General features: G+C 46.3%; 5 protein-coding genes and 1 long non-coding RNA gene across 31 annotated transcripts in view; 1 reads left to right on the plus strand and 5 right to left on the minus strand.

Moving 5' to 3' along the window:
- Nucleotides 1-8,241: 8,241 nt before the first annotated feature.
- TEX51 (testis expressed 51) lies at nt 8,242-36,680 on the minus strand. 3 transcript variants are annotated; one of them, XM_083162481.1, is made up of 9 exons: nt 36,259-36,680; nt 24,876-24,968; nt 23,595-23,690; nt 22,855-22,875; nt 21,841-21,921; nt 18,793-18,865; nt 14,674-14,753; nt 13,159-13,228; nt 8,242-8,431 (listed from the first exon to the last, which is right to left on the minus strand). In XM_083162481.1, exons 1-9 carry the CDS (start codon nt 36,494-36,496, stop codon nt 8,275-8,277), a joined length of 909 nt encoding a protein of 302 aa, XP_083018607.1. In that variant the 5' UTR covers nt 36,497-36,680; the 3' UTR covers nt 8,242-8,274. The 3 variants fall into 3 exon arrangements, with proteins under 3 accessions (XP_083018607.1, XP_083018608.1, XP_083018609.1); XM_083162482.1 differs by having other exon boundaries at nt 24,876-24,947; nt 36,259-36,676; XM_083162483.1 differs by lacking the exon at nt 24,876-24,968.
- Nucleotides 36,681-72,983: 36,303 nt separating this feature from the next.
- On the minus strand, nt 72,984-106,975 carry LOC146041535 (E3 ubiquitin-protein ligase CBL-like). The gene is made up of 10 exons (XM_083161495.1): nt 106,695-106,975; nt 93,585-93,731; nt 92,540-92,696; nt 91,858-91,979; nt 81,284-81,421; nt 79,796-79,883; nt 79,218-79,349; nt 75,029-75,115; nt 74,066-74,113; nt 72,984-73,892 (listed from the first exon to the last, which is right to left on the minus strand). The coding sequence occupies exons 1-10, from the start codon at nt 106,973-106,975 to the stop codon at nt 73,593-73,595; spliced, it is 1,500 nt and encodes a 499-aa protein (XP_083017621.1). The 3' UTR covers nt 72,984-73,592.
- Nucleotides 106,976-127,101: 20,126 nt separating this feature from the next.
- On the minus strand, nt 127,102-193,936 carry ABCG4 (ATP binding cassette subfamily G member 4). Of its 3 annotated transcripts, none has more exons than XM_083162485.1 (15): nt 193,628-193,936; nt 173,507-173,775; nt 172,322-172,439; nt 150,905-151,037; nt 148,146-148,196; nt 144,236-144,381; nt 139,338-139,461; nt 138,994-139,108; nt 138,779-138,909; nt 136,823-136,924; nt 135,323-135,491; nt 134,912-135,012; nt 132,794-132,952; nt 131,696-131,814; nt 127,102-129,598 (listed from the first exon to the last, which is right to left on the minus strand). In XM_083162485.1, exons 2-15 carry the CDS (start codon nt 173,730-173,732, stop codon nt 129,373-129,375), a joined length of 1,920 nt encoding a protein of 639 aa, XP_083018611.1. In that variant the 5' UTR covers nt 173,733-173,775; nt 193,628-193,936; the 3' UTR covers nt 127,102-129,372. The 3 variants fall into 3 exon arrangements, with proteins under 3 accessions (XP_083018611.1, XP_083018610.1, XP_083018612.1); XM_083162484.1 differs by having other exon boundaries at nt 136,823-136,927; nt 193,628-193,935; XM_083162486.1 differs by lacking the exon at nt 193,628-193,936 and having other exon boundaries at nt 136,823-136,927; nt 173,495-173,626.
- Nucleotides 193,937-223,081: 29,145 nt separating this feature from the next.
- LOC146042483 (uncharacterized) lies at nt 223,082-226,847 on the plus strand. The gene is made up of 3 exons (XR_014463887.1): nt 223,082-223,195; nt 223,750-223,794; nt 226,479-226,847. It is a non-coding gene; the product is annotated as an uncharacterized LOC146042483 (long non-coding RNA).
- Nucleotides 226,848-230,062: 3,215 nt separating this feature from the next.
- Nucleotides 230,063-252,736, minus strand: HINFP (histone H4 transcription factor). Its single transcript, XM_083162487.1, has 9 exons — nt 252,339-252,736; nt 249,716-249,942; nt 246,905-247,016; nt 246,639-246,791; nt 246,070-246,147; nt 237,169-237,289; nt 234,212-234,350; nt 233,111-233,235; nt 230,063-231,486 (listed from the first exon to the last, which is right to left on the minus strand). Exons 1-9 carry the CDS (start codon nt 252,499-252,501, stop codon nt 231,282-231,284), a joined length of 1,323 nt encoding a protein of 440 aa, XP_083018613.1. The 5' UTR covers nt 252,502-252,736; the 3' UTR covers nt 230,063-231,281.
- A 13,740-nt stretch (nt 252,737-266,476) lies between these two features.
- The window catches only part of PHLDB1 (pleckstrin homology like domain family B member 1), a 198,677-nt gene continuing 176,795 nt past the window's right edge, over nt 266,477-288,358 (minus strand). For 15 of the 22 annotated variants that reach the window (XM_083162499.1, XM_083162498.1, XM_083162497.1 and 12 more), the window contains 13 exons: nt 287,386-287,475; nt 283,112-283,279; nt 279,808-279,960; nt 279,380-279,493; nt 279,177-279,279; nt 276,573-276,849; nt 276,399-276,489; nt 274,744-274,890; nt 274,436-274,655; nt 272,843-272,928; nt 272,693-272,722; nt 268,377-268,415; nt 266,477-268,156 (listed from right to left, as the gene is read on the minus strand). In XM_083162499.1, the coding sequence (XP_083018625.1) occupies nt 268,016-268,156; nt 268,377-268,415; nt 272,693-272,722; nt 272,843-272,928; nt 274,436-274,655; nt 274,744-274,890; nt 276,399-276,489; nt 276,573-276,849; nt 279,177-279,279; nt 279,380-279,493; nt 279,808-279,960; nt 283,112-283,279; nt 287,386-287,475 (1,659 nt within the window). In that variant the 3' untranslated portion in view covers nt 266,477-268,015. The remainder of the gene's footprint in view (nt 268,157-268,376; nt 268,416-272,692; nt 272,723-272,842; nt 272,929-274,435; nt 274,656-274,743; nt 274,891-276,398; nt 276,490-276,572; nt 276,850-279,176; nt 279,280-279,379; nt 279,494-279,807; nt 279,961-283,111; nt 283,280-287,385; nt 287,476-288,358) is intronic. The other 7 variants (XM_083162495.1, XM_083162494.1, XM_083162492.1 and 4 more) reach the window with 6 other exon arrangements.

The raw sequence follows: 288,358 nt of genomic DNA on the forward strand, positions 1-288,358 counted from the left end.
TAACCATTACACCACCTGTGCTGCATGTCGACATTACCCATTATAGATTCTCTTTTTCTGTCTACCTAGTTACTGTAGTCATGGGTCTTCAACCTGTGGCCCTCCAGATGTTGTGAAACTACATGTCCCAGCATGCATTGCCACATTTTTTTCCTATAAGAGCATGCCAAAACAGTCAGGACATTATGGGACATGTAGTTCCACAACATCTGGAGGGCCACAGGTTGAAGACCTGTGCGTGTAGATCTTTTATACTACACCCTATTAATACTATAGGTGACATTTAATAGAATGCGATTTTTAGTAACGTTTCCATATTGCACCGTATTGCACTTTTTCAATTAGTTTTTTTACTCCAAAACCGATTATTTAATGAGATGTGCTAATGCGCTCAAAAAGTGCAGTGAAATGCGAAGAGATGCGATGTGGTTCGATTTTATGACACAGTAATGTAGGATTTCCGGCGCTGGTCATGTGCGATTTTCTAACCAACCGCGATGTGAATTGCAACACTGCCTCCGCATGCCAAATAACCCCCTAACCCAGGCATGTCCAAACTGTGGCCCTCCAGCTGTTGTGAAACTACACACCCCATCATGCCTTGCCATATATTTTTTTTAGCATTCCCTAATAGCAAAACTGTGGCAAGGCATGATGGGTCTTGTAGTTTCACAACAGCTGGAGGGCCATAGTTTGGCCATGCCTACCCTAACCTATTGGCCCATCTAAGTCCCCTACAATATGCAACACACCCCCTATATTTATTTATTTACCGTTTCTTATATAGCGCAGCAGATTCCGTTGTGCTTTACAATAATAGACTGATAAAACAAACTAGGTAACAACAGACAAACTTGGTGGTAGGAGGGCTCTGCTGCAAGCTTACAATCTATATAAAGGGGAACAGGCACCACTTGACCTTTGAAAGGTAGTAAGGAGCATGGAGAGGAGAGGAGGAATGTCTGGGAGAGGAGTGTCAGTGAGCACAGGTTTCAGAGGCAGCAGTGGGTCAGTTACAGGCAGCAGCAGAGGAGCCAGGGGGAGAGGTAGCAGTGTGAGAGGGAGAGGCAACAGCGTGCCAGGCAGCATGGCCACATCAGGCCTGGGCCATGCCGGACCCCGGAGGAGCAGGCACAGCAGGTGGAGGGCCCTCTTGCCTCCCCATCTCATCCACTCACACAGGAGGACCTGTTCAGACATATGGGCCTCCTGCAGCTCCTCCTCGGTCTGTGTGCTGATGTCGACTGGCCTGAGGTGGAGGTGAGGAGGTGGAGGCTGCCCTGGAGGAGGAGGCGGACATGGCTGCAGAGGAGGTGGCAGAAGAGCCAGAAAGTGGCCGTAAGGTGCGTTTTTCCTACGAGGAAATGCGGCCCTTGTCCGCGCCATAGTCTCTGTATTTGACAGGCTGCTAGGGAAGCATAACAACAGGACCACTGCGCAGTGGGAGAGGGCCATTACAGGCACAGTCAATGCAGTTAGCAGCCACAAAAGAAGCGTAAGGAATGTGGTAGTGTCTGGTCCCATTAAAAGGGCAAGCCAGCGTTCGTTAATATCATGGTCAAACTGCTCTGCCCGGGGGACCAAAGCAGCCGGGAGTGTAGTGATAAAGTGCTGCAAGATGTGTGCCATTACAACCCCGGCCCTGATTGCTACTGCACCCGGCACAGGGTGAGCAGGAGCCTGAGCCTACATCAGACAGCCTCTACGCTGTCATGCAGAGCAGAGCCGCTCTCACTCCTATGACTCAGCTCCAATAGCGCAGTGCTGAGCTGCGGGGAAGGATACCGACAGCAGCCACACAGCGCTATGTAGGCTTCTGCTTACTGAACTGGAGGCGCCGATGGAGAGGTAGAAGGGGTTATAGCGCCAACAGTGAGAGAGGGAAAACCGCTGTTCAAGCAGCAGCCTGCCCTATGCTGTCATACAGGTTGACAGGCACGGTGCGTGCAGCAGCGCACAGCGCCGGCCTTGACAGGATGACACGGTACACACATCACTGAGCCTGGCCTGCGAGCTCAGCCATCTTGTTGCCGATCCGGCGCTCACGCAGCCCCCGCTACCCCAAGCAGCAGCGGGGGCTGCCTTACACTATCTACGCCACTGCCTACAGCACATGCTAGAGGCGGGACAGTAAAGACCAGAGGCACATATTTATTAAGTGATAGGAGCTGATTGGCTGGTGCTTTATCGCTGTTCACTTTATCACTTCATCCATCTTAATAAATCTGCCTCAGAATTACATTCAAGTATGAAAATATAAATGAGAATGTTGGAAAATAATTACGCTATGTGGTTTATATGCAGAATACATTTGTATGCATATTGTGCGCAAATGAATTGTTGGCTGTAAAGTAATTAGCGTTTTGTACGTTTCATTTTTTTATTTCTTTAACTAATTTCCCTGTAGCCCACTTGAAGCCTGTACTTTGGAGGTTTTTATTGAAATGCTATAATCCTTGTGTAATATTTTTAATTAAAGATACACTCTATGCAATTAACAGTGTTTAGTTTGCTGTACACCAGTGAAGACGTGGACGTCACATGACAGACTGTTCACTTTGCAGGTAACCTGATTGGTCCCACTGTGGTGGTATTTTGGACCTTATTCCAGTCCATTCGCAGGCCAACGTGGTGTCCCGCTCATTAGCATATGCAAACGCCCAGCGTTTCATGGGCATTCCCATGTAATGGAGCCGTGACGGACATGCAGGTGGCGGACAGATGTGAGCTGCCCCCCAACTCCCCCCCCCCCCCCCGAGCGTACACGCATATGTAAGGTTGCTCAGAGCAACCTTACATATGTGTGCACCTTTCACATCTTTCGATGGTCGCCGACCATCGAAAGATGTGGGAGGGTCCCATTCACAGCCAGTGCGAACATATGCGAATTGTGGGCCGTCGTATCACCATTCGCAAGGCAGGATCTGGGTCTCTCGCAAGGATGCGAATTCGCATCCGAGTGAATGAACCAGAATACTCCCCATTATGCACTGAAGGGCTGGCAGTGGTCATGGTGTTAGAGTCCTGATTTTTACACCACCTTGTGCAACTTATATCAGGCACCTTGTTACTAGGCGGGACTCTGCGCGGCATTTGTACCACTGACATTTTATACAAAAACACAGTATTATTTTTAAGCACCGCTGAAAACGTGCTGCATGTAAACACCACTTATATTTGTATGGCCTGGAATACCATGTAAGGATCCTGGGAAAATACTATATAATAAGGAAAACAGAATTTTCTCATGCATTGAACCTATGTTTTCTATATGCACTTACAGTATGTCCATGCACTGGACTCCTCACTTGTAAGCGTAGTACCAGCTGTGGGCTATGAATGTCGACCTACATTAGGCTGACCACTAAAGGTCAACAGGGCTTAAGTTGACACATGAAATAAGTTGACATCGCTAAGGTTGACCGGGTCGGAAGGGTGACGCAGGCATTAGGTTGACAATGGGAAGTTCAACAGTCAAAAGGTTGACATGAGTTTTTCACGTTTTTGTTTGAGCCGACATGTGCAAGCAGGTGGCATTTCATACCCTACCATCCACTAGGGCATGGAGGGAGAATATAATAGTGTGCCGAGCGCAGCGGTACACTAATGCTATGTCCATGCTGACTTACGTTCGGGACAAATTTGGCAGAGTGGAGGAACTTGGCAGGAGTGCAGGAGAAGTGGTAAAAATTAAAAACTGCAATTCTAAAAGCAACAGAACTCTGTGTCAAAAGAGTTAGGAAAAACACAAGGAAAAGGAAGCCAGTGTGGTTTGCGAAAGTAGTAGCAGGTATTGTGAAAGCAAAAAAGTTGGCCTTAAAGAAATTTAAGCAGATGCAGAATAATGAGGACAAAGAGGTGTATCTTGTTAGACAGAAGGAGGCTAAGAAGGTAATCAGATGTGCAAAAGCACAGGCTGAAGAGAAAATGGCCCAGTCAGTGGGTAAAGGGGGGGAAACTTTTTTTAGGTATAAAAGTGAAAGGAAAAACAAAAAGTGCAGTTAAAAGACTAAAGACAGAGAGTGGAAGTCTTCTTGAGGGGGACAATGTAATAGCAGATCATATTAATAATTATTTCTGCTCAGCATTCACTGCTGAAAGAGGAGAAGGGGCCACAGTTGTTGCAAGTATCGTCAGAAAAATAATGGAGAAACAAACATATTTACAGAGGAGAAAGTCCTCACAGAACTCTCAAAACTGAAAGTGGATAAATCAATGAAGCCAGATGGGATACATCCAAGGATACTAAAAGAGATGAAAGGGGAGCTGGTAAATCCATTAACAGAATTATTCAACCAGTCACTAGCTACTGGAGTAATCCCAGAGGACTGGAAAACAGCGAATGTAGTCCCACTGAACAAAAGTGGAAGCAAGGAAACAGCATGGGTTTACTGGGGGAAGATCATGTCAAACAAATCTTATTGACTTTTTTGACTGGGTGACTAAAGTAATAGATCAAGATGGGGCTGTAGATGTAGCTTATCTAGACTTTAGTAAGACACTGTCCAACATCGCAGACTGTTAAATAAACTTGAAAGTTTGGGATTGGATTCTAAGATGGTTGAATGGATAAGATCTTGGTTGTAGGACAGTAAAAGGGAATTGTAGTAAACGGAGTACAGTCAAAGGAGGGAAAGGTTATAAGTGGAGTACCCCATTGATCTGTACTTGGACCAGTGCTTTTTTAATATCTTTATTGGTGATATTGCAAATGGAATTGAGGGTAAAATGTGCCTTTTTGCAGATAACACAAAGACATGCAACAGGGTAGACATACCAGGAGGGATAAAACAAATGATTGATGATCTAGGTCTGGGGTAGCCAACCCTAGTCCTCGAGAGCTACCAACAGGGCATGTTTTGCAGGTCTCCTCACAGAATCACAAGTGAGCTAATTAGCTCCATCTGTGTATCTTTTAAAATGTGTCAGTGAGTAATGAGTCCAGCTGTGCAGCAGCTAGGTTGTCTGTAAAATGTGAACTGTTGGTAGCTCTTGAGGGCTAGGGTTGGCTACCACTGATCTAGGTAGATTAGAGGAATGGTCAAGAGTATGGCAATTACAGTTTAATGGCAAAAAATGCACTTGGGTCACAAAAATTCAAAGACTAAATCTAGTATAAATTAGGTGATTCATCTCGCCCTATGGCCGCTCTTCACACCGTCGTAAGGGGCGCCGCCGCTTAACCTGTGAATGCCTTTATTGCATGAAATATGGTTTGTGCAGGAGGGGTAGGTGGAAAAATACTGTGGGTGCGGGTGTTGTGTTTTCCCAGGTGGGGGTGGTGGATGGGTGTGGCGGGTGAGGGGTGGGTGCAGGAGGTTGATTGGGTGTGGTGTCATGTGGCGGTGGCAGGGAGGTGAATCGATGCCTGTGTGCATCATTCATTTACCTTGTGGACGGGGCCTGGGGGGGTGCACGGTGTCTGGGGCAGCTGAGCAGCTTACCTTGGTGCTACGCTTGCCCCCAGGGTGATGATCGGCGGGGGTGATCGCATTTCTGGCACTTAGAGATGCTACATTTTGGTATCGGCTGCATGATGTGTGCTGCCAATCTGGCTCTCTTCCTGCTGCTGTAGTAGCTGGGGAATTTTCAGGGCAGGCGCTGGGTGTTCTGAAGACAGGGAGTTAGGCAGGCCGCACACTGGGTTTAGGTGGGTGGGCAGGGGTTGCACCGTTACCTGCTGCTGATCCTCCTCCATCTTCTCTTCCCCCTCGCAGCATGCCATGCATGATGTCCTCTCCCCTGCCACCAGAGGCGGATCCATGGGAAAAATTACAGGGGGTGGGGGTACCGTTATAAGGTGAAGCATAGTTGTGGGGGTGTGGTGAGATAGGGGACTTGTGATGTGGCACCATACAGGGACAGTAGGTTTAAGAACAGGTTAGGTTTTGAGTAGGTTAGGCTGAAGCACATTAGAGTTGGCTGTATGAGGAAAGGTCTGGGATTATGGTAAAGCTGGCGGGTGAGAAATTTAGGTTTTAGGCAGCGCAATTGAAGGTTAGGGTTTGGGTGCAGAAAATCGGGTATTATGATGGAGGGAAGGTGAGGGTTTAGGCTGCCAGAGAGATGGTCAGGGTTTAGGATGCAGGAGAGACGGTCACAGGGTAAGCTGTGAGAGTAGGGGGTTAAGCTTTGGGAGGGGAGGAAGGTTAGGGTTAGGCTTCAGATGAGGAAGGGTTCGATTTAGCAGCACAGCCAGCCTGTGCTCCCTCTATCCCCTGCAGCACAGCATGCTTTATGCACAGACCCCAGATGCCTCCCCACTCACAGGTGGACTACATGAAGCTGCCTAGGGCTTCACCACCAGCACACAACTGCCCCTATCCCCGTTCACCATAATGTATGTTGGGCTGGAAAAAGATGTCGTGCAGCGGTCGCTGCCAGCGCGCTGTGTGAGGTAGGACAGAAGGGGAAGAAAGCAGCATGCAGAGCTGGAGGAGGCAGTTACTCTTGCGTCACGCAGTGGCAGTGAAGTGCTGCTGCTGGCAGTCCCGCCCACGCGCTGTGAGGAAGGACAGAGGGGGGAGAAGGAGGAGGCAGAGTGACCCTGGCGCCGGGCGGTTCTCCCACCGCTGGGGCAGGGAGTGAAAGGGCAGCAATGCCGGGTGTCTGGTGAAAAGGCACATCACATGGGCCGGCTGCAGGACGGGGCAGTCCCGGGCGGTGGGCGGTTCTGTGATTGTACCTTTCCCCAGCCACAGGAAGGGAGGCTGCAACCTCCGCATAATACTTTGTCCGACCTGCAGGAAGTGAGGTAAAGATGGATCCCCGGCCACTGCATGCGGGTTGGGAGATTTTCAGCACCATGGTGCCTCTCTGTCACTGTACTCCTGGAGTGTTCACTTTTGTGTATAACGCAGGGCAGGGGGCAGTCTCCTATGTGTTAATGTTCCCTAGGGGGGTGGTGTGTGTATAACACTGGATGTGTTCCCTACTCCTGGACTTTTCAGTATTGTGTATCACGCTGGGCGAAGGGGCGGTTTCCTAAGGAATAATCTGGCAACACTGTGTGTATAACGCTGTCCGGTGGGCCTGTCAATCACCCGTGTAACTCCGCCCAGCGTTATACACACAGGTGATGATTGATAGATCTGGCTAAATAAATAAGAGATGGCACTATAATGGAAACTACTGAGGAAGAGAGGGATCTAGGTGTCACTATTTCAGGGGACTTAAAAGCAGGTAGGCAATGTAACAAAGCAATGAAGAAGGCAAGTCAGATGCTTGGTTGCATAGGGAGAGGTATCAGCAGTAGAAAGAAAGAAGTAATAATGCCACTGTATAGGTCATTGGTACGACCTCACCTAGAGTATTGTGTTCAGTTCTGGAGGCCATATGTACAGGAGGATATAAATACATTAGAGACTGTGCAAAGAAGAGCAACTAAAATGGTGCATGGCCTACATCACAAAACGTACCAGGAAAGACTAAAAGATCTTAATATGTATACTTTAGAGCAGAGAAGGGAAAGGGGGGACATGATAGAAACGTTCAAATATATTAAGGGCTTTAACAAGGTACAGGTGGGAGACATTCCTCACAGGAAGAGGAGCAGCAGAACACGAGGACATGCACTGAAACTAGAGGGAGGAAGATTCAGGGGAAATGTGAGGAAGAATTACTTCACAGAAAGAGTAGTAGATAAGTGGAATATCCTCCCATCAGAGGTGGTAGAGGCAAATAAAGTAGAACAATTTAAACATGCTTGGGATAGGCATATTGATATCCTTACAAAGAAATAAGGATAAAATATGGTTTGAGGTAACATGTTTAAAAGAAGGGGCAGACTAGATGGGCCAATGGTTCTTATCTGCCTTCACATTCTATGTTTCTAAGGCATTTGGCAGCCCTAGGATCAAACAGTGGTTCGCATTGCTTTAGACAGGGGCCCATATGACTGAAACCGTACTCTCTGGATAGCTGCGTAATATGGAGTCACAGTACAATAAACAGTAATATATTGTATGTATGTATTTTTTTGTCTTGGTTTTTTTATCATGTAACGGTGTAGGACTATGCTCTTTCCATACATTTTGTATATATTTTACTCTGAGAATATTTAGTGGAGTGTGTATTTATATTCCCTTATCTCTAGCTTTTTCCCTCTGGATGTGATCGTACAATGAGCATCCCGGTCTAGCACGGACCCTGGTCCTCAGGTACCCCCAACAGTTCATGTTTTCCAGCTCACCTGTGGATTTTTAAAATGTGACAGTTGGGAATAACCATGGACTTGGTGACTTTTTGAGATTTTGCAAGTTCTTTAATACAAAGTCAGACACCCTTTCTGCTGTGTTCTGCTAGTAAGGGGATTTGGTTTGCTTCTTCTTCTGTACCATTAGATTCTTCTTCTGTAGATAGAACGTCTGGAGGTAATTCCTTTTCAGCGGTGCCATAAAATCGTTGTTTTCTTTTCTTCCGGGAAAGAAGTCTGCAGAGAGATTTAAAAAATAAAATTCAATAAAGCAGGATGTCCCGTACAACAAAATAATGCAAAACCTTAATATTGCAGAACAAGTGCGAAGTAGGCAGGTCAGTCTTTTATTGGTGTGTTTGGGATGTCCCCAATCATGGGTCCATACTGGTATGTAATGATAGTGGTTGGTTACAAGTTGGCCTTCCCTTGTTCTTTGGTTGACCCTTAATGGGAGAAGTTGTTCTCAGACAAAACTCCTTACATGGCGAGAGTGCTTTGCTGTCAGGACGTAATAGATTTTCCAGAAGTGGTGGACCACCTTGGATGTTCCTGAGCACAAAGTGTTGTTGTTACCTTACCTGTATTTGTGTTGGAAAGATCTCTTTTTATTTTGCAATTGCTGAAGTGATGTATGCTATGGTTAAACCTCTGAGTGTCTGATGCTTCCACCATTTTACCCTTACAACCTCAATTGTGGTCCTGTGGTCGACAGCACACTTCCCCTATAGCACTTCCCCCCCACCCCCGCCAGGCAGAGGGAGCCCCTCTGGGGTCAGGAGCACAGCAGCCGGGGGGGGGAACAGCAAGTATTTTTAAAATATCTAAATGCACCCATCACATTTACCCCACAAAGAATCTGCCCCCTCTGGCACCCCTCCCTACTCTGCAATAGGCCCTGTCCACATACAAGACTGTTCCATCAGCGGTATAGTCCCCGAACGCCCACACAAAATGAAAACCCAGATAAATCCAAGATTTTTAAATATCTGAATCAGCGATTGCAATCAATTTTTGATCTGGATCGCCAGAAGGGGACACCCACACATTAACGATTAATTGTCACAATCATCTCCAGAACAGAGGATTTTCACAATTTATTGCAGGTGTATGGGCCCCATTAGTTGCTAAACTAGACAAGGTCTACTTAAAGTAGTAACAAAAAGATTACTGCATGCTTATCATCAAGTATTGGTTGGAAAAATGTCTCACACACACACACACACACACACACACACACACACACACACAACCTACTTGCCGTCTGGAGTTAAGTAACCTGGAGTCCAATCATTAAGACTAGATCAGAGGTGTGGATTAGAGTTTGAACTTCCCAATAAAAAACTAACATTTGGATTTCGCTATACATATGAAGTAATGCATGATTTCAACCATGCCTCAAACAAATAAGATCTAAGAAGATTTAGGATTAAGTTGACTTGTAGAAGCCGTTACATAAGTATCTCTAAAAGGTTTGATGTTTGTGAGGCCATTGTAAGACAAAGGGGGAAATTTCCTAAGATGTGTATTTTACTTCACATGTGATGTTGCTAGGGGCAACCAATCAGACCCTGTCTACTATCTTCTAGAGGGTGTTAAATAAATAAATAAGAAGTAGCTTCTGATTGGTTGCCCATAGCAACATCACATGTGAAGTAGAATACACATCTTAGTAAATTTCCCCCAAATTGTCTACAATATAAACAGAGAAAGTTTGGCAATGTTGAAATTCTCCCTACTTGTTAAACATACATCTTGTAAACCTCTATTAACAAAGCTATAATAAGTAAAACCCTGAACAAGAACGTTCATGTGAGGGAACCATAGAAGATGCCACTGCAGGCAGATATTGCTGCACATCTGAAGTTTGCATAAGCGGATCAGTATGTTCCACAGCGCTACTGGCAAAATGTTCTGTGGACGGATGGAATGAAAGCTGAGTATTTTTGGGAAAGAACTTTGAGGCTCATTCTGATTTGGACAGATCTCTGTGCTGGGGCGCAGAGTTTGTGCATACACCACAGGTGCAGATGTGATTTTCCACATTTTCGCCTATGTCCGTTCTATCCTGAGTGATACAGAACTTTTGCTGGATCTGTTTTTCTATGACATTGGGCATTTTCGGGGCTGCAGCAATACAATTCTATGAGCTGCTTTGACTAGTAGAAGTATTGTGGCAATGGGGTATGGAAGCCTGTTTCTGGTGGCTCTCTTACACCAAGCGTGGGTCTTCTGCAAGCATCTGTAATAAGGATGATCGCTGCTGGTGTTAAATCATTGGGCGGCGTTGAATTTTTTTTGCAGATGCACAAACTGCTGCAATTACCCTATGCAGTCTTGTAGATGTAGTCAATATGGCTTCCGCGGCTGGCTAAAATTACAGCCATTCTGTGTGACTCCTCCCATCAATATCAGCCACTTTACTGTCTCAGGGTCTGCACAATTTGCAGACGAATGCATTCTAATGCTTACCAAGATGTTTTGGAGGAGTCTAAAGCTGGGTACACACTAGGCGCTGTGTGTAAACAGCGAGATTGCAGGTGACTGCATCGGCAATTGCATACGGAATTGCCAATCTTGGCTGTGACCGTGCTGCATTCTGCAGCATGGACCTTGTTAGGGTTGTCTTCCATCAGCCCTGCATATGTGAGCGGGCATCATCAGCGACAAAGCGGGTACACACTAGACAATGTGCCTCCTATATAAATCTGATCCGCCGGGTTGTACGACATGTTATGGCTGGCTCAGTGCCATTTGAAACGCAACAGAAGTTGGGTAATGCAATAAGTAGTAAACAAACAAAAAAGTGAAGTAACTGCAATCAAACCGGATGCAGCTGGGTACCGGTAGTTTCACCTCCTACAAAAACAGAATACCGATATAAATAAATGGAACCCGCGCTTTCTGTTAGGGTAAGTATACAATTAGTGCCCAAATTCAGTAATCCTGGATGGTGTCAGTTCTTCCTTGGTTTCAATCCACTGTGTTCACCTCAAAAACAGAAAAGAAGGGAAGTCATGGTGCAGATTGTACCAACAAAGATATAAATGTGCGATCTAAGGGACAAGCTCAGCTTTCGTACCCTCTTTTGGCTCACTCAGGCCAAGTTCAATCGCATAGTCAGGGGGTCACACACACACACAATAGATTCTTCCTGATTTCTTCAATTTTCCTCAGATATGTGAATACAAAACATACAAACTCATCATGTAAACGTAAAAATAAATAAAAATACAAAAGCCTGGTACCGTGTTTGGCCTTTTAACAAAAAGGCTTGTCTGTGACCGTAACGGGGTCAGATGTATACCCGGGTATCCTGCCGTTAAATCCTCACCAAAGTCCAAAGGTTTATAGGTCCAAAACACTATGTAGCAGGAAACTCCACAACCACCGACGCGTTTCAATCTATCAGGTCTTCCTCGAGGTGTGTGGAGTGTCATGAAACTATTGAGATATTTATACCTGAGCAAGATTAGTCTAGCCCTGCCTCTTCCTGTTTGTCATAGGGTCAGACAACGAATCCTCATTTAATACATAATTCCAGTTAAAATTACATAAACAACACTTTCTTATTCACATGTCAACAATATATTATTCTCCCAATTTATTTTTCAAAAGAGATACTGTAAAAAAAGGAGGAAAACAGTCTAAGGTGTCAGAGATCAGACCCGGAAGTATCACTACTTCCGGTCCGTGGAACGCACCACATATCCGGGCCAGCCGTGTATATACCAACGCTCTCCAATTTGCAATAAGACAACGACAAAACCCAGAAGTCTATAACTAAATGGCTTTAGCATATTTGCCTTCTGGAATGACATTCACATTGAGATGCTATGACATGACCTAAAAAATCTAAAGGTTTCCATACACTATCGGCTTCTCCTATGGGAGAAGTCGCATCCAGTTCCTCTTGAGCCGCCCGGGACCCTCCTGGGCGGCAGGATTGCATGCAATACATCACATGCGGTTCCTCTGCATGCGCTCCCTGGCGCCGGGAGGGGGTCCAACATGGAGATGGTGCGTGCAGCACGAGATGTGAATCAGATCAGACACATGCTTTTTGGGATGATTTCACCTCATTTCTCAGCCCAATTCGCCGGAATCTGGTAAAATCGGGCTCAAATCGCATAGTGTATGGGGGCTTTAGGCTTTACCTACTTTATACATCCTGCCCTGCAAATATTCTCCTACTATATAAAGCTGTCAAATGTTTAATTGTGTGTTATTAATTTAAGCAGATTGTGTTCATCTATTATTTAGACCAATTATGTAGAAATCCAGGTAATTCCAAAGGATTCACATGTTTTTTTTCTCCATTGTATGTCAAGAGGCTCCTGCAACCGTAAATGATTGAAGTTTGGAACTTTCAAAGCAGAGGCAGTCAGATTACACCTATGCCAAATGTAGTGGTCCACTCTGTACCTCATTTGCCAATCTGGATTTCTTTGCTGTATCACAGAAGAGATTCATCCTCGTTTGTGTAAAATAACTTCTTTTTAGACAAATTGTGTCATGTGCTTGCTATAAATGGGTGGACTCAGCCACAGTGAACAAAGAACAGTCCCTGCTGGGCTGGCACATAGAAGTGACCCACCCTCCCCTTCGGGGCTTACCACAATCCCCTCCAGGGCAGGCCAAGAGCACAGGTAGATACAAGGGGATTGGAGGTAACAGCCAGCATCAACACCTGACTGCTACAGCAATTAGGTTGACATGCAGGAAGGTTGACATGAGGGAAGGTTGACATGGTCATTAGGTCGACATGGGAAAGGTCAGCCCATGTCGACCTTCAGTCATCTCGACCTAGTGGTGTTGACCTAATGCTTGTAGACCTAGTGACCGTATCCCAGTGACAGGCTTCTATGTCATGTCTATGTAGGACATCCAAAAAGTATCATTTTGTCGTATTTATTTTAGTATAACAGTAATTGCACTTCAGGTTATATCTTTTTTTAACTTACCCAAAACAGCAAATGAGAAGAAACAAACATCCCAATACTGCGGCTAAAATCAGGAACGAATCATCAGTTCCTTAAAGGCAAAAAGAACATATATATATATATTAGTACTGTTATCAAATAACGTGTTCTTCTCTGAGCATAAGTGCACGGTTATAAAGACCATCCCGGTTACAAAGACCATTCGCAAGGCAGGATCTGGGTCTCTCGCAAGGATGCGACTTTGCATCCGAGCGAATGAACCAGAATGCCCCCTTTATGCACTGAAGGGCTGGCAGTGGTCATGGTGTTAGAGAGTCCTGATTTTTACACCACCTTGTGCAACTTATATCAGGCACACAGGGCCTTATTCTAGTTCACGCTTTCTGACAAATTCCTTCTTAGATGGACAAAACCATGTGCACTGCAGGTGGGGCAGATGTGACTTGTGCAGAGAGAGTTAGATTTGGGTGGGGTTTTACTTCAAAGTGAGATCCATATTGCAGTGTAAAAATAAAGCAGTCAGTATTTACCCTGCACAGAAACACAATAACTCACCCAAATCTAATTCTCTCTGCACATTTTACATCTGTCACCCCTACAGTGCACATGGTTTTGTCCATCTAAGAAGGAAAGAGTGAACTGGAATAAGGCCCATAGTTACTATGCGGGACTCTGCGCGGCATTTGTACCACTGACATTTTATACAAACACAGTATTATTTTTAAGCACCGCTGAAAATGTCCTGCATGTAAACACCACTTAAATTTGTATGGCATGGAATACCATGTAAGGGTGCTGGGAAAATACTATATATTAAGGCAGGGGTAGCCAACTCCAGTCCTCGAGAGCTACCAACAGTTAACGTTTTCCAGGTCTCCTCACAGAATCACAAGTGAAGTAATTAGCTCCACCTGTGGATCTTTTAAAATGTGTCAGTCAGTAATGAGTGCACCTGTGTACCTGCAAGGTGAGCTGTAAAATGTGAACTGTTGGTAGCACTCGTGGACTGGAGTTGGCTACCTCTGCCCTAGTAATACCGCCTGTCGGCACGTAGGTTTAAACAAAAATGTGAAAAACTCATGTCAACTTTTTGACTGTTGACGGAACGTCATTGTCAACCTTATTTATTATTTATTTATGACCAGTTTCTTATATAGCGCATACATATTCCGCAGCACTTTGCAGAAGATATTTGAACATGCACATCAGCCCCTGCCCCATGGTACAATAATTGTACCAGGTATCGGCACTTTCTGGGTTACTGGACTGGGGTTGGGAAACACTGATGTTTGTATACCAGGTAAAGGTTAGTTCACTTTTGTAGTCCAACTTCTCTGTTAGAATTTTGCTCCTACTGTACATTTGGATGAGCCATCCCTATTCGAATTGCTGATTCACCATGCCACTCGCCCCCACCTCACATTCATATATCAACCACTTTTGAGATTTGCAAATGTGGTTCTTTAATACAAAGTCAGACACCCTATTTGCTGTGTTTTGCTAGTAAGGGGATTTAGTTTGGTTCTTCTACTGTACCATTAGCTTCTTCTTCTGGAGGTAATTCATTTTCAGCGGTGCCATCAAATCGTTGGTTTCTTTCCTTCCAGAAAATAAATCTGCAGAAAGGTTTAAAAAAAAAAAAAATTCAATAAAGCAGGATGTCCCGTACAACAAAATAATGCAAAACCTAAATATTGTAGAACAAGTGCGAAGTAGGCAGGTCAGTCTTTTATTGGTGTGTTTGGGATGTCCCCAAGCATGGGTCCATACTGGTATGTAATGATAGTGGTTGGTTACAAGTTGGCCCTCCCTTGTTCTTTGGTTGACCCTTAATGGGAGAAGTTGTTCTCAGACAAAACTCCTTACATGGCGAGAGTGCTTTGCTGTCAGGATGTAATAGATTTTTCAGAAGTGGTGGACCACCTTGGATGTTCCTGAGCACAAAGTGTTGTTGTTACCTTACCTGTATTTGTGTTGGAAAGATCTTTTTTTTTTGCCAATTGTTGAAGTGACGCATGCTATGGTTTATCTTCGAGAAAGGCAAACGGTGGCAAGTAAAATGTAAATCCTTTGCAATTACTTGGATTTCAGCATAAATTGGCCATAAATTGTGATCTGGTCTTAAGGTGCCCATACATCGGCAATAACAATTAATTGTTTCTCAGATTCAGAATCCCCCCCCCCCCAGATAAATTGTTTCTCCAATCTATCTGACTTGCCCACACATTACAGATTTGTTTGTGATTGGCAGATTTTTCCTGTCATGAGATTGCATTTTCAAATTTGGAAAGTGCCCATATATCACCTCAATCGATAAGCGGGGCTTTAAAACTACAAGGGAAAAAAGAAAACTGCTAGGGGTCCCCCAAATTTTGTGAACCAGCACCAGGCTCCATTAGCAAGGTAGGTAATGCCACAGTCAGGGGACACGTCATTGGTCCTGTGACCGAAGCATTTAGCCACCCTAGATAGTCAGCCCAGGCCGGGGATTCCTGGGGAGGTGGGGACCCCCTTAATTAGAGGGTCTCCCCTCTACAGTGTACCCCAGGAATGTGCTGAAGCCCGGGGCTATACCCTACACCCCTGGGCGGTGGGTGTGGAGTTGATAGCTATTTAAAAAATAATATTGGCCTTTGCAGTTGGACTACAGTTCCCAGCAATCCTGTCCCACATGCTGATATTTGGAGAACCACAAGTACCAGCCGGCAAAGGCAACAAAAAAATAACCACAAAACACCAATTGTTTTAATATTTTATTTTCCTGGATCTTCACCTGGGGCGGCGGCCTTTAAGCTCTTCTGCATGGACGCAATCTGCCCAGGGCTTCCGCCAACATCTTCATCTGTGTGCTTCACCCTGTCATTTGGGTGGTGGGTGACATGAGTGTGAGATAGTGAGGGTTGTTAAGGCTAAATAATGGCAATTCTAAAGTAATGTGTAGTTAATATGAGATTACAAATAATGACAGGAAAAAAATAAATAAATTAAAAATGACAGGGACAGTTAGAAGTAGGATGTATGTTTATTAAGTTGAGCTGCTGCTGATTTAATATTGGAACTAGTGGTGAGAGGAAGGTCTAACGTGTTCTGTCCAGGCCAGAGATTTGACCTACACGCACACACACATGCCAACCACCCCTTGACAGTCCTGCCGCCCCCGCCGCACACACGCACATTATGGGCTAATTACAGAAATATTGTAGATGCAAAGAACAAAATGCTGTATACTGTAGGTAACATGGGATGGCCTTATGTATCTGAATGGATATTTTATGGGGAAAAGGGGATAAGGGATGGTAGAGAGTGATACCGCACTGGTTAAGAGGGTAAATTGTAGGGTTTCTGTGATGACTGACATAGGCCTAATCCATAGGCATATATAGCATAGGTTGCCCCTTTTGATACTTTTGTGGGGTTCCTTTGTCTTTGACTGTCTGTGGTGCACCCCAGAGATAAACAATGTTCTTGTTAGTGCCAAGAGAGGCAAGGAGAGAAAGAGAACTCTTTGTGGGTGCACCCTCACATCACAGAAGAAAGTTGTTGTTAAGTGCTGTTATTAAAATAGAATACATTGTAATAGTAATATATTAAAATATGATTTGAATAGTGCTTTTTGTACAATAAACTTAAAAAAGCGCTGCAAAAAATATGTGTGTAGCTAGAGAAATAGCTCTCTTAAATGAACCTTCTCCTAAGGCCTACCATGTGACATAATCTGTCACACACTACACACATATTTTTTGCACCGCTTTTTTAAGTTTATTGTACAAAAAGCACTATTCAAATCATATTTTAATATATTACTACTACAATGTATTCTATTTTAATAACAGCACTTAACAACAACGTTCTTCTGTGATGTAAGGGTGCACCCACAAAGCGTTCTCTTTCTCTCCTTGCCTCTCTTGGCGCTAACAAGTATCTGAATGGATGTAAGCTCTCAACTCATCTCAACTTTGTCATAACACATCTGATTACCACAAAGTGTTATTTGGATGGTTTTATGATTGGATGCTGATGTTCCTCGAAGGTCTCAGATAAAGGAAGTTAGGCCCCATGTATCAGTGAAAAATAACACCAATGGAATTCAGCAGTACTCCCCTCTCTAGCAAGGTCTAGAATGGTCACACGCCTCAGCTGCATCCTCGCTCTCCTGCTAGCAGCTTAACTCTGCCAGTGACAGGCTTCTATGTCATCTGTATGTACGGCATCCAAAAAGTATCATTTTGTCATATTTATTTTAGTATTACAGTGCATACACAGAGCGATTTTGTGCTCTTTTCGAGCAATCTGACTAGATTGCTTAGAAAGTAAGCACAGATCTCTCCGTGTGTATGCCCCAAGTGTTTAATTATCTCCTGCTCTCAGGGCAAAATCTAGTCAAATTGCTTAGCAAGTGACTACAAATCTCTCTGTGTGTACAGAATGAGAGTTACTGATTGCAATCTCTCATTGTGAACCACTACCCGGCCTTTTTTTTTTGCTTAAGCAAAATTGCTTAGCACAAATCACTGCATGTGTATGTGCTCTCCACGGGTGATCTGGACACCAGGAAATCGCCTACCATAAATAGCTTACAAAATAGCTTAGCACACATCTTTACGTGTGTATGATGCCCCTTATCCAGGATTGCACTTCAGGTAATATATATATATAATTTTTGGTACTCTTTACCTAGAACGGCGCCCGCGATCAGAATCGCGGGCGTCGGGGGTAAAAAATCGCGGGCATCGCGGGTAAATCGCGGGTACATCAAAATCGGGTACCCGCGATTACCGCGATTTTCCCATAGGGAACAATGTTAAAAAGCCTAATTGACCGCGATTTTAATGTAAAATGCCTCAATGCCCGCGATTTTCCCATAGGAATCAATGTTAAATGGGCTACAGAGCCCAAATAGACCCAATTCACCCTTAAATGTCACCCCAATTTTTTTACGCCACCCCACGATCCACGCCAACCCGAAGCGTGGCGAGCGCAGCGAGCCCGCGAGGGGCGGCGGTACGCGTCCTCCGACCTTTTCATGCCCTACTATCCACGTCGGCGTGGAGTTGAGAATAGAATAGTGTGGCGAGCGCAGCGAGCCACCGAGCCCGAAGCGTGGCGAGCGCAGCGAGGCCCGCGAGGGGACGCGGGCTTCACAGGTGTCGGCGTCGCCACGGACACCTGTGAAGTCCGCGAGGGGACGCGTATAACTGTGAAGGTATCCGCGTCCCCTCGCGGGGCTCGGTGGCTCGCTGCGCTCGCCACACTATTCTATTCTCAACTCCACGCCGACGTGGATAGTAGGGCATGAAAAGGTCGGAGGACGCGTACCGCCGCCCCTCGCGGGCTCGCTGCGCTCGCCACGCTTCGGGTTGGCGTGGATCGTGGGGTGGCGTCAAAAAATTGGGGTGACATTTAAGGGTTAATTGAGCCTATTTGGGCTCTGTAGCCCATTTAACATTGATTCCTATGGTAAAATCGCGGGCATTGAGGCATTGAATGCAAAATCGCGGTCAATCTGGCTTTTTAACATTGTTCCCTATGGGAAAATCGCGGTGATCGCGGGCATCGCGTCGCGGCCGTTTATGTACTGCCCGCGATCCCGCGATCACCCCGATGGGCGCCGTTCTAGGTAAAGAGTACCTAATTTTTTATTTTTGAAAAACTTACCCTCCACAGCAAATGAGGAGAAGAAGCGCACATCCCATTACTGATGCCGAAATCAGGAATGAATCATCAGTTCCTTAAAGGCAAAAAGAACACTATATATATTAGTACTGTTCTCAAATAACGTGTTCTTCTCTGAGCGTAGGTGCACGGTTATAAAGACTATTTATACATTAACATGAATCTGTTCTGCAATCTTCCAGTTTAAAGGATAAGCAACAAATATAAAAAATATAAAATACAGTATTCAAAATGGCTCAAGCGGTGTAGAACTTTCACTTGTACCTATACAGCACTCCTATCACCAAATGACCAGAGAGATTCTGTGTATGATACAAGTACTGTCGTGTACAATTCTGTGTATGATACAAGTAGTCGTGTACAATTCTGTGTATGATACAAGTAGTCGTGTACAATTCTGTGTATGATACAAGTAGTCGTGTACAATTCTGTGTATGATAAAAGTACTGTCGTGTACAATTCTGTGTATGATACAAGTACTGTCGTGTACAATTCTATGTATGATACAAGTACTGTCGTGTACGATTCTTTGTATGATACAAGTACTGTCGTGTACAATTCTGTGTATGATACAAGTACTGTCGTGTACAATTCTGTGTATGATACAAGTACTGTCGTGTACAATTCTGTGTATGATACAGGTAGTCGTGTACAATTCTGTGTATGATACAAGTACTGTCGTGTACAATTCTGTGTATGATACAAGTACAGTCGTGTACAATTCTGTGTATGATACAAGTACTGTCGTGTACAATTCTGTGTATGATACAAGTACTGTCGTGTACAATTCTGTGTATGATACAAGTACTGTCGTGTACAATTCTATGTATGATACAAGTACTGTCGTGTACAATTCTGTGTATGATACAAGTACTGTCGTGTACAATTCTGTGTATGATACAGGTAGTCGTGTACAATTCTGTGTATGATACAAGTACTGTCGTGTACAATTCTATGTATGATACAAGTACTGTCGTGTACGATTCTGTGTTTGATACAGGTACTGTTGTGTACGATTCTTTGTATGATACAAGTACTGTCGTGTACAATTCTGTGTATGATACAAGTACTGTCGTGTACAATTCTGTGTATGATACAAGTACTGTCGTGTACAATTCTGTGTATGATACAGGTAGTCGTGTACAATTCTGTGTATGATACAAGTACTGTCGTGTACAATTCTGTGTATGATACAAGTACTGTCGTGTACAATTCTGTGTATGATACAAGTACTGTCGTGTACGATTCTGTGTATGATACAAGTACTGTCGTGTACGATTCTGTGTATGATACAAGTACTGTCGTGTACAATTCTGTGTATGATACAAGTACTGTCGTGTACAATTCTGTGTATGATACAGGTAGTCGTGTACAATTCTGTGTATGATACAAGTACTGTCGTGTACAATTCTGTGTATGATACAAGTACTGTCGTGTACAATTCTGTGTATGATACAAGTACTGTCGTGTACGATTCTGTGTATGATACAAGTACTGTCGTGTACGATTCTGTGTATGATACAAGTACTGTCGTGTACAATTCTGTGTATGATACAAGTACTGTCGTGTACAATTCTGTGTATGATACAGGTAGTCGTGTACAATTCTGTGTATGATACAAGTACTGTCGTGTACAATTCTATGTATGATACAAGTACTGTCGTGTACGATTCTGTGTTTGATACAGGTACTGTTGTGTACGATTCTTTGTATGATACAAGTACTGTCGTGTACAATTCTGTGTATGATACAAGTACTGTCGTGTACAATTCTGTGTATGATACAAGTACTGTCGTGTACAATTCTGTGTATGATACAGGTAGTCGTGTACAATTCTGTGTATGATACAAGTACTGTCGTGTACAATTCTGTGTATGATACAAGTACTGTCGTGTACAATTCTGTGTATGATACAAGTACTGTCGTGTACGATTCTGTGTATGATACAAGTACTGTCGTGTACGATTCTGTGTATGATACAAGTACTGTCGTGTACAATTCTATGTATGATACAAGTACTGTCGTGTACGATTCTGTGTATGATACAAGTACTGTCGTGTACGATTCTGTGTATGATACAAGTACTGTCGTGTACAATTCTGTGTATGATACAAGTACTGTCGTGTACAATTCTGTGTATGATACAAGTACTGTCGTGTACGATTCTGTGTATGATACAAGTACTGTCGTGTACGATTCTGTGTATGATACAAGTACTGTCGTGTACGATTCTGTGTATGATACAAGTACTGTCGTGTACAATTCTGTGTATGATACAAGTACTGTCGTGTACGATTCTGTGTATGATACAAGTACTGTCGTGTACGATTCTGTGTATGATACAAGTACTGTCGTGTACAATTCTGTGTATGATACAAGTACTGTCGTGTACAATTCTGTGTATGATACAAGTACTGTCGTGTACGATTCTGTGTATGATACAAGTACTGTCGTGTACGATTCTGTGTATGATACAAGTACTGTCGTGTACGATTCTGTGTATGATACAGGTGTGAGCAAAAAACAGCTTTGCAATAGTTGAAATTGCACATGATCTATAAGCTATATAGGGCTGAATTCAATTAGCCTTAGATACTGTAATTATACCAACAGCTAATTAATCTGCTGGGGCTATCAATGATATCCCACAGTAGGCTGAGATCAGCCCACAGACTGCAGATTTCTGGTAGAGCCTGATGAGACACAACCCCGAACTCCACATGGGCCCTCATCATTGCCTCGAAGCAGTTCGCTGGAGGAACGCATACTGGGTTCTGTGTGTTAATGCATAGAAGCAGGTCATTTACCGTACAAGGAAAAAGGGGCTCTAATGTGATATCCCTGAATGTTATAGCGCAGAGCTGCCGCCCTTTTATTGGCGTGGTAAATTACTGATGGCAATTGAATTCTGCCAGTAGCCTTATTTTTTATTAGACTGGGAAAAAAATGATGGTAATGACAATTATGTGTTAGAATTAGTTTTAATTGTGTACCCTACATATGAAACATGATTTCTTGCAAAATACATACTTCTGCAGATGACTGGGTCATTACACGTCACGTTAGATATCTTGCAGGTCTGGCAGTTGACGATCTCATAATATTCCATTTCTGTAACAATATATGCTGCTTTAGCAATGTAATGAGTGGCTATCTCCCTTCATTTGTAAACACTTCTCTCATTTATGAAGTCTAAAGGACGAAACGCGTTGGTTACTGCCTGCTGACTCCTCCACTAGATAAGTTATGCTTTTACTTTCAAAAACTTTTTTTTTTTAAATAATTTTTTATATGGCGTTTTTTCTTATGTAATTTTTTTTTTATAGATCATTATTTTTATCCTTCCCCTTTTCTCTATGTGAAAACCGCCTTTTTTCACTGTTTCTTCCATTTAAATATTGTATCTTGTAAACACTGTAATAAATAATTGTATATGTAAACAAAGCACTGTCTTTAATGTAGGTATATTTAGTCGCTGAACCTCTATCCCTATATCCTACTTCTCTCATTTATGCTGAGGAATTCCTGAATAAATTAAGAAAATGCTGTTGCAAACATTCATAGTTACCCAAGTTAACACTATAAATTCGGTCTAAACCTGAACTGTTTGGGAACTGATAGATATACGGTAAGTATACTTACCGAACCCCTGTCAGATGCAAAACAAAATTTTCTAGAATGGCTGTGTCGGCAATTTCAAGGCAACACAAAACAAATATGTGGAACTAGGGTCATCTCTTGTTTGCTAATTCAGGCTGGCATTACTTTATTATGCCCCATTCCATTCAGACTTCTTTTTTTTTTTACAGAATAACCAAATGGGGATATGAGTAACCTGTTCTGCAAAACTGCCAATTCTTCCCAATACTGCCAGCTGGTTTTAAAGCCACAGTACTATTAAACTAAATCCCAAACTTTTCCACTTTCAAATCCTCAAAATAAAAATCTTTGCAAGTGGGAACTACAGTATTACAGCAATCCAGCAACGGCTTCAGTCTATAGCAGCCATCCAAGTATAGAGAGAAGTTTAAGAAGGGAACTTACCGCAGCTGGATCTGTTACATACTGAATTAACAGGATAGAAAAAAAATTGTTAATACAGATCTTATGTTCTATTACATGACCGTTCATAAACGATAGACAGGTTTACAGATGGTGTCTACTAATATAAGACATGATGATACACTAATGTTCTGTAACAATACAGAGAGTGGATAGGAATGGATGACTTCTGTATGAACAAAGCATTATGAGACGCATTTATCAAACAATATTTGCAGCTAAATCCACGAAAACACCAGTTTTCTGGGGTTAGCCGCAAATATTAAGTATCCCCTGAATGTACCAAAGGGGGATTGCAGGATCCCCTCTGCATTGCCGCCGACCGCATCCATCATAGGTTTCTATGGGGGATGCGAAGCTGCCCGATGTATCAAAATCGGGCGGCCCGGCTTCGCATCCCTGGGCTATGGCCATTCTGAGATGGCGATAGCCCATTGTAGCCTATGGCTACTGATCGCACTGCCGCCGGGGCAGTGTGGTCGGTGGAGGGTCAGCTCCAACCATGCATGCGCAGAACCCCCTGCTTCCAGATGAGCGCATCGCAGGGATGGGATCCTTTCGGAGCCCTGTCCCTGCGAGCGAGGGGTAATGCGTACCACCATTAGGATCGCATTTTACAATGCGATCCTGGGCGGTAATATTTTGAATATACCTGAGCGCCTGATTCTTGTTACAACATTTCTTTTTGCATCATTGATCATATGTTTTGCGCACAAACCTACCAAGCAGTGGTATGGCCCTGGACCTGTTCAGAAGAATACTGGTGATGTCATCTCTTTCATCATCGAGCTGCTCCCAGAAGACAGAATTTTCAATATCTGAAATTTTTTAAATGACAGTTTGTCAAAAGTAGTTGGCAAATGTGAAATCAAACCTGGTATTTCCGTCAAGACGTTTCGCCCCATTAAAAATTGTGGTTCATTTGTTACACTGAACAATAGTGTATCTGACTTGTATTGTAGAATCGTAGGGGTAAATTCACTAAGATGGGAGTTCTATTGAAATGGGATGTTGTCCATAGCAACCAATCAGATACTACTTATTTATTTAGAACCTTCTAGAAACAATAGATAGAATCTGATTGGTTGCTATGGGCAAAATCCCATCTTCAATAGAAGTCACATCTTAGTAAATTGACCCCATCATTTCTACTGCTCATTAGGGTACAGGCATTAGGGGGGAAATATCGGCAGCTCAATCCCGGCCAGGACTCGCCTGCTACAGACCCGCTTCCCTATGAAGGCGGGTCTGTATTGTCAGAAACGGCTGTAGATTGTCGAATCGCTGACGTTTTTCGACAAAATGGCTGACTTTCCGCTGATCCACGGACTTTCCGACACTCAACAATCAGAACATTGAATTTTGACTGTCGAGATACTTTTGGACCCGGCGAAAAACGTCAGGGATTCCGACTGTCGGGACGTTGCAACAGTCAGCATCCCGGATTGGATACCCCCCTTAGACTGTTGATGGATGTTGAATAAGTAACTCATCATTAGTGGCCTGACATACAGATGGAGCGTCTCAGCCAGCTCAGGGAATCGCCATATTGCTCCATCTGAAGGGAACGCACACGTATCCCCATCAGTACGGTGGCGGGGAGCGGTTTCCCTGCCCGTCACTGCTACAGGGATATGGGCAGAGAGTGGGGGAAGCTGGTGGGGGCTGCGGGGAGGTGCAAGGGACCGGCGGTGGAGGGCTCCCACGGAATGGGGCTGAAGCCGCTGAGAGCTCTCTCAGCCAATCAGAGGGCTGTCCAGGGTTTCAAAGTCAACTGCTGCTGCTGACAAGTCCCGCCGCCTGAAAGCTCCACCGCTATGGTCCCCAGCTACGGTACCGCCTACACAGCCCCACACCACCACCCTTCCAGCACCCGATGTCGCATTGCATCTGATCACATAAGTGTATGGGCAGCATTAAATTGCCAGGATTCGTTCATTCAATATTAATTTAATATATATTTGTAGATTTCAGAAATAAATATAAAATATTTATATTTTTACCTTTATATCTCTCAAGTAACATATTTATTTTCAGTGCAATGTTTGCAATCACATCCTGAATCACTGCTCGATCTAAAACAACAACAATATAAACTGCAGAGCTGGCCTTTGATTATCATAAGAATAATGGTAAAGTGCAGAACAAAGGTGTAAATAGACATGGTAACAGTTATATTGATTACTTTATGACAAATGTGTGTGTGTGTGTTTGTGTATATATATACAGGTATGAGGTCCGGCACTCCAAATAATATACGGTTTTGCGGTCGGTGCCTCCACAGCTCAAAGAGCAAATATAGACAGTGGTGGTGTGGCACTCGCAACACTTTCTCAGGAACATGAAAGGTACGCCAAATCCTGATGACAAATTAAATTTGAAACGTTGATGCAACTCTGCTTGGCGTACCTTTCATGTTCCTGAGAAAGTGTTGCGAGTGCCACACCACCACTGTCCTATATATATATATATAAAGTAGCACTTACCCTGCCTTGCAGCGGGAAGGAGATAGACCAGCACTCAGTTTGGAATAGAAAAAAAATGTGTATTCACAGCAAAAACATTGTGGTTACAGCAAGGTTACAGCATGTTGGTAGTTACATGACATCACAGCTGACCCGACAGCTGTTTCGAACTGGATCCTATCCAGATCTCTTCATATATATATATTCCTTGAGGGGTCCGGCACTTCTCACTGGCTCCTGCTCCACTGTATTAACCTGGCCTGGGTGCCCGCTTGTCCCGGAGAGTGACTCCGGTGCATAGATATCAATGAATAAATTAGCGTCACTCCAGGTACTTAGTGGTGAAAAAGTGCTTTACTGTATAGCGTCAACAGTGTTTCGGGCCTCGAAAGAACCTTCTTGTCCTGAAGACAGGCCTCGGCCCAAAACACTGTTGACGCTATACAGTAAACTCTTAATCACAGCATACTAGCAGCAACGTTTCAATACTTAAGCGTATGTTCCTCAGCTTAAATACTGAAAAGTTGCTGCTATTATGCTGTGATTAAGAGTTTTTCACTTGAGGCTGGAGTGCTATGAAGTTTGTGTTGTATATTGCTGGGAACAGCAGATTGCGAGCAAGCATCCGCCGCAGAAAAGGATTATAAGTGGAGTTGCCGGACCCATCTGTGTTGCTATATATATATATATATAACTGTATCCTTAACGGTAAAGATAGGGCAGCACTCCTTTTTGAAATTAAATTTCTATCCATTTATTGCTTAATGAGCCAACAGTTAGGGCAACTCAGCAAACGCAGCCAATATAAGGTGGGACCCAATCATATTCACCCATCCACAACATGGCTGCTCATTTAGATCCTGGCAGTCTGGCTGGACAGACTGTCCTTTTGAGGTGGTCATGATTAAGGCCAAACGTCGACCTGACTTATGTTTGATTAACTAACTTGCTGGAATAAGAAAAAAGCCCTGGTGAGTGACATTTTTGTTTGTTTTGGACCATACTGTATATAATTTTATGGTACTTGTGTAGTTTCACGGCGGCACTACCCGTGGATCGCATCGTATGCAAATCGCATTTGCATGTAATGTGATTTATCAAACCCCCACTATCCACCTGAGCCCGAAGCCTGGCGAGCGGACGTGGTACGCGTCCTCCTGACCTGTTCATACCCCCACTATCCACGTGGAGTTGATTTTATAAAGTGTGGCGAGCGCACCGAGCCGAAGCGTGGGGAGTGCACACGGAAAACTAGCCCAGCGAGGCGACGCGGATTACTTGACATGTATTACGTGTATTATTGACGTGTATTCCATGTCTCCTCGCTGGGCTCACTGCGCTCTCCGCGCTTCATGCTCGCTTTCCGCGTCCCCTCGCAGGGCTCACTATGCTCGCCACGCTTCGGGCTCGGTGACTCGCTGTGCTTGCCACACTTTATAAAATCAACTCCACGCCGACGTGGATAGTGGGGGTATGAACAGGTCAGGAGGACGTGAACCGCATCCCCTTTGCGGGGCTCGCCATGTTTCGGGCTGACGTGGATAGTGGGGGTGTGCTAAATTGCATCGCATGCAAATCGTATGCAAATCGCATGCCGTCGTGAAACTACACAAGTACCAATTTTATTTATATACACTTTTTTGTTCTGTTGACAACTATCATAGTCACAGTAAGAAAAAATATGAATGAAACCAGCGCTGAGGTGAGCTTCAATGGGAGAGTTCAGTGGAAAAGGCAAACTTCATGAATCCTACTTTATGAACGTCCAAATGAAGTATATGCAGGTACAGTAACTTGAAAGGAAGATGGGATCAGGAATGTCCCCGATAGGCAGACACTTACTTTCAAGTTCTGACCCGCATGCACGTAACAGTATCTTTGTATCTTCAAAAATCCCCACGTCTGTACATAGGCAATTGGAATCAGACTTACTTTGTATTTCTGTCACGAGTACACGTAACAGGTTCTTTAAGCCAAAACGCTCCACTCCTCTGGGGGTAAAAACGATTTATTCTCCAAACACACAATAAAACCGGGGAAATGTACACTGGAACAGATAGGATGAATGGAAGGACACAGCGGGGCGGGTGTCAGATGAGCCGGTCGGCAGCGCTGCAGACGCTGCGGCTTCAGTCCTCTGATCTGCGCCTCTGTCCTTCCTAAGGTGATGTCGGCATCAACGCGTTTCGGAAGATGTTTTCCTTTATCAAGATATGCCGCTTTCCTTCCCGGGCTTCTTTTAAAGGGAGGCTTGTTGGTCACGTGATGTTTGCCAACCAATAAGCGATACCTAGCCCGGCTTGTATTTTTAAACATAACTACCAATCTTTTAACATACTGGGTACAATGTAAACAGACCGGTGATATTAATACAATGATAAAAAAAATTATATAAATATATAACAGTAATTCTAAAAACATTAATTTAATACATATTATAAATAGGACTTTAAAAACCTAATAAAAACAAAGTGTCGGGTAAAACTTCATTATGTATCGCCTAACTCTCTACAAGCCGGTATTTACATAAAATTGCCAGGCATTGGAGATAGGGAAGACAAAGAGAAAAGAGAAGGGACATAATTAGTATAAAACCATGAAATAGACATTACAAAAACCATTTACATTCAAAGTCTAGATTAAGACCGCTGGGGGAGAGTGTTCTGAGATCAAAAATTGTTCTCATCTCCAATCTTGCCAGATCACTCTCCGCATTGCGTGTCCTCCAATTTTTGTTGCATAGTTTTATACCACAGAAAGATTTGAGATGCTTTATGTCACAAGCGTGTTTCTCCTTAAAATGCATCGACACGCTGTGCATGTCATACCCTTTTTTTATGTTGCGGGTATGCTCTGTTAATCTCTCCTTTAACATGCGGCCAGTGCGACCTACGTATTGTAACCCGCACACACACTCCAGAAGATAGACTACATTTTTTGACCCACAAGTGATGAAGTCTTTAATCTCATATTCCATATCAGTGACTCTGGATTTATACCTGGTTATTTTACTTTCGGTTTTGCAGGCTTTGCAGATGTTGCATTGCCCGCATCGGTAAAATCCCTTGGAGGTGATGCGGGAGGGCCTTTTGTCTATAGGTATAGCACTTTTGACAAGTAAGCTTTTTAAGTTGTCCGCTCTTTTATATACAAATCTTGTTTTTTCACCCAGAAATTCCTTTAAAACAGGGTCTCTAATAAGAATTCCCCAATGTTTCTTAATTATTTTTTCTACTATGTGATGTTGAGATAAGAATTTTGTAATGAAAAGAATCTCCTCATTTACTTTATTGTTGGTGCATTCTTTGTTCTTTAATGTCTTTGCTCTATCTAATTTGGTGCATTTTTCCAAGGACCTATTGACAGCATGAAGATCATAGCCTTTCTCTATAAAATCTTTTTTCATCGCCAACGCTTGTGTTTCGAAGATATCTATGTCACTGCAGTTCCTCCTTAGCCTCTGAAAATGGCTATTGGGGATACTGCGGATCCAATTGGCGTGGTGGTTACTCTCAAATCCTATGTGTGCATTACAATCAGTTGGTTTGATGACATTTTTTGTTTTGATTTGGTCCCTATCCACATACAGTATATTGTGAGGTCCAAAAAGTTAACCTCAATACTGCTCACTGTAAACGTAAGTTCTACATTGAGTTTATTGTCATTGAGATATTCGCAAAACAAAGTGAGAGATGTATCATCCCCACTCCAGATGAACAGGACGTCATCTATGTAGCGGGTCCAGAGGACCAAGCTGGCACCCCAGGCATGTCCTGCCCACACTGATTGGTCTTCCCAGTGGGCTAGGAATAGATTTGCATACCCCGGTGCCAGCTTGGCCCCCATCGCTGTCCCCGCTACCTGAAGATAGTGCTCCCCAGAATACCAAAAGAAGTTGTTGTTCAATACCATATTAGTTCCATCAAGAATAAAATTTATTTCCTTTTCCTGTGTGTTATTTAACAGGAGATGATAATTTAAAGCTTCTAAACCATCCTGGTGCTGAATGATCGTATACAAAGCCTTAACATCGGCCGTTATCAGTCGATAATGTGCCTCCCATTTAACCTCATTGAAAAAAAAAAAAATTTAAAAATACCAAAGAGACCAAAACGATTATAAAATGGGTACTCAACATAAATGGAATAATAAGGCACCAACAAAAGAATCCGAAATAAAACAAAACGATATCTATATTGATAAAAATAATGGAAATACCAACCCCCCACGTACACCAAGGGTTAGGAATTTTCCGCCACATAGAAATAGAAATAAAAATGTGAGGGAATTTAAATATATCCCAGACACCGCAAAAACTAATAGAGAATATTATCAACGTCCCTACAAAATAACCAACCCAGGTCCCCGGGGGTCCTTACGATCTAATTGGAGGGATTATGACCACCAGGAAGATGGATACTCCCATAAACAAAATAGGACCAATATAGAGAGATGGGAACAACCTAGGGATACGAATCCCCCAGAAAATTCATCCTATAACAAACAGCGTTTTTTAGAGAGGAGACCCCATATAAACCAGCACAGATAAATACAGCTTCAAACAGAAGAGGGAAAAGAGCAGGTAAACTACTCAACCTCTCTAAAAAAAAGAGATCAAAATTAAAATCAACATTAGTACCCAAAATTGTAAACAATATTCCGACTGAAAATGAAATAGAACCAGTAAAAAGGACCCAAACTAAGATATTTAATCTCAGTGACTACACACTCACTGCAGAAGAAGAACAAATCTTAGAAAACGTTCTAAAATTCTCGCCATCGAGTAGAGCCAGCGAATTCGATATTTTTATCGATTTTCTGATAAAGAACAAGGAGAACCGTCCACACTCCCACCGGAGGGAATCAAAGTGTTTAGAAAAAAATCGACATTTTTTCCTAAGCATAAAAAAGGCTGCTATGTGGACGTATTCGAAAAATTAGTGAGAGAAGATTTAGAGCGTACTTCCTTTAAACACATTAAAGCCCCTAACCTCACCAAATCCCAGAGGCTAGCGATAGATGCTCTTAAAAACAACCAACAAATAGTGATAAAACCCGCCGACAAAGGCGGCGGGATAGTAATTCTTAATAGAGACGATTATCACTCAGAAGTTATGCGTCAACTTATGGACAAAAATACTTATAAAAAACTACGCAGTGACCCAACCCCAGGTATTCAAAAGAAGATGGAGGTTTTCATCAATTTATATATGACAGAAGGAGTCATTTCTGAAAAGGAAGCAGACTTCCTATTAGTAGAAAACCCATCGACTCCAGTACTTTATGTGCTTCCTAAAGTACATAAGTCTGTCACAAAGCCCCCTGGCAGACCCATCGTGGCTAGCATAGGGTCGGTAACAGCAAATTTGTCCAGTTTTCTTGACCACAGAATTCAGCCTATGGTGAAAAAAACCAGATCGTACGCAAAAGACACCATAGCGGTTATCAATAAAATCAATGAGGTTAAATGGGAGGCACATTATCGACTGATAACGGCCGATGTTAAGGCTTTGTATACGATCATTCAGCACCAGGATGGTTTAGAAGCTTTAAATTATCATCTCCTGTTACATAACACACAGGAAAAGGAAAGAAATTTTATTCTTGATGGAACTAATATGGTATTGAACAACAACTTATTTTGGTATTCTGGGGAGCACTATCTTCAGGTAGCGGGGACAGCGATGGGGGCCAAGCTGGCACCGGGGTATGCAAATCTATTCCTAGCCCACTGGGAAGACCAATCAGTGTGGGCAGGACATGCCTGGGGTGCCAGCTTGGTCCTCTGGACCCGCTACATAGATGACGTCCTGTTCATCTGGAGTGGGGATGATACATCTCTCACTTTGTTTTGCGAATATCTCAATGACAATAAACTCAATGTAGAACTTACGTTTACAGTGAGCAGTATTGAGGTTAACTTTTTGGACCTCACAATATACTGTATGTGGATAGGGACCAAATCAAAACAAAAAATTTCATCAAACCAACTGATTGTAATGCATACATAGGATTTGAGAGTAACCACCACGCCAATTGGATCCGCAGTATCCCCAATAGCCATTTTCAGAGGCTAAGGAGGAACTGCAGTGACATAGATATCTTCCAAACACAAGCGTTGGCGATGAAAAAAGATTTTATAGAGAAAGGCTATGATCTTCATGCTGTCAATAGGTCCTTGGAAAAATGCACCAAATTAGATAGAGCAAAGACATTAAAGAACAAAGAATGCACCAACAATAAAGTAAATGAGGAGATTCTTTTCATTACAAAATTCTTATCTCAACATCACATAGTAGAAAAAATAATTAAGAAACATTGGGGAATTCTTATTAGAGACCCTGTTTTAAAGGAATTTCTGGGTGAAAAACCAAGATTTGTATATAAAAGAGCGGACAACTTAAAAAGCTTACTTGTCAAAAGTGCTATACCTATAGACAAAAGGCCCTCCCGCATCACCTCCAAGGGATTTTACTGATGCGGGCAAAGCCTGCAAAACCGAAAGTAAAATAACCAGGTATAAATCCAGAGTCACTGATATGGAATATGAGATTAAAGACTTCATCACTTGTGGGTCAAAAAATGTAGTCTATCTTCTGGAGTGTGTGTGCGGGTTACAATACGTAGGTCGCACTGGCCGCATGTTAAAGGAGAGATTAACAGAGCATACCCGCAACATAAAAAAAGGGTATGACATGCACAGCGTGTCGATGCATTTTAAGGAGAAACACGCTTGTGACATAAAGCATCTCAAATCTTTCTGTGGTATAAAACTATACAACAAAAATTGGAGGACACGCAATGCGGAGAGTGATCTGGCAAGATTGGAGATGAGAACAATTTTTGATCTCAGAACACTCTCCCCCAGCGGTCTTAATCTAGACTTTGAATGTAAATGGTTTTTGTAATGTCTATTTCATGGTTTTATACTAATTATGTCCCTTCTCTTTTCTCTTTGTCTTCCCTATCTCCAAATCCTGGCAATTTTATGTAAATACCGGCTTGTAGAGAGTTAGGCGATACATAATGAAGTTTTACCCGACACTTTGTTTTTATTAGGTTTTTAAAGTCCTATTTATAATATGTATTAAATTAATGTTTTTAGAATTACTGTTATATATTTATTTATATAAATTTTTTTATCATTGTATTAATATCACCGGTCTGTTTACATTGTACCCAGTATGTTAAAAGATTGGTAGTTATGTTTAAAAATACAAGCCGGGCTAGGTATCGCTTATTGGTTGGCAAACATCACGTGACCAACAAGCCTCCCTTTAAAAGAAGCCCGGGAAGGAAAGCGGCATATCTTGATAAAGGAAAACATCTTCCGAAACGCGTTGATGCCGACATCACCTTAGGAAGGACAGAGGCGCAGATCAGAGGACTGAAGCCGCAGCGTCTGCAGCGCTGCCGACCGGCTCATCTGACACCCGCCCCGCTGTGTCCTTCCATTCATCCTATCTGTTCCAGTGTACATTTCCCCGGTTTTATTGTGTGTTTGTAGAATAAATCGTTTTTACCCCCAGAGGAGTGGAGCGTTTTGACTTAAAGAACCTGTTACGTGTACTCGTGACAGAAATACAAAGTAAGTCTGATTCCAATTGCCTATGTACAGACGTGGGGATTTTTGAAGATACAAAGATACTGTTACGTGCATGCGGGTCAGAACTTGAAAGTAAGTGTCTGCCTATCGGGGACATTCCTGATCCCATCTTCCTTTCAAGTTACTGTACCTGCATATACTTCATTTGGACGTTCATAAAGTAGGATTCATGAAGTTTGCCTTTTCCACTGAACTCTCCCATTGAAGCTCACCTCAGCGCTGGTTTCATTCATATTTTTTCTTATTCTACGGTTCCTGAGTTGGGGAAGTTGATGGTCCCCGGAATTTAACCAGCTGCTTGTTATTTAATTAACACCTGTTATTTTGCGCCAGATTAGGAGTAACCTGTGTATTTTATCATAGTCACAGTGTCTGCTACACGCGACATCATTTCCGGGAGGCCTGGAAGGAAGTGAGAGGTCCTGACCGTAGCCATACCACCGCCATACCAAATTTCAGATTGATTCATAGGTTAGTTTTTTTTCCACCACGACAATGCACCAGCTCCCTCATCTGGAATTGTTGCGGCCACATTGCCTGAATTGCGCTATGAAATTTTTTTTTTCCCACAAGCCACGTTTTTAGGTTAGGGAGCCAACAATTCACAGCGCAATTCATGCAATTTGGCCACAACAATTCCGGATGAGGGAGCTGGTGCATTGTCGTGGTGGAAAATAAACTAACCTATGAATCAATCTGAAATCTGGTATGGCGTTGTTTGAAAGATGGTAATACACGATAATAATACCAACTTTCCTCAGCAATGCCACCTGTCTTCAAAGACAGGTACTTATTGATCCACCCTCGTGTATATGTCTAGTGTCCGTTTGTGCGTCTCCAAAACACTGCCATCTGAGGCAATCACAAGATAGCAGACTAGCTTTTGCTGTTCGTTAACAACCTCCTCCCTCCAGAGCCAGATTAAGGTCTAAATGGGCCTGGAGCTGAAAATGATCAACGGCCTATTATGCGCAATAATAGGGGTTGCCACACTATGGCACACAGATTGAGTCAAAATTCACGTTATGCCACACAGATTAAGGCAACATTCACATTTTGCCACATGGATTGAGCCAAAATACACACTATACCAGGCATGTCCAAACAGTTGCCCTCCAGCTGTTGTGAAACTACACGTCCCAGCAAGCCTTGACATAGTTTTAGCATTCCCTAATTGCAAAACTGTGGCAATGCATGATGGGACTTGTAGTTTCACAGCTGGAGGGCCATAGTTTGGACATGCTTGCACTATACCAAACAGATTGAGCAATAATGCACAATATGCTTCATAAATAGGGGCATTGCGCGCCAAAGGCACACATTAATAATTTACATCTCCATTACGTATTATGCCAAACACCATAATGCCTATTAAAAATTATGCTACATAAGTGTTGCTTACCTACATGTTCATTGCCAGGGGTTCCATGTTCATTGCCAGGGGTTCCATGCTCATTGCCAGGGGTTCCATGCTCGTTGCCATGTGGGATTACATGCTCATTGCCAAGGGGGAATACATGCTCGCGGTAACTGGGGGACAGTCACCGCCGGTCAGAAATGACAGCCATTAACAGCCGGGCATAGAGCAGGGGGCTGCCCGGCTGTATTCAGAGCACTGCATGTCCCGGCTATTTGAAATAATACCCCTTTCATACCAGAAAATGCAGGGAATATGGTCCAAGGATCATGCAGGGACATTCTCGGACTGGCCCCTTTTACACCAGCCTAGTCCCTGCATTTTCTGGTGTGAGGGGGAGAGAAAACCACCCCCGCCCCCTTTAAACAACCAGCTATATCTTCGGAACCAACTGACCCATTTACATGTAGCCTTCGAATGATTTTGGTCCCGTGAAACTGGGCCGTTTGGTTCCAGAAAAATCTGTCCTCAAACAACATGAACAGCCATGAAATTTCAGAAATGAAAAAAAAAAAAAGTTTTACCTGCAATATCTCTAGAACCAATGAACCCATATGGACCAGTTATCAGATTGAAGGCCCAGCGATTTGGGTTCGACTGAGATCAACCTCGAGTTTCTGTGATGCTGTACGGGGAACTGGCAGCCACTGGAACCGGGTGGAGGTCGGAATTAGCGGGTCCCATGTTATCCTATGGGGAAAATGTTCCAGGTTTGCCTGGCAGTATCTCCAGTTCCCGGGGGGCTAGCGACGTGGGGCTGGTCTCGTTGGAAAGCCCTGACCCTCAGCTACAAAATGGGCCTATTTGGAGAGTGGGCCTGGAGCTATAGCTCCATCAGGGCCATTGTTAATCCGGCTCTGCCTCCCTCGTCTGTTTATGTACAGATGACTGAGGACTTTGTTAAAGAGGGGCCTCCAACCTCCTCACCTTTGCTCATCCCTGCCGGCAACGGCAAGTGTGATGACTAGTTCACCATGTATCAATATGGGAGTGCCACCCCAATCACACTCATACTGGGCATTTGTGAGCACAAATGTCATGGTGCATGTCCCATGTAGAAGAAAGTAATCAGTAAAATAACAGCAGGCTCCGGCCCTCATTCCCATCGGTTGTTTGCCCCAATACACCGCTGGAGTATGGGCACCAGGGAGCATGGTCACACAGTGACAGCTGGTCGTAGCTAGATCCAGAGTAGGGATGGCCATCAACCATCGGTGATTCAAAAACATCGATGGTTCATGGCCGATGTCGAATACTTTTTCAATCGATGGGGGGAGAACCAGATGGTTTCCCTCCATTGATGGAACAGCAAAACGATGTTTTGCTTTTTTTTTTTTCAAAGTGCATAGCTCCGCCCCCCGACACCCGCGAAGCCCCGCGCCATGTTTTGATTGGCCCAAAGGCCAATCAATCAAACAAACACAAAGGATGACCATCGATTTCATAGTTAAGCACAATCGATGGCCAGTTGCAGAATTGCCATCGATGGCAATGGCAACGATGGCCATCCCTCGTGAGGAGAAAGGGCTGGAGCCAGGGCCGGCGCCACCACTAGGCAAATCTAAGCATTTGCCTAGGGCGCCGGCCACTGGAGGGCGGCATTTTGCCCCCCGTGCCGCGGGGGTACCTGTCCTGCGGCGCTGTGTATTTAAAGCTGGCGGCGGCAGCGGGGGGTCCCTGCAGTCAATAAGAAATAACGGGCGCTATCCGCCAGGCTATGCGGAAGCGCTTCTGTTGTGAAAACACAGTCGGAGGAGCCTGCTGCATACTGCAGCACTTACGGATGCTTGAGAGACCTGAGACTGGTACAGAAGTGCAGTGTGCGCCTGCAGCCAGTAGATGGCACCTGTCAGCTGTTAGAATGTTCCGTCCTGTAACTATTATACTATAATACTCACCAACAAGTGTAATTTCTGGATTATTCTTAGTAAATTCCTGGTTGAAAAAAAAATGAAGAGTTTTTTCTACAGCTTTGGGGATATTCGTTTTTCCCATTAAAAATTTCTGATACATGAATTGGAGATCATGTCTCATATATATCCGGTCTTCTTCCGAGCAGAGCAGACAGCCGTCAGCAGAAACAATAACAGCAAAGTAAATAATAAATGAAACGATGGATGAATCCCTCGGCCACATGGTGTGCTTCCATTCCCATCCAGGGGCGTAGGGAGGGCGCGGAAAGGGTCGCAGGGGGCACCGCAAACGGTCTCCCGGCACTGGCTGTGTGTGTGCTGCCCAAAAAGCCCGGCCACCCGCCGACTTCTCACGTGTCCTGCGCCGCACGGGCCGGTTCACAGGTGATCTTATGAGCCACGCCTCCCTCCATCCATACCCCCCCCCCCTCTACACTCCCCAGCGTGTAACGTGCCGTACGTATGACGTCACATGCTTGGAGGCGAGGATCCGCGTAAAATTCTGCAAAAGGTGCGTACTGGGCAATAATAATAAAAGGGGTGGAGGTTACTAAATCTAATGTAACAGTAGGGATGTGGGGAGCCTGTTACAAATCGGGGGGGGGGGGGGGTGGGGATTTATATAGATAAAGTATTAAAAAAGTACATTCCTGTGGTATGGACACAAGCAGGTAGATGAGGCCCACAGCTCAGGGTGTTACATAGTGCGTATTATAGCCTATAGCCTTCTTTCTTTTTTTGGGTAATGGTTGGAGCTGTGACGTAGTCTTGCTAAGGGTGCCATGGCTCCACGCTACTGTATCCCATGCTCTGCTGCTGTTTGTCACCGGCGATGGAATAGAAGGAATAGTTTAAATGTATATTTTTCATGGGGATATAAATAAAATGTATGTTTTAATAACATCCAATAATTACCTTAGTAGAGGGTCATTGTAAGATTCCAGAGTGGCCGGTAGGGCATCGTATCCAGCTTGATGGCATTGATTATGAGAAGCACCATCCCCATTATAAGGGGAAATACTTTATAAAGGAATCTTGACAAATAACCTTCATGTACACATACCAAAAGATCACTAAACCTTTTTCTTTTGAATGTAATTGTCCATACACCCCGGCACCCCGGTGCAGTTTTGCCTAGCATGTATGGACAGTGATGATCTCTGTAATCACCCTGCCCAGGGCCGGATTAACAATGGGCCTGATGGAGCTACAGCTCCAGGCCCACTCTCCAAATAGGCCCATTTTGTAGCTGAGGGACAGGGCTTTCCAACGAGCCCAGCCCCGCGTCGCTAGCCCCACGGGAACCGGAGATACCGCCAGGCAAAGCTGGAACGTTTTCCCCGTAGGATGACATGGGACCCGCTAATTCCGACCTCCACACGGTTCCAACGGCTGCCAGTTCCCCCTCCGGCATCACAGAAGCTTGAGGTTGATCTCAGTCTAACCCAAATCGCTGGGCCTTCAATCTGATACCTGGTCTATATGGGTTTATTGGTTCTAGAGATATTGCGGGTAAACCAATTTTTTTAAATTTCTGAAATGTAATTTCATGGCTGTTCATGTTGTTTGAGGACAGATTTCTCTGGAACCAAACGGCCCAGTTTCACGGGACAAAAATCATTCGAAGCCTACATGTAAATGGGCCAGTTGGTTCCGAAGATATAGCTGTTTTTTTAAATGGAGGCGGGGGTGGTTTTCTCTCCCCCTCACACCAGAAAATGCAGGGACTAGGCTGGTGTAAAAGGGGCCAGTCCGGGAATGTCACTGCATGATCCTGGGACCATTTTCCTAGGTAAGTCCCTGCATTTTCTGGTGTCAAAGGGGTATTATTTCAAATAGCCGGGACCTGCAGTGCTCTGAATACAACCGGGCAGCCCCCTGCTCTCTGCCAGGCTGTCAATGGCTGTCATTTCTGCCCGGCGGCGGCTGTCCCCCAGTTACCGTGAGCATGTATTCCCGCTTGGCAATGAGCATGTAATCCCACATGGCAACGAGCATGGAACCCCTGGCAATGAGCATGGAACCCCTGGCAATGAACATGTAGGTAAGCAACACTTATGTAGCATAAATTTGAATAGGCATTATGGTGTTTGGCATAATACATAATGGAGATTATGGTGTGTGGCTTAACATGTAATGGGCATTATGGTGTCAATTTTTAATGTGCGCCTTTGCCTCTATTTATGAAGCATATTGTGCATTATTGCTCAATCTGTCTGGTATAGTGCAGGCATGTCCAAACTATGGCCCTCCAGCTGTTGTGAAACTACCATGCATTGCCACAGTTTTGCTATTAGGGAATGCTCAAACTATGTCAAGGCAAGCTGGGACGTGTAGATTCACAGCAGCTGGAGGGCCACTGTTTGGCTATGCCTGGTATAGTGTGTATTATGGCTCAATCCATGTGCCAAAATTTGAATTTTGCCTTAATCTATGTGGCATAACGTGAATTTTGACTCAATCTGTGTGCCATAATGTGAAGTTTGGCTCAATCGGTGTGAATTTTGGCTCATTCCATGTGGCATAATGTGTAAGAGGCTAGTACAGTATAAGGGGGTTACTATTGTCTTGCATTATTTGTATAAGGGGTATATGGTGTGATAAACTTAGGTGACCACATAAAAGGTGCTGAAATGTTGTCTACCAAGTTTCGGCTTTCAGTATTTTTTTATGACTGGAGTGCCGCCTCACCCCGCAAGTATCTTAGGACATCGGTGTACTGCGGGTGCACCTTTGGAGTGCATCTGCCAATATATCTCCCTGCATTTTTCTTATGCCAGCCCCTGCCTTTTCCAGGCATATATAATTAGTTGAAAGTATTTATACAAATAGAGACACACCCATGAGCAGACCACCCAAACAGAACACTGGTCACGCCCCCACATTATTAGGTGCTGGCCACAACCCCTATTATTGCGCATAAAAGGCCCTTGATAATTTTCAGCTCCAGGCCCATTTAGACCTTAATCTGGCTCTGACTGTATGAACTCCCCAGGCATTTGTAACATTACTGAAATTACAGGATTTGAATGGCTGTTTTAAATACTGCAAGGACCAAAGCAAGGAACCCTCTGAGATGTGTGTAAACAGGAGAATGATGGGGTCTCCTCCTAGACCAAGGGGTCTCCTCCTAGACCAAGGAACCCTCTGAGATGTCCTGTATGTAGACACAATAATGATGAGGTAATGGCTGCATCTCCTCATAGACCAAGGAACCCATCTGAGTTGTGTGTAGACAGGAGAATGATGGGGTAATGGCTATGTCTCCTCATAGACCAAGGAACCCTCTGAGATGTGTGTAGACAGGAGAATGATGGGTAATGGCTAGGTCCTTCTCATAGACCAAGGAGCCCTCTGAGATGTGTGCAGACAGAATTATCGGGTAATGGCTAGGTCTTCTCATAGACCAAGGAACCCTCTTAGATGTGTGTAGACATATTTAAAAAAGTAAATGTACACATGTTTTATCTGACATATTCTGACACTGTAGCCGCCAAGCATTCACCCAGCATGGAGACGCTCCAAATGAGGAAATAACCACAGAGATACAGTATTATTCACCACTCATTTTATTACCCAAATTGTTGTTGGAAATAACACATGATGGGGTATAAGATGGGAATTATGTTGAAGATGGGATGTTGCCCATACCAACCAATCAGATTCTATCTAGTATCTCCTAGACAATACTAAATAAATAATTTGTCTATTATCTAGACTACTCATTTATTTAGTATCGTATAGGAGATAATAGATACAGTCTGATTGGTTGTTATGTGCAATATTCCATATTTAACAGAAGTTGAAATGTAGTGGGATGCCTCTACATTGGGAGTGCATGCCACTCCGTGATGGTGACAGGGGTGCATACCACTCCTTGGATGGTATAGGGGGTGCATGCCACTCCAGTGACAGGGACGCTTGCCACTCCGTAAATGGTGACGGGGGCGCATGCCACTCCGTGGATGGCGGCGGGGGTGCATACCACTCCGTGGATGGTGACGGGGGCGTATACCACTCTGTGGGTGGTGACGGGGGGCCACTCCATAGATGTTTCCTGGGTCTCTTGCCACTCCGTGTAGGTTTCCTGGGACTCTTGCCACACCATGGATGCTTCCTGGGACTCTTGCCACACCGTGGATGCTTCCTGGGACTCTTGCCACTGCGTGGATGCTTCCTGAGACTCTTGCCACTCCGTGGATGTTTCTGCGATCTCGGAATACCAGTCCATTGAGAATGGGTTCTCATGCCACTCCGTGGATTGGAACGGGGGCTCTTGCCTCTCCATGGATGGTGATGGGGGCTTATACCATTCCGTTGATCGTGACGGTGGCTCTTGCCACACGGTGGATATTGACGGGGGCGAATTCCTCAATGGTGAGGAAGCCTGTGTCTCCCTTGGTGCCGGTGGGGCCTGTCTCTCCCTTGGTGCCGGTGAGGCCTGTCTCTCCCTTGGTGCCGATGGAGCCTGTCTCTCCCTTGGTGCCGGTGGGGCCTGTCTCTCCCTTGGTGTCGGTGGGGCCTGTCTCTCCCTCGGTGCCGGTGGGGCCTGTCTCTCCCTCGGTGCCGGTGGGGCCTTTCTCTCGCAGGGAGGCGGTGGGGCCTTTCTCTCGCAGGGAGGCGGGGGGGCCTTTCTCTCGCGGGGAGGCGGTGGTGCCTTTTTCTCGCGGGGAGGCGGTGGGGCCTGTCTTACCCGCGGTGCCGGGGGCATCTGCCTCTCCCGGGGTTCTTGTTTGGTTTGGCTCTCTGATGGCAATTGGGCCATTTCCCCTCTTGTAGCAAGTTTGACTCACTGCGTCACCTTAATTAAAGATAAAATAGAAATTTTAAATAACAAATAAGCTATACACAAATATCCCTTCTAGTCATAATGGACGGAAACACAACGAACAGAGGAAAAATCATTCGATGCGGGTGCTTACGCGTGAATGTGTAAGCGTACGCGTTGCAGCATAGTGCGGGTATTTGTGTGGCGGGGTGGGCGTGCCTTTGGCGGGATGGAGTTTACCTGCTTGATAGGCAGCAGAAATAGGCAACCAAGCGAGCCCTTTACGCTACTATACGCGACCTCTCTGGGCGCCATGAAAAGCAAAAAGTGAATATGGTCCCCGATCTCCTGTCACAATGTTACAATTCATTTCATATTCATACGATTATAATCCGGAATCACAATGCTCTGCTAGTAGGATCAGTATAAATATGTGTTACACAACTAACCACAGATATGCAGGTATCAGCGAATACAATACCATAATGGAGTAATGGGGGAAATAAAGGGCTTTATTATTTAAAGCCCATTTATCAGCAACCTCATTTGCAGTGAAATGTGGGCATAATATCGGTGCCCATTGTAACATGCACATTGTGATTATTTAACCACCAACAAAAAGAAAGGGTTTAAACCAAAATAAAAAAGTGTTTGTGTGTGTGTGTGTGGGGGGGGGGGGGGGGGGGGACGAACCCACTGGAATCGAATAACCATTTTAGCTCATATTGAACGCCAAAAATGTTGGGGGTTATTGGGAACCGGCAGTGATATAAATAATAAATAACCCCTCAGATTTGGGCAAAGACCCCCTGAAACACCCACTAAATTGGGACATAACCGCCTTCTATGCTATGACACGCCCACTTTCAGGTGAGCCTCGCCCCTTAAGAAATCCATGAAGAATCCCAATTGCTCAAACAAAATGAATGAATAGAAATAAAAGCGCACTTACCTTGCCACTATAGAACGGGACGCAGCGCAGGGCTGCTCCCGTTTGTCTCCTCCTTCCTCCTCTCTCTCCTCTCTCTCCTTGCTCCTCTCCAAACACAATATATGAACTGAAAATGCTGAATAATCAGACACGTTCAAAAGCTCTGACTGCACAAGTCGGGACCAGGCAACAGAATGACTCCTAGTGTTCCGTCCTGGCTCATCATCATTGTGACATCATAGAATCACTGTTATGTCATCACAGGGCCATTGTGATGTCATCACACAGGTATTAGCAGCAGCCATACAGGCAAATATATGTATACAAATAAAGTGGTGCCCATACACTAGTAAGATTTATCTTCAGATCTGGCTGGTTGGAACAAAAACATGGTTATGGATGAGTGACAGTTTGTCTGTTTTCCAACATTTCCAAGCAAATGGTCAACTGTCATTTGCTCTCATCCATAACCATTTTTTTGTTTCAAGCAGCCAGATCTGAAGATAAATCTGAGTGTGTATGGCCACCTTTAGACTATGTGTATGTATAAGCAAGGGCAGAATAGCATATCTCCTACCTGCCTCAATTTACAACCCTGAAAGGGGTAAATATATTACCAAAGTGGGATGCGCTTTGCAGATTGGGGCAGGGTTTTTTATACCAATATAACATGTCTTAATGCTGTCAAGTGTATCAGGCCTTGCCAAGTACCATACTAAAGTTTGGGTAGGGGTCTGTCAGTGCTGCTTAAGCCTCTGTGCTCTCAGAAGGTCTGTTCGGGCACCGCTACTGGTCATGTGCGATCCTGATAAAGCCATTAAAGTGAAATGCGCATTGGCGGAACACCTGTTTTGTTATGGTAACAGTGATAGGTTACTGTGTGTGGCCTAGACAGAAGAGCTCAATAGTGGAGTTACCTGTAAGCCATAGGATAGATAGCTGTGGAAGGCTGATTGGATATACTGAATCACCTCTATGCAATATTGTTAGCAAACGAGATATTGATAAAGATATTGCTTCACCTGGTGGGTGAACGATCTAGGTCTTAAACACTGAATGATACCATTAACGATTTATAAACGGAATGTTAGGAGTGAATCACTGCTCTCAGACCGTCAGTGTAACATCTACCTACCCTGTATATCACTGGCTTACTGACACAGGGGGAGATTCTCTAAATAAGAAATGCGGTAAAAACCCCGTTATCGGGTTTTTACCGCATTTTGGGATGCTCTAAGCATCCCTCGCCGGGTTAACAAGGTGGGGGGCATCGCCAGAAAAATCTGGCGATGCCCCATAGAAGCCAATGGGCTTCTACCGCATCCCTCCGCCGCCCCGCAACGACCCCCCGCCGCCCCGAACGGACCCCCACCGCCCCGCATCGCCCCCCTCCCCCCTCACCTGTGTCCGGGCAGCACAGCGCCGTGCTGCCCGAACCTGTGACCTCCTCCCTGCACTGATCCTCTTCCAGGTGCAGGGAGAAGGAGAGCCCGGCGCAGCAGCAGCAGCGCCGGGTGTGTGAGGGAGGGGGGAGCCGCCGGGACCTGCTGGGACCCGGCGACTCTCACTGCAAAGGACAGCTCTTAACGCAAGAGCTGTCCTTTGCTATAATTATCGCATATGTTAGAACATACGCGATAATTATAATTGCGAAGGGGGGCGGAGATTCTTAGAGAATCTCCCCCACATTGTGTAACTATACACGCCTACAATGTACAGTATATCATGTTTTACTGACAAATTGTGTGTAACTATAGTAGCCGACCTAGTGTTCACTCTAGACATTTTTTAGGGCAGGGTGCTGATCACGGGAACGGCACATTTTTCAATCGCGAGGGCACATTTTTTTCGCGAGGGCGCATTTTTCATTCGCGAGGGCACATCTTGTGACACCGGAGCGTCACACCATCAGCACATTTATGCTATATAATCCATCCTGTGACACCTGAGTGTCACACCATCAGCACATTTATGCTATATAATCCATGCAGTGACACCTGAGCGTCACACCATCAGCACATTTATGCTATATAATCCATCTTGTGACACCTGAGCGTCACACCATCAGCACATTTTATGCTATATAACCATCTTGTGACACCTGAGGGTCACACCATCAATTTGCACATTTATGCTATATAACCATCTTGTGACACCGGAGCGTCACACCGTCAGCACATTTATGCTATGTAATCCATCCTGTGACACCTGAGCGTCACACCATCAGCACATTTATGCTATATAATCCATCCTGTGACACCTGAGCGTCACACCATCGGCACATTTATGCTATATAACCCATCTTGTGACACCTGAGCGTCACACCATCAGCACATTTATGCTATATAATCCATCCTGTGACACCTGAGCGTCACACCATCAGCACATTTATGCTATATAATCCATCTTGTGACACGTGAGTGTCACACCATCAGCACATTTATAATATATAATCCATCTTGTGACACCTGAGTGTCACACCATCAGCACATTTATGCTATATAACCATCTTGTGACACCTGAGTGTCACACCAACAGCATATTTATGCTACTGTATTTAACCATCTTGTGACACCTGAGCGTCAACCATCAATTTGCTTGTGCACTGCACTCGTACTGCGAATATCAGTGATGGAGAATGGTCAATAGTGTTGTTGGCACCCATTAAGTATTGCCTATTTCAAGCACAAATTCCTTGAGTTTAACCATGTAAACCTGATAAATTTATGAATACTGCTGGGATTTGAGTACATTACTTCTGACCACCTGAGACCCCCTTGGCACATCCTGTATTTATTATGGACAATATTTTGATTGGCAATATGCATACTGTGATTACAGAAAATGTGAGAGGATCAATATAATGCAAACAATGCGTCCGGAAATTAAACGTTAAAGTTGGGTTCCTGCAACTTTCCTATGTACAGTATACTGGACAATATTATATGGCCAACAATGGTGGTTATTAGCATTGCACATGTAAATAAACTTGCACATATGAAACAGACCTTTGACACTTATCTGTGATCAATATAATCAACTTTGCCGTCCACGTCCCTGGCCTGCTCCCAGCCCTCTGGCAGGGGTAACTCTCCGGAGCGGGTTATATCCCCATAAAGTCCCCCAGAGGCAGCGCTGAGGAGTCCGTGTGGCCTGCGGAGAGGGGGCAGATGAGCCGGGACCCCCCTACACGCTGCACTCGGGCGCATCAACAAGTGCGCGGCGGCAGGGGAGCGGGAGGGCTGCATATCCCAGGGTGCCCAGCTGCCCATCACCGGCCCCAGGGGCCAAGCACTGCCTCCAGCCAGCAGGTGTCACCACCAGCAGGCTTCTGGGCCGATGCCTTCAAGGGAACGCACTGTCACGCACAGAGCAGCCTCTGCCCCGTGATCTCCTGGTGCTCACTGTCCCCCCCCCGCTGCTGCGGCATGTCAGGGCTGAGGGGGGAGTGTCCACACGCTGCCGCGCTAGCAGCTTACACTGTAGCAGCGGCTATTAACTATGCAGGGCGGGCAGAAACAGGCAGGGCGGAAATCGGCAGCTATAAAAGGGGCAGGGCGCAGCGCCCCGTGAAATAAGCCTAGCGGGAACACTACTACCCTGTATAGCACCAACTTGCTGACACATTATATGTATCTATAGCAGCCTACCCTGTATAGCACGTCTTACTGACACATAGTGTGTATCTATAGCAGCCTACCCTGTATAGAACTGGCTTACTGACACATCGTGTGTATCTATGGCAGCCTATCTGTATGGCACTGGCTTACTGACTCTTTGTGAGTAACTACTGACATATTGTGTGTAAGTTTAGCAGCTCACCCTGTAATTAGAGATGTGCGGCGGCCACTTTTCGGGTTTTGGTTTTGGATCTCCCTTCGTGTTTTGGATCTGGATTGGTTTTGGCAAAACCACCCTTGTGGGTTTTGGTTTTGGATCTGGATTTTTATGAAAAAATGCTAAAAATGGCTAAAATAACAGAATTTGGGCCTGTTTTTGCCCCTAAAGTATTATTAACCTCAATAACATTAGTTTCCACTCATTTCTAGTTAATTTTGATCACTTCACAGCTTACAAAATTGTTTTCATTTACTGTAGTTGGGCCAAAAGGGTATACCGAGGTAGCTGGATGACTAAGCTAAGCGACAGCATTCGGCATCACATACATGTGGACCTTACACTTCCAACCTGGCAGAGCGGCACTGCAGGGGCAGACAGGGTGGCAGTTTAATAAACTATCCCAAAAAAAGAGAAATGCTCCAAAGAGCAAATACAAAGAGGTATCGGCCTTGTCATGACTGGTTGTAGCAGCTTCAGCACTTCTATCAGGTTGCTGATCTCCCACTATTTCCTCCTCCATCATCCTCCAAAAATGTGTTTTTATTTTATTTATTACTTTTATTTATTTTTCTTACTTTACACTGGACAAAGCCTGTCACACTGGACACAACCCCTTGGACACTGGACACTGCCCCTGGACACAGCGCCTGGACACTGGACACAGCCCGTCACCCTGGACACAGCCCCTGGACAATGGACACAGCCTCTGGAGACAGCCCCTGGACACTGCCCCTGGACACAGCCCGTCACACTGGACACAGCCCCTGGACAATGGACACAGCCGTCACACTGGACACAGCCCCTGGACAATGGACACAGCCGTCACACTGGACACAGCCTCTGGACACCGCCCCTGGACACAGCTCCTGTACACTGGACACAGCCTTCACACTGGACACTGCCCCTGGACACTGGACACAGCCCGTCACCCTGGACACAGCCCCTGGACAATGGACACTGCCCCTGGACACAGCCCGTCACACTGGACACAGCCCCTGGACAATGGACACAGCCGTCACACTGGACACAGCCTCTGGACACCGCCCCTGGACACAGCACCTGTACACTGGACACAGCCTTCACACTGGACACTGCCCCTGGACACTGGACACAGCCCGTCACCCTGGACACAGCCACTGGACAATGGACACAGCCCGTTACCCTGGACACAGCCCCTGGACACAGCCCCTAGACAATGGACACAGCCTCTGGACACCGCCCCGGGACACAGCTCCTGTACACTGGACACAGCCGTCACACTGGACACTGCCCCTGGACACAGCCCTGGACCCTGGACATAGCACCTGTACACAGCTCCTGTATACTGGACACAACCCCTGTACACTGGACACAACCCCTGTACACAGCCCCTGTACACTGGACACAGCCCCTGTACACTGGACACAGCCCCTGTCACACTGGACACTGGATATATGTAGTCACACTGGACACTGGATATATGTAGTCACACTGGACAATGGATATATGTCACACTGGACTCTGGATATATGTCGTCACACTGGACAATGGATATATGTCACGCTGGACACAGAATATATGCCGTCACACAATGGTTACATGTCACACTGGACACAGGATATATGTCGTCACACTGGACAATGGATATATGTCACACTGGACACAGGATATATGTCGTCAGACTGGACAATGGATATATGTCACGCTGGACACTGGATATATGCCGTCACACAATGGTTACATGTCACACTGAACACTGGATATATGTCGTCACACTGGACACTGGATATATGTAGTCACACTGGACACAGGATATAGGTCGTCACACTGGACACAGGATATATGTAGTCACACTGGACAATGGATATATGTCACACTGGACACTGGATATATGTCGTCACACTGGACAATGGATATATGTCACACTGGACACCGGATATATGTCGTCACACTGGACAATGGATATATGTCACGCTGGACACTGGATATATGCCGTCACACTGGACACAGGATATATGTTGTCACACTGGACAATGGATATATCTGTCACACTGGACACTGGATATATGTCCTCACACTGGACACAGGATATATGTCGTCACACTGGACACAGGATATATGTCGTGACTCGTGACACTGGACAATGGATATAGGCCGTCACACTGGACACAGCCCCTTGTATTACTGCAGCCCCTGTACTCAGTGTACTACTCAGCAGCACTGCAGCCCCTGCGTGTGAGCACTGCAGCACTGAGTTAGTTAGTTAAATCACACAACACAGGGCTCAGGGCTAAATAAATCACAACACAGGGCTTAGGGCTAAATAAATCACAACAGGGCACGGGCCACAGAACAGCCCCTGGACAGTGGACACTGCAGCCCCTGTGTGTGAGCACTGCAGCACCTAGTTATTTAAATCACACTACAGGGCTCAGGGCAGTGAGGGCACAGGGCAGGTCACAGAGCACAGCACAGCATGGCACGGAGCACAGCACAGGGCACACAGAGCTTCCCAACCACCCTATTCCCTCTCCAAGATTGGAGTGAAGATGGCGGGCGCGTGTGCGTCTTTTATAAGATCCCGCTCCCGCGAGAATCCGACAGCGCGATGATGTTTTGCCTCGTTTTCGGTCCGGATCGGAGGCGGGAACTTCCGAGCCGCCTCGGACCCTGACCCGGATCCCGAGATTCGGATCTGTCGAATCTCGGGATCCGGACCCGCTCATCTCTACCTGTAATAGCACTAGCTTACTGACACATTGTGTGTAACTATATATAGTTACATAGTTACATAGTAGGTAAGGCTGAAAAAAGACTTGCGTCCATCTAGTTCAACCTGGTATAGATATCCATTGCTGATTTGGTAGGTTCTGGTATTTTACAGACAAATTATATTTCTTATTTGTACCCATGGATGTTTTTCTCCAGTAAATGTTTGTCCAACTTTGCCTTGAACGCATTTAATGAGCCAGCCGTTACCACCTCTCTGGGAAGAGAGTTCCAGAGTTTGACTGTTCTGACCGTAAAGAAATTCTTTCTACTAGCTGAATGAAATCTTATTTCTTCTAATCTATACTCATGCCCTCGCGTCCTAGATTCCTTTCTAGTAGAAAAGAGGGTGTGTGACAGTTCCTTATATTGGCCCTTGATATACTTGTACATGTTGAGCATGTCCCCCCTTAAACGTCTCTTTTCTAATGTAAATAGTCCCAAATTGCTTAATCTCTCCCCGTAGCTTAAATTCTCCATTCCCCTAATAAGCTTTGTTGCTCGCCTTTGGACTTTTTCTAATTCTATGATGTCCTTTTTATAGTGTGGGGCCCAGAACTGTACTCCGTACTCTAGGTGAGGTCTCACCAATGCTTTATATAGTGGCATAATTACCCTTGAGTCCCTAGTTTCCATTCCCCTCTTAATACATGCCAGAATTTTGTTTGCCTTTTTTGTAGCTACATTACAATGGGCACTACATCCTAGTTTGCTGTCTATTTGGCCTCCTAGATCCTTTTCAAGTATGGTATTACCCAGTTCCTCTCCGCTAAGGTTGTAACTTGCACACTGGTTGTGTCTCCCAAGGTGCATAACCTTACATTTATCTACATTGAACCTCATCTTCCATTTTTTTGCCCACTCATCTAGAATTGCAAGATCATTTTGAAGCATGGTGACATCTTCTGATGATTTGATGACTTTGCTAAGTTTTGTATCATCTGCAAAGATGGATACATTGCTGAGTAACCCTATCCCAATATCGTTAATAAAAATGTTAAACAAAATGGGCCCCAAAACCGAACCCTGGGGCACTCCACTTAGTACCGGTATCATATCTGATACGGCACCATTCACAACCACTCTTTGTTCTCTATTACATAGCCAATTCCCTACCCATCTGCAGATATTTTCACCCAATCCTAGGTTCTCCATTTTATTAATCAATCTCTTGTGTGGGACAGTATCAAATGCTTTAGCCAAATCTAGGAAAATCACATCTACAGCATTTCCATTATCGAGGTTTTTGCTAACCTCTTCATAGAACCCTAGTAGATTAGTTTGGCATGAACGATTTTTCACGAACCCATGTTGGTTAGTACTGAGTAGACGGTGATGATCTAAATATTCCTGGATACCATCCCTTAAAAATCCTTCAAATAGTTTACCCACAATTGATGTTAAACTAACGGGTCTGTAATTAGCGGGATCTTCCTTTTTTCCTTTTTTGAATATTGGCACTACCTCTGCTATTCTCCAATCTTTTGGTACTATACCTGACGATAGTGACTTGCTAAAGATATAATGTAGGGGGGTAGCTAGTTCATCCCTTAATTCCATTAATACCCTCGGATGAATCCCATCTGGCCCTGGTGATTTATTTGTTTTGAGTTTGCTTAGCCTCAGTATTATTTCCTTTGGCGTGAAATCCACAATGAGATCTGGCTTATTTGTCCCGTTTGTGGTAAATGTTCATTCCACAGTCTGCTCTCCCTTAGTAAATACTGATGAGAAGAACTCATTTAACAGTTTTGCTTTTCCCTTGTCCTCAGTAACACTTTTTTCACTAGTATCAGTTAGTGGGCCTATGTTTTCCTTAATTAAACGTTTACTATTTATGTATTTAAAAAACTTCTTTGGGTTGGTTTTGCTTTCAGTGGCTATGCACTCTTCATATAATATTTTAGCTGCTTTGATTACCCCTTTACAAGTTTTGTTAGTTTTGTTTGATTCTTTGTATTTTGCGAACGCCTCCTCATTCAAGTTATTTTTATAGAATTTAAAGGCTCTGGTTTTATTGTTGATAGCTGACCTTACTTCTTTGTCCAACCATGGTGGCTTTTTTTTTTTTTTAATTTACCTTTAGTTACTTTAGGAATGTATTCAATAGTTAGTGAATCAAGCACCTTTTTTTAGAGTATCCCACATTTCCTCTGCATTTTTTCCCTCCATAACCGTTTCCCACCCAATTCCTGTTAGGGCTTCCCTGAATAATTCAAAGTTTGCTTTTCTGAAGTTTAGTATTTTTGCAGATCCTTTTTGATGTAATTTACTGAAGTTGATTTCCAGTGAAACCATATTGTGATCACTGTTCCCTAATTGTTCAATTACTTTTGTGTTTGAAACTAAGTCTGTGTTATTTGTTAATACTAAGTCCAAGAGTGCCTCATCACGAGTTGGAGTTTCTACCGTTTGTGTAATAAACTGGTCTTTAAGTAAGCTTAAGAACCTATTGCTTCTTGCTGATTTACCTGTTTCGTTTTCCCAATCAATGTCGGGTAAATTAAAATCCCCCATAATTAATACCTGACCCTGATTTGATGCTTGTTTGATTTGGTTTAAAAGAAGAGACTCTTCCCTTTCATTTATATTTGGTGGTCTATAGCATACCCCTATTATGAATTTTTTTTTTTTTTTTTATTGTCGGTTATCTCTGCCCACACTGTCTCCGAGTTGTCGTCTTCCAGGTCTGTGCTCATATTTTTCTCACATTGTTAAGTTATTATTTACATATAGGCACACACCCCCGCCCCTTCTATTTTCCCTGTCTTTCCTGTAGAGTGTATATCCCTCCATGTTTAATGCCCAGTCTTGCGACTCATTACACCATGTTTCTGTAATACCAATGATGTCGTAGTCGTCCCTACTGATCACCGTTTCTAGCTCCCCGATTTTACTCACTAAGCTTCTTGCATTAGCCAGTAAGCATTTTAATTTATGTTTATTTTTAGATATGGCTCTAATATTGTGATTAGTTTCACCCCAGGACCCATTTGAATTCTTTACTAGCTTCCTCTTTCCCCTCTCCCCTTCAATAGACTCTCTACAGGCCTCCCCACCATGCACACTGCCTGCCCTCTTTATAGTTCTGGGAATTCTTCCTCTGTCATTCCCTCCTTCCCGTATACTAAGATCATCTGTACCTAAGAACTGTAATGGGGTAACGTGACTGTTACAACATAACATTTTATTACATGACATTCCTGATGCACCCTGAGAGTTACCCCCGATTATACCCTTGTTATAGTAGCCTACTCTATAGTATGAAAGTAATATAAAGGTGTTCAAATCGCGCTTAGAAAGCATCTTGGTGGATGAAGACACAGGGATGGTGTCCCCACACCATATAAACACATGAAAGAAAAAGATCATATGCAAGACCATATGAAATCGTGTCTCGTTCATCAGCGCTATCAATAGATAATTCATCCCTATGAAGGTATATTAGTCTCCTCTTCTCCACCTCAAACTGGTTTATACAGTAGAGATGACCGCAGTATTGAAAGGGATTCTTGTTATATATGGATACCCATCACCGAAGATGCCTGCCTGAGTGGGGAGAAAATACCATACATCCCTATATTATTAATTTATTTATTAGCAGTTTCTTATATAGCGCACACAGATTCCGCTGCACTTTACAGAGAATATTTGAACATTGACATCAGTCCCTGCCCCAGTGGAGTGTACAATCCATATTCCCTACCACATGTGGATTGGGCGTCTCCTCTTCTCCGTTTGTATGAAATAAAGTGTGGCCAAAATCGATAATCATCTGACTATACCACTCTCCAGTGGTGTGTACATAAGGAGAGAGATAAGTGTGCCACGTGTGCTGTTCATCAAGGCTTGTCGGTCTTTTTGTATGCTGTACACTGTATTGTCAGGACATAATTACCCATTTCCTTGTCTGCACCAAATAAGCGCTGGACTTGAAGTGTTCGGAAGAAGCCTGCTGTGTCTGTAAGGAGGATATTTATCAAACATTGGAGAGAGCTAAGGTACCAACCAATCAGCTCTTAGCTGACATTTTTGAAACACAGGCCGTAACATGGCAGTTAGATGCTGGTTGGCTGTTTTTATCTCTTTCCAACCTTTTTCACATGGATAACTTGTTATAATTTATTATCCATGTGGCCTACAATTGGTAATGGTAAAGTATGGCGAGGGAGGCACCATACGAGGGTACTTGGTACACTAATTGAGGGTCTATGTCGACTATTGTTGACCTAGGCACTAAAAATCTTAAAAAGTCATGTCGACCTTTTGCTTGTCTCAAACTTTAGTCCATGTCAACCATAGTGCATGTAGACCTTTTCACTGTCGACCAATAGTGGTTGACCTAATGACCGTTGACCTAGTTATCGTCGACCTACTAATACACTTTTTGACAGACAGCAATGCTAATATTGCATTGTGTGTATTAATTTAGCACAAACTTGTTAGGAAGATGCAAAATATCAGTCACTGTGAACGAGGGGCCTCACTGCAGCGCTTTGTGAAGTGGCCATTTTGTTTCCTGAGGTAACATTTTGAATGTGCCGCAACCTACTGTATGAACTCCCCAGGCATTTGTAACATTACTGAAATTACATGATTTTAATGGCTGTTTTAAATACTGCAAGGACCAAAGCAAGGAACCCTCTGAGATGTGTGTAAACAGGAGAATGATGGGGTCTCCTACTAGACCAATGGGTCTCCTCCTAGACCAAGGAACCCTCTGAGATGTCCTGTATGTAGACACAATAATGATGAGGTAATGGCTGCATCTCCTCATAGACCAAGGAACCCATCTGAGTTGTGTGTAGACAGGAGAATGATGGGGTAATGGCTATGTCTCCTCATAGATCGAGAAACCCTTTGAGATGTCTGTAGATAGGAGAAAGGAACCAAGGAACCCTCTGAGATGTATGTAGATAGAAGAATCATGGGTAATGGCTATGTCTCCTCATAGACCAAGGAACCCTCTGAGATGTGTGTAGACAGGAGAATGATGGGTAATGGCTAGGTCCTTCTCATAGACCAAGGAGCCCTCTGAGATGTGTGCAGACAGAATTATCGGGTAATGGCTAGGTCTTCTCATAAACCAAGGAACCCTCTGAGATGTGTGTAGACATATTTAAAAAAGTAAATGTACACATGTTTTATTTGACATATTCTGACACTGTAGCCGCCAAGCATTCACACAGCATGGAGACGCTCCAAATGAGGAAATAACCACAGAGATACAGTATTATTCAACACTCATTTTATTACCCAAATTGTTGTTGGAAATAACACATGATGGGGTATAAGATGGGAATTCTGTTGAAGATGGGATGTTGCCCATAACAACCAATCAGATTCTATCTAGTATCTCCTAGACAATACTAAATAAATAATTTGTCTATTATCTAGACTACTCATTTATTTAGTATCGTATAGGAGATAATAGATACAGTCTGATTGGTTGTTATGTGCAATATTCCATATTTAACAGAAGTTGAAATGTAGTGGGATGCCTCTACATTGGGAGTGCATGCCACTCCGTGATGGTGACAGGGGTGCATACCACTCCTTGGATGGTATAGGGGGTGCATGCCACTCCAGTGACAGGGACGCTTGCCACTCCGTAAATGGTGACGGGGGCGCATGCCACTCCGTGGATGGCGGCGGGGGTGCATACCACTCCGTGGATGGTGATGGGGGCGTATACCACTCTGTGGGTGGTGACGGGGGGCCACTCCATAGATGTTTCCTGGGTCTCTTGCCGCTCCGTGTAGGTTTCCTGGGACTCTTGCCACACCATGGATGCTTCCTGGCACTCTTGCCACACCGTGGATGCTTCCTGGGACTCTTGCCACTCTGTGGATGCTTCCTGAGACTCTTGCCACTCCGTGGATGTTTCTGGGATCTCGGAATACCAGTCCATTGAGAATGGGTTCTCATGCCACTCCGTGGATTGGAACAGGGGCTCTTGCCTCTCCATGGATGGTGATGGGGGCGTATACCATTCCGTTGATCGTGACGGTGGCTCTTGCCACACCGTGGATATTGACGGGGGCGAATTCCTCAATGGTGAGGAAGACTGTCTCTCCCTTGGTGCCGGTGGGGCCTGTCTCTCCCTTGGTGCCGGTGGGGCCTGTCTCTCCCTTAGTGCCAATGGAGCCTGTCTCTCCCTTGGTGCCGGTGGGGCCTGTCTCTCCCTTGGTGTCGGTGGGGCCTTTCTCTCCCTCGGTGCCGGTGGGGCCTGTCTCTCCCTCGGTGCCGGTGGGGCCTTTCTCTCGCAGGGACGCGGTGGGGCCTTTCTCTCGCGGGGAGGCGGTGGTGCCTTTCTCTCGCGGGGAGGCGGTGGTGCCTTTTTCTCGCGGGGAGGCGGTGGGGCCTGTCTTACCCGCGGTGCCGGGGGCATCTGCCTCTCCCGGGGTTCTTGTTTGGTTTGGCTCTCTGATGGCAATTGGGCCATTTCCCCTCTTGTAGCAAGCTTGACTCACTGAAAAAAAGATAAAATAGAAATTTTAAATAACAAATAAGCTATACACAAATATCCCTTCTAGTCATAATGGACGGAAACACAACGAACAGAGGAAAAATCATTCGATGCGGGTACTTACACGTGAATGTGTAAGCGTACGCGTTGCAGCATAGTGCGGGTATTTGTGTGGCGAGGTGGGCGTGCCTTTGGCGGGATGGAGTTTACCTGCTTGATAGGCAGCGGAAATAGGCAGCCAAGCGAGCCCTTTACGCTACTATACGCGACCTCTCTGGGCGCCATGAAAAGCAAAAAGTGAATATGGTCCCCGATCTCCTGTCACAATGTTACAATTCATTTCATATTCATACGATTATAATCCGGAATCACAATGCTCCGCTAGTAGGATCAGTATAAATATGTGTTACACAACTGACCACAGATATGCAGGTATCAGCGAATACATAATGGAGTAATGGGGGAAATAAAGGGTTTATTATTTAAAGCCCATTTATCAGCAACCTCATTTGCAGTGAAATGTGTGCATAATATCGGTGCCCATTGTAACATGCACATTGTGATTATTTAACCACCAACAAAAAGAAAGGGTTTAAACCAAAATAAAAAAGTGTTTGTGTGTGTGTGTGTGGGGGGGGAACGAACCCACTGGAATCGAATAACCATTTTAGCTAATATGGAACGCCAAATGTTGGGGGTCATTGGGAACCGGCAGTGATATAAATAATAAATAACCCCTCAGATTTGGGCAAAGACCCCCTGAAACACCCACTAAATTGGGACATAACCGCCTTCTATGCTATGACACGCCCACTTTAAGGTGAGCCTCGCCCCTTAAGAAATCCATGAAGAACCCCAATTGCTCAAACACAAAGAATGAATAGAAATAAAAGCGCACTTACCTTGCCACTATAGAACGGGACGCAGCGCAGGGCTGCTCCCGTTTGTCTCCTCCTTCCTCCTCTCTCTCCTCTCTCTCCTTGCTCCTCTCCAAACACAATATATGAACTGAAAATGCTGAATAATCAGACACGTTCAAAAGCTCTGACTGCACAAGTCGGGACCAGGCAACAGAATGACTCCTAGTGTTCCGTCCTGGCTCACCAGGCATTGTGACATCATAGAATCACTGTTATGTCATCACAGGGCCATTGTGATGTCATCACACAGGTATTAGCAGCAGCCATACAGGCAAATATATGTATACAAATAAAGTGGTGCCCATACACTAGTAAGATTTATCTTCAGATCTGGCTGGTTGGAACAAAAACATGGTTATGGATGAGTGACAGTTTGTCTGTTTTCCAACATTTCCAAGCAAATGGTCAACTGTCATTTGCTCTCATCCATAACCATTTTTTTGTTTCAAGCAGCCAGATCTGAAGATAAATCTGATTGTGTATGGCCACCTTTAGACTATGTGTATGTATAAGCAAGGGCAGAATAGCATATCTCCTACCTGCCTCAATTTACAACCCTGAAAGGGGCAAATATATTACCAAAGTGGGAGGCGCTTTGCAGATTGGGGCAGGGTTTTTTATACCAATATATCATGTCTTAATGCTGTCAAGTGTATCAGGCCTTGCCAAGTACCATACTAAAGTTTGGGTAGGGGTCTGTCAGTGCTGCTTCAGCCTCTGTGCTCTCAGAAGGTCTGTTCGGGCACCGCTACTGGTCATGTGTGACCCTGATAAAGCCATTAAAGTGAAATGCGCATTGGCGGAACACCTGTGTTGTTATGGTAACAGTGATAGGTTACTGTGTGTGGCCTAGACAGAAAGGCTCAATAGTGGAGTTACCTGTAAGCCATAGGATAGATAGCTGCAGAAGGCTGATTGGATATACTGAATCACCTCTATGCAATATTGTTAGCAAACGAGATATTGATAAAGATATTGCTTCACCTGGTGGGTGAACGATCTAGGTCTTAAACACTGAATGATACCATTAACGATTTATAAACGGAATGTTAGGAGTGAATCACTGCTCTCTGACCGTCAGTGTAACATCTACCTACCCTGTATATCACTGGCTTACTGACACATTGTGTAACTATACACGACTACCCAGTACAGTATATCACGTTTTACTGACAAATTGTGTGTAACTATAGTAGCCTACCTAGTGTTCACTCTAGAAATTTTTTAGGGCAGGGTGCTGATCACGGGAATGGCACATTTTTCAATCGCGAGGGCACATTTTTCAATCGCGAGGGCGCATTTTTCATTTGCGAGGGCACATTTTTCATTCTCGAGGGCACATTTTTCATTCGCGAGGGCACATTTTAATTTAAAAGGTCAAAATGGTGACACCTGATCTTCAAACCATCAGCACATTATTGCTAAAGTATATAATCCACCTTGTGACAACCGAGCGTCACACCATCGGCACATTTATGCTATATAACCGTCTTGTGACACCGGAGCGTCACACCATCAGCAAATTTATGCTACATAATCCATCCTGTGACACCTGAGCGTCACACCATCAGCACATTTATGCTATATAATCCATCCTGTGACACCTTAGCATCACACCATCAGCACATTTATGCTATATAATCCATCCTGTGACACCTGAGTGTCACACCATCAGCACATTTATGCTATATAACCATCTTGTGACACCAGAGTGTCACAACATCAGCACATTTATGCTATATAACCCATCTTGTGACACCGGAGCGTCACACCATCAGCACATTTATGCTATATAACCATCTTGTGACACCTGAGGGTCACACCATCAATTTGCACATTTATGCTATATAACCTATCTTGTGACACCGGAGCGTCAAACCATCAGCACATTTATGCTATATTATCCATCCTGTGACACCTGAGCGTCACAACATCAGCACATTTATGCTATATAACCCATCTTGTGACACCAGAGTGTCACACCATTGGCACATTTATGCTATATAATCCATCCTGTGACACCTGAGCGTCACACCATCAGCACATTTATGCTATACAACCCATCTTGTGACACCTGAGTGTCACTCCATCAGCACATTTATGCTATATAACCCATCCTGTGACACCTGAGCGTCACACCATCAGCACATTTATGCTATACAACCCATCTTGTGACACCTGAGTGTCACTCCATCAGCACATTTATGCTATATAACCATCTTGTGACACCTGAGCGTCACACCATCAGCACATTTATACTATATAATCCATCCTGTGACACCTGAGCGTCACACCATCAGCACATTTATGCTATATAACCCATCTTGTGACACCTGAGAGTCACACCATCAGCACATTTATGCTATATAATCCATCTTGTGACACGTGAGTGTCACACCATCAGCACATTTATGCTATATAACCCATCCTGTGACCCCTAAATGTCACACCATCAGCACATTTATGCTATATAACCATCTTGTGACACCTGAGTGTCACACCAACAGCACATTTATGCTATATAATCCATCTTGTGACACCTGAGTGTCACACCATCAGCACATTTATGCTATATAACCATCTTGTGACACCTGAGTGTCACACCAACAGCACATTTATGCTATATAACCATCTTGTGACACCTGAGCGTCACACCATCAGCACATTTATGCTACTGTATATAATCCATCTTGTGACACCTGAGCATCACACCATCGGCACATTTATGCTATATAACCATCTTGTGACACCTGAGTGGCACACCATCAGCACATTTATGCTATATAACCATCTTGTGACACCTGAGCGTCACACCATCAGCACATTTATACTATATAATCCATCCTGTGAAACCTGAGCGTCACAACATCAGCACATTTATGCTATATAACCCATCTTGTGACATCTGAGCGTCACACCATCAGCACATTTATGCTATATAATCCATCCTGTGACACCTGAGCGTCACACCATCAGCACATTTATACTATATAATCCATCTTGTGACACCTGAGCGTCACTCCATCAGCACATTTATACTATATAATCCATCTTGTGACACCTGAGCGTCACACCATCAGCACATTTATGCTATATAACCCATCTTGTGACACGTGAGTGTCACACCATCAGCACATTTATGCTATATAACCCATCCTGTGACACCTGAATGTCACACCATCAGCACATTTATGCTATATAACCATCTTGTGACACCTGAGTGTCACACCAACAGCACATTTATGCTATATAATCCATCTTGTGACACCTGAGTGTCACACCATCAGCACATTTATGCTATATAACCATCTTGTGACACCTGAGTGTCACACCAACAGCACATTTATGCTATATAACCATCTTGTGACACCTGAGCGTCACACCATCAGCACATTTATGCTACTGTATATAATCCATCTTGTGACACCTGAGCATCATACCATCGGCACATTTATGCTATATAACCCATCTTGTGACACCTGAGCGTCACACCATCAATTTGCTTGTGCACTGCACTCGTACTGCGAATGTCAGTGATGGAGAATGGGCAATAGTGTTGTTGGCACCCATTAAGTATTGCCTATTTCAAGCACAAATTCCTTGAGTTTAGCCATGTAAACCTGATAAATGTATGAATACTGCTGGGCTTTGAGTACATTACTTCTGACCACCTGAGACCCCCTGGCCACATCCTGTATTTATTATGGACAATATTTTGATTGGCAATATGCATACTGTGATTACAGAAAATGTGAGAGGATCAATATAATGCAAACAATGCGTCCGGAAATGAAACGTTAAAGTTGGGTTCCTGCAACTTTCCTATGTATACTGGACAATATTATATGGCCAACAATGGTGGTTATTAGCATTGCACATGTAAATAAACTTGCACATATGAAACAGACCTTTGACACTTATCTGTGATCAATATAATCAACTTTGCCGTCCACGTCCCTGACCTGCTCCCAGCCCTCTGGCAGGGGTAACTCTCCGGAGCGGGTTATATCCCCCATAAAGTCCCCCAGAGGCAGCGCTGAGGAGTCCGTGTGGCCTGCGGAGAGAGGGGAAGATGAGCCGGGACCCAACTACACGCTGCACTAGGGCGCATCAACAAGTGCGCGGCGGCAGGGGAGCGGGAGGGCTGCATATCCCAGGGTGCCCAGCTGTCCATCACCGGCCCCGGGGGCCAAGCACTGCCTCCAGCCAGCAGGTGTCACCACCAGCAGGCTTCTGGGCCGATGCCTTCAAGGGGACGCACTGTCACGCACAGAGTAGCCTCTGCCCCATGATCTCCTGGTGCTCACTGTCCCCCCCGCTGCTGCGGCATGTCAGGGCTGAGGGGGGAGTGTCCACACGCTGCCGCGCTAGCAGCTTACACTGTCAGCGGGAGGAGACTTCTAGCGCGGCAGCGGCTATTAACTATGCAGGGCGGGCAGAAACAGGCAGGGCGGAAATCGGCAGCTATAAAAGGGGCAGGGCGCAGCGCCCCGTGAAATAAGCCTAGCGGGAACACTACTACCCTGTATAGCACCGACTTGCTGACACATTACATGTATCTATAGCAGCCTACCCTGTATAGCACGTCTTACTGACACATAGTGTGTATCTATGGCAGCCTATCTGTATGGCACTGGCTTACTGACTCTTTGTGAGTAACTACTGACATATTGTGTGTAAGTTTAGAAGCTCACCCTGTAATTAGAGATGTGCGGCGGCCACTTTTCGGGTTTAGGTTTTGGATCTGGATCTCCCTTCGCGTTTTTGGATCTGGATTGGTTTTGGCAAAACCACCATTGTGGGTTTTGGTTTTGGATCTGGATTTTTATGAAAAAATGCTAAAAATGGCTAAAATAACAGAATTTGGGCCTGTTTTTGCCCCTAAAGTATTATTGACCTCAATAACATTAGTTTCCACTCATTGCTAGTCAGTTTTGATCACTTCACAGCTTACAAAATTGTTTTCATTTACTGTAGTTGGGCCAAAAGGGTATACCGAGGTAGCTGGATGACTAAGCTAAGCGACAGCAGTCGGCATCACATACATGTGGACCTTACACGTCCAACCTGGCAGAGCGGCACTGCAGGGGCAGACATGGTGGCAGTTTAATAAACTATCCCAAAAAAGAGAAGTGCTCCAAAGAGCAAATACAAAGAGGTATCGGCCTTGTCATGACTTGTGGTAGAAGCTTCAGCACTTCTATCAGGTTGCTGATCTCCCACTATTTCCTCCTCCATCATCCTCCAAAAATGATTATTTATTACAGGGTTGCCGACCCTCCCGGAATTACCGGGAGTCTCCCGAAAATCGGGTCCCCCTCCCGGCCCTCTGGAAGGGTGGACAACCCTCCTGGATTCAGGGGGGACCCCTGCTGCGCCCACGATTGCGGCATTTAAATGCCGCAATCCGCGGGTCTCAGAGGAGGGGGAGGAGCTAAAATGTCAAAATCACGTCATTTTAGCCCCGCCCCCTCCACGGAAATCCGTGAATGCAACTGTTTACCACAATGGGGCGGGGCTTAGTGACGTTGCGCTCAAGCCCCGCCCACCGAGCAGCTGCTGAAACTCTCCTCTCCGGTCTTCTCCCGGAGAGGAGAATATTAAAGTCGGCAACCCTGATTTATTACTTTTATGTATTTTTCTTACTTTACACTGGACACAACCCCTTGGACACTGGACACTGCCCCTGGACACAGCCCCTGGACACTGGACACAGCCCGTCACCCTGGACACAGCCCCTGGACAATGGACACAGCCTCTGGACACAGCCCCTGGACACTGCCCCTGGACACAGCCCGTCACACTGGACACTGCCCCTGGACACTGGACACAGCCCGTCACCCTGGACACAGCCCCTAGACAATGGACACAGCCTCTGGACACAGCCCCTGGACACAGCCCGTCACACTGGACACAGCCCCTGGACACTGGACACAGCCCGTCACCCTGGACACAGCCCCTGGACAATGGACACAGCCTCTGGACACAGCCCCTGGACACTGCCCCTGGACACAGCCCGTCACACTGGACACTGCCCCTGGACACTGGACACAGCCCGTCACCCTGGACACAGCCCCTAGACAATGGACACAGCCTCTGGACACAGCCCCTGGACACAGCCCGTCACACTGGACACAGCCCCTGGACAATGGACACAGCCGTCACACTGGACACAGCCTCTGGACACCGCCCCTGGACACAGCTCCTGTACACTGGACACAGCCTTCACACTAGACACTGCTCCTGTACACTGGACACAGCCTTCACACTGGACACTGCCCCTGGACACTGGACACAGCCCGTCACCCTGGACACAGCCCCTGGACAATGGACACAGCCCCTGGACACTGCCCCTGGACACAGCCCGTCACACTGGACACAGCCCCTGGACAATGGACACAGCCGTCACACTGGACACAGCCTCTGGACACCGCCCCTGGACACAGCTCCTGTACACTGGACACAGCCATCACACTGGACACTGCCCCTGGACACTGGACACAGCCCGTCACCCTGGACACAGCCCCTGGACAATGGACACAGCCCGTTACCCTGTACACAGCCCCTGGACAATGGACACAGCCTCTGGACACCGCCCCGGGACACAGCTCCTGTACACTGGACACAGCCGTCACACTGGACACTGCCCCTGGACACAGCCCTGGACACAGCTCCTGTACACAGCTCCTGTATACTGGACACAACCCCTGTACACTGGACACAACCCCTGTACACAGCCCCTGTACACTGGACACAGCCCCTGTCACACTGGACACTGGATATATGTAGTCACACTGGACAATGGATATATGTCACACTGGACTCTGGATATATGTCGTCACACTGGACAATGGATATATTTCACGCTGGACACAGGATATATGCCGTCACACAATGGTTACATGTCACACTGGACACAGGATATATGTCGTCACACTGGACAATGGATATATGTCACACTGGACACAGGATATATGTCGTCAGACTGGACACTGGATATATGTCACGCTGGACACTGGATATATGCCATCACACAATGGTTACATGTCACATTGAACACTGGATATATGTTGTCACACTGGACAATGGATATATGTCACACTGGACACTGGATATACGTTGTCACACTGGACACTGGATATATGTCGTCACACTGGACACTGGATATATGTCGTCACACTGGATATATGTAGTCACACTGGACACAGGATATATGTCGTCACACTGGACACAGGATATATGTCACACTGGACACTGGATATATGTTGTCACACTGGACACTGGATATATGTAGTCACACTGGACACTGGATATATGTAGTCACACTGGACACAGGATATATGTCGTCACACTGGACAATGGATATATGTCACACTGGACACTTTATATATGTCGTCACACTGGACAATGGATATATGTCACGTTGGACACAGGATATATGTTGTCACACTGGACAATGGATATATGTCACGCTGGACACTGGATATATTTCATCACACAATGGTTAGATGTCACACTGGACACTGGATATATGTCGTCACACTGGACACAGGATATATGTCGTCACACTGGACAATGGATATATCTGTCACACTGGACACTGGATATATGTCCTCACACTGGACACAGGATATATGTCGTCACACTGGACACAGGATATATGTCGTCACACTGGACACAGGATATATGTTGTGACTCGTGACACTGCACAATGGATATAGGCCGTCACACTGGACATAGGATATATGTCGTCACACTGGACAATGGATATAGGCCGTCACACTGGACACAGCCCCTTGTATTACTGCAGCCCCTGTACTCAGTGTACTACTCAGCAGCACTGCAGCCCCTGCATGTGAGCACTGCAGCACTGAGTTAGTTAGTTAAATCACACAACACAGGGCTCAGGGCTAAATAAATCACAACACAGGGCTTAGGGCTAAATAAATCACAACAGGGCATGGGCCACAGGACAGCCCCTGGACAGTGGACACTGCAGCCCCTGCGTGTGAGCACTGCAGCACCTAGTTATTTAAATCACACTACAGGGCTCAGGGCAGTGAGGGCACAGGGCAGGTCACGGAGCACAGCACAGCATGGCACGGAGCACAGCACAGGGCACACGGAGCTTCCCAACCACCCTCTTCCCTCTCCAAGATTGGAGTGAAGATGGCGGGCGCGCGTGCGTCTTTTATAAGATCCCGCTCCTGCGAGAATACGACAGCGCGATGATGACGTTTTGCCTCGTTTTCGGTCCGGAATTGAGGCGGGAACTCCCGAGCCGCCTCAGACCCTGACCCGAATACCGAGATTCGGATCTGCCGGATCTTGGGGATCCGGACCCGCTCATCTCTACCTGTAATAGCACTAGCTTACTGACACATTGTGTGTAACTATAGTCAGGGCCGGATTAACAATGGGCCTGATGGAACTATAGCTCCAGGCCCGATTTCCAAATAGGCCCATTGTAGCTGAGAGCCAGGGCTTTCCAACGAGACCAGCCCCGCGTCACTAGCCCCCCGGGAACCAGAGATACCGCCAGGCAAACCTGGAACGTTTTCCCCATAGGATAATATGGGACCCGCTATTTCCAACCTCCACCCGGTTCCAACGGCTGCCAGTTCCCCCTACAGCATCACAGAAACTCGAGGTTGATCTCAGTCGAACCCAAATCGCTGGGCCTTCAATCTGATACCTGGTCCATATGGGGATCATTGGGTCTAGAAATATTGCAGGTAAAACTATTTTTTTTTCATTTCTGAAATGTAATTTCATGTTGTTTGAGGACAGATTTCTCTGGAACCAAAAGGCCCAGTTTCACAGGACCAAAACCATTCAAAGCCTACATGTAAATGGGTCAGTTGGTTCCGAAGATATAGCTAGTTGTTTAAAGGGGGCGGGGGTGGTTTTCTCTCCCCCTCACACCAGAAAATGCAGGGACTAGGCTGGTGTAAAAGGGTGCTCTGAATGCAGCCGGGCATCGCCCTGCTCTCTGCCCAGCTGTTAATGGCTGTCATTTCTGACCGGCAGCGACTGTCTCCCAGTTACCGCGAGCATGTATTCCCCCTTGGCAATGAGCATGTAATCCCACATGGCAACGAGCATGGAACCCCTGGCAATGAGCGTGGAACCCCTGGCAATGAACATGGAACCCCTGGCAATGAATATGTAGGTAAGCAACACTTATGTAGCACAGTTTTTAATAGGCATTATGGTGTTTGGCATACTTTGTAATGGAGATTATGGTGTGAGGTTTAACATGTAATGGGCATTATGGTGTAAATTTTTAATGTGCGCCTTTGGCGCGCAATGCCCCTATTTGTGAAGCATATTGTGCATTGTTGCTCAATCTGTTTGGTATAGTGCAGGCATGTCCAAACTATGCTGGGGGGCCACTGTTTGGACATGCCTTGTATAGTGTGTATTTTGGCTCAATCCATGTGGCAAAATGTGAATTTTGCCTTAATCTGTGTGGCATAACGTGAATTTTGACTCAATCTGTGTGCCATAATGTGAGTTTTTTCTCAATCGGTGTGAATTTTGTCTCATTCCATGTGGCATTATGTGTAAGAAGCAAGTACAGTATAAGGGGGTTACTATTGTGTTGCATGATTTGTATAAGGGGTATATGGTGTGGTAAACTTAGGTTACCACATAAAAGGTGCTGACATATTGTCTACCAAGTTTTGGCTTTCAGTAATTTTTTTTATGACTGGAATGCCGCCTCACCCCGCAAGCATCTTAGGACATTGGCGTCCTGCGGGTGCACCTTTGGAGTGCACCCGCCAATATATCTCCCTGCATTTTTCTTATGCCAGCCCCCTGCTTTTTCCAGGCAAATATAATTAGTTGAAAGTATTTACACAAATAGAGACACACTTATGAGCAGACCACCCAAACAGAACACTGGTCATGCCCCCCACATTATTAGGTGCTGGCCGCAACCCCTATTATTGCGCATAATAGGCCCTTGATTAGTTTCAGCTCCAGGCCCATTTAGACCTTAATCTGGCTCTGACCCTGCCTAGCGATTTTTGCCGCTTTGAACAGCTTTCTATAGCAGGAGGCTATGGAAAGCTGTTTAGTCAGCTGGTAAAACCAAAGATAATGTGGCAGCGTGCATTTGTGCTTACCGTTCCATTGCCTGCCCACAATTTGTAGCTGAAAGCAGCTCAAATGACAAAACTGAGCTGCTTTCAACTCAAAGTCGCCCAGGAGGGGATGAGTAGGATTAAGCTGTGGGAGGGGATCTTTAGGCTGCAGGAGGGACTGAGCAGGGATAAATTGTGGGAGAAGACGGTTAGGCTGCAGGAGGGGATGAGTAGGATTAAGCTGTGGGAGGGGACGGTTAGGCTGCAGGAGGGGATGAGTAGGATTAAGCTGTGGGAGAAGACGGTTAGGCTGCAGGAGGGGATGAGTAGGATTAAGCTGTGGGAGAGGACGGTTAGGCTGCAGGAGGGGATGAGTAGGATTAAGCTGTGAGAGGGGACGGTTAGGCTGCAGGAGGGGATGATATGATTAAGCTGTGAGAGGGGATGGTTAGGCTGCAGGAGGGGATGAGTAGGATTAAGCTGTGAGAGGGGACGGTAAGGCTGCAGGAGGGACTGAGTAGGATTAAGCTGTGGGAGGGGACGGTTAGGCTGCAGGATGGGATAAGGAGGATTAAGCTGTGGGTGGGAGGGGACAGTAAGGCAGCAGGAGGGGATGAGTAGGATTAAGCTGTGGGAGGGGATCTTTAGGCTGCAGGAGGGGATGAGTAGGATTAACCTGTGAGAGGGGATGGTTAGGCTGCAGGATGGGATAAAGAGGATTAAGCTGTGGGTGGGAGGGGACAGTAAGGCAGCAGGAGGGGATGAGTAGAAGTAAATTTTGGGAGGGGATGGTTAAGATTAGTATGAGGGAGGGATGGTATAGGGGCAGATTAAAATACCTTAATCCATACCTCCCAAAATGACCTCAATCCATACCTCCCAAAATTAGGGACATAATGCTCTGGTTCTGGACTTTCCTCTCAATTTATGATTGCTGTCAGCTGTGGTGAAACACCTGTCTTATCAATTAGCCTGTTTAATACAGGTGATGGCACTCATACATTAAGAGGTAAATCCAGAAACAGAATATGGTGTCCCTCCTGGAGAGGGTCATGTTGGGAGGTATGTGTAATCCATCAGGAATTTCAGACACATGTTTGTGCACCCAGCCGCCTATGTGTATATGCCAGCTATGCATGTGCTCCAGCCACCTCTCCCTGCACCCATCCGCCTACCTGTGTGTGTCCCAGCTAGCTATGTCTGTGCTCCAGCCACAAATATGTGCTCCCCAGCTGCCTATCTGTGCACTCCAATCACCCTGTCCTCATTTTACCCCACCACTGCCGCTGAAGTCCACTCTATCCTTTAATCCGCTTCTCCCTCCACCTGCCCGCTCCATCCTATCCCCTCCAATATTATCCGTCGTCAAACACACTCTTGTCTCCCCAATTCTCAAAAAAACAAATCAGGACCCCAACTCTCCGTCCAACTACAGGCCCATCTCCCCCTCCCTTTTGCCTCCAAGCTCCTAGAACGTCTGACCTATAATCGTCTCCTAAGCCACCTTACTGCTAACTCCATTCTAGACCCCTCCAATCTGGGTTCCGCCCTTTACATTCCACTGAAACTGCCCTGACCAAAGTCACTAACGATCTACTATCGGCTAAATCCAAAGGCCTCTTCTCCATCCTCATCCAGCTTGATCTGTCGGCTGCCTTTGACACTGTTGACCACCCTCTCCTGCTCAACACCCTCCGCTCCTTTGGCATCACTGGCACGGTCTTCTCCTGGTTCACCTCATACCTCTCCGATCGCTCTTTCTCCATCTCCAGCTCCTCCTCTCCTATTACCCCGCAGCCAGTTGGTGTTCCCCAAGGGTCAGTCCTTGGCCCTCTCCTCTTCTCCCTCAACACCACCTCTCTGGGCACCCTCATCAGCTCCTATAGTTTCCATTACCACCTTTATGCTATCTATCTCTCCTCCCCCGACCTATCCCCATCACTCCTGTCCAAGGTCTCCGAATGCCTCACGGCCATCTCAGCCTGGATGACCCCACGCTTCCTGAAACTAAACATGGCTAAAACTGAACTTCTAATCTTCCATCCCCCAAACATCCCCTCTTCTCCCACTATCTCCATCAGCATTGGTGAAACCGAGATCACCTCCACTGACCAAACACGCTGCCTCGGTGTCATCATTGACTCCTTCCTTTCCGAGTTCTCTTTAAACTCCTCACCACCACCTACAAGGCTCTCTCCTCCTCCACCGCTCCTTACCTCTCTTCACTGATCTCTATCCACACTCCATCCCTTCCTCTTCACTCTGCCACTGCCCGCCGACTGACATCTCACCTAATCACCTCCTCCCACTCCCGTGTCCAAGACTTCTCTCGCGCTGGAACAACCTCCCGCCACCCATCAGGCTTTCTGATTCCCTTACCTCCTTCAAGCGCTCCCTCCAAACCCACTTTTTTCGACTAGCCTATCCCTCCTCCTAACCTCTTTTGATCCTCCTATCCTGTCTCCGTTCCCATCCGTTCCTACGTATCCTATTGTTTTTCGTTCGTCCACCCACCTCCTTTTAGTATGTTAACTCTTATGAGTAGGGTCCTCCTTCCTCACGTACTCACCCTACCTCTTTACCTCACCTGTCCTCCTGTCCTGTTCTTCCCTTCCTCTACTTCATCTTCAGTCTCCTCGACAATTTCGACACCTACTTCAGAACTGATGCTGATTTTAGTTCTACCAGATAGACCCCTATTTATGCTGTATTTTATCAACACACCCTGTATGTTACCTTGTAATTTGTTTTTGTTTGCTATGTGCGGCGCTGCAGACACTTTGTGGCGCCTTATAAATCAACATACTACTACTTTCTGTATGCTCCAGTGACCTACCTGCATGCATGTTTTTTTTTTTTGTAATCATTAGTGTGCTCTTGCCTCAGCCCTATACTAGATGCTAATGATACTTCTTATATCACAATTTGTATGGCCGTGTGATTCCTCTACACACCCTCGCTTAACGTTAGCCTTAAGTGTTACAGGCCAGCAGTATTGAAGGGAGTGGCGCTTATGTATTATGATTTCATGCAAGAGAAGCACTACAGAATAGGATATTCACAAAGGCACATCCCGTGACCTTCCACTTTCCCATGTAAATTATAATGCATTGAAATAGAAACACAGGACAGCCTGTAGTGCTCCATCACTTGTCCACAACAATTGCTTCCAACACAATGTATTAAAGCCAGGTCCCTTAATGACACACTGGCACTGGCAGTAATCCCAGTTTACCATTGTTAATACACTCTCAGCATTTACAGACAGTAAATAGAACAAGCCTGTACACAGGGAGAATATCTGAACCACCAGTGACCCGAACTTCTACTGTGCAAACAGTGAGGCAGCACAATGTAGTTGTTTAATACTCAATGCAGATATTTCTGGCGGACTGTACAGCTAAGAGGAGAGTGATGTTGGATGACTAATTGCAAGTCAGATTAGAATGTATCAAAGGTGCGATCCTCAGGAGATTGATGTGTCAATGATGTGGAGCTCATCTCAACGCATTTCACCAGGATATACACTTCCCAAGGTGCAGCCCTGTAGTAAAACAGGCTCCATGGTTGATGCTTTTGTAACTAGACAGTGCACTGATCTGTTTCATAGTAACAGTAACTGGGAGAAGTGTAAAATATCCTCATAAAGAGTTAAAGTGGAGAGGTTGTCCGCATCAACCAATAAGCTTTTAACTGTTATGTTATAGAAGGTGCTTGATATAACAGCTAAAAGCTGATTGGTTGCTATTGGCATACCTCTAACATGACAGGAGGGAGAAAATGCTCTGTTCCTGGACTTCCCTGGTAATGTATGATTACCATCACCTGTGGTGAAACACCTTTCTTATCGATTACCTTGTTTAGAACAGGTGATAGTAATCATACGCCCCCTGTCCCTTCAGTGGTATGTCCGGAGATTTTCCGGACTGACCTGTGCTGCCGCAGCGGGCTGTCCCGAAAAATTTCCGGGCATGCCACGTTATGTAGATGCAGGCCAGATGTGCCTCTAGCTGTGCACCACTGGCGCACCACTCTATGTCGGTAACCTCCCCTTCTCGCCCCCCGTTCCGTCGCTCACCTGCTCAGCAATTGTACGCCAGGGCCGTCACCAGCGCTGATCAATCCCCTCCGCCGCCGAGCACTCCCCTCGGCTGAAGTTCGGGACCAATCGAGAGCACTCGGGCGTTCTTGTATTCGGGCGCCTGAACACACAAGCGACCCCAAACACCCGAGCTTGCCCGACAACCCCGCACCCCCTATGGCCCTGAACTCTGGGAAATAGCCAAAGCTTTCTGCAGCAGCTGTCCTCCAGTGTTGAGTATTTCTGTGGCAGGAACCCTGGTAGGTTTGTCCTGCCCCAGGAAAACCCACCGCTCAAGAGGTTAAGAGGGAAGTCCAGAAATGGGTCATGTTTGGAGGTATGGGTCATGTCGGGAGGTATGGGTCAAGTCGGAAGGTATGGGTCATGTCGGGAGGTATGTATTGGCAATCTACATTTTCTCTTTTGAAGTTCTGACTTATCTAACCCACAATCTCCAAAAGCATTTGCAACACACAAGTTGCTTTGTGGACATCCGTGCATGAAGTGATATTCCTGATAATGTTCCCTCTACACTTTTTTTTTAATCTCATTTGAGAAATCTTGCTCCTCCCCACTCCTCACCTTTACCTGTGCAAACCGAAGTTCCGCCTGACATGCAGTCATCACGTTCTGGTGAAAGGCATGGTGTGATAGATGATGACCTGTGGTTAACGCAGCACCATACATGTAATACTGGGTGTGACTAGGTTTTCTGACTCCTTTTATATATACTTATATAGTTTTATTAGTTTTTAAAGAATTGGGTCATACAGTAAGAGGAAACAAAGGGGTGTAGGGAAAGTTATACAATGGGTTATTAGTAGACTTAGCCATCATTTAACATTCATTATCACAATAAATAAATTCAATCAACAGCAACAATATAATGTTTTAATAAATATAATGACAACTAACAATGTATGTAAAACACTCAATAAAACAACTTATAAACATCGGTATATTTTACGCTTGGCCAAGCCTGATGGACAAAAATTCTACTTAACCCATGGAGTGCCAGTATCTCTGTGAGAGATGTTCAAAATATCCGCTGAAAATGCCAGCGATGCTCACATTTGTTATATAAAATAAAACAAAAAAATGGAGTGTAAAAAGATTATATTTCCCCTATAGGTAAACATTACAGGTCATTTTGATGAATAAAAATGTTTGCCTGACAATATTAACACCTATTTTTGTCAACTGCACTTGGCACTAAAAGGGTTAAGCATATCCCCAAAATCATGAACCTCAAGTTTTGATTCACACAATATTTCCGGTCTCCTCTAGCTTGTCTCTAGTTTCTTATCTGACATATATGTACACTGAAGAGAACAATGGGCCGCCAGCATCACTAGATGCATTTGGGTGATATGCTTCAGAACATGCCTCTGCTCGGGGTTATATTGTCTTGGCTGGAGTTGTTCAGTAAAAGCCATGCACATGACTTCTGAATGACTAGGGTGCGGCCTTCTCAGATTCCGAAAACAAACTTTACATAACAAATGTGATCATTTGTGTTACGGCCGCACAATCTTATCAGGCTACATTGATGGCGGTTGGGTCAAGGCAGCGAGAAAGGATGTCAAGCTGCTCTATTTTATAACAGGCGCCATTCCTTCTGCTAGGTGGTCCTCCAGCTGCTGTCCCCAATATCATGTGAAGAGGATTATTAGTCCTAGTGCATCTAAATGCCTGACATCTGTTCCAAGGTCTATCGTGTGCATCATAAAGAGGTGTTGTCTAAGCACAACCACACAACCGATTGCAGGTAACTGTTACGGCATTCTTCAAGGAACCTAATCTTGCCAATGTGAAATGCTACAAGCCAGCTACAACCTCAGGATCTGCCGTAACCATTACATCGACTTATCTCCACAAAAATCTTATTAGTTCATTTTCACTCAAATGAATGGTGAAAACACTTTCACACTGTGCCAGACTCACAAGGAGGTTATGACCCTCCTTCTGAACCCATTATCCTCCAAACTGGACCAGTACAAAGCAGCAGTTTTGGAACGTCAATATTCCACCATGTTAAATTACGCCAAAAAATTGTGTGAAAAGTTTAAAATGTATGTAATTTACCTCAGATTCCGAAGCGATGCGCGGTCCTGTGCGCAATGGATTGGATACGGAGATTCTGCACCAAGGATACATCGTATCCCAGGTTGGTGAATGGGTACAATGTATCATATGCAATCTAGCTCCCCCCACGGCTCCCCGGCGGGCAGGTGCTGAGGTATTGCATGCAAGGTTGTATTTGAGACCTTGGACTAATGTATGGTGGTGTTATGTCTGTTCATTTTTGTAATACTAAATACGCACTGCAGGTAGTGCGACAGTAGATACTTCTCTACCGCTATTGATGGCACCAGCTTTGAGTGCTGACAGTTTGGCTTCCTGACCTACCTCTCTATGGTGTCCACCAGCAGTGACTGGGGCAACTTCTGGCTAAAGTTCATCGTGATTCCTATTCTGTCTCCTACGCATTACCTTTAAGGTACACGTGCCCTGATTCAGATCCAGTCAGTCCCCCACACATTTGCACGGGGGACCGATGGTTATGCCCTGCACATGCACATAATCAGAATCAGGGCCATCATGTATATAAAAGAACTACAAAACTGATTGAATGTTAAACTACTACAGTATCTAAAGAAAAAAGGACCACAAGGAAAATAAGAGATACATGAATTACCAAACTTCATAAAATGGCACAAAAGAAATCGATACAGTATGCTTCCAAGTAACATTCCAAACAGTACATGAAACATAAAACATAACAAAATACATAATAACTTCATTTGAAATAAAATAAAAATAGTAATTACCAATGGAAGTGAGTGCAAACTCATGTCGATCTTTTGACTGTCGAGCTTCCCATTGTCTATTTCCCATTTCAACCTATTTCAGGTGTCAACCTAAGGTCTGTCGGCCTTCAGTGGTCGAACAAATGCACTTCAACATAAATTTGGTTGATCCAATGACCCATAATCCCTAAAACCCAACAATCAGGCACATAAATGAATCTCTTTTATTAAGTCTCTTTTCCATTTGATCGATTTCCAGCTATAAATGATACCCTATGATGCCCTGTTAGTCCTGGATTAAAACCAGATACCGTGATTGGCTAGAACAAAAGTGCCTATGTGTACATAATGCGAAACGCATGTTGAGTCTCTTATTTTTGTTACTCCTTCTACTTCTTGTAATGACAGTTTATAATATGGTACAATGTAAAAATGATATAGGATTTATTCAATACTCTTACAAAAATAAAAATGTCCGTCTGATATTAAAAGGACCAATCGCTAAGAGTTGCTGTTAAAGTTTTTGTCACTGGTTCTTTGATCCAGAACAGGTGCTGAGTGACAAGTACAATCTTTTCTTTTGCATACCACCAGAAGCTTCTATACTTCCCAGGACTTTGGCATCCTGTTATTAGAAGCTTAACGCGCTTCGCTTTATCCTCTATGTACGCCGCGTTGACGATAGTATGCTCTCACGGATAACATCTTGAGCCTGCAGTTTCACTCTTCGTGGAACACGTGGCAAGACCGGCTGAGTAACCTGTGGTCTAGCGGGTACAGATGGAACAGCAGGTTCAGGACAAGTAGGTGCACTTGGCAAAGGACGAGCTGTAAAGTGAGAACCTGGAGGGATAGAATTATCGGGGGGTGGTGGGAGAGGTCTGTTTCTAATCCATTCTATCTCCTCTTCATCAGCAGTGTTTCCGGAAAAAGTGCTGCCGCATACATTTGGGGCAGCGCTCTGCTGGCACAAGACAATGTCATTGTTACAAAGTCATTCACTATGCCACCTCTGCACAGATAACCAAGTAGAGTCTTCTACGGAGTCAGACAACACGAGACAGCACTGCACAGACGACAAAACAGAAAGAGACAGGAGTACAACGGATTCGTGTCACAGTGATCGTTACTCACTTCATGGGGTGGCTGCGCAGGGGAGTTCTGGGGGCTCGTACTTGGTGTCTGTTGATGAATGGTAACAATAGGGAAGAGATAAGACAGTTACAGAAAATAGCAAATGGCAGTACAAGACAATTTAGGACAAGTACATGGTAAATAAAGACAGTTCCATCAGGGGACAGGACACTGAAGCAATTGTCAGGGGGACAGAGATATATTCTAAGAAAGCACATGAGGAGCGAGGGCCCTGCTCGTGAGAGCTTACATTCTAAATGCATGAACTACACACTGAGATCACACAAGTATACGTCTAAACATCTAATGCAGGGTACACACCACGATGACCCGCTCACAATGCACATCGTGAGCGGGTCGTCAGTGTCTCATCTGACCCGCTCACGGTGACGCGCGGGGGCATGACCCGCTCACGATGTGCACCGTGAGCGGGTCCGATCCGATGGCGACCCGCACCCGGCTGTATGGTCGTCATTCAGATCCTACCTGCAGCAGGTAGGATCTCAATTACGACCAACCGACCCGAGGGACCGCGCATCGGATCGGTATCGGTCCACACCAGGACAGAAAAGGGCCCAATCACCACACAATCTACATCCAATTGGTCGGAATTGGATCTAGATTGAGGGGATCGGGCCCTAGTCGTCCTGGTGTGTACCCAGCATAACCCTTTGTGTGCCAATGCTGCTGTGAGAGATCATCAAAATATCGGCTAAAACTGCCAACGCCACTCACAGCGACTGTTCTCTTAGTATAAATAAACACAAATACAGCCAAGTCAATAAATTGAAGTTTAGTTAAATATTGCACCCAACAAAAGAACAGGTTTGCTTGGCAATTTTTACACCTATTTTGACAAATTCCCTTGGCACTCAAAGGGATAATGGCTTATTATTTATTGTTGTAGTGTTAGCATATTCCATTGCAATTTGTAAATGGAGGCACTGTAAGACCATTACTCACCTCTTCAGGCTCTGGCGGGGGGCTTATGTGAATCTGCTCGCTGCCTGTTATTTTGGTGCGACAGAACGGGCAAGTTTTGTCAGACTTCTGCAAAGGGAAGGAATACAGTATTATCAGATCCAACTAGAAATATACAGTGTGCTACAGAGTTCAATAAAGGGGTAGCTATATACACTGCATCACATTAGCACTGAAACAGGCACCTACTGTAGGTAGACACCTCGCCAGTGCCAAGTGTGACACCTGCTAAGCGCCATTATGTTAACACTTGTATGCTTTAGCTTTTTTGAACAATGGCAACCGGTATCCGGTCGATAAGTCGAAAGTAATTTGGTTGATTAGTCGATAGGTCGACCACTATTGGTCAACATGCAAGCGGTGGACTCAGAAAGGGTAGACATGGTCTAGGTCAACGTTGACAATATGTCAACACAAGCAAATGGTTGCCATGTTGATGGTCGACCAGTGGCTTAACTACTGTAAGGCAGCCCCAGCAGCCGCTTGGGGGAGCAAGCAGAAGTGGGGTCTGTGTGGGCACCGCCACCCGCTCGACGCGCAGGTGGGGCCATGGCAGAGATGACAAATTCTCCCACTGATTCAATTGACTGTACACAGAGCCGGCTATTGACTATTGTGTACAGGAAGGGCGGGCGGATGGGCGCGCTAGGGCGGCCTGGGATGTGTCGGAGCCAGGGAAGCAGCAGTGTATGCTGGTCTCTCTTCCTCTCTCCTGCTTCAGTTTCTCCCTTATGCGTGTGACGTCATCACGTCACAAGCTGGGGAAACATGCTGGAGAGGAGCCTGGGGGGGGGGCGCCACAAAGTTTTTGGCAGGGGGGAGCAAAATTTATAGTTACACCACTGTGGTCGACATATGAGAAGGTCAACATGAGTTGTTCATGATTTTTTTAAAACATATCTTTTTACTTCACTATACAAAAGGGCATAGAGATAAGGATCGGGCCACATCGCATGGGTTTGACATCTGGCCCAACCCGATGCGCAGTCCAGTGTGTGCAGCCGTCTGCTTTTTAGCACTCACGATGTGTCGCTTCTGACTTCCCTTGAACGGGTATGGATTGTATGGTCAACCCAAAGATGGTCGATAGTCATTAGGTCGACACCACTAGGTCGACATACTGGAAGGTCGACAGGGGTCTAGGTGGACATGGCACAAGGTCAACACAAGCATTAGGTCAACGTGGTCTAGGTCGACAGTCAAAATGTCGACATGGGGGTTTCCACTGTTTTTTTACCCAAATGTCGACACAGTTGTCATGGACACAGTTTTAAATGCACCACTGCGCTAGCCATGCCTCGGGCACGGTGCATCGCTGCACTCGACAAACTATTTTATTCTCACACCACGCCCTAGTGGATGGTAGGGCATTAAAAATACCACCTGTAAGCACATGTCGGCTCCAAAAAACAGTGAAAAAACCCCATGTCGACCTTTTGACTGTCGACCTAGACTATGTTGACCTAATGCTTGTGCTATGTTGACCTAGACCTATGTCGACCTAGTGGTGTCGACCTAATGACTGTCAGCCATCTTTAGGCCGACCAACCGACCGTATCCCCCTTGAACTCCCTGGTAGCTCCCCAGAAGTCCTTTTACATGTCATTTATCGCATGTACATAATTGCCCATCAATTGGCAAGTCCGCTGTGAGCCCTCTCTGGTATCTGCCCGGGGAGCTCAAGGGAAATCAGGTCCGATTTGCCCTTAAAGGCCCCCATACACTACGCGATTTGGCACCGATTTCACCCGATTCTGGAGGATTGGACCGAGAAATCTGGTGAAATTGGCCAAATTGCGTAGGGTATGACATTTGATCCGATGCGCGGTCCTGTGTGCATCAGATCCAGATGTCGGACGGTCTGCACATAAGATTAATCATGTGCAGCCGTCTGGGGGGGGGGGGGAGCATCAGGAGCAGGCTGGGAGTGGGTACCTGTCCGGGGAGCGGCAGGAGCAGGGACTGGTCCGGGGAGCGGCACAAGGTGTAGCGGCAGGCAGGGAGCGGGGACCGCGGCGCAGATGCTGAGCAGAGACCGGGGGCGCGGCGGGAGAATAGAAGGAAATCCTATTCAAAAGACTGAGCGGCCGCTGATTGGCTGGGAACTCAGCCAATCAGCGGCCGCCCGGTCTTTTGAATAGGATGGTTTCTATTCACCCGCTCGCCGTGGGGACCGCAGAGCAGCAGGAGAATAGAAACCATCCTATTCAAAAGACCGGGCGGCCGCTGATTGGCTGAGTTCCCAGCCAATCAGCGGCCGCTCAGCAATGTTCCCTCTAATTTTACGAAGGCTGTGTGCGGCAAAAGATTTTGGCTGTGCAAGTTTGGAAGGAAATCAAAATTTTTGTGCGTCGCTTAAATATAACTGGAAAATGAAGTTCAGCATTTGTGTTAACTTTACTTCAAAATGATATTAAACATTTAAACATTCAAAACACAGCACACAATGTAGTTAATGGGTGAAACACAGATTAATTGAGTCCACAACTGCAAAACGGGACCACTGCTGTTTTGTGCGCTCTGTTGTAATGTCTGTGCGCACGCTCGTCGAGTTGTGTGCGCGCGCACACACGCACAGCTTAGAGGGAACACTGCCGCTCAGTCTTTTGAATAGGATTTCCTTCTATTCTCCCGCCGCGCCCCCGGTCTCTGCTCAGCATCTGCGCCGCGGTCCCCCCTGCCTGCCGCTACACCTTGTGCCGCTCCCCGGACCAGTCCCTGCTCCTGCCGCTCTCCGGACAGGTACCCACTGCGTATTGTCACTCTTATTTCCTCACAGATTTTGACATAGACACCAAAAAAAGAAACTCATATTGACCATTTCTTGTGTTGACCATTTCCATGTCGACCTTTTGCTTGTGTTGACCTTTTGTCAACGTTGACCTTTTTCTTGTGTCAATCTACTTGCCTATCGAGTGGTCTATCTATTGATTGTGTTGATTCACATCCATGGCAACTGATTCTGGTATTTATTTAAATCATGTGTTTTTTTTGTCCTTTATTTTTGTCTACCTCTTCTTCCCTCCTCCTTCTCCCTCCTTTCTCCTTCTTCCCAACTTTCCCATTTCCCATCTTTCATTGTTCCCTAGAACAGGAATATTTTAAAACAAAGATTTAAAAGAAAATTCTGCACACAGGGGGTATGGTGCTGGCCATGCCCCCCACATCGGTGAAAACAGGGCATGGCCACACAGGGGTGCCACAATAATTGACCACGCCCCCCAACTGAGAGGCCATGGCCCCTTATTTTGGGTAGGTGCATTTGTCCCACCAACTGTCACACAGAAGTTGGGAGGTATGGATTTTACTGGGCGCGAGGGAAGGGGGAGGGCGTAGCCTGTAATCCTGCAGCCCATAGGTAAAATCCGCCACTGGTTAGGTTGATGCCTTTCACTCTCTTTTCTCCAATACGCAATAACATTAATCGCGTCATTGCACAACAGTGAGTAAGGAGTAAATGATAATGTGATACTTCTCCATGCAGGCCTCCATCACTGTGTGATCATTTGTTTTGCATTAAATACATATCGGTGAATAAACTTAACCGATGGCTAAGGTAGTCTGTAAGGGGATACGGTCATTAGGTCTACAGTAACTAGGTCGACAAGCATTGGGTCGACACCACTAGGTACATGGGTGAAGGTCGACATGGGTCAAGGTCAACATGGGTCAAGGTCGACATGACATAAGGTCGACACGAGCATTAGGTCGACATGGGCTAGGTCGACAGTCAAAATGTCGACATGGGGTTTTCCACTGTTTTTTGAGCCGACATGTGCCAACAGGCCGTATTTCATTCCCTACCATCCACTAGGGCGTGGTGGGAGAATAAAATAGTGTGCCCGAAGCATTGCGAGGGTATGCGCTACACTTCAAAGGCAAAGTCCTGACAAACTGTGTCCATGTCGACTGTGTCGACATCCGGGTAAAAAAAAAACTGTGAAAAACCCCATGTCAACCTTTTGACTGTCGACCTAGCCCATGTCGACCTAACACTAGTGTCAACCTAATGTCATGTCGACCTAGATCCATGTCGACCTTAACCCATGTCGGCATAGCTGCATGTCGACCTAGTGGTGTCGACCCAATGCTTGTCGACCTAGTTATGGTCGACTAAACGATCCCAACCTGTCTGTAAGCTCTCCCACTCTCTTGCATGTATCTGCATTACCTGCCAGGCCGTGAGACACCCGTCACAGATTAAGTGGCCACAAGGCTGTATACGGGTGTTCTTCTGGTTGTCTGCACAGATCTTGCACAGTTCAAAGGTGGAATCCATATCTGAGTACACCTCCCACTGCTCCTGCACACACACAAAGACAAGGACCCAATTAGTAATACTCCACATGTTATATACATTTTCTTAAGTATACAAGGTAAGCGCTCAGCGGCCTGTATTATATGAACACATAGGGGTTTATTTACTAAGATGGGTGTTCTATTGAAGATGGATGTTGCTATAGGCAACCAATCAGATCCTATCTATTATCTTGTAGAAGTTGCTAAATAAATAAGAAGTAGATACTGATTGGTTGCCCATAGCAACATCCCATTTGAAGTAGAACTCCCATCTTAGTAAATTTGTCTGCTTATAAGTGGATTGGATGGACATGATATATGAGTGACACACAGATCCAGAGAGAAATAGATCAGAAATAATAATATACTGTATGTACAGGAGGATCACCTCTTATAGCTGGTATCTACCTCCCACATGTAGTGACTAGGGTTACTGCGCACGCTGCTTACCTTGGAGACATGAATCACGGCGTTTGCTGTTGGGTTGGAGAGTGCTGATAGATCATGTTTAATGTTCAGTCCATTTGGGTAGAGATACCTATAGTGACAGAACGAATGTATTACATATACATGTATTACATATACAATACATACATACATACATGCATAGTGTTACTATTGCAGCTAGAACTTATTGGCTGTATCCAATTCGCAGCGATCATTGGACCAGCCGCCCAACTCCAGTGAAATCCTGCGCCGCGTAGCCCAGGACTTTCTCTGCACTGCCATGAAAAACAGGCACATCCGGCCTGCTACTGACGTGATGTGACGCCCTCCACTACAAGGCTTAGGGCTTAGGCACATCTGCGTTTCCCTTTCACTCCCTGTTTTCCTTTTTGGCACACCCAGCGTTAATCTTGGCACTCCCATGAAACGGGCAGTATCCACACTCACGCCCACTGCATGACTATGCGTACAGCCAGCGAACAGAAAAAGTTGCGGCCAATATGCATGCGTAGTTCATCGATAATCGGCCTCCATGCAAATTTGCAACGATGCCAACAGGTCTGAATTAGGCCCATAGTGAACACCTGCTTACATAAACTGTATTGTATAGTAAAAATATAGAGAAGAGAAATCATATATATAAGATTGTAGTCTACTACAATACCCTGGTAATCAGTGACGGAAAGATCAGCGTGCTGGTTCCCAGGGATTTTATGAACGGTGCAGCATTCACAAAATGTCTGTACACTGCTGATCCTGAGAGGGACGCTAGCAACAATGCAACGGATCCGTGTAGTTGGCCTGACTCAGATCACATTGTTGTGGCACCGGGCTTGCGTACTGTGCATGTGCTTCGTTATCAGTCTGTCAGCGATTGACAGTCTGATACTATTTGGAGGGGGTCCTGACAGTCATTTACCCGACATCGGGATCCCAACTGTTAAAACACTGACAGACGGGTTCCCGGCGGCCACCGGCTATTCTCCCTTGTGGGGATCCATGACGCCCATAGAGGGAGAATAGAATAGGTGGCAAGCTTAGCGAGCCACCATGCCGGCAGCATGGCGAGTGCAGCGAGCCTGCAAGGGTCTTTGTTGCACTCACCATGCTCTCTGAGTCCGGCTAGTCGGTATCCCGACGTCGGGCTAATGACTGTCGGGATCCCAACTGTAGGAACCCTATACCACACCCATTTGGAGGCAGGGAGGGGCAACAGCAGAAGGGGTGGGGTGAGGTCAGGATCTCTATCAGAGCACAGAAATTTCCTGGCCCGACCCAATGAGATTCACAGCCGGCTGATGGTGTCGTAGATGATCCAATACTATTCAGACCAGTAATGCAGCAAGAGGTGTGACACAGCAGGTGGAAAGCAGTAGGCGGCACTGAGCTTCCTATGCAGCTGCCCACATGGATTTTTTGGCTGGTAAGTAGGCTGCGATTTTGGCAGCATTCTCACTGACCAGCCCACTCATACCCCTGACATGCACTTACAGGCCCTCTCTCTCTCCTTCCGTCAGGGCATCATATAAAGACTTGTTATGGGGGATGGTCTGCAGGATGTTCCCTTCAGACGTCACATAGCCAATTGCCCACTGTCCGAGGTGTGTGCAGCTTAATCGGAAGATATAACTGTGGGAAGACACAAGAATAAGAAGTAATAACAACATTATCATTAGGAGATAATAACCAGCCAGTGTTCCTGAGGCCGCAGACAATGCAATATACATGTGGCTGTCAATCTTCAACGATTGCAAACACAATTTATAAAAATGTTAGTAAAGGCATTGGTGGTAAGAACTATCGTCTGCCATATACGTAATACATTCTCCCACATAAGGATGTAGTTGTAGCCTTTTGTACAAAGGTCATTGCCACAAAACTGAAAGCAGGGTAATGAAAGTAATAAATAATAAAAATAATCACAGTCTAAAGTTTAATTACCTAATAACCTAAGAAGCAATAGTTATTAACAGGAGATTGTGTCCAGCACGTCAGCATATATACATGTGATGACAAACCTACTCTTTGTCTGACCCCTTTATGAGAGTCCCTGGAGAGGAGCGGTAGGTAGCCACTATGGGGGGCAGGGTGAAATGGGTCTCTGTGCAGGCAACAAAAATGCAATGTGGTTCTCTGGCAATCACCTCATCATGTCTCCCCGGCATGCCATTTCCTTAGATAGTGGGCAGGATGTGGAAGGGTGACCTGCTCTCCCAGGAGTCTGGGCACTTCCCAAGTGTCTAGAGCAGCGGTTCTCAAACTGTGGGTCTTGACCCCAAAGTGGGTTCAACCTTCTCAGCATGGGGTCGCGACTCCATGTTGCTGACCATCAGGCTGATGACTTTTTTAATATCAGTCAGTGATTCAAGGAGTCTGAAAACTCTGTGGAATTGTCCGTTATGTTAGACTCCTCCCATCATTTTGTGCCTCCACAATGCTGCCATGTATGTGCTGTCTGCTGACTACACGTGTGATGTGATGGGTTATGGTATATAAGACTCCTCCCTTCACTCTGTGCCTCCACAATGCTGCCATGTATGTGCGGTCTGCTGAATACACATGTGATGTGATGGGTTATGGTATATCAGACTCCTCCCATCATTGTGTGCCTCCACAATGCTGCCATGTCAGTGCTGTCTGCTGACTACACATGTGATCACTGGCGTAACTATAGCACCGCAGCCCCCGCCACCGCGGGGGGGGGGGCGCTGTGCATATGGGGGCGCCGGGGGCTGCGGTGCTATAGTTACACCTCCCCCCAATCCCCCGCAGGCTTACCTATTTCACTGGTCCCGGCGGCTCCGTTCTTCTGCTGAGGACCACCACAAAATGGCCTCCCCCATATAGCACACAGTTCTCTGAAACTGTCTGCTGTATGGGGGCGGCCATTTTGTGGTGGTCCTCAGCAGAAGAACGGAGCCACAGAGACCAGCGTGAAAGGTAAGGCTGCAGGGGATTGGGGGGGTTTGAATGGGCGGTGGGGGGCGCCCCCCCCCTAACGGCGGGGGGGCGCCCAAAACGTAGCTACTCCGCTGCATGTGATGTGATGGGTTATGGTATATTAGACTCCTCCCATCACTCTGTGCCTCCACAATGCTGCCATGTATGTGCTGTCTGCTGACTACACATGTGATGTGATGGGTTATGGTATATTAGACTCCTCCCATCACTCTGTGCCTCCACAATGCTGACATGTATGTGCTGTCTGCTGACTACACATGTGATGGGTTATGGTATATTAGACTACTCCCATCACTCTGTGCCTCCACAATGCTGCTATGTATGTGCTGTCTGCTGTATACACATGTGATGTGATGACCTTCTGCAGTAACTTGCTTGGGTCCTGTCATTATTTTTATTGTTCGATAAGGTCCCAGAGCAAAAAAGTTTGAGGATCCCTGGTCTAGAGTAATATGGGCCTTTCAGAACAGCAGTATGTAAAGAAATGGATTTCCCCCTCTTTGCATGTTTGCGCAGCCATGCAGATGAATGGGATTTCACTCTGGCAGGCAGCGGGTTAACCGATCACTGGGCTGGAAAAAGATGTCGGCTCTCCTCCTGGCTCCTACTGCTTATGAAAACTGACCATCACAAGGTGGGGGGGGGGGTGGCTGCTGTTGAAATTTTTGGCAGGGGCGCAAATTTAGTAGTTACGCCACTGGTTGATGAAGATTTTGGGGGCTGATTAACCCCCTGCCCGCCAGAGTGAAATCCAATTAATCTCTATGGCTGCGCAAACAGTGGGAAATCCATTTCCAATCACTCGCCATTACATGGATTCCCCACCCCCGTATGCAGATGCTGATGTCAGCCGCCATCCTAGCCAATGGCCTGCCTGTGTTTTTTCACAGCACTCCATGAAAACGCAGGGGTGCTGCCCGAAAACACCTGCCCGGCTGTCAATCAGCCAGCGTATGGCTTGCATTCCCAGGCTGTCACTGGCTGTGGCCGCACAGAGGGCTCCACCATGCCGCAGCCCCCCGTTGGGCTCTGAAATCTGCCCCTTTATACTTCAGTTTAGAATATAGGAAAGGCAAAGTCCTGACAAGCCCCCATCTAGCAGAAACCAAAACAAAAAAACAGGTTTGGCATTGCTTGTTGTAATTAATGTTATAGATCTATGTAAGGATACTCATCGGGGCTACCTCTGATAGAAATGTTATATATTGCTTAGTCCTCAGCACAAAGGGCTAACGTATACACTGCATGTGAGTATTGTACGTATGCTGCATTGTCTTGTACTGTAAGTTGCAGTTCTCTTGTTCTGCTCATAGTTTATGTACAATGTTAGGCGCCATGGAACCCTTGAGTCACCATATAAATAAAGGATTATATTTACTGTATAATGTGATGCATTTTGTTTTTACAGAAAATTCAAATCAAGTATTAAAGTTTGGATCATCTCATCTCCATTTCTGATGCCACACTCTGACTAGAGTTATATCTGGGTCCTGATTGGAGGGAAAAACATTACAATGGGAACACGGTAGCGGCCAGGTGGTGTTATGGCTGGTGAAATGACACAGTGGTGCGATAGGGGGAAATATGGGAAAGTGAGTAACAATGATAGATATATACCAATGCCAATACAATAAATCAAGATCACTCAGGCAATTGATTAAGTTTACAGTAGTGCACGCAGGGGGGGGTTCTGAGTACCTTTTCCTAGGCTGAAAGCTGAGGGTCCCATCTTTCTATGGGTACAAGAATTTTAAAAATCGTCCCTTGGGAACCGGAGATATCTGACTTCAAAGCAGTGGTCCCCATCCAAGCCTGTTAATTGCTCTTCCCAGTCAGATATTTCAGGTTCTGTCTGACTTGAGTTTTTCTGAGGGTAAATTCCAAATGCTGGGACACTCCCCCTTTGATGGACACTAGTACAGGGGTTCCCAATCTTTTTCTAATCATGGCACCCTAGAGTATCAGAATTTTTCATGGCACCCCTAGGCCCCCAAAAATATATCTATCAAATTAAGTAGATTGTGTTTATATGTGGTTCTTAGGTTCAGTTATGTGGTAAATTGCATGACAGGGTATTGTCTAATCGCTGTGCCCAACTATCCCCCCACAAATGACATAACTCTCTTGTTGGATAAAATTGGCCACAGCAGCCATCTTTATTGAACAATACAATTTTAAACAATAATCCAAAAACATTCCCACGGAAGGTGGTCCCCGAGGCCCTCAATAAATATATATCCACACCTCTAAGCACTTCCAGGAGCTCTTACCCCCAGCCGATAGAGATTGGCTCGAGGGCACCAATTGTACACACCCAGTGCTCATTAATTAACCTCACCCAGGGGAGTCCAGCCCCCTCATGGGGCCCTCCCCGCCGCATAATTAAGCCTCAATGCCACCAACCTCGAGGACCCCCCTCCGCACAGGCCACTGTGACAAAAAGACATCCTAGCAAATATTCTACCTAAACTATAAAAAATAGGGAAGGGTGGGTGGGAGCTGTTGAGAAAATCTCCCAGTGACCCCTATTTCCTGTCTGAACCCTGCTTATAAACCCTTCCAACACCCCGTTAAGCCCCTCCCCCTATGACCCTCTCCTTAAGCACTCCTCCTATGACTAACTGCTAGTCAGCTCCCTACAAACCCTGTCAGGGGAGCCTACCCCCAGGCTTTGCCTCCAGTCCGGCTCCTACATGACAGGGTATTGTCTAATCGCTGTGCCCAACTATCCCCCCACAAATGACATAACTCTCTTGTTGGATAAAATTGGCCACAGCAGCCATCTTTATTGAACAATACAATTTTAAACAATAATCCAAAAACATTCCCACGGAAGGTGGTCCCCGAGGCCCTCAATAAATATATATCCACACCTCTAAGCACTTCCAGGAGCTCTTACCCCCAGCCGATAGCGATTGGCTCGAGGGCACCAATTGTACACACCCAGTGCTCATTAATTAACCTCACCCAGGGGAGTCCAGCCCCCTCATGGGGCCCTCCCCGCCGCATAATTAAGCCTCAATGCCACCAACCTCGAGGACCCCCCCTCCGCCACAAAGCACGAGGTTAAACCCTTAACCCTGTGCGCCCCCCCACATCCGGAACGCTGTTTCTATTCCCTCTTGTAGTCCCAAAGACCAAACATCTATCCCCACAACATTCAGGTGCACACCGTCACCTCTCCAAAATGCCCCGGCACCAGACTCAAGTTCCCTGTGCCTCACCACAACAGCCCCGTTCCTGGCCATAAAACGCCCAATCGCCCTGTTAACTTTAATCCGTGCCTTATTGACCTTGTCAGCCGACCTCGCATCCCTCCAATAATGGCGTGGCACGATATCCGACCAAACCGTGATCAATTCCGGAAACATTGCCCATAAACGTAGGAGATCAAACTTGATATCCCGTATCAACTCCCTAAATGGTCTGCTCCCAAGGTCATTCCCGCCTACATGCAGAACTAATATGTCGGGAACCCTATCGAGCCGAATAAAACGGTGAAATTCCTGCAGCACTCCACTCCATACCATACCGCGTTTCCCCAGCCCGTAAAGCTCCCCAAAAGACATAGGAATGTCCTAAAATCCAAATCAGGCACGGAGGCTGCCCTAAAACAGAAAAAACACGGTCAACCTCAACAATCCCCTAAACGAACATAAGACCGGAAGCGAGACGATTCCCACCGCCCAATACGCTTAATCAACTCATCCCCAAATCCCATTCTAGCAGCCTCAGTTGCGGCACCAATGCGGAAAGAGTGACCCGCGTATTCCTCCCCCTTGAGGCCCAACGTCCGCAGGACTGCTCTAAACACACTTGTGAACTGAAACCGTGATAAAAAGGATCCATTCGCATGCATCAGCAAAGGATCCCTTTCCCTGCCCACTCTGACCTCCTTAAATATCCTCAGCCGTGCCACCGGGCACATATCCGACCCTGGTACAGAGAAGAGAACTACCTTCTTCCCCCTCCCTAACTGATCCGTCTTAGACCTCCTCACCACTAGCTCCACCCTATCCGAGTATAAATCCACATCCTCTCCTAACAAACCTCCCGGCCTGGACACGCTTGGACTCACAAGCTCCCCAATCCGCAGTGCCCCGAAGAAGGCAAGCGAAAAAGCTACCCCAAACAACCTTTCCTCGAAATTGGAACTACAGACCTCCCCTAACTTCATGCCCATATTCTGTAACAACTGGAAAGACACCGGCCTTCTCTGATCCTGTACGACATGGCCTCTCCTCCAACCTTTCAAAGCCTGCGCAATCAGGAAATTCTTAGTGACGTCAGGCCTGCCGCCTGCACGAAACCCAAAAGCCAATCCCTCCATGCAGCGCGTGATTTTTGCCACTGACCAACCAATCTCCTTACAATGGCCTATATATAGCAAGACAGCCAACTCGTCATCATCCTCCTTCAGACCTACTACCTCACGCCATTCTAACCAGCTCCGCCATTCCTGATTGTATGCCGACCACGTATTCGGGGCCAAGGATTCCCTGATGAGCTGGTCAACTACCCGTCCAGCAGAGCCCAGAGCCGACTCGGGAACCCGGTCCCCTCCCTGTCCGCCTCTGGTGCCAACTCCCGAAAACGCTCCCACTGTGAACGAGATAAAGCATCCGCAATGCCGTTAGAGACACCAGGAACGTGCCTAGCCACAACCCACAAATTCAAAGCCAGACATTCCAACACTAACTGCTGCAAAATGGTGACCACTGGCGGTAAAGATGCCGACAACTGGTTAATAGCCATGACAACCCCCAAATTGTCGCAGTGAAAACAAATCTTCCTATTCCGGAATAGCTCCCCCCAAACAACTACCGCAACCAAGATAGGAAAACAACTCCAACAATGCCAAGTTTTTTACCATGCCTCTCTGCACCCAAGACTCCGGCCACCGGCCCACACACCAATGTCCCTGGCAATATGCCCCGAAACCAACACTCCCGGCCGCGTCTGTGAAAAGGTCTAGCTCAGTAGCGACGCACGTGTCTGACATCCACAAGGCTCTGCCGTTAAAAGCTTCCAAGAAAGTTCCCCACACCCGCAAGTCCCCTTTCAATTCCCTACCTAATCTGACGAAATGATGAGGAAGAACCACCCCTGCCGTCGCTGCTGCCAGCCTCCTGCTGAAAATGCGGCCCATAGGCATAATGCGACACGCAAAATTCAATTTGCCCAGCAAGGATTGCAATTCCCTCAATCTAATCTTCTTCAACAGCAATGCCCTCCCTACCTCGGCCTTCAAACCCAGCAATTTCTCCTCGGGCAAGCGGCACTCCATATTCTCGGTATCAATGACAATACCCAAAAAACTGATCACCGTCGCAGGGCCCTCCGTCTTACCTTGAGCAAGCGGGACCCCAAAGTCTGATGACACCCTTTCAACAGTCCTCAACAATAAGTCACATACTACTGTCCCCCCAGGACCAATACATAAGAAGTCATCTACGTAATGAATAACTGAACTACACCCAGAGACATCCTTAACCACCCACTCCAAAAAAGAACTAAAGGCCTCGAAATAAGCACATGACAAAGAACAGCCCATCGGTAAACAACGATCAACAAAAAACTTCCCGTCCCAACAACATCCCAACAAACGCAAACTGGTTGGGTGAACCGGCAGCAAACGGAATGCCGATTCAATATTAGTCTTTGCCAACCTGGCCCCTTTCCCAAACCGCTTCACCCACTGAACAGCCGCGTCAAATGATGTATAAACCACCGAGCAGATGTCGGGATCAATGCCATCATTGACCGACGCCCCTTTTGGAAAAGATAAATGGTGGATAAGGCGAAATTTGTTCGCCTCCTTTTTAGGTACCACCCCCAATGGAGAGACTATCAAATCTGGCCATGGTGCTGACCCAAAAGGTCCGGCCATACGACCCAGCTGCACCTCCTTAAGCAGTTTTTCCTGCACCACCTCTGGATGCTCCCTCGCAGACTTCAAATTCCTCCTAAAGCTCCCTGAAAACTGCACGTCAGAGGGTATCTTAAAACCTTCCCTAAACCCCTCCTCCAACAACACGGCTGTCTGCTGGTCAGGATACCTATGCAGATAGCCCAGCATCCTTTCCAGTCGAACTGGTGTCTCCCCCTTTTGAATTACCGTCCCGTGACTTCCCTCTGAAGCATTTATTTGCACCATGGGTCCCTCCACACGAGGAACATTCATGTTTAAATTTGCATTTTGCCCCAAACCGACATGACCCGTCATTAAAGGCAAAGCAGAGTCCCTTCTGCATGGCCGTCCCATTTGTGGCCTCCCTCGGCCCCCCCCCGTCCCCACGAAAGGGCTGCCCACTTTTTGTGGGAGCCGTCACCTTCAACCATAAAGCAATATCCTTATGGTCCCAACGTATGTTAGGGCGAACCGCCTTCCTCTGCCTAAACTGCTCATCGTACCTGAGCCAAGCCAAGCCCCCATACACACGGTGTGCCTCTCCTATCGCATCCATGTAACAAAACAAGCCTGAACAATTGTCAGGAGCCTTTTCCCCAATCACACTAGCCAAAATAGCAAATGCTTGCAACCAGTTCGTGAATGACCGCGGTATCAGCCGATACCGCCACCGTTCCTCCTCCTCCTTCTTCTCCTCCTTACGGGGCCTATCCAGATTAAAACGCTCTAAAGGGAGCAATGAAAATATATCGACGTACTCCCCTTTCCAAATCTTCTCCCTCACCTCCTGCTTCAGGTGGGCCCCCAAAGGACCCTCAAAGCATACATACACCTCCCCTTTCGCAGTGTCACTGAGCCTCCCACTCTCCTCCTGCGTCCCAACACTGCCCCCTTCTGCCCCTGCACTACTGCTACCTTGCTCGCCGCCGGATACCGGCACCCTGCTGCTCACCGGCACCCCACTGCTAACCGGCACCCCACTGCTAACCGACACACTATTACTGACTGGCACATTAATGCTAGCTGGTGTGCCTGCATTCTGCGGCACCCATGCTGCCGCCGGGGACGGCCCCGCCCCCTGCCGCAAACCCACCAACCAATCTGCAAACCCACTCAATAATTCAGTAAAACCTCTACTCATTTCCCCTTGGAGGGCTAACCCTCCCCCCCCCTGACTCTGCGCTAAAGCATTAACAGACATAGAGACAGACTCACCAGGCTGCCTGGGGGCTGTGAACCCAGCAGCCGCAGGTCCAGTGTCCTGACGAACTCCAGCCAATGGGGAAGGACCAGGTATTTCTCCATCATCTGCTGACGCTGCCATCTCTCTTCTCCTGTCATCCCGACCCTCAGGTACAGCACCAGCCGGCGTGACCTCGTTGGAGGCGGAGCCAGCTGTGCGCCTCTCGCTCCGTGTACCAGGCCTGCGGTCCTCAGCCTGTACTTCTGCCTCCCTGGCACGACTCACCCCGCGCTGGGCAGCAGCATGCCCCGCATGCGCCACCGCACCAGGTCCAGTACCACGCGACGCCGGATCTTCTTGCACGTGGGGGGGATCCCCCCCGCGCGGAGGGTTCCGCCTGCTGGTTGGATTCCTCCCAGACCTGGTCCTGCGGGCGGAAGGTGCCCGGCCCGCAGCCTGGCCTGGAGGGTCCCTAACGGGGCTCCGTGAACGGCGCTGAACCCTGGGGGACACAGATGGGCTAAAGCGCTCCGGAGGCCTGGACCTCCGAGGCCGTGCACCCGCTGGAGCAGCCTCTTGCGTTGCTGCTCCCAGTCCCCCCAGCAGACCTGACATCTGCTGCTGCAGCCACTCAGTCCCTCTGGTGCCAGCTGCCTCCCTGAGGGCAGCAAGCGCAGCGGATACCTCTGCATCAGCATTGCCTGGGGAAGCCATGGGAGATGTCACGCTGCTTAGCTGTTGAGAAAATCTCCCAGTGACCCCTATTTCCTGTCTGAACCCTGCTTATAAACCCTTCCAACACCCCGTTAAGCCCCTCCCCCTATGACCCTCTCCTTAAGCACTCCTCCTATGACTAACTGCTAGTCAGCTCCCTACAAACCCTGTCAGGGGAGCCTACCCCCAGGCTTTGCCTCCAGTCCGGCTCCTACAGGATTTGGATCTGATTGTACACATTTTATGATTGGCAGCCACTAGCACTGGTTTTGTCCAGAAATAATTGATCATAATTCATTTGAATTGGTCCTGGTCCACCAACCCGAGGCACCCCTGCAAGTGTCCCGAGGCACCCCAGGGAGCCTAAGCGCACAGTTTGGAAACCACTGCATTAGTAGCTTGTCTTTACTGTTCCCAGAACCAGAGATATCAGCCTTCCAGCAGCTGGTTACTGCTCCAGCTCCACACACCTGCTATGTAGTTTTATATACACGTTGGCAGATTGCTCTGCCTCCTGAACTCTGATCGCCTAGTCTCCAATAACATTTGGTAGGTGGGATTCTCTAGTTTTTAATTCCATTAAAATCTAAGAAATATATTTCCGGGAACTGGAGATATCTGCAGTCAAGCAAGCTGTCCTCCCACCAGAAAATTATGAATAATAAGCCCACTCCACTATACACCCCTCCTCTGCATATTAAACATCCTTTACCACCCTGGAAGTTATGTATCAGGGCCCCTTCATTCAGCCCAATACCCCCTTCTCCCACCCCATCTCCCACCATCTGTGCAGTAAAGGGGTAATTAGTGGAAATTACTGATCCAGGCCCTACATGCTGAGCGGTTGATATAATACCCTCTACCACCCGCAGGACCCTGCGGTGTAAGACGTTTATTGCACGGAGTGCCACCACGTGGAATTATTATTGAGAGATCGAGTGGAGATCTGGTGGGCACCCTTTAACAGCTACTCAAGCTGGAGTGCCACCACGTGGAATTATTATATATACATACATACTAGTTAGCCCACTCAAAGTAAATGCTTCAAAAGCTAGATGTACTTTCACTTGCTGCCAACAGATGGCAGTGTAACGGAGCCACACAGAATATAGATGATAGATTCTATAAAATTGTAAAAACTGTTGGTTGCTATGGGAAATTTCTCCACTTGTCCACTCATTAGGTGCTTTGAAACCCCCCCCCCCCCCCCCATGCTGATTGTCCTATGTGTGTTTCAGTCTTTGCTGCTATCCTGTTGTAAAAGCAAAAATGCAATTATTCCATGGCATGCATTACCTGCCAGGCTTGTGAGTGAGGCCACGCAGGAGCTCCTTAACTTCATCATATGTGAGGAAAGCCATGTATCCAGGGTGTGTGACGGCAAGCAGCATCCAGTTCTGTAGCAAGGTCTCCCAGGGCTGTGGGGGAATTAACAGGAACACTGTGGATTAGTCATTTTTACAAAATAGATTAGCTGAGCCCAACATCAGTAATGAGCAGGGCTTAAAGTGGTCCTGGAGAGGTGGTGCTACCCAGGGTTGCCTCCTTTACATGTCTCCTCTCCAGTAAAAGCCCAGAGAAAAGTCTCTCTGTAACATATCTGGGGGCGGGGCTGGAGCTTGATGTAATCAATCCCCGCCCCAGCACAGTAAATGCCGCCATTCACAGCACTTTAAGAAGGAGGAGGAGAAAAAAATGACACAATTTGCGTGATTGTAGCCCTGCCCCCTCCACAAATCGCTGCATTTTCTGTAATGGTGCCGGGGCTGGATGCAGGGCTCCTCCCCCACCCCCTAGTTCCCGGGAAAAGTCTCCTCTCCCGGCTTCTCCTGTCGGCATCACAATGCCGGCAAGTATGTCACAAGTCAACAAATAAAACAGGCCTCATGGATACATTGTCCCACCAAGAATATTCCTTGCAATGTCTATGGCTAGTCCTCCCTGGGATTTAGTGCTCTATAAAGTAATGTTGTTTTACCTGAAAGAGACGTGTGAAGATATCAAACTCAAACACTGACACGTGATCATTACATGTAAGATCTATAGTACTGCGCAGGGCCGATTCCAGAGGCCCCTCCCCCACAGGATGAACAGAATTAAGTACATCCCGAAACTCGTTCCATTCCACCAGACACCTGGAACATAAAATGTTACAGATAAGATAAGCGAGACGCACTGATAACACTGATGTGTGTGTGACACCACAACATCCTCCCATGCAAATTCCAGACAATGGGGTAATTTTGGTTGAGTCGGTCCCCTGCCAATTCGCAACGGGGACCGATGTTGAAGGCCTGCGCATGCACATAATCGCTTATGTACAGGTGCAGGTCTTCACCGCGGGTGCCCTCGGAGACTTGCATAGTCTCCGAAACACTTGCACTGGGGGGGCGTGCAGGAGGCGGGCATAGGGTGGTTCACATGTGAACGCCCTTCGTTTTCTGGGAGTATCCACAAAAACACTGGGTGTACACTTCCAAATGGGGCGGCCACCTGCCTTACGGGGGCGTAGGGAGGGGGAGTACTGACGTCACCGGATGTCAGCTGCCTGCCCTGTTCTCGGAGCAGGGAACCGCTAATCTGTCACCAGAGACTGACTTAGATTAGCGAGCGCCACAGAAATCATTCGATGATGGGCGACCATCGAATGATTTCAAGCCAGCGAATGGAAGTTTATGCAAAAACATCCATTCGCAGTGCTACGGGAAAATTAGGCGGGAAGAGCATTCGCACGAGCGGTGTTACATGGCTCGCAATGCAGCAAACTAACGCCGCATTGCGAGCCAACCAGAATGAGGGCCAATATTCCAATCAGTTATCTGGCAATTAGTGACTAAATAGAAAAGTGAACTAGGCATTGGAAACATTTAACATTAGCGATAACTGGAATTGCAATGTTTCAGGCTGTGTTTGAAAAATAACAGTTAGGAGCTGATTGGTTGGCAGATTATTACTGTCCATTTTATCACTCTCCAAGCGGATTTTGGAACATAATTGAGTCCATGGAGGTTTTTCATAGTTACCTAGATCCAAATTTCTGTTTCCAGAACTTAGATGCATCAAACTTAATAACGTTGTAAGTATGCCCCTGATAGCGCCCTCCCGGGAACAGGGCTCGGAGCTCACACAATATGTGACTGAATATCAGCGAGTGCTTAGTGAGGGTTCTCCTGGAAAAAAGGAATTGGACACGTTTCACATTCCTGGAAGTATATTAACATACAGTAGTAATGTGATTACTCTACACAGTGCAAACTATTAGACAAAATATATAATACATGTATTTACAGTTTCTTACATAGCGCAAGGGATTCCGTTGCGCTTTACAATTGTTGACAGTGATAGAACAAACTGGGTAAAAACAAACAGATATTGAGGTAGGAGGGCCCTGCTGCAAGCTTACAATCTATGGCCCTTATTCTGGTTGACTCGCTCAGGCGCAAATTCGCACCCTTGCAAGTCAACCAGTGGCATGTTTACGCCCAGCATTTTCATGGGAACGACCAAGAATCGCTGGGTGTTAACATATGCTAATGGCTCAGGCCGACACCCCCGACACCCCCCCCCCCTCCGCTCGAAAGGCATGCGCATACACAAAACATAGGTCCCGACCGACCGAGTCTACCTGAATAAGGGTCTATATTCTCTATCACATGTACACGCACACACATTTGATCAGGTTAATTTTTTGTTAGGAGCCAATTAACCTACCAGTACATGTTTGGATTGTGGGAGGAAAATGGGGTACCCGGAGGAAACCCACGCAAGTACGGGGAGAATATACAAACTCCACACAGTTAGGGCCACGGATGGTGGGAATGGAACCCATAACATCAGTTCTTTAAAGCAGTAATGCTAACCATTACACATCCGTACTTTCCCAAACCATTCAAAAATCTTGATCAGATAAACGATGAGACGTGACTACCGTAGTTGGTATTAAAAAATTTTTTTTTTTATATATCCAATTGGAAAATGTTAATTGTTACTATTGTGGCAGAAAACAGAACGGGAGACAGAGTAATAAAGTTTTTAATGTTTGACTCCAATTCCAGGTTACGACAACAATGGCCTCCCGCCTCGTAATATAACGCTTCCATAGACTTTATCAGACATTTTGTGCATGTGCATTTTGCAACAAATTGTTAAACTATGTGAATATTGGCATAGTGCGCAGGTTGGAAGAAACTCAAGGCCTGATTCATGCATGATCATTGGGCTGTGAATTTTCAGAGCCCAACGATTAGGTATACACCACCTGGCCACTATATAATTAAATGTTAATAAATTAATTTATTGTACCCTTGGCATGTCCACTTGACTGGGAAAGTGGGGGAATCTGTCAGGCTGGACTTCTCTATCAAAGCCCAAGGGAGTATCACAAACATTCTGGAAGCGTATTAAAGTATATATAGTACTGAGGAGTGAGGAGTAGATGTACGAAGCAGTGATAAGGGAGGAGAAGTGATAAAGTGCCTAGTACTTTATCACCGGCCAATCAGCTTATAACTGTCCATCTTTAAACCCAGCCTGTATCTTAACAGTCACGAGCTGATAGGCCGGTGATAATGTACCAGGCACTTTATCACTACTTCTCCAGGGTTCCCTACCTGACCCTTTCCATGAGGGAGAAAATGCTCTGTCCCTGGACTTCCCTGGTAATGTATGATTGCCATCACCTGTGGTGAAACATCTTTCTTATCAATTACCCAGCTCCCCACAGGTGATGGCAATCATACATTACCAGGGAAGTCCAGGAACAGAGCATTTTCTCCCTGAAGGAGAGGGTCAGGTAGGCAACCCTGTTCTTCTCCGTTATCACTGCTTCATACATCTATCCCTGAGTGATTTTGCAGCTGTCTAGAATTGGATTTACACACTGACTTTAAATCTTCCGGATTTGTAAACTGTCACTCCGTTTGTCGGTTTTCACATCAGTAATCCAATCCGCTCTAACCTGTCTTTCCACTAGCGCAACGCACAAGTATTTCTGCTTCAGATTGGATTGGTCTGCTAGCCCCACCCAAACACACAGGTGCAAGTTATCTAATGATAGTCCGTGGAACATTCCTCTGCCTTCCTAGCAAACCTATTATGTGGTCAGAGGCCATTTCTCAAACTATAGTCACATTAGATTTTTAGAACCATTTAAACCAGGTTTATTTAGATGGTAAGTAAGGAAAAAGTACCTTCACACCATTTTTTGTTACTAGGGGAAAAAAGGAACTCTTGGGTCTATCTATCTATCTATCTATCTATCATATAGTTAAATGTTTCTTTTTATTAGTGTCTTATTTAAGAATTAAAGTTAAAAAAAAATTCTATGCATACACATGGTCAGACAACTTAGTTGCAATACATATTAACATTATTTAAATAGATATCACTAGCAGATGTGTGAAGAGAGATCCAGATTTGAGTTGGTTATATTTTTTCTGTGCAGGGTAAATACTGGCTGCTTTTGCATGTAGCCCAGAAATTTTATACAGTTTTAGTTATACACTACAATTTAGATTTCAGTTTGAACTGCTGCAGCCCCTTATTTGCATAATTTACCATCCAACAGGATAATTGCCAGAATCATGGTGAGCCAGCTGGTAAATTATTTGTGTCTAAACCTACAAATTGACACCCAAAAAACGGTACTTCCTCATCTTTGTGGCCACCACTACACCAGTTATGTTAGCCGCTACATAACCGCTACGTAAGGATTCGCAGCACCATTTTCGCCACGCTTCAGGCTTGGTGGCTCGCTCTGCTTCCCTCACCACAACTTTACTAAAGATAAAAGATGGCGGCGTGGACACAGGAGGGTGGCGGTGCGCTCGCAGCTCACCATACAGTACGTAAGTTCCATAGCGTAAGCGGTGGCCGCAAAGATGAGGAAGTACACCCAAAATTTCTAGAAAGCGCATGTCAACCTTCTCACGTGTCAACATTTCCATGTTTGTGTGTGTTGACATTTTGTCTATGCCCACCTTGTTCATGTCAACCATTTGGGGTTGTCGCCCTATTGGCTGTCAACCTTTTACAAAATAGCCAAATGTTGTGTGTTTATGTATGTGTGACTGTAGTGAAATGCCTTTACTTGTATTATTCTATGCATGTCCAAACTATGGCCCTCCAGCTGTTGTGAAACTACAAGTCCCATTATGCCTTGCCACAGTTTTACTATTAGGGAAAGCTAAAACTATGGCAAGGCATGCTGGGATGTGTAGTTTGTGTAGTAGCTGGAGTGCCTCATTTTGGACATGCCATTATTAAAGTATTAACTCCATATAGCATCATCACATAACTATTGTTTTCTTATAATAGTCTCACCTTGACTTGAACTTTGTGAGTCATTATTCAGAGCAGAACAATATAACATGTTAGAATGACATTGCAAGAATGCTAAATATTTTTGAACAGAATTAAGGTGCCCATACCCTAGGACAGTGCATCTCAACAGCGTTCCTCAAGTACCCCCAACAGTTCATGTTTTTGTATGTCTCCACACAGAATCACAGGTAAAATAATTAGCTCCACCTGTGCTTTTTTAAAATGTGTCAGTGAGTAATGAGTGCACCTGTGCTCCTGCCGGGTGACCTGGAAAAAAACGTACACTGTTTGATCTTCAGGCTCCGATGTGATGCTCACTGGACCACGCATCGCATCGGACCTGACCTGATGTCAAAAACATGCAGTTTGGACCCTTTTCCATCTTATTGATCGCCACCATTGGATGAAACGTGACCAAATAACCATCATTTGCATAATATATATACACACCAATTTACTTAAAAGAGGAATTTAACCCTTTGAGTGCCAACATCTCTGTGAGAGATGTTCGATAATGGCACCGTCGCTCACATTTGTTATATAAATTCAATAAAAAATGTTTTTGTAAAAAAAAAAGATATTTCCTATATAAGGTAAACATGACAGGTCATTATGAGGAATAAAAATGTTTGCTTGTCAATTTTCACTTGACACTCAAAGGGTTCAAGAAAAACCTTTTGTACAATGGGGGGGGGGGGCACAATTACTGTGCGCCGTGTGAGATAATAGCATGCAACCAATGGGAGCTGAGGAAGCTGAAATCACCATCAGATTTAGAACAGCCAATCGTGATATTCTCCTATCTCTGCCAAAGCTCTCAGGGAGAAACGCGTTAGTGCATAAGAAGGACAATACTAAAATGGTTCATCCCCACAAGGGATTTCTTTTAGCTTGAGAAAAGCCAGTCCAGGTAGCTCTGGGAACACACTGGGACACCTACTTCTATGCTGAAATAACGATAGAGCCACAATCAGCTAACTGGAAGACACCATTTATCATTCAATACTTGCAGCTTATGGACTACGTATCCCCACATGCCACAAGCCTGAAACCACACTAACCACATCACAGTGAAGGGCTCCTTTCGGGGCACCTGACGCGTCAAACACCTGTCTGGTGTAATCACATACTGCAATGCGATAATGAGGTCTGGGCGTAATGAGGGCGTAATACGGTCTCCATGTAACCTAATTTTTCCATGGCAAACTTTATCATGTTGAACTTCCGCTTGTGTTGTCCACGTCGACCTAATGCATGTCGAAATATTTCATGTGTCGACCAATAGCGGTCAGCCTTTTGACTGGTGACGTAGACACTGTTGGTCAAATGACCCATACCCAGGAAACGTATTCCGGATCCCATGTGTAATCACCCAAATTCAAAGTAACAATCATAGTGGGTAGCCCAATAATCATCATTGGACTGAAATGTTAAGTCACAATTTCCTTTTCTAGTAAAAGCCTCTTGTGGGAGGTTTATGCACAAGAAAGCACCTCCGGAGCTTGTCTCTTCCTATTATAGAAGCTGAGGTACCATACTCAGCACATCTTGTATAGTACTAGTCTGCACTGGCCATGCACCTGTGTATCTATCCACCAGCCTGCATACAGCATTTCAAGAGAGTACTGTAATAGACAATGTGGCAGTACATTACAATGCCATTTTAGGTATGGCCATCGACTATCAATAATTCAAAAATCATGAATGGTTTATGGCTAGTGTCGAACATTTTTGCCATCAAGCATAGCCCCGCCCTGGCAACTCTGTAGCCCCGCCCCCACACTCTGACTGGCCTGTGGCCCAGTCAGCCAAAGAGAATTGATGACCATCGATAGCTAAAACTATTGATGGTTGTCCATCACATAGTTTGTAACTATCGATGGCTAGTTGCAGAATCACCTTTGATGGCAACCATCGATGGCGACTGCACCGGTGGCCATTACTATGCCATTTTAGAAATGTAGACAAACATCATACATAAAATGGCCATACTTGGGTGCCATATGATTACATATATCTGTAGATATATATTGTATATATCTTTATATCTATACAGATATCTATAGAGATAGATAGAAATATGCATCATATATTAAAAATTTAACATGCAGCGGTAAATACAGTCATACTCAGAACCTCCCCAACCCCCTGCATGCGCCACTGCTGGTAATATTCTCATAAATGTCTATTGGGTTAGCAATAACCCAAAACGTTGGAAACGTGCTGCGATTATCAAACAGCGCAACACTGCACCTTGTAAAATGGCGTAAACAGTGAGAGTGCAGCTTGTGATAAAAAAACCCTATAACCTTATCGACTGAATATTGAGACAGAGACTTTACAGCGTGTCGTAACTTTTATGAAAGGCAGCCTTTCCAAAATCAATACATTTGCTGTCAGTGAATGTGTCAAATTTCCATGTTCAGCAAGTTCAAAGGTCAAAAGAAATCTAGCATTTTTATAACACTTTTATACCGCATAAGGAAGGCCGCAACAAACCAGTGATTAAAAGATACTTAGGGGGAAATTTCCTAAGATGTATATTCTACTTCACATGTGATGTTGCTATGGCCAACCAATCAGATCCTCTCTACTATCTTCTAGAGGGTGCTAAATAAATTAGAAGTAGACTCTGATTGGTTGCCTATAGCAACATCACATGTGAAGTAGAATACACATCTTAGTAAATTTCCCCTTATGCCCTTATTCTAGTTGACTCGGACGGATGCGTATTTCGGACGGCCACTGAGTGTTCTTAGCCCCGCCTACCGTACGGATCGCTCACACCGTCCTAATGCGGTAAGACGGCGAGCGAATGGACCGCGAGTGGATGTTTCATGTGAACAACTCACCCATCTGTGGGAACCTCCCCCATTCTCTGATGGTCGCCGACCATTGAATGATGGACCGAGCGCAGTGGCGGAACTAGTGAGTGGTTGGCCCAGGGGCAAAATAAAATTTGGGCCCCCTCCTCCACTCCAGCATGGAGTTCACAATATGCCACACACCAGTGGGTGGCAGCAGTGGGCCCCTTAGTCTTCAGGGGCCCTGGTGCAATGCACCTGCTGCACCAATGGCAGTTCTGCCTCTGACCGAGCGGTCAGGCAACCCCAAGTGCTCCAGACCACTCGGACATTTTTCCATGTGAAAGCAGGAATATGGGAGGGCAGCTGACATCCGGCTATGTAGGCTGTCCGCCCCCCACACATGCGTCACAGCCCAGCGTTTTAAAGGGAACGCCCATGAATCGCGGGTTGTAGGCATATGGTAATGAGCCCAAACAGCTCGGATGGTTCCATACGATCCTTTTCTGCATGAATTCACGCCGCGTTCGGACGTGCACGGTGTTCACACATACGTAGAAACTCCTCTCCACATTCGCAAACACAATACATCGGCTGTCCGATGGAACACGAAGCTGTCCGACTCAATCAGAATAAGGGCTGGATGGGTGTAATAGTGTCCAAGTTCGGGTGCTTTTCTCTCTCGTGGGGGTCCATGACCCGCATAGAGAGAGAATAGAACTCATGGCAAGCGAAGCAAGCCACTGAGACCATATAGGGCATCTTTGCACTCCACCCAGGTCAGAGTACCGGCGGCCAGGATTCCGATGTTAGTATAGATCCCAAACTTCGGCCAGCTATACCACACCCACAAGTTCAGCCATAGTGCAGGATGCTGGCCATACTTAGACAGTTCTTTTTTGTAAAGAGGCAATCATTTACAAGGCATGGTTTTGCCTTGTAAAATAATTGCCCCTTAAAAAAAAAAACAACCGCCTATATGTGTATAATGTACAAAACAGTAGAGAATCAGCAGATTTGGAAAACTGCTGTATAGTACATATACTCCTGATGCCATGGAGAGTTTTATCAAGCAGTGTAAAGAGTTGAAAATGTGGACAAGTGAAATTGTCCGTACAAGGATGGATTGGCCTATAGAAACGGCAGGTAAGACCGTACTAAGTCTGTCCAATCTTCCCTTGACCAGGCTGGGCCCATCATTTCCTCACACCACCACCTGGGCCAGCTCACAGTCACCCTTCCGGGATTTTACACCCGGCCAGCTCCTCTCCCTTGGACCCCTGCTGTGGAGTGTCGAGTCCCAACACCACAGTGGAGATCAGCGGCACAACACAGATCCCAGCATTCATTCACCTGACTGGCAAGTAACCCTGAGTCCCGGTGTACTAGCTTTGTGCACAGGCCACATCACACTGGAAACAAAGTAACTTTTAGCCATTGAGACATTTTATTTACATTATTGCATATTTAAATATATTTTTTTTCTGTTTGCTTTATATGAATTTGATCTATGTATGGGAGTGCCGTGCCTGGTGAGTATTTTATTGTTATTTTTTTTACCTGGGAGGTGACAGTGCCTCTCTGTAAACAGCCACCACTGCACGTCACTGGTGGTCATGATGGTCAACCTTTTGACTCCTCTGACCTTATGCGCCTGTTGAGTTTACGCACTATCTACCTTTTGCATTCCCTGTTGACCTTTGACCCTGTTGAACTAATGAAGGACGATCATATGGACTTGACCTACTGACTGTCTACCTAACACTGTAAATCATCTATACCACACCTGCCCTGTCACTGACTAGCTGCACAGGAAACAGTCACCAGACTATTGTTCTACTTGGAACCTTGCCTAGCCATTAAAAATGTTATGTAAATCATAGCACACAGAATACTAATTAATCATAAAACAAGCCATAATAACGCTAAAAGTTTTCTAAAACTGTTACATAACAACCGATAAAAGTCAATGAACCATTTAAAAATCAAATAAATATTATAGGCCAGTACTTTTAGTAGAACAAAACAGGTGTTAAAACAATTATAATTATTTAATTAATTAATTTGGTAATATAATAAATAAAGATAAGGGAATAGGCTACAGCAGATCCTCTGCAAACATTTCCCTCACAATTAAAAAAAGAAGGAAAACCACTATATACATTAAATGACAACCTCTGATATAAAACAGAAACAGAGATGGCACTTGGCCTAATTTATGGAATGTGGCAGAATCAGGAATGGTCACAAACAGGGGTGGATTGGCCTTAGACTTTACTGGGAAGATTCCCAGTAGGGCGGCGCACCTATGATTCCGCCTGTCAGACAGTGATTTTTTTGTGGCGCCATCACCATTCATTGCATATAGATGGGCACCTGGCTTACAGCAGATTAGTATTTGCAGTTTTAGGTACTCTGCTCTGTAAATCGGGTGTTTGTGTGGGAGACATGAGGCTGGGTATCCCCCACCTATTTCAAAGGTGGGGGATACCCAGCGAAACGTGTTAGACTGCAGCACCCCCACCTTCTCCTTCCCAGTGCGGCTGTGGAACCAAGCACAACGTTCCACAAGGATACCTGAACCAGGACCCAAAAAATGGACTTTGCTACCAATTGGGCTTCACAATATTACAAGCAAGGACAGTGCATCGTTCTCACGGGGACCATTTCCTACTACAACACGGAGCAGTGGCAGATATCCCGGATATGTGAGTTCACCAAACTGTTCTCCCCCCCAAAATAACTTTTGCCCATTTGGAGTCCAAATAGGAACAGGATCCGCATATGAAGGACTAGTAAGGTGCTTTCCCACAATACCCCCATTTCAACATTAGGGGTTAATTTTTCAAGGCTTGCACCATATATATGCCAAAAAAAATCACAATGAAGGTGGATTATGTACTACAATCAATCATTTAAAAGTGTTTTTTAATGTATTTTAATAAATTTTTAATAAATTGGTTGTAAATATTGTGTGATTTTCTTTCTCAAAAAGCGCAGATTCAATTTCTTTCTTTTTACCTTTGTCCATTCACTGATAAATTGAGACCGCACTGGGCTCAGGCTGAGCTAGACCCCAACATTCCCTTGCACACAGTGTGCAATTGGAACTCTGCACAAGTTAAAGTGGTGGGGAGATGGCTGCATCCTGGGCTTCTTTGGATTCCTATGGAATCAGATGGTCCAACAGATGATTCGAAGAATCCAGAAGTGCAATATGAAAACAAAATAATAATACAATTTGCAATATTATTTTACAATAAAAATATAGTCAATCGTGTGTCAGAAGTGTCTGTGACTTTTTAAAAAAAGGGCGTACCCCACTCACACAAGAATAGTGATTAAAATGTGTTGAAAGGTTTCTTTTTATGTGTCTTCTCTAGTACAAATGGATTTCAGAGGTGCATACCTCACTCACTTAAATAAATAAGGATGAGGACTCATAAAGGTTTCTTTGGGTTACCAATTAACCAAAGAAGATTACACAACAAGGAGCGTACCACACTCACAATATAATTTGTCGGATGTAAGTACATCAAGGTAGCTTTAAATTAGGAAATATTGTATGTGTAATCTTCTTTGTGGAATAAAGATACCTTTATGAGCCTTTACACCATTCTTTGGATGTGAGTGGCGGTACGCTGACCTTAACCTTTATCGAATACTAAAAGATACCTTTATGGAAATATCACCACCCACCTAAGAGTGAGTTGGGTACGCCATTCCATTTCACTCCCCTTAAGAGTTAATTGTTAACCCAAAGAAACCTTTATGAGTCCTCATTCTTATTTATTTATTTAAGTGAGTGAGGTATGCACCTCTGAAATCCATTTGTGATAGAGAAGACACGTAAAAAGAAACCTTTCAACACATTTTATTCACTATTCTTGTGTGAGAGGGGTACGCCCATTTTGAAGAAAGTCACTTACAATTCTGACACACAATTGATTTTATTTTTATTGTAAAACAATATTACACATTGTATTATTATTTTGTTTTCATATTGCATCATCTGTTGGACCATCTGATTCCATACTGCGAGAATATCCACTATTTAAGAAAAGTTTAGGATTCCTTTCCTTCTGCGGCACACATAAGTATGCCATTTAACTGTTTAATGCACATTGAATTACACTCAACCACTTGTTACTTGTTTTAGTATTATTTCAGCGCTTTTGAATGTTTTTGTGATTCACTCATTAGTACAGGTTTTTTTTCACATTGTTAACCCTACTGAATTTCAATGACTCTTCATAAGCCACTTCAGTTCAAATTTTCATTCACACTTGTTTCACTTTTGTCAAAATACTTTGGGTACCTAACCTGCAGGAGCAGATTAGGATAGAAAAGCGGCCCGACGAATCTCTGAAAGCAGCAGGTGGGGTCTCTGAAGGTGGGCAGGATTCCCTGATTATGAGTTGAACACAGATATTGCCTTCCTTTCCGTCTTATGCTGCAGATGCATCTGTGTTTGATGCTAATTCCGCTACAAGGCCCTACTCTGGTGCACATCCTTGTGTCTGCATGTGCAAGGACTGAGTAAGGACACTTACTACAGTATGCCTTTAGGCACCACCATCAGTCGATCCTTTAAAACTTGCACTAGCCCTATGTTAAGAGCAGTCCATCCATCTGAGTATGACCTTCATTCAATGTCCACACTCGGCAACCTGCCTGCGTCGATCCAATAACACGTCCATTCCTTGTTGCATCTCCCAACCGCCTGTAACCAACTAGGAACTAGTACATTTCTAGTACATGTGTCTAAATCTGTACTGTGGCTATATCTGAACACCATCGGGAAGGGGCATCTAGGGGCATATGTAACACCATACGAATTTGCCAAAAGTGCAGAATGCCAGCTAAAATCTATTTATTTTTTAATGCCGCAATCATTTACAAGGCAAAACGATGCCTTTTAAATAATTGCCGCTTTAAAACATTGTCTGAGTTAAGGCGGCATCTCACACCTCTGGCAATCTCAGCTGCTATTACATGTGCCCCAGGTGTGTGCCAGGGGTGTGTGGTGGTGGTGCACCAGGTGAGGAGGAGCACCATGGGTGTTGAGGAGAGCACGAGCAGGTGATCCGAGAACGTGTTTGCAGTTTATGGAGTCGCATTTGAGCTGCATGTTGTGTGCGTGTTATACAGTATGTGATTGTCATCATATGCTTGCCATTTGTACACATATATCCCCTCCCATTCCAATATTGCCCTTCCCAATAACCAATACATTTAAAATATAAATAATAAAAAAAAATTATTAACCAAAAAGTACCAGCATCACAGCATACAGTAAATAGGTAAATATGCACCAACTATTTAATTGATTTATTAAAACCTGAAGTGGCGGTTTTTACCTATGAGCCCCACGTCGGTGTGGAGTTGATTCTATAAAGTGTGGCGAGCGCAGCGAGCCACTGAGCTCCGCGAGGGGACGCGTATCCGCGTCACCTCGCGGGGCTTGCTGCGCTCGCCGTGCTTTGGGCTTGGTGGCTCGCTGTGCTCGCCACACTTTATAACATCAACTCCACGCCGACGTGGATAGTGGGAGTATAACGTGGATATTGGGGATATTAACCATTGTTTAGTTTCAGGGCTACAGAAGCAGTTACGTAGTTTACGTAGGCAGCATAGTGCTGTATTGGTATTCTCAATACAGCACTACGTAAACTACGTAACCGCAGCCCTGAAACTAAACAAGTACCGGTAGGGAACTGTGGAAAAGGACGTTACAGGGCCAAGTCACTACTATGCTGCTGGGAGAAGCAGAGAGATATTACAAGCCTGGGTGCTGATTGTTTTGTTATTCCAAGGTCATCAGCATTGAATCAATATGGTGCAATACTTGTTACAGTAATAAATGGAATGCTGTTTGCCACCTGAACCGCTCAATATTTTATCTATAATCAGTTACATACAGCTGCTTAATACGATTTATTTAAACATCAAAAAGCCGTATCTGGGACTGTAATAAGGAAGTTTGTGATCATATTTCAAAAACTGCAAGGTATTTCCTTATTACAGGTTGAGTATCCCTTATCCGAAATGCTCGCGACCACAAGCATTCCAGATAAGGGATTTTTATGGTTTTGTGATTATTATTTTTTTTTACATACTTACCTGGTCCCCCTATGGTCCTATGGCGTCCTCTGAGTCCCCCGGTGTCCATAGCAGCCTTCAGGGTCTTCTTTAGTGGTCCCAGGAGTGCATTGCGTGACTTTGCAGGTGCGCCGGTGACGTCACCTGCGCAATGCACTCCTAGGACCGCTGAAGACACAGAAGAAGCTCCTGAAGGCCGCCGTGGACATCGGGGGACTAGGTAAGTATGAAAAAAGGGGCGGGGGGGAACAAAACAAAAAAATCCAAAATATTCTAAAAAAAAACAAGGTTTTTAGAATATTATGCATATGAGATCTCTGGATACGGGAGACTCGACCTGTATTATTATTTATTATCATTGATTTTTAACTAATCAATGTCCGGGGAACGTACATTGTCCTGCAGCAGAACTTCAAAGTCCCAAATTGTGCAAAAGATAAAACAAAATCGCACAAAATCCCCGTATCACGTGATGTGATAACATCACCCCATTCCGCATTATGATAATTTATTAGATCACATGGATGGAACCACTTTTACAGGCAGGGGAAGCACAACTGTCAGTGTATAATGTTGGTAAGGCCTGGCCAACCACCTGTGGTTCTCCAGCTGTTGTGAAACTACAAGTCCCAGCATTCCCTGCCACTGATCAGCTGGTAAAGAAGGCAGAGAGTTGTATTTTTTTTCACCGCAGCTGGAGAGACCCATTTTTGCCAGGCCTGCTGTAGGTGATACTGAAGAGCTATACTATTTGTGTACATTGGAGGTAAGAGGTGTAGGTTATGTTCACTGTCAGTATAGGTGAGAGTGTGGACTTATACTGACAGTGTGCACTGGATATAATAGTGTACAATAGTTGCTGTTACAGCCACCACCAATATGCACTTGTGTGCACGCTGCCCTCACCTGGACATGACGCCTTCCCTGTTCACAATCCCGGCACACTCAGCTGTCTTGCTGAGTAGACTGCGCACTGTCACCTGTAGGTACTGGTTATGCCCGAGGTTGGTGGTCTTTTCTAGGATCAGCCGTAGGTGCGCCTTTATATCTCGGGTGATTTCTGGAAGGTAAGGATGGCTTCTCTTAAGCTGGGGAACCCCGCTGAGTTGTGACAAACCATCCAACTTGTGTATGACCCTTTCCACAGTCCTCCTGTCCACATTGTGCCCTTCTTGTAATGCGCTCATGGTTACAGGGTGGCCAAGGAGGGGAAATGTTATATAAGCAGGTAATGATTGGGGTTAAGAGTTAAAAGTTAGATATGAAGGAAAATAGAAGACAAGGACGAGAAGATGAGTTGAGGAAGTGAATACATAGAGAAGAGAAATCAAGACGTCTCAAGAAAATTAAGAAGATACACAGTCCAGAACTGCAGAGACAAAAGCACCGCTGATTGGGAGCCACAATACAGAATAACTGGAGAAATGGTTGAAAGGATCCAAAACGGAATCTAGTCCTGAGTTCTAATCCAAGCGTTCATTTCCTTGTGAGCTGAGTGCACTGAGTGACAGCTCATCTAGGCAGTTTCTCTTCCTGTTTGTGGAGTAGTGACACTCCCACTACACGTGAGCTTCACCTGTAGGACAGGTATTGCGGTGGTGCCTGTGGGTGTGTCACTGAGTTGCACTGATACTGTATCAGGTATGATAAATGCAGGAAGAACTTGCTGTCACTAGATTTACCGAACAAATGATGTCTGTCACTAGGTGTTAATGTTAAGTTCACTGATAGACTAAACAATGACCTTTGTATAATGTAAATTACATCTTAAAGAATCTGTGACTTTGCACTGCTATTTTAAGCTCTTTACACCATCGCACATTCAAAGAGGGAAAGTTACTAATATGCAACCATTCCTAACATTCGATCTGAATCACGGCTAGGGACCCCAGCACGGCTCATGTACAATCAGCTGAATTCGGATGATTTGACATTTTTAGGAATGGCAAGCACAGCTCAATTCAGCCATACGAATTATTACGCCATCGATAGAGCTCGGCCGCATATGGCTATCGAGTTCTATCAGGCACATTTACTATCATTCGTATGGCTGAATTCGTCCGTGAATTCAATTCAAAATACGAATGGAGAATAGGACCCATTTTCCATCGGTATTTGATAAAGCATTGCGCGGATTATTAAGATCTGTGCGATGCTTTTCTGTTTAATAATTGGAAAAATTAAATAATAATATAAAGGTATGCCCCCCCCCCTCTCTCACACACACACATGGGTATAACCAGACCTGGGCTCTGGTCCTGGTTTCCCAAAATACAGGGGCCAAAATGTTTGTGTTCCTCCTGTATCTCAACAACCAGCACCATGATCTTGGACTGGTCCTGGTTATAAAAATACAAGGGACAAAAAGACTTGGGGTCCCCTGTATTAACAGCACCGGCGCCAACAGCCATCAGGATAATGCCACAGCCGGGGGACACTTATTATATAAGGTCCCATGGCAAAAGCATTGACCAGTGGCTGGTCAGTCCTGGCTGGGGTGACTGAGGGAATGGGGACACCCCCAATAAAGGGAGCATTCCAGGCCACCACCGGCCAAGGCTGAAGCCGGCGCTATCCCCAGCAACCTTGGGCGGTGGATGCCAGGATGATAGATTACGTGTAAAATAAAAAGGGTTAAAAATAAAGTATTGGGTTCTGCTGAGACTTGTAGTCCTACAGCAGAACCAATACTGCAATAAAAAAACAGTGTACAGTATAAATGTATTTACATACATGAACACACCATACGTACAACATACACACCTATCTTGACATGTAGGTTTGGTCCCCTTCAGTGCCGGTGCAGGCGCGGGGGGACGACGTTCCAGGGCTCACCCGCCCCCCATGTAGCATCCAAGAGGTTAAAAAAAAAACCCTGTCCCAGCAGATTGATGAGCTGTAGGTTTATACCTGCAGCTCCTCCCCGAGACTGAGGGGTATCCCACTGATGTCAGTCAATGGGACATCCCCCAGTCTATCAGGAGCGAGGTCCACAGACTTCCATGTTAACACATTGACATGGGCATCTATAGGTAGTTCTCACCATATTAGCCCATGTTATGAATTAAACATGGGCCTACTATGGTGGGAACCGGCAAATTGCCCTGACTGCAAAGTTAACTGTAGGAAAGCACAAATGTGACCCCAATTAACTGTGTGGTCAGGTTAATCTACCTAATTCAGACCTGAGCTCATGGCTGCAAATTTGCAGGTCTCGCATTTATTATAGTTCACATAGTGAATAAATCTGGCATGTAGGGGTGGTAACCAGACGTATTCTGGAAGTGTCAGGGAAAATGCAGGCATAACCAGGTATTTGGAGGGTGGGTGTGTGACGTCTGCTCCAGCCAAGATCAGCCTGGTTCTTCTATCTCAGCTGCCGAGTAAAGGAGCCCATACACGCTCCGTTCTGTGCTCCGTCCGTTCTGTACTATGAGATGCGCGCTCCCGCGCATCTCATAGTACAGTACAAAAAGTATGTGCTGCACGTACTTTTTGTTCTAGCTTTTCATCGCATCGCATTGCACGCACAATGCATGCACAAGGCATGCGATGCGATGTGTACTATTTAAGTACCGAATGGATCCGATGAACGGAGCGTGTATGGGCACCTTTAATCTTGCAGGTACTTGTTTCCTAGCACGGCGCCCACTACGTTAATTGCATAGAGGGCTATTCTACATAAAAAAAAAAAATCACATTTTCAGTTAATTTATTCACTGTTCTTGTGTCCCCAGGGTCATCTCATCGCATGGCATCGCACCTCCCGCAAAATCGCATGTGATTTTTTGATCGCATGCGATTTTTTACGGTGCTATGCCATGACATTAGGTATACAATAATACGATTGTATGTCCCAAAAATAGGTTTAACGCACCCCCCCCCCCCACTATCCATGCTACCCCGAAGCGTGGTGAGCACAGTGAGCCCCGTGAGGGGTGGCGGAACGCGTCCTCCGACTTTTTTCATTACCCCACTATCCACGTCGGCGTGGAGTTGATTTTATATAGTGTGCCGAGCGCAGCGAGCCACCGAGCCCGAAGCATGGTGAGCGGACGTGGAATACATGTAAAGTAATTTGCGTGCGCTCGCCACGCTTTGGGCTCGGGGGCTCACTGCGCTCGCCACACTATATAAAGTAAACTCTACGCCGACGTGGATAGTGCAGTAATGAAAAAGTCGGAGGACGCGTTCTGCCGCCGCTCGTCACACTTCTGGGTGGCGTGGATAGTAGGGGGTGCTTTAAACCTATTTTTTGGGACATACAATCATATTATTGTATACCTATTGTATACCTAATGTCATGGCATCGCACACCCTATAAAATCGCATGCGATTTTGTGGGACATGTGATGCCATGCCATGCGATATAGTGGGGTATAATGGCCATAGGAAAAATTACATAAAAAAAAAAAATCGCATCGCATGCCGCTATAAGGGCCCTATGGTGCTGTATGTAGGAAATCTGGGCGCCGTGCTAGGAAACAAGTACCGTCTTGCAAATTAGCAGCCCAGCAAGCAGGTCTGAATTAGTCCCAGGATAACTGTAGATTCTAAAACATCTCACTGAAGCTCAGAGCAAGTTTGTGTCACTAATGCTTATAGTCATGTCAAAATTTGGGAGTGGCTTGTGTGGCCCACACCCCAGTGTCACCCTTGGAAGGGGTGACACCAAAGTGCCTGCTCTCCTGCAGTGACAGGAGCCGGGTGCAGTATGATAGTCTCCTGCTGCACCCAGCTACTATCACATAGGAAAAGCCAGCACTACACACAGCCCAGTCTCCGAGGGCAGCAAGCTTCTCTGGGGATGCTGGACATGCCCCTGGAGTGATGGAATGGAGATCCCGCAAAAGACAATGCAGCTCTTAATTAGGCTATGTCGGCATTTTTATGGACTGAACCTCAGGGTTCGTCTGGGATTGACTGTACAGCCCACCCTCACCCACTACGTTCTGCCAATCATAGCGTTTGCCAGCTCTGCTGCTGATGTGTCACGACCGCCGGTGGTGACCCGTGCAGGGGTCTGCTGCTGCCACCACACAATGGGACCCTCCACTCCTTACCATGCTTACTATTCTCTGAGCTACCAGATTCCCAATGTGGATGTGTAAGGGGAGCCATGTATGTCTGTACACTGCTGTATACCTGCTGACTGCTGCTGGGATGGAGAACCAGGAGATGGTGAGCTGGCTGCTTCCTCTCCCAGGCTGCAGGGGCTCAGGATGTCAGTGCATCAGGATAACAGAGCAGGAACAGCACTTCTCCAGCCCAGTGCCTCCTTACAATGCATGCCCTTGATGGGCGGGTTATGCCAGCCTTGGTTATTGCCATTCATTGACTTTTCATTTTCCATCTTTACCCTTTAACCAATAAAACCTGAAAAATATGAGGCACATCACCCATTTGTTCCCTTCAACAGCGGGTCCGGGTCCCACTCCCCACCCTGCACAATGAACAAGCCTTAGGTACCTAATGGGAAATTCAACCATTACTTATGCAGGTACAGGTGTTTTGGGTGACAAGGTGAGATAGTCTGCAGGGTCAGGTGTGGTGGTTGATAGGGTGAGAAAGTCTTCTGGGACAGGTGTGGTGGGTGACAGGGTGAGATTGTCTGTAAGTCAGGTCTGGTTGTCACGACCGCTGGACACAAGCGGCACTTACCGGTCCGGGTCCGCCTACGAGGCCTCCGTTCCCTCCGTGTTGGTACCGGCCGGAAGGGTCCTGCTGTTGTGTCCCATCGGCCGTGTCTGTCATCTCCTACCGAGTGTGGCTGGCGTCCACTCCCGGGCGCCATGTTGGCGTGGTCCTGTGTCCTATAGGGCGCCGCCATCTTTCCATGGCCACCCAACGGCTTCACTCAGACTTCCCTGCTCGTCCAAGCAGGAACATGCCCGGGGATTTAATCCCTCACCTGACTCCCAGCAGACGCCACTGCTTCGCTATCACTTCCCAGGAGGTAACCTGCGACCTGTGCTCCCAGTGTGTACGTGCACCAGCGTCTCCATACCTGAGTGCTTCCAAGACCGTGTTCCTGATATCTACCAGTGTGTACCGGCACCAGCATATCCATACCAGAGTGCTTCCAGGACTTTGTTCCTGATATCTCCCAGTGTGTACCGGCACCAACGTCTCCATACCTGCGTGTTTCCCAGACTGTTGCTCCTGATATCTCCCAGTGTGTACCGGCACCAGCGTTTTCACACCTGCGTGCTTTCCAGTGATTACCTGCACCAGCGTTCCCATACCTGTGTGCTTCCAAGACTGTTACTCCTGATACCCCCCCAGTGTGTATCTGCACCAGCGTTCCCACACCTGTGTGCTTCCAAGGCTGTGGCTCCAGTGGTCCTACTCCGTGCTTCCGGCACCTGTGCTCCAGAGGTCCTACTCCGTGCTTCCGGCACCTGTGCTCCAGTGGTCCTCCTCCATGCTTCTGGCACCTGTGCTCCAGTGGTCCTACTCTGTACTGTTCCCCGTGGCTAGAACCCCGTGCTTCCAGGCACCTGCACTACTAAGACTCCGGTTCCGTGTTCCCAGGCACCTGTTCTTCCGAGACTGTGATACATTACCACCAGGTACCTTTCTACCATTGCTTATGAGAAAGACTTATATCAAGCCTGCTATCTTCCGTCCCTCAGTGTGCCCCTTAGCTTCTGGTCCGCTCCTGACACTGGTTACAGCACTCCCCCCCCCCCAATATACTCTCCCCCTATAATATACACATCACAGCCCCCCCCCCCTTTCATTTATTAATCAACTTTCAACACTCCCACTTGCATATAACCTCAGAGAACACCCCGTCATTAATCATCTTACAGTACTTTCCCGCTCCCCCTCTCTTCAATAAACACCCCCTTTTACCCTGACATCATTAAATGTCCTTTTTTCTTAAATTTGTCAGTCTCCTCTGCAGTGGGGAACGTTGGTTGAGAACCACTGATGTAGATGATAACAGTCATAGCCCAAAATAGTGTTTGGATGCCAAGGATATTTGAATGACCTTAAGGTATTTTGGCATTGCTGTGTTCAAAAATGAAAGAAGCCATTTGAATTTATTTTAAACTTAAGATAATCGATATCCTGAATTGATAGGGAACTTAGCCATAACACTTCCATAACGGAATCTACCAGAACATTCTAGAAGGTGTTACATGCAAATATTCTAGGTGCTCACTCAGCAATCATTGTATGCAATTTCCAAAACCAGGTAAATGGCACCAACCCGATCTACAGTTACCAATACAAATTCATCTAACAGATACTGTACATAGTGACTATGGTTTTTAATTGCAGACTGTCAGCTTTAACTTGAGGGTATTCACATCTAGATTGAAAGAAGTGGTTAATAAATACAATTGCTTAATATGTAGCTTCTTCTTTACCAGTGGACCAAAAGTAACTGAACATCAAACTCAAAACTGTTAAATTTAAAGGTCTGGGCATAGCAATGGCCATATCAACAGCTTGGTAAAGCCTGAGAAAAAAATAATGCCGGGGCGTGGCCTGGACGGCAAACGGAGCAGACGTGTCTGCAAAGAGCTCCTAAGGGAAACTTTAAAAAAGGATCCTTTTCTCCCCCCCCATACCTGAGCAGACTCTATTGGGGCAGCAAGAAATTGTTTATTCACGTGAGTGGAAAACAAAAAGGCGCTATGGATGTAGTGCTTAGCTAGCTGCTCACACCTGAGGGGAAGGTCAGTCCCCCAATAATAATCGGAAAGAAAAAGCAAAATGGTGGAGCGCTTAAAAAATCACACTTGGATCAACTGGGTATCACATAAATTTATAGAAAATATTTAATAAGCAATATTGTGCACAATAAAAAACACTAATAAAACAACAATATTAAAATTACTGCGGACCCTGGAATAGTGGAACTTCCACTTGTTCCTATAAATGCTCCTTATAATTAAATGGAAACATATTACCCCTTGGATGTATTCCGTTTGGTAGTATCGGAGTGTTCAATATTTACTGCTGAAGTCCCTTTATAATTTGCCTGGAGATGTAAGACAAGTAGGCCTTTTGAAATATCGGGTGGGTCTCCAAAAATTGAGCAGATGATGGTATCCCCCTAAATTGTAATCCATTTTGGATAGTAACAGGGTGTCCAATGTTACTGCTGAAGTCCCTTGTAGTTTGCCTGGAGATGTTGAGCAGGTGAACCTGAGGATTACCAGGTGGGTCTCCAAAATTTGAGCAGATGATGGTATCCCTGGAAGTATGAGTCCAATTGGTGGATTGGAATAAGGGGGGGGGGGGGTCCAATGGGGTGGTAAGGAGCTGGTTCAAGTGGAATATGAAACAAAGTCCAGAGTCCAACAGTGGGTAAAAACCAACGCGTTTCGTTGTTTTCCAACAACTTTTTCAAGGTCTGATTATAAAGGGACTTCAGCAGTAAATATTGAACACTCCGATACTACCAAACGGAATACATCCAAGGGGTAATATGTTTCCATTTAATTATAAGGAGCATTTATAGGAACAAGTGGAAGTTCCACTATTCCAGGGTCCGCAGTAATTTTAATATTGTTGTTTTATTAGTGTTTTTTATTGTGCACAATAATGCTTATTAAATATTTTCTATGAATTTATGTGATACCCAGTTGATCCAAGTGTGATTTTTTAAGCGCTCCACCATTTTGCTTTTTCTATTGGGGCAGCCCCTAACCCCTACCGGGCTCCGGTGACTGCGTGCCGCTGCTGCGGAGCCGGAGTGCCTTTTTTAAGGCACTTGCAGGTTGCGGCCTAGGCCGCACTACGGAGCGGGGGCCTCAATTTTATCCGGCCGGCTGAGCGGCGAGCGGCGGACGGCCGCCGGGAACACAACCAGGCACGGACGGAGGAGGGAGGGGGACCAGCGGAGAGGATCGCCTACCCTGACCAGTGCTGTGGAGAGGCAGGCGGTGCCTTCCTCCCCTCCTCGTGCACACCGCAGCTCCAACAGCAGACGGAGCGCTACCCGGAAGTCGGACGCCGGGTTACCCGCTGACCCCACCACCCGCCGTGTGACAGAGCGGGGAGTACCGGAGGCAGGCCGCACACTGTGAGTAACAGAGAGGGAGAGCCGGGGTGCTCCCCAAGCCCCTCTCACCTTAATAGCCTGCCAGCAGAGTAGCGGGGCGGCGGCTGACGCTGGGAGCCCCCCTGACTGGCTCAGACTGCCATCCCCTGCCCACCACGCATCCCTGCTTCCTCCTGGGACCCCTGCTGTCCCAGGACTCAGAGTCTCTCCGGAGCTCCCCTCTGGACCTCCTGCTGCCTGCCGGCCAGTGACACTATTTGTGTCCCCTGCCACAAAGACAGTTGAAACTGCAGGGCTGGGGGCTGTGATTAGCACATGGTACAATCTGGTCCCTGGTCACACTCTTCGTTAGAGGATGAAGTGAGCGCCTTGCGTGAGAAAATCACTGACATGGAGGACAGATCCAGGAGGAACAGCCTCAAAATCAGGGGTACAGTATACCTGAGAACGTCTCTAATAGCAGCCTCAATGATCATGTCCAGGACATCTTCAGAAAGCTGTTACCATCGGCCTCATCTGCTGATCTCCTGCTAGACAGGGTCCACAGACTGCCCAAAGCCAGAACAGCTCCGGAGGATGCCCCGCGGGATGTACTAATGCGTGTACATTATTACCACATCAAGGAGGCCCTCCTGAAGGCTGCGAGACCATCGACTGAATCCGCGGCGATACTAGGTCCTCTACAGCTCTTCGGCGACTTCTCCAGAGCCACTTTGCTTAAGAGACGCTCTCTGCAGCCTGTCACCTCGGCCTTGAGGAAGGCAAACATTCTATACCGTTGGACCTTCCCGACACGGCTCCTCATTCAAAGAGAGGGCTCTACAATAGCCATCACATCCGTCGATGAGGGCATGAAACTACTAGCGAAATGGAGACTGCTTGAATCTCCCCCTGAGGCTTCTCCAGCCCGAAGATTACAGCAGGACTGGTCTTCGGTGGAGTAACGTATAACATTATCTTAGTTTACGAGAAAGACTGGGCTAATCTTAGTTATTGTGTTGTTAATTTCTCCTTGCATTACATCTGGTACTTTGCATGTTCTGAAGCATTGACCTCACTATGTTCTATAAGTAGTTGAATATGCGGTTAGACTGTAGTGGTACGTTATGGCTTCCCTTCCAGTTTAGCCGCATTGCCTTATACGGTGTCCTAAGTTAGTTACCCTTACGCTTTCCTAGCTCAGTATTGTGCGACTGCTCGCTGGTCTCTGTTTTTATGCAGGGCAACATTAAATCATTTAATCATAATTCTCCTCATGGGGGTTAGGACCACTACCCCCCTAATCCATCTGATGGGAAGGCCACGTTGTGGTCTCCCACTACAACTCCCTATGGAGTTGCCAATTGTTTTTTTTTCTCTCTCTCTTCTCCTCTCTGGCCTCTTCTTCCTTCTCAATTCTTCCTCCTCCCTCCCCCCCCCGTGTCTTTTTCCCTCTCGGGTCTCCCCCTTGTCTTGTCCCCAAGTGTTAAGGATTTATGTGATATTGCTGATTTAATACACCTACGCATGTCTTACGTGTTGTCAATGAAGTTGAGGTGGTTATCTCCCCCCAAACCCAACCGTAATGATTAATGTTATCTCATTGAATGCGAAAGGTCTAGACTCCCCCAACAAGAGGAAGTTGGCGCTGTCCTACTTCCACAAATTAAAGGCTCATGTGGTGGCCGTACAGGAGACCCACTTTGTTAAAAAAGCCCCTCCCAGATTCTTTGATAACAAATTCCCCCACTGCTACACTGCGGACGGCCCCCGCAAAAAAGCTGGAGTGGCCATCCTAATATCAGATACGTGCTCCTTTTCGGTTTCGAAGCAGTATGCTGACCCTGAGGGCAGGTTTTTGGTCTTGGTGGGTCTCCTGGACGGGACAGAGGTGACCTTAGTCTCTTGCTATGCCCCCAACACAGGGCAATTGAAATTCAGTTGAAAGATGTTTTCTAAAGTTCAGGAATACTCCAAGGGGGCGCTATGGATACTGGGAGACTTTAATTTAGTGCCTGATTTAGCAATGGATAGATCCCGCATCCCCAGACATAGAAGTGATCCAGATCAAGGGCCTTCTAGAAGACTTAAACAGCTTATTACCGAGTTTGAGCTCCACGACGCTTGGCGAGCTAAAAACCCAAGCACCAGAGACTACACCTTCTTCTCACATCCCCACCAGTCGTACTCTAGAATCGATCTAGCCTTGACTGATAAGTGGTCTCTGGCTTCCATAGTTAAGGCCGAGATCTTGCCCACTACCTGGTCCGATCATTCACCTTTACGATTGGTGTGGGATTTGGGCTCGTTCAGGGCTCCCCCGGGTCCGTGGCGACTGGGCCGCTCGGCTCTATCCCATTTAGAATCCAGGAAAGCGATCCTGGATTCACTCTCCAGATATGTAGCTGATAATAACCCAGATGATACTAGTATCTTTACACACTGGTGCGCGTTAAAGGCTGTTGTACGTGGCTCAGCAATAAAAGCGGCTGCCAGAGTGAAGAGAACTGAGGAGAGTGAGAGGCGCGCTGCAGACGAGGACCTTCTTAGATTAGAAGCGGCACATAAAAACAACCCCCTTGACAGGGCCCTAGGCACTCAACTCACTCGGGCCAGGGAGAAAGTTAACGCCCTCTCCTTTAGAGAGGTCCAGAAAAACGTTGAAAAGTTGAATCAACGTTTCTACCTGTTTGGTAATAAGGCGGGGAGACTGTTGGCGAGGAAGTTGAGAGGGAGAAGAGCTAAAAATAGAATTGACCTCTTGATCAACTCCAGGGGAGCTAGGGTTGTCGACCCCTTCCAGGTTGCGGACACCTTCGCAGACTACTATGCTAAACTATATAATCTGAATTCTGACTCGCACACCCCCCAGCCGACGAACGAAAAGATTGCTTCCTTTCTTGACAGTATTAGTCTGCCAGCGTTGGAATCCGAGGTGGGCCAGGCTCTTAACGCGCCCTGGTCCAAAGTAGAGGTAGAGACCGCCATTGATGGGTTGCCCAGGGATAGAGCCCCCGGCCCAGATGGCTATCCCACTAATTTCTGTAAATGCTTTAAAGATGAATTGAGCCCGCTATTGACCAGTGTCTTCAATGAGGCCTCTAGGGCGGGTGTATTCCCCAAGGAAATGTTAGAAGCCAGGATTGTGACCATTCCAAAACCCGGTAAGCCGCCCACCTCGGTCCAGAATTATAGACCTATCGCGCTGTTGAATACAGACTTGAAATTATACGCCAAATTGTTGGCCAATAGACTGGCCCCCCTCCTCTCGTTTTTGGTGGGGGGGGACCAGGTGGGCTTTGTGCCGGGGAGACAGGCCCCGGACAACACCCGTAGAGTGTTCAACGTGCTGGAGGTGTGCGACCGGGCCAAATCCCCTCTATTGCTGTTGTCACTAGACGCCGAGAAGGCGTTCGATCGGCTTCACTGGGGCTATTTGAGAGACGTGCTGAAGCGCTTTGGCCTGGGGGGCAGATTTTTAGACTCAATATTCGCCCTCTACTCCCATCCGTCTGCGAGGGTGTTCGTAAATGGCAGCCTCTCTTCTAGCTTCCCAATTACCAACGGTACCAGACAGGGGTGCCCCCTTTCCCCGTTGATCTTCGTCCTAGCAATGGAGCCCCTAGCAGTCAAAATTAGAGCAGATGTCCGTATCCTAGGCCCGCAGATTGGGAGCACCTCCTATAAGATCTGTTTATTTGCAGATGATGTTCTCTTATGCCTACTGCAACCGGAGAAATCACTGCCAGCGGTACATGAAGTCTTAGATGCCTACTCAGCGATCTCTTACTATAAATTGAACACCAATAAAACAGAAGCCCTTCCGGTAAACATCCCCTTGGCTATGGTAGCTCGCCTTAAGGACTCCTATCGATATGCCTGGCAAGAGAAAGCCATCAAATACCTGGGGGTCCAAGTGGCAAGAGATCCATACCTAATAGAATGCAACTTTAACCCACTCTTAAACTCCTTCCAAAAACTTATTAAGGAATGGTGCCTGCATGAAATTTCTTGGCTGGGTAGGCTGGCAGCGTCAAAAATGATCCTCCTCCCTAAGCTTTTATATCTATTCCGCGCGATCTCCAGAAATCTCCCCAAGTCCCTATTCTATAAACTCAACGCTCTGTTCACTAAATACATATGGAAGGGGTCCAAACCGAGAGTAGCAAGGAAAACCATGGTTTTACCAAAGGCCCTGGGAGGAGCGGGATATCCCGATTTAGAAAAATACCGTCAGGCATGTCTGTTGAGTCAAGCTAGGGATTGGTTTGACACCCAGAATCCAAAACCCTGGGTATTAATAGAACAAAACATGGCGAGTCATTTCCCTCTTACTGCCATGTTTTGGCTCCCTACTAAGACCATCCCTGGCAAGACAGAGCTTTGTACAGCTACTAAAGCGACTCTGGAGGCCTGGGCTGGACTGATGGGGGGTATGGAGGGGATCGTTCTTCCGAGCACCAACCTCTCCCTCTCAGCTATTGCCAAATTGATCCCCAACTTAAGTCTGGAAGCGTGGATAGACGCTGGCATTGTTGATTTGGGGCATATGGTCCAAGGGGGATCACTGATACAATTTTCAGGGCTCCAGGAGAGGTTCGGGCTCTCCAAGAACGATTTCTACAAATACTTACAAATCCGTCACTGGTTAACGGCTCTTAGAGGAAGCACAGGCCCCATCCTGCCGGCTCCCACCCTCATCTTCTCCAGGTTGCAGAATGGCTCTCACAAAGGGGGGATATCCAGGTGGTACGATTATCTGATAGCATCACCGAAACAAGGGAAACTCCCCGCCCAGCTCAAGTGGGAGACTGACCTTAACATCACCCTAGACGAGGAAACCTGGGATAGCATCCTCTACTCAGGGTTTAAAATGTCTAAGTGCCTACTACACTCGGAGATGTTTTTCAAATTATGTCACAGGGCCTATTTCACCCCCCTACGCCTCCACGCTATCTGGCCTGAAGTCTCTCACTTGTGCTGGAGGGGATGCGGTGAGATTGGTTCTATATTTCACATATTTTGGCAATGCCCCCTCATTAGGCCCTTTTGGGAGGAAATATCTTCCCTGATCGGCAACGTGTTGAAGTCCACGACCCGGCTAGAGCCCATTACAGCTTTGCTCCACTACAGCAATGTAGAAACAGGGGGTGACCTTTATATCCTAAGGCATATCCTAATCGCGGCGAAAGCCGCCATTGGGCACCTCTGCAAGTCGGCAGAAACCCCTTCAGTACGAGGTGTGATCAACAAGGTGCACACACATTTTCTCTATGAGACGATAAATGCTCGCTACTCCTCTTCGGCTTCCTCTATACACCTGAAATGGCTTAAATGGATGAAGTTTAGAGAGTCCCAGGGTCTGTCAGTTTCCTCTGACGTTCCCTGGGACACTACCGCATTCCACTCTCCCCCTCTCCTGTCAAACAGTTAACATGTCCATGTTTACAATGTATCATGCAATGTCCCCAACTTAAGATCGTATACCCCTCCCATCCCCCCGTGTGTCTGTCCCCCATTCTTCTGCCTTCTTCTGCCTTCCCATCTTTCTTCTGCTTTCTTCTTTTCTCTCCAATAGCTATCCTTCTTCCCTTTGACACTGTAATCTTGCTTTCAATTGTAATTCTTGGGGAGCAGTTGAAATCAAACACTAGCAACTAATGTGCAGGACAGCTAGTTAGATTAGTTGATTCATTGTTCAATGACTTTGTCGGATTCACTGTTCTACCTCTGTTTCTCTTATGTATGTATCTTTTCACTGCTGACCCAATAAAAATGTAATATTCAAAAAAAAAAAGAAAAAAATAATGCCATTAGTCAAGTCTACCATGAAGACAAGACTTCATTGGAGTAATACAAATGGTCAATCAAAAGGTCATTCATACATAAGTTTCAAAAATAGAAATACCACAAAATGCAACAGTGGTGATGATTGCAGGCTCATAAACATGGTAAAGGAAAACTCAGTTCCCAACATCTAGCCAGATGAAGAACACTCTTTAGGAGGTAGACATATCATTGGCCAAGTCTACCATAAAGACAATACATCATTGGAGTAATACAGATAGTTCACCACAAGCTCATTCATATGTGTCAAAAACAGAATGACCAGATTAGACTTTGCCAATAAACACCTAATAAAGGCAGCCCAGTTCTATAAAATATGGTGGAGCAGTGTCATGGCATGGTCATGCATGGCTTCCAATGACAATGGGTCACTAGTGCTTATTGAATATGTGATATAAGACAGAAGCAGCTGGGTAAATTCTAAAGTGTATAGGGAAATACAGATGGAGCCTTCTTCAGCTAGCCTTCTCTGGAGAACCATGGTGAGCCATGGCTCACCAAGGATTATTATCATCTATTGTTCTCAGCTGCAGTACAATACATAGAACAATACAGTATGATTAGCAGACAATTAAGTCTGACAGTTCTGGCTCACTTAATCCTATTAAAGGGCTAGATGAGGATGTCTCTGTCTGTACTGATTGGAATGTGATTGCACTACAGATGGACAATGACCTAACGCATACTGAGAAAGCAACCCAGGAGTTTTTGTTAGTCATACACCTGATTTCAACCCAACCAAGCATGCATTATACTTGCTGAAGACAAAACTAAAGGCAAAAAGACACACAAGCAACAACAACTGTAAACAGCAGCCGTAAAGCCCTGGTAAGACATTACGCAGGAAGAAACTCAGCCTTTGGTGATGGGTTCAAGAATTCAGGCAGTGTTTGCCTGCAAGGATTCTCAGCAAAGAATTGAAAATTAACATTTTATTTATGATTGTGTTCATTTGTCCAATTACATCTGAGCCCCTGAAAATAGGAGACTGTGTAAAAAATGGCTTCAGTTTCATACTATGGGGCCCATTTATCCCCATCCTCATCTGAGGATGCGGATGTGCAATCATAACATCGGCCAAACACACAATGCGATAATTGAAAATATCCCACGGATGGATCAGTTATCGCATGCAGGGACAGAGCTCGGTATAAAGGGATAATTTTGACAAAAAATACCCTGTTGCTGTACTGCACATGCAGTGCTACAGCCCCCACCGGCAGCCCCTAACTGTTACAACAAACTACCTTTGTGCCGCAACCCCCCCCCCCCTTAATTTATATTTACCAACCCCAGGGAGCTCTGCCGGTCTTCAGGTATTCCTGGTGCTGTTAAGTGACCTGCCGGAACTATTTCTGATTTTTTTATTTTTTTTTACACTGTGATCAGCCATTAAGAGAAATGCAACACTATCCCGACAGGGGCTGGGTAATATACTCAGGGCCGGCGCCACCACTAGGCAAATCTAGGCATTTGCCTAGGGCGCCGGCCACTGGAGGGCGGTATTTCGCCCCCCCCCCTTGCCGCCCGGGTACCTGTCCTGCGGCGTATATGTGCGTAAAAGCTGGCGGCGGCGGGGGGTCCCTGCAGTCAATAAGAAATAACGAGCGCTATCCGCCGGGCTATGCGGAAGCGCTTCTGTTTTGAAAACACTGGGCGCACGCTGATTGGCTGAGATTCAGCCAATCAGCGTGCGCCGTGCGGCCAGTGTTTCCAAAACAGAAGCGCTTCTGCATAGCCCGGCGGATAGCGCTCATTATTTCTTATTGACTGCAGGGACCCCCCGCTGCCGCCGTCGCCAGCTTTACAGCGCCGCAGGACAGGTACCCGGGCGGCAGACACCGGGGCGCCCCGACTTGCCTGGGGCGCTCTGGTGCCTTGCACCGGCCCTGAATATACTTACCGTCTCCCCCTACCTCCCGAACCTGCAGCCTAGCTTTAACCATCCTATGAATTGTGTCCAAATAGAAACCGGATCTAACTTGTCTGAGAACATTGAGACTTTTTTCACATAAGGATATAATTTCTCTTTGAGGCAAGTGGGGTCTTCCAGCTTTCCATACACCCATACTGAGCAATGGTAAGAAGGTCAATGTTGTCTGATATTATGGACCTTATTCTGATTGACTCACAAGGCTGCGAGTCCATCAGCCGCGATCCATTTGCAGGCGGGGAGAAATCATTCGATGGTCGGCGACCATCAAATTATTTCTACGGCTCTCGCAGTTCAGAGACACCTATATGGTGTCTCTAAACTGCAGGCGCCCTGTGCGAGGACAAGGCGGGCAGCTGACATTCGGTGATGTCACCTGCTCATTAGCATGAGAATGACCAGCATTCTCATGGGAAGGCCCATGAAAGGCTGGACGTTCCCATATGCTATTGGGGCTGCCCGGCACCTTCGCCCTTCTCTGCCCCCTGTGCAGGGTGCGTGCACCCGGCAAACAGAATGTTCGCCTGCGTCTGCACATGCGCAAAAATGTGTCTGCACAGACGCACACCATCAGTCTTCAGCACGGGGGACCAGATTAATCAGAACAAGGTCCTTTATGTAACAGGCAATTAATCATTAGGGGCCCGATGTGTTATGTAATAAATTGACCATTCATTATGAGGGCCATGTGATATTCAGCAAACTCCGAAGACTTATGTATTATGTTTTCCTGCAGGAACAAACGCTATCTTCAGATAGATCTGGAGAGGTGGAACCAGGCTGTGAAGACGTGTTCACACAAATGGGGCCCATGCTGACCAGCATATAAACCTGAGCCATCAAGGAATACTGTGGGGTCTGGGTGATAGATGTAAAAACTTTTCCACCTCCCATTTGATAATCATGCACCAGCATCAGCATCTGTTACCGCAGTCATACACTTTGGATAGGTACAGTACCTAAAGTTTAAACCATACATTGTCGCACTTCTAGAATCATTTTTTGGGGGCCAAAATTGAGGGTACAAGGGTATTTTAATATGCTGCCAAAACATTCATGTTTAACATTAAAAAACCATACACAACAATCAACTACTGTCACCGCAGTGATACATTTTGGATAGGAAGCCAAATAGTAAATCAACAATTGAGTCAATTTTGGAATTTTTTTATCGAATGAAAGGCATGAGGGAAATTTTCATGTGCTGCCAAAATATGTGTATCACTTTTAGAAACCATGCAGTAACATAATCTTCTGTCGCCCCAGTGATATATTTTGGATAGGTACCCAAAGTTTAAAGCAGAATTTCAGGCGCCTTTGTTTAAAGCAGAATTTGGGTAACAGTTATTGTCCACAATTGTAGGTCCTGTGCTTAGGGAAATTTTCATGAGCATGCAAACACCTTTCAATCACCCATGTACCAGCTCTGTATCATGGTCATCATAGTGACGCATTTTGGAAATGGTCCTGCAGTTCAAAATAGAAATTGGTTGACTTTTGGAATGTTAATTTTTGGAACAGGAAGGGACATCTCTACAGAACAGTGGTCACTTTTCCCATGATTTCTGCCGCCACTTCCAGCCTGATGGAGCGGTAAGAATAATTATATGGTTGCAGAGTGAGTGGTTTGTGGACCCCTGGTGGTTTGCTACATTTTGTTACAGATGTTCCCTTACAACGTAACTCTACACATAGGGGGTTATTCTAGTTGACTCTTAAATGCTGTCCGCGCAGCTGCCCAACACCCGCTCGCACACCGAATATCCACGCACGCATTTGAATGGATGTTTAGCATAAACATCCATTCGCAGCCTTGCGTGTGTGGACACAATCATTTGATGGTAGCCAACCATCGAATGATTTTGCAAGCGCTCGCCGATCTAAGACACCTCTATGGTGTCTTAAATCGGCGGACTTCCTGTACGGGAAGAGGGCGGGAAGCTGACATCCACTGACTCCTGCACAATCGCCGAATTTTCTTGGGAACGCCCATGAATAGCTGGGCGTTTCCATGGGTGTGACTTTGGTCTTCTGCCCCCTACCCCTCCACCCTGTGTGCGAGCGGCCAGCGAATAATCAATTCTCTGTTGCCGCTCACACAATGCGGCTGCACATGCGCAGTCACAAAACAGCAAACTAGAATAACCTACATGATTAAGTTGTGTCCTGTTTCTCAAAGCCGTTATAGTCGATACCTAAACCGATAGGTCGGACATTACTTTAAAAAAATCATATAGCCTGTAACAAGTATAATACACAACACAAAAGCCGTATTATAGAGAGATATATTTGTTTAATACATGAAAAGATCATTTTAAACCTTTCTTGAGCAGCAAAGAGAGCATTTGGCCTCCTTAAAAACATTTAATTTACCATGAAAAACGCATCCACAGGATGAGGTCTTCAGGATGTAGTTCAGGGAATCCTAGTCACAGAAGTACCTAGAGAGGTACCTAGAGATTGCAGATCATCAGCTGTTATACAATCCATCATTATAGCTCCAACTACTTGTGACTATAATAGTCCTTATTCCACCTAGAAACAAAGTCCTCTGCCCTCTACCTCATCATTCACATCATTTATAGTATTTAGTGTGTGTGTATATATTTATATATATATATACACACACACATGCAAATATCAGACAATTAGCAGGTACGTACAGCACATATACGAAGATTTAAATTCCTCGGTTAATTCAACATTTCAGGACCTTTATTGTGTCCTTTCCTCAGATAAACGTCATTTGAATCTGTATCTGTGATGTAAGTGTAAGTTGTCTGACTGACTTGTTGGGGAGAGTGCACTCATAAAACTCTTCGGGGTACAGTGCTGGGGTGTACACCATAATTATAATAATAGACAGACATACCGAGTGCCTCAATATAAACAATAGATAAAACAACAGGCTACTTTATGGTGCAATCAGCATGACACTCTTTATTACTTACAGCGGCATATTAAGCAGTGCTGTTGCTGTTTCTAGTGTCTAGTCTTGACATGGGGCGCTGTGAGGCTGTAAATGCTGATAGCACTGTTTGTCTTGCCATTGTAATAATAAAGAACGCCATGCTGTGTGCACCATAAAGAAGTGAAGAGGTGGGTTATCACCTTTTATCATATATATATATATATATATATATATATATATATATATTATATATATATAAATTAATTCCAATTTCCCACAGGAAAAAATGACGGCACTCAGGAGACGTGTAAATGAAAAAAGAATTTGTATTCCAGGTATAGGGGAATACAAATTCTTTTTTCATTTACACGTCTCCTGAGTGCCGTCATTTTTTCCTGTGGGAAATTGGAATTCATCTATTATTCGCTCTGGCACTGGGGGCAAGCTGTTTGCATTAATCACAGAGTGCCGGCAGTTATTGGAATTGTATATATATATATATATATATACACATACACACACACACATCTTATATTTGGTGGAGTTATTACATTCTTACTTCCTCTTATAACCTAGCATAGCCGTGCAATAATTAACGATATATAATAAACACATCTGCAAAACAAAAAGGTCAGGTATTAGTGCATCAATCATAATAAAATGGAAGCATTCACAAATAAAATATCCCCTTTGCCCTTCTCTCTTAAATATGGCTATCAAATCATTTTCTACATGAGAAGGACAGGGGTGTCCCCTTATTATATGGCACCATAATGCACGCATTCATTAGCTTTATATGCTAGTAAAAGCCTTAGTAAATTCCTGGCCAACTCGTGGCTCTCCAGCTGTTGTGAAACTACAAGTCCCAGCATGCCCTGTCATCATTTTGCTATTGCGGCATGCAAAAACTCATACAGGGCATGCTGGGATGTGTAGTTTTACAACAGCCAGTTGGCCAGACCTGCCTTAGTAGGCAAGTAGATCCCAGTGGTTCTAGTGATCCCCAAACCACTAGCATTTGCATTTCAGGTTGCAGATGCTGATGCTATGTACTATTGTGGATGCTGCCGGCTTTTTTACTTGCGTTGACTGTAAGTGAACATTGGCATCAGTGGCACCTAGTGGGTACTCAGCATAAAGGAGCATGGCGGATAGTATTGCCTACTGGCAGTGCAGCCATTTATAGCAATGTACATGTTAGCAGCAATTTGGCATTAATATGTGTTGGCAAGAAGCTCTGTAGGAAAGCAACGTTACATTGCATATGAAACATTCATCGTGTCTAAATAAAACCAAATAAGTTATATTGACGTAAGCTTATAGGAGGGTGTGCTGTGTTCATGGTGAGTACAATCATTTTACACATGATTTTATACAAGACACTATGGGCTTGATTAAGGAAGAGGCGGCTTTGCACTGGCTTCACCAATAATGCCCAGGCGTCAAAGCATCATGCAGCAAATCATTAAGTATAATGACGATAGAGCCTACCGGTATTCATTAGTAATGGGTGCGGGATAGAAGAAGCCAATAGGAACACACACTTGCTCAGTTCTCCCTTAGAGGACCATTACAATCTTGTCTATTACAACCACCACTTTTTTCCTCTTTATTTCTGGGGTGTTTGGTTGCTACCCTCTCCTCCGAGCCCCATCGTGGCTGCGTCCCCTAGACCCATGATCGTTTCATCCATGGACTGAGGATACATCAGGACTGTTTTATATATGGAGGACATACAGTATGTGCAATTTGACTTGAGACCCAATCTCAAGCAGCTCGGAGCTACTGCTACAGAAGAGCAGATTTGGGGGTAAAATACTGTAGCTGTTGGTCCTTCTGCTAGTCCCCAAAACTCATTGTCATTTTTTTGCTCTGCAAAATAAAAAATCTCAGCGTTGTGGTGGATTGTGGTCATTCCTTATTGTAAAGAAATCCTTCGCTCTACCCATTCTTCCAACTGGGTGGTGCAAACTCTACAGCCGATCCTGCTCATATACTGTATGTGAGGCTAGGTGCAACTGCACATACTAAGCATACAACACCATAAAAACATCATTTCCCACCGCATCTCAGTCATTATAAATCAGGCACAGATAATATACTGAAAAAAAGGTACATAAAATAATTCAATAAAGTACAGTAGTATGACAAAAGAAAATACATATACAGTATGCATCTCCATACTTTGAATGCATGCTAATACTGCATCCGTATGCATGTGTTAGAGGTGGAACAAGCAGAAGTTGCATACAGTGAGAATATGTTTTAAGTACATGTTGTAAGTACATGTAGGTCCTACCAGGGTCATACTTAGGTTCTGCTAGCCACCTCACCAATCAGGGAGCAGAGTGCTGCCCTCTTGGCTGCTAGTTGGCATGGACATTTGGTATAAAGAGTGCCGGCAATATAGCATCCAGCCAGTAGCGCAGCTGCCGGGAAGTTCCAGAGCTTCCTGAAATGTCCAATGGATGCTCTGGCCAATCACCTTTCAGCCTGCAGAACCAATCATAGCGTTCCTCTGTATGTTCGGGGGATGGCGTGCCTCCTCAGCATGCCTTAATGGCATCGCATGCTTGGGCAACATGCCAATACAGGGCAGAAAATCCCTGTTCCAGCACTTGGTATTACAGGGCAGGTATAAAGATACATGATGATAACGAGCCAATAGCACTCTCTAGCCACTCTTGATTGTTTGCTTGCATATTGACCCCCCAAGCTGTCGGTTCTTCATTCATTGGCAAAGCAACTACAGTACTTATGTTAAAATAGTCAAATTACTGGCTGTGTATTCGGAATACTTAATTTTGATCTCTGTCCAGACTGCTGCAGGTAAGAAGATTCCCACTGGATTTTTTAAAGGGGTAACCGATAGGTGTTGGGGTATTTAATCTAATCACATTTTATATAGAGAAATTGCAACTTTGGCCTTTTGTACTCGCTCATAGACAGTGCGCTCATTTACCCTTGTTTGACACTTCATTCCATTATATTGTGTACAAAATAAATAGGATTATTCATCTTCTGCATTACTACTAATACTGTCTATCTCTACACTACAGTGGGGCGTTAGTATACGCAGTTTTATGCCTTATACAGAAATACTATTGCCTTTCGAGTTTGACGCATCTTGAGATATACGTGTGACTGGGTGTGGTATGGGGGTCTGACAGTCGGGATTCTGACGGTCATTAGGAATCCCGACTGCTGGTGCTCCAACAGAAGGGCAAGGGCAAAGAAGCCCTGCACTCACCACAGGTTATGTTCTCCCTCTATGGGGGTCGTGGAACCCTACGAGGGAGAATAGCCCTTAAAAGTCGGGCTCCCAACTGTCTAGCTTTTAGCAGTGGGATTCCGTCGTCGGTCTACTGTCCGTTGGAATCCTGACTGTCGGGAGGTCATCAGGCCCCCGTGTAACTCAATATACAATAGTACTCTATGACTGCAACATCTTTTCATGATAAAGAGCAGGGCAAACATTGTATCTAACTGTTGATGTAGGCCCACAGTACACATGCAATATAATTCAGTACTTTGGACAGCTCCAATTCCAATGTTACTACAGAGAATTCCGTGGCCTTGTCCTTCGGATAAACAAATACAACTAGCATGCTCTGTCGGCCACTGAATGAATCCCATTCCTCAGATTGATTTTCTTATAGAGGGAACTTTTACACACTATAGTAAACATGCTCAATTGACAAACATAAGCGCAGGAGAATTTTCTTCCACGCCGTATGGGAATTGTGCATATTTTAGATGCACAAAATAAACGGGGTATAGAGAAGAGCAGATTAGGATGTATAGAGCTCCTAGCTGACTGTGAAATGATATCCTTAGTCCCGTAGGTGATATATAGTATCAATTTCCTGAAAGCAGAATCCTTTGCTGCCAACTACCGTTCAGACTTAACACGGTAGCGAAGGACAAGGTAAGCGAGAAGACGGAGTCCAATGAAGAAACCTCCCAGCACCAGAAAATCCACATAAAGTTTGGCATCCACAACGTCCAGCTGCTGTAAAACTTGTTGGGGATGCTGGAATGTGCATAAGGGTTCGTTGCACTGAAGGTCGGAACGGTTCATACCATAGATGGTAAGGATCACTCCTTCAAAGCCATACCTATGACAGAGAAGTAACAATTTACAAACAACAAATATGGACATACACACACAATGACAGTTTGCTGCGCTGTAATTACTGCCCCAGTGTAAAAATAATGCAGCCAGTATTCACTCTGCACAGAAACAAAGTATCTTACCCAAATCTAAAGGTCCATACACACTGGGAGATTATGCCCAGCGTGTATGGACGGCGATGACCACTGTCATCGCTGGGGGGAAAGCCGCTCAGTGCATACACACTGAACTGCTTTCCCCCTGCCCGGCACTGTCAGCGGTCGGCTTTGCATAAAGCATCGCTTATGCAGAGCCATCCACAAAGCCGCTCATCTGCTGGTAATACCAGCAGATGAGCAGCGTGGTACTTTTGTATTCTGCGTAAGAAAATCGCATTGCATGCAATTTTTTGCATGCGATGCGATGTTCCTATGTAATTTATTCACTGCTCTCTGGCCTTGGGGGGTGCGATGCGATCGCATGCGATCATACCGCACATAAAATCGCATGCGATCTCATGCGATTTTATAGGGTGTGATGCCATCTAATTTAGTATACACTTGTATGACATACAATCCACGACACCCCGAAGCGTGGCGAGCGCAGCGGAACATGTCCTTCCGACCTTTTCATACCCCCACTATCCACGTTGGCGAGGGGCCGCGGATTACGTTACATGTATTCTGCATCCCCTGGCGGGGCTCGCTGTGCTCGCCACGCTTCGGGCTCGGTGGCTCGCTGCGCTCGCCACACTATATAAAATCTGCTCCACGCATGCGATGCGATTTCCCTACGGTGCCGTACATATGCTAATTGGGCGCCCTGCTAATACATACGTACTAGCAGCGTTCCCGGCGATAATGCGGGCTGTACACACTGGGCGGCTTTGAGCTGACAGCCGCTCAAACTTGGTGTTTTAAGCGGCTTTCAGCTCAAAATCGCCCAGTGTGTATGAGCCTTAACTCTGCACATATTACTTCTGCCCCACCTGCAGTGCACATGGGTTTGAATTAGGCCCCATGTTACTTAATACAAGATATTGTGCAACACTGATCCACCGTATATAACGATTAACCCTTTGAGTGCCAATGTTTCTGTGCGAGAAGTGCAAAATATTTGCTAAAAATGCCAGGGCCTTTGAAGTTCAGTTAAATATTGCTGTGAGCGAGGCTGGCATTTTTAGCGGGTATGTTGCACATCTCTCACAGCGACGATGGCACTGAAAGGGTTAATGTATACTGTAGTAACAGGATTTTCTAACCCATCAGAGTGAACTACAAGTATTCACATATTTGAAATGTCCTGATGGTGGGGGTCTATGATGTAAGAAGGTGGCACTTGGAGAAGACAGGCAGAGAGGCATACGTCACAATAATAATAAGACAATTGCTGTCAAAACTCTCCAACTTCTTTGACAGACTGGTCACCCCCTCACCCCGGGATTCGTGTACCCCATGAAATGGAAGGATTATAACATAAGGGATTTGGTAATGTCTTTATTTGATCTGAGTTTAGAAATTATCTGAGATCATTTTTAAATTAACTCTCACGTTGTCATAACTGGGAAAACAATTCTACTCTTTCACGCATTAACAATTAAAAAATATTGGTTATGGCTCATTTGCATCGACACTGAGAGAGTGTCAGTGGGGAGGGAAAAAGCCATTATGACAATCTATTTATATAAAAAGCTAACTACTCCTCACCTCTATTAGGTGAAGTACCGCCAGTGACCACAAGAGGTCACTGGCGGTACATATCGATGGTCATCCATTTTCTTTGATTAATTGGTCTGTGGGCCAATCAAAATATGGGGGTGGGGCTTCGCAGGTGCCAGGGGCGGAGCTATGCTCAGTGTCCCTGCACCTTGGGGACAAGCAAAAACGAAACTATTCGTTTAAGCTTGACATCGATGGTGGGAAACCATCTGGTTCTCCCCCATCGATGGCAAAATTATTCGACATCGGCAATAAACCATCGATGATTTTCTAACAATAAACCGCTCTTTTCACATGCATAACAGACCCAGTCCCATTGATGCAGGTGACTCCTGCCCTCCCAAAGCCTGTTTCGCTGCCCAGAAGCGAACGCGCGTTCTGACCTGACATAGGAGATGTACGAACTCCACTGCAGATATGTTGGAATTGTTTTAAAGCTGACAAAGAAGCCTGAGAATAGTAACACGGGTATTGCAGTAACTGGCCCCACAAATGTTGCAACCTGTAAAAACAACAAGGTAAATACTTATATTATTAGAAATAAAAGATTATCACATCAAAAAGGTACTAATTACACCTAATATGCATGTTATAATCAATAACCGAAAAGCATGAAAGAGCACAGAGTCACGTTTCTGTTTCCCACCATCGCGTTCTAAAATTTCAGTGTTGTGTTCAAAAATGTATAACGCAGTCGCCCTATTTCTCATTGGTTAACACGCAGCTAGAGCGCTAGATTGGAAAGTTGGCAAACTCATGAGAACCATTGCTTTCTTCTTTCAAGCCCGTATGTTGTGAATGAGCCCTTATGCTAGGTAGACACTTTCATCTCTATCTATCTATATATATATATATATATGATTGTGTCTCTGAAATACTGCCATCTGAAACTACCGGTGAAATTTAATACAATGACAAGACAATCAGAAAGTGAGAGATTTGGTAAGAAGAGTTCAGTATGAAATCCCGACAGTCAAAATCCCGACGGTCAAAATACTGACAGCTATTGAGGTAGCCGGATTTCATTGCAGGACGGCCTCACGCATGCATACTGCGAGCCGTACGAATGTGCAGTCTATCGATAATCCCTTGTGCTCTGAATTCGAAGCTGTGTTATCTAGTCTGAATAACCCCCGATGACACAGCCGACTCAGTGTTATAGTAAGCATGTAACGATATATCGGTGTCGTGCGGTGGATCGTGTAGTGTGCACGGCAAAGCCATATATTGTTACATTGCCCCGCTGGATTGCATTCACGTGTGTATACAAAGAACATCTCATACTGTACATTACAAAGAACCTGTTGATAGGAACCTTCTAAAGTTGACACATGGAGAAGTTGCCAGTAGCAACCAACCAGCCGAAGCTGATCGGTTGCTATTGGCAAATTCTCCACCTGTCCTCTTTAGAAGATTAGAAACATCACCGGTTGGATCACTATAATGTTGAGATGCAGAATCAGTAGAGAATGGCACTGAACCTGTAAGGAGTTGGAAGCTGCACCAATAAGAAGCCCCAGGGACTGAGCCACAAGAGCGGTGGCAGTAGCGAGAGCCGTAAAGAGGAGAAAACGAATAGCTTCCGGGGGCTGTCCAGTCATCCAGTACACAATGCTACAATATGCCATCGGGCAAACTATCTGTGAGATAACATAGGAAAAGACACAGGACATTAACCTTAAAGATGACTATAACACTATATAACTAGAAGAATAGACAGTAACTGCAGCACACGAAATAGCTACAATTAACAATTAATATAATAAAATGTTTGTGTGTGTGTGGGGGGGATCTGCCTATATACAGAGTTATGCGCACCGATGTGACTGCATTCTCTTATTGGTACACTTGGCCTCATGGCGATAGACAACACATATATAGGGGGTTATTCAATGTGGGGTCACGGCTGTCGAGTTAACTAGTGGTTCTAGTTCTCAGTCAGCTCGACCGAGAAATCCCAGGCGGGATTCAATGTCCCGAGAAAGGGGCGTGGCCGTGAGAAGTGGCCGGGAATCGGCGAGCTGCGGCCAGGAGCTCGGCAATTCCTGGCCGTTCTCGGCAGAACGAGCCCGACTGCTTGGGAAGTCGGGCTCGTTTACCAAGATCCCCTGCTCAATGCTGTCAGGGAAGACAGCATTGAATAGGGCCCCCGGAGCCGTCTCCCCGTCGGGAGATGGCTGCGGGAGATTGAATATCCCCCATAGTATAATTTAAAATAAATGTATTAGCCCAAAATCACAATTATATACCGTAAATACATTTAGGATACAAACATCAAAATAAAAAAATTAAAAAAAATGAAAACAAAAATAAAAAAATGTAAATACTAAAAATAAAATTATTAAAAATAAAAATATAAATAAATAAATAGAGATACAGTCAAAAACAATCAATAAACAAACACAAACCTCCCGGGGGTTAATTTAAAATGATAGCATAGCCAGGCACATTAGAGTTTTTTTTTTTATTTCTTTCTTTTGCTGTTTGTATCCTACATGTATTTATAGTATATAATTGTGATGTTGGTTAATACATTTATTTTTAAATGATACTGTGTATGTTTTGCCTAGCGCCACATAGAAGTGTGTTCTTTAGTTTGTAAATTGTGGAGATTGGCGTTTCTCCACTATTGTGGCAGCTGACAGACAGACACATCTATTAGTTCACCAGCTGCTCTAGCACCGCACAACATATCTTTTTTTAAACACTTGCCCTCAGAGCTGTCGTCATTATCCGTGCACGCTGTCAGCAGCGATATCCAAGAGATCGCTCAGAAAACAGGAGTATCTTTGCATCCGCTCAACTCAGGACATGGCCGCACCATCCTCTGCTGTCACTAAACCTTGGCTACACATGAACTCCTCGTACCTGCGGAGTTATGCCATAGGTGCATGCACATGGATACAGGGCACTCACAGTACGAATGCACGTGGGATTCGTGCACTAAACTGACTCTGGTACCATTGCCTAGCTTGTCTCACGCTGCTTAGACACTGTGCCTGGCTGTACCTGGAATTTATTCAACATTTCTGTGCATTAGAGCACCTAGTAACAAGTACTGATGCAGGTGACTAGGTCAATGCCGCATTAATTGGACATGTGCATTGTACATCAAATACATCTAAAAAAGGGGCGGGTTGTATGAAGCCTTGGAGAGTGGCAAAGCAGAGAAATTGACCAATACAACCAGCTTCTAATGATCATTTCAAATGCTATGGCAGATAAATGACAAGTAGTGGTACATTTACTATCATTCGTGCCCATTCGAGTCCATTTAAAACAACAGACAAACACGAATCACTGTATTATCAGAAAACAAAAACCCTAAGAACATGGGAGCTTAGTAATTGACCAGATATTGAATTTTTAAAACGAACCAGTTCACGTATGTAACCAATATATTTGCAACTAGGCTAGAACACGGGAGCTTAGTAAATTTACCCCTTATAATCTGTTTGATTGCCTTGGGAAATGTTACCACTATCCAAGGCTTGATACATCTCCCCCATGATGGTTTGTGGCATTGCATCGGTAGTGGCGGGGTGACGATGCACTGGCCACCGGCCTCTCCCCTCTGGGAAAAGAGTAGATCACTTTACCTGGAACGGGATATCCGCCATGGTCTTAGCCAGATAATACGCCTTCAGACTGTACCAGTAGTTTAAGTGCTCTCTGAGGAAGACAGACATCTCCAGAGGAACTGTAGATTAAAAATGAATAGTGGGGTAGAGGAGGATGAGGACGGAAACACTGGAGAAAACTAATAAGGATCACGGATGTTAAGCAATAAAGAAAATACAAAGAGGGAATGACAGTAGGAGAACGGGATGAGAGGGGAAGAAGAGATAAAACTAAAGAATAGAAAGAACAGGATGTGAACTATTATAAATAATGAGAAGAAAGTCTTAAGGACAGAAATGACAAAAGACCATAGGCAGAATATATAAGACTGAGTACTAGGGCAGAGAAAACAAACAGAGATTTGTTGGTTGAATAATGGTTGCTCTTACAAGTCAGTACAGTGGGCATGAGAGCTGCAAACATAAGAAAGAGCATGGAGAAGAACAGGAAGCCCGTGTTATTGAATACTTTGCTGGCATCGTCCCCAATGTGCAGGTACAGCAGCCCGATCAGAACCCCGATACACAGGTGAGACATGAAACGCAGGTGAGTCAGGACCTGAGAGGGTGGGAAAGTACAAGTAGCATCACATGCAATGCCTGCATACAGAAAGAAGGTGCTGCCTCGACATACGGCAAAACAGGTAGCATCATGTGATAGACATAGACCCAACTCAAGGACAACAATACAATATAAAATACAAACGGGGCATTTAAAAAGAGAGAGGAAGAAAGAAAGAAAGAAAGAAAGAAAGAAAGAAAGAAAGAAAGAAAGAGAGAAACAAAGTGAAAAAGAAAGAAAAAAGATAGAAAAAGGAGAAAGAAAGAGAAAAAGACAAAGAAAGAAAGAAAGAAGGAAAGAACGAAAAAGAGAAAGAAAGAAAGAAAGAAAAAAAGAAAGAAAGAAAGAAAGAAAGAAAAAGACAGACGGAAAAAAAGAAAGAGAAAAAAAGAAAAAGAAAGAGAAATAAAGAAAGAGAAAGAAATAAATAAAAATAATGAAAAGGTACTTGTTTAGTTTCATGGCGGCAGCATGGCCGCGCACTACTTCCGGTTTTGGCACTTGCCAAACTTTCTAAAATAAACAAAATAAACTCCATGCCAACATGGATAGTTCATAACCCCACTATCCATGTTGGCATGGAGCAGCGAGCCACCGAGCCCGTAGCGTGGGCGAGCGCAGCGAGCCCCGCAAGGGGACTCAGACACACGGCCATGCTGCCGCCGTGAAACTACACAAGTACCAAAGAAAGAAAGAAAGACAATGTTCTAGAATATCAACACAAATTCTTAAATACAGAAGGATCGGACCAGGAATACAATGCATGTATACGGGGATCACCATGGGTTAGTAAAAGTAGGACACAAAAGGTTCATACTGTAAAGGTGCGTACACACGGATAGATTTGGTCAACGATTCAATCTCGTTAACAATTTCCTCTGAACCTTCTGCACAAACGATTTGGTGACAAATGATGAACAATTGAGAAAACGATTACACATGAACGATTGATCTTTAATGATGGAGGGAGAGGGAGCCAGTCAATCAGCCTTACCAAATAATTCATCGTGCATACACATGAAACAATTGGTACACATCGTGAACGATGCAGGAAAGATCAGCGACCTCTACCAACGACCGTTGGGTACGCGCATTGTCCGATATATCGTTCATACACACGGAACGATTTGAGCGATTGGTCATTTCAATCGGTCGGGAACGCCCAGATCTTTCGCCAAATCTATCCATGTGTACGCACCTTAACTGTACAAGTCCTGTTGCCTATGGAGGAAGTATGACGTGGGAAAAGTTACCACCTCTTACCTGTTACCCCGGTAGATTCCACTCTGCCCCCCCCTTTCCATTGTCTACTCCCCACTCTAACATACCGTATCTCTCAGGATAGAGAGGAACGTGCGTTTGAAGAGGATGCAGAACTGGTTCATGGAACTTGTAGCAAAAGTGTTACTCTCAATGTGACCGGGAACATCCTGCTGTAAGAGAAACACCAATCATGTATTAGCTTACTGAAATAAATTACTACACTCTCAAATGTAACTGAGAAGTGAAGCCCCATACACACTAGGCTGCATCCCCCATGAAAGTACGGGAAGAAAATAAAAACTCAGAACCTAGAACCTCAGTGATGTGAGTCAGTTAAGCTAACCATTACACCATCCATATGTTATAAAGTATTTGCAGTGCGTGCTGAAGAGGAGGGTGCCATGAGCCCCATTCTCCATTTGGCTGCCCTGCACAGAGCTGGGCACATAGATTGTGGGATGTAGCCACAAAGGTGGAGGTCCTAGAACTGTTCATTATATTTGACTGTGTATTGGTAATTGTTATTCCTCATAGGTTGAACTTGATGGACGCCAAGGTTGAACTTAATGGACGTAAGTCTTCTTTCAACCTCAACTACTACAGATGGAGCCACTGCCGTCTAGCAGGGGTCTGGTGGTCGTATCGCCAACCGCCAGAAGGGGTCGTGTACGCATGAGACGCTTGCGCTTTCCCTTCAATGTTTCATTTTTGGGGAAAAAAGGAACGAGAGACAGATACATTTACATTGAATCCTCAGCGCCATTTCCCAGCACTTTACCAAGTATAGAAGCTCTTACTAATGTAGGGTACACACCACGACGACCCGCTCACGATGCACATTGTGAGCGGGTCATCAGTGTTTCTTCAGACCCGCTCACGATGATGCGGGGGGGCACGACCCAATCACAATGTGCACCGTGAGCGGGTCCGATCCAATGGCGACCCGCACCCGGCAGTATGGTCGTTATTCAGAACCTACCTGCAGCAGGTAGGATATGAATAATGACCGACCCACGGGACCGCGCATCGGATCGGTATCGGTCCACACCAGGACAGAAAAATCACCACACAATCTACATCCAATTGGCCAGAATTGGATCTAGATTGAGGGGATCGGGCCCTAGTCGTCCTGGTGTGTACCAGGCATAACTGCTTTGGGGCTCATCTACATTTGTATATAAGTCATTTTACAAGATTCCTCTCAGATGTAGCAGCACACACCCACGATTCTAGGTGCCATGTTCATCTCTTTTCAAAATCTCTCCATATATGGAACTAGACACGCCCTCTAGGTGGAGCATGACACGCCCCCTTAATGGGGTAGCTGTGAAAAATTGTACTACCAACTATAATCTCCCTGAAACTCGGTTTCAAAAGTAGGCAAGTATGAGGTTGAAGCCAAAAAGTTGGCATGCAGAAGGCCGAAGTTCACACAATGTCGACACAAGCAAAATGCTGATATGGAAAAGGTTCACACATGAGAAGGTCAACATGAGTTTTTCCACATTTTCGACCTTATTCTGGTTCACATGCAGCGAAGTTAACAGATACTGAGTAGCAAAAAGCCTCCCTTGCTCACATATTACCATTTGGTTCTCCTACAAAAGAGATTAATACTAGGGCAACAGGCTGATTTGATCTGCACGTGTGACTACATCAGATCTGTATACTCTGTGAGTTTAGGGTTGCGGCTAGAACCACTTCTGTTGCTTGGCTTTTCCCATCATGCACTGGGTCAACGTATACCTGGAGGGGGGGGGGGGGACTACAAATCTCTGACAAGTGGATCGAGCCACCATGCCCAAAGCACAGTGAGCAAAATAAAAGAAAAAAACTACACCTATGTAAATTACAGATAAAATAAAAAACGCTGTAAGGGCATCTAACAACTTCCGCCCTCACCTCACGTCATATCCTGTTCAAGAAACAGAAGTGGAGACACAACCGTGAGCTTAGTGAGCAATGACATTGGACATATAGTAAAGCAGAAGTAATAGTAGTTGTTTCCCAAAAGCACTCACAGTTGGGCAGAGGTCAAGTTCTCTTATGGTTGGCTTGCTTTTTTCCCTAGTAATGGGGCACAGTCCATCTTCCACTGCACGGAATAATACTGGATTCAGATCTCCATACTCCCCTGATGCTATTTCGATAACTGCATTTGTGGGAAAGAAGATCAATTACAGGTACTGCAAGAACAACAGGAAGCTGACAATGTATAGAGGGACATATGACTCACTGAAGTCAGCAGGGTTGTGGTAGGTTGGGCAGTGTAATCCTAGTCCCTTCAGGTATGGGATGAGAAGCGGTACAGAACCTCGGTATATGCACTGTCCCTGACTGAGAATATATAGCTGGAACCATAAAATAAACACAATTTACCATTTAACCAATTACCATGTAATACCATAATAAACTGTAGACAAACAGTGGCGGTTCCAGGGCTGCAGCCCAGCCCCCCCAAACAATTGAATTCGGAAGGCAACCCAAACATCCCGGGCTGGGACTCACTGGCAGTGAACGTGGCCCCTAATTTGAATTTTGGATTGTGCTGCAGCCCCACCTCATAATATCCTCACAGACCTTGTCAAACATTTCAAAAAGTTTGGCGCTTGGTTGGTGAATGGTGCAAATAATGGTCCGACCACCTTGAGCCAGAGAGCTTAGTAACGAAACCACTTGGAAACAGGATGCGCTGTCTAAGCCACTGTGGGAGACAATAAGGAGACAGAGACACAAATGTCACTAATATACAGACAGACATCAGGCAGTATAAAGTACAGTGCAAGCTACAGTAGCGGATATTATCCTGAATGTAAGGCAAACTAGCAGTGTCACGGAAAGCATAATCAAGGAGCAGGACACGAAAACACCCTGTTCTCTTTTACTGGAGTTCCCGAGATTAGAGAAGAGGCTGCCATATTGGCAGGTAACTATGTGTAAATAATGTGACAATGAATCACATACACTGGTATACGGTCACTAGGTCTACAAGCATTAGGTCGACACCACAAGATCGACATGCCTCAAGGTCAACATGGGTTAGGTCGACAGGGTCATTAGGTCGACATGGGGAAGGTCGACAGTCAAAAGGTCGACATGGGTTTTTTCACTCTTTTTTTGAGCCGACATGCGTCGACAGACGGTATTTCATGCTCTACCATCCACTAGGGCGTGGTAGGAGAATAAAATAGTGTGCCAAGCGTAGCAAGGCACCGTGTCCAAAGCATGGCAAGTGTAGCGAGCCATGCGACAGGACGCAGTTGTACATTTCAGTGTCTATGTCGACTGTGTTCAAATTCGGAACAAAAAAAAGTGAAAAACCCCATGTCAGCCTAATGCATACCTCCCAACAGTCCCGATTATAACGGGACAGTCCCGATTATCAGGGCCTGTCCCGCTGTCCCTCCCGCGGCCGGCAGTGTCCCGCGGTGAGGGGGGGCTGTTGGGAGTCCCCCCTGTCTGCTGCTAAGCAGACAGGGGGCTGGGGGCATGGCTAGAGGCTCACAGAGCCTCTGGGTCATGCCCCCATAGCGGCAAAATGGGGGCGTGGCCTCGCGGGAGAGCCGCGAGTATAGACCACACCCCCGGCATTTTTCAACGCGCCTACGGCGCATGGCAGCTACGTCCCACCTCTGGGACGTCAGAAGTTGGGAGGTATGCTAATGACCCTGTCCATCTAACCGCATGTCGACCTTCAGTCATGTCAACCTTGAGGCATGTCGACCAATGATCCATACCCCATACCTCCCAACATGACCCTCTCCAGGAGGGACACAATGCTCTGTTCATGTGCTTTCCTCTTAATTAAGGATTGCCGTCAACTGTGTGGGACAGGTTAATTGAAAAGAAAGGTGTTTTATCATGGGAAGTGCAGGAACAGAGCATTGTGTCCCTCCTTGAGAGGGTCATGTTGGGAGGTATGATACCCCATACTGGATAAGAAATTTTTCAGGGTCAGATAAGATTAACAATGGGATGGGTGGAGCTGCAACTCCAGGCCTCCTATTGTAAATAGGTCCACAGGACACTGACCCGCGTGACCCGCTTTGACAGGGAAAAAACTTTTTCCTGTCACAGACTGACAGCGGCTGTTCTCTCTCCCATGCCCGCCTCCTCCGACTGCTGCTCAGCAGCCCGCTCACCTTAGAAATGCTTAGATCAGCAGAGCAGAACGTGCAGGCAGTGTCCTGGCCGCCCCTCCCTTCAGCTCTCTTCCTCTCTGGGGTCCTGAGCCTGCCACTCACAGTTACAAGCTCCGCCCCCAGACTGCACGAGGAGCTGCTTGCTGCAGCCTGCTATTGCTGCATGAAGCCTGGCTTGTGGTAATGTGTTATTTATGTGATGGCTACTTGATGATTATAATAGTAAATGAGTGTTTATACTGCAATTTATGAGTGGTGTGTGCTGTATGGGCTGTGTGTGGTGTGTACTGTATGTACTATGTGTGTTTGTGATGTGTGTGTATATGTGTGTGTGCAGGGCCAGATTTGTTACGGGCCTAGGGGCGGCAGCTGTCCCCTGCACATTTAAAGATTTTTTCTTTTTTTTTAAAACATAGTGCTGAGGGCAGTCCCACGCGGCGCCCCCCCCCCCCTTCAGCACCACAGAAGCAGTCCCCTCCTGCGCTCCCACCATCCCATGCTCCCCTGGTGAGAGAAGGACCCTACCCTAGTGTCCCCCTCCAGCGCTGCCGCAGTCCCGTGCTCACCCTGCTGCAGAACTTCTCCCGCCAGCAGCGCCTCCTCAATTGCACGATCCCCCTCCCGCGCAGCTATCGCTCCGTGCTCCCCCCCCCCCGCGCACTGGTGAGGGGGAGATACCAGAAGCAGCGAGCCGTGGTACCAGCACTGTAGCTGAAGACCCTGCACATAGCCAAGGGACACCAGCTGCAATGGCTTTCAGGTACACATTGCCAGCTATACAGAGGGGAAGGCACAGTGCAGCCTGTACTGGGGGGTGGGTTGGGGCGGACATTGGGAGGAATTAGGTGTTTTCCAAAGCCTTTCAAACCCCTGTACACTCTTTCTCTTCTCCTCTCTGTCTCCCCCAGCCCCCCTCTCTCTTCTCTGTTTTTCTCTCCCCACATGCAGGTACTTGTCTCTCTCCTCTCTTCTGTGCACTCTCCACCTGCCCCACCTCTCTCTAAAGTTGCCCATACACGGTCCGATCCCGGCGGGTCTGTTGGACTTCGAGATGCGCGCTCCCGCGGCATCTCATCGTACAGTACAAAAAGTATGTGCTGCACATACTTTTTGTACATGCTTTTAATTGCATTGCATGCACAAGGCATGCGATGCGTGCTATTTAAGCACAAAACGGACGCCCGCATCGGAGCATGTATGGGCACCTTTACTCTTTCTCCTCCCCTCCTGTCTCATCTCTTTCCCTCTATCTGCCCACCGTCTCTCTTTGCCTATGGGTGGCCTGGCACCTAAATCCGCCCCTGACTGTGTGTGTATATGCTATGTTGTGTGTGTGTGTGTGTGTGTGTAAGAAGTGTGTACTGTGGGCCTGATTCAGACCTGCTCACTAGGCTGCATATATACAGAGCATAGCAAGCAGGTTAATGCTGCCCTGCCAAACGCATGCCCCCCTGCCACCTGAATCCCCTCGCTATACTGTGAGCGTATGTGTACTCTTACACATCCGTTGGCAAGCGCCTGCACAGAGGAAAAATTCTTGGTGGTTACTTACGATCGAATGATTTTCCCTCTGCAAGCAGCAGGAGTGTAGCCCAGGGCTTAGTTTTCTGCTGCATGGTCTTCTGCGAATTTGGGGGCAGTTGCTGACATCATATGATGTCAGCCACCCATCCTGAGCAGGCAGGGGAACACCAGCATTCCCTGGGGCGTGGGAATTTATTATATATATAAGTGGTTCTGTTACCATTGGCATTTATTATGTGTATAAGTGGTACTGCTACTGATGAGTATGAGATGAGTGCCTGTATAACTATCTCACACAGAGGAGCCCCATACAGACATGTAGATTACAGTCCTGGCCTGCAATCTGTCAGTGGTATGGTCTGCAGGAGAGCACTACGGGGGTTATTTTGGTTCACTCTTTCTGACAAATTCCTTCTTAAGGTGCTTACACACGGGGGGAGATATATTGCTCAGTGTCTCCTTTTCATCAGCAACCAGAGTTGGTCACTGATGAAAAGGAACCTCTGCCGAGGGAGCCGCAGAGGTAATCAGCTGGTTGCATGACCAAGCTCCTGCGACCAGCGATTAGAATGGGGCTGAAAATGGGAGAGCGCACCCAGCGATTTATCGCCGGGGCACACTCCCAACACTGGCACTATTTCCAGCGATTATAGCCCATATATATCGCTGCCGTGTGTACACGGCTATAGATGGACAGAACCATGTGCACTGCAGGGGGGAAATGCAACATGTGCAGAGAGAATTCAATTTGGGTGAGTTATTTTGTTTCTGTGCAGGGAAAATACTGACTGCTTTATTTTTACACTGCAATATAGATTTCACTTTGAAGTAAAACCCCATCCAAATCTAATTCTCTCTGCACAGGTTACATCTGCCCCACCTGCAGTGCACATAGTTTTGTCCATCTAAGAAGGAATTTGGCAGAGAGAGTGAACCAAAATAACCCCCTATATCACACCAGTTGGAAGCTTCCTTGTAAAGCATCCCCAACCCGTCATACAACCTGACTGCCCAGGAGAGACTGAATCCCTTAATCAGATTACTCCAGTAAATGAATACTCCCATACCATGATTTTGGGGCTGCCTAGACAGCATTACTTAAGGTACTGTACTGGTTGTGAACTGAAAGAATAATCCCTCGTATAAAGGGTGGTAATTTGATAGTTATAACCCTAAGTGACCATGACAATGCTGCAGAAAGAACATCTGATATATAAACCTATTACCATCGATGTGTTGGAGGAGACTGTGAAACATTGCATTTATAAGCTGAGTAACATCTCTTAAAGCAGAGCTTCTCAAATGTGTGTTGGAACACCTTAAGGCCCCCAAACATTAGGATGCAGTTGCCTGCAATACACCCTTAAACCGCTCGGGAAGGTCCCGGGCAGAAGGGTCGCATGCGATGCCAGTCAAGCCTGCCCAGCTCACAAGCAATCCAAGAGATTTATTGTGCAGCCGATGCGACTTGCAGGCTCCAGTGCGATGCGCACGTGACCGCACATCGCATCGGACCTGCTGTCATTCACCTGCAATCTGGGCTATTTTCCTGCAATTGATGGCAGCAATAGTGGGAACATAGCCCCATACTGCCGGTAAATTACCTAGTTTGGGCCTTTAGAGTTGGTCCCTGGCATGACAGTGGGGGGACTGGAAGCCTGATACGTGTTTGCAGTAGATGGACAATGTACAGTAACTAAAATGACACTTGTTCAATATAGCTGATTACTGTAGAGAAGGAAAGCCTTGCTAGAACATGATGATTGCTATCACATTATAGTAGCACATAGGGGCTATTTCATCCTACAGTACCTGGTAGGTTCATCAAAGAACATGACTGGTGGATTATTGACCAATTCCAAGGCAATAGCCAACCGTTTGCGTTGACCCCCAGAAAGGCACAGGGTACGAGTTTCAGAGCATTCAAGAAGGCCCAATGCTGTCAAAATTTCATTCACCTAATAAAAAAAAAAAGAGTATTGGCACATGTACCAAGAATATTATTTTATATAGGATGTCGTAGGGAACCCGGCAGTTAAAATAAGATAAGTACAGGGGTTAGGGTAAGACACTAGGGCAGTGATGGCTAACCTTGACACTGTTGATGAACTACACATCCCAGCATGCCCTGCATCAGTTTTAGCATGGCCAGATAGTAAAACTGTAGCAGGGCATGCTGGGATGTGTAGTTCAACAACAGCTGGAGTGTCAAGGTTAGCCATCACTGCACTAGGGGAGGGGTTTGGTTTCGGCTGCATGAGGGTTGGGTTAGGGGTAGGATTAAACGTCTTACAGGGCACTGTTTGGATTTTGACCACCTGTATGCCGCGGTCTACACTCTGGTCGTCAGGATTTCAAATGCTGTACACAACCCTTTTTTTATCGCGCACACAAAGGGCCTGATTCAGATCTGTTCGCTAGGCTGCGTGTAATTGAAGCCATGTGAACAGGTAAATGCTGCTCGCCTCCAGCCCGAATGCCCGCCATCGCCTGGCAGTGTGAATCCCCTTGGTAGCATGCGAGGGAACGTGTACAGTAACACATCCGCTCGCATGCGGCTGCACGGAGGAGAAATCATTCGATGGTCGCTCACCAAATGGTTTTTACAGCCTTCGGTCTCAAAAGTAAGTCAATACTTTGTTTTCAGATGGCCGCTCTACTCCGAATTTGGGTCCGGCGCTGATGTCATGTGACGTCAGCCGCACATCCCAAACAGGCATAGCTACGCCTGCATTAGCAAAGGAACGCCCAGCGTTTTTTTGTGGACGCCCATAAAACTTTGGGCAGTCCCCTGCTGCCGCCCTCTGTCCACCCCCTTCCCTCCCCTTACTGAGTGTCCACCCCCTTCCCTCCCCTTACTGAGTGTCCGCCCCCTTCCCTCCCCTTACTGAGTGTCCGCCACCTTCCCTCCCCTTACTGAGTGTCCGCCCCCTTCCCTCCCCTTACTGAGTGTCCGCCCCCTCCCCTTACTGAGTGTCCGCCCCCTCCCCTTACTGAGTGTCCACCCCCTTCCCTCCCCTTACTGACTGTCCGCCCCGTTCCCTCCCCTTACTGACTGTCCGCCCCGTTCCCTCCCCTTACTGACTGTCCGCCCCGTTCCCTCCCCTTACTGACTGTCCGCCCCGTTCCCTCCCCTTACTGACTGTCCGCCCCGTTCCCTCCCCTTACTGAGTGTCCGCCCCCTTTCCTCCCCTTACTGACTGTCCGCCCCCTTCCCTCCCCTTACTGAGTGTCCGCCCCCTTCCCTCCCCTTACTGAGTGTCCGCCCCCTTCCCTCCCCTTACTGAGTGTCCGCCCCCTCCCCTTACTGAGTGTCCACCCCCTTCCCTCCCCTTACTGACTGTCCGCCCCGTTCCCTCCCCTTACTGACTGTCCGCCCCGTTCCCTCCCCTTACTGACTGTCCGCCCCGTTCCCTCCCCTTACTGACTGTCCGCCCCGTTCCCTTCCCTTACTGAGTGTCCGCCCCCTTTCCTCCCCTTACTGACTGTCCGCCCCCTTCCCTCCCCTTACTGAGTGTCCGCCCCCTTCCCTCCCCTTACTGAGTGTCCGCCCCCTTCCCTCCCCTTACTGAGTGTCCGCCCCCTTCCCTCCCCTTACTGAGTGTCCGCCCCCTTCGCTCCCCTTACAGAGTGAACAGGGTTTGCACATGCGTTTATGCGCAAACACATCAGGGACGGAGACGAATTTGGCCCATAATGAATGGGTCTGAATCGGATCCATATTCTGCAGCACTTTACAGAGAACATTTGGCCATTCACATCAGCCTTTGCCCAATGGAGCTTACAATCTATTTTCCCTACCACATGCACACACATATATCAGTGTTCGCGAAAACCACCCAAAAAAGTGGGTCCCGGGGACCCTTCACTTCTAAAAATTGGGGTCCTACCGGACCTTTTCTGGGTCCTAACGGAATAAAGCCTCCTCTCCCCTTCTCCCCAGCATGGCACATGTGGGTTGGGGGGGTAAGTATCAATTGGCCCACTTGCATAAATGTACATGTATACTAGAAACTATATCAACCTGAAAACAGGGTCAGTGCGCTAAAAATTTAGGGCATGTTTTTTTGGGGGAAGTGGTGTGGTCACATAGTAGTACACATTATAGCACACACTGTAATGCACAGTACACATTATAGCACACACCGTTGGCCCACTCGCATAAAGGTACATGTATACTAGAAACTATATAAACCTGAAAACAGGGACAGTGCGCGCCGAAGGCGCGCGCTAAAAATTTAGGGCATGTTTTTTTTTGGGGAAGTGGTGTGGTCACATAGTAGTACACATTATAGCACACACTGTAATGCCCAGTACACATTATAGCACACACCGTAATGCCCAGTACACATTATAGCACACACCGTTGGCCCACTCGCATAAAGATACAAGTATACTAGAAACTATATAAACCCGAAAACAGGGACAGTGCGCGCCGGAGGCGCGCGCTAAAAATTATGGGCATGTTTTTTTGGGGAAGTGGTGTGGTCACATAGTAGTACACATTATAGCACACACAGTTATGCCCAGTACACATTATAGCACACACAATTATGCCCAGTACACATTATAGCACACACAATTATGCCCAGTACACATTATAGCACACACCGTAATGCCCAGTACACATTATAGCACACACAGATATGCCCAGTACACATTATAGCACACACAATTATGCCCAGTACACATTATAGCACACACCGTAATGCCCAGTACACATTATAGCACACACAGTTATGCCCAGTACACATTATAGCACACACCGATATGCCCAGTATGTATTATAGCACACAATGTAATGCCCAGTATGTATTATAGCAAATAAGTGCTGCTTACCTACATGCTTGTTGCCAGGGGTTACATGCTCCTTGCAGGGGTTACATGCTGCTTGCAGGGGTTACATTCTGGTTGGCGCAGGGGGGGGGGGGGGTGTTATTCTGGTTGCCAGGGGGGTATTCTGGTTGCCAGGGGGGTGGGGGTTATTCTGGTTGCCACAAGGGTGGGGGCGCATTTGTTGCTCGCTGCCCGGGGGGGGGGGTGGGGGGGCTGGTAAAGCTGATGAAAGAGTAGGTGAGCGGGCTGTCTGCGAGGCGGGGGGACTGGATGTGGCTGGAAGAGCTGAAACGCTGCTTTGAGTTGAGCAGCGTGTCAGCTCTTCCAGCCACATCCAGTCCCCCACTGGGCTGACAGCCCGCTCACCTCCTTATGACGAGAGTGGCTGTCAGTTGTTACAGCCATCCCGTCCCCCGCTCTCAGCAGCAGAATGAACGGGGGGCGGCAGAAGGATACACAGACACTGACCGCGCCGCGGTGAACTTGCTCTCACAAAATATGGCAGGGCGCGCGGCTTTATTAACTGCAGGGCGCGCACCTGCAATGATTGGCTGCCGGGCGGCCACTGTGTAATGATTGGGTCCCGGCGCTGCCGCTGCTGTGATTGGCTAACGGCGGCTCACAGGCGCAGCTCAGCGCGTCCTCGGGGACCCCTTCAGTTTTACAAACTGAGTCCCCGGTGGCCGTTTCAGGGTAAAATACGCGCTATAGCGCGTATTTGCGAACCCTGCATATATAATATACCCTAGGGATAGTAACCAGTAGGTTTTTGGCTTGTGGGAGAAAATTGGAGTACCCGGAGAAAACCCAAACACGGGGTAAAAGTCAGTAATCTATATATAACCAAACTCACACATCATACTGTAACTTCCCAACCTAAACTCACCAGCTTTCGTTTAACATCCATCTTCTCATTGAGTTTCAAGTTTGTGGAAACCTATGTGACAGAAATAAGCTTAAAGATCAATACAGTAAATACAATAAGATGCTGACTGCAGGTGGAATTTAAATGTAATATCTTCTAACACTGAAATATCTTGTGGCCAGGGCCCCCATCAGGGGGGTGCTATGGGGACACTTGTCCCGGGCCCTGCCACTCTGAAGAGGGGGGCCCGGGGAAAGCGCCTCACAACACCCGCCAAACAGGGCTCAGGTGGCAGCAGTAGCCAGAGGAGCAGGATGACAAGCAGAGCAGACAGGGCTGGATGTGTTCGGCGCTTGACTTGCCCAGGCTGCTGCATGCTGCTGAACTTCCTGTGTTAGAAGTGCAGAAGTACTAATACTATGGTGGCTGAGGGCATGATAATTCGGGGTACTGACAGCACTTGCACTGTACAGTGTGTTTGTGTACACCACTACAGTATGTGTGCATGCTAGTTTTCCATCCTCAGCAGCTGTGATGGGGTGCTTCAGCCAGCACCCTGGCACTACAAGATGGCACCTAGCTGCCACTGCCCCAATGTACCCCATAAATGATGCCTGTCCTGTTGTTTTTTTGTATCATTATTACTATTGTGCAGAGGCATAGTGAGGCTGCGGCTGCATCACTTTTATTGGTGGGGGCCCTACTTAGTTCCTTGTGGCCCCCATAAGGTATAATCTGGTCCAGACAGAAGCCAGTCCCTGGTGTGCAGCCACCTCTTTCATGTGAGCAACTCTAGGTAGCACTTCAATATGGACACTGCAAGCAGCAGTCTGATCACCCGCAGGGGGTACACCACCCAATACAGTGGCCCAGGCACCACAGGATGCTCAGCGGTGCATGTAGATTATAGCACTGACATGGATATCAATCTGCCACTGGGGAACAGTGTGAGTTGCCGACTAGCGGGGAACGAACAAAATATCTGTCCAAAATATTTTGTGTAACAAGGGGGAGGGGTTTCCTATTTTGTCAGTCCTGGGCCCCACAATTTCTGGTGGCAGCACTGTTTGTGGCTCATGTTTTTGGGGTTAATGCTAATCTCTGTGCTGTGAATAGCGCCGGCAAACCCTGACTAGTAGATTTCTGCTCGCACCCGTACTGGGTTGCGAGCAGAAATCCTTCAAAACTGGGGCAGTGATGCTGTTTTAAGCCGCTGGGCACTTAAGCCGGAAAATGCCGGTACTCACAACTAGAGACAAGTAAAAAACAACACTGAGGGGTGAATTTATGAAGCTTGGAGAAGTGTTATCTATCCCCATAAAGAACGTTATGAGCAAGGTGATAATGGTTCAGCCAATCAGCTACAATATGTAAATTGACAGGTAAGAGCTGATTGGCTGAACCATTATCACCTTGCTCATAACGTTCTTTATGGGGATAGATAACACTTCTCCAAGCTTCATAAATTCACCCCTGAATCCTCAGCTCTAACAAATGATTTCTGCCCAGAGTGACACAAACGAGGTACTCACAACTAAACACTCGCGAGTACCGGCATTCTCCAACATAGCAATGCGCTGATTATAATTGCTCATGCGTAACTTTAAATTCCAAATGAAAATGCAAACGCCTAACAATCGCAGTGCAGTCACAGTTTAGCTGACAGGAAGCCAGCGTTTGGGGGGCGGAAACATGGCATTTTCTGGGTGTGTCTGAAAAAATGCAGGTGTTCACAGGTGTCTTTTAGGGTGGGTCTCTGTGATTAGCAATGACCTCACAATTCTGCAATGGGTGTTGGTATTCTCTCCTTCTAGTCAAATGATTTGTACAGCACTCGCAGATGTAAGACACCTCTCTGGTGTGTTACATCTGCAAGCACCCTGTGCGGGAAGCGGGCGGGCAGCTGACATCCACTGACATCAGCTGCACGCCTCCCGCACCCGTGTCATTGCCATGGAAATTTCCAGAATTTTCATGGGAACGCCCATGAAATGCCAGGCGTTCCCATGGGTGCAGCATGTCGCAGACGCACCACTCCACACTGTCAGGTGCAAACGGGATGGAAAACAAGCAGATTGAGTGGTGTTTTGCTGCTGTTGCAGGGCAAATTTAAAGTTGCTCTACACAGCTCAACAGGGCGCACTTGTTCCAGGAATCTGACGCTACATTGCACATTGAGGCTCGGCACATGGGTCCACATCCGTTACTGCTTATCCCTTCCCGTTCGGGTGTAGTAGTTTCCTCTCAGCAAGAGATAGATGATTCAGTTCTACAGAAATCCCAATCCACCTGAATTTTGTGGATCCAAACCCAGTCCAGATCCCCCTCTAGAAGATTCGAACTGAACCAATTCACAATTCAGATCTTTTTTTTTTTTAATCAATGTTTAACCAAACCAAAAAATGAATCCGGACCAAAACATTTAAAGGGTATTTGGCCAAATCCATAACATGAAGATGAATCCAGATCCAACACCAGAATCAAACTCTCAGCTTTTATATTCTCTCTATGATTGCTGTACATCACTGGTTCCCAACCCTGGTCCTCAAGTACCCCCAACTGAAAACGTTTTCCAGGCCACCCGGCAGGTGCACTCATTATTCAGGCACATTTGAAAAGATCACAGGTGGAGCTAATTATAGCATTTGTGATTCTGTGTGGAGACCTGCAAAACATGCACCGTTGGGGGTACTTGAGGACCAGGGTTGGGAACCACTGCTGTACATTCACCTTACATTTATTCACAGGCTGCGGAGTTAATCACATGGCTATTTTCTCACCATCATGGCCTCCATAACAGTCAGATGCGGCAGTAACATGTCATCCTGCATGATATAGCATGACATCTTCCGGAATGTTCGGAGTTCTCTCAGCTTTCCATTCACTAGGATCTCGCCAGTCATTCCGCTGTCCCTGGAAGGTGGTGACAAAGGCGTTATGGGAAAGTACTGAGAAACAGAACAGTATGTTTGAGAATTAAGATTACAGTTTGGTTTACAGTCGGCTACAGTGAGACACGTTACTTGTCCTTGAATAGAAAACTGCATGTCACATGGGGGGTTCCGACCTGCTCGGTGCAGTCCAAATTCGCTCCCCCGGCCGATGGTGGCACCTTTGGCAAGTTTCACAGTTCGCATAGTTGTGACAGAACCTGGGTGCTGCAGACAGAGCAGTCTCTGGGGTCAGCACGCATCTCCCAGACCCCGTGAGTGATGGAAAGAGGGGTTGGAACACTCAGCCATGTCTACACCGGCAAAGCCACGCCCCATTTGCAGAGCTACGCTTTTTCTTCAGCGGCCACCACGCCAGGTGTGGAAGGGATAAGGAATGGCATTGCATATCTATAATAAAGGCACCGCGGGGCCGATTCAGACCCATTTGTTATGGGTCAAATTCGTCCCGATGTTCGGGGTGTGCGCATGTGCAACCCCCGGGAACGAATGGCTTTGGGTGAGTTTCACACTTGCTGAGCTGTACGCTCAGTAAGGGGTGGGAAGGGGGTGGCAGCAGGGGAACGCCCAGCATTCCCCTGCTAACACAGGCATGGTGATGCCTGCTTAGAACGGCCTGCTCGAATTCAGAGTACAACGGCCATCTGAAAAGTAAGTATTGAGCGACCATCAAATGATTTCTCCCGTATGCGAGGGGATGTGTTACCGTTACTGCTACTGATGGGGTTTGTGCGGAGGATGCGGGCATTTCCCTGTTCGCTAGGCTGAGATTACACGCAGTCTAGTGAACAGGTCTGAATCAGGCCCAGTGATTCAAACACAATGATATGCTGCGTGGTTTTATTTCCATACAATAGGGACCCGCCCCTGCTTCGCCCGGGGACATTTTCTCTAGACACAGTGATGTTTGTAAAAAAAAAATAGCCTGGAGGGGAACCCCCTTTATTGGGGGGTCCCCTCTCCCCCAGGGATCCCGTCTAGGGCTGACCAGCCAGGTTCAAGATAATGGGGACCCCTATTATTTTATCCCCTATATTTTTGGAACAAGGACTGGTCCAAGAGCCCGGTGTTGGTTTCTTAACCCCTTCCTGACAGAGCCAGTTTTTGCCTTCCTGACAGAGCCATTTTTTTCAAATCTGACATGTATCACTTAAGTGGGTATAACTTTTTTTTGCTTTTACTTATCCCAGTGATTTTGAGATAGTTTTCTCGTGACACATTGTACTTCAAGTTAGTGGTAAATTTGGGTCGATACAGTCTGTGTTTTTTTGTGAAAAATACCAAAATGTCGTAAAAAAATGGAAAATTTAGCAATTTGCAAAATGTTAAATTTTCTGCTTGTGAGACAAATAATCATACCACTCAAAATAGTTAATAACTAACATAGACCATATGTCTACTTTATGTTTCCATCATTATTTCAACTTCCTTGTAATTTTTTTGGACACTAGGAGGCTTACAATATGAATAGCAAATTTTCAAGAAAATTTCAAACACTGATTTTTTTAGGGACCAGTTCAGTTCTGATGTGACTTTGAGGGACTTGTATGTTAGACACCCCCATAAATGATGCCATTTCAAAAACTGCACCCCTCACAGTATTCAAAACAGCATTTTGGAAGTTTGTTAACCCTTTAGGTGTTTCACAGGAATTAAAACAAAGTGTAGGTGAAATTTCAAAATTTCATTTTTTTTTGCAGATTTGCAATTTTAATACATTTTTCTAAGGAACACAGTAGATTTTACTAGAGAAATGTGACTAAAAATTGATTCCCCCAATTCTTTTGTTTTCAAAAATATCCTATATGTGGCCCTAGTGTGCACGTTGACCAAACCACAGGCTTCATAATAGAAGGAGCACCTACTTGATTTTGGAGCCTCCTTTTTATGAGATTATTTTTTAGGCACCATGTAGGTTTCTAGGCACCATAAGATGCTAAAATTTAGGAACCCCCCCACAAGTGACCCCATTTTGCAAACTACACCCTTCAGGGAATTCATTTAGGGGTATAGTGTACATTTCAAACCCCCAGGGGTTTGACCAATTTTGATACAACAGGGCTGTGAAAATGAAAAAATTTAATTTTTCATTTTCACAGCTCAGTTGTATCAAAATTGGTGAAACCCCTGGGGGTTTGAAATGTACACTATACCCCCTGATGAATTCCCTGAAGGGTGTAGTTTGCAAAATGGGGTCACTTGTGGGGGGGTTCCACTGTATGGGTGCTTCAGGGGTCATTCAACCAGAATCTGTGCTGCAAAATCCAAATATCACTCCTTCCCTTCTGAGTCCTGCCATGCACCCAACTGGTATTTTTTGGTCACATGTGAGGCATTGCCGTACTCGGGAGAAATTGGGGCACAGATTTTGGGGTGCTTTGTCTCCTTCATTCCTTGCGAAAATGAAAAATTTTGAGCCAGATCTGCATTTTTGTGTAAAAAAATGTAATTTTTTACACAAAAATGCAGTTCTGGCTCAAAATTTTTCATGACGTAAATGTACGTCAAATGTCGGGAAGGGGTTAAGTATGGAGGAACTACACCAATTCCCCCCCCCCCCCATTTGGGAAATCAGGACCAGCACAAAGAGCCTGGGGCTCGTTATGCCCAGGGAGGTGGACCCTGGGCTGTTTATAGATTTACCAAAAACCGCACACTCTTACTAAAAAAAACGCACATTCCCGATACTAAAACATCATCAGAAATCGCAAGTGATTCTGGCTTGGTCTAAAAAATGCACACCCTATTACATGTGTGATTTGTGTCCAAATATCAAACGTGATAGCTGTCTAAAAAAATTGCATCCTAATACATTTTAACATATATATTTTTTAGTTTCTGAGCTTCTGGTCAGATACACTTGTTATTTTTAGCACCCTAATTACTACACCACTGAGCATATAACCCAGGCTTGCCTACCCTCCTGGAATAGCTGGGAGGCTCCCGAAAATCCGGTCCACCCCCGGCCAGGTGGACAAGTCTCCTGCCTGCCGGCCAGAGCCCCCGCACCCCCCTTCCCCACTGATTATATTACCGCAAATCTTGGGTCCGCAGAGAGGGGGCGGGGCTAATATGATGCAAGGGCATAATTTTGCATCATTTAAGCCCCGCCCCCTCTCAGTGTCCCGCAAATCACAGAGTTTTGTGGTCAAGTGATGTCACTTGACCACAAAATGTCTAATGGGCATTACGACGTGTGGCATAATATGTAATGGGCATTATGGCGTGTGTCCTAATGTGTTATTGGCATTATGGTATTATGGTGTGTGGTATAAGTAATGGGCATTAAAATGTATGGTATAATATGTAATAGGCATTATGTTTTGTGGCCTAATGTGTAATAGGCATTATGGTGTGTGGCATAATATGTAATGGACATCATAGTGTGTGGAAAAATAAGTAATGAGCATTAAAGTGTGTGGCATAATGTGTAATGGGCATTATGGTGTGTGGTAGAATGTGTAGCAGGCATTACGGTGTGTGGCAAAATGTGTAGTAGCTGTCAGTTCAGAAGTGAGACTGCACTGTGGCAGCTATTAAATGGGACTTCTCGCCACCAATATGCCCACCATTCATCCCTGCTCCACACAACTACTAGTGCTTAAGGGGGTGGGGGCCCCCAGAAATATCAATGTATGGGGCCCCAAGATTTCTGTTGCCGGCCCTGTGTACAGGGGTGCTGCTGCAGTACTGTATGTGTATCACTGGTAAAGCTCATTTCAGACAGATTGGATATACTAAGCAAGAGACACTGCACTCTTTATAAGCTGAGCTGGCACACAGCACAGGGAATCTGACGTGCTGGCACACAATGTGCATTTCTGGAGTAAATTACATTATAGCAGTGAATTCAACATGAATTCAAGTAAGAGGAGCAAAGACTTTTCACCTACATGCAGCAGGAGCCACTGCAGTCATTACATGTGGGGATAGAGTAGGTGTACTGGAGGAGTGGCACTTTAAGAAAACTTTACTGCTGCTGGCTCCTCCCTCCTCTATCCCCACCCAGACCCCAGTCTTAGAAAAAGTGCCCGGAGGAGTAGGTTCTCTGGGCCTATTCTCCTCAGGGAGTTAGGTCTTTTTTACTTTTATTTTTACTTTTTCTTTTGAAAATATTTTTATTTTTTTGACTGCTGATCACAGGCAGACCCCTCCGCAGGGTCTGCCTGCTCCGAGGGACCTGGAGGGGTGCTGGTCGCCACTGCCCGCAGTGCGCCTTCTATGCACCCGGCCACCGGTGCCACCGCATCGGGGACCCGCCGCAGCTGCACGCGGCTCGCGTTACGGGTCCAAGGCCTGGCCACTGCTCCAGGGATGAAGGCAGCATCGCTGCAGGTAAGCGGCGCTGTGCGCCGAAATGTGGCCTGAGACGGGCGGGCGCACCCGTTCTCAATGATTCAGCAGCCTGTAGTCTGACGGCCGCCATTTTGGGGAGCGTCAGTGGGGACAGCATCAGAGCGGAGGCTGTACACAGCGCTCCGCTCTAGTAAAACTACGCGCCGGAGGGAGAGGGAGGGCTTAGGTGACGTCAGCAAGAGACGCCCTTTCTTTCTCTCCTCTCTCCCTGCTGCCGGCGCCATTGCTGTACCTCCGCAAGGCTGATCTGAGGACATCGTGTACAGCGCTCCAGCGCACGCACTGCAGTCCAGCGCCCCCCTTACCCACTACAGAGCAGGTCTGTAAGTTACTGGGGGATTATTTTTTGTGCACAGTTTACAGAGATTGTGCATAATCTCTGATACAAGGGCGGAAGGCTCCCCCTCCCTATCCTAGCTCAGCTCCGCTGTTTTAGGAATAGTATCTGTTGCTTTACAAGTCTGTGCATTCTTGTATATTGTGTCTGTGTGTGTGTGTGTGATTTTATAACTAATCTCATACACTGACAGTATGGCAGGAAAAGCTGCCTCCAAGGCTGCCCTTAAGGTTTTTACATGCAAGTCCTGTAAGGAGCAGTTCACCCAGCATATAAAGGGTGTCTCTTTGTGTGAATCTTGTTATCAGGCAAAGCACACACAGGAAGTGGAGCCTCAGACACAGGCTTCTCAGTCAGAATCTTCTGAGCCTTTACTACAGAATGTGTTGGCTGGATTGGCTGCAGAATTAGCTGCTTCCAGGAAGGACAGGGAGAGATTTCATGCTCACCTGTCCATTATGGGTTCTACTGAACCAGCCTGGGTTAAGACGCTTATGCAATCTGTGGCCTCTGGGTCCAACCCTGTAGCTGGGCCTTCACGGCCTTCACAAAAGCGTCCCAGATCTCCCATAGGTCTATTACAGGATGATAATGATACTGATGGGGAGGACGATGTGGATTTGCTTCAGGTAGATGAACCTGAATTCATTCAGGATGAGGCGCTACAGCGTGATGATCCTCAGGGGGTAGAGGGCCTGATTCAGGCTGTTCGCACCACACTTAATTTGGTGGAGGACGATACTCCGGTTCCTTTGTCCTTATTTGGGCGGACACAAAAACAGCAGGTTACCTTCCCTGATTCGGCTGAATTAGACAGACCTCTCCTAAATGTATGGAAAACGCCAGACAGAAAATTCCAATTGTCTAGGCGCATGAAGTTACTTTACCCTTTTTCTCAAGAATCTAGAGAAAAATGGGAGACTCCGCCTCCAGCTGATGTCTCGCTGTCCAGGCTCTCCAAGCGGACCACGCTTCCAGTTCCGGCGGCAGTGGCTCTAAAGGAGGCCCCTGACCGCCGTCTTGAGACAACGGTAAAAACTATTTATACAACGGCAGGGGTCTTACTCAGACCAGCCTTAGCTTCAGCCTGGGTCAGTAAGGCCATGGAGAAATGGTCTGAAGAGCTTGCGTTGGGTTTACAGAGCGGTAGGCCCCGTGACGAACTGCTACAGCTGGCTCTGTATGTTAAAGATGCAGCTGTCTATACAGGAGAAGCTGCTTCAGATGTAGCTGAGTTGGGTGCTAAAATCTCAGCTTCAGCGGTATTGGCCAGACGTACTATCTGGTTAAGATCTTGGCAGGCGGAGGCCGACATAAAAAAGGCAGTAGAAGCTTTGCCTTATGCGGGAGATATGTTGTTTGGGCCTGAGCTTGACAAGCTCATTGCTCAAGCTACCGGAGGTAAGTCTACCTTCCTCCCTTCGGCCACTCCCCCACCGAAGAGACAATTTACACCGTCCTTTCGGGCTTTTAGAGGGGGCGCCTCATTCAGAGGACGTGCCAGGGGAGGTTTTTCGTCCTTTCGAGGACGCAGAGGCAGAGGTGGCAGAGGAGCCACAACCGCAGTTACCTCTACCCGTCGTGCAGAAACCAAGGTTGCAGACAAACCTGTGGCATGACGGGCTTCCCGCCCATTTGGGGGATCCCAAGGTGGGCGCAAGGTTATCCCTCTTCGAGAACGTCTGGAGGTCTCACTGTCGAGACAGTTGGGTGCTTCAGATTGTGGAACATGGGTACAAACTGGAGTTTGTTCAGGCTCCGCCGAACAGGTTTTTTACAACAGGCCTACCTGCTTTAGTAACAACACAAGCAGCTTTGGTCAACTCCATTCAAAGTTTTTTACAAGCAGGGGTCATTATACCTGTCCCCAAAGCTCAGGAAAAGCTGGGTTATTACTCAAGTCTTTTTCTAGTACCGAAACCGGACGGTTCGGTAAGGCCCATTCTCAATCTGAAGCACCTCAACGATTACATCGTGTACCACAGGTTCAAGATGGAATCTATAAGGTCAGTCATTGCAAGCCTGGAGCCAAGGGAGTTTCTCTTATCACTGGACATAAAGGATGCCTATTTGCATATTCCGATCTGGGAACCACACCATCGGTTCCTCAGGTTTGCGATTCGCAATCAGCATTACCAGTTCAGAGCACTCCCTTTCGGTCTTTCATCAGCTCCAAGAACCTTCACAAAGGTTATGGCTTGCATGATATCAGCCCTTCGGATTCAGGGGATAACGATTGTGCCCTATCTGGACGATCTTCTCCTGAAAGCATCCTCTCCACAAAAACTACAACAGGATGCCCGGACTACCTGCGACTTCCTAGTTCAGAATGGTTGGATCCTGAATTTCAAAAAGTCTCAGCTGGAACCAACACAGAAGATATTGTTTCTGGGTCTGTTGTTCGACACTGTCCAGGAAAGGGTTTTTCTGCCATTATCCAAGGTCACAGTCATCCAGCAGAGGGTTCGTCAGGTCCTGACGCCTCGCAGAGTATCGGTGCATTTGTGCACCAAGCTGTTAGGCCTGATGGTGGCAGCCTTCGAGGCCCTATCTTACGGAAGGTTTCATTCCAGGACCTTTCAAGGCAATCTTCTAGCTCAATGGTCGGGATCCCATCTTCAAATCCACAAGACCATTGTTCTTTCCAAGGAAGCTCGACTCTCTCTTCAGTGGTGGTTGAATACATCCAACCTTACCAAGGGTCGCTCCTTCCAGTCTCAGGTCTGGACTATGGTGACCACAGATGCCAGCCTTCGGGGTTGGGGTGCGGTCACGCTGGGTCGCACCTTCCAGGGTCTTTGGAACAGCCAGGAAGCCCGCTTACCCATAAACATCTTGGAGTTACGGGCTATCAGGTTGGCACTGGCACAGGCCCACCCCCTTCTTGTCGGTTTGCCGGTAAGGATACAGTCGGACAACATCACGGCAGTATCCTATATCAACCGACAAGGGGGCACCAGGAGCAGGACAGCCATGCGGGAAGTCCGCCCGATTCTGTCCTGGGCAGAAACATACACCACCGGTTTCTCCGCAGTCTTTATTCCAGGAGTGGAAAATTGGGAGGCGGATTACCTCAGCAGGCAGGACCTCCACCCGGGAGAGTGGGGTCTTCATCCGGAGGTTTTCCAACAGCTGGTTCAGAGATGGGGGATGCCACAGATAGATCTCATGGCATCCAGACTGAATCACAAACTTCCCCAGTATTGTGCAAGGGCTCAGGATCCAGCGGCTGCGGCAGTGGATGCCCTCTCCATTCCCTGGGACTTCGACCTGGTATATCTCTTCCCTCCTATTCCGTTACTTCAAAAGGTACTCAAACGGATAAAGAGGGGAGCAGCAGAAGTCATCTTAATCGCTCCAGATTGGCCCAGGCGTCCGTGGTACTCCGACCTCAGGGACCTGATGGTGGAGGAACCTTGGCACCTGCCGCTGCGAGAAGACCTGCTGCAGCAAGGTCCATTCGTCTACCAAAACTTGCTTCGTCTACGTTTGACGGCGTGGAGGTTGAGGCCGAACTTTTGAAGAGAAGAGGTATACCAGGAACGGTCATTCCTACAATGCTTAAGGCAAGGAAGGATGTAACAGCGTCTCACTACCATAGAATATGGAAGTCATACATCCGCTGGTGCGAGGCTAGGAAGGTGCCTAAGGCAATCTTTTCTCTGGCTAGACTTCTTGAATTCCTGCAGGCGGGACTTGCATCAGGTTTGAAGCTTGCTTCTCTCAAGGTCCAGGTTTCAGCCCTCTCAGTATTCTTCCATCGCAGGATAGCGCTGATTCCTGAGGTACAAACCTTTTTTAAAGGAGTACTTCGACTTCAACCACCGTTCACTGCTCCTACGGAACCATGGAATTTAGTGGTGGTTCTAGAGTTTTTGAAGTCAGATGTTTTTGAGCCACTGGACACCTCGGATCTCAAATTCCTGACTTGGAAGACGGTGATGCTGCTGGCTTTGGCCTCAGCACGTAGGGTTTCTGAATTAGGAGCCCTATCGTGTAAGTCTCCTTTCCTTACCTTTTACAGGGACAGGGCTGAACTACGTACTAGCAGGAATTTCCTTCCTAAGGTGGTTTCTGCATTTCATGTAAACCAGCCTATTGTTGTACCAGTTCTTCAGGGTGAAGATGCTTCTCTGGATGTAGTCAGAGCCTTACAGGTTTATGTTAGGCGAACCCAACATCTAAGGAAATCTGACAGCCTTTTTGTGCTCTACGATGCACTTAAGAGAGGTTGGCCTGCGACAAAAAGGACTTTGGCAAGATGGATTTGCTGTACAATTAGGGAAGCCTACTTGTATGCACAAAAGAAGGTACCATCGGGAGTGTCAGCGCACTCCACGAGGTCAGTAAGTACTTCTTGGGCCATGGCGAGAGGTGTCTCCTTGACACAAGTGTGCAAAGCGGCTACCTGGTCGGGATCTAGCACGTTTGCAAAGTTTTATCGGTTTGATACCTTCGCCAGCTCGGCTACGGCTTTTAGTAGGGCAGTGTTACAGGAGCCCCAGAGCTCTCCCGCCCGAACTTAAAAGCTTGGGTATGTATCCCCACATGTAATGACTGCAGTGGCTCCTGCTGCATGTAGGTGAAATAAGGAATTTGGTACTTACCGATAATTCCCTTTCACCGAATCAGCAGGAGACACTGCACGCCCACCCAGCACTGGTTCTCCTGCCATGATGTTAGTGTGGTTTGTGTGTGTGAAAGATACGTTCTTTCTATTGTTGCAATGTTTGTTGCATAGTTATTATTAGTACATAGGGATCTTTTCAAAAATCCTATGTGTTATGTTTTGTTAGTATGTTCACGTTATGTGCATTGTCTACTAACTCTGTTTATGTTTTAGCTCCGTTCCCTACCGGGCAGGCCCTGGTCTCTCTTCTCCTCTCGGACACAGTTTTTCTAAGACTGGGGTCTGGGTGGGGATAGAGGAGGGAGGAGCCAGCAGCAGTAAAGTTTTCTTAAAGTGCCACTCCTCCAGTACACCTACTCTATCCCCACATGTAATGACTGCAGTGTCTCCTGCTGATTCGGTGAAAGGGAATTATCGGTAAGTACCAAATTCCTTATTTTCAGGCAAAAACAAGATCTGAGATGGAGTCTGTTCAAGCACTGTTAAAAGCAACTCCTTCAGCTGTACTACAGCAATAGCAGGGTTGACCATCGGCCATTAATGTCTGAAATTTATCGATGATAGTTTTACCATCGATGGCGGAGAACTACTGTACATCGTTAAAGTTGCTGCCCAATGTTTTTTTAAACAATAGCGACTGGGAGCAGTCAGTGTGTGTCGGCGTGGGTGGGGCAGGGCTGCAGGCAAGAGCATAACTACCATAGGTGCAGGGGGTGCAGTTGCTACAGGGCCCAGAGCTTTGGGGGCCCATCTTCCCTCTGTAAGTTAGATGTGCTATATACATTTATTAGTATTGGTAAATAAATACTAGATCAATAGGGGCCCTTACAAACCTTTGCTATGGGGCCTAAATGCTGCCCTCACGACCGATTGTCCCTGATCGTACGCCAAATATACCTGGCACGCATGCAAATGGATGTTTTGCATAAACATCCATTCACAGCCTGGCATGCGGGGGGTGAAATCATTCGATGGTCACATAATTTTAGTCCTGCCCCCTCCCGCAGACCCGCAAATGTCAAAATTATCTGGCAATAGGGTGTGAGATAATCTGATATTAATAGATCATGAATGATTGCAAGTCTGTTACTACCAGATGTTGTGTTCCCAACTGCACAGGGAATGGGGAGGAAGGGTAGGTGAGATACAGTATGTGGGTCAGGTTGCAAGGATTATAAGCATGAACTGGATGGGAAGTTTTGAGGTGGAAAGAGGAGATAGTGGGGATTGCACGAGGCCCGGGGTTGGGAAAATGTTGCCAGCAGCAATAGACGGTGTGGTGTTAGATAGTTCACATGTGAGGATGAATTGTGGATGTGAGGTGTTTCCTGCTTATGTTGGTCTGAGCAGTGGCGGAAATACCGTAAGGCAGCCCCCGCCGCTGCTTGGGGGAGCGGGGGCTGCGTGGGCGCCTTGTGCCGGACAAGTGTGTCACGGCACTCTCAGAGCTAAAAGCAGGCATCCTGCGAAAGCTCTCTCCTTTGCTGCTGCGGCTGCCTGCAGCAGCCAATACATCCTGTACTACTCTGCCTCTGACTGTCTGTCTGTGTGAGGGTGCTTAGTGACCCGGTCACTGAGCGTCCCCACACAGACAGCCACAGAGGCAGCTCCCTGTTACACCGTGCCCACTATTCCTCCTGACTGCGGCTGCGCCAAAGAGCAGCGTCACTCAGTCAGCACTGGCTGAGCTCCCTGCTCCCCTTAGCCGGAGCCCGCTCACCTTGACCTTCCCCCCTCAAGCTGCAGCGCATCCCTGCGTCCATTCTCTCACCCTCCTGGCTGGCTTCCAGAAGCCCCGCGATTCGCGGGCATTTAGGGGGCGTGGCCTAATGCCGTAAAGTGCCCACCCCCATAAGAAGTCCCTGGCTGACCTGTGCTCCCACCGAGGCTGCTGTCTGGTATAATGAGGTATTATAGGTATAGGTATTATAGTATTTTAGGCCCCCACTCTCATTTTCTGGTGCTGCCCCCTCCCCCTCTCTCTGACGCTGTCTCCTCCCCCTCTCTCTGACGCTGTCCCCCCCCCCCTCTCTCTGACGCTGTCTCCTCCCCTCTCTCTGACGCTGTCTCCTCCCCCTCTCTCTGACGCTGTCTCCTCCCCCTCTCTCTGACGCTGTCTCCTTCCCCCTCTCTCTGACGCTGTCTCCTTCCCCCTTCTCTGACGCTGTCTCCTTCCCCCTCTCTCTGACGCTGTCTCCTTCCCCCTTCTCTGACGCTGTCTCCTTCCCCCTTCTCTGACGGTGTCTCCTTCCCCCTTCTCTGACGCTGTCTCCTTCCCCCTTATCTGACGCTGTCTCCTTCCCCCTTATCTGACGCTGTCTCCTTCCCCCTCTCTCTGACGCTGTCTCCTTCCCCCTCTCTCTGACGCTGTCTCCTCCTCCTTCTCTGACGCTGTCTCCTTCCCCCTCTCCCTGACGCTATCTCCTCCCCCCTCTCTCTGACGCTGTCTCCTCCCCCCTCTCTCTGACGCTGTCTCCTCCCCCTTCTCTGACGCTGTCTCCTTCCCCCTCTCTCTGACGCTGTCTCCTTCCCCCTTCTCTGACGCTGTCTCCTACCCCCTCTCTCTGACGTCGTCTCCTTCCCCCTCTCTCTGACGCCGTCTCCTTCCCCCTCTCTCTGACGCTGTCTCCTTCCCCCTTCTCTGACGCTGTCTCCTTCCCTCTTCTCTGATGCTGTCTCCTTCCCCCTTCTCTGACGCTGTCTCCTACCCCCTCTCTCTGACGTCGTCTCCTTCCCCCTCTCTCTGACGCCGTCTCCTTCCCCCTCTCTCTAACGCCGTCTCCTTCCCCCTCTCTCTGACGCCGTCTCCTTCCCCCCCTCTCTGACGCCGTCTCCTTCCCCCTTCTCTGATGCCGTCTCCTTCCCCCTTCTCTGACGCCGTCTCCTTCCCCCTTCTCTGACGCTGTCTCCTTCCCCCTCTCTCTGACGCTGTCTCCTTCCCCCTCTCCCTGACGCTGTCTCCTTCCCCCTCTCTCTGACGCTGTCTCCTTCCCCCTCTCTCTGACGCTGTCTCCTCCCCCTCTCTCTGACGCTGTCTCCTTCCCCCTCTCCCTGACGCTGTCTCCTCCCCCCTCTCTCTGACGCTGTCTCCTCCCCCCTCTCTCTGACGCTGTCTCCTCCCCCCTCTCTCTGACGCTGTCTCCTCCCCCCTCTCTGACGCTGTCTCCTTCCCCCTCTCTCTGACGCTGTCTCCTTCCCCCTTCTCTGACGCTGTCTCCTACCCCCTCTCTCTGACGTCGTCTCCTTCCCCCTCTCTCTGACGCCGTCTCCTTCCCCCTCTCTCTGACGCTGTCTCCTTCCCCCTTCTCTGACGCTGTCTCCTTCCCTCTTCTCTGATGCTGTCTCCTTCCCCCTTCTCTGACGCTGTCTCCTACCCCCTCTCTCTGACGTCGTCTCCTTCCCCCTCTCTCTGACGCCGTCTCCTTCCCCCTCTCTCTGACGCCGTCTCCTTCCCCCTCTCTCTGACGCCGTCTCCTTCCCCCCCTCTCTGACGCCGTCTCCTTCCCCCTTCTCTGATGCCGTCTCCTTCCCCCTTCTCTGACGCCGTCTCCTTCCCCCTTCTCTGACGCTGTCTCCTTCCCCCTCTCTCTGACGCTGTCTCCTTCCCCCTCTCCCTGACGCTGTCTCCTTCCCCCTCTCTCTGACGCTGTCTCCTTCCCCCTCTCTCTGACGCTGTCTCCTCCCCCTCTCCCTGACGCTGTCTCCTTCCCCCTCTCTCTGACGCTGTCTCCTTCCCCCTCTCTCTGACGCTGTCTCCTCCCCCTCTCTCTGACGCTGTCTCCTCCCCCTCTCTCTGGAGCTGTCTCCTCCCCCTCTCTCTCTGATGCTGTCTCCTCCCCCGTTTTTGTTTAACATATAAAACCAGTCACTGAGAACATTTTATAAACAATTATTTTATAAAAAATTACTCAGACCTAAAGCCTCGTTAAGACCTTGTGGCCGCAAGGTGCCAGTTTTAGACATAACATGGCTACGCTTAAATATAAAATCATAGACCATGTGCCCCCAGCATTAGAGGGGGAAACAGAGCAAAAAAGTTGCTACAGTTAAGAGTCCCATTGGATATATCATTTAGACACCTTGTGGCTGCGAGGTCTTAACAAGTCTTTGGTCTGAGTAATTTTTTTGAAAATAATTGTTTATAAAATGTTCTCAGTGACTGGTTTTATATGTTAAACAAATCATAACTCTGAACTGTTCTCCACATAGGATCATACTGTGTCCCTCAAGGTGCTTTCCATGATTATTAAGATATACAAGTAATGTCAGCGTTAAGTGTAATAAGTTTGTCTTTTTTCAAAACATTTTTTTACCTATATTATAATCACTGTAAATGGAGCATGAACGCTCCTCTTCTTTAAAGCACTGTACATACGTTTTTTGCAATTTTTAATTCACATGTGCACTCTTGTTAGATGCTGCCGAGGAGATGCCAGGAGAAGAGTCTCTGTATCCCTGACAACGCAGCCACCTCCTGCATGATACAGCCGCCGGGTTATGACGTCATCGGCGCTGGATGGAGATGGAGGCGGGCAGCGTGGATGGGCGGACGGATGGACGGTTTCCCCCGGCATCGATTGTTGAGTATCCTTATATCTGTAATGTCTTCACTATTGTGTGCCATCTAATGAAGGGGACTAGCTCCCCGAAACGTTATTAAATGCACCCAGTTTCACCTTGATCCGCCGCCTGTATTAAGTCTCAGAGTGCTGCCCCCCACGCCATAATGTGCAATGGGTATTACGTTGTGGCGTAATGTGTATTGGCATAACTGTGTTATGGACATTACAGTATGTGGCATAATGTGTAAGGGTCATTATGGTGTGTGGTATAATGTATTTATTTATAGTTTCTTATATAGCGCAGCATATTCAGTTGCGTTTCACAATTGTAAACAACAGTGATTAAAAAAACTGGGTAGATACAAACCGATATGGAGGGAGGAGGGCCCTGCTCGCAAGCATACAGTGTGTGGCATATTGTCTAATAAGAATTGGTTCTTCATAAATTATTTTGTGTTTTTCTTTAATTTTGGGGGGGGGGGGGAGGGAGGGCATATTTTTACTGTTCGCACTGGTAACCTAATTGCCAAGAAACTGTTTTTCTTTTAACAAAAATGGGAGGGGGGGCGCCAGAATTTTTTTTGGCAGGGGGGAGCAAAATTTCTAGTTACGCCACTGGGTCTGAGTGCAACATGCCTGCAGACTTCCTGGCTGTCCCATACAGGAGAGTATAATAGTGGGCATGGGTGGACGTGTGGATGAGCGATTATGTCATTGTAGCCCCACCCCCTCTATTAAATGTCCCGATTACCAGCATTGAATACCAGGGACAGCTATGATTCAGCGTGAATCGTGTCTTGGACCTCTCACTTTCAAGGATGCCCTTGTACCATTGCTCTTTCTTTATTCAAAAATAGTAAAAAAAAAAAAAAAATAGTACTTGTGTAAAAGCATGGTGCCAGGTACGTAGTTAGCATAGCGTCCCTGTCAGAATCAGCGTAGTGTTCGCGTGGCTAGCGTAGTCAGACAGAAGTAGCGTATTGTTCCCACGGCCAGCGCAGTCAGTGTCCCTGTCAGATTCAGCGTAGTGTTCCCATGGCCAGTATGTGTTCCTGAAACACACCCACTATCCACGCCGGCCCGAAGCGTCGCGAGTGGCCGCGTTTTTGCGTCCCCCCGACCTGTTCATCCACATCGGCGTGGAGTTGATTTTATAAAGTGTGGTGAGCGCAGCGGATTACTTTACATGTATTCCACGTCCCCTCACAGGGCTCCCTGCGTTCACCACGTTTTGGGCTCGTGGCTCACCGAGTCTCAGGCAGATGGAGCACCTCTCCGCTGGCGCCCGTATGATCCCCTATCTGCCGGCGTCCGCCAATGCAGGGGATCTGGCGGTTATCGACACTGTGTGAGGTGCTCTCTAGGCTTGCCGGGGACAGAGACGGGCTGCCGCGGAGTCACTGCGCTAACTACGCTAGGCAGCCATTGGGCTGTCACTACGCTAACTATGCTAGACAGCCGTTGGGCTGCCGCAGAGTCACTACGCTAACTACGCTAGGCGGCTGTTGGGCTACGCTGACAGCGTAGCTTAGCCTACGCTGACAACGTAGCGTAGCCGGGCACCATGCTATTACACAAGTACCCTCAAAATTACTTTAAAAAATAACTGCAATAAATTTAACAATCTCATTATTAAATGATATATCAAAATGTTATTGCTGTAACTCAATATATTGATCGAAAATTGATTTGTTCATATTATCTATAGGCAAATTATTAGGACTACTATATAATGTAATTCTTTTCAGATAACTCTTCCAAGATTACATTTGAAGAGAGGCTATGATTCGAGTGCCGAAGAAGAAAGAGAACTCAACAACAAACTCATGAACATCCATCAACAGGAGAAACATCTGCTTATCTACAGAGACATCAAAGGGAGATCAGAGACAGAGACCGTTCTCTTCCTTCTGCTCCTGATAAGACAGACAGACAGACCAAGCCCAAATCATCTCCCTGGTCCACGTCATCTTCTACAAGCCTCTCAGCAACCAGCAGAGGACGGGCCGAATCTCCCAGCCATCAGGGTAGCGATCAACATGCATTACCTCCGGTCAGCCATGGTGCTAGATATCAGTGGGCAGAATCTCCCAGCCATGGTGCTAGAGATCAGTGGGTGGAACCTCCCAGCCATGATTATAGAGATCAACAGACAGGATGAGGATTTCTAGGCCATGGAAGCAGAGATCAGTAGGAATAATCTTCCAGCCAGGGTTGTAGAGATCAGCGGGCCGAATAACCAACCCATGGTGGCAGACATCTGCGGGTTCCCAACTTACATTGCTGCAGAGGATGAAGCGAAACATTTGTGTGTGTGATCTGTCTGATGGAGTTTGAGAATAGAGAGCTGGGGACTGTTCTACCAGAAATATTAATCAAGCTGCATATGCCAATGGACTGGCAACAAATCCCAGCTGTCCCATGTGCTGCAGACAGTGCATCCCCAGGCCAGTCATGCGTCAGATCTATGTACGGCAAGAAGATGAAAATTTCATGGCCTAGAAATGGCCCACGATCCCCCTAGTAATGCCATTAACAACTCACCTCTTCTCATTTTTATGGTGGTCCCATCTCCTAACCCATTAAGGCGGGACCACTTGTGGTCACATGGCCCATGATCTCCCTTCTAAAACCAACACCAAATTATCCTTCGCCTACTATGTTACGACACCCTACCATGTTGGCCTTTGCTATGGCCTATCAAGGTGCATTTAGGATTGGTGAACTGGTCGCTTCTTCTAAACGGGCTGTTTCGTCTCTCATGGTGCAGGACATTGTTTTGGTCAAGATGCAGCTTTCAAAAACTGACCAGGTTGGTAGGGGTAGCTGGGTTGTTGCCGGGACCACAGTATCTGTCCGATGGCTTATGTTGAGCATCAGAATGTTGGTGCGGGTGCCTGTTTGAGGTATCTTGATGGGTTCCTAGTCACCCAATATCAGTTTGGATGGGTGTTTAGATGCTGCATCTCAGAATTGGAAATATCACCGGTAGACTACAGTACATACTTTCCACATTGGAGCTGCAACGGCTGCCACTGTTGGCGGGGTGGTCCGCGGATGAAATTCGGGCACTCGGTAGATGGAACTTAAGTCTGTTGTATTCAAACAATAGATCAGATTTTGGTCTGGCAGTGCTGCCTAACTTGAGGATTAGCTACTTGCCACTTTTGTTGGGGCCTTAAGGAATTTTTGTTTTGCTATCAGTTAACACTGGCTACTGCAGGCTGGTGGATGTTTTGTGTTTTTTGCCTTAAGTCAAGTTAGGTTTACCAAAAAATTTCAATAAAAATTCGACCCTTTCTCTGCCAATATGGTTGTCCGAATCATTATTTCTTACAGTAAGTCCCATACACACGAGGCGATTTCAGCTGAAATCGCCGGGGATATGGTTGCTCCATGGGACTGTCGCCCTGTGTTTTAAAGTGCCAATCATTTAAGAGGCAAGCCAACCTGGCTTTCCCTTTTAAATGATTGACACTTTAAAACATCAGGCAGACTCCCCGGGATCTTGCAAATGCCTGCAGGTTGCGGGATAGTACATTTTACCTCCTAATGTTGATGGATAATTCTGCTGCCTTGAGGTCCATACACACTAGGCGACTATGCCCAGTGTGTATGGACAGCGATGATCCCATTCATCACTGCGGGGAAAGCCGCTAAGGGCATACACACTGAGCGGCTTTCACCCTGCCCGACGGAGGGGGGAGGACGGCGTTGCATAGCAGAACGCTATGCAACGCCATCCTCAAAGCCACTCATCTGCTGGAATAACCAGCAGATGAGCGGCTTTCCCGGCGATGTTGCAGGAGCGCACAGCAGTGCTCACCGCTCATCGCCGGACCATACACACTGGGCGGCTTTGAGCTGAAAGCCTTTCAAACCAACTGTTTTGAGCGACTTTCAGCTCAGTCACCCAGTGTGTATGGGCTTTTACAGTAGCCGTCCACACTCCCCCCTCCGGAATTAGAACGCGGAAAAGGAGCATTTCTAGACCTCAACATCTTTGGGGAAAACAATTCTCTAAAGCAATGGTTCGCAAACTGGGTGGCTACCCCAGGGTGCTTCCAGAGATGCCACGGGTTGTAGGCCCAGGACTAAATTTTATTATTTATTGACAGTGTGATGGTAAAACAAGTGGCTGTCATTTTCTCCTGGATCCGCCCCTGATCCTGGGCGACAGGTCAGTACAATTCACTTAATTTAATAATTTTTGATGACTTTCCCTATAGGGATCATTTGGCCTGGAGGTGCTGTGAAAAAGCCAAGCTGATATTCTAGGTTCGAGCTTGAGAACCAATGCTCTAAAGAACAAAGGGCCTAATTCAGACGAATGACACAGGGCTGTGAATTAGCATCCCTGACGATTATGGAAAGCCCATGAATGCACATGGTATGCTGTGCGCATACGCGGTGTCCTCTTGTGAACAGAGCATGCAAAAGTTAGCCTTAGCTAGGCATTCACAAGATGATTGACAGGTGCCGGGGGTTTGGGGGATTAACGCCTGCGTTTTCCAGGAGTGTCTTGGAAAATAAAGACATTCCCTGTTTGTTGGAAGGGAGGGCCACTGACGTCAGCAGCGGCCTCCTTCTCCTCGTGTCCTTCACAGCGTGAGTCTAGAATTACTCAGCACTGGGATCAGGGGAAAAAAAATCAGATCTGAATCGGACCCAAACTCCTATAAAGAAGGTAGCAACTAACAATCACCATCCAAGCTGTATATCGGATATACCAGAAGTTGGCGCGTATGCATATCCAAACTGCAATATGGCATGTTGGCACAAATACAAACTATGCAGCCTGGGACACAGAGGTATATGTGGCTGTCTGTAGACAGGACACATGTCAGTGCCTGGAGCTTGGTGAAAGTTAAGAAATGATGACGATGTTCAGGATATGCTCAGTAAAAGGTACATCTGTGAAGAGCCGGCATCACAGAAGCCTGGAAAAAAGACACTGCAAGGTATTTCCGGGGGTGGAGCCAAATTGTTTTGTCATTAGACCCCTCCCCAAAATACATACAAACCCACGATTCAATGGTCCACAATGAGGGGGTGGAGCTAAATGCCACAATAATGTCATTTAGACCCGCCCCTTTCCACAGATACCACGTTGACCGATATATAACAAACAATCTGCCTGCTTCACTAGGAAGGGAGAACCACCTACTCTTCCAGGCCTGGGGGGGGGATTACCCCAAGAATCAAGAGCCTCCCGCAAATAGACCATAGCACCAACATTACTATGGAGTAGCTTAGTGGGATGGAGACAAACTGCAATAACGTAAATGTCCCTTACTTCCACTTACCTGCCTTCTCTGTATCAGTACACAGGGTGACCAGCTGGGCCCAGCAGCATTTCACAATATGGCCAATAACCACTGAGGATTACACAGATAAGTGCTTCTGGAGCCACAATCATCTCTAGAATCTGGCAGTAATGCTGCATTTCATATGTTGCCCTTGTGCCCTAAGCTTAGCCCACAACTATTTTTACCTAATGTGAGCACATCAGCTGACCATACAGATGTGCTGTAACTATCGTGTCATTGCTTTCTAGGAGATCCCAGCATTGCAGTGCCACTGAGGTCCTGTTTATTTCTTCTCCTGTCTTGCAGGTGGTGTGTTTGTGTATCTTATATATATATAGCTCTTCAAATGCTAGCCTTTACTCACTTCTGCTGGGAAAAGGGTTTACTGAGATTTTCAATTTCATGCATATGGTTCTTTACACATTTCTTACATTTGTGCACAATCATCAGTGACAAGGACGCTTGTTCTCTGGATCCTGGACCTTACTTCCCCTGGGGAGTTCAGATGCCAGATGATGGACCGACAGTCGGGATCCCAACAGTCAGTATACCGACATCAGAATCCCAGCTGTTCAAATGGCAGGGGCTTCTTTGCACTCGCTTCAATGTCGGAGTACCAGTGGTTGGGATTCCGATGTTGGTATACTGACCATCGGAATCCCAACTATCGGGCCGTCATACCACACCCAGGAGTTCCACCCCTGCACCGATTTATGATCAGTCGGGTTACTTCCATTGAAACCCGATTGTCAATGTCAGTCAGATTTTGCACTTGCACAATGTAGTCTGTTTTGAAGTTTTCACCCCACAATATATTGAGTTCCACTCCATGTTTTTCCCTGATTATTTTAAATTTTTACACTAAAGAAGCCTGAGCATTGCTTCTTCCAAACACGACTTCCACACGACTGTGGCATTTTAGATTTACAGTCAATTTCATCTTCAATACCTGATTCGCCCTCCCCCCCCCCCCCCCCCCCCAAAAAAAAAACCTAAATAAAAACATAGTAAATATGCCCCCCCCCCCCCTCATGTGAGTCTAACAAACTTGCACAGATAATGGTTCACCTCTGCTATTTTGTTCTTTGTAAATTAGCCCTGTTCTTATTAATGTTAAGCATCTGTTTTACATTATGCATCCACAAATTAAAAGCAATGCAGCAATTCACATGAGAATGGAGGGGAGGGGTGGTGGTTATAATCAAACAATTGAAAGGAATGAGCATGCTATTAACTTTCACTGCAGGTTAGTTAAGACTCAGGCCTGGCTTCCCCGCTCCACATACCAACTCCACACAGAGGGGCAGGGCCACCATTCGGGGGGTGCTGTGGGTATAGCTGTCCTGGGCCCAGCATCTCTGAGAGAGATAAAAGGACCCAGTCAGCTCATTTTGCCCAGCCCGCCGCAAACCCCGCCTGACTGCCACCACTATGCTGCCTGCGCTGTGCTCAGTGCGCTGAACGAAGCAGGTCCCAATTAAAATGCTGCACCGGCTTTTGATTTGTGCCAATCAGATCTCGCGTACCGTTAGCCAATCAGAGTGGCTGCAAGTACACAAGCTCTGATTGGCTCACCAGCCGATGCTACATTTTAATTGGCTGCCGGCGTCCTAAGTTGAAGAAGCATGCGGACCTGCTTCGTTCGGCACACTGAGCGCAGTGTAGGCAGCACAGCGGAAGAGGAGCTGGGGGGGCGGTAAGTGGAGTGAAGAAGGAGTCCAGGCTGGAAATCAGTCCTGGGCCCCAAAATTCCTAATGGCAGCCCTGCAGAGGGAGCTTGGTAGAGAATTGAACTCATAACCCATACTGATGTGAGTCAGCAGAGATAAACATTGTGCTGCAGTGCTGACCTATGGAATGTATTCAGCTGGCACAGATACTAATTTTACTCTTTTTATTAACTTTTTTAATTAACTTTTAAGTTACACATCTCTTAGAGAAGGGACTAAATGAAATTTCACAAACAATATGTGATACTTGGCATACATCTTCCATTATATTATCCAATGTTATACTAGTAATGTCGCTATATGGCAGTATTGGTAGTCTCACCTGTATCCAGCCAGAATATTCATTAATGTAGATTTTCCAGCACCAGATGGCCCCATAATTCCGATAAGCTCTCGATTGCAGAACATGCCGGACAAGCATTTTAGGAGCGTCTTGTATCCTAAAAAAAAGTCAATAAATGGAATTGTCAGTAAGAATTATTCTGTTTTTAGCAGCTGGACCTATGTTCTACTGGAGCATTTATACTTAACCCTAAGGTTAAGTATAAAGCAAACTCCTTCTTTAATGGACAAAACCATGATGCACTGCAGGTGGGGCAGATGTAACATGCAGAGAGAGTGCAGACCGTAAAGCTGTACTGAGCGACCGTGCTGAGCGGGGCATGGCTTATTTTTACTACATTAGCATCAGTTCTCGGTTCCTCTGTGGCCAAAGACGCAGCAGCAACCCTAGTGGCCAATGGTGAGAGCAAAAATAACTTTGGCCCTTATTCTGGTTGGTGCGGTAATATCCGCGTGCGTTCGTGCCGCCGATGTTTTGTGTCTGCGCATGTGCAGAGGCGTCTCTGCGCATGTGCGAGCGGGGCGTACGGCCAAATCCCGCATGATATGTGAACACTCCGAACAGGGGGTGGAGAGGGGCGTGAAGGGCTATTTGTGCTCATTACCATATGCATACGCCCCGCGTTTCATGGGCGTTCCCATGCAAACACTGGGCGTACGTATGGTAATGCGGCCGTGACGCACGTGTAGGGGGCGGACATATGACATCGCCGGATGTCAGCTGCCCGCCCAGATCCCTGCTTTTGCGCGGAAAAATGTCCGTGTGGTCTGAGGTTGCGGGAGCTGGTGGAGCACTCGGTCCTGCATTCGATGGTCTGTGACCATCGAATGATGGGGGAGGTTCCCTTAGATGGAGGCGGCGTATTCCGTGTAAAATACACGTGCGGTCCGTTCGGCCAGCTTCTTACCGCGTACGGACGGAGTTGGCGATCCTTATGGAAGGCGGGGTTTCGCACGCACGGTCCTGGCCGCATAATCGGATCCGGCCGCACCGACCAGAATAAGGCCCTTTGTTCTGCTTAGTGGACTTTTTGAGCTTACTACATGGCTTACAGAGTTTTTATTGTATAACACACTTTATTATAATATCTTATTTGTATTATGAAGGTTAAAATATTTTCCTATTTGCCCATTCGATGATGCTTCCACTGACCTCTTCACTCACCTCTCTTCCTCCAGCATGGTCCCTCTCTCACAGAATAAGACAAATCCTTAAATTCAATATCCACAGAAGACCGTTTTGGAAGATGGCAGAAGCGTCTTGCATCCGTAATATGGTTTTCCACCTTTTTAAGGTGGGTGGCAAGGAGAGTTGAGTCCTGTAGGTGCGGGCATGTGCCATCCTCAGTTGTAACTGGGTCCTGAATTGCAGAAGGTACTTTCTCTGCCATGTGTGAGCTGGATGACTCTCAAATGACTCCCCAGTGCCACGAGCTTAGGAAAAAGGACAGATAGCATCAACATTTGTATCTATCTATTCTACAGTATCTATCTATATATATATTGCATGCGTATGGGCCAAAAGTCAATTTTTACTTTGATTTCTAAACAAACAATACAATGTGGAATTCTATATTAACAATTTGTCAGTAGTGGAGAACTTATTCGTTAAAATGGTACCTTATTATCAATTTCAGTTAAGTATGAAGGGAGGAAAAAAGGGATCGTCACCAAAAATAATCTAGAAAGTAAGCTACGCTATTAAAATATCCTTTATATATATGGTGCTGCAAGGGATCCGCAGCGCCCAATTACAGAGTACATAAGCTTAAAAGCAAAACAGTGACTTACAGTTGTATACAATACAGGGCAAGTACAGGGTACATAAGCATAGCTGCATCATTAGAGGACACTGGAATAAGTATCAGCAGGGCAGAAACCCACAGGATTTGGAGCAGTCAAAGATGGTTTAGATTAAAGAAGGACAATTACATGAGAGAAGAGGGCCCTGCTCGTGAGAGCGGACATTCTACAGACTCCTTGGCTGGAGTACATCCGAGCATCCAAACCTCCAAGACGAAGTTGCCCATTTTTAGCACCTGTACACAGTAATAACCAGTGGCGGCTACAGAGGTGGGGCTGCAGCACAGTGAAAAATTCAAATAGGAGTGAAACACCAACTGCCAGTGAGTCAGTTTGGAATGGAAGTTGGTGTGGCTCCCCTATTTTAATTTTAAACTGTGCTGCAGCCTCTCCTCTGGTAATAATGGTGCCCTAGACGGCACCATTGGTTGACACCATGAAACCTGCATCAGCCCTGATTGTGGCCTCCAATGCCTGTGGATGTGAGTATGGGAACCCAGCTGCTTTTATTGCGACACTCCCATGACACGCCCACTTTATGGAGCATTTCTGCATGTGGCCCTAACCACCTCCCAGTCACCGGCTATAAGGCTCACCACTTCTGATCCTGATAGCACACGCCTCTGTCGCAACAGCAGATTTGTGTGTGCCTAGGAGTTTTTAGTTTAAAAAGATGTTGCTGAACTATGGCAGGGTTGCCATCCCTCCCGGAATTACCGGGAGTCTCCCGAAAATCGGGTCCCCCTCCCGGCCCCCCGGAAGGGTGGGCAACCCACTCGGAATCAGGGGGGCCCCCCGATCGCGGCATTTAAAGGTCTCAGAGGAGGGGGCGGGGCTAAAAGACACACCTGTGTCATTTTAGCCCCGCCCCCTCCATAGAGATCAGAGATTTTGGCTATTTCCCGAAATGGGGGCGGGGCTTAATTACATCACAGTTTTATACTGCAATTTAGATTTCAGTTTGAACACACCCCGCCCAAATCTAACTCTCAGCACATGTTTCATCTACCCCACCTGCAGTGCAGCATGGATTTTTCCATTTTGAGAAGATTTTGCATTTGCAATCAACTCTAAATCAGGCTGATGATACAGAATCCCTGCATCACTGTTTAATGCATCATCTTCAGGAACAGATCATCAACACTGCATTTTGTTTTATTAAAATAATGCATCATACCCATGACCAACTTCCAGATACTCAATATCATCCAGCTTATTCATATTTAATGATTCAGTACTTAGCACGGTTACAAAGCATATTGCATTTGTTATTAGTATTTACATTAGTAGACGGTGTAGTGTCTGCATTGTAGGTGTATGATGCAATGGTATGAAGAGACAGTTCTGTACTTATAAGACCAAGCCACAGACACTCTCTGAAATTAAATGAATTAGTACTAAGAGGCGGATCAACAACAGGAGCATCTGGAGCCGTCGCCCAGGGGTCCCACACACTCTAGGGCCCCACGCATAGGGCCTAATTCAGACCCCATCCAGCCCCATTTCTGATGGTGGGGATCTGTGCAAGTATCACACTCGCCAAGCCGCCCGTACAGGCAGTAGAGGGAAGGAAGCGGGCATGGGCAGATAGCAGGGGAACGGCTGCCCTGTTCGCTGCGAGAAGGGCGCAGAGAGGTATGCCGGGCCCCGGTAAAATTGTGGGGGTGTGGCCTAACCGCACGAGGCATGTCCCCTCACCTACAGCTTGTGCTGTGCTGACAGCAGGCTCAGCATGTCAGAGGTGTGTGCTGCACCTGCTTCCTGGGAGGGACTGAGGGGGAAGGGGGGGAGTTGGACCAGGGCCCCCGCCGGGCCCCTCCAGCAAGCCCGGGCCCGGATAATTAGTACCCCCCTCCCCCCCCCTCTCGGGGGCCCTGGCTGTGAGTATACACTGCATAGCAAGCTTGTTTGAATCAGGCCCATGATTTCATCTCTATATTTGTGGTGCTGGAACACTTACACGGTTATGGTATAAAGCAGTGGTTCCCAAGTTGTGTGCCTAGGCACCCTGGGGTGCCTCGGGTTGAGGGTCCATGACCAAAACAAATAATTTATGCCAAAAGTGATAGGAAAAACCAGTGCTGGTGTCTGCCAATTATAAAATATATGGACAATTAGAACCACAGCTTATGTTCCTCACCACATAACTGAACCCAAGGGTGACAGCTGAGCACAATTTACTTTATTTTTTTATTCATCCATAAGAAATGTTTTGACATGAAGTGCCTTGAACAAATGCTGATATTCTAGGGGGCCCTGGTCAAGAAAACTTGGGAACCACTGGTATAAAGGTTTGACAGTGTGTCAGTCATCAGTCAAGTCATGTTTTTTTGGTGTCAATTTGTAGATTTCAACACATGGATTCCAAATTAGTGTTCCACGCCATATGACCGGCTTTTGGCCACCACTTTACTGTTCCAAATCAGAGTCCACATGGATGGTAAAGTATGAAAAAGTCCAAAGAAACGAAAACATTTCCAAATAAAAGTAATGTCAACCTTTTAATGTGTCGACCATTGCCATGACATTCCTTTATCCACGATGACCATATCTGATGCTGCTATAACTGAATCCTAATACAATTTTACCTTTGATAACAGCTGAGGGGTCACCTGGAGGAGCAGAGGCCCTGTCAGTAGTATTGCCAGATTGTAGAACAGTGATTTTCAACCTTTTTTTAACTCATGGCACACCAAACAAGATTATAAAATTGGCTCCCACAGGAAAAGAAAACCCTATTGGCACTCATATGAGAAAAAAAAACAATCACACTGGTCCCCACAGGTAACAAAATTAAAAACATTGACCCTCACATGACACCAAGAGACCATTGAATAACAGAGGTGGCTGTAAACTGGTGTGGACCTTTAGATCTAGAATAACAGGTAATACTGCTGCTTCTACACCACTGCAGCTTACATCAATTAGTTTTGCATTGATTGCCTTGACACCTTCAAACAATTCCTGGTGTGACAGATGCAAGGAGTCATTTATTATTCTTATAGGGTTGGGCTTATCGACTAACAGAGACTGGACCTAGGATGGTTTTTAAAGGCCGTCCGCAGCTCAGTTTGCAACAGGTCCCCCCCTCATTGAGGTGAGTGGCATCGGCGGCCGCCGCAACTCCCCCCCACCCCCTCCGGATTGACTAGGCGTCCACTGCCGCATCACCCGATCCCCCTCCCTACCCCTGGTGAGCACTGGAGCGTCCCCCACCACCTGGGGCGCTCCGGTGCCCGGCACTGGCCACAACCTCACTCCATTTATGTAAACTTTGCAATTAGGATTGTTGCCGCCTACCCTGACCTCAGCATTGTGATTTTACTATTCTTTTGCCACTGTCACTAAGGACCTTATTCTGATTGGTGCGGTAATGTCCGCGTGCGGTCGGTCCGCCGATGTTTTGTGTCTGCGCATGTGCGAACGGGACGCACGTCCAAATTCCGCATGAAATGTGTACACTACGAACAGGGGGTGGAGAGGGGTGTGAAGGGCTATTTGGGCTCATTACCATATGTTTACACCCCGCGTTTCATGGGCGTTCCCATGAAAACGCTGGGCGTACGTATGGTAATGCGGTCGTGACGCACGTGTAGGGGGCGGACATATGACATTGCCGGATGTCAGCTGCCCGCCCAGATCCCTGCTTTTGCACGGAGAAATGCCCGAGTGGTCTGAGGTTGCGGGAGCTGCCTGGCCACTCGGTCCTGCATTCGATGGTCTGCGACCATCGAATGATGGGGGAGGTTCCCTGAGATGGAGAAGGTGTATTCATGAGAAATACACTTGCGGTCCGTTCGGACAGCTTCTTACCGCATTCGGACGGAGTGAGCGATCCATACGAAAGGCGGAGTTTAGGACGCACGGTCCTGGCCGCATATTCGGCTCCGTCCGCACAGACCAGAATAAGGCCCTATAGTCAGATTTGTAGCTGACTATTCTTTATTATTTTGCCATTCTGCTTTCTGAGAGCAGTGGAACTGACTTTACTCCTTATGAAATGGAGCTGTTATGGGTGAAGACCGTACATAAGTACTTGAGGATTACAAGAATGCAAAGATTGGATCTCCACTGCCAACTATTTCAGGAATTGTTACTCAGATGCTTATGGGTTCCGGATGCAATGCAGTGCAATTCCGGCATCCATCAAACTCGTACGGATGCCGATTTCACAGCGCGAAACATCCGGCTCATTATCTGCTAAAAGATCCAAATAATTCTCAATATAAAACTGTTTGAGTGTAGGGAAGATTCATTAGAGACTCCCTTCACTAATGGGGTTCTCCAATGTATAAAAATAAGAATACATTTTCAAAGGTAATTAAGTAAGTAAATAATTAAAAAGCATGCCCTGGCTGGGGAGGAGGGGTGGCGGATGTATGTTGTATGTATGTATGTATATATATGAGGAGTGAATGGCTGTATACAGTATATGTATGTCCTGTATGTGTGTATATATATATATTATCAAACAAAGAAGGAATAGGTGCGCTGACACCGGCTGTTAATATGCCTCAGAGTCTCTGGTAATTAGTTCTCAGTCTCTTCCTTTAAAAAAAAACACTTGTCCGTTTTTATGGACCGCTGCTCCCTTATTCAACCCTGATTCCTGCGGGGTCACCAACGAACAATCTACAACACAAGTGAAAGAAGGGGCGCCCAATAGTGCAGTATCATTTAGTAAAATGTAATAAATTAAAATCAGAAGTGTACGACATGCAGGACTTAAAGTGGTCATGCAGTGGTGGGGGAACTAATTTCTCTATGCCACCTAACTACTACCTCCCCCCCCCCCCCCAGTGCAGAGGCGGGCTGGGCCGGGGGGCAGGGTGCCATGTGCCCCCCAGGCCGCTCTATAAGGGACTGCTATGGGCCGCCTGCTTGTTCTCCTGTAGCCGCGGCTTTCACAACATGGCCGCACCTACAGTAATATGGCCACCGGCCTCCTGCATGAGGAATGATTTCCTCCTGGCAGTGACTCGATGCGCGGGTGACGTCATGACGCCGACGCCACCCACGCAACTGCTGTGGACTCGCGGAGGAACTAAGAGCCGGCGGGCGGACGATGTACAGTAGTTTGAGCTAGGCTGTGGCAGCGGCGTGGGAAAGCCGGGAGCCGCAGCAGTGGTATTGCAGGACACACAGACCTGGATTCGGAGGGCAGCGAAAAATTCAAAGGCACGTGTTATTATTATGCAGGGGGAGCAGGCCTGTGGTGTGCTGGTATTTCTATTTTACAGGGGGAGTAGCCTGTGGTTTCCTTCTGTTATGTAGGGGGGGGGGGGGGGGGGGGAGCAGCCAGTGGTGTCCTCCTGTTATTAAATGCAGGGAAATCATCCCTTTGGTGTCCTGGTATTATTATCATGATGATGATTATTATACAGGGGGAGCAGCCTGTGGTGTCCTGGTATTGCTATTTTACAGGGGGAACAGCCTGTGGTTTCCTCCTCTTATTATTATACAGGGGGAGCAGCCTGTGTGTGGTGTCCTGGTATTATTATTGTTATTTTACAGGGGGAGCAGCCTGTGGTGTCCTCCTGTTATGCCGGGGGAGGGGAGCAGCCAGTGGTGTCCTCCTGTTATTATTATGCAGGGGAAGCAGGCCTGTGGTGTCCTAGTATTATTATGCAGGAGGAGCAGCCTATGGTGTCCTGTTATCATACAGGAGGCGGGGCCTGTGATGTCTTATTATTATTATAATACAAGTGGAGCAGCCTGTGGTGTTATAATACAGGGTGAGCAGCCTGCGGTGGCCTATTCTTTTTATTATACAGGGGGAGCAGCTTCTGATGTTATTATGCATCCCATTTTCAAGGAGAGAGAACATTCTCTCTCTATCTATCTATCTATCTATTCCAATCGATATAATCAACTCCAGTCCTAATCTTTTTTTATTAATACGAAAAACCTCCATTTAACGCTGTTACTTATGGGCCAGTGCGCTGGACTTGCCCCCCAGGCTAAAAGTTGCCAGCCAGCCCCTGCCCCAGTAGTAGGGTTTTTGGCATCCCCCTGCAGCTAGAATGGTTTTCTGTGAGAATTACTGTGGAGGGCCAATGTGGAGGTTAAATGTTCCACCTTACCATTAGAGGTGGTGGAACACAGTTCCAACCCCGTTCCCCCTCACTTTAACACCTGACGACATGTACCGCAATAATCATCAGTAGTGGACTTTGAACCACATGGCATAATAACAATCTCCACACTGGCAATACAGGAACACGAACCGGGGCTGCTCACAGCACTCACTGACCCCATCGGCACAACTGTCCTGCTTATAGCGCGTCTCTCGGCACGAATGCTCCGTGCTACATACATATGGGCATCACGGATGGTGTAATGGTTAGCATTACTGCCTCACAGCACTGAGGTCATGGGTTTGATTCCCACCATGGCTCTCACTGTGGGGAGTTTGCATATTCTCCCCGTACTTGCGTAGGTTTACTCCGGGTGCTCCAGTTTCCTCCCACAATCCAATAATATAATGGTAGGCTAATTGGCTCCCAACAAAATTAACCCTAGAATGTCTGTGTGTGCATGTACATGTGGTAGGGAATATAGATTGTAAGCTCCACTGGGGCAGGGACTGATGTGAATGTTCAACTATACTCTGTAAAGCGCTGCGGAATATGTGTGCGCTGTAAATAAATAAATATACAGATGGACGCACGTGTGTCCCAGTTCAGTGTAGCCCCTGTCCGCCGGTGCTCGCCAGAGGGGAGGCGCTGCGAGCCCCGGCCAAAGATAATAGAGGCTACATCTGTATATATGAATGTATGTATGAGGCCATGTATATAATTATACATTATCTGAGAGAGGCTATGTATGTATGTATGAATATCTGTATGCACTGTATGTATGTAGGCACTAGGCATTGGAAGGATGAGAGAGGGAGTGAATGGTTGTACACCACATTCAAAAATGTGGGGGTCACTTAGAAATTCCCTTATTTTTGAAAGTAAAGCATTTTTTTTTTCAATGAAGATAACATCAAATGAATCAGAAATATACTCTATACATTGTTAATGTGGTAAATGACTATACTAGCTGCAAACATCTGGTTTTTAAAGGAATATCTAAATAGGTGTAAAGAGGCCCATTTCCACAACCATCACTCCAGTGTTCTAATGGTACATTGTGTTTTCTAATCGCATTAGAAGACTAATGGATGATTTGAAAACCCTTGTGCAATCATGTTAGCACAGCTGAAAATGGGTTTGCAAAGCTATAAAACTGGCCCACCTTTGAGCTAGTTGAACATCTGGAACATCACAATTGTGAGTTCAATTATGCTCTCAAAATGGCCAGAAAAAGAGAACTTTCTTGTGAAACTCAACAATCTATTCTTGTTCTTCGAAATGAAATGAAGGCTATTCCATGCAAGACATTGCCAAGAAACTGAACATTTACTACAATAGTGTGTACTACTCTCTTCAGAGAACAGCACAAACAGGCTCTAACCAGAGTAGAAAGAGAAGTGGGAGGCTGTGGTGCACAACTGAGCAAGAAGACAAGATCGTTGGGCCGTACGGATGGTGTAATGGTTAGCATTACTGCCTCACAGCACTGAGGACATGGGTTCAATTCCCACCATGGCTCTAACTGTGCGGAGTTTATATATTCTCCCCATACTTGCGTGGGTTTCCTCTGGGTACTCCGGTTTCCTCCCACATTCCAAAAATATACTGGTAGGTCAATTGGCTTCTAACAAAATTAACCCTAGAATGTCTGTGTGTGCATGTACATGTTATAGAAAATATAGATTGTAAGCTCCACTGGGGCAGGGACTGATGTCAATGTTCAACTATACTCTGTAAAGCGCTGCGGAATATGTGTGCAATATATAATAAACTGTTAATAAACAAACAAATAAATAAATCATTAGAGTCTCTAATTTGATAAATAGATGCCTCACATGTCCTCAACTGGTAGCTTAATTAAATGGTATCCGCAAAACACAAGTGTCAGCGTCTAAGGTGAACAGGTACCTCCAGGATGCTGGCCTTCTAGGCAGAGTGGCAAAGAAAAATCCACATTTGAGACTGGCCAATAAAAGGAAATATTAATATGGGCAAAAGAACAAACATTGGACAGAGGAAAATTGGAAAAAAAGTGGACAGACAAATCGAAGTTTGAGGTGTTTGGATCACACAGAAGAACATCCGTGAGACGCAGCACAAGTCAAAAGATGCTGGAAGATGCCTGATGCCATCTGTCAAGCACGGTGGAGGTAATGTGATGGTCTGGGGCTGCTTTGGTGATGGTAAAGTGGGAGATTTGTACAGGGTAAAAGGGATTATGCATAAGGAAGGCTATCACTACATTACTCACTTACAACGCCATGCCATTCCCTGTGGACAATGCTTGACTGGAGCTGTCCACGGGACAATGACCCAAAGCATAACTCCAAATTTTGTAAAAACTATTTAGGGAGGAAGCAGGCAGCTGGTACTCTGTCTGTAATGGAGTGGCCAGCGCAGTCACCACATCTTAACCCCATTGAGCTGCTGTAGGAGCAGCTTGACCATATGGCCCATCAAGCCAATCCAACTTGTGGGAGGGGCTTCAGGAAGCATCGGGCAAATTTTTTTCAGATTCCTCAACAACTGAAAAGCTAGAATGCCAAAGGTCTCCAATGCTGTAATTGCTGCACAATGAGCATTCTTTGAGGAAAGCAAAGTTTTAAGGACAAAATTATTATTTCAAATAAAAATCATTATTTCTAACCTAGGCAATGTATTGATTATATGGGTACTTGTGGAGAATCACGGCTCCCACGATGGCCATCGCACATGAAAAAATCGCATCGCATGCGATCACATGCGATTTTTAACAGAAAAGCATCCAAATGCATTGAAATTAGTATGAAACATGTTCAATGGCCCCCAAATGGCATTTTTGAGGCTGTACCACCCCCACTATCAACGCGAACCCGAAGCGTGGCAAGCACAGCGAGCCCGCGAGGGGCGGCGGTACGCGTCCTACGACCTTTTCATACCCCCACTATCCACGTCGGCGTGGAGTTGAAAATAGAAAGTGTGGCGAGCCACCGAGCCCGAAGCATGGCGAGCCCCGCGAGGTGACGCGGATACCTTCACAGGTATCCGCGTCCTCTCGCGGGCTTCACAGGTGTCCGCGTCCCATCGCGGGGCTCGCTGCGCTCGCCACGCTTGCCACGCTTCGGGCTCGGTGGCTCGCTGCGCTCGCCACACTTTCTATTCTCAACTCCACGCCGACGTGGATAGTGGGGGTATGAAAAGGTCATAGGACGCGTACCGCCGCCCCTCGCGGGCTCGCTGTGCTCGCCACGCTTCGGGTTCGCGTTGATAGTGGGGGTGGTACAGCCTCAAAAATGCCATTTGGGGGCCATTGAACATGTTTCATACTAATTTCAAAGCATTTGGATGCTTTTCTGTTAGCGATCGCATGCGATTTTTTCCCCCCAAAAAACCTGCAAAAACCAGCAAAAATCGCATCCCATCGCATGCCGTCGCATGCCACTATAGATGGCATGCGATGGCATGCGATGGGAGCTGTGATAATCCACAAGTACCATTATATGTTCTATTCATTTTGAAACTCATTTGATAAATAAAAGTCAATTTTCATGTAAAACGCAAAATTGTCCTGGTGACCCTACATTTTTGAATGGTAGTGTATGTATATAGGGAGTGTATAAATGTATATACAGTGTATATGTACTGCATGTATGTATGTTCAGGGCATTGTTGGCGGGGGGCAAGTAGCAAGACCAGACGGAATGGCAAAGTGATTTCCGTTATTGCCCACTTTACTATAAAAGTGAGCAGGGTCAGAGAGGGTGCCCTGCTTTACAAGTAGACCAGCGAGCTTCTGCATCCTCTGTGAGCGAGGCACAATGAAAAGATAATCACAGAATTGTGGTGCTGTATGTAGTGGACAGTGCTAAATTAAATGAATCACATCATTTAGCCCCTCCCCTTGCTGCAGACCCACAAATCATAAACTTTTTCCCATGTTGGGGGATGGGCCTAAGTAAGAGCATCGCCCCCAAATTGTCCAGCAGTGCCTCCTCTCTGGGATTCTCACGGAGAGGGGACTACAAAGGTAAGCAGGTATGATCTAGGCATTGCAATCTGTACATTAAGGGGGTGATTCTGGATGACTCTGTAAACCGCGAAGCTTGCAGCTTACCGAGTCATTGTAACGCCGCCCCGGCGGAAGCACGCCTCCCGCCACCGTTTCCCCTTCTTCTCGCATGTGCCCACAGCAGGGAAATCATTCGATGCTCGGTGATCATCAAATGATTTCCCCTGCCTCCACAAATATAAGTCAGTGGAGTGGTTATATTTTCAGGCCTCTGGCACACCTCGTCCTGCCCACAATCCCATGGAACCGCCCAGCGTTTTCATGGGGACGGGCAGCGTTTTCACGGGGATGCCCATGAAATGCTGGGTGTTCCGATAGGTCCTACCTGAGTCCACCGCCCTGCCCCCCGCACCGCTCCATGCCAATGGACCGGTGATATTGCAAATTGCTGCGGCCGTTCGCAGTTGGGGTTTGCGCCTGCGCAGAAATGAGAGTGATCCAGAATCATCCCCTATGTATTATGTATTATGTTCATATAATGATTACAGCTGATAAACAATAATAAATGATGCCAATGAATGTTCACATCATTATGTTTTCACGTACGGGAGGGGGGTGCGGCCACCCTACTGACTCCGGCATCCCAAGGGAGGGAATCCCAACAGGGGTCAGGTAAGTATACTTACACTCCTTCTGCCCCCTTCCTGACCCTCACCCTCCCCGCTAGTGCCTAAACCTAACCCTCATACCCCATCTCCTAAACCTGATTCCAGTTGATAGATCTAAAATGTCTAGATAGACAGTCAATAGGTGGACACCAAAGTTCTACCTGCAATAGGTTGACAGGGTCAAAATGGTCAACCGGTCGACATGAAAAAGTCGACATGGTACTTGTTTCCTAGCACGGCGCCCAGATTTTGTATGTACGCTAACGTACTGAAATCGCATGCTGCAATATAGTGACATGCGATACGATGCGATTTCACTCACTCATTACCGTTCCCGCTCACTGTCTCCCGCTCCCTGGCTCACTGTTAATCCCGCCCCCTGTCACATCCTCACAGAAATCACTCTGAGGTGATTTTGTGAGAGGAGTGGACGTACATTTGTGAGCTAGTGATTTATTCTTGGTGTTTTCCTAATTTCGACTGAAATGGCTGCTGCGCTAAACTTGTTTTCATTGCCGGAGGCAGAGGCAATTGATTTCTTTCAGCGCAATCATCTACTGCCGGTGGCGGCGAATTGCGCCAATGGACACAGTATGCTGCTGAGTATTAAGGAAGGTATGTGCCGGTGCCATGTGAAGGTTTGTCGGCTAAAGGTAAGCCTTAGAGCGGTACACCGTATCGGTGGCCCAGACCGCATAGTGGAGGTGGACGAAACATTATTCATCATGAGGCAAAGTAATGTAGGCCGGATGTTACCCCAGCAATGGGTATTTGGGGGAATCTGCAGGGAAACAGGGCAGTTGCCACCCGCGATGCCACCACATTGATGTCGGCTATCATCGCCAACGTAGAGCCTGGATCTACTATATACACGGAGGGCGTTGGAGGGCGTATAGCACAGAGCAGCTCCAATTAGCCAGATATGAGCACGCCCAGGTGAACCACCGATACAATTTCATCGACCCATCAATGGGGGTCCATACAAAGAACATTGAAAGGATGTGGGGCGCATGTAAATGGCGCAATAAACGCCATCGGGGCACCGCAAGGCACATGTTACAGTCATACCTTGAGGAGTTCATGTGGCGGAAAACTTTGGGTGGGGATAACCCTTTTCAGCATATCCTCCACGCCCTGACACTGCTACCGAAGGACAATTACATTTTTGATCATGATTACATTTCCTTAATTAATCTTCACTATTTTAAATGAATTGTTTTTATTAGCTGTTATTTCATTATTTATGAGTTATTTAAGAAAATTATACTTCTTAGTCAACACGTCGTCCTTACTGTATCAGATGCATGATTTCGCAGGGGGAAATGTGTTCATAAAACACCACCACAATCAACACCACCCCGAAGCGTGGCGAGCGGCGGCAGAACACGTCCTCCGACCTTTTCATACCCCCATTATCCACGCCAGCGTGGAGTTGACTTTAGATAGTGTGGCGAGAGCAGCGAGCCACCGGGCCTGGGGTGGCGTGGATACTGGAGTTGACGCTAAACAATGGCGTAGGTGCAGGTGCTTACAATTGTAACCACCCATCACATCACATACTATGCACACATAACATCACATCTCACATTCTGGTGTCTGTATATAGGTGCCGGCGTCTGTATATAAGTGCCGGCGTCTGTATATAAGTGCTGGTGTCTGTATATAAGTTCGGGCACCTGTATATAAGTGCTGGCGTCTGTATATAAGTTTGGGCATCTGAATGTAAAGGCCCCCATACATTAGTCCGACTTGTCCTAAGGACAAGTTGGACCTGATTTCCCCCTGCAGCTCCCCGGGAGGGGGACACACGATTAGGCACGGATGTGCCAAGTTTTGCAAATGATACATCGCATGTGATGTATCATTTGCAACTCCCGGGGAGCTACAAGGTGGAGGGAGCAGGGGGGCAAGGGACATCCAAGTGGCGGGTGGAGGACGCTGCGAGGTGGCTGGGGGGGCGCTGCTAGTAGCCCAGAGGCAGCGGACGCTGCGGGGGGACACAGGCGACAGTAACGTAGAGGCAGGCAGGGGGAGCGGGAGCTGTCAGCGCTGAAAAAAAAAAAAAGCCCATACAATGAATGGGCGGCCTGTGATTGGCTGAGCGCTCTCTCAGCCAATTGCTGACTAGCTGAGAGAGCGCTCAGCCAATCACAGTCTGCCCATTCATTGTATGGGCTTTTTTTTCCCCAGCGCTGACAGCTCCCGCTCCCCCTGCCTGCCTGACGCTGTCCCCCGCAGCGTCAACTGCCTCTGCGCTACTAGAAGCGTCCCCCTGCTCCCTCCACCGGACGGAGCATTGACAGCTCCCTGCTCCGGTTCCCCCTGCCCATCTCCCTCGCCAGCATCCGCCGCCTCTGTGTCCCCTGCCCGGCTGCACATAAGATTTAGCAAATCTTATGTGCAGCCGGTCCGACCTCCCGACTCTGACCCGATGCGCACGGGACCGCGCATTGGGTCGGACTGGGTGTCTATACCTGCGATTTGGCAAGATTTCACTGCACGATCCATCTGAATCGGGTGAAATCGGGACCAAATCGCATAGTGTATGGGGGCCTTAAGTGCCTGCATCTGTATATAAGTGCCGGCGTCTGTATGTAAGGGCCGGCATCTGTATATAAGTTCCGGCGTCTGTATATAAGTGCCGGCGTCTGTATATAATTGCCGGCGTCTGTATATAAGTGCCGGCATCTGTATATAAGTGCCTACGTCTGTATATAAGTGCCGGCGTTTGTATATAAGTTCGGGCATCTGTATATAAGTGCCTGCGTCTGTATATAAGTGCCGGCGTCTGTATATAAGTTCGGGCGTCTGTATATAAGTGCCTGCGTCTGTATATAAGTGCCGGCGTCTGTATATAATTGCCGGCGTCTGTATATAAGTGCCGGCGTCTGTATATAAGTTCGGGCGTCTGTATATAAGTGCCTGCATCTGTATATAAGTGCCGGCGTCTGTTTATAAGTGCCGGCATCTGTATATAAGTGCCGGCATCTGTATATAAGTTCGGGCGTCTGTATATAAGTGCCTGCGTCTGTATATAAGTGCCTGCGTCTGTATATAAGTGCCGGCATCTGTATATAATTGCCAGCGTCTATATAATTGCCAGGATGCTGAATGCATCCCCCAAAGGCAAGTTTATGTATGCATGCAAGTCACAATTAAGTGAATATGTCATTACTATAGGTTGAGCTAGATGGACGCAAGTCTTTATTCAGCCTCACCTACTATGTAACTATATATACTTGGCCAGTGCTTGCTCAGCCCAACCCTCACATCTTCTGCCAGTCCAAGGACAGAGGTAAGGGGTGCACATACTGCAGGCAGGCAATGCAATTTTGACTTAGCCGATTTTGGCTAAGGGCCCGATTCAGATACGAGCGCAGGTCTGCAAAATTGCAGCCCTGACGATTAATGAATGACCCCGCATCTGCAGCGCATGTGCAATCCGTTCGTGCAAAGGGAGCTTGCAATGACTAGCCGCGTACAGGTCGCTCACAGGCTACGGTGGGTGTTTGGCGGTGGAAAAGCAGCGTTCTCTGTGAGTGCCCCCGAATACGCAGGTGTTGTCGGGACGTTGGGAGGGAGGGGCCACTGACGTCATCAGCATCCTCCTCAGCTCAGCTATGCCCATGGGTGATTCTGACTAGGCCGATTTAGTCAGAGACTGTGTGTGTAGCTTAATCAAAATTGCCTCGCCTGCATGATCTATTAGGGGGGCGATAGATATGTCACAGGGCCGTGCATTCCTGTCACCTGCAGTGTACACATGGTGCGATTCTGGCTGACCTTACAAGGCAATGATGACTATTGAGTCCAAATGATCTAGCACAATAATGACCAGTATGACAATGGATGTATGTCTAATGCAAAAGAACAGACTTGGGTCCAACCCTAAAGGAGCAGCCAATCAGGGCCGGATTTGTGACTAGGCCCATGAGGCACGGGCCTAGGGGCGGCACCTATTAGGGGCGGCACGGCCGGCTGCCTGTGAGGGGATCCCACTGCACCCTCTTGAAGTTTTTTTAAGTCCCCTCCCCAGCAGAGGCTATGGTCTCCTTCCCATCCCTACCGCATATGTACGGGAGACCCCCCGGCGCCTCTACCAGTGCATTAGTCCTAGCGCTGATCTAAAGGTACAGCAGTGGGAACTGTCCTCGGCGGCTCCCGCCGATCCCCGTCCCCGTGAGAGATCCAGCGGGGGGAAATTACTTGACTCCAGATGTGATGTGGGGGTCCCCCATCCGGAACAAATCCCGGCACTGAGCATAGTGTCTCCCCCCATTCGGCGCCGGACCCAAACTGGGGCCGCCGGCTGCAGCGCTGATCCTCAGAACCAGTGGGGAGGAGGGGTAACGAATTGCTGGCTCCCCGTCACTGAACATGAATCCCGGCGCAGATAATGGCGGCTTCCCCAGGCGCAGCTCCACCGGCAGCGCTAATCATCAAACCCAGCAAGGAGGGATGACTTGGTGGCTCCCCCAGCATGCATTGTGCGTAGGACTGGACAGACAAGTGATCCCCAGGTCAGTGCTTCCATCCCCTGTCCCCAGCCCAGTGCTCCCATATAACCAACCATCCCCCAGCCCAGTGCCCCATCTAACTAACCATGCCCTGCATCCAGAAACAAGCCAAGCGACCAAGGCACCATCCCCAAACGGTCACCTGCAGCTGTGAGGGATCCACTCCATTTTTTCCAGCATTTACCCTTGCCGGGAGGATTACAAAAAATATTCGACCAACACAGACTGTATTTGGGATTACCCCCCATGGAGTGACTGCTACTACTGTCCCATTTGATCCAATCCAGGACTTGGTAACTATTTGTTACACATTTATGCTAACGCATTGATATGCTCATCTTTTAATTGAATAGTGCAAGCATGCAATGTATCCAATACCTTTTATCCTTTATTTTATTTTATTCTATGTGTGTTATTTAGTGATTGTTAATTGTGTAATAAATTTATACTGATATACAGGAGGCGCCTACTGGTTCTTGTTTCTGGTATCTCTTGTATTGAGGGCGGCAACCCTCTCCCAGAAGGCAGCCACCTGTGTATAAGCACAATACACCATCCCTAGCGCTCAAGTTTTGCTCTATGCCCTGCATCCAGCCTAGTACCCCCATCTAACCAACCATCCCCCATCCCAGTGCCCCCATCTAACCAAACATGCTCCGTCTCCAGCCTAGTGCCCCCCATTTCATCACCCATCAAATATCCAGCCCAATGCCCCCCATCTAACCAACCATCCCCCGCCCCCAGCCCAGTGCCCCCCAATATAACCAACTATCCACTGTCCCCATCCCAGTGTCTGTTACCATGCCCCCCTTAGCTCTCCGATCAGCTACCCAATCAGACCTTAACCAGTACCCAACCTGTCCGGTCCTGCCTTCTACTGTCATATCCCTCCCCATTTACTATTCAAATCCCATGTGTGCTGGGGGGGGGGCGGCATTCAAAATTTTGCTATGGGGCCCAGACAGGTCTAGTTATGCCCCTGGTCACCACCAGTCCAGTCCTGGCCAGGCAGCAGCAGCATGGCCGAGCGGGCAGTGGCGAGTGACGCTGCCGCTCGTCGCTGCCTACTCGCTAGCCATGCACATGAAATCACGGTCGGCCTTGCGGTGCGCCCGGGAGGATCCGCCGCTCACTGGTTTAGGCTCACTGCTACCCTGCACCCATTGACTATTCTATACACACAGCCTATTGGCTGCTGTTTATAGAATGGGCGGGAACAGCTGCTGAGCCGAACAGCGTGCCCGTCCCTGGCAGTGTGTTGACAGTGAAGGTAATCCTCCCCATCCTGGTCTCTCTCCCTCTGGGTCCATCCAGCAGGCAGTGGCAGTCCAGACTGCGAAAAAAAAAAATGAGGGGGGCGGCCAAAAAATGTTGTGCCTAGGGGCGGCCTGACACCTAAATTCGCCCCTGCAGCCAATGCCATTAGGAGTGACAAGAGAACAGACAAGAAAATAAACCTCTGACAGCGTCTTCCTTTTCCTTCTCTCTCTGTATCTCTCCCACACTAAGGGGGTGATTCTAGTCTGCATGCTCCCCTGCGTGTACACGCATTTTTTGGGACTGCGCATGCACATGTGCAGCCTCTGTGTGCAAGTGGCCACACCGAATAGATTATTCACCGGGTGCTCGCACACAACAGTGCGGGCAGGGAGGCGTGGGGCGGCGGCAGCCTGGGGGATTTGCCCATGGGAATGCCCAGCGTTCATAGGCATTCCGATGGTAATTCCCTGATGAGACGGGGGTGGTCAGCTGGCGTCAGCGGATGTCAGCTTCCCATACAGGGCGCCCGCAGATCTGAGACACCATAGAGGCGTCTGAGATCTGTGAGCACTTACAAAATCATTCGGGGGACCGTGCGGGTGGTGAGCAGCATCTGGTGGACTCCCAAGGCTGCGAATTTTGTCAACCAGAATAACATCCTAAGGGCCTGATTCAGAGGTGCACACAGCTGAAAGAGCGGATGTTAGCAGAGAGAATCAGTAAACTGCGCATAAGCAGCCCAGTATCAATCCTTGGCCAAATGTATCAAGCTTCACAAAGTAATAAGATGGAGAGTGATAAACAACCAGCCAATCAGCTCCTACCTGTCATATTTCAAACCCAGCCTGTGACATGACAGGTAGGAGCTGATTGGCTGGTTGTTTATGACCCTCCATTTTGTCACTTTCTGAAGCTTGATACATCTGGCCCTTAGTACATACACACAGAAAACAGTGCGATGACGTATGCATTTGTGTACATCACTATTACTTCAGATCTATGCAAAAAGAGTAGGTTATGGTAGTGTAGTGGTCACGTAAGTGTATGTGGCGGCAGGGGCTAAGGTAATTGGAGTGGGCATGGCCAATTAAGGGAGGTACCTACAGCCCCCCACCTTAGGCAGGCAGCAGGTGGGAAGTTGGCAGATGGGTGCAATCGACCACCCCCATGCACATACAACAGGGAGAGAGCAGGGCAACCATCCAGCGCAGAACAAAGCAGCATGTCTACTGGGCTGGAGAGAGAGGCTGCTGCTGCAGCAGTCACTTCTCTCTCTCCCCACCAACAGAGAAGAAGTGGGGTGGTAACGGGACTTATCCAACAGGCCCTGGGCCCGGCAATGATGGGGAGATCAGATTCAACAACTTAATTGAGCAGTGCTCTGATAAGAAAAGCGGGCGTTGCGGGATTTGCTCAGTCCACTGCATGGTGGTGCACAAGGGGAACGCAAACAGGCATTTGCATATTTTTACAAGAATCAGTGAGTGATCACAGCCTCACATGAAATAAATACACCTCTGAATCAGACCCTGTCAGGCATACTCAACTAGCCATGGTGTAAACTAATAACAGGAGGCAGCGCAATTCGATTAGCGGGGATTCCAATGTATATCGGTCCCCAATGGTGCAAAGCTATTCCACAAGGAAGGTCACAGGTTGAGGCTCCCATGCGGGAAAACCCCACAGTCCACAATTTACTCAGAATCAGTGAGTTTCTGTGCGCTAATAATACAGTAGGTGCAGGGTAAAATCTATTTAATTGAATAACCCTTCCCAATCACACATAGTTAGTACAAAGACAATTAGCCATGGGGAAAACCTGGCGGGTAATTGAATACGCCTGTATCAGTTTGATAAAGATATGGAACTAAATCCTACATCCTATATTTTGGGCCTAATAAGCCAAAATTTGTATAAAGTACATGTTTGGTACCCACAGCAAGTCAATTATAATTTTGTATATATAATAATGTGAAACTCAGTATGATGGAAAAGCGTATTTTTATATTTTAGCTTCTAAAAACATTTATCCAAATGTACTTCCAAAAGAAAGCAATATGTAATTAACTTGGGAGAAAAAAAAAAATGATATCTATTTGAATTGAATATCACAAAATGTGAAATTCGGTTTGGCAATGAAAGGGTCAAATCCCAGCAGGCATGAAATGGTTAAACAAAGTGAAAAGTAATCTCTGGTCTCTGGCCAAGTATCTGAATGAAACCCAATAAAGTGTCTGTACCCAGAATAAGTAGGTAAATTGGAGTAAATGAATAGAGATAAATTCATTACTTAAGTAACGGCCTATTTACTAATATTTCATTCTCTTTTGTCTTGATATTTGACATTAAATGGCAATATTTGGCCAAATATTAATACTAGTGAAATCAAAGCATACATAGCATACAAGTCATTTCAATAAATCCATAATTCTGTCACATTATAAATACATGAAATCGCTGCTGTTTCTGCTGCACAAAATGCATCAGGGGTCAATATTACGTCACGTAATTCGTAATCAGTACAATGGGTTTCTTTCAGTATTATTTGAATAGAATTCTATAATTTATAGAATAGAATTCCCTGGTACAGGTACCGTATATCGCCTCTGTCCCCCACACATTACTTATATATCCCCCCAGTCCTGCCTGTCTGCATTTACAGTGTATACTCCCTCTTCCAGAACCTCAGTGGTGTAATTGTTAGCTCTGTGTACACGCTCTCCTCCCCCAGTGCCCAGTGTTATATATTCTGCTACCTGGATACAAACAGCAGCAATATACACCTACTATGAAGGCCAGGCAAATGCTCTATCCTCCTACCCATCACTAGTGATACACCACTCTGTGGGTACAATCCCCTCCTCTATAAAGACATAACCCAGCAGCATCCTCACCACATATCACACTGCCCAGCTACACAACAACACACAGAAACAAGGAAAACAGGTATTAATGGCAAAAGGGTCTCACCTTGAGATTTAGGGGGAGGTCAGAAGAGCTTCCCCTGGTATTTTTCTCCTCCAGCTGCAGTTACAGTTTGCACCCACCCCGTGGGAATTAAGGGGGAAGGGAGGTTTCAGGATAGAAGAGATGAAGACAGGAAAAGCACATTGAAGCCATAGTGTAGCAGAAGTATTTGCCCACCCATGTCTGCAAAGGAAATGTCAGAGGTGTTCCACTGATTCATTCTGCTGATGAGGATGTTCAGGTCTCAGGCATCTCTGTAGAGGTTGGTCCTGATGCAGATCAGTCATCCAGCTGGGAGCAGTGAGGATGGGCTTCAGTGCAGCTCGTCTTAAAGATACAGCGCGTTCTGACAGTCAGCATGGTCAGGATGCACATATACATGATCACATACATACATACATACATACAATTCTACGTATGTGTATATATATATATATACGCAAAGAAAAGACGGCGGCACTTGCAGGCTTGTGTAAAAAATAATCCTTTTATGTGGTAGAACACATGCAAAATATATATATACTAGGTGATTCATCGCGTCCTACGGGCGCTCTTCACACCGGCGTAAGGGGCTGTGCCCCCTTAATTTGTGAACGTTTGTATTGTGAGAAATATGGTTAGAATTGTATGTAAGATGCCTGTATTGCAACTTGAGTTATAGGTGAAATGTGTTAAATAGAGAGGGGGTCCTGCGTGGGTGTCACGGGGGGTTGCGAATCGCAGGAGGGGGCGCCGGAGATGCTGTGGGGTTCCGTGAATCTCGGGAGGGGGTCCGCAAATCGCAGGAGGGGTTGCGAGGGGTGCCGTGAATCACGGGAGGGGGGTCCGCAAATTCCAGGGGGGGAGCGAATCGAGTGGGGGGCGCAGGGGGGCTAGAATCGCGGGGTGTGCGAAAATCGCAGGAGGGGGGTACCGTGAATCGCGGGAGGGGGTGGGGGTTTGCAAATGGCGGGAGGGGGGCAGCAAAGCACGGGAGGGGGCGCAGCGAATTGCGGGAGGGGGCGCGGTGGTGCCGTGAATTGCGGGGGTGCCACAAATCGCGGGAGGTGGGGTCGCGTGGGTCCGCAAATCGCAGGAGGGGGTCAGCGGGGGGTGCAGTGAATAGCGGGAGGGGGGGTCCGCAAATCGCGGGAGGGGGCTTGGGTCCGCAAATCACGGGAGGGGGGCGCCGTGAATCGCTGGAGGGGGGGTCGCGGGGGTCCCGCAAATCTCAGGAGGGGAGGTGTTGCGGGGGTCCTGCGAATCGGGGGAGGGGGGGTTGCAGGGGTCCCGCGAATGGGGGGAGGGGGGGTCGCGGGGGTTCCGTGAATCACGGGAGGGGGGGTCGCGGAGGTCCTGCGAATCTCGGGAGGGGGGGGTCGCGGGGGTCCTGCGAATCGCGGGAGGGGTGGTCACGGGGGCGCGCGAATGGGGGGAGGGGGGTCGCGGGGGATCAGCGAATGGGGGGAGGGGGCGTGGAGGTGCCGTGAATCGCGGGGGTGCCACGAATCGCGGGAGGTGGGGTTGCGTGGGTCCGCAAATCGCAGGAGGGGGTCAGCGGGGGGTGCAGTGAATAGCGGGAGGGGGGGTCCACGAATCGGGGGAGGGGGCTTGGGTCCGCAAATCACAGGAGGGGGCGCCGTAAATCGCTGGACGGGGGGTTGCGGTGGTCCCGCGAATCTCGGGAGGGGGGTCGCGGGGGTCCCACAAATCGCGGGAGGGGAGGTGTCGCGGGGGTCCTGCGAATCGCGGGAGGGGGGTGTTGCGGGGGTCATGCGAATCGCGGAAGGGGGGGCGCGGGGGTCCCGCGAATGGGGGGAGGGGGGGCGCGGGGGTTACGCGAATCACGGGAGGGGGGGTCGCGAGGGTCCCGCGAATCGCGGGAGGGGGGGTCGCGGGGGGCCCGCGAATGGGGGAGGGGGGTCGCGGGGGGTCCCGCGAATGGGGGGAGGGGGGTCGCGGGGGTTACGCGAATCACGGGAGGAGGGGTCGCGGGGGTCCCGCGAATGGGGGGAGGGGGGGTTGCAGGGGTTACGCGAATCACGGGAGGGGGGGTCGCGGGGGTCCCGCGAATCGCAAGGGGGGGGTCGCGGGGGGCCCGCGAATGGGGGAGGGGGGTCACGGGGGGTCCCGCGAATGGGGGGATGGGGGGTCCCGCGAATGGCTGGAGGGGGGGACACGGGGGTCCCGCGAATGGGGGTAGCGGGGGTGCCGCGAATCGTGGGAGGGGGCGGTCGCGGGGGACCCGCGAATCGCGGGAGGGGGGTCACGGGGGGCCCGCGAATGGGGGAGGGGGGGGTCCCGCGAATGGGGGGGTTGCGGGGGTGCCGCGAATCGCGGGAGGGGGGGTCGCAGGGGTGCTTCGAATCGTAGGAGGGGGGGTCGCGGGGGCCCCGCGAATGGGGGGAGGGGGAGTCGCAGGGGGTGCCACGAATCGCGGGAGGGGGGTCGTGGGTGTCGGGGGGGGGGGTTGCTGGCAGAGGGGGGGGGTGCGGGAGTAATGGTGGCTGTGGAGTGTGGAGTAATGGTGGATGGTGGGCGTGTACTGTAGCCCTTGCTGGGCGGGGGGAGGTGATGTCAAGGGGGTGGAACGTCAGACACATGAACGTCATACACATAAAACACTGGTCTTTTCCCTAGGGGGGGCGGGTTTGTGTATTCAGCTGGACGGCAGTGTTAGCTACACAGGGGATGAATGACAGATCTGGCTAAATATATAAGAGATATGTATATCATATACATAATCGCATACATACAGTAATTACATGATAACATTATACGTACTGTATATATATATATATATATATAACAGCTGGCAGGTGGGTGGCACTCCAAAGGACAAACGACTCAGAAGCCAATAAGGTTACCGACGTTTCAAATGTATTATCACATTTTTCACACCCTGATGAAAAATGTGATAATACATTTGAAACGTCGGTAACCTTATTGGCTTCTGAGTCGTTTGTCCTTTGGAGTGCCACCCACCTGCCAGCTGTTATATTGGAGTACATCGTTTTCTCCCGGGAAGGCACCCAGCCCTTTTGTTTTCAGCGGAGTGCCGGCCTAACCCCCCTTTGCATACATATATATATATATATATATATATATATATATATATATATATCACATACATAATCACATACATACAATTCTACGTATATACAGTATATATATATATATTTATATATATATCATATACATACATACAATTCTACGTGTGTATATATATATATATATATATATATATATATGTATATATATATATATATATATATATATCACATACATAATCACATACATACAGTATAACACAGTGGTTCCCAAACTGTGTGCCGTGGCTCCCTGGGGTGCCTTGGGACACTTGCAAGGGTGCCCCGGGTTGGTGATCCAGGACCAATTCAACTTATTTATGTTTAATAATTTATGGGGGGAAAAAAGTGCTGGTCGCTGCTAATCATAAAATGTGTACAAAAAGATGCAAATCCTGCCCTTTACCACATAACTGACCCTAAGAATTGCATATTCTATTTAATGTTATATTTATTCTGCTTTTTGGGGGGGGCCCAGGGGTGCCGTGAAAAAATTCTGATACTCTAGTGTGCCGTGATTCCAAAAAGATTGGGAACCCCTGGTATAACATGATAACATTCTATGTTATATACATATGTTATATGTATATATATATATATATATATATATATATATAGTACAAATTTGGGTACCTATGTAGTATCTGGGCGCCCGATTTAGAAATCGGGTCGGATCGGGCACATCGCATCGCATCGCATGCGACCAAATCGGATGCGATGCGATGGACCCGATTTTTCCATAGGATTCAATGTTAAATGTTGGAATTCAATGGGAAAAGGGGTCCTTTTCATACCCCTACTATCCAAGTGGGCATGGAGTTGGATATAAACCTGTGGCGAGCGTAGCAAGCCCCGCGAGGGGACACAGAATACCGTCCCCTCGCTCGCCACGCTTCGGGCTCGGTGGCTCGCTACGCTCGCCACGGGTTTATATCCAACTCCATGCCCACTTGGATAGTAGGGGTATGAAAAGGACCCCTTTTTACCATTGAATTCCATGTTAAAATGGACTCAGTCCATTTTAACATTGAATCCTATGGAAAAATCGGGTCATCGCATCGCATGCGATATGGTCGTATGCGATGCGATGCGATGCGATATCGCATCGCATCGCATCTGATTGTATGCCTTAAGTTAAGGCATACAATCAAAAAATCGGGCGCCCAGATACTACATAAGTACCCCAATTTGTACTCAAAATGGGCAAAACCATGTGCACTGCAGGTGGGGCAGATGTAACATGTGCAGAGGGAGTTACATTTGGGTGGGGTGTGTTGAAATTGAAATCTAAATTGCAATGTCTAAATAATGCAGCCATTATTTACCCTGCACAGAAACAAAATAACTCACACAAATCTAACTCTCTATACATTTTACAGTACATCTGCCCCACCTGTAGTGCACATGGTTTTGCCCATTTTGAGAACAAACTTGGGTACTTGGGTAGCCGCCGCAACTCTCCCCAGGGAGGGGAGGGGGACTTGCTGGGTCCGGTGCCGTGACTTTCCAGGGGGGGGAGCTTGCCGGGTGATGCAGGTCGCCACGCCACGACGCTCCCCGGGGATGGGACTGCTTGCTGGGTGATGGGGGTGGGGGGGGGACCAGCTCCAAACTGCCACCCTCCAGCGGCCGGCACCCTAGGCAAATGCCTAAGGCTGCCTAGTGGTGGCGCCGGCCCTGGATGCGTTGCGATTTAAGCCCCCTATGCGATTTTAAATTGTATAAGCACCCAGATGTCTGTTGGTCTTCTTGTTCGACACAAGCCGGCCGAGCCGACACGGGAGACAAGCGTCCTGGGTAACCTGGGGAACAGACGCGTGTCACAGTGGGCGGACCCCAGAGTTCCCGGAAGCGGGTCCCGGAGACGCCGCCGCCGTAGCTACATGCTGCACAGGCAGGCTTACACTAATTCTGAATTTATTTTCTCTGCACCGCACTTTATGCACCTATTTGCACGTCCTGATGAAAAGGCCCAGGCGGCCTTGAAACGTTGACCAGCATTATGTGTACTGTCTAATCGACATTAAACCATCACTTGATTTTTCAAAAATCCGTGGAGTGCCGCCTTATTCTATAGGGTTTTGCTAAAAGCCCTTGGACTCTACTCTACTACCTCTGAAGGAAGGCCCCATAGTCTCTGACATTTCGTCCGGAGTGCCGAACAACCAACAGCTATATATATATATATATATATATATATATATATATATATATATATATACTTGTAGTACGGTCCGGCACTCCCTCTGTATAGACAGCTGCCCCGGTGCCTGTCTCGGTAGACAGTGTAGGTGAAGAGAAAAGACTGGCACTCGTAGGTCTTTTAAAGTTTGTATTAAGCAAACAGTGGAACAACCAACTTTGACAAAGGGGCGCAGCCCCGAAACGTTGGTTGTTCCACTGTTTGCTTAATACATACTTTAAAAGACCTACGAGTGCCAGTCTTTTCTCTTCACCTATATATATATATATATATATATATATATATATATATCTGTTTGTTTTTCCCTTTGAGGGGAAAAGAAATCTGCACACCACAATATAATACGTTTTTAAAACATTTATGAAAAAAATCTCTTGAGTGAGAGGTCAATTACACATGGCAATATATTGCATAAAAAAGCTGGGTTACTTATCCAAACCGGGTAGGTGACAAAGTGCCCGTGGATGCCCATGCTGGTCCCTTCACCATATTGGCTCGACAGGCTGTTTCGGTGGAACAACCACCTTCATCAAGAGCACACTCAATACTGAATACTTGCCATCTATATAGGACACAAAAGCCCGCCAAAATAAGCAAAACAAAGCTCACCCGTATAATTCACCTGTAGTTCATTCAATACACAGCGTCACGCTGCTGGATACTGGTTGGAACGCAAACCGAGCGGTCCGTGACACGCATGGACTTCCGCTTCCGGTATCGGCTCAGATAAACACAGTATAGGGCTCCCGTCTGATATCCACCGCTAAGTGAGGAGAGAGAGCCCCAGCGCTAGGACAACACTTAGCCATCCACACGCTGCGCTCGATCTCATAGCATCTCACTATAATGTTGCCGCACTGGGACGCAGGAGTACTGGCAGTGGAACACACAGCCATGCTCTCCGCATCAACCAATCACGCACCTTGGTCCTGAGACATGTAACAACAGGAGTACTGCGCATCCGGGTTTCCCCATGGAACGCACAGCCATACTAATTATATCCTGTTAGTGGATTAAATCAGAGAACGGGCAGCCCTGGTGTATTACCGATATTGTACACCAATTGAAAATATGAAAAATAGCGTTTCAACAAAGTCCTCATATAGTAACTACAGGTACACAGGGCTATTGTCCCGCATATAATGGAGAGCCCACGGTCCATTACACACCTTAAAGTGACAACCACCATCGCAAATGAGAAACGATAGGAATACAAAAAGATATAAAAAAAAATATAAGAAATATATATAACTCGCTTGTGCAAGCAAATAAAGCTGGCATTGCATGCAAAGGTTCAGAAAAGCGGGAAGAAAAAAGCAGAAGATAATCACAAGGAGATACGAGAAATTATTGTGTTAGCAGCATTATAAACACACATTATTGCAGTAATAGGCCACCAAATATGCAATCGTACGATCTGCATATATAGGTAAATGCGAGCAGTCCCTTCACAAAAAAACATTCATGTTGATTTCCTCATTCAGCCCGGACGGACTAAGAGTGTCTAGGTTGTAAATAAACTCACTCTCCTTGCGCAACAGGGTTAGGTGGCGATCACCGCCTCTTTTAGGATTTTTGACATGATGTAAGGGCATGAATTTAAAAATCCAAAATTTTTTGGATTTTTTTCACTTTTTTTATTTTTCACATTCTTTTTGGTTAACCATCATTGTGTACAAATAATGGATTTGTACGCGAATGACCTGGCGGGCACAAAGCGGTTCTTGGAAAAGGACATTAAACAAATCTTGTTTTCCAATACTGATTCTCTTCACTTCGATGTGGACAGTCCTCAGGAGGTTCACGATGATCTCATTAAAATGAGAAAAAGTCTGGTAGAACCTCCATGGACTTACGCTATCACAGTACCATCGAGAGAAACTTAAGGCCCCCATACACTATGCGATTTTGGGACGATTTCATCCGATTTCGGCACTTTGTGCCGATAATCGGATGAAATCGGCCCAAAATCGTAGGTATGTGACATTTGATCCGATCCGATGCGCGGTCCCGTGCGCATCGGACCGGATCAGGGAGGTCGGACGGTCTGTACATACGATCACGTCCGACCTCCCTGTATGCATATGCCTGCCACCTGACAGGCATATGCATACAGACACCGGGGGAGTAGTGGGGGCGGCCAGCGGCAGCGGTGGTGGGGGCGGCCAGCGGCAGCAGTGGTGGGGGTGGCCAGCGGCGGTGGGGACGGGCGGCGTGTGCGGTGAGCGCAGTGTACTTACACATAGCAGCAGCGGCGGGGACGGGACGCGCAGTGGTGGCTATTATATTTTTAAAATACTTGTCAAATGACCGGCCGCTCTCTGATTGGCCGGAGAGCTCTCAACCAATCAGAGAGCGGCCGGTCATTTGACAAGTATTTTAAAAATATAATAGCCGCCACTGCGCGTCCCGTCCCCGCCGCTGCTGCTATGTGTAAGTACACTGCGCTCACCGCACACGCCGCCCGTCCCCGCCGCCGCTGCCCGCCCCCACTACCGCCGCTGGCCGCCCCGACCACCGCTGCCCGTCCCCACTACTGCCGCTGCCCGCCCCCACTACTGCTCACCGCCCTGCAGCTCCCCGGGTTTTTTTTTACATGGGATAAATCGCATGCGATTTATCCCATGTAAAAATGGCACATCAAGTGCCAAATTGTATGTGAGCCTCCCGGGGAGCTGCCGGGCGGCTCGCAGGTAAATTGGGTCCGACTTGTCCCTAGGACAAGTCGGCCTAATGTATGGGGGCCTTTATCCCTAGAGGATTTAGAATTAAGAACCAGCCCACTTTGGGCAGGAATAACAAAGATTTTTGTAAACAATGGTGCCACATATTAAATCAATGTAGCCTGGACCTAATGGTGCTCGTGATCCAACAGGTAAATAGTGACATTGCTAACTTGGAGAAGGAAATTGGTGAGTGTGAGAAGCAGGGATTAGAGATCCTTAAAAAGGATACGACTACTGATTGGTTGAGTAAAATTGAGACCACTGTTAATTTATTTCATGAAGAATTATTATCCTTCAAAAAAAAATACAAAAAGGTTCATGAGGACTACAAAGAGGTCCGAGTGTACCCATGGGTTTTTTCCCAAACCAACACACGCATGTGGAAACCACGCCCAGGGGGTAGAAGGAGAGCAACCAGACCCTATACGGATATAGAATCCCAGACATCGGATTCAGACCAATCCTCCGAAAACACCAGTAATTTTTTAAAAGAGGTAGGTTACCACAGGGGCAGACAAAGAGGAAAAAATGCAGGCGGGGGCATAAGAGGGGATCAAACATTCCGTTACCCCCAGCCACGGGGGAAGTAACGGTCTTTAACATCTCAGATCATGTATTGTCACCTGTAGAAACACAGGTACTGTCTAGGGGTTTGTCGTTTGTACAGACCCACAGACAGAAAACCTTTGACTATGAAGTGGAACTCCATAAATTCCAGAGACAACTGAAACTTAAAGATTATTTTTCAAAGCAGGACAATAGCAACACCGAAATTAAGGTCTTTAAAAAGAAAAGTGTTTTTGACCCCCCCTTGTAATAACGCCTCCATCGCCACATTTATGAGACTAGTCAGGCATGACTTTATACCATATGTCTCCAAACAAAAAATATCCTACTCTAATGTAACCCCTGAGGAACGTATAGCCATCAAAGCCCTCAAAACCAACAAGCAGATTATTATACGAGCCGCCGATAAGGGCGGCGGGGTGGTTGTCCTTAATATGTGTGATTACGTGGACGAAGTCAAACGCCAATTAGCAGATCCGGAATGCTACAAAGCGTTACAGTATGACCCCACAGCTGGGTACAACAGGGAGCTTGAGAGTATTTTAACAATGGGGATGACCAATGACTGGATTGATGAAGCTACGTATGAATTTCTCCAGCAGCCGTTTCCGGTCACCCCATTGTTATATATACTTCCAAAAATCCACAAGTCCCTCCATAGACCACCAGGGAGGCCCATTATATCATCAAGGAACTCCCTATGCCAGAATCTATCCCAATTTGTCGATTACTTTTTGCAGTCATTAGTTTTAAGTATTGATAATATTCTAAAGGATACTACAGACTTTCTGATAAGAATTAAAAAACTTGTGACAGTACCTTCCAATTGCCTTTTAGTTACGTGTGACATTAACAGCTTATACACGAATATTAGCCATAGGGATGGCTTGGAGGCCATAAGGAAGGTCATTACAATGAATCCAGTTTACACAGGCCCCCCGATTGAGTTATTTTTGTTATTGGTTGAGTTTATATTGCATAAGAATTATTTTTTATTTGATAATTCGTTTTATTTGCAGTTACAAGGTACGGCCATGGGGTCAAACATGGCCCCGGCCTATGCAAATTTATTTATGCATCATTATGAAACTTCACATCTTTTAAACAATATAATTTTTTCACCTTATATCTCATCTTACGTTCATTTCATTGATGATATATTTTTTTATGGTCGGGGGGACCTGAAAAATTGGATTCCTTCATCACACACCTAAATCAGATACCGGGCACCAATAGGTTCACGCACACGAGAAGTCCCTCTAATATCAGTTTTCTGGACGTTAATGTCCAGATCATTGATAATAAATTTGAAACCTCAATGTACAGGAAACAGACAGACATTAATTCGGTGCTTAGAGCGGAGAGTTTCCATCCATTACCGCTTAAGCGTGGACTCCCATACTCTCAGTTATTGCGTGTGGTGAGATTAACTTCGAATGGGAACAAATTACCCGCAGCACTGAAAGAAATGGGCAATGAATTCATGATGAGGGGATACAGCCGACATGAAGTGGATAACTCGATTAAAAGATGTTTATTACTGGACAGGAATGAACTATTGGAACAGGATAACCTTTTCGATAGCATCACCTAAATTGAGAGAGGTCGTTTTAAGACACTGGCATATATTGCAAACAGACCCTGTCATGGGTCATTTTTGTCAAGACAGGCCACTATTTTCCTATAAGCGAAGTAATAACTTCAAGGATGAAATTACATACTCTGACATCAGTTTTTCTCCTAACAAAACGAACTGGCTTAGTGCAAAGCCTGGGGCATTTAGATGCAGTGGCTGCGTCAATTGTCAATACCTGATAACTGGTGAATCTTTTGTGCACCCAGCCACTGGCCGTGATCATAAACTGCAACATCGTATGACCTGTGACAGTAAATTTATCGTTTACATTATCATGTGCCCCTGTCCAATGTTATACATCGGAAAAACTATCAGAATGCTGAAAGAGCGTATCAATATGCATCGATCTTCCATCAAGAAGGCTATGACTATTAGAGATCCATCAACTCCCCCTGCCGCCAGACACTTTTTTGACGCAGGACATACCATGAAGGATTTTAAATTCATGCCCTTACATCATGTCAAAAATCCTAAAAGAGGCGGTGATCGCCACCTAACCCTGCTGCGCAAGGAGAGTGAGTTTATTTACAACCTAGACACTCTTAGTCCGTCCGGGCTGAATGAGGAAATCAACATGAATGTTTTTTTGTGAAGGGACTGCTCGCATTTACCTATATATGCAGATCGCACGATTGCATATTTGGTGGCCTATTACTGCAATAATGTGTGTTTATAATGCTGCTAACACAATAATTTCTCGTATCTCCTTGTGATTATCTCCTGCTTTTTTCTTCCCGCTTTTCTGAACCTTTGCATGCAATGCCAGCTTTATTTGCTTGCACAAGCGAGTTATATATATTTCTTATTTATATCTTTTTGTATTCCTATCGTTTCTCATTTGCGATGGTGGTTGTCACTTTAAGGTGTGTAATGGACCGTGGGCTCTCCATTATATGCGGGACAATAGCCCTGTGTACCTGTAGTTACTATATGAGGACTTTGTTGAAAAGCTATTTTTCATATTTTCAATTGGTGTACAATATCGGTAATACACCAGGGCTGCCCGTTCTCTGATTTAATCCACTAACAGGATATAATTAGTATGGCTGTGCGTTCCATGGGGAAACCCGGATGCGCAGTACTCCTGTTGTTACATGTCTCAGGACCAAGGCGCGTGATTGGTTGATGCGGAGAGCATGGCTGTGCGTTCCACTGCCAGTACTCCTGCGTCCCAGCGCGGCAACATTATAGTGAGATGCTATGAGATCGAGCGCAGCGTGTGGATGGCTAAGTGTTGTCCTAGCACTGGGGCTCTCTCTCCTCACTTAGCGGTGGATATCAGACGGGAGCCCTATACTGTGTTTATCTGAGCCGATACCGGAAGCGGAAGTCCATGCGTGTCACGGACCGCTCGGCTTGCGTTCCAACCAGTATCCAGCAGCGTGACGCTGTGTATTGAATGAACTACAGGTGAATTATACGGGTGAGCTTTGTTTTGCTTATTTTGGCGGGCTTTTGTGTCCTATATAGATGGCAAGTATTCAGTATTGAGTGTGCTCTTGATGAAGGTGGTTGTTCCACCGAAACAGCCTGTCGAGCCAATATGGTGAAGGGACCAGCATGGGCATCCACGGGCACTTTGTCACCTACCCGGTTTGGATAAGTAACCCAGCTTTTTTATGCAATATATTGCCATGTGTAATTGACCTCTCACTCAAGAGATTTTTTTCATAAATGTTTTGAAAACGTATTATATTGTGGTGTGCAGATTTCTTTTCCCCTCAAAGGGAAAAACAAACAGATATAATTAATTTATATGGGATCTAGCACCCGCCCACTATCCATGTAAGTGGTGTGCGGTTTTTCTCTTTCCATTTGTATATATATATATATATATATATATATACACAGGGACTGGAGGTGCGGCACTCACGTCTTCAATTTTCAAAAAATGAATGAACACACCGTGAGACGGTTATGGTGATCAACGTTTCAAATAACGTGTATTTGTCTTCGGTGTGTTCATTCATTTATTGAAAATTGAAGCCGTGAGTGCCGCACCTCCAGTCCCTGTATCTAGTCTCGAATACTCTCTCTCTCTCTCTCTCTCTATATATATATACACAGTATAGCTCAGATAGTCCAGCACTCAGCTATACCAGTAGAACAATAACTTGTTTAGGTGCCTCCTTTAGGCACAGCCCAGATATAGAAGGGTAGAATAAGTGGCACTCCAAAGGCAGGGTTTCAAAGGTAAAAGTCCTTTATTATCCCAATATGGGCTAATAAAGGAGTTTTACCTTTGAAACCCTGCCTGTGGAGTGCCACTTATTCTACCCTTCTATATATATATATATATATATATATATATATATATATATATATATATATATATATAAAATACAATAGAGTTCCAGACTGCGCACAGTCACGTATGAATCACAGTACGTCCTTTGTTGAAATGTATCTGTTGCTCCTCTCCTCTAAGCCCGACCATGGTTTACAATCCCGTACACATAAGAAAGAAATGGAGAAGGAGCGCAAATGTGAATATAAAGTAAAAACAACTTTACTGAAAGTGCAGGCTCACATACATAGAATAAAACAGAAAACAGCTTGCCAATATGGATTCCAACACTATGCGCCGCAAACCGGAAGGACTTCTCACCGTCTGGAGCTGCTTGTTTGTTCAGGAACAGCAAGGCACAGCGTCATCGATTAGGCCACGCCCAATGCGTTTCGTCACTGATGGACTTCGTCAGGGGGTGTGTCCATCCATGGTACCAGTGTTAAATTTATACTAGTCAGCACAGCTGACAACGATATGCATCTTAAGTATCTAATTAGGTTCTTTCAACTTTACAAGCAGTTTTCAAGTTTTCACAGCAATATTACAAATATTACAAATAGTTACAAGATACACAATTAACAATAAATATAATCACATATAAAATACAATACAATACGGCAATCAATTATTTAATACAAAAATATATACATATATAAAGGATGTATACAAAAAATGCATACAAAAAATGTATATAAAAAATACCTAGACATCTCTGTATCGACTCACTATTATATATATCTATATCTATATCTATTACTTTAATTCATAATTCCACATCAGAAATGCATATAATTATAAAATATATATCGAATCATAGAAATACCATATAATCAACAGCAGGGCCGGATTTGTGACTAGGCTCATGAGGCACGGGCCTAGGGGCGGCACCTATTAGGGGCGGCACGGCCGGCTGCCTGTGAGGGGATCCCACTGCACCCTCTTAAAGTTTTTTTAAGTCCCCTCCCCAGCAGAGGCTGTGGTCTCCTTCCCATCCCTACCGCATATGTACGGGAGACCCCCCCGGCGCCTCTACCAGTGCATTAGTCCTAGCTCTGATCTAAAGGTACAGCAGTGGGAACTGTCCTCGGCGGCTCCCGCCGACCCCCGTCCCCGTGAGAGATCCAGCGGGGGGAAATTACTTGACTCCAGATGTGATGTGTGTGTTAGATGTGGGGGACCCCAAGAGGGGTCCCCCATCCGGAACAAATCCGGGCACTGAGCATAGTGTCTCCCCCCATTCGGCACCGGACCCAAACCGGGGCCGCCGGCTGCAGCGCTGATCCTCAGAACCAGCGGGGAGGAGGGGTAAACGAATTGCCGGCTCCCCGTCACTGAACATGAATCCCGGCGCAGATAATGGCGGCTTCCCCGGACCCAGCTCCACCGGCAGCGCTAATCATCAAACCCAGCAAGGAGGGATGACTTGGTGGCTCCCCCCCTCCCCCAGCATGCATTGTGCGTAGGACTGGACAGACAAGCGATCCCCAGGTCAGTGCTTCCATCCCCTGTCCCCAGCCCAGTGCTCCCATCTAACCAACCATCCCCCAGCCGAGTGCCCCATCTAACTAACCATACCCTGCATCCAGAAACAAGAACCAGTAGGCGCCTCCTGTATATCAGTATAAATTTATTACACAATTAACAATCACTAAATAACACACATAGAATAAAATAAAGGATAAAAGGTATTGGATAAATTGCATGCATGCACTATTCAATTAAAAGAAGGGCATATCATAAATGTGTAACAAATAGTTACCAAGTCCTGGATTGGACCAAATGGGACAGTAGTAGCAGTCCTACACCATCCCTAGCGCTCAAGTTTTGCTCTATGCCCTGCATCCAGCCTAGTACCCCCATCTAACCAACCATCCCCCATCCCAGTGCCCCCATCTAACCAAACATGCTCCGTCTCCAGCCTAGTGCCCCCCATTTCACCACCCATCAAATATCCAGCCCAATGCCCCACATCTAACCAACCATCCCCCGCCCCCAGCCCAGTGCCCCCCAATATAACCAACTATCCACTGTCCCCATCCCAGTGTCTGTTACCATGCCCCCCCTTAGCTCTCCGATCAGCTACCCAATCAGACCTTAACCAGTACCCAACCTGTCCGGTCCTGCCTTCTACTGTCATATCCCTCCCCATTTACTATTCGAATCCCATGTGTGCTGGGGGGGGGGGAGGGATTCAAAATTTTTATGGGGCCCAGACAGGTCTAGTTATGCCCCTGGTCACCACCAGTCCAGTCCTGGCCAGGCAGCAGCAGCATGGCCGAGCGGGCAGTGGCCAGTGACGCTGCTGCCTACTCGCTAGCCATGCACATGAAATCACAGTCGGCCTTGCGGTGCGCCTGGGAGGATCCGCTGCTCACTGGTTTAGGCTCACTGCTACCCTGCGCCCATTGACTATTCTATACACACAGCCTATTGGCTGCTGTTTATAGAATGGGCGGGAACAGCTGCTGAGCCGAACGGCGTGCCCGTCCCTGGCAGTGTGTTGACAGTGAAGGTAATCCTCCCCCTCCTGGTCTCTCTCCCTCTGGGTCCATCCAGCAGGCAGTGGCAGTCCAGACTGCGGAAAAAAAAAATTAGGGGGGCGGCCAAAAAATGTTGTGCCTAGGGGCGGCCTGACACCTAAATTCGCCCCTGATCAACAGTAAAAATATTTGCTGAAAGAGAAAGAGTGACATATTAAACATATCTCCAAGCAAGGATAAGTGCTACAATGCCATAATCAGAGGGAGATTCAGCCACCCTTCACCGGCGCACCTTTCAGTCCACACACTATTGACAGAACTCTGGGGTCTGCAGACCCAACACAGAGCCCCATCAGTACATGGGCATAACGAGTGCTCCTAGTGAAGGAAAGAAATGATGTCACAACCCTCATTCAAACCACTAGGTGGAAAGCAAGTGTGCCAACCGTATAGATCCAGTAGGTTTCATGCCTACTCAGTTTTTTTAGGATATCAGCACCTCTCTCGTCTAGGCTGATATGTCATGAAAAATGTTTAAGATCACCACCATTGCAAGCCAGAAAGTGTCTTGAAACACTGTGTGATGTCAATTTATTCCGTATATTGCGGGTGTGCTCCAGAATTCTGATTTTTTTTTAGTTGGCGCTTCGTTTTGCCAATATACTTTTTCCCACAAAAGACCACACACCCCGGCACACAGCAGCAACTTAGCTGCCTTAGTTAGCCTGCTGACAGTGAATGCATTTAGGCTAGAGATTACATTATGTATTATGGAATGTTCCAAAATATCAAGACAATGAAGTTACCAATTGTTTTTCCCTTTAAAACAAAAGTGAAGGCGAGTTCTTTAATTGCCTGCTGATGACTGTCTGGTTTCTGTTGCATTTTAGAGAATTTTGTGGCAATTATTTTCTTTCCCATAGTCAGAGCCAGACTGGGTGAGTAAAGCAGGCGTCTGCATGCAAAAGCGTACAAGACCGAATTTATTTGCATGTCTGAAACAAAACCAAATTCTTCCTTCTGTAACTGTAATGTCACAGGGAGGGCACATTATTCTCAGGAGTGGAAGTCAAAGAGAGAGAGAGAGCACAGTGGCAGTGTAGGAGGATATGTTGCTATGGGTTTCTGATTAGGCAATCTACCAACAACGATTCCAAATCATCGAGGGTTTATGGTTGATGTTGAATAATTTAAGCATTGATGGTGGAGGTCTACATGGGTTTCTGACATCGATGGCGGGTGTGGGCCCGATGACAATGTTTTTTTTTTTTATTGTACTTCGAGCAGGGCCGGATTGAGGGGGGGGGGGGAGCTCAAGGGGTCATTACCCTGGGCTCCCCTCTATCTAGGGGCCCCCTGTGGTTGACATGTATGTTTAAAAAAAAAAGTGTCTTTTATTTTAGCTAAAGGTTTTGTGCATGAGAGTGGGGTAGTGCTGCAGCTTTACCTATCTGTCAATGTGACAATGATTAATGGTGCTGAGCATCGGGAGCCAAGGCACACTGACTGCACAATTGTACTATGAGCCAATTCGGGCCGATTTCGACGAATCGGGTCGTGAAATCGGACAAAATTGGCTCAGTTTGATGTTCCCTCAGGTCGGATGTGTGGCCCCGTGCACATTGGACTTGAGCCGGTGGTCAGACCTCCTTCCCCATGTGCCGGGGGGGCGGGCGGTGGGGTCCAGCCAGCTGGTGGTAGCAGGGGGGGAGGGGCAGCCCGTAATGGCGGGAAGCGGGGTCCTTACGAGTGGGAGCTTTGGCTTGGAGCTTATAGCGGCATTTTGCCAGGTGGCGGGATGCGGCTGCTGAATATTTTGAAATGACTGTCTGGACATTGAGAGAATTCTCTCAGCCAATCAACGACCGGCCGGTCATTTCAAAATATTTAGCAGCTGCATCCTGCCGTCTGACAAAATGCCGCTACAAGCTCCCAGCCTCCGTCGCGCTTGGACAGGCCCCACTACCTGCCACTATGAGCTGCTTACCCCCCTGCCGCCACCACCAGCTGGCCGACCCTGCTGCCTGCCCCCCATCACCGCAGCAGCAGGGAGTATTACACGCAATAAATTGCATGCTATGTAAAAATGGAACATCAAGTGTCAGATCGCATGTGAGTCTATTGAATTATAATGATTGACCTTTAACTTAACTCTATATTACCTAGAAATAACTCACACAGTACCTCCAGTATCAGAGAAGGCTTATATTTTTGCAAATATATGTAACTAAGATCTTTGAATTACCTTCTGTTATGTTGTTTGTTTTTTTAAATCTTATTACTAATGCCCTTTGGTGTGCTGGGGTAAACACCCCCTCACTTTCAGCACCTGAAACACCTCCTACTTCGTGCCATAGACTGCAGGGGCGGATTGGCCCATCGGGAAACCGGGCTATTTCCCGGTGGGCCGGGCCAAAAGTCATCAAAAGGGGGGCGGCCGCGCTCCCCCTGGGCCGCGGGCAGCAGGTGAGCCGACCGCCACCCGCCCCCCCCCCCCCAACGAGCATTATTGCATACCGCTGCCCCCCCGGGCGTACATGCCGCCGCTGCCACCCTCCCGGGCGTACATGATGCCCCCCCCCCGTGGGCATACATACCGCCGGCAAACCCCCCCCCCCCCCCCCGAGCCGGATTCGGGACCCAATCTGCCCCTGATAGACTGTAATGTCATTTACACATTTTGCCACACACTGTAATGCTTATTACCTGGTATGCCACATACCCTAATGCCTGTTACATATTATGCCTCATACCATAATGCCTATTACATATTATACCACACACTGTAATGCCTATTTCACATAATACCACAGACCGTAATGCTTATTACATATTATGCCTTCCACCGTAATGCCTATTATATATTATGCCACACACCATAATGCCTATTACATATTATACTACACTTGAATGCTATTACACATTCCACTGCCACCATAATGCACTCACTAGTGCTGATTTTTTACATAATATCCACACTAGTTCAACTTACACACATAATGCCCCGTGAGGTGCCGCTTACCTTCATGATCATTGCCAGGGGGTCACATGTTCTTTGCCAGGGGTTTATGCGTGTTGCAAGGGGTTTACATGCTTGTTGTCGGGCGGTTACATGCTCATTGCTGGGGGGGGTTACATGCTTGTTGCCAGGGAGGTTACATGCTTCTTGCCACGGGGGATTACATGCTTGCTATCAGGTGGGATTCCATGCTCATTGCCAACAGGTTACATGCTCGTTGCCTGGGGGTTACATGATCATTGCCATGATGGGTTGGGGATCGTGCATTTTTCAATCTCAAATGCCCAAGGATTGGCTTCCCTAGTAACATGCTCGTTGACAAGGTGGATACATGTTCATTGCCAGGAGAGATTACATGCTCATTGCTAGGGGGGGTTACATGCTTGTTGCCAGTAGGGGTTACATGCTCATTGCTAGGGGGTTACATGCTTTCTGCCACAGGGGATTACATGCTTGCTATCAGGTGGGATTGCATGCTCATTGCCAGCAGGGTTACATGCCCGTTGCCCCAGGGGTTACATGCTCATTGCCATTGGGGTTACATGTTCATTGCCAGGAGGGATTACATACTTATTGCTAGGGGGGTTACATGCTTATTGCCAGGAGGGGTTACATGCTTGTTGCCAGTGGGATTACATGCTTGCTATCAGGTGGGATTACATGCTTGTTGCCTGGGGGGTTATATGCTCATTGCCAGGAGGGGTTTTATGTTCATTGTCAGAAGGGTTACATGTAGGGTGGCCAATCCTGGGATTGGGATCGGTGGGATCCCGGGATTTAGCCCCCAAATTGCCAGGCAGCATCTGAGCACTGATGCTGCCCAGCTGCCCCCATCCTGGCTGTGCGGCTCTGCGCAGTGATGCGGTCAGAAGTCACACGCACACCGCTACTCTCCAGTTTCAGATGCTCTCCAGTTCCAGCCTCATCAACGGGATTCCCGGACCCTCCCAGATACTCCGCCACCCTCGGCTGCACCGCCTGCACTGCACGTATAAGTAAATGTGTGGTGCAGGCAGTTTGGGAGGGCTGGGTTATTATTTTTATTAGGGAGGCTTCCCTAGTAACATGTTCATTGCCAAGGGGGTTACATGGTCATTGCCAGGGGGATTACATGCTTGTTGCCAGGTGGATGCAGACACACACATCTCCAGCGCTACAGAAATCTGCACATCTGGGTAGTGATGGGCGCTCTGTGCTCCCCTGATAGATGCTACAGTTGTAGTAGTACCTCTTGTTTATCTTTCTCCAACAAGGCGGCGGATATTTTTGGAGGGGCATAAAGTCTCTGTCTGTATGCTGACTGAGACTCTGCGCCCCCACGGCTTGTTACTCTGTCACCCGCCTATCACAGCTCCTGTCCTCAGGAGAGAGGGCTTGGTGGCGCACCCTCTCTCCTCCTATGCTCTTGGAGCTAGAGCTCCATCAGACCCACCCTTCCTATGCCCCTGGTAAGAGGTAGCAAGTGACCAGGGTTCCCTCAGCTGTAGTGGCACCCGTTGCGGATCTTGATGTAATCTATAACTTATTTCTAAAGATGTGGCCGATGGACTGAAGATGGAATGGTATTTTAATTCAAGAATATTTACAAACATATATAGGCCCCCATATATTAATAAGATCCCTCAATGGGACATTGTGTCCAAATTTGGGGTGTGTCCACTGGACAAATAACTGGATACCGCAAAACTCTAAAGAAAAAGACTTTGTCTTAGCACGGTGCACCAAAGACAATTGATCAAATATAACTTTTATTGTTATTAAAGAAAACTTCAAAATAAATAGCCACATAAAAAAAGTGAATAAGACTGACAAGTTCAAGTGTCCCGATATTCCTGCTAACATCTGCAGGACTGGATGTTCTTGTCTGGTACCACTTGGCCTGCACTGCAGCAAGCAACTGTCCAGCTGCAGCAAGCAACTGTTCAGGAACACTCCTGAAGAAGAACTCATTCAAAACGCGTTGAGTGTCCTGAACGGTTCCATTTGAGGCGGACAGCTACAAGTCAGCACGGCATCCCTGATCTCCGAATCCCCTGTTCCGGACGGGTCTTTTGGACTTTCAGAGGGTGTCCTTGTTATTCCATCCTGCTTTGCTGTTATTGCCACTGTTGGAAACCTTTTATACTGTTTTTACGTTTACAGATTGTAAGTGTGGACTTTTATTAAAAATCTGTGTATTTAAAGGATAATTTGCACTATTCCTTTTTTCTTGTTATACCCCCTTGTCGCATGTCCTGCGAAAGGGAGGTTATCATTACAGGTTATCTATTTAACCAGTTGAAACGATTCTGGATACCTATGGTGATATAAATCCATTTATTTGTCTGGTTAAACACTGAGCGCTTATCTGTTTATTATACCACTTTGTACCAATTCCTTTCTATCTAAAGTGAGCGAAACAAGCCCGCAAGGGTACATTTGAGCTACCATTTTCAGAGCTTGCCCCTCCCCATTTTGCAGTGTGACGTGATTGTGACATCAGAGGTCCTTTCTCCAACTAGGATCTAGACCTACCAATGCCATTAGAAGCGCCTCCTAACCCCCTCTATGTGGCTAAGGTAAGCAAAAGGACAGGAGTTATGGCAAAAGGGTAGATTGGGATGCCAAGGGGGGATGGAGCAGAATAAAATCAATCACAATTTTGAGATATTTTAAATCGGGGATCCTGGAATTACAAAGTGAGGCAGGATTGGCTTCCCTCATTTTACCTATTAGCAAAACATCTCAAGCAATGAATAATTAACCTTCTATGTCTACGACAAAGAAGGGACAAGTCAATGCTTCATATTAAAATTAACCATATTGGTCAGTATGGAGTTACTGGTTAACTGCTACCTGCTGCGTCATTTCCTGTTCTTTATGATACATATCTTCCAGCACATAAACCTGACCATCTTCATTGCGATAGACACATATTGCTGCATATGAGATTCCCATCCTGTTACTTTAGTGCCCTTTGCAGCCTGTGCTGCAGCGAGGTAATTCTGGGTCAGACGTCTCTGCAGAAAAACTAGAATAACTTTCACATCACAGAGAGATGAAGTGCTGGCACGCCAATATACCTTCATTCAGCAGATTCAGACACCCTAGCAAACAATGCTGTTTGTATTTGCACAGCAATCAGTGTGTGTTATAGGTTTTTTAGTATTTATAATTCATAATAGAAAGTGACATGTTTGTTGTGTGCAGTGGTGCAGACAATGGAGGCTCCTGCCGCCGAGCCCCAAGCCCTGAAGGGGGCACTACTGCTACTCATTTGTCAGAATTCTGGCGGGAATAAGGGGCGGCTCAGGGGGCAAGTATCCCAGGCCCACCTATCTGAGAAGGGTACCCCATCACCTGCTATGGATTGGATCATTGGGGCAGATGTATTAAGCTTTAACATGAGATAAATCCAAGGGTGATAAGGAGAGATAACTGTCCAGCCAATCACCTGCTAACTTCCATGTTACAGGCTGTGTTTGAAAAAAGTCAGTAAGGAGCTGATTGGCTGGACATTTATCTTTCCTTATCACCCTTGCATTTATCTCTTGTTAAAGCTTCATACATCTGCCCCATTATGTCTATTTTACTGCCGGCAGCTGTCCAATGGAATGTGAGTATGCAGCCTGCAGCTCCATGATAGGAGGACAAGCAGGCGCAAATAGGGAGGGGGCAGAAAGCACACATAGCAGAAGCAGCCACACATGGAGGACAAGTGGGGACATGCTGCTCAGCCAAAATGGGCACAATGCAGCTGTCTCTTATCTTCAATCTGTCAGCACCACATTAGAGAAAGGACAAGTGTCCATATACTACTGAGACTTCTTGCAGCAGTGTATGGCCGGCTGATCCCCTGTGAGCCGCCCGAGACTTTCCTGGGCAGCAGGATCGCATGCGATATATCACATACGGTCCTTTTGCATGCAATCCCATTCCCCACTGCCAGGAGGGGTCAGAGTCGAAGGTTGGATATGCAAGCAAGTCTGACCTCATATGGTCAGCTGCTGGGGTGCTCATTCCAAAGTGAGTGCAGATGGGGGTGCCATGTACATTGTGGTGCCCCAAAAAATCCAATGGGGAACCGCTGATTGGCTGAGAGTCGTGATAGATGGCTTTCTCAGCCAATCAGAGGCTGACAGTGGGACTTGGCACCAGATCTGCATAATGGATCCGGGGCAGAGGGGGAGATCAGAGCTGCATCTCATATTGCCTCGGATCCACAAAGTTCAAGGAGTGCCAGTGTCTCTGTCCCTACTGATTGCACCTCCCTACTCCAGTGACCACCTCCACTTTCTCTCGAGGGGAGCTTTGCGGGTGCTACCTACCTAGATCACACACCCTCTTTTCCCATGTCTCTGTGTCGGATGTCCTGCGGAGCACCCCAGGCAGGGCATGTGTTTTTCCTGGGCTCTCGGTTTTTCAGCAGTTGTCCTGAATTGAACAGGATCTTCTGGGACTTCAGTGTGCAGGTCACAACTGCTTCAGAATCTGATGGGATCCTCTGCAGCCTGGGCGGTCAGGAGATGGGAAGCCAATGGGTACCACCTGTACAGTGTGACCGCGTCAGCTCCTACCAGCCCAGGAGCTGTATGTCCACAAAACTGACAGATTATAGTAGACTATAGAGTAGATAAATTAATATTATTATTAATATACGGATGGAGCCAACCTTTTATCTAGCACTTGAATAGGATTAAGTGAGTAATAGGATTACTATGCTAATCCCCTACTGTATTGTTCTATGTATTGCATCTGAGAACAATAGGTCTTAGATAGCCATGGCTCACCATGGCTATCCAGAGACGGCTAGATGAGGATGGTTCCATCTGTACATATAGAGAGCAGTGTGTGTGGTGCACACAGTCCTCCTAAGTCCCATGGGGTCTATACCGCACATGCTGCACCCATTTTTTTAATTACTTACCCTCCGGACATCCAAAGATCTGCAAATACACAGCCCGGTCTAAGAAATGTAGTGCTCTGACCAGGTTACTCTCGGGAGAGAAGAGGGGGCCAGGCAAGAGGAGGCGTCACATGGGCCTCCTCCTCTCTATTGAAACGCCCCTGATGGTATATATTTTATCATATGACACTGTGTGTTAATTTATTAATAGTTTCTTATATAGCGCAGCATATTCCGTTGCGCTTTACAAAAGGAGACAGTGATACAACAAACAGGGTATTTACAGACAGTCAAAGGTAGGAGAGCCCTGCTCACAAGCTTACAAACTATAGGGAAATAGGATATGCTTTATTGCATTAATTCCACCAGAATGCAAAGGTTCCTGGTGTGCTGTATGATACAGTGACCCAACAGTTTGGCCAGGGGTCAGGAGGATGGAAAATGTGAAAATGAAAGAGTAGATATGTGTGGCCTGTACAGTGGGGGTGTGATTAGATAGTAACTGTATATGAAGGTTAAGTGGCTGGTTCTGGAATTTGATAAGCTGCCTGAAGAGGTGAGTTTTCAGGGAACGCTTGTGTAATAAACTGGGATTTTATTGTTATACTCTGTTTCTTTCTCTTTTTCAGGTTACCTCTTCTTTACAGATTCCTCTCACAAACTGTTCCAGTATTGGTAAGTATATTCGCTTTATTTTCTGAATAAATGTTGGTTAGCAGATTTACAATATATAAACATATGGGTAAACTTTCAACTTTTGCAAATCATACAATGGTGAATGGTTACTGCTATCAACTTCATGTACGATTGGCATTTACTGACAACACAGTGGAATTGCTTTTGTAGATTAGTTAATTAAACTTCTGTGTACCTAACTAGATGCTTATTTAATCAGTAAGAGGATCACCCCTCTCTTCTTCAGGGAATCGGGTCCCCCTCTCAATTTCATCCTTCATAGTAGACGGTAGCAGCTCAGTTGTGCACAATTTTAATTGATTTTGATGCACCACACTAGTGTATCCATCAGTTTGTCTCTCTATCCGATACATGAATACATTGGCGTCTGGGACCCCCACAATTTTATAGGGCTCTTCTTCCCATTTGTCGTCTAACTTTCCAGAACGGTGATTTTTCCTTTTCCACACACGACTTCCCAGCGGTAAGGGGATTGCTCGGGCGTCTAGGTTATAATTTTGCTCTTGTCGCTGATGCACTATTTCCATCTTTGGTAACACAGTCTCTCTAGCAATTTTCATCCGTTCTTGGTGTTCTTGTACCCAATCTGTTTCAGGAGGAAGGGAGTCATTCAACATGGGCATCAGTTCCAAATCTTTTGGGAGTTTGCCCCTTCTGCCAAATAGAAGATAATACGGCGTGAAGCCTGTTGATCAATGTTCGATGTTGTTGTATAAATAAGTGAGCTCTGGCAGGATGCTTGGCCATCTGGATCTTTTTTCAACTGGAAGACTTCTGATCATTCCAATCAGGGTCTGATTAACTCTCTCGCACAATCCGTTGGTTTGAGGATGATAAGCAGTTGTCCCTAATTTCTTACACTCATACAGTTGACAGAGTTCTTTGAACAATTGCGACTCAAAAGCAGCACCTTGATCCGTTAAGATGCGATCCGGATATCCGTAAGGGCGAATAAACTTATTTAGGAAGACTGCTGCCGTGGTCTTTGCGGTCATGTCTTTCACCAGCACAGCCACTATAAACTTGCTGTAATGATCGGTTATAGTGAGCATGTATTGATATCCATGAGAACTCATATCCAATTTTACGTGATCAAGAGCCACTAATTCAAGGGGATATTGGCTGGTGATAGGATGTAAAGGAGCCTTCTGTGTTGGCCCAGTACTTCTTTTCCTGGAACAGACAGCACAATTCTGGCACCACTTTTCTATGTCCGATTTTAATCCTATCCAGAAATATCTACTTCTCAAAACAGCCTCAGTTTTCTGCATTCCAAAATGTCCAGATTCATTGTGATATGCTGTCAACAGATGTTCGACTTGTGATCTGGGCACGACTATTTGCTGGAGATTTTGATGTGTTCTTGGATCGACAATGCTCCTTATCATTACTCCCTTCCTGAACAAGATTCTATCACGATGCCTCAACCATTTTATTAACTTGGGGTCTGCGGTTTTCCTCTGTTCCTTGGTTAACCGGATATCATTTTGTATCATCTGCTTTACTTCTTGTAGGATAGAGCTTTGAGTTTGAACTGTACTCCAATCGATTCCTTGGATATCTTGATCCTCTTCCCTTGTGTTCACTTTAATGACGTTCTGTCTAACTTTAGAACAGCTAAATGGGGGGGTCTCTATGTCTTCCAATTCGTCTTCTTTCTCAATTAACTCGTCCGTGGGCAAGCGGGACAAAGCATCGGCAGTGTTGTTTGTTTTACCACTACCATACTGGATAGTATAGTTAAAGTTTGCCAATCTCGATACCCATCTTTGTTCCAGAGCATTCAGGTGGGCTGTCGAAAGATGGGCCAATGGGTTGTTATCGGTAGTTATTATTACTTTGGCCGCAGCTAAATCATTTTTAAACTTTTCTGTGATTGCCCAAACTACAGTGAGAAATTCTAATTTAAAGGTACTGTAATTTTCGCTGTTTCTCTCAGTTTTTCTTAAACCTCTGCTGGCATAGGCGATTACTTTATTGTTTCCTTTTTCTTTCTGGTACAGGACGGCCCCCAGTCCCTGATGGCTAGCGTCTGTACTGACATAAAAGGGCTGTTCATAGTCTGGGTAAGCCAATAACGGGGCTTTCAGTAAGGAAGATTTCAACTGCTCAAAAGCTTTTTGATGTACATCAACCCACCGCACAGGGATATTGCTCATCTTATCCGCACCTGACTTCCCCCGCAAAAGTTTATGTAGTGGGGTAGCGATTTTGGCGAACCCTTTGATAAATCGTCTGTAGTATCCTACAAACCCTAGGAAACTCCTAACTTCTTTAAGGGTTTTAGGAATCGGCCAATCTTCAACAACACGGGTTTTTTCAGGATCTGTCTCAATCCCGTCAGCGCTGACTATATGGCCCGGATACAGTACACGAGGCTTCAGCAAATGACATTTGGCTGGTTTTAATTTGAGTCCATACTTAGTCAGCTGGGAGAGTACATCATCGAGATGTTGTAAATGATCTGAATATGATTTAGAAAAAATGATGTCATCTAAATATAAGAGGACCATATCGTAATTTCGTTGTCCAAGACAATGCTCCATTACTCGTTGGAACGTCACGGGTGCATTACACAGCCCAAAGGGCATTCTGTCCCATTTGAAAAGGCCCATCGGGGTGGTGAATGCTTTCTTCTCTTGATCCTCGATGGCCATTGGGATTTGCCAGTATCCGCTTGTTAAATCTAACGTAGAGAAAAACTTGGCAGTCTTTAATGCGGTTAAAGTCTCCTCAATACGCGGTAAAGAATAGGCATCCTTATGGGTCACAGCATTGAGCTTCCGATAGTCGACACAACATCGCAGACTACCATCCTTTTTCTTCACGATCACTTATGGTGCCGCCCATGGACTACAGCTGTCTCTGATCACTCCGGACTCTTTCATTTCCTCTAACATAGTTCGTACCGGCTGGTACAAAGCAGGGGGTAAAGGACGATGTCGTTCTTTAATAGGATGAGCTGTTACAGTGGGTATGTGGTGACAAGCTCCCAAGGCTCTGCCAAAATCGGATGCATGCTTACTAAATGCGGCACTATTTTTCAACACGATCTGTATCACTCCTTGCCTTCGTTCCTCTGAAGTACCCTCATCACCAATCTTTACATCTTTCAACCAGGAACATTCAGTTGACTCAGATTCATGCTCCTCTGGGCTTGCCCCCTGTTGAGCTACCGTTAATACTTCTCCTAATACATCTTGGAAAGTCACTTGCAGGATCTTGGCAACAGGACAATATCGGAACAACCTAACCGGATAGGGTTGAGGGTTCAATATGCGTATTGGTACTCTTCCTTGCCGTATGGAGACTAGAGCACGGGCGACCACAAAAGGGTTCTGGCCTTCATTATCGCAGGATTCGATCAATGCTTCATAATCGCGCCCACCTGGCCCCATTCGAGCCTTACACCATATCACCGTTTTGGAATTTGGTTGAATTATAGGACTTTGGTCCGCGATCCGTGCTTTTCCTATCTCCCCAAGCTTATTAGCTAAATTTCTTTGGCCTTGTATAAATCAAATGGTCTGTTGTAAGACTCTCCTTTCATATGGAGGGACTAAAGATATCTTGGTCTTCAGGGCGTAAATAATCTCGTCCGGACAGTTGCATAGAACATTCATTGATTTGACATTAAGTGTACGATGTAAAGTGTATGGTCACTGGTGCCCATTTAATAGCTAAACTTGCGTTCAAGCTCAATCCTAGAGCAGCATGTGGTACAGCTATTGAAGCAGCGAGAGAATTGTGTCAGGTTTTTGGTGTATCCATTATCACTGTGGTGTAAGTGGAATTAAAACTCTCACGGTGGGGCCTATATGATGCCGGTCTCAACTTTAGCCCAGCAAGGCGCAGCGCATAATTCAACTCACTAAGGAGCCAAACACTCCCTGATAGCACCTATCAAAGAGCTGCACACTACACACCCACAGAATCGTGCGAAACCCTAACTAAGGAACGTCTTATTTGCACCTTAAAAAACTACTGCGGTGCCAACACAAGTACTACTTAACTTAGTACTAACAACGCTCAACGTGTGAGCAGTCTCCACAAACCACAGGGAATTAACCCCTCCTAAACTTTTATAATTTGCCACTTACGAGCCCTAGTTACCATTGCCGCAAGGCTTACTAGGTAATACATCAACAATTCCAATTGGTCCGACCATTTTGGACCCTTGTTCATAATCCCTAGTGCATAGCATATATCTTAAAAAGCTCACTGCCAGCAGGGAGATTGAATTTTTACGGCTACCTTATCCATGAATTATAGCCCTCTATTTTTAATTTAAATAAATAAAAGCTAAGTTTTATCATCAAATCATCATATCACAAGAGTGCCCCAAAAACAGAGTCCTCTTTTTCTCCCCCTTTTTTTTGTATAGAACATTCATTCCAATGATGGCAGGTGGGAAATACTCATTTTTATCAGTAGAAATTAAACAGCCCTGCGCTGGTAACTTGGTGTTTCCAATTTCTATTTCTGCTTCCCAATAGCCACTGCATGGGATGGGTTGACCGTTACTTGCCACTAAATTCATCCAGTTAGTAGGGGGTGTGTTAATTTCCTCTTTCTTCCAGTGTTTCATAAATTTGTCTAATTGAATCGTTGTCACTTGGGAGCCCGTGTCCAGTAACGCAGGGATTTTCACTCCCCTTATTGAGATCTCCAATGAAAGACACTCTCCCATGTAGTGTGGCCACCATTCCTCTGACGATGGACCTAATGCCTGGTCTCCTCCCGAGGGTCGGTCCCCTGCCTCGGGACCTCCGCATTTAAAGCTTCCTGTTGACAGTTGCGAGCAATATGTCCGCTCCTCTGGCACTTCCGGCAAATGGGCCTACCTTGGGAGTCAAACTGATCCGTAGGTAGTCTTCCCTTAAATCTTGGAACATCCCATCTTCGAGGCGGCATTCTTCGATCTGAACGCCACTCTTGCGGTTTGTTAGGCATCTGGTGTTGCTTAAGTTCTCTCAGTTCTTGACAGACCAGGTCAAGGCCTCTGGTAAGCTGTGTCATCTGTCCCTCTAAGACCCCTACTCTGTCGGGTTGAACAGGGGCTTGCACTTGTTGGGCGACAGGAAACACTTTGGCCTTTGTCAGGTCGGTTTTATATACTGTGTGTTTTTTTAGTGGAACATCTGACTCACACATATCGTCTGACTCGGAGCTCTCATCATCATCCGGCTGTTCGTCCTCCAAAATTTTTAGTACCGCCTCCTTAAACTCCAAAAACGAAGCATCTGGATTCTGTGATCGATACATCCGAAGCTGTTTTCTCACATCTTTACATCTGGCCCCTTCTACAAATACATTTGTCAATGTCTCGTTCTCTTGTTGCTTTTCACGAGGGTCCAAAGCCTGTAATGTCTTGAGTGACTCCTGGAGACTCAACGCAAAGTCCCTTAGTGTCTCATTGGGTAATTGCTGTCTTGCGTAAAGCCGTTTCTTCAATGCCGCCACGGTTCGAGATTCAAACATGGTGACTAATTTTTCAAAGATCCCATCGACGGTCTTGATTTGTTGGTCTGGCCATGACTTGACTTCCCTCTTGGCAGCACCCCTTAACTGTCCAATAAGCATTTGGACCTTCTGCTCCTCCTTCAATGGGTAGATGGTAAATATGGATTGTAGCTGGGATTTGAAGTCCTTAAAGGTGGTGGTGCCAGATAGTCACACTTTGCCCGAGTACGTAGGCATCCATGGAGCCCCGTAATAGTAAGGCATTGTGATGGGTGAAGTTGCTATCGTCGGGCCGGCAACATTCTCGTCCAGTACTCCTTCCCCTTGGGCTCCAGAAGCTGACGGCTGTTCCTGAGACATTTTTTCTTTTTTTTTTTATAGTTTTCCCCTTGCGCACAATTAATTATCTGAATCCTGTTTGTGACGCCACGGAATTTTCCTTGTAATAAACTGGGATTCTATTGTAATACTCTGTTTCTTTCTCTTTTTCAGGTTACCTCTTCTTTACAGATTCCTCTCACAAACTGTTCCAGTATTGGTAAGTATATTTGCTTTATTTTCTGAATAAATGTTGGTTAGCAGATTTACAATATATAAACATATGGGTAAACTTTCAACTTTTGCAAATCATACAATGGTGAATGGTTACTGCTATCAACTTCATGTACGATTGGCATTTACTGACAACACAGTGGAATTGCTTTTGTAGATTAGTTAATTAAACTTCTGTGTACTTAACTAGATGCTTATTTAAATCAATGACATGTTAAATACACTACCAATTCTAAGGTAATATGTCAAACTTAGCTCTATAACATTACATAATATTTCTCTATAGAACAATATACTGCACATCCCAGAGGAGTTTCATATATATAGCCAAAAAGTCCTAACTTAGTACAATTCTAATTTCATACAATGTTTCTGGTGCTCTCAATGACTCTCCTTTGAAGGCTGGAGCATTCTCAATACAATGTATAATCCTGTGTTGCAGTATGACACGTCCCTAATCTTTGATGGGGACAACTGAAGCAATATGTATCCTTCTCTATATGCAATACTCGGATTGATCCTGTCTAATTTCCCTTGCAGATCAAGTGCTGTTTGTTCCTGATGATGAATGGAACTTCCTTACAGGCAAGTGTGCTGATATTCTCCTCTAGAAGCTATTTGCAATATGTCCCTGAGATCAGTTTTAGTTCAACATACGCTGAGTATCCTTTCTTAACAGCTGGACTGCGGCTTTAAATAAATCTATTTCCTCATGTTAAACTCTTCACTGTCTCTGCTGTATAATTAACATGCTCCCTCTTATAACCTAAACTACTGTAGGTTTGGCTGTTTCCTAATACTGTTAACAGGCTCTATCTGGTCTGCGCTCAAAGATCTGGCAATCTTGTCTATACAGGTGGCTGTATTATGGCCGCTCTTCTGGAGACTGATCAAATGTTATTAAACACAGAGTCCCTTTTTATACAGTCCTTGCAGGCAAAGAATGGTCTACTGCAAATGTCTCAGGTGTTTATTGGGTCCATTTATGACCTCTCCACACTCTAACTTTTACTTGTTACAATTCAATCCACCTCCGTCCCAGCCTTCTCCAATCGTCACAGGGAGGGCCTAAATGTGTCACTGCACTGTCCTTATGCCTCCTTTCTGCATTCTGCGCTGACAGTTGGCTCTCTATTACTAGGCCTCGCCTCCGTCACCGCCCACCTCTTGAGTCCTGACCAGCGGTGGGGAGGGCCTAAGTGTGTCACACCTACTGTACTCCCCTTCCTCTCCGGTCTGTGTTAGCCGTGTCCCTGGCCGCACTGCTCCGCCCACCTTATCAACTTGATGTCACTCCGGGACCGCCCAGCACTCCTTTTGCGGCTCTCATCATCCACCGAGATCCTGCCCAGCGCCGGCCTTCTCCTTCCCGGCTCACCTCTTATTGGTGTCCGCAGCTCCGGGACCGCCCAGCGGGCGGGGTCACGCCGCCCGGCGGACCAGTGTCCCTGAGATTGGCGATGGACACCGGATCACAGTCCTGGGCAGTGGGAGGCACTTCTCCAGGTAGGGATGCCGGTCCCGCAGCAACTCTCATGCGTCGCCGCTCTCTGACGCAGCCGTCCCTCTCCCGGCACCAGCTCTGTGTACACTGTCGGGATCAGATCTCCGCTGCCTGACTGCAGAAGCGGGGTCCCTCCAGTAAGTACGCTGCCTGCTTTCAGCACCACTGTCCACTGTGGCTGTGCAGCTCTGCTCTATCAAACCTCTCCAGGGAACTGCCTTTTTTTTCCGTTAACGGCTGCTCCTTTTATCAGGCCCCGCGTGGCCACCGCTCCTCGCTGGGTGCACGAGGTAGATCACTTTATTTGTCCCTTATGAGGTTTCCCACACTGTCAGCCTGGTTGGTGCAATATGTCCCAACTGAGGGGTATAATTACTGCATCTGTTAATCTTAAACGCTGTACTGTGAAAAGTCTCTTTCTGTTAACATATGATCCCCTCTATGATGGATCCCAGTTCATTTATCTACTTACTACATATATACATATACATATATAACCTCTGGTCTGGTTATTACACTTATATGTTTTGAGACTGGAGGAGAGTCTTATTGTGCCTGGGAGGGCATTCCACAGAGTGGGTGCAGCTTGAAGAAAGTCCTGCAATTGGGTATGGGAGCGAGTAATGAGTGTGGATGAGAGACGCAGATCTTGTGAGGAGCAAAGAGGTCGGGTTGGAAGATATTTTGAGACAAGAGAAGATATTTATGTTGGGTTAGTTTGGTTTATGGCTTTGTGTGTAAGTAAAAAAAAAAAAAAAAAAATTGTATTGAATATGGTAGAATACAGATAACCAGTGACTGACATGTCAAATGCAGGCCTAAAAGCCTAATACAGATGAATCCTAATACAGATGAATTTAGAATAAGCAGTGTCATCAGAATGAAATGGATTTTAGCTGTTGTTTAGGTACTTGTGTATTTTAGCGGCGCACCTCGCATACCGAAAGGCATGCGATGGTATGCGATGCGATATCGCGCAATGTTGTACAATGTCATACAATTTTAAAATGGTATGGCATTGTATATGGCATACAATGCCATACAATGATTAAACATTGTATAAGCACCCTAATGGGTGCTTACAATGTTAAAAGCACCCCCACTATAAACGTGAACCCTAAGCGTGGCGAGCGCAGCGAGCCCGCGAGGGGCGGCGGTACGCCTCCTACGACCTTTTCATACCCCCAATATCCACGTCGGCGTTGAGAATAGAAAGTGTGGCGAGCGCAGCGAGCACCACGAGGGGACATGGATACCTGTGAAGCCCGCGAGGGGACGTGTATACCTGTGAAGGTATCCGCGTGCGCTCGCCACGCTTCAGGCTCGCCACACTTTCTGTTCTCAACTCCACACCGACGTGGATAGTGGGGGTATGAAAAGGTCGGAGGACACGTACCGCCGCCCCTCACGGGCTCGCTGCGCTTGCCACGCTTTGGGTTCACGTGTATAGTGGGGGGTTGGCGTGGGGCTGCATTTAACATCCTAAGCACCCATTTGGGTGCTTAAAAGCACCCTTTAGGGTGCTTATACAATTTTTAATCGTATAGGGGCAAAAATCGCGTTGCATCGCATGCCATCGGGTACATGGCATGCGATGCGATTAAAACATTGCGCGACCAACATCGGGGGCGCCGCTAAAATACACAAGTACCGTTGTTTCTATTAGAGCTAGGATCAGGCGAGATGAACAAACATAAAACCCACGTATAAGAGCATGGTGACATTGTAAAAAAGCTTTAACTAACATTGGCTTCTGTTTACTTAGAAGATAACAAACATGGACTATGAACGACAGTGATCATTCATCATCTATGCTAACCGATTTCACGTTCTGGAGTATCAGAGTTGTCGAGTGTGGTGGCGTTGGTCGCCTTCTGGAGATGTACATAACATTACATTATCAAGGAGGTTCCATGATGACCAATACATGGAGAATTATAATGATTATGAAGATACACCCCTATTATAATTATGTACGCCCCTACATTAAAATATGCACGCCTTGTTTGTTAATTATTAATTATTGTGTTACTCGAGATCTTACTGTATATAAGAGACTGTTATCTGGCCTAAAGCCAGAGATTGAAATGCCCAATTCTCTGTAAGCTTGCATAATAAATATACTTTATCACTGCCTCGTATTAAGGATAAATAATTTATTTCTATCACAGACTACGAACATCTGGCTGGGAAGATTAGCCTCGCAGCTGCATTCATGATGGACTGTAGTGGTGAGAGTCTGTATTGGGGAAGGCCAATAAGGAGACTATTGCAATAATCAATGCGTGAAATGATGAGAGCATGGATTAGAGTTTTTGCAGTGTCTGGTGTAAGGTAAGGGTGAATTTAGAATGTTTTTTAGGTGCATGTTGCATGATTTCGAGACAGATCGAACGTAGGGAACAAAGGAAAGTTCAGAGTCAAGGATAACACCTAGGCAGCGAGATTGAGAGGTAGGAGTGATTGTCATATTCTCAACAGCAACAGAGATATCAGGTTGGTAACTACTATTTGTTGGCCGAAATAGAATTCATTCTGTTTTAGAAATATTAAAGTTTGAGGTGGTGAGATGACATCCAGGATGAAACAGCAGAAAGGCATTTAGAGACACGGCCCATTACAGATGGAACAGGACCGGGGAGGTTAGGTAGAGCTGAGTATCATCTGCATACAGATCATACTGAAATCCAAAAGAGCTAATCAGTTTGCCAAGAGATGAGGTATAGATTGAGAAAAGCAGAGGACCGAAGACTGAGCCTTGTGGTACTCCAACTGATAGAGCTAGCGAAGAGGATGTGGAATCAGAGAAACTAACACTAAAGGAGCGGTTAGATAGGTAGGATGAGAACCAAGAGAGGGCTGTGTCTTTAAGACCTAGGTATTGTAGTGTTTGTATAGAACCAAAAACTAATATCATTAGCATGTGCATATACAATATGTGTGTGTGCGCGTGTGTGGTCCTCCAACATCTTTTTTTACTCTGGGCAACTTTGATAGTGTCACACCACTGGTTGTGTGCTTCGATGTATGTAGCCCTTGCTCACTGGCAGTGTGGTGTAGGTGCATGCCCCTGGCACCCACCTATGGCTAGATTACCATCTGATTGAGTTAAAATGAACTCAGTAGGGGCTGGCTGGTAAAGATTCATTTGCGGAACAAGCACATAGCACTGTCCCAGGACCTGGATCCATCCTCAAAAGCTGAGTTGGTGTGTAGAACACAGGGGCTGATTTTTCATGTACCTTCAGCAGTCAGTAATATATCTGATCAATCTTATGTACACTCGCCTTCTCTCCAAGAGACTCACGGTTATTGGCACCCCTCTTACAACCCACTCAGAGGTGGATTTTCCACAAGGCAACCTAGATGCCCGCCTAGAGCCCAGCAGGTCCCAATGGGCCCCATAAAGATATCCTGGCCATTCAAATTGTTCCCAGGTCTTGCCTCCCATGCAAATATTTGCTATTTGCAGCACTTTACTGTGAGGGGTGGGGCCTAATGACATAAATGAGCTTCTCCTGGATAGGAAACTGCCAACGTAGGCAAGTATGTTCTTATGTCAATAGAATGGATGTTGAAATGAAATTGAAGTATTGCACTGACAGGGGCCTATGAAGAGATGCATTCACAAAAGGGGGCATAGCCAGCCAATAGAGGCATGGACTGACCAGCGGTAGCTCAAAATCTCATTAGCGCATGTGCTTCATGTCTTATTTACTCAACAAAAACTATTACAGTCAGAGCACATGGCCTACTTTACGTTTGTATACGTAAGGGCCAATGTTAACTCAATGGAGCAATAATCAACAGCCTACATCTGTGCTAGATGCACTCGCGTAAAGGTGCCGCTGCACAATAGCTCACAATGAAGATTTCAGGTACAAGTGATTGACAGGAAGTGATCATGTGGAGGTGTTAGCAGGGAGTGGTTGGAGAAATGCAGGCCTGTCATTGCAGTGTTCAGGGTGCGCGGCTCCAGGCAGCTGCAAAATCACACTTGCTAATATATGGTGGCTGCACTACGGTGTCCAGTCTGTATAGCCATAGGCCAGGTATGTCCAAACTATGGCCCTCCAGATGTTGTGAAATTACAAGTCCCATCAAGCCTTGCCACAGTTTTGTTACTAGGGAATGTTATGGCAAGGCATGCTGGGATGTGTAGTTTCCCAACAGCTGGACATGCCTGCCATAGGCCCACCATTAGCCTCATTGTTCCCTGTACTTGCGCATAGGCTTAGAATTTGTATGCAATTTATAGTGATTTGCAAGGCGGTATTTCACTCTAGCGGGGTGGCTTAACTAAACACAGGCCGTACGAATTTGTGCCCGTGCGTTCAGGGCTGAATCAGGCCCTTAGTCACACAGAAATATACAGATGTATCCTTTTCTGTCCTTGCTGCGGGAGGCTGCGTATCCTTTCAATGCGGTGATGCACAGCACAGTGTCAGCCTATCCGCTGAGACCACCCCCTGATTATACGCTATGCCACGGTTCTAAAGCCGCAGAGCAAACGCATCATGGGCCACAGTGTAAGAGGACACATCTGTACAAGTGTTGCATATGGAATTAATCATCGCAGTCACCTGGTGTATCCTAGTTGCACCACATCACAACTAAGACATTTTCAGATGAACACCCAACACTAGCATTGTTACACAGGATGGGTCGCCATTTGGTAGGACTGCAGCAATGGGTAATGAGGACACTACCTCCAAGAGTAGCAATAAGAGGTTTTTCAGTTACTGTATTTGGAGATATATTTAGAACCCATTTAATTCCCCTGAAATGCTTAGAACTGTATGTGACATAAGAAGCATTTGGCGTTTATATCATGTAAAAACAGTTAACAGGAAGTAGTTTGGACAATGTAATCGTTCCCATTACTGCCTCACAGCCCTGAGGTCTTAGGGTCCCATGGTGGGAAGTAAACCCAACTGTGTGGGGCTATATTCTCCCTGTGCAGGTGTGGATTTTCTCCCACAGTACAAAAATATACTGGTAGGTGAATTGGCTCACAACAAAAATGAATCCTAGTAAATGTGTTTAGGGCGGACTAGATGGGCCAAGTGGTACTTATCTGCCATCAACATTCTATGATTCCTCAATGAACCAAAGTGTATTTAACCCCTTCAGTGGCACTCCTGAGAATTTTTAGGAAGTGCTCTCCCTTTCTCCCCCCTCCCCCCCCAAAAAAACCCACAAAATGATGCTCCCACCTACCTTGACAAGGACAATCACTGTGCATGTATTGTCATCAGTATAAACATGTGGTTCCCCAGGAAGGACGGAGATCCGGATTATATACAAGTGTACAAGTCTAAAAGAGAACTACTTATTTTGCAAGACAGCTTCGTTTAAAAGGTCAGATTTTTAATCGATCAGAAAAACAGTGTGCCCCAAGCTCTGCCCAGAAAGGCCCATTATAGACCAGGTTTTAAGGATATCCATTCTTGAGCACAGATAGCAAAACAAAAATGACTGTGTTACTGATTAACTTAAGCTCAAGCATGGATATTCTTATAAATTAGGACTAAGGGGTAGATGTATGAAGCAGTGATAAAGAGAGAAGTGAGCCATAGAAGTGGCCCATTGTAACCAATCAGCTGCTATGTATCATTTCATTTTATGCAAATTATAGATGTTACTTTAGGGCGGATTGGTTGCCATGGGCCACTTCTCCTCTGGCTCTCTTCTCCCTTATCACTGCTACTATACCACTACTTATCATACATCTACCCCTGAGTGCTTTGAGGACTGAGCATGTGAGGATGCGGTCGCAAGGGGGGACAATCCACATACCCCCTTGTCAGGATTCCAGCGTCGGAATTTTGACCGCCGGGATTCCATACCGAATCCAGCATGTGAAACCCAGCACTGAAATATTATTTTTGATTTTCATCAAGTTTATACAACAATCCACACACAAAAAAAGGTCACAATGTAATACACAAATTGAATTGCACATAAAATGCACTGGGGACGGGAGTCAGATGGTAGGAGGCTGCTTCTATTTAAGGGGGTCCTCCAGTGTTTGATGATGGTAAATCTATGTAACAATTGTAGGGAAATCCTTTCTGCACAAACACGGGCACGCACAGTATGTGGCAATTAATTAAGCAGATGTAAAGCCAACAGGCAGGTGTGTGTCAGGCCATCAGATGTCCGTATTGGAATTGTTCCATAAAGTTGTCCAGCAATTCCAGTCTGTTAGCATGCAGTCATCACCCAGCTGCACCTCATGGGGTCCAATTGTTTGGACTTACTGATGAATAATCCAATTTCCAGGCCAAAAAGGTCCCATGGGCAGATCTTTACCTTAGTTAGATCTTTCTTCTGTAAGATGAATGCGTGGATGCACAAATCACACAGGGATAGCATCAATATATTAATAGAAGGCTGTATATACATGGAGATGTATATTGGACAACAATGTAGCAGATGGAAGTAGTTTCCAGAAAACGTTATTATCCCAGATCCCCACAAAGCCCCTGCGGACATTTGGTTGCTGAGCCCATTTCAGGTTTCATTATGGCATTGGTAATTCCTATCCGCCTCACTCTAACTGGAATCAGTAGTCCTTTTGTGCCACAGTCCTCTCATAATCTACTCCGTCCGTTCCAGTGCTGCCCCCCTGACCCAACACCAGGCATGTGGGTGCTTCCTCCAGCGGAACCCCCTGCTTCTCCCGTTCTTTCATCAGCTGCTCTGTAAGTTCTACACTCTCATATCTCACCAGCTGCAAGCGCAGAAAGCCGTCGTCGTGCTCTTTATACCTGGGAGAGAAAGATGAAATATGTAACCAGAAAATCTGCACCAATATATTTGTGTATATATATCATATCATATGTAGGTGGAACAAATGGAGAGTAGTGAGGCAGATTTGGAGAGCAGTAAAGTCTCGTGCCACATGTTTTGAAAGAGTTGTGTGATAGAATAGGTTTCAATTTGTAAGGCACTGTGGAGTATCTAGGTTTGCACCATATAAATAAATGGTACAGAGAAAAACATATGGTGAGTTATTCTAGGATTCATTTTGTTGGGAGCCAATTAACCTACCAGTATATTTTTGGATTGTGGGAGGAAACCATTATTGCCTCACAGCACTGAGGTCAATTAAGGTATCTTGTCCATCCATGGTCGACCAGGGTCAAGGTGCGGTATGAATGCACCAAAGCTTATATTATGGGTCAACCAACCCAGGAATTAAACCTGGGTTATAAGAAGGGTTAAACCAACATCACCCTCTGTATAATGGATGACCTGAGTTTAATGTGAAAGCATCGGACCCAGGTCGGTGCCAGGTCCAACCCAGCATTGCAATCTGAAAGAGTTCTACCATTACTGGTTTAAAAAACACATTTAGTAATAAGCAGGGAAAAAAACAGACGTCTGAAAGATTGGAAGGTTAAAAAGGAGCAACGTGCATATAATGGAAAGTCGAAAGAGAAGACTCATTAACGCGGGACAATAGCATGCAAATACCTCGGCCAATCTGTTCCAGGAAAGCCGCACTGAACAATACCAAAGATGTGTAGCGCCACATGCACTGAGTGAGTATATAGAGACAAGTCTAGAATGGCTATGTAACAAACTATACTACAGACACCATAATAATTGGTATTAAAATTCCCTGTACATAGAGGAAGCTTTCAATGAAGGAAAAGTCCCACTGATTATTAGACGAACAGATAGGTCAAAAAGAAGGAAGTGGCACAAATATCCGTAACCAGGACGACGAACCAAAAATTGCAGTAGGCAAATACCATGGAACTGTTGGACACTGTAAGAAACAAGATCAACTCTGGACTAGGGAGGTAAATGTGCCCTGCTTAGGATTATGGCGTTTCCCAAGCGGATGTAGAAAATGAGGGATCAGCAGCACTCCATGGTGTAGAGAGGGGGGGGGGGGGGATTAAATTCTGCATGAAGGATGCAATGTGCTGGTCCGGATCAGCACATTGTTAAATAGCTATTAGGGGTGCAGTCCATGCCAGTGCAGAGCTGAGTAATTGGAGGCAGATGCCTCAGTCCTTGTCACTTGCCTAAAGCACTCATCTTAAATTAGGTACGGGTGACAATATTCAGAGAAGGAATATTGGATGCAACAGGAATCATTTTACCTTATTATATAGTAATAATGATTACCCCCAAATATCAGAGCTGTAAGTATATATTCACATGATAAAACTGGTCATTCAATCGGCACTAATTACATAGTAAAAATAAAACATATGTAAATATGCCAATAGTGTTACTATGGCACCTTAATTGAGAAGTGATTATTACCAGATATCAGAGGGCAGTGAACTCTCATAATTTGGTAAAACAGAAGTTATAAATCCTCCCCTTGGATCTAATTACCCGCACCGGTGGTAGAGGAGGCGGCGGCGGCATTACCTGAACCGGGGGTGACCCGATGGCCACTTGAAATGATGTTTCTTACGCAGGTGAACAGTGAGGTTGTTCCCACGGGTGAAGCATTTCTCACACACGTGACATTTGTACCTGGGAGCGGAGTCGCCCTAAACAGTAAAAAGGGAAGACAAATAACCAGGTGTGTTGTGCACAAGTCACAAAGCACTTAACAAATACCACAATACTTAAAAAAGGCACTGACCGATCCCACCAAGTGTAGACCAATAATGTAATGGTGTAATGGCGGTGACACTCGCTACCAGAATAGAGGCACGGACCCTCACAAATACAAAATAACGGAAATAATGGAGAGATTATCATAGAGCCCGACACTCACATAACTAGTCCAGTTTTAACGGAATGGACATTTATGGAACACTCATAAAATACAGGACAAATATTTAGAAAAAAAAGCCACAAACTTCTCTATAGAGTCTATAAACTCTGCAATAGGCCTTCACTAATATGCAACATGTTAGTGATATAAATCATTAGCTGGTCATTAATAAAAGTTAGGAGCAGAGTAGTTAGTATTGTGTATTATTCAACAGTAGCAGGGTGCTATAGTGAGACATCTCTATGGTAAGAGACTCTCTCTCAAGTGCAAACTGCCCCCACACTAACATCCACTCCTCCTCGCCGCTGTGCAGGGGGCACATGCAACCGCAAAGGGAAATCATTTTTTCCCTTTGCATATGACCCAGACTAGGACCCTCTAACAAGCCCATGTAATGAGTAATGTATGGAAAATCAGTCACAGCTACATTGTACAGTAGGTCTGTATTGTAACTACCAGCCAGTGGTGGAGATCTGTCAGAAAATGAGACTGCTGTAACCCCTAGTGCCGTGACAGCGGCAAACTGCAGGAGCCCTTTAATAACTCAGCTTTACACACACACATACACACACGCACACACTGTAATTAAAATGTTGTGCTCAATAAAGTTAAACATTTATAAAAAAAAACACAACCAAACACACAATAGGGAACAAGATATGAGGTATGTGCTCACTGATCATAAAAACAGAACTGCATATTAAAGAACAATATTGGTGAGTGGAGCCGGGTCCCTGTCCTCTTACTTCGTGCACTTTCCTGTAATGAGCTTTGACAGAACACAGAGATCGGGCGCTGAAGCTGCATTCTTCATATTCGCAACAGTAGGCTGGCATTTTACTGTGCGTATCCAGATGCTTCCTCAGGTCCACCAGGTTCTTGCAGCTAGAGAAAGGAAAATCTGTCAGAGGACCGGTAGAGAGGATACACGACATAGGGCCTGATCCGGAGATACAAGCTAATTCCACTTCAGCTTACAATATCTACACAGTGACGGTATGCCACAGACACCTGGATTTGTATTGGGGGGGGGGGGGGGGGGGGGTTTACAGTGACGCAGCGTCACGGGTTGAGACATAAATAATAAATCAAACGACAGGCGGGTCATTGATTGGCTCTCTCAGCCAATCAGCAGCCTCCCATCAGGTGCTCACCGACCGGATAATCACTCGGAATCGGAAACCGAAAAGATCGGAACATTATCTGATCTGTAGAAAGATCTGCACTTTGTGCTATGTAATAAACTAAAGACTCACTAAATGGACTGTATGCAGGGAAATCATGCTCTGTGTTACAAAGAAACTATTCAAAATTCTACAAAAGCAGACAGGCAGAAAGGTAGGTACTTGTTTCCTAGCACGGCGCCCGTTGTGGGTCATCGCATACCTTAACCTAAGGTATGCGATGGACGCGACCGACGCAATATTTGGCTATTTTTAGCCTTTATTGCCGGCAATGAGAAAATCGCGTTGATCGCGTCCATCGCATGACATTATAATGGCATGCGATGCGACCGACGCGATCAACGCGATTTTACATAGGGAACAATGTTAAATGGGCCAATGACCCCGATTTTGGATTGTATAGGCACCCTAATGGGTAATGTGTATGTTAAATGCCCCCCCATTGCTAACGGCAACCCACGATTAATGCCAACCCCCACCATCCACGTCGGCGTGGAGTTGATTTTATATAGTGTGGCGAGCATAGCGAGCCACCGAGCCCGAAGCGTGGCGAGTGGCCGCGTAATACCTGTGAAGCAATGCGCGTCCGCTCGCCACGCTTGGGGCTCGCCACACTATATAAAATCAACTATATATATATATAAAAATTGGGGTCTGGGGGGGCTTTTAACATTGGGCCCAATGTAAAAATCGGGTCTCAGGGACCATTTTACATTGATTCCAATGTAAAAATTGCATCGATTGCATCGCATGCGATTTGGTTGCATGCAATGCGATCGATGCAATTAAAATCGCTGGCGCCGTGCTAGGAAACAAGTACCGAAAGGTACATATACACTTACAAGGGAATTACAATATAAATGGATACGGAAATAACTTGCAATTTCTAGCAATTTTTTTTCAGGAAAGGGAATCTGTTTTTTTTGTTTTGTTTAGTAAACGTGCAATTTTTAGTAACAGGAAAATGTGATCTTTTGGTAAAATGTAAAAAAAGATGGCGATTTCTGGCAATCAGCACAGCCCTGATTGGTTGAGGGGAGTCCCAGTCCCTCAGTACCGCAGGAGAGCCGCCTGTGAAAAACACAAGCAAAACTTCCCCCAGTATTTGGGAATGCAGGACTGGCTCAAAAGAGCCCGAGGCTAGTTATGCTCAGGTGAGGGGGACCCCACTACGTTTTTGTTTTGTTTTTTTACTTTTATACACTCACCTGCCAGAAGCAGGTCTAATTTTTTTGCGATATTTGGGAATTCCGGCGCCGACCTCATCGGTACCAGCATTCCAGCAGTCGTCTCCTGCAGATAGCCTGGATGCCAACGTCACTAAGTTGACTGCCAGCATCCCGATCTACAGGGAGGACTCTACCTTTATATACATTCAGAATAAGAACTAAAAAGAAAAAGAGTCGGCAATCAGAATATTAATAAACAGTTTTCTTCATTAAATTTTAAGAGCGTAACATGATCATAATACACCTTTGATCAATATAAGGGTAATTGCCCAATACGTATCCCACCAATCTCCTAGCTTAGGGCATTTGGGCACTCAGAACCTCCCATTATCACAGGTAAAACAATGTAAAAACATCAATCACCTTTTAAAACAGATAAATCAAAATAAACAGTAACTCCAACTCTCTGGGTAGGGTCACAATGACTCCAAACCAAATGTCCCTTATGTTCAGACAGCCTTAATAATTATTAGTCCCTATCATCCATGAGAAGGTGTATTTAAAACAAAACAAAAAAAGATGTTGAACCACATTACATGGATGTGATAATCACCTTCATGCAGACAATGCACTTTGATTACGGAGGTTTTCAGGCATAGACATTAAGTGTAGTCTTAAGGTGCCCACACACTAGAAAGATCTGCGATCTTAAGATGTGCACATAAATTAGCCTTCAAATCTTTGGTCTGCCCTGGACCAAAGATTTCAGGCAAGCGCACATCTTTACCAAAGATTTTTCTTAAGATCCCGTGTGCGTTCCTATGGATCTTTTGTTAAATCTTCTGATCTTTTGTGCAGCACGTAAGATCAGAAGATTCAGCCAAAGATCCACGGGAGCGCGCATCGGACCGATATCGGCCAAAAAATCGTTCTAGTGTGTGGGCACCTTTATAGAGCACAAAGTGTGCGTATCTGTTAAGTTACAAGTTCTAATTCGTTAGACATACAGTTATCCATTTCTATCATAGGGGGTAATTCAGACTCCCCCAAAGGGAAGGAATGGGCACATCTGTGTTTGTAGGGGTACATCCAGTGTTTTTATGGGCGCATTCACAGTTTTAATGGGAAATGCTGGGTGGACCCCAGTGACCGCCTCCTCGATGCCAATCATTCTGTGAATGTTCTGGCGAGTGATAAACTCCAGGGGTTTGCAGATGCATGACTATGCGTATACCATTGTGGACGAATTTGGCCCCATAGTTATCAACCTACTGTATTACGGACATTACAAGCTTACATGTGAAAATGCAGACATACATATAGGATCACAGAGAAAGCAGCCGATCTCACCTGTAATCACAGTTTTGACATTTGAATGGCCGCTCATCACTGTGCCGGAAACGAATGTGCGTGCGTAAAGTAGAAGGAAGTGGGCAAGTCATATCACACAACGGACACTTATAATGGTTCACTGCAAAACAGGGAGAAGCACAACAACATTTAAGTGGGCATTAGAAGACATTAATGCGTGTCCTAGCCACCTATAACTTGGGATGTCAGTCCTTCAGGGAGCTAGGGATCTAGTATATGAAGGGTCTAGTTCTAAAGGGTCAGCTTTAAATTAATAGCAGCGTTATACCGGCGTTCTATTAGTTATAACTTCATTGGATATCGATTGTGAATTGACTCCTCTCTCCATTCCATCAACAGGTAATCCTATTTCAGAATTATACTGCAGAATATCGCAGCTGCTTGCACTGATTTAGATAAGGTAATCCTATTTCAGAATTCTACTGCAGAATATCGCAGCTGCTGGCACTGATTTATATTAGGTAATCCTATTTCAGAATTCGACTGCAGAATATCGCTTTAAAACAGTAAAAACCTGTTATTGTGGTTTTATATCTGTGCTATTTTAAGAACTGAAAGCTCTAATGAGCAGGGCCCTCTCCTCGTGCTTTTCTTAGAATATATCTCGGTCACTGTTATAATTGCATCAGTGTTCAATCCACTGTTGCAACTGTCTTTTATTTACCATGTACTTGTGCTAATTTATATTTGTACTGTAAATCACAATCTTTCTTGTATTGTTCTTTGCTCATCTATGTATTGTCAGGCGCTGCGGAACCCTTGTGGCACCATATAAAAAGGGATTTTTGTAAGAACTTACCGTTTGAATCCCTTTCTCTGATATGGTCCTGGTGACACAGCTCAACATTGGGATGTAGGAGGGTCCATAGGAGCCAGGCACCTATCCTAAAGCTTTTGGAGGGTAGGCTCCTCCCTTCTGCATCCCAGACTCCTCAGTTCAATCTTGCAAAGCCACTGGAATACATTAACTCAGTACAAACGCCTGAACATATATGCACAATTTTAAAAATTTAACTTTTCAACCATATATAACATGAAACATCATGAACACTGGCATACTTACTGAGCGTAAGGGAGGGATCGCTGTGTCACCAGGACCATATCAGACAAAGGGATTTGAACGGTAAGTTCTTACAAAAATCCCTTTTTCTCTTTCAATGGTCCTGGTGACACAGCTCAACATTGGGATGTTCAAGAGCCGGTCCTTTGGGAGGGTACGCTCAGGTCTGCAGCTCTCATCACTGCTCGCCCAAATGATGTGTCCTCCGGCGCGAACTCATGGAACCTATAGAATTTGGCAAAGGTGTGAACAGATGACCAAGTGGCAGCCCTGCAAACCTGCTCAGCTGTTGCCCCATGTCGAACCGCCCAAGAGGTGGCAACCGACCTGGTGGTATGCGCGTTTATCCTGGCCGGAACAGGCCTACCAACCTTAGTATATGCAAAGGCAATGACAGAACGCAACCACCTAGCAATGGTCTGCTTAGAGGCAGGCCAAGCAATCTTGTGCACATCATACAAGACTAGAAAAGTATCAGTCTTCCTGACACCTTTCACCCTGTCCACATAAATGCGCAAGGCGCACACAACGTCCAAATTCCTCAATTTGTCCCTTTTTCTTGAACCCTCTGGGGGTTGAAACACAGGCAAAACTATCTCCTGATTTAAATGAAAAGCAGAGACTACTTTTGGTAAAAATTGAGGTAATGTTCAAAGAACAGCCCTGTCATCATGAAAAATAAGAAAAGGAGACTTGCAGGACAATGCTCCCAACTCCGAGACTCTCTTTGCAGAGGCAACAGCCAATAAAAAGACAAGTTTCCATGTAAGGAACTTAAGGTCAGCCGACCTTAACGGCTCAAAGGGCGCCCTTTGGAGACACTCCAGTACCAGTGATAAGTCGCAGGGAGCCACTGGTTGCTTGTAGGGAGGTTTCAATCTGGAAACCCCTTGAAGAAAGGTCTGCACCTCCGGTAGCATCGCTATCCTCTTCTGGAAATAGATAGACAGAGCTGAGATCTGTACCTTGAGTGACTGAAGGCTTAGACCAGACGAGAAGCCATCCTGCAAGAACTCAAGTAACTTTGAAAGTCGAAATCGAGACGTATGTGATTTGTGCCTTTCACACCATCTAATATAGGTCTTCCAGACCCTATAATAGTTAGCCGAAGACACCGACTTCCTGGCCTTTACTATGGTATTCACCACAGCCTCTGAGAAACCCTTGTTTCTTAAGATGGCGGTCTCAATAGCCAAGCCGTCACATTTAGCCGAGCTAAATCCAGGTGGAAGAACGGCCCTTGGCTTAACAGATCTGACCTCTGAGGTAGACGCCACGAGTCCACAGACAATCTCTGAACCCTGGAGTACCAGGACCTCCTTGGCTAATCCGGGGCTATTAGAATCACCGGGATTCCTTGGGATTGAATTCTTTTCAGAACCCTTGCCAGCATTGGGAATGGCGGAAAAACATAAAGCAGATTCCCCTCCCAGGGGATAGTCATTGCATCCACTGCTTCGGCCAATGGATCTCTTGTCCTGGCATAAAACCTGGGTACCTGATGATTGAACCTGGATGCCATAAGGTCCACATCCGGAGTTCCCCACCTCACTGAAATCTGGTGAAACACCTGTGAGTTCAGACTCCATTCCCCTTCGAGCAGCTCCTACCTGCTCAGGAAATCTGCCTCGACATTCTCCACCCCGGGGATGAATATCGCTGATAATGCTGGAACCTTCTGCTCTGCCCACAAGAAGATCCGGGAAACTTCCCACATGGCCAGCCTGCTGCGTGTGCCCCCCTGATGATCAAAGTACACCACAGCCGTGGCATTGTCCGTCTGAATCCGCAAAGGGAGACCCTGCAACCTTTCTCCTGCCATGGATATCACCTTCCACACAGCCCGCAGTTCCAGGATATTGATCGGCAGGGCAGACTCCTCAGAGGTCCACAAACCCTGAAGCCGTAGGTCTAAAGCAACTGCCCCCCAGCCCCTGAGACTGGCGTCGGTAGTGACTACCAGCCAGTCCCAGGACTGCAGAGACCGACCCCACTGAAGTGAATCCACCTCCATCCACCATTCCAGGGAAGACCGGGTTTCTGGAGACAACACTATCTGCTCTGACTTCATGGTCTGAGTATTACCTGACCAGGATGTCAGAATGTTCCACTGGAGTACTCGGGAGTGGAACCTGGCAAACTGTAGCGTCTCGAAAGTCGCCACCATTTTCCCCAGCAGCTTGAGACACCTCCAAACTGATGGACTCCGAGGCCCCAAAATCTCCCGAACCAAGATGGACATGTCCCTGGCCTTTGTCTCTGGTAAAAATACCCGATGTAGATGGGTATCCAGGATAACCCCCAGGAACTGGATTCTCTGAGACGGCACCAGCTGAGACTTTTGTAAATTTAAAAGCCAACCGTGAACTTGCAAAAACCTGATGGCTTCTTCCAAGTGTTTCTGCAAGACCTTCGTCGACTCTGCTTTGAAAAGCAGGTCGTCCAGATACGGAATCACAGTGATTCCCCTCAGTCGAAGAGCAGCCGTCATCACTGACATAATTTTGATGAATACCCTTGGAGTTTTGGCCTGACCAAAGGGCAACGCCTGAAATTGCAGATGCAGGTTTCCTATGGCAAGGATACAGCTAATAGTGCAAGCAGCCTAAGCTGACATGCACCAACAGGAAGTGCAGCTGTGTTCAGAGAATAATCAGATTGCAATTTAATCTTCCAAAGTATGAAAAATGTATTTTAAAAAGACAGTTGTATACATGAAATTAATAATAAAAGACTCATAATTAGAGAAGTGCACTTCATGAATAAAACAAGACCGACTAGACAAACAACATTTAACACAAACAATGCTTGGCATATGTATAGACAGGCTCAGATCTCAAACTTTTTGACATAATAGGCAAGGTACATGTTGTATAGTTCGTAATAAAGAAGAAGGAAGGAAATCAGTTTGTTTTTTGGCAAGAGAAGAGTGTGGGAGACCTCCCAAACCCATGGATAAAGGAGAGCCCTCCCACTTTCCGATCTGATTGGGACCCACTGTATACAAAAAAAAACAGAGAGTAAATCAAGAAAAACAATAACGAAGCAGGGAAATTATATATTGTTCATTTCGATAGTGTCGTTGAGGCCCAGTGGATTTAGAGTCCTCAGGCAGAAAATCCAATAGGCCTCTCGTTTGCACGAGGACTCTAAATCCACTGGGCCTCAACGACACTATCGAAATGAACAATATATAATTTCCCTGCTTCGTTATTGTTTTTCTTGAATTACTCTCTGTTTTGAAGTGCTTGTGCTGTATGGATGTGCCTGGTGATCTGTCTTGACAAAGGCCCTCTAGTGGCCGAAACGTCGACTCCAATACAAAAGTATGATGTTTTGTATCCTAAACAAGTACCATTAAACTGCAATTGATCTTATTGGTGAGTGCTCCTTGTGGATCTGTTTCTGGCTCTACACCTGTGCTATATACCTGTGCTATAATCGGACTGCGCCTGGCAAAAATGGCTGTGATAATATCTAAAGCAAGGTATTGCCCACACTTAAAACGGCTGCCGGAGGATTCGAATATGGACTATATGGATATTTTTGTCTATGGAGGGAAAACAGCCATAATATCCCTAAAAATGAGGCTTGTAACACATAAGCAAGACAAATATAGTGCCATTGAAAACGAGGCTGGGTATAGAAAAGCGCCACTGATATATGAAATCCTGTGGATAAATTCACCATGAGCCAATATGGCCACCATGCTATTGAAAACGAGGCTTGACCCGCAAAAACAAGATGGCCGCGGGAGGCTATAAATATGGCCTGATGAAAGAGGCTTGAGACGCATACCCGGAAGTGCGGCTGTGAGAACCCCGCGAACGGGACAGCTATTTAAAGAGGGCATTGTAAACACTACAGCACAAACTGAGGAAGCCGCTGACTACAGATTAGAGGTGGAGAAACGCGTTTTTGTAGCTGTATACTGGTTCCAGTCACCGCTGAGGTATCACCTCTGACTGCTGTTTGAACATCAACAGCAGATCCTGCACTTAAAAGTCTGGGCTGCCACTTAGATCCCTCCTCAGCCCTGCAAAACATCTTGCTGAGTGTGAGGGCGGACTGAGCATCGGACAATACCAGAGATAATTGTGGCTTTTCACCTACAGCCCAGACACTTCTATTTCTGAACGGGACTGGTAACTATACAACATGTACCTTGCCTATTATGTCAAAAAGTTTGAGATCTGAGCCTGTCTATACATATGCCAAGCATTGTTTGTGTTAAATGTTGTTTGTCTAGTCTGTCTTCATGAAGTGCACTTCTCTCATTATGAGTCTTTTTTATTAATTTCATGTATACAACTGTCTTTTTAAAATAAATTTTTCATACTTTGGAAGATTAAATTGCAATCTGATTATTCTCTGAACACAGCTGCGCTTCCTGTTGGTGCATGTCAGCTTAGGCTGCTTGCACTATTAGCTGTATCCTTGTCTCCACAGAGGCACACCACCTCTGATTACAGGGAGCAGCAGCAGTGTCCAGGCTAATTACCATTGAGTGTACATATTCCCTCTGATCCAAACCAGAGCTCCTAGGTGAGCTCTGGGTCACATCTATTTTCCTATGGCAAACCTCAGGAGAACCTGATGTTCCGGGTGGATAGGAACGTGCAGATATGCGTCCTGACATCCCATGGACGCCAAAAATTCTCCCTGGTCCAAGCTTAGCAGCACAGACCGCAGAGATTCCATCTTGTTATGGTCTACCCAAAGATGGAGATTCAAAGACTTTAAATTTAAGATTGGTCTGAAAGACCAGTCTGGCTTGGGTACCAAAAACAGAGTGGAATAAAAGCCTTTCTTCCACTCCGCTCGAGGGACCGGGATCACCACTCCTTTTTCTAACAGGGACTGATCCGCTCCCAAAAGAGCAGAACGGAGCCGTGACTCCTTTGGCATTGGTGTGGGTAGAAATCTCCTCGGAGGAAGACCCTTGAAGGGAATCCTGTACCCCTGGGATACAATGTCCAACACCCAAGGATCCCGGTCCAACAACGCCCAAGTGTCCCTGAACCATCTCAGACGCCCCCCCCCACACCTTGATCACCGCTGGGGGACTCCCCAGGTAGTCATGCTGAGGGCTTGTCCTCACCCTTGGTGCTCGGTTTCTTGTGGAAAGAACCGAATTTTGACTTTGGGGCCTTGCCCCTGGAGGACTGGAACTTTCCCCTGAATGATTGTCCTCGAAAGGACGCACCCCCTCTAGAGGAGGGCCGAAAGGACGGCCTAAAGGCTGAAATCTTGAGGCCTGTTTTGCTGCAGGAGCCGGCAGGAAAGTACTTTTGCCTCCCGTGGCCTGCTTAATAATCTCTTCTAGCTCGGAACCAAACAACAGCTTTCCTTTGAAAGCCAACGCCTCTAAGGCCTTTTTAGATTCATTATCCGCCTCCCAGGCTTTCAGCCAAAGCACTCTCCTGGCATTGACGGACACCGTGGATACTCCTTAGCCTCAAGCACATACTCCGCAGCTGCTTTCAATTTCTCAGCTAGCAGTAACACACATGGGTCAGCATGTAAAATAGTACATAAGTCACTGGCCCAAACAATCATGGCCTTGGAGACCCATGCTGATGCTATAAGAGGGCGTAAAGTGAAACCCACCCCTTCAAAAATAGCCTTGAGGTTACCTTCAAGCTTCTTGTCTACGGGGTCCTTAAAGGCTGCACCCCCTGGACAGGTAGCACAGTGGCTTTAGAAAGCCGTGCCACGGAAGCATCCACCACTGGAACTTTTTCCCAGAGGTCCGCATGAGCCTCAGGCATGGTGTACAGACTTAAATATCTCTTAGGCATCTGAAGCCTTTTATCGGGCGTTTTCCAAGCCCCTTCCAGCAAATCCTGTAAACCTTCATCAGCAGGGAAGGTAAGTTTCCTTACGCTGCCGCTTAAATACTCCTTTTGCAGGACAAATTCAAAGCCTGTTTTACAGCAGTAATCAAATCCTCCACCCCTGAGGCCGAGGAATCCTCAGAATCATCACCCTGATCCCAAGGGATGTCTGTGCACTATCCCTCCTCTCCAGATTCAACAGCAAGCCAAGGCACTGAATAAGACCTCTTAGGAGTCCCCACAGTATCACTATCAAATCTGTCAAACAAATCATTAAATCTGCTGATCCCTTTTGCAGTATCCTGCATGACCTGAAGGAGCCCAGGATCTGCTTGCGTCAGAGGCAAGGAGCCAGAGGACTGCTGAGATGATGACATAGGTCTAAGGGAAGATACCAGCACATCACTCTGCCTGTCCAGCAATTGCACTGGCCCACGCAGGTTCCGATTGCTCTACCCTCTAAGGGTTCACTGCCCATGGGTCTCACACCAGCGCAAGTAATACACAAGCCCCCCTTGGCCATCTGTTCAGGGGCAAATTTTAGTGTACACACACTACAAGCGCACAAAGCATTAAGGGCTCCCTCCCCCAAAGCCACAGACTGTTGCTCAGACATGATGCAAAAGGTAACACAGTCACAGTGCAAGATGTACAGGCGTTTTATACAGAGCCAGTGCACAACAGTCACTTATCTGTCTGAAGTTTTCAGTAGTGGGGAAAACGATGCCCAGGAAATCCAATCACACTGCCAGGATCTGTCAGCCCGCTCAGCTCCGCTGCAAGCGTTCCGAATGGCGCCAAACAGAGTGAGGGAAGAGACCAAGTCCCTGCTGCTGCGGGGTCCGTGGCTTCTTGGCGCCAACCACCCCCAGACAGCCGCTCCCACTGCAGGATTTCCAAGTTCCAGTGTCTCCCCCTCTGCTGGGGACCACTTGGAACATGCCTGTAACACACTGCTGTCCTCTCACACAGGAGCTCAATGTGTAAGCTCCGCAGAAAATGGCCGCCGCCATCATGGAGCGCCTGTCCCCCATGATCCCCACCTAGTGTGAAGCCGGTTTCAGAGCGCTCCGGAGCCCAGGCAGCTTCTTAATAGAAGCTGTAAGGGAGACCAGACAGTGTCTCCCCTGTGCGCAGTGAGCTGACAGGACGCGCTTCTGTCAGCTCCTGCTGCGCTGTCAGTGTGAGGATTCAGTGAGAATCCTCAGCACTGCGCCTACCTAGCTAGTGTAAAAGTTAATAAAATAAAAAACTCCTAACTAACTCTAATCCTTTGGCTGCTCTTGCAGCCCTTTAGAATAGCACCCACTCCAGTGGGCACCTAACACGAACTGAGGAGTCTGGGATGCAGAAGGGAGGAGCCTACCCTCCAAAAGCTTTAGGATAGGTGCCTGGCTCCTACGGACCCTCCTACATCCCAATGTTGAGCTGTGTCACCAGGACCATTGAAAGAGAAATAAACAATAATAATAACTTAGATATATTGGGATAGTGTTATTGATCTTACATTTGTTAGGTCTGATTAGCACCTTTTGCTGGTAGGGAGGTGTATTGGGAGGGGCAGTTTATTCAGGATATGCCCTGCACAGAACCATCCACCTGAAGCATATCCTGCCCGCAGAGAAACCATCTGAGGCAACCATCTGGGTGCACTGCATAGGTCAGCGCTGGCAAGGTGTGCAATCTGCAGAGGTACACATTACATATAAGCCTTAGTTTTAGTGTGCTCTAACAGCAAAACTGTGGCAGGACATGATGGTATATGTTAGTTCCACACGTTGACTTTCCTACCCTATAACATGGTTGAGGATGCTTTATTCTTTATGAAAACCACTTTATTTCTCTAAGACAGCGGGCAAAAAGGGAGCTCATGCATAGTTATTCATGGAAAAAGAAAATCTAATTAAGCACAGGGTAAAACAGGAGATCATTGGAAGAGAAAATATATTCCTAAAACAGCAATTCCATTTGGTTAAAGCTTACCGTGGTTTCGCATGTGATCCCGCAACAGGCGTTCCGTTGCAAATCTCTTAGAACAATGTGTACACTGGAATCTATGTTCTGCATGCGTAGGAGAAGAAATGGTCAGATTGCTATACGTACACATAACTGCAGAAATAGTAGCAGACATTCCGGGCTCGATGTACCAGATAGGAAAGCCAGTGACCGCCCTGTCATTGCCCCCCCAAACCCTTTAAGCCTACAGTACAATAACCCAGCTCCAGTGAAACACAGAAAGGGTTTACTACCTACTACCTATACATAAATCATAACAGCCAAATGTCCCAAATTCTCAATTTAATCCCTAATCACTGTTCTACGATTTGGGGTATTTATTAAGGTGAATTGCTCAGTTGAGTGGCAATGGTTATTAGGAATACACCCCCCCCCCCCCTCTGAGACCCATTTGCTAGGGCAGAGCCATTTTGTGTACACATTATCATATAAAAGCACTTGTTCAATGGCGGCCTTTGTGAAACACCACAACAAGTAATTTTCCCTTTAAATTATTATAATGCTGGAGCAAATCTACCAAAGTAAGGGACACTCACGGTCTAGTGAGGTTTGCCGTCTGAGGTGGTCGTAGAATTTGGTATTGTTTGAGAACATGCCGCCACAGTTGGGGCAGGACACTACTTTCTCTTGCGTGTGACTCCGCAGGTGCTCCCTCAGCTTGCATCGGCTCTTACTGGAGCAGTCACAGTCTGTCAGAACAGAAGAAGAATAGAAACAGACGCTGAGGGACTGACGTATATAGGAGCAGAGAGAAGCTCAATACACACCAGCTGCATAGTAAATTGTTCTAGGCTAACCTCACCTTTCCACCCGCACATAAGAACCCGGTTCTCTTTACCAGCCACTTCATATTCTGTGCTCAGGCCGTGAGAGTCCACGTGTCGGTAATACCACTCTGCATTGTCAAACGAGCTCTGTAGTGGAAAGAACAAATTGAGAGATAATTACAGGGTGAGGGGGATATGGGGAGACAGGTACTTTACGGAGCCCATTGAGATTACTAAGAATATTTGGTAATTAGATCTTAATTCGTATAAACCTTTCACGTTTCCACAATCAGCCATGTTTTTGAGGCTCAAGGTGCAGAATTGGAACCTCAGTTGTTACATTGATGTTTAAGAATCTGATTCCTCTGCTGACTGCTCCGCCCACCTGCAGCACTCTTTCGCCTCGGAGGAGACAGATGATAAAGGTCACATTTGACCTCTAACGTCTGACAGGGAGCACAGCTCTGCAGGGCTACCCGGAAGTACTGTGGCACAGACACCACATGGAGACAATACTGCTTTCTGCAATGCTGTTATAACATGATACCCTTGGCCACGAACATTAAACTCCTAACCTAATAGCCCTGGCAACCAGCTGGGAATTTAAAATACATTAAAAGCTTTACTGTGGAGCATAATGTGTCACAGGCCTTATAGTGTCTGGCATAATGTGTTGCAGTATGTAGCATAATGTGTGATAAACATAGCAGTGTGGTATAATGTGTCAGGGGAATTACATTGTGTGGTATAATGCGTATGGGGCATATTTCGGTTATTAGACAGATTTGATTAATTTTTTTACAAAAAAATTGAGTACCTCTTCAGGAGATGTAATTTATCTTGAGTAGCTCACACCTAATTAAGGTTGGAGACCATTAGCACAACCACATCCCTAACGAATTTGCTTAGCAACAAACCACTGGTCATTGCAGTCATTAAACCTTCACATGAAGCCCACAATTCTAACCAGGTGAAGGGTTTATAACAATTAACTACCCTGATTTTGTAAATGTTAATTCTAGAATAGCTGTACTTACATACAGTTCTGTACTTCATTAAAAATAGTATTTTGTACTGCACTATGGTAGGCCTGGGGTCTTTCTGTTGGTATTTTTAGCACTAAGAGCAATATTAGAGGAAGTTCCCCTATATTAAACAAGACTGGGCTAAGTCATTGATATGCAACAAATATATCTGTTTAGAAGTGTTTGATGGATCCTGTATATGAAAATACAAAAGAACTTGGCATGGGAAAAAAAGCCACTGGCGCGGCACCAAGGCACGTTGTATATCTGTCATTCACACACACATACAAGTGTCACATACCAAATTATTCAGCACAATCTCCTGTCCAAGCTGCATCACACAGTGGGTACGTTTAATAAGATGCAAATTCTATTGAAGATGGGATGTTGCCCATAGCAACCAATCAGATTCTACATCTTTTTGTATTTAGCATCTTCTATAAAATAATAGATAGAATCTGACTGGATTACCCCAGTAAATAAAATGCAGAATCAGGTAAAAGCATTAAAAGAAAAAGAAAGATGTCCGGCACTTGCAGAATCAAACAGGAGAGAGGCGATGTTTGGCAATTAAGCATCCAAAAGTATTAGAATAATGATGTATGCCTGAAATATGTGAATGGATGGATGGAATACAAAACCGGCTACTTCCAAACGGATGATAATGTAAAGAATATTTGCTGACTGCGAAGAACTGCGGTGCCTTATAAACTAACATGAACAACAATAACAAAGGACCTGTCACCTAACCGGTGTATAAAGCCATTTCAGCAAGTTTATATAATATGCATAAGAATGTAGCCTAGCCATCAATAACAGATGCATTCTGTCTGTGACTGGGTGATGACAGGCTGCATCCTCAAACAATAGCTTCAAAGCGATCCATTTAAAGATCACACTTCACTTGTATCCCTTCTAATATTTAACAGTTACATAGAACCATAGAATGTGACGGCAGATAAGAATCACTTGGCCCATCTAGTCTGCCCCTTTTTTAAACATGTTACCTCAAACCATATTTGATCCTTATTTTTTTGTAAGGATATCAATATGCCTATCCCAAGCATGTTTAAATTGTACTACTGTATTTGCGTCTACCACCTCTGATGGGAGGCTACTCAACTTATCTACTACTCTTTCTGTGAAGTAATTCTTCCTCACATTTCCCCTGAATCTTCCACCCTCTAGTTTCAGTTTTAAACAGTTTTTAATACAAGCGGATAAGACAATTTTACGTTTTCTGCCAGATATTGGGTTGTGTTGTATTGCGAGCTCCACAACACTAGTACCCCTTTCACACCAGAAAATGCCGGGACTTACCCGGGAATACAGTCCATGGACATTTCCGGGTTGGCCCCTTTCACACCAGCCTAGTCCCTGCATTTTCTGGTGTGAGGGGGGAGAGTTGGTGCGGGAGGTGGGGTGAGTGTGATGATGATGCCAGGGCCGGCCCGGGATTGGCTCGGAGCTGGGATGCAGGTGTGCATGTGTGCGATTGGGATTGCCAGACCGCCACCCACACGCCCCACCCCCACACAGATGGGATCCCCCGGGTCCGGCAACCTGGCTGCCACCATCTCCAAGACACCACAGGCAGCCTCCGGCCCCTACTGATGAAAACATACCACCATCACCTGCTATCCCCCCACCACTCAGCTTTGTCCCCAGCTGTCACCGGGTAAGTACCTTTCACACCAGCCTGTATCACCAGACTTTCACACCAGCGCTAGTTGCGGATTGTTCCCGGGGCCAACCCGGGAATTTTGAGTGGTGTAAAAGGGGTATTACAGAAACAAACACTGCAGAGACCTAAGGCCTTACCTCACACTGATCCCACAAACACATGAAGCGGTCCTGGAGTTCTGGAATCATGTTGCGGCTCTGAATGTCTAGCTGGCACGGAATTAGATCTGGCTGGCTCTGCAGGGCTTGGAGTCCAATTTGTTTAAGCTTCGTATGGTAACAATGGAAATAAACATGGCGGACAAGGTCTACTTGGCTATCCAGAGAGAAAAATCCACACTCCTGCCACAGGCAACAGAACTCATCTGCAAAAGAAGAGTTACTGTTATATACAGATACAGGAACATGTAGTACTGTACACGCGCTGCATGCCAAAAAAGTAATGCTCAGCTGACATTATTGAATTATCAGCCTGAATTTCAGAATATCAATGGATCAGGCCGATAACTGCATAGTGTGTAGCTGCAACCAATCAGCAATGATCCTCTGGTGAGAAACATTCTAACCGGCCAGACTGGTCTGATTATTGGTTGGTTATATCTAGCATTGCATAAACTGTCACGACCAACCTTTACCGTTTCTACACAGGGAAGGAGCAGGCATGGGTTTCCTCCCCAGAATAGACCGACAATGTATGCCCAGCATAAGAAGTCAGACAAAAAAATTATTCGTATTTATAAAGCGCCTTTCTCCAAGGGAACTTCGTATCTGCATGAAATAAACCATTTTATAATGGAGGCAGCCATCTTGGAGAAAATAAAATGGTTACGGTAGATGAATAAAAAACGCAAATAGATTACAAAATATTCACAGAAATATTAATTTCTTGGATGGTCCCAAAAAAGTACAAGATGAGGCAGCCATTTTGTGCTCACTGCATTTTGTGCTTACTGCATTTTGTGCTTACTGCATAGGCTACAGTGATAATCAATTAGTTGAGGCCAGAGTCATAATAGTGCAATATGAAACAAGCCTGGAGATGTGTCCACCTATATCTATGGGATAGGATGCACAAGCAGCTTCTGCTGATTCAAATAATATGCAGCATGCCTGTATTCAGTGTTTGACTGTGGCTGTATCTGCTTTAAAATGTTAATGCCCCAGTGTTTCCCTGGAAAAGTTTCTGTCAGCTATCCAGATACCAACTCAAATTGACAAATTCATGTTATTAATTCACAGCAATAAAAAACAGATACAGTCAGCTTCTGATCACTAAACATTCCAGCTGAGGGTGTAGCCTGCCTGTAAATGTGTTTCTGGGTCACATCTAGATACCAGCCAAGCGACTCACATTATGAGCAATGACCATTAACAAGAACTGAAGCATGTTTATGTGTCACATAAAAACCATACAGTGAGATTATAAAATGGGCCCTATGTACAAAGCCTTATGTAGGGGAAACACACTGCTATTTACTCTTATTTATTTATTTATTTGCAGTTTCTTATATAGCGCAGCAGATTCCGTTGCGCTTTACAATAGTAAACAGTGATAAAACAAACTGGGTAACAACAGACAGACATGGAGGTAGGAGGGCCCTGCTGCAAGCTTACAATCTATAGGGAATATAGGAGGGAAACACAAGGACAGGCACCAGTAATAGCATAGCAGTCCCAACAAGTTACAAGTCCAGAAGGGAAGCTATATAATACATAAGTGCCTCAGAGGGTTATGCGTGTAGAACTTAAATATGATAGGCTTGCCTGAAGAGGTGAGTTTTCAGGGAACGCTTGAAAGTTTGGAGGCTAGCGGAGAGTCTCTTGATTAAATCTGTGCCCTGCCCCCCCCCCCCCCCTCCTCTAGCAGCGCCCTGCTAGAACAGCCTGCTGCCTGTCCCCACCGTGGCACATGGGGAAGCCCAGCGCCGCCGTAGATACCAGCGCTTCCCCGGCAGTGACATCAGCGGGCCCGATCCGCCAACTTTATGCTGCCCCCGTGCAGCACCACCCTGCCCTGCCCCTAGAAGGAACACTAATAAGCAAAATCAAATAGAAAAATAGACAAAACCGAACTGTGTGTACGCCCTATTAGAGAAAGTTAAGTGGGGAAAAATGCTACTTTTCATTCACTTTATCATACTCAGTCTAAGGCTTAGGGCAGTGGTTCCCAAACTGTGCGCCTAGGCTCCCTGGGGTGCCTCGGAGCACTTGCAGGGGTGCCTCAGGTTGGTGGTCCAGAACCAAATCAAATTATTTATGGCCAATGAAACAGGCAAAATCAGTGCTTGGGAAAAGTTTGGGAACCTCTGGCTTAGGGTTTTAGGCAAGTCCCTATAAACCAAAGATCAAAGTGCAATAGAAGCAACATTCCTGAAGTCAGGCTTCATACCTAACTTTGCTTTATTAAAGCTGCAATCCCAGCACGCCATCTACCAGCGCCACAGCGACCCTGCATATTATTTCTGGGGCTTGACGATTTACCTGTGCGACACTTTATGTAATGGAATTGCACATCTATAACACATGCAATAGTAGTTGGTAACGCAACTTACTCTACAGCACCACACTGCACTTTATGGATTACAGGCATCAGCCACTAAAGTGTTTTCAGTATTTAAGGAGACGTTTTACCATATGGGGCTGGAGTTGATATGATGAGTGCAGCACAATTAATATACTTCTATATAAGTGTCACAGCAGTAGCGTAACCCCTGGAAATGACCAGAAATGATTTATTCCCATGGAAATGTCATGCTCTCACCCTCACAATCCATGTGCTCCTCTCCAGTCCTGAGCTGCTGGACCCCGAGGTGATCAGACACATGAGAGCAGAATTCTTCCATCCTGGAGGACACATAGGTGCAGGAGCTCCACTCACACTGCAGCAGTAAGCTGGCACTGCGCTTCCCCCCTTTCCCTGCCATCCAGCCCCCAGCACTGGCTGCAGTTCGTACCACACAGCTTGCCAATACTAGATAGCACAGCGCCGTGCCATCAATAGCCCAGCGGGGCAGTAAGTCACCCCACGGCCACTGGACCTGCAGCACCTTTCTACCTACATATACATATACACATATGATTATGCACACACAAGTTATCAGAAACCCGCTTCCGTGCCTCTATCCAATCACATCCCTCATCAGGACGGCAACAACGTGTCTGTAACTGTACATGAGCCAATCAGCCTGCAGCTCACAGCCACAACACGGAACTAACCTTCCTTCACCAAGGAAACGGTGCCTCAGTATAATGAGTCCTCTGGAAACTAAGATAATAACTAGAGTTCTCCACGGTGTGTGTCTGACACCACCCCAAGAAATTTAAGAAAACCTCATTTTGTGCCCCGAGCCTTGCAAATTTGTACATGGCTGAGTGTGAGACCGATACCATCAAAGATGAGTTGAGTGCCAACATCATTTTCCTAAAGAGATATATTGATGATATTATCATCATATGTAATGGGGATCAGGATTCATTTGATAAATTTGTCGACAGGCTAAATGTCAACACTTATAATCTAAGGTTTACGTCGTCTTTTCACAAAACCAAAATTGAATTTCTTGACATTGTGCTGGATGTCGGAGGCTTCCCTGCCAAGAAAAAAATCCAGACGTCCACCTTCTTCAAGCGTGTGGACGCGAACAGTTATCTCAAATATTCCAGCTGCCATTTAGGAGCGTGGAAAGATCCCTTATTCGCAGTTTTTGCAATTAAGAAGGAACTGTCCGAGCCTTACACTCTTTGAGGAACAGGCTGTATATGTTAACAGATTCAGTGAAAAAGGGTACCCCCATGGTGTGATTGAAGGGGCCCTTAAACGAGCAAGTAATCTTGACAGAAAAAAGCTTTTTCAACCCCAAAAAATTATGCCGGCAGCAAAATCGCATACAGATAACTCCAGTGAGGCTATGTTTATCACACAATATAGTGCACATGAGAAAGAGCTGCGGTATATGTTTAGGAAACATTGGGGAGTTCTTAAATTGGATCCTGTGTTATCGGCTCACATTCCTGATGCACCTAAAATGGTTTTTCGATGAGCGAAGACACTTAAATCTATGGTTTCAAAAAGCCAACTCAAAAAGGTTAATGTGAAACCACAGGCAGAAACATTTTTAAGTATTAAGGGATGTTTCCCATGTAATCACTGTAAAGTGTGTCCTTTTATGAAAAAAGGCCCTATAATTTGAAATTGTCTGATTTTTGGGGGGATGGTGCCGCCCCCCCGCCCGGCAGTGTCCCGCGACAGTTGGGAGACCCCCCAGCCTGAAGGAATAGATGCTGTGTGCATATGCACAGTGTCTATTCAGCGACGCAGAGGGCAAAAAACAGGGGGGGGGGGGTCCCTCTTTTAAAGTGTCCCTCTTTTAAAGATTAAGAAGTTGGCCGTATGCAATGGTGCTATTCTGACAGCAGATAACGTTACTGGAGTAAGCCGTGTGCACAGCTCCAGAAAGATACACAAGTCAGTATCTCATTCTGTACACACAGAGAGATTTGCAGTCACTTGCTAAGCAATCTGACTAGATCATACTTGCATACTTGCCTACTTTGGATTTCACCTCTCCGGGAGAAGCCGGAGAGGCAACCCGTCAGGGGGGGGGGCAAGGCTGACATCACTTGGCCCCGCCCCCATGCCAGAAAACGCTGTGATTCGCAGGCAGTGGAGAGGGGGTGGGGCTTAAATGCTGCGAAATGCAGAGATCGCGTCATTTAAGCCCTGCCCCCTCCCCGTGGACCCACGATTTTACAGTAATTAAACCAGCAGGCAAGGGGGGAGTGGGGGCAATCACCAAAAAGCGGGAGACTTGCCCACCTTCCCGGGGGGGCCGGGAGAAGGACCCGATTTTGGGGAGGCTGCCGGCCATTCTGGGAGGGTAGGCAAGCCTGAACTAGATTGCATGCATGCACTGACTTAGTTAGCAAGAGATATTTAATCTTGTGGAGATATCTGTGCTTACTTTCTAAGCAATCTAGTCAGATTGCTTAGAAAATAGCACACATTTTCTCCGTGTGTATGCCCCTTTAGAGACCAATGCTGTCACATCCAATGCATTAAAGTACTAATACAGTAACTTGAGAGGTAATATTTCATCTATAAAAAAATCAGGTACCAAATATAACATTTTTAAAATAACATTTATTTAGAAATAACATTATAAGACAATATAAACTAGTAAAAAACATAACACAATAAGAGGTATATGCAATATTTTGTGTAGGTCAATGTGGAGATTCCTATGCGTTTCATCCATTAGACCCCTTGATGGAGACTCATGGACAAAACGCATACTGTAGGTCTTCCTCACTGACCTCTAACATAAAAGTTAGGATATACCGCTTATTGACTTATGTCTTTTAGTAGTCCATATAGTCTTATAAAAACGTTATTTCTATTATAGTTTTATAGAATACTACTCTAAATAAATGGTACTTTTAACATTTTAAATCTGGTACCTTAGTATATAATACCTTTTTTAACTGTATTAGTATTTTAATGCATTGGATACCATTGGTCCTAATAACCCTATTAACATTATTATTTTCATTGACTTACCATCACTGATTATTTAGAGGACAGCTGATGCCTTTATGTATAAGGGAGTGTCTAATGAACTGATTTGCTTTGGATGGATGTCAAGCCGTGTACACACGCCAGCGATATGTGCTATAATCGCTGGAAATACGGTCGCTGGTGACCATATTGCCAGTGATGGGAGTGTGCCCCGGCGATTTATCGCCAGGTGTACGCTCCCGTTTTCAGCCCCATTCAAATCGCTGGTCGCAGGAGCTTGCTGATTCCCTCTGCGGCACTGCCGGCAGAGGTTCCCTTTCATCAGCGACCATCTCTGGTCGCTGATGAAAAGGAGACACTGAGCAATATATTGCTCAGCAATATATTGCTAGCAATATATTGCTGAGCAATATATCTCCCCCGTGTGTACGCACCTTTAGTCCCTCACAAGTGTCACTGTACTTTTCCACATTGCCCCCTTCATTGTTGGGGCCTCCTGACTGCCAAAGCATCACCATCCTTACCCCCCTCTTTCACCCAACAATTTACTGACCATTGCCACCTCCTCCCTCACCAGTTACAAAATGAATGAAAAATAAGAAGCTTTATTGACAAAAAAACTATTTAAAAAAAATTACAAGGCCTCATTTGGACATTGGCCTAGCAGGGTTCTCATGCAAGTGAGCATGCTGTAGAAAGTGTCACCCCTAGGCACGTGCCTCACTGGCAGTGATTCGATTATTTTCTAATGCAATGGTTTGCCATTTGGAGGTGAGAAGTATTACATATGCTAGGAAGGTCTCTAAATAAACTGTGTTTTTTGTCCTTAATGCGCGGAAGTAGAACAGTCATTCTGGGAATGTACCTCGGCCTGCAACACCCCCAAGACTGTACCCCAGAGACTGGAGAGTGCTAACCAGGAAGCTGTAATATTCTGTGTGTAATTGTGGCGGAACCTGCATACAATTTTTTTATAATACAGAGTTTTGTTGCCAAATACTGTAACATCTCATACACAGATACAGCCGCAATCGCACACACACAGAATATAGGTATGCAGGGGCGTACCTAGATTTTCGTAGGCCCCATAGCAAAAGTTTGTAAGAGCCCCCTATTTAGCAACTGATGGTGATAAATGTTTTTTTGAACATGGTTCTAGGTCGACAGGTCAATTGGTTGACACAAGCATTAGGTTGACATTGTCTAGGTCGACAGTCAAAAGGTCGAAGTGGGGTTTTTCACTGTTTTTCGACCCAAATGTTGACACAGTCGACATGGACACTGGTTAAAGTGCACCAGCTATGCTCGCCATGCTTCGGGCACGGTGCCTCACTGCGCTCAGCACACTATTTTATTCTCCCACCACGCCCTAGTGGATGGTAGGGCAAGAAATACCGCCTGTCGGCACATGTTGGCTTAAAAAACAGTCAAAAACTCCATGTCGACCTATTGGCTGTCGACCTAGACCATGTCGACCTAATGCTTGTGTCAACCTAATGACCTGTCGACCTAAAGCCATGTCGACATAATGGTGTCGACCATCATGCTGTAGACCAAATGACCGTATCTCGTGCTGCTTTTGCATTTGATTTGCATGGAATAGTTTATCCTTAAGGGGACCATTTATCAATAATCGCATTTGGGAAGCGGTTGAAAGGTCTACAGTGTCTAGGTACAAAGACAAACGGTCTACATGCAATCGGTCGGCATGGTCAAAAGTTCGAGACAAGCAAAAAGTTGATATGGAAATGGTTGACATATAAAAAGGTCGACGTGAGTTTTGACATTTTTTGTGTTGATGACGACATCAACCCCGATTAGTGTAACACATACCCTCGCATGGCTCGCTTCCTATTACATGTCAACTTATGACAACTAAACACTGTAGACCATTCAGCTGCTTCCCTAATGTGGTTATTGATAAATGGGAATGGGATAATTCGTCAGACTGCATTTAGGTCTACACCATTAGGTCGACTGGCATTAGGACTGAAGGTCGACATGGGTTAGGTCGACAGGGTCATTAGGTCGACACGTGTTAGGTCGACAGGTATTAGGTCGACAGGGTCATTAGGTCGACAGTGAACAAGTCGACATGGGTTTAAAAAATTATTTTATTTTTTCAAGCGTCGACACAGTCAACATACGCTCGGCACACTATTTTATTCTCCCACCACGCCCTAGTGGATGGTAGGGCGTGAAATACCGTTTGTCGGCACATAAAACAGTAAAATGACCCCATGTCGACCTTTTGCCCGTCGACCTTCCCTATGTCGACCTAATGACCCTGTCGACCTTATAAAAGTCGACCTAATGACCCTGTCGACCTAAGTCATGTCAACCTTCAGTCATGTCGACCTAAATGCAGGTCGACCTAGTGGTGTAGACCTAATCCTTGTAGACCTAGGGGAAACGGTAATCTATAAGACCAGACTTAGGTCATTAGGTCGACCCCGGGCGGTCGACTGGCCCCAAGGTCGACAGGGTTAAAGGTCGACATGGGTCAAGGTTGACATGACTTAAGGTCGACATGGGCCAATGTCGACATGGTTTTAGGTCGACAGTCATTAGGTCGACATGAGACATGAGTTTTTCTCTGTTTTTCTGAGCCGACATGTGCCGACAGGCGGTATTTCATGCCCTACCATCCACTAGGGCTTGGTGGGAGAATAAAAAAAGTGCCCGAAGTATTGCGAGCGAAGCGAGCGATGCGAGGGGCTGCGGTTAAAATCCAACTGTGTCCATGTCGACTGTGTCGACATTTAGGTAAAAAGCAGTGAAAAACTCATGTCGACCTAATGACTGTCGACCTAAACCCATGTCGACCTTGGCCCATGTCGACCTTAAGTCATGTCGACCTTGACCCATGTCGACATTTAACCCTGTCGACCTTGGGGCCAGTCGACCTTCCGGGGTCGACCTAATGACTGTAGACCTAAGTCTGGTCTAACAGATGTACCGATTCCAGTCAGTGAAGTGACTGCGTAATGGCTGCAGAACGTGCCACGATGTTTAACCTGCCGCAGACAGAGGAGGAGTCAGTGTTTTTTTTTCAGCAGCACCATTTGCTGCCACTGACACAAACCTGTGTTAATGGACACCCAATGCGCCTGAGTATGAAGGAGTGCACGTGGAGCTGCCATATTAAAACCTGTTGTAAGAAGGTCAGTCTCCGTGTGGCACATTGGTTCCCGGGGTGCCATATCCCATTTCTGACCCTCGTACGTTTCATTTATTCATGGGCGGGGGAGCTCACAAGCATATGCTTCTGTGAGCGACAACTGGGAGGCCTGCACCGTGGACTTAATGTCGCAGCCCCAACGCTGGCATGGGGGTCCAGGACAAATAGTTGAGGTGGATGAGAGCCTCTTTGTACAGAGGAAAAGTAATGTTGGACACGTACTGCCTCAACAATGGCTGTTTGGAGGCATTTCCAGAGACACCGGTGACTGTTTTGTTACGCCTGTTGACAGATGTGACGCCAGCACCCTGATGGCCGCCATAAACAAATATATAGAACCGGGGATGACTATATACTTGGATTGCTGGTGTGCATATAACACCGAGCAGCTGGAGCAGGCAGGGTACCACCATGGACGGGTGAACCACCGCAAATATCTCGGCGCAGAAACCGCTTTCCAGCGTATTCTTTATGCCTGAACTCTGCTCCCACAGGCTGACAAAGCAGATGATGACACAGATGCAAACACAACTGCATCCACTTCTGCTGCAGAATCAGAAGAATAACTGTCTTATTATTTTCTTTGGTCTGTATAATTTGATATTATTGTACTTTAAGTTGATTTTTTTATTCTTTATTATTAACTAAAATACAGTTAACAGTTAACACATGTCGTCATTACTGTCTCAGATGTATGATAGGGCAGGTGTGAATGTGTTCCTGAAACACCCCCACTATCCACGCCAGCCGAAACGCGATGAGCGCAGCGAGCCCCGCGTTATGTGTCCTCCCGACTTGTTCATACCCCCACTATCCATGTCGGCATGGAGTTGATTTTATAAAGTGTGGGGAGTGCAGCGAGCCACCGAGCCTGATGCGTGGCGAGCCCCACGAGGGGACGCGGATTACTTCACATTTATTCCACGTCCCTTCGTGGGGCTCGCCACGCTTCGGGCTCTCCACACTTTATAAATTCAACTCCACGCCAATGTGGATAGTGGGGGTATGAACAAGTCGGTAGGACGCGTAACGCGTCCGCTCGCTACGCTTCGGGCTAGCATGGATAGTGGGGATTTGAAAAGGAGGCATTTGTCAGTATCTTCCTTTATTGTGCATAAGACGCACTTGCACCCGCATACCCCCTTTGTGCAGGAGATGCATGTGCGACCAAACCCCCTAACCCCGTCTCCCTGAAGCAGACACGGGCAGGGTTGCCGTACCCTGCCACAAAAATTACTGAGACGCAGGAGAGTCTCTGCCGGCGCCCGCATGATCCCCTCTCGGCAGGGCCGGCGCTAGCCACTCAGTAGCCCCCGCAGTGCAGGGAGGCGCAGAGCTGAAGAGGCGCCGAGCTGCAGTGACTGCAGGGAGTTGGTGTACACGGGACTGAGCACACCCTGCGGCGCGCGGGGGAGGGGGTGACGAGTGAACAGGCTGCGCTTCCGGGAACTCGGACTCCACGCTCACTCAGGAAGGAGAAGATGGGCAGGCTAGGGGGGAAGGGGAGCTGTGGGGGGGGAGGGTGAGACTTAGGAAGGGTCAGCGGGTGCTGGAGGTCAGACCTAAGAGGTAGGAGAAGGAGACCCCGGGTTGCAGTGACTGCCAGCTGTCCGCCAGAGTCTCAGGTAGGAGCTGCTCCAGCCAAATAATAGAGTATGTCACACTGCCATAGACTTCCTGGGGTCTAGCTCCAACATTGCATTGTAGAACCTTTAGACTGATCTAAGTATGAAATAATTAATAATTACAAAACATATTTAGCAGGCAGCCCACATAGATCAGCAGTTATGTATGTGTAACTGTATGTAACTGTGGGCGTTATATATATATATATATATCAGGTTTGCCGACTTTCTAATGCTCCTCTCCGTTCGGGAGGGGCGGGGCTTAACTGTGACATCATTAAGCCCTGCCCCCATTACAGGAAATAGACGCAATCACTGATCTCCATGTAGGGGGCGGGGCTAAAAGACACGAGCGTGTCATTTTAGCTCCGCCCCCTCCTCTGAGACCCGCGGATTGCGGCATTTAAATGCCGCGATCGGGGGGCTCAGTGGGGGTCCCCCTGATTCCGGGAGGGTTGCCCACCCTTCCGGGAGGCCGGGAGGGGTTCCCGATTTTCGGGAGACTCCCGGTAATTCCGGGAGGGTCGGCAACCCTGATTATATATATATAATCTTATATATTTGGCTACATCTGTCACTCAAACTGTGTCTGACTCTCTAACGCTGGGTAGAGCCTCTGACTCACATGACTGACTCAAATGACAGAGAACCAGCCCAGTGAGCCCACAGTGCAAGACACCCTCTGCCTCCCCATGTTACCCAGCAAAGACACAGCTACACACCAGACACACCAGGTGAGCGCCCCCCGCCGCCCGCTCCTCCCGTGATTCGCGGCACACACCCCCCGCGACCCCCCCTCCCGCAATTCGCGGCAAACCCCCCCCCCACCCGCGATTCGCGGCACCCCCCTGTGACTCCCGTGATTCGCGGCAGCCTTAGGCGAGCACTCTACCAGTTTTTACTGTAGTGATGGGGCAGTCACCAATTGAAAAAGGGCACCATAATGGCTAGTTATAGCACTGGTGCTGTGTAATGTGAATAAGATTGTGCTACTGTATGGTATTGTGTGGCCATGTGACGTTTGAGAGGGTGCAAATTTATAGTTTGCATCAGGGCTCTGAACAACCTAGCACTGGCCCTGCCTCTCCGCCGGTGTCCGCCAGCGCAGGGGATCTGGCATTTACTGTGCTGTAGGAGAGGCACTCACTAGGCTTGCTATGGGCACTGGGGACAGAGCTATGGACGCCGGGGACAGAGCTGGGCTGCCGCGGAGTCCCTATGCTAACTACGCTAGGCAGCCGTTGGGCTATGCTGACAGCGTAGCTTAGGCTACGCTGAAAACCTAGCGTAGCCGGGCACCGTGCTATTACACAAGTACCCCCTTTTACTATAGGATAGCATATGCAATGTGATCTGAGTGGGATCTACTGCCTAGGATTGCATTGCAATATACAATCCTTTAATAGAGATGTATGTCCAAAAGGAGCCCATCTCTGCAATCTACTTCGCCAGCTGTGGCCAGCAGCGCCATCTCAGAATGGCAGTAGCCCTGGGACCCGATGCCATGCTGCCCGATGTTGATACAGTAAGGACACCTAAGTAGTAAACATTCTTGCTTGCAAGATTCTACCTGGTGCTTATTGCCTTCAGTAAGCTGTGACCTACAGATAAGAGCTAATCTTCTCCTCCATTCTCTTGTATGCCTTGTGTAGAAATCCGTGCCTGGAGTTAATGCTGTGCCTGTCTAAGCAATCCTGATCCAAGGTAAATTGTCAGGAGCCACAATCACCAGCAGGCAAGTGTTGAAGAAGCCATAATGTACATGGTTCCAGGTGCCCAGTGGTAGCAACTTCATTACTATAACTAATGCCCAATTGGCACTTACACTGTAGAACTGATTGCATGGTGGCTAAGTGGTATCAGTAAGAACTAGAACAGCAGATTAATGACCGTAACGGAACCCCAAGACCAAAAGCATATATCCCAACATTTGAGGGGCACTGGGAATTGTGCAGTTGCCTTAACCATGGGCACAAAAGGGGATTTGACCTTATACCACATCGCCATTGCATTGGGAGCGTAACCCAGCACTTCCCAAGACACTGGCTGCCTGTATATTCTGCAGAGCATCAGGTGAGAAAGTAACCTCTCAATCTCATCCCCCATCAATGTGACATTGCGGGCAAACTGGTAAAAAACAGGATTATCCCAATAAAATCTGGAAGGTTGGGAGGTATGAAAACATCAAACCACAAATAAACTGTTAAAAAGAAAAGGGTGGCACAGATGCCCACCTTTCAATTTAAAATTGGTGGCAGAAGTGGGGATAGAGGGGTTGGCAAAGTGAGCACATAATTTCGTACAGTATGTGACAATGCTTTGCGCATATCTGCTTCTAGGTATGATGGTCCTAGTGAATCTGAATTACACCCATGGATGGCACCAGCACTGTGTGCAGTGCAGATATAAAGCTGGTTATATAACATATGTAGATTGTAAGCTTGCAAGCAGGGCCCTCATACCTTTGACTGTCTGTCAATACCCAGTCTGTTGTATCACTGTCTCCTATTGTAAAGTGCAATGGTATCTGCTGTGCTATATAAGAAACGGTTAATAAATAAATAAATATGTAACGTGTTTAACCTGAAGGAATTTTATTGTACTGCCCCTCACTTTCCAAGTCTATCACATACCATGTCTTTTATTGAATCGAATAACCAAGACAACAGCTTTTTTGGTCACCTCCCTTTTTATTTTATAATAAATGTGATATGATTAGGATACTGGACATAAAAGTATGATACAATTACACTGTACTGCCATAATTTCCCAGAGTAAAGTAACACCAAACTATTGGTTAAGCCATTCCTTCAGGGATTCTCATTGGTCATGGAGGAACTATGGATGAACCAGATGGAACCCACTGTTTCCTTAGGATCTGAATCACATATCCAATCAGAAGCACAGAAGTTCTATTTCCTCAATGGCCCTTATTCAGATCTGATCGCAGTACAAAGTTGTTTGGAAAATGGGCAAAACCATGTGCACTGCAGGTGGGGCAGATGTAACATGTGCAGAGAGAGTTAGATTTGTGTGTGTTATTTTGTTTCTGTGCAGGGTAAATACTGGCTGCATTATTTTTACACTGCAATTTAGATTTTAGTTTCAACACACCCCACCCAAATTTAACTCTCTCTGCACATGTTACATCTGCCCCACCTGCAGTGCACATGGTTTTGCCCATTTTCCAAACAAATTTGTACTGCAATCAGATCTGAATAAGGCCCTATGTGTAGAAAGGCTTTTCAAAACACTGGTTCCACATACAAATTAAGAAAAAGTATTCAGTTCAATGGGAAATAATGTAAAAAGGCACAGGTGGCATACAGGATTGACACAACAAAGATGTCCTTGGCATTGAGCAAATATAGCCAAGGTTTAAACCAACTCACTATATATATATTTATTGATTTTCTTCTGTTGCTGGCCCAGATCTTCAATATGGCCGCTCGTCATAAAAAGACGCATCACAATACAAATAATCAAATAATAAAAACAGAACAGTATTTAATACCTCTCTGGATTTGTAAATAAGATACCAATGTATAAAAGTTCTTTGCCTAGGTGTATAATGAGTAAAACAGTATATGCAATGTATAATTCTACAGGCATTATTTAAAAGGCTTACAAATACGAGAGTTTGACAGACCATTACTGAGGTTTGTTTGTTTTTATACCTTAAAAAGGACAGCATCATAATATTCTGTTCTATCCGTTTAAATACATAGTAATGTCCTGGACAAAATACATAATAAAAATAAAATGTCAATTAAATGGGTGCTCTTCCAGTTGTCGTTACTTGAAGTCACACCGAGCCATTATTGGATATCAAAAATGTAAACCTACAGTACAGACATGTTGGAATTGTTAAGCAATTAGGGTGCACCTGGCTTGCCTGGAGAACACATGGTTTGGCCACCAAGATGGTGGAGTTTGTGGACTGTATTGTACGATCTGATGATAGGAGTCCGGTAGATCGAGGAACTCACTTGCTTAGGATGCACTTTTTGGGGTTTGCTTGTAAAATACTGCATGGATTAGCCCTCAATATGGTTGTAAACTAACTACAAGAGTGAGTAACATCAGATTGGCTTCCAGTAAAGCCAACGTTCAACTGGGTGGCGTAACCGACTGGGTGGCAGAACATGCATTAATGGTATAGAAAGTGTTCCAATTTCCATTAGCTCAGAGCTGGTGCACAGGTGAAGACCTTCTGCAGAGTTAGAGGTCTGCGTACCCCTCTGCACAGTAAAGACCGCACCAACATGCACTTATCAGCAATACATTTGGTTTTCCGCTCTCTTCCTTAGAACTAGCAAGCAAACACCCTTCTCATCTCTTCCCATCAACTGGTGTAAACAGCTGTTTCTCCACAAACTCCACCAAACCCATGTAGTGCGGTTAATATCCAGGTGCTCCTGCCTAAATAATCCAGACACACAGCACCAAAGAAGAAGATTGTGCGCCGAGTGTCAACCAGTGTTGCAAAGCGCATGGAGTCATACGCTGCATTGCCAAAGTATGTGGACACCCATTCTAATGATTGTGTTTGGTTTATCAGCCACAGCCATTGCTCTTGGGGCATACAATCAAGCAGAGCCATGAAACCCCCTTAGTTAAACATCAGCAGTAGACTGGGCTTTACTGAAGAGCTCAGTAACACGGAACGTGGCATTGTTCTAGGAGGCCTCATTTCCAAGTCAGTTAACATTTCTGCCTGGCTAGACCTGCTCTGGTCAGACCTGCTCTGGTCAAGTGGAGTGTTCTTATTGTGAAACAGAAAGCATTAAGATTTTCATACTGCCTCTGGCATCCACATTAGTACAGGGGCTATTCACTGGTAGCGCCATGGCTTGGGTCTCTATGACTAAGCATTAAATTATACGATGCCAAATGTAAGCGATGTACAGGACATCTCCATTGGCTACAAAGCAAAGTGGTGAATCGCACCTCGCAGCTCTGGCTGTATGGTAAATTAATTGGAGTATGGTATATGCCAGGGGAATGCACATGAAATCCTGATATTTATATTTGCATGCCGTTTGCATGATGACGGCCAGGAAGTAGGAACCTGGGAGTGGAAACTGGATGTTTAGTGGGAGTGCTAAAAAAACACTAGGTGTGGGTCGGGGAAACGCAGGCGTGCCTAAGCATTTTAGGGGATGGTGTGTGACATCAGCAACAGGCCAAATATACATGTATTCATCGCACCACCGAGTAAGGCTATTACAGGCATGTCCAAAATATGGCTCTCCAGCTGTTGTGAAACTACACATCCCAGCATGCCTTGCCATATTTTTTTTTAGCATTCCTTAATAGAAAAACTGTGGCAAGGCATGATGGGACTTGTAGTTTCACAACAGCTGGAGGGCCATAGTTTGGACATACCTGGGCTACTACGATGACTGGTGCCCAGTGTAAACATCATTAGATGGGTTTTGGATTCACACAGCTGCGAAAGGATATGTAGATGTCCACATCCATTCGCCCATCACATTAATTAGCAAGGTGGGATTTCACTCTCACAGGGCGGTCAATGCTGGCCGTGAGATCAGGTCTGAATCGGACGCATTGGCCCATTTCATACTGGCAATGCCCCTCTGAAAAATGTGAGCGTGTGTAAAAGAAGTGTTACACCAAGTCTGCTGTAGAAGCAGGTGACCTGCACAGAGCCCAGACCTCAACGTCACTGAACGTCATAGTTGCATACAGGGATGGTCACTCAAACATCAGTGTCCACTTTTGGCTGAATGGAAGCAAAGTCCTGCAGCCATGTTCCAAAATATAGCGGAACACCTTCTCAGAAGAGTTGGGGCTGTTCTAGTAGTACAGGAGGAAACAAATTCCATAGACCTAAAATGAGATATTCACAAAGATTTATGTTGCAGGGTCCACATACTTTGGCCCATGTAATGCACACTGGGTGCACTCTCCCGTTAAAAACGTGCCGATACTGAGCACACTTAGTACCACGAAGACTAATAATGAGCACCTGATTTGTACTACCAGATTTACATTTTCACAGGACATGACTAAGGAAGATCAGATGATTTCTGCACTTGTGTAAAGACTTTGAAAGTCTAATGCAGGGATTCTCAAACTCGGTCCTCAGGACCCTACACAGTTCACATTTCCCAGGTCGCCCGGCAGGTGCACAGGTGTGCTCATTACGCACAGGCTCATTTCGAAAGAGCCACAGGTGGAGCTAATTCCCCCACTTGCGATTCTGTGAGGAGACCTGCAAAAGATGCACTGGGTGGGGTCCTGAGGACCGAGTTTGAGAACCTGTGGTCTACTGCACACTCCAAAAATCCCCGGTTTCCCATCTATTTGCCTGAATGATCCTCCCAGCCCAGCTGAAGGAACAGGACTACGTTCTGCTGCCTCCACAGCCCAAGGGTGCGGAGAGTTGGAAAAATCTGAAGAGGAAAACTATAAAAGTAAAATATCACATTAAAAGTACAATCTAACAACACTTTAGCATATATCCTTTTAATAAAATAAACTTTTCTATTTTTCGCCTAAAATACTGCTTGGTTTAGTCTCATTTACAGCTTACATTAAATAATACCTGTGAATACTCATCATGATGGTTTTATTACACGCAACAATTGCTGAGCTTTTTATGACATTGCTCACTCAGTGTGCACAGACATTTGCTTCTATGCAGGCTAAAATCATGCCCCGGTTACTGTATAGGGTGGGACCTTCAAATACGGCACATCATCACTGCTTTAAAATGAAATGTCATTCTGCTCCACAAAATGACACAGATCGGCGTCCCTGCTCGGGAGGAATACCTGTAACCCAATTTTACTACTGCTTTTGGCTTGTGCAAGTTCCTGCCACTGCATCTGCTTACCTGCTTTGTAAAGATATGCACCCATGCCCCAATATTGCGTTACTTGTGTAAATAAAAGGTGAAGCCCTTGTAAATGCACCTCCTACTGTATGTGTGTACTACCTAAACTAGAAAACCTCTCTGTCATTTCTACCCACTTAAATCTATAATTTTAGTGCAGAATTAGGCACATCATGGGTGAAATGTAATAGGGTGAGAGAATCAGAAAGTGAGAGATTTGGTAAGAAATCTCCTGGGGTTTTTTAAAGCGGCAATCATTTACACTGCAAAACCAGTTTGATTCTGCAGTGTAAATGATTGCCGCTTTAAAAAAAAAAAAAAAAAAAAAAAAAAAACCCCAACAACAAGTTTTTTTTTTAACCAAATCTCTCACTTTCTGATTCTCTCACCCTATTACATTTGCGTCGAGTGTATGTAATTATTAATATTAGCAAATAACCTTAAGGCCCCTTTCACACACTCCGGCTCCTGCTGGGCGGGGTTTCACCGCCAAAAGCCGTGCCGCACACAGTAGTTAATAATGGACACGATTGTGTCCATTCACATGGGACGACCGTTTGCAGCCGGATCCCACCACTGGTAAGGACGGCTGCTGGGCTGTGGCCATTCCTAACATTGTAAACTCCTGAGTGCGGCACGGCTTCTTAGCGGTGCAGGGTTTCGCCACCCGTCAGGAGCCGGAGCGTGTGAAAGGGGCCTAAAGGCGTAAATATACTAAAGGTTGCAGAGCTGGAAAAAGAGGGGATGTTGCACCTACCAACCAATCAGATCCTGTTTGTCATTTTGTAGGATACCATACAGAAATGAGAGACAGAACCTGATTGGTTGCGATTTGCAATCACCTCTTTTCATTTTTAGAACCTTTAGTACAGGCATGACCAAACTACGGCCCTCAAGCTGTGCAAGCTGAAACTACAGCAGCAGTTAGTTCCTCCTTGGCTATATGTATTTAGTATTACACTCCGGTAGGTGTGTAACTACATACATAATGACTGGAAACATAGTGCAGTTACCTGTAGTGTTGTAGTGAGAAATGACAAGCTATCGCACAGGTAAAAATAACACAACATAGATGTTAGTTTCATCTTGACAATATAGATAACTATACCCTACTTAAACATGTGTATAAACAAATAAAAAGTGAATACAGTTTTGATTATAGTGTCTTTAACAATGAAAAATCGATATATTTTTCTCTGTTGTGGTTCCTGAGGAGCGTTTGACTGAATAATTAAAGTTCGGAGTGTCCTCTGCATTAGTTCATGAACTGTGTGTAGCCCTCAGCTCCCGTCACGATGACATCCATCCAAATCCGCATGGCCTCCGGCGAAGGCGCAACCATGTAATACAGCCGGTCGTGGGTTTTAACGCAAAAGGTCAGCGCTGGATTTGGACTCTGCGAGAAATGAAACACAAATGAGGCGCATTAACTTCATTGTACTAACACACCGTACATGCGTAATATTACCGGTATGCGCAGTGCACTCAAACTTAAAAGGTTCACAAAAAAAAGTCACCAAATAATAATCTAGAGGGGATGCGATTACCCGGCTGTAAAAAGTAAACCAGCATGCCACACACTACATTAGATGCTGTGTAAACACATTCACACCCACCTCCTTCAACAGGGGGACAGAGAGAAAATCGGATATCTGCTACAGAGGACAAGAGAGGAGATCAGTGCAAAACAGTTATAATAAAGGTGCACAGTTCATAGGAGTATCAACACAGACTGTGGGGTAGATGCATGAAGGGAGGAGAAGTCAGCCAGAGGAGAAGTGGCCAATGGCAACCAATCAGCACTGAAGTAACATCTGTAATTTGCATAACACAAAATTATACAGAGTAGCTGATTGGTGGGCCACTTCTTCCCTGGCTCACTTCTCCCTTATCACTGCTTCATACATCTACCCCTAAGGGTCATATATGAACCACAAAAACTGAAGACCGGCAAGATTTACTTATGTTCACGAGCTTGGCTACGTAACCAGAGGGCATTTTTGGAAACACCCCATTGATGCGCACCCATTAGTACAGGGAGGCCGAGTGCTGATATGTGTCCTCCCCGCTGCAAGTGAACCCAAACGGCACCTAGATTGAGCAATTCAATTGTTTTCCAATCTAGTGGCATCCAGGGGAAAAAAAACAATTGAATTTCCCTCAAATACTTACCAGTTTAAGGGGGATATTCAATCTCGGGTCATGACTGTCGGGCTGGGCAGACAGCCGTGACCCTGTCCCATTCTTGGCCTGCTCGACGCTGATTCCACAGGTGGGATTCAATGACCCGTCTGCCGAGAAGGGGGCGTGGCCGTGAGAAAAGGCCAGGAGCTCGTCAATTCCCAGCCGTTCTCAGTAGAATGTGCTCGACTGCTTGTGAAGTCAGGCACGTTCTGCCGAGATCCCTGTTCGATGCGGTCGGGGAAGACAGCATTGTATAAGGCCCCGCTGCCATTTTCCCTGTCGGGAATGGTGGTGGGAGATTGAATTTCTATCATTACTACCATTATCAGTTTAAACATTTGGGCATGAAAACGGGGTGCATGGGATGTTGTCATCAGACGGAGTTTATCTATTTTTTGTGCAATGACATTGCGATAAGGCACGTACAGAGGATTTAGTCGCAAAATGAGTGACAAATTGTGGGGGGGGGGGGGGGGGATGGGGGTGGCTGGAAAAATGCAGTCATGATGGTACTATTTTCTTGGTGTTCCATTATCAGCCACCTTCAAATGAGAGTACACAGTTGATCAGAGGTTTGATGGGACTACTTATGTGCGCCGATGTTAGAAATAATGTACGTTAATGGAGTTAGATGGCTAATTTCGGATATCCCCTGTGAGCAGAATTGCAGCTACACTCGCCGCTACATCCCCCCTCTGAATCAGGCCTAGTGTCCTTCCATGTACAAGTACAAACAGTAGATGAACATCCCACTGAAAGTATAAGGCTGGGACCCATTCTAAAATACACTAAACGATTTTTCACTTCCGCAGTTCATAAATGAGCCTTATAATAAAAAAGACACACACAAATAAAATCAGACCAATGCATTAAAATACAGATGCACTCAGAACATAAGCCATAAAACACACAACATGTACACAGATGACTTAAGAAGAGGAGCGTTCGTGCACATTGGCATCATAATGTAATAAAAGAGAACGGCCAATCAGCTGCAACCTCGGAGCGGCTCATTTGGAGAACAAAGAAAAGTAAGAATTAGGCAAAGGTCCGAACGTGAAGGAACACATTGGACCTCATTGACAGCATGCACTCATGCATTTGGGACCGTTCACTTAATAGGGTCCTCCACGTGCACCTCTACATCACAATGCTTCGCTCTTAGGAGATACCTTTGTAGACTAGAAGTTCGCCTTGGTGTAAGGAAATTCAGGAGGTCCCCACTCATCCAAAGAGACAACATATGGGAGACTATTTATTTTGTATAGTCTAATAACGGAATAGTTCAAAACAACTTACGGCTAGTGGTGTACAGAGAGGCACAGCGGTGCTGTGCCTCTGGACCGGAGTTTGAAGGTTATCCAGCCGATTGGTCAACAGCAATAAGGTCAACAGTCAATAAGCTGACAGATGACAAGGGTCGACGTGGTCACCGTATACATTGACAAAAGGCCAACACAAGCAAAAGGACGACATGAGTTTTTTGTGATTTTTTCAAACTGATTTGTTCCTACTTCCTGATTCAAGTGGGCATAGTCAGATCATATTAGTGTGCCAAGCATGCGTGGCACCGCGCCCGAAGCACGCGAGGGAACCCGGTACACTTGTACAGTGTCTATGTCAGCAAATTTTGATATAGACACCAACAAAGGTGAAAACTCAAGTCAACCTGTTTCTGTGTCCACCATTTCCATGTCAACCTTTTGTGTTGCCATTTTATGTGTCGACCTAATTACTGCCAACCTAATGATCCACTCCCAGTCAGAAGGCCTGAAAGCAGAAACAATACTGCAGCCAGCACAGAAGGAAGCCCAGCACAGTAGTCCAGCTCTATTATCTCTGGCTGACAGGGGCTGTGGTGCAGAGAGATTATTGCTGCAGTGGTTTGCATACAATATCTTACATAAAACTGCTGAGCACATGCCCAAATATAACTGTGCTGACATAAGTGCATGGAGTCTATACACTTACACCTGTGTCAGCGGGATCAGGACACCGTGGAACATTCTAACTCAGACCATGTACATTATTCTTACAAATGCTCAGGCACTGTCCGGGAAATTTATAACAAAACATGTATATATTAGTTATATTAACATATTCTAACTAGTGGCCTTTCTCAGAGAGAATGTCTGTCGTCCAGGGAGGGACCGTTGTGGTTAGGAAACAGGGATTGGCAGCAAAAATGGATGAGTCTATGGAAGTAGAGAACCATGGCACCAGCGTCGCTGCAGCCACATCAATCTGCATGCATATATTACACCCAGTAGCTGGGGACCTTTGTGATGGCTCCAGTGTGCTCTGTAACCTTTTCTGGATGGCTGCTTTACTTACAATAGTTAGAAAGTCCATAGCCTTTTGCCTACAAATTGGAACCTTTTTGTGTTACTAGATTGATTAGATATAAGGCATTTGTCTGTATGTTGCACTTTACATGTTTTTTTTTTTTTTTAAGATTTATTTGGACTGCTGCATGTTTTGGTTGCTGTATTCATTCAATTTAAAGGGCACCCTGACAGATGTCTCTTTCCCTCTGTCTCCATCTCACACACACACACACACACACACGCGACTGGCAATTTGTAGGATTCAGAATGTGAATTTAGGAGCTAGTAAAGATTTGGTGATGGGGAGGGGGGGGTTAACATATTACTAGGTGGGAAGAGATTACTTGGAAATCCTTTGAAGCTGTGAAGATACAGGAAAAGTTATTTAAATAAAGGTAAAGTTAGCCACTTACATTATTTCAGATGAAACGTTCCATTAGGCGAGAATTTACAAATTGTACTTACAAAAGTTTCAAGTCATGGCAGGACTGCAGCTCCCCCAGGTAAAATACGCCACCCCATTTGTGTCAGTGAGCCACCTACAGTCTGTGAGACTGCACTGGCTTCACTGTGATGGACTAGCAGTGACTTCCTATTGGAACACCTCCAAGTGGGACTGTCATTCACAGACACACAAGGCAGTCCCATTGGAAGGCGTTTCCTCCCTCTGAGACTTCCAGCCTGGGCTGCGATAGGCAGAGAGATAGCTTTCTGTAGGAAGCCACTCCCTGCTTTATAGTGAAGCCCAATCTGGCTTCTATGGGCTGCAGGTGGTGCAGTCCATAGAAGCCAAAAGGTATGAGAATGCCTCGGTTTTGGCACCTGCTGGATCCTATACGCAGGTGCCGGGACCCAGGCTGATGTCCGTTTCCTCTTCAAGTAGGAGCATAGCGGCAGCCCCCTGCCACTTTTAAGGTGAAGCAGCCGCTGGTTTCAAGTGCTGATCAGGTTAAGGGGCTGCCATTTAGGAAAGTCACTGTTTTTCAACCGATTTATTAGTATTATACTAACACATTCAAAAAGCCTTCAACCATTGCAATTCTATTGCCCTTGATGTCAAGCAAGCGGCCCTAACACAGATAGAAAATGACTCAGGACCTGTCTTACATATCTAGTGTGACCCTATTACCCATCAAGGAAGACCATCGACAGGTGAGCAGATGTTACATGTACAATAACCCAAGGTTAATTAGAAACTGATCATGCAGTTAATATGAACACATTGAGACAGCTGCCTCCCAACCAAACGGCCACAGAATTACAGGTGTTTCTTATAAAGCATCAGAACATCACAAGTGAACTAAACACAAGTCTTGATATGCCGTGATGTTATTGCTAGAGTGAGGTTATTCTTGTTATTAACACAGAGGAGTCAGAGTTATTCACAAGGAAGGAAACAGCCTGGGATGCTGTATACGTACAGAGGCCAGACTCAGATTAAATATTCTTTTCTGTAGGGATAGAGAAGAGATCACTGCCGTGGAAAATGAAATGAAGGAACTCTGTGAATTCAATCAGATAAAAAAGGCAACAGCTGGTTGTGTGTGTAACAAAATAAGGGAGAGTCTCACCTTTGCTGCGCTCCTAAGGTGGTCATAATAAACCTCCTCTATAGCCTGGAAATAGATGACACCTTTCAGCTTGGCTTCATGTTTGTCTGGAAGGGAAATCAGATTGGTGACGATTACAAGACAGAAAGATGACCACGATAGGACTATCCAATCTCACGACTTATCAAGGACCTCTAACAGTTCATGTTTTCCAGATCACCTGTGGCTCTTTTAAAATGTGTCAGTTGGTAATGAATACATCTCTGCAGCAGCTCGGAGATCTGGAAAACATGGCCTGTCAAGAGTTCTTGGGGATTGGATTTGGCCACCCCTGTCCTTTTTGAATGATGCCTACAATGTACCTAAACACTTTGGTTTGTATGTTAAATACTGTGAGTAATACCATTATCCCTCAACAATTAATAAATTAAGAGTTGCGTGGACCAAACTTGTGTATTATTTTGACAGTTGTAGTTTGGCTATAACTTGGCCTTTTGCTATATGGCCATGCTACAACAGTTGCAGGGCAAGCTGGGATATGTAGTTCAACAACAGCTGGAGGGCCAGAGGTTCCCCACCCATGATCTATAGTGTAGAACATACGTCCGCTTTTATTAGTATTATCGCTAGAATGGTATAGTAACAGATGTTACTGAAAAAAGTGGTAAGATTCCAGTTGGAGAAGCGGACTTTTAGTGATGGTAGCCATCCTGTCAAGGCATGCTGGGATGTGTAGTTTCACAACAGCTGGAGGGCCACAGTTTGGACATGCCTGTCACAGACCATCATATTGTAAACATTATATTTATTACAAATACTATAATACATAGCAATGAGTCAGTTCATTATACACATTTTTCCTATTATACTTATTAAGGTCTTAGAGTGCGCCCTTGAAATTGGTTTGTATATTATAAAGACTGTACCACATTATCTTCCATTTAATGAATTAATTGTGTGGTGCAAACGGACATATCATTTTCTACCATCTATGTCACTAACACTCTGCCCCCTAAGGAGATCATTTCTGCTACCTAAACCATCTCTCACACAGCAAAAAATACGCTATGGTTCCAGTCTACAAACAATTCAATGTATAATAATAGCCAATGTCTGCAGAGCAGGATAATGGGAGTTTGCACTGTGTGGGGAGCGGTACTGGGGGAGAAGGAACACCACTGTGCCTAGTTTGGCTGAGCAACGCAAAAACAAGCTTTCCTTTCGCACATGTATCAGCGCAGAGGGGCCAAGGGACCACTAATTGTGGACGTTTAGTACTTTGTGCGGAACCGGATCTGTACTGCGCAAGTCAGTACTGGTCAGCGACAGTGGACGATCAGCCTGTAAGGGACTCCAAGTCTGATGCTGTTCGGGGGAGAAGGACGGAGGTTCCTGGCCTCTTAGTAGGCTCTTGCAGCAGCTGGCATGCACAAACCCATGTGTCAAGCAGCCGGTTGATGGTGTCCTAGGACACAGCTCGGCTCAGTAATTCATGCTGGAGGGGTAAGGCCCCTTCCTTCATTACCGCATCAAAGCGCCCTGAAAGAGTTGCTACTTTCTTTTAGCTAACAGAAGTAAAGCCAGGTTATGTCAGCTCCCCGGCGCACTACTTACCGACATAATAGGACAGAGTGCGTTTCAAACGATCAAACACAAACCACCGCTTCTTCCAAGATTTGATTTTACCGCCCATCTTTGTTAGAAAACCACGGCACATTTTCTCAGTCAGAATAATATGAGAACAGGTGTCTACTACATGACCTGAAGACTCAATGTGAGTGCGGAGGTCAAAGTCTTCTTTCCGAATAGGGAGATAACGGGTAAGAGGACGGGCCTGGAGGAGCAAGCAGAACATAGTACATCAGAGGACACCGAAACAGAAATCCTTTATCTGGATAACACAGGAAAGTTGTGGTACTAACCTGTGAAAAGTGTTTCTCTCTCATTTTCACCTCCTTGTCCACCAGCCTTTGCCTATGAGAGGTCTCATCTTGCAAACGTCTCTCCAGCTCTTTTCTCCTCCTCCTCTCATCTTCTAGCGCTCTCCTGCGTGCCTCAACCTCACGCTCCTGAAATCATTATTAATATATGTAACTGCCCTATGTAACTGTCCACAGCTCATCGCTGCTATACTTGGCACAAGGTCAAGGCATGGTGTGGGCATCTCCATTGGGAAAGTGGCACGCACTGGTAGAAGGAATGGCCACATGATCCACATAAAGTCTGGAACTGCTGTGCAGCGCGCTCAGGACAGAACTTGGTACAACAACATAAATGGACTGATCTGTAGTCTGTAATTGCAGTAAGTGAAATGTAACCTTATAATGTGCAGAATCATGGATCTATGAGAGGGATACATATATGAAGGAGACCGACAGATAGAGGGGTGAGGTAGAGATAAGAGACAGACAACAGGAAGGTAAGCACACTGATATATGAGAGAGAGAGACATAGAGAATGGCATGCAGAGATGATATGGCAGGAAGGTAGGTAGACTGATATATGAGAGAGAGAGATATATATGGATGAGACAGACAGCTGGAGGGTTGGGGCAGAGATAAGAGACCGACGACAGGAAGGTAGACAGACTGATATAGTAGAGAGAGACCTAGAGATGGACATAGAGAGGGACAGGCAGAGATAAGAGACAGACGACAGGAAGGTAGGCAGACTGATATATGAGAGAGAGAGATATATATGGATGAGACAGACAGCTGGAGGGTTGGGGCAGAGATAAGAGACCAACGACAGGAAGGTAGACAGACTGATATAGTAGAGAGAGACCTAGAGATGGACATAGAGAGGGACAGGCAGAGATAAGAGACAGACGACAGGAAGGTAGGCAGACAGATATAGGAGAGAGAGACAGAGAATGGTATGCAGAGGGTAGGGACAGAGATATGATGACAGGAAGGTAGGTAGACTGATATATTTGAGAGAGACCTATATGGATGAGACAGACAGATGGAGGGTTGGGGCAGAGAAAAGAGACCAACGACAGGAAGGTAGGCAGACTGATATATGAGAGAGACCAAGAGATGGACAGGCAGAGCAAGTGTGTCAGGATAAGGAAAGTAGACAAATTACAGAGGAAGGAAAGGAGGAGCAGACATGAGAACAGGCAGAGACTGGAGGATGTGTGGGGTGGGGGTTCGGGAGTCAGAGGTAAAAAGGTAGCTGCAATGCCGGCCATGATGGCTATTGACCTGGCAAATGATGGATTCAAATTTCTAGCACCAGCATAAAGGTCTTGATCTCGATATCACTGCAAACATAATTTGCCTGTATAAAAGTGTACATAGTGCTCATTCTAGCAGCCTGCATCTTTCAAAACCTGTGCAGTTCCTCTTCCCTGCCTGCGGTGTCGGCTCTCTGCTGTGCTGCTTCTCGCACAGGTTTGCATAAAAGTGCTGAGACCACACTGTGCTAGAAACATAACAGCAGAGAGCGACACCCCAGGCAGGGAAGAGGAACTGAACGAGTTTGGAAAGATGCAGGGTTCTAAAATGAACACCATCTCCACGCATCTTTAGTATTCCGAGAGAGCTGATCTGCCATCATTACGGTGTCAGCTCACCCTGGATTCCATTAGACGTGCTCGCTCTGCGTGAGCCTCTAAAAGCATCCTCTCCATTTCCTCAATCTTCAGCAGGTCCAAGCCACTGGCACTGGAATAACAATAAGAGGCTGTGTAAGAGCACACTGAGTAAAGCAGGTAACCTGGGAGGCCAGAGCAGTCGGAGGGACTCACCTAGACATATTATCAGGGGAACAGGCAGAATTCCCTGTGGACACACTGGTGTCCAGGCTGTCCGAGCTCTCCAAGCTCAAAGTGTCATATCCATGTGAGGGATCATCTTCACGAGAATGCAGTGGTCGCTGGTGGTGCAAAATGGAGTGATGTATGATGGGGAAGTACGCCTGAGGCGAGCCGCCGTGTAGAGACTGCCACTGTGACTGGGCCTCAACAACCGCTTTCTGCTTCAGCTCTGCCAGACGCTTACGCTGTTCCTCTATTACTTGCTGGCCTGTAGAAAAGTAAAAACAAATTGCAAAGAACCCCATAAGAGGCAGGAATGCACTTCGCTTGCATTTAAATGTGTGATACTCTCACATTAATGTGACAGCAATTATACATCAAACTTTGCACTGCAGTCCGGCACACAGAGCAGAAAAGCAAACAAATTATAACATACCCTCCAACATGACCCATTTAATTAGGTGCAAAAATGCTCTGTTCCTGGACTTTCCTGCCAGTGGCAGTTACAGAGGTGAGGCTGCAGCACAGTCCAATATTCAAAAAGGGGACTGTGCTGCAACCTCACCTCTGTAACTGCCACTAGCAGGGAAGTCCAGGAACAGAGCATTTTGAACCAAATGGAATGGGTCGTGTTAGAGGGTATATTATAATTGTAATAAAATTGGAGAAATTAGCTCATCGCGTAGTTTCTGAGGTGACCAAATAGCGGCTGTTGTCACACCATGCATGATGCTCGGTCTGGCTCCTACTGCATGCGAAATGCACACAAGTAGAGGTATATTTACTAAAGCTTCTAAAAGTGAAAAGTGGGGATGTTGCCTATAGCAACCAATTTATTATTTTCTAGGATGTGATAAAGAAATAATATCTAATTGGTTGCTATAGGCAACATCCTCACTTTTTACAAGTTGCAGTAAATTTACCTCAGAGATGGAAAAGATGACCAAAACTGGAATGGGGGAGGGGGCAGACAGGCTGAGGTGACCCATCAGATGCCTGGTTCATTCATCTAGTGGTTTATGTTGGGAATCCTAATCATCATTTCATCATTCCTCTTTTCCCTTCTTATACAGAGGTGTCCAATCTCATCTTACACACAATTGTTTGCAATCGCGGGTTATTTGCTGGCTAGTGTGCCCAGGAACATGAGCTGCCTAGACACCAAGGACCCATAGCATTGCATGGTGCATAGTCACATGACACAAGTCACATGTGGGCTTGACTAGGCATAATCACAACCCGTCTGTGGCAAGGATGAGAGAACAGATCTGTAGGTCCTGTGAGCTGTCAGCACATGGAGGTTTTTCCAATCTTCAACTAAATATCACTTTTCACCAATCACAATTACACAGCCAGTACTCCACATCTATTGCAGTACCTCCCCCTAAAACCGGGATACGGTCACATGCATTAAGGTTGACATGACTGAAGGGCGACATGCAGGAATGCATGCATGGGTTTTTTCATTATTGTTTTGAGCCGACATGTGCCGACAGGCGGTATTTCATGCCCTACCATCCACTAGGGAATGGTTGGAGAATAAAACACTGTGCCGAGCGCAGCGAGGCACCGTATCCGAAGCATGGCGAGTGCAGCGGTGCTACGTTTCAGTGTCCATGTCGACACAAAAAAAAAAAAAAGAGTGAAAAACCCCATGTCGACCTAATGACCCTGTCGACCTAACCCATGTCGACCTTCAGTCATGTCGACCTAGTTGCTGTCTATCCAATGATCTATACTCCTAAAACCAAAGCGATCCCCTAACACATAGCAGCAATGCTGACCAGTTAATTGTCAGTCACATTGGACAATGCAGTGTCTGTGGGGTTAGTGAGCATGGCCCCCTTTCCACTACACTGACAAGCCTGGAAGTGTGGAACCACAATGGACCCTCATTTATAATTCCATCCATGTGCTGCAACTTTTATGAAGTGATCAGGCCTATGTCCCAACAATGTCATTCACTGACACACAGGGAAAAAGGAAAAGACACCGCAAACATTTTGGGCTACCTGTGACTTCAGATAGAAGAGACTTCTCTACGTTCACGTCATCGGCTAAAAAAGACATACAGATCGGGAGTTGAGACAAAGGACGGCACAGGGAGCATGAGGAAAGCAAAAATCACCAACAAGGCGAAGTGATACATGTGCATCTATTGGCTGAATCTAATTGTCAAATGGTCAATTTAAATATCATGATAATAAAAACCGCAACAACAATCAGACAGGAGATGCTAGAAAACCATTACAGAAAGAAGGAAGATGGAAAGAAGATGAATGTCAGCTCGGAATTACCCCCCAAAGGAAACCTAAAAAGCATGTGACAGCAATGGCTCACCACAGGTAGTGTACAGCAGTGGTTCTCAACCTTGGTCCTCAAGTACCTACAACAGTTCACGTTTTCCAGGTCTCCACAAGTGAAATAATTAGCTCCACCTGTAGGTCTTTTCAAATGTGTCAGTGAATAATGAGTGCACCTGCCAGGTGATCTGTAAAACATGAACTGTTGGGGGGGTTCTTGAGGACCGAGGTTGAGAAGCACTGGTGTATAGTACATATAGAAATTGTGACATGCTGGACAAGGGGCCATCACCTTTTTGCTGAAGGGCTAGTTGTCTCTTGCTCTGTATGTCCTGCAGAGTGACTGCCAATCCGTGGGAAAGGCTGCCTGAGCCATTCTGGGTCAGCAATGGATTCTATGGGAGGAAGAGCGCAGGAAGTTTGTATACATACACACACATATTTATCACACACACACACACACACACACACACAATGGGTATTACAATGAGTTACCTTTGGTGAAATGCTCCGGCCAAGTGTGGCAACAGAGAACTGGGAAGAGGGAGAAGCCACTTTCATCCGCGGTAAAGTACCACCACCATCCATTTCCGTTCGAGAGTAAGAATTCTGAAAGGTTGGTTATGGCATTTGTAAGCTTGGCTAATTATCCGTACAATGAATATCATTTTTCTTCTTACAATGTGGTAAATTGTAGTCTAAGATCCCAGACATGAAGCTTGTTACACAATATACTGCTATACCTTATGCATTTAAAAAAGCAATGTTTGAGGCAATTACAGAACGGTTTTCATGGGCACTGTATAATTGAGCATATCAACCAACAAATTCCAACCGAGAGTGGCAAAAGTATCGAATTAGACTTCTAATGAGCCCAATAAGAGATATTTGGGGTGGGGAACTAGAGAAGGGAGCGTTGTTACCTGTTGGGCCTTACGAGAGGAGTGAGATTTGGCAGGGAGGGGCGGAGGGGAAGAAGAAGTAATGCTAGAGGGTTCAGGTGCAAATTCCTGGTGCCGGTCTTCCTTGTTGGGAACAGGAGGTGTAAAGTGACCCTCGTTAGGCACGGAGCCAACCTGAAGAAGCGGAGAAGAAAACGGAAAGACGAAAACGTAGTGCAACAGGTTGAGAGAGGCGTGGAATTAAAAAAGCAAACAAAACAAGAAAATAAGAAGTGATAAATGAGCCATAAGGTGTTCTTTGAGATCTTAGACCTTATTCTGGTTCACTCGCAAAGGAAAATTCCATCTCAAATTGCCAAAACCATGTGCACCGCAGGGGGGGGGGGGAGATTTAACATGTGCAGAGAAAATATTGGCGGCTTTATTTTTACACTGCAATATATAGATCTCATTTTGAAGTAAAACCCCACCCAAATCTAATTCTCTCTGCACAAGTTACATCTGCCCCCTCTGCAGTGCACATGGTTTTGTCCATTTGAGAAGGAATTTGCCTTTGCGAGTGAACCCGAATAAGGGCCCTTCTTTATATATATATCTGTGTGTACAATTGCATTATTAAAACGACCACTCAAGCTAAAATGCAAGTAATGTTCTATAAGGACTGAACTGCAAAAGAGACAAAAACTTATTATAAAAAAACATTATAATAGCAAACAACTAAAGGGACCTACACATGGGGAGATTTGCTGAGCTATCTGAGCAATGCATTTCGCTCAGAATGCTCAGCAAGATCACTCCTGTGTCAGCGCCGTGTTCTGAGCGATCTTTCCCCCGGTGAGAACACTGACCCTGACCGGCAATTAAGTGGATTTATCCAGCATGTTGCATCTTAATCGTCGGGCGATAGCGACACGCGGGGCCGCGCAACACTATCGCTATGGACCCTACACACGGAGCGATGTAGGGGAATTTTCTAAGCGATCTAATAAGAGAATAAAACAGTGTGCCGAGCGTAGTGAGGCACCCTACCCGAAGCATGGCGAGTGCAGCGGTGCTACGTTTCAGTGTCCATGTCAACTGTGTCGACAGTCGGGACAAAAAAAAAAAAAAGTAACTACATTTTGTGAAATTTCATGAAACCACAAAGTACTCCTTTAACCAATCATCCCCTTAGCCACCTGCTACTGAACTCTCTATGAAATCTCCTGATTAATTTCCCATTGCCCAAATACTGGTTCCGGCCTGATTATTTTACGCAGTGCTGGAGAGCAAAACTCCATTCCCACTGCCTTTTCCGTTTGGTCACCACTTTCTCATGTAACCTCCCAGCACTTTTGGTCTGAGATCTTGGGGTGTATTCAATGCTGTGGGCGAGTGGCAACAGCGAGCAGGGCTTCCTGCTCGCTGTCACCACTCACCATGTCAATATTCAACGCACCCCCCTCATACGCCAATTTCCCCTCGCTCAGTTTTTTGAGTGAGGGGGAATTGGAGTATGCGGCTGCAGAAGCAGCGAAACTCGCGGCTAAATACAGCGAGTTTTCTGCATTAGCCGCAGGCCTGGCTGTTTTGGGGAATTCTCGCTGTCACTATGACGGCGAGGATTTCCCAGGAACGTTGATTAGGGCGAGCGGATGGCGAGGGGGTTAAACAGCAAGGGTCGCTGGTTTTCTGAAATCCTCGCTGTTTAACCCCCGCGCTGGCCGCATTGAATACGACCCCTTGACTTCTCCTCACTTTCATGCTCTCTCTAGTTTCACTGCTGACACCTCCTCCCCAATTGATTTCACGTTAGCCAATCATGGATCAGTTGCAGGCCTGCCTTCCTATCTCACCGCCACAACACTGCACGTGCATTTTTTCCAGGGCAAATCTTCAGTGTATTAAGCCTGAAATCAGCGCCAAAGCAGGCTACTTCTGTGCACTGATCAAACTTGCATTTTAGTTTGTGTGGTTCTGTGTATGCTGTGTATCCCTGGACAAACATACAAGGCAAAAAGAAATGTTTTCCAAAAATTTTCAAGCCTATGACAGATGAGTATAGGCAGGGCTATTTTTCAGCAGGCTCCAGCAGGAGCCGAGGGCCTTATTCTAGTTCACTCTTTCTGACAAAATTCTTCTTAGATGGACAAAACCATGTGCACTGCAGGTGGGGCAGATGTAACATGTGCAGAGAGAATTAGATTTGGGTGGGGTTTTACTTCAAAGTGAGATCTATATTGCAGTGTAAAAATAAAGCAGCCAGTATTTACCCTGCACAGAAACAAAATAACTCACCCAAATCTAATTCTCTCTGCACTACTTACATCTGCCCCCCTGCAGTGCACATGGTTTTATCCATCTAAGAAGGATTTTGTCAGAAAGAGTGAACTAGTATAAGGGCCTCAGTTCCTGCTGGAGCCTGCTGAAAAAGAGCACTGAGTATAGGTCTTAATGCAACCACAAACTTAATGGAAAATTTGTTTGTTTTGAAAAGAAGAGTAAATAAGAAGAAAAGGTACTCGTTTCCTAGCAGGGTGCTCACTAAGCAAATAGCTTAGCGGGCGATTCTGCGTAAGAAAATCGTATCACAATCCGTTTTTGCTTGCGATCGCGATTTTCCTATGTAATGTACTCAGTGCTATTTTTTCCTCCCAGGCGGTGCGATGCGAAATCACATGCGATCGTATAGGGTGCGATGCCATTTACTTTACTATACAGTTGTATGAGATGCAATGAGATTGAGGCACCCCCCCCCCCCCCCCCCCCCAGTATCCACGCCACCCTGAAGTGTGGCCAGCGGCTGCGGAACGCGTCCTCCCGACCTTTTCATACCCCCACTATCCACGCCGGCGTGCAGTTGATCTTATATAGTGAAGCCCGAGCCCGAAGCGTGGCGAACATAGCGAGGGGATACGGATTACGTTACATGTATTCCGTGTACGCTCGCCACACTATATAAAGTCAACTCCACGCCGACGTGGATAGTGGGGGTATGCAAAGGTCGGGATGACGCGCTCCACCGCCGCTCACCACGCTTCGGGGTGGCGTGGATACTGGGGGGGGGTGCCTCAATCTCATTGCATCTCAAACAACTGTATACTAAAGTAAACGGCATCGTACCCTATACGATTTTGCGGTGCAATGCAATCGCACCAGCCAGGGGGAAAAATAGCAGTGAATAAATTACATAGGAAAATCGCATCCCATGCAAAAACACACATGCGTTGTGATGCGATTTCACTATGGTACCGTACGTAGTGAAACTGGGCGCCCTGCTAGGAAACAAGTACCGAAAATTTAAATAAAAATAAATAAAATAAAGCTTTGTATGGAGTGAACAAACCTCCGGGGAGATGGAGGCAGATGAGGATGATGAAGAGAATAAAGGAACAGGAGGGGGCTCTTCTCGGGAAGGAGAGCGAGAGGCGGCTTTTGCACCAGTATCAGCAATAGAAGCATCGCTTGCAGTCATGTTTCCCAATATATCATGAAGCTGGTCTAACGTGATGTACTGGAGAAGATACAGTAAGGCAGTCTTTAATATTCGCTAAATTTCATTTTACCTGAAGTTCAAGGATCTTTACATAATATATTTACAGGTGACTTCTTACAGTACTATGAAAAATGAACATTTACTTGGATAAAACTGTTTCCTTGGGGTAGGAAATGTATACCGTGTCTCCCTGTGGTTCTGGTTAATAGATCTACAGGGGAAAATTTACTAAAGGAAATTTGTAAAAAAATAGGTGTATTTGTATCCAGAAATACACTTATTTTTGACATTTACTATCCCGAAAATACGGCAATTCGTAGTCGTATTGATGTGCTATCAATACGAATACGAATGGCCGTATTTTCGGGATAGTAAATGTCAAAAATAAGTGTATTTCTGGATACAAATACACCTATTTTTTACAAATTTCCTTTAGTAAATTTCCCCCACAGTGTCTAAGACAGACAGTCAAAAGGCCGACATGTGTTGACACGACAGGGTGAAAAGGTTGCCGTGCATTCTTTACAATTTTTTGTGGACGTTTTCCTAGTGGACTGTAATTGAGAACGGTAAAATGTGCGGAGCCACGTGACGTTAGGCATTACACTAATTGGCTGTCAACACGGACATAAAACAAATTTAAAAAATCCACTGTCGACCTTTACCTGCGTCTACCCTTTTTATGTCAACCCTTTGACCCCATCAACCTATTGACTGTCTATATGGATACGGTCTATCTATTGACCTAAACCCGTCACCCTGCATGTCCCCAGCCCCACCTCAAACAATACTATGAATATATCATCCTCGTCCCAGTTCTTTTTATTCTGAAATGTGAATTTACAAATACAGGGCATAGTCAAAAACCATGAAACCGCAAAGGAGAACCGAAAGAAAGCTGCAGAGCAGCTCTGCACCTCTGCGGAACATAAAGCTCTACCGTAGAATTCAATGTGCATGACATATCACCTAGCAATGATCTTAGTGCAGTCACACTGCTATGCGATTGTATGACACCCTGCTGCAGCCTTCTAAGGTTAGGAGCCGCAATAAGAATTATTTGAACAATTGTTATTCTATTTGTAAATCAGCAAATTACTCCGTTAACGTTCTTCAAAAATTGATAAACACGTCATTAGTTTAGTAAATGCACAAGTTAGTACATCATAATTTCACTTACCGGAGAACACTATTCAGTAGGGAACATTGCCTTGATGGAAATAAGCGAGGCTTTAGGATTTGATTGAGTGGTCAAAATATATAAAACTGGATTCTCTCTCTAACTATAAATAGAATCCTAGATCCAATGCTCAAAATAAGGAGAACTAGTGTCTGATGATTAATGATCCCAAATTAACTTCAACCAACTGTGTGGATGATCAAATCTACACCTTACTTACTGAGTTTCTGGATGCCAGGTGGGCAGTTCCGGGACATAGATGCATGATTGTTTTCCTGTCCCCGATAAACAATGCTCATATTACCAGCATCGGAGAGCAGTGTATATGGACAACAGGGATACAATTAAGGAATCCCACCAACCATCCATTATCACAGACGTCTGCAAGTGGGTGCTAGTGGCTGCAGGGGGTGAAAGGTTTTGCATTCAGTAATTTCACCCTGCGGGACGTTCAGACCACCAGATTTTCATGAACCTCTCGCCTTTCTGGGAGAATAGGCAGGTATGATCAACACTGGACCCGTGTAATGATATTCATTCAGTTTTTAGAAGGTTGACTTGTTCGGCCATGTTTGACCCCTGTGTTTACAGGCCCTATGGGCCTGCTCATTTAGCCCTCTGAGTCTGTCAGTGCTCATATGAAGGAAATTAGATGTTGCCGATAGCAACCTATTGGCTTCTAGATATAATTTATGAAGTGCATTTTATAAAACAAGTAGTAAAATTGTATTGGTTGCTATGGCCAACTTCACTTGCCCACTCTAGAATATTTGCGGCTTCTCCCGCTTGGACTCCTTTACGCAAACAAATTGAGCTCTCAAGGGCTGAAATACAAAGGCTTGTATAAGCCTTTACATCATCATAGTATCCAATCAGCTTACAACTGTCATTCCATAGACGGCCAGATAAATAATAGGTAGAAGCTGATTGGTTGAAACGGGCAACTTCTCCATTTTATCCTGAAGGTTTGATACATCTCCTGCTAGAACATTTACACGAGTGTATAATGGAGTTTAGCAGGGAAACATGCATGAACAGTGAGGATAATCTGAACCATGCCATTTTAACAGGGAACAGAGCTCTGTACCAGATGTTAGTAAAATAATGAGAAATAATATCTTTCTCCAATAAAAAGTGTCAGCTACTTCAAAGAGCTAAGAAAAGCTGCAAAAAATAAACAAAGACAAAGCCGGGCAGATGAAGAGAAATAAGAATGTAAAGATGGAAAGAGACCAAACACATAAAGCATTAATATTGCACAATGCACAGTTTGTAAAGTAACACAATGCACTTTACAAATGGACGAAAAGGCGGAATAGGATGGCAGCTGGGGCAAATGGTTCCAATAAACGGATCAAAGAAACAGCAGACCTCCGAAATAATTATTTCCCTCAACTTTGCCCTTTTTCACTTCTACTTTTGGCAACTTCAACCCTTTTTGAAAGTGAAGGTCGTCTTAACAAAAGATGTAAAGGGGAACCATATGGTAGCAACATAAATGTTAGTTAAAAAAAATTAAGAAGAATAAAATCTCATATTACAAAAAAAACTGTTACCTCTCATATCTGCGGTTTGTGCAAAGCCTATTGCATGAGAAATATTAGCTCCCCCCAGTTTTATTCCATATAATAGTCTTATCCTTCAGATAAGTCCCTGTTCTAGAGAATCTATGGGCCCTTTTCGGATTGACACACTCCCTTGCGCATACTCTGAGGTGTCTAAGATTTGCAAGGAACACGGGCTACACCAGGCACCCGGCCAGTGGGAGCGCGGGCTACACCAGGCACCCGGCCAGTGGGAGCGCGGGCTACACCAGGCACCCGGCCAGTGGGAGCGCGGGCTACACCAGGCACCCGGCCAGTGGGAGCGCGGGCTACACCAGGCACCCGGCCAGTGGGAGCGCGGGCTACACCAGGCACCCGGCCAGTGGGAGCGCGGGCTACACCAGGCACCCGGCCAGTGGGAGCGCGGGCTACACCAGGCACCCGGCCAGTGGGAGCGCGGGCTACACCAGGCACCCGGCCAGTGGGAGCGCGGGCTACACCAGGCACCCGGCCAGTGGGAGCGCGGGCTACACCAGGCACCCGGCCAGTGGGAGCGCGGGCTACACCAGGCACCCGGCCAGCGGGAGCGCGGGCTACACCAGCCACCCGGCCAGCGGGAGCGCGGGCTACACCAGCCACCCGGCCAGCGGGAGCGCGGGCTACACCAGCCACCCGGCCAGCGGGAGCGCGGGCTACACCAGCCACCCGGCCAGCGGGAGCGCGGGCTACACCAGGCACCCGGCCAGCGGGAGCGCGGGCTACACCAGGCACCCGGCCAGCGGGAGCGCGGGCTACACCAGGAATGGCTGTGGACTTTATAGTGTTACATTATGGATAATTTGCTTCTTGTAGCTGACTTTGGTATTTGAGAAGAGAGAGGGGTTATTGGGAGAGACAGGAATTGGAGAGTAAGAAGTCATTAGTATGAGGGCAGCGGTGTGCGCATTCATGCATTGGTGAGCTATTAGTGTGCCAATTATCACTGACAGTAGACTAAATCTACTTCCATTTAAAGTGCATGCCCATCTGTTTACATTAACCCTTCCTCTTATAGAAGTAACACGACAATCCACATACAAGATCTAGATCTAGCCTCTAATCATGGCTCACTTTGCCACAGTCATTCCTGTTATCCTGGCCCTGCTTGCTGGCCCGCTCCCCTAGGATTATCCTCATCATGTGGTGCAACTCTAATCTCTTCTCACACTAAATCCTGAACTAAACCACAAGTATCCTCCAGTACCGGTCGTATTACTCCTGCGCCACAGTATCCTTGCAAAACACAAATCCATGATATGGAGAATGAAATATATATATGTGTGTGTGTAAATTAAGGAATGACAAGGACACAAGTGCTTAAACAGGATAATAAAAAAAACTGGAGCCAGATGATTGGTTACCTCTCGCAGAGCAGATGACCCGGTGGGGTAACCCCGCCGCCCCGCCAATGTTTGGTATCTTTTCTCCAACTGAACCAGCTTTTCCTTCTCCTGTGATAACATAAGTACAATGTAATATACAATGGACATACAGTATGTTGCAATGCCATACAATGTATACTTAAACTGTGGTTACAAAAAAAAAAAAAACTGGCAAAACCAATATTAATACCTGTAATATGGTGTTTTCTAGAATGTCTTCAAGAAAGAAGCAGTTATACCCCTTTCACACCAGCCAAAATTCCCGGGTTGGCCCGGGGAACAACCCGCGACTAGCACTGGCGTGCAACGTTCCCGGGCCAAATTCCCAGGGAAATTTGGCAAGATATCAACCCTGCTAGCTAGCAGGATTGCTCCTGCGACCAGCCCGGGTATGAAAGGTACTTACACGGGTCCAGGTGGTGGGGTCCGGGCAGCAGGCGGTGGGGTCCAGACTGCAGGGATCCGGGCAGCAGCGGCTGGACGCTCGTAGCACTATTTGCCGGGCAGCGGGGTGGGAAGCGTCGCTGAATTTGAAAATATATTGAAAAGACTGGCCGAACGCTCTCAGCCAATCAGCGTCCGGTCGGTCTTTCCAAAATGTTTTCAAATTCAGCGGCGCTGCCCACCCCACTGCCCGGCAAATAGCTTGCAGCGCTATTTTCCCGGCAGCGGGGCAGGAAGCGCAGCTCAATTTGCGCCATCAGTCCATCAGCTTCCGGCCGGTCTTTTCAATATGTTTACAAATCCAGCACTTCCCGCCCCACTGGCAATGCCGGCAAATAGCACTACAAGCACCCAGCTGCTGCTGCCGCCCAGATCCCCGTAGTGTGGACCCCACTGCCCAACGCCCAGACCCCGCTGCCCCCTCACACCAGGAAATGCAGGGACAAGGGTGGTGTGAAAGGGGCCAACCAGGGAATGTCCCTGCTTGATCCAGGGACCATTTTCCCCG

Source organism: Crinia signifera, chromosome 19 (genome assembly GCF_055691185.1).
Source record: "Crinia signifera chromosome 19, ASM5569118v1, whole genome shotgun sequence".
NCBI lineage: Eukaryota > Metazoa > Chordata > Amphibia > Anura > Myobatrachidae > Crinia > Crinia signifera.

Coding starts and splice junctions, on each gene's coding strand:
- TEX51 (XM_083162481.1), bottom strand. CDS start 36,496: ATGTGGCCGAGGGATTCATCCATCGTTTCATTTATTATTTACTTTGCT. Junction 23,691..24,875: donor GTTACTTGAGAGATATAAAG/GTAAAAATATAA, acceptor AAAAAATTTCAG/ATATTGAAAATTCTGTCTTC. Junction 21,922..22,854: donor ATGTAACAGATCCAGCTGCG/GTAAGTTCCCTT, acceptor ATATTGTTACAG/AAATGGAATATTATGAGATC.
- ABCG4 (XM_083162484.1), bottom strand. CDS start 173,732: ATGGCAGAGAAAGTACCTTCTGCAATTCAGGACCCAGTTACAACTGAG. Junction 138,910..138,993: donor CCACAACCCTGCTGACTTCA/GTGAGTCATATG, acceptor CCACAAATGCAG/TTATCGAAATAGCATCAGGG. Junction 131,815..132,793: donor CAGCTTCCAACTCCTTACAG/GTTCAGTGCCAT, acceptor TTGTTTTTACAG/GTTGCAACATTTGTGGGGCC.
- HINFP (XM_083162487.1), bottom strand. CDS start 252,501: ATGGCAGGGAAAGGGGGGAAGCGCAGTGCCAGCTTACTGCTGCAGTGT. Junction 246,792..246,904: donor TCTTATGTGCGGGTGGAAAG/GTGAGGTTAGCC, acceptor CTGTTCTGACAG/ACTGTGACTGCTCCAGTAAG. Junction 231,487..233,110: donor TCGGGTCACCCCCGGTTCAG/GTAATGCCGCCG, acceptor TTTCTCTCCCAG/GTATAAAGAGCACGACGACG.
- LOC146041535 (XM_083161495.1), bottom strand. CDS start 106,975: ATGAGCGCATTACAAGAAGGGCACAATGTGGACAGGAGGACTGTGGAA. Junction 93,732..106,694: donor AGGGAAGGCGTCATGTCCAG/GTGAGGGCAGCG, acceptor CCTTTTTTCCAG/GAGAACCCTCACTAAGCACT. Junction 79,350..79,795: donor CCGTGATTCATGTCTCCAAG/GTAAGCAGCGTG, acceptor GTGTGTGTGCAG/GAGCAGTGGGAGGTGTACTC.